The sequence below is a fragment of the Haliotis rufescens genome, unplaced genomic scaffold, assembly GCF_023055435.1.
Source record: "Haliotis rufescens isolate VD_foot unplaced genomic scaffold, xgHalRufe1.0.p SCAF_5, whole genome shotgun sequence".
NCBI lineage: Eukaryota > Metazoa > Mollusca > Gastropoda > Lepetellida > Haliotidae > Haliotis > Haliotis rufescens.
In genome coordinates this window covers 16,483,094-16,724,669 of record NW_025964223.1, presented here as the reverse complement: position 1 = coordinate 16,724,669, position 241,576 = coordinate 16,483,094, and the positions used below count along the sequence as shown (strand labels likewise).

Sequence of the window (241,576 nt, the reverse complement as noted above, 5' to 3'; positions counted from 1 at the left end):
GATATCCGATGTAGGTCTCAAGAGCTGGGTACAAAATGTCCCATAGGGAATAGTTTGACCGTAGCCCTGTACAAACATATAAAAGTCAAAAGGAATGGGTGCATAGTCAGAAAGAAATGTGAACATTAGTGACTTGTAGTGTAACCATATAGTTCCAGATCATTTTTGTCATTAAACAATATATCACTATACTGACCACTGGTCCGGCTAGTCCTGTGGGTACCCGGGTCCTTCTCAGTACCCACCCGACCCGAGTACCCCAGTTACCCGTCCCAGCCCTACTTAGATGACTGGGCAGCCAGTGAGTGCAGGTGAGGGATGAGGGTGTGTCAATAAGTCCACCCATCTCAGATGGTAGACTTCTGATTTACACACCAAGACCCTAATTACATTGCGACCAGCATCTGGATTCAAGCTGGACAAAGCAGAAATTTGGAGGTTGCACAGTGATTACATTCTGGGAACAGTTACAATCAACACCACTTAAAAAAATCAATTCTCTATTCACAATTTGAAAATTAATTCACACCCTTTTAAAAGTAAAATTCTTGAAATGTTATACTTGAATATTCATTTAACAGTAAAGCGTTAAGTGTCAGCTCCAATGGAAGGGTATACCCAGGGTTATACATATACAGAGGATTACAAGGCTGTCTGGTGCAGTGTCTATAAAATACCTTGTACCACTGATCCCTTAGGGTACCCATTCCAGAACCATGCATATGGACCCTAAGACTGCAATCAGTTTAATTAGTCCTTCTGGGTATTCATTCTACAGCTAGATGAATAAGGTTCAATGGTAAACTATCTAAGAATAATGCACACAATGTCTCTAATGTAGGAAAATATCAATAAACATCATAAAAGATGCATTTAAGCGATGGGAACAAGATCATACCTACCATCATAGGTACACATCTCAGCATTTACTAGGACGTTCATAAACACTTGTCTAATTCGGTCACTAAACCAGTCAGTACTTAACAAATCATCAGATCAGCACACACGGTTTCAATGGTCCTGTGGTTACATAGAGCTAATGTTAATAATGCATCTTTCAGCAGCGTCTGATTACAGATATTTAGCCATACAATTTATACATATATTTGTCACTTCACAATTAAAGATGGCTTTCTGTCTACACATGTACCAGGACTGTACGTTTTGAAGCTCTCTCATTATTTAAAACCTGGGTTAAAAAATAGGCAAAATCCATAATTAAGCCCAGGGTTTAAAAGCATGCAGTCCTCGTAGCAATAACATATAATTTAATGCATTCTGCCAATGCTGAAAAATAATTATACTGTATTGAGCCCGCTGCACATGGAAGCACTCACTTACCAATGTCTTGCATCAATCTGTATGGCATATTCATATGCACCTTTTACTAAGAACACACAATGCCATTTAGAAAGTGGTCAAATGTAACAAATGTTATATTTGGGATAACACTTTCTTAGTACAGTACAGAATCTCGTACTTTTTTTTCGAATCCGGGATGGGACTCAGCCCCCAAATAAGTACAAGAATCTGTACTTTACTAAGAAAGTGTTAACCCAAATATAACATTTGTCACCTTTTACTAAGCCTGGAAATTTACATGACAGTTTGTATTTCCATTTTTCATGTTTTACAGAAAGCAGCAGCATAGGAGCTTTCCTTCTGATATTGAAAACAATATTTGTTCCATCAATGTTTGAACACTATTTGTTATTACTGCTCAGTCTCTGACAACAAATTTATCCGGTTGTGTATAATGGTGCTTATTACGGTAAATATGGTACCCAAGATTCTACATTTACATATTTTTAACCATGTGGATTCATGCTTACACACCTTACTTAATTAATTATTGTCTGTTAAACAGACTATACTGCTACCTCTCAACAGGCACATCAATATTTTATATGTTTTTTTTCTATTTGACTTCTCATCAATCACTGCAACCATTTTGTTTTTTATCAGTAATTTTCACCAGTTCGCACTAATGATCTGTTAGATCATCTGCCATCGAACCTGGTAGTCCACAAGGCAATGCTGCTGTCCTTTCTGAAATTAACTGGTCTCAGATGAGCAGGCTTATTTCAAAGCACGTAATGCCTCCTACTTGAGAAATTTAATCCTGCATCATGGCTGCAGAATATCTGCATGTAATTTAATAAAAAGCACTCTAGATGATTAAAACGGGCAAATCCATCTAGCTATATTCCACATGATATCAGCAGTTGAAAAAATTAAGAGAGAAATTGATTGTATAAAACAAAACTTTCATAGACAATGTGTTGTTCTAAGTTGGTTGGTTGGTTTGTTGTTTAACGCCACACTCAGCAATATTCGAGCTATATGACGGCGGTATGTAAATAATCGAGTCTGGACCAGACAATCCAGTGATTGATATCATGAGCATCGATCCACGCAATTGGGATCGATGACACGCATCAACCAAGTCAGCGAGCCTGACCACCCGATCCCGTTAGTCACCTTTTACGACAAGCATATAGTCACCTTTTACGGCAAGCATGGGTTGCTGAAGACATATTCTACCCCGAAATCTGTTGGTCTAAGAAAAACTTTAAACCAAGTACAACAAAGATAACATTTGTTGATTTGAGTGAGTGAGTTGGGTTTAACGCTGCTTTTAACAGTATTACAGTTATATCGCAGCGTGTCAGCTTAATGTGAGAGGAAAGGCCGAAGTCATGCAGGTCTCAGACGTTTACCACTTCGGTGAAACCGACGAGCATGGGTATGGTGCTGACAAACCTAGAAACATAATCGGGGCGAACCGGGATTTGAACCCACAATCATAGGCTTCTGGCGTGCCCAAGGGACGCAACTCTGGACAGGGAATCGCGGCGCCTTAGACGACTGGGCCACCCGTGTCCCCATATTGCTTTGATTTACTAAGTGTTCTCTTGAAACATTACAGCGCTTCCATCAGCACATACTGTTGGTTTTAATCAGTCTGTAAACAGATATATATAGATGTAAACAACAGTGGCAAATATCTCAAATTACTTGTTTGATAAGCATTTCTTAGAAATTGACGGATGACAAAGTAGACACAATTTATGGATAACAACTTCTATATTTTACTGTAATGGGGATGTTTCGGTATAAACCCGTTGTCTTGCTTGACAATGCTACAAGGATCTATAACGAAACGTTGCCATTACAGTAAAATAAAAAAGTTGTTATCCATAAATAGTGTCTACTTTGTTATCACAAATTAGGGGCGGTCGGGTAGCCTAGTGGTTAAAGCGTTCGCTCGTCACGCCGAAGACCCGGGTTCGATTCCCGACATGGGTACAATGTGTGAAGCCCATTTCTGGTGTCCCCCGCCGTGATATTGCTGGAATATTGCTAAAAACGGCGTAAAAGCATACTCACTCACTCACTCACTCACTTATCACAAATTATCTAAAAAATATACACCACAGACTTGGAAACCAACAGATATTATCTGATAATTCGTAGTGAAGTCTTTCAAGCAGAAGAGTGTCAGGGATCACACAATACCAACAAGCCAAGACAGGCTAATTGTCTGAGAATCATAAGCTAGACAGGTGACCCACTTCCCCGTTGAAATAAGTCAGGTGTCTACTGAATCGTGACCCACACAGCCATGGAGAGACTGTACCAACACTTCGACTGAAAGACACCACCAGCCAGCCTTGTACAGTCAGTATCATACATGGTATTCTATACATCGAGCGTGCACAGTTCTCCAAACTGCATGATCACGAAAAGGGAACTATAAATACCCCACAAACTTGTTGGGTAGCATGACAAGGCTGTATGCTTTCACAACAAAACAGGGCGACAGGGAGACCTTGTACAGTCAGTATCATACATGGTATTCTATACATCGAGCGTGCACAGTTCTCCAAACTGCATGATCACGAAAAGGGAACTATAAATACCCCACAAACTTGTTGGGTAGCATGACAAGGCTGTATGCTTTCACAACAAAACAGGGCGACAGGGAGACCTTGTGTCCAACACTGAACTTGCAGCACAACATGACAGTTTGATGGTGTTGTGTTTATACACCAAAACACAATACTGCTGTGATATTGCATGGTTCTGTACTGACAAGTGTCAAGCGGAGCTGCAAATCTGGACAGAATAACAGTGTGGAGACAGACCATGTCATGACAAGTTATTGTACCCTCCTATTGTACATGACCAGACCCGATCTAATGTAAGAAATGTGACTGACATAAGGCGGATTGCTTTCTCTGATCCCTGATCCAGTACCTCTGGCCTACAGCATCTACATAGCGTCCTCATCATTCCAACCAGGAACCGGAGAATAAGTTCATTGTATTTCTCCACTGGAGCTGAGATGAGCTGAGATGAGCTGAGATGAGCTGAGATGAACATGTTGTTTCGTAACCACTTGATTCTGAAACCATCGTTTCATGTTACGTGTACTGGAAACATTTATGGCGCATGTTGTATGAACTGAGTTTGTAGCATCTTCCTAGTTTATCCGAGATACACATGACTGGACAGATTTAATGACCGACCTCTCTCACAGCCCGGGACAAGATGACACTCACTGTGTTGGTAACATTCTGTCTTCTCCTCATCGTACAGTGTGGTAAGTTGATGAATATAGGAGTTTGGCTGGTTCCTGGTATTTTCATAAGTTTACTCTGTAGGTAGAATATAACACGAGCTTAACAACTCTATTTTACCTAAGTAAAAACAAGGTTTTCCAATGTTAGCAATATTACAGTTATAACCACTCTCAACTATGTACAACACATCAACATAACGTTTCAGTGATAAGAACTATGTTGAAACATCTCAATAATGTTTCAGCGATGACAACTATGTTGAACACATCTACATAACGTTTCAGTGATAACAACTATGTACAACACATCTACATAATGTTTCAGTGATAACAACTATGTACAACACATCTACATAATGTTTCAGTGATAACAACTATGTACAACACATCTACATAATGTTTCAGTGATAACAACTATGTACAACACATCTACATAATGTTTCAGTGATAACAACTATGTTGAACACATCAACATAATGTTTCAGTGATAACAACTATGTACAACACATCTACATAATGTTTCAGTGATAACAACTATGTACAACACATCTACATAATGTTTCAGTGATAACAACTATGTACAACACATCTACATAACGTTTCAGTGATAACAACTATGTACAACAGATCTACATAACGTTTCAGTGATAACAATTATGTACAACACATCTACATAATGTTTCAGTGATAACAACTATGTACAACACATCTACATAATGTTTCAGTGATAACAACTATGTACAACACATCTACATAATGTTTCAGTGATAACAACTATGTTGAACACATCAACATAATGTTTCAGTGATAACAACTATGTACAACACATCTACATAATGTTTCAGTGATAACAACTATGTACAACACATCTACATAATGTTTCAGTGATAACAACTATGTACAACACATCTACATAATGTTTCAGTGATAACAACTATGTTGAACACATCAACATAACGTTTCAGTGATAACAACTATGTACAACACATCTACATAATGTTTCAGTGATAACAACTATGTACAACCAACTACATAATGTTTCAGTGATAACAACTATGTACAACACATCTACATAATGTTTCAGTGATAACAACTATGTACAACACATCTACATAATGTTTCAGTGATAACAACTATGTACAACACATCTACATAATTTCAGTGATGACAACTATGTACAACACATTTACGTAATGTTTCAGTGATGACAATTATGTAGAACACTTCTGTGTAATGTTTCACTGATGACAACTCTGTACAACACATCCACGTAATGTTTCAGTGATGACAAATATGTACAAATCATCTACATGTTTCAGTGATGACATCTATGTACAATACATCTTCGAAATGTTTCAGTGATGACAACTATGTACAAATCATCTATTTCATGTTTCAGTGATGACAACTCTGTACAACACATTTACGTAATGTTTCAGTGATGACAACTATGTACAAATCATCTATTTCATGTTTCAGTGATGACAACTCTGTACAACACATCTACATCATGCTTCAGTGGTAGTGAAAGGAATGAACAGATAACCGCCAGCTGCCAGCTCAACACAACGACTGAGGTTGGGATCATTGCTGTTCACAGACAGTTTTTTGGAGTCAAACCATACAGCAATATGTGCCAGAGTACAGACAATGCCTCTGTGTGCTGCAGCCACAATGACGCAGACTGTGTCCTGGTCTCTGTCGCTGGACAGCTCCCAGATGCGACCATCGCAGGATGCTCCGGCCAGAGGGAATGTCTGATCCAGGCCAAGAAGAAGTTTACTGGCTCTTGTCCCAAGAACAACCTCTTCCCTAGCTTTACTACATATGGCCACATGGAGTACGAGTGTATCAATGGTAAGTTGTTCAACACATGAAGTACCAGTGTATCAATGGTAAGTTGTTCAACACATGAAGTACGAGTGTATCAATGGTAAGTGGTTCAACACATGGAGTACGAGTGTATCAATGGTAAGTGGTTCAACACATGGAGTACGAGTGTATCAATGGTAAGTGGTTCAACACATGGAGTACGAGTGTATCAATGGTAAGTGGTTCAACACATGGAGTACGAGTGTATCAATGGTAAGTGGTTCAACACATGGAGTACGAGTGTATCAATGGTAAGTGGTTCAACACATGGAGTACGAGTGTATCAATGGTAAGTGGTTCAACACATGGAGTACGAGTGTATCAATGGTAAGTGATTAAACACATGATGGAGTATGGCCAGATGGAGTATGAGTGTATCAATGGTAAGTGGTTCAACACATGGAGTATGAGTGTATCAATGGTAAGTGGTTCAACACATTGAGTACGAGTGTATCAATGGTAAGTGGTTAAACACATGGTGGAGTATGGCCACATGGAGTACGAGTGTATCAATGGTAAGTGGTTCAACACATGGAGTACGAGTGTATCAATGGTAAGTGGTTCAACATGGAGTACGAAAGCATCAATGGTAAGTGGTTCAACACATGGAGTACGAGTGTATCAATGGTAAGTGGTTCAACACATGGAGTACGTGTGTATCAATGGCAAGTGGTTCCACACATGGAGTACGAGTGTATCAATGGTAAGTGGTTCAACACATGATGGAGTATGGCCACATGGAGTACGAGTGTATCAATGGTAAGTGGTTAAACACATGGTGGAGTATGGCCACATGGAGTACGAGTGTATCAATGGTAAGTGGTTCAACACATGGAGTACGAGTGTATCAATGGTAAGTGGTTCAACATGGAGTACGAAAGCATCAATGGTAAGTGGTTCAACACATGGAGTACGAGTGTATCAATGGTAAGTGGTTCAACACATGGAGTACGTGTGTATCAATGGCAAGTGGTTCAACACATGGAGTACGAGTGTATCAATGGTAAGTGGTTCAACACATGATGGAGTATTGCCACATGGAGTACGAGTGTATCAATGGTGAGTGGTTCAACAATTGATGGAGTATGGCCACATGGAGTACGAGTGTATCAATGGTAAGTGGTTCCACACATGGAGTACGAGTGTATCAATGGTAAGTGGTTCAACACATGGTGGAGTATGGCCACATGGAGTACGAGTGTATCAATGGTAAGTGGTTCAACACATGGAGTATGAATGTATCAATGGTAAGTGGTTCAACACATGGAGTACGAGTGTATCAATGGTAAGTGGTTCAACACATGGAGTATGTGTGTATCAATGGCAAGTGGTTCAACACATGGAGTACTAGTGTATCAATGGTAAGTGGTTCAACACATGATGGAGTATGGCCACATGGAGTATGAGTGTATCAATGGTAAGTGGTTCAACACATGGAGTACGAGTGTATCAATGGTAAGTGGTTCAACACATGGAGTACGAGTGTATCAATGGTAAGTGGTTCAACACATGATGGAGTATGGCCACATGGAGTACGAGTGTATCAATGGTAAGTGGTTCAACACATGATGGAGTATGAGTGTATCAATGGTAAGTGGTTCAACACATGGAGTACGAGTGTATCAATGGTAAGTGGTTCAACACATGGAGTACGAGTGTATCAATGGTAAGTGTTTCAACACATGGAGTACGAGTGTATCAGTGGTAAGTGGTTCAACACATGGAGTACGAGTGTATCAATGGGAAGTGGTTCAACATATGGAGTACGAGTGTATCAATGGGAAGTGGTTCAACACATGGAGTATGGCCACATAGAGTACGAGTGTATCATTGGTAAGTGGTTCAACACATGGAGTACGAATGCATCAATGGTAAGTGGTTCAACACATGGACTACGAATGCATCAATGGTAAGTGGTTCAACACATGGACTACGAATGCATCAATGGTAAGTGGTTCAACACATGGACTACGAATGCATCAATGGTAAGTGGTTCAACACATGGAGTATGAGTGCATCAATGGTTAGTGGTTCAACACATGGACTACGAATGCATCAATGGTAAGTGGTTCAACACATGGAGTACCAGTGTATCAATGGTTAGTGGTTCAACACATGGAGTATGAGTGCATCAATGGTAAGTGGTTCAACACATGGAGTATGAGTGTATCAATGGTAAGTGGTTCAACACAAGGAGTATGAGTGCATCAATGGTAAGTGGTTCAACACATGGAGTATGAGTGCATCAATGGTAAGTGGTTCAACACACGGAGTATGAGTGCAACAATGGTAAGTGGTTCAACACATGGAGTACGAGTGTATCAATGGTAAGTGGTTCAACACATGGAGTATGAGTGCATCAATGGTAAGTGGTTCAACACATGGAGTATGAGTGCATCAAGGGTAAGTGGTTCAACACATGGAGTATGAGTGCATCAATGGTAAGTGGTTCAACACATGATGGAGTATGGCCAAATGGAGTACGAGTGTATCAATGGTAAGTGGTTCAACACATGGAGTATGAGTGCATCAATGGTAAGTGGTTCCACACATGGAGTATGAGTGTATCAATGGTAAGTGCTTCAACACATGGAGTACGAGCGTATCAATGGTAAGTGGTTCAACACATGGAGTATGAATGCATCAATGGTAAGTGGTTAAACACATGGAGTATGAGTGTATCGATAGTAAGTGGTTCAACACATGGAGTATGAATGCATCAATGGTAAGTGGTTAAACACATGGAGTATGAGTGTATCAATGGTAAGTGGTTCAACACATGGAGTATGAGTGTATCAATGGTAAGTGGTTCCACACATGGAGTATGAGTGTATCAATGGTAAGTGGTTCCACACATGGAGTACGAGTGTATCAATGGTAAGTGGTTCAACACATGGAGTACTTCAAGCATGACAAAGTAAACACAACACAGGGATTATTGATGCAGAGTGGTAAATAGAGCTCAATAAAGTTAGTGAATGTGTTCAAAGATGATGAGTGGACACACAAGAATAAAGCACAAATTTGCATTTGTTTCACATTCACTTGGTGCATGTAGACATACTTACTGGGTTGCATTTTTCAATAATAGGTTGCACTGATGCATGTTCTGTACAGCTAAATCAAGCCCTGAAACCCCTTTGCACTACACATCAGAAAGACCTTTCACGACCTTTGACCGAATATGAGGAGAGGTGAGGTGAAATGGGGTTTAATGGGGTCCAAGATTATTGCACTTATATCGACGTGCATGCACGTGTATGTGTGTGTGTGTGTGTGAACCCCGGACCTTCCGCTCTCCGGGCAGACGCTCTACCATTAGACCACGGAGATGGTCTGACCGAATATGAAATGACTAACAAGAAGTTGACATTAGCCAAACTGAAAGCAGTTTTCTTGAGGTACACGGCACTAGTTTCAAACTGGCACTTTGAAAACTATTTTGACAAAGTTCTTCAGAATTTTGAACTTGAAAACTGAACAAAATATAATTCTGGAATATCTGAAAGATGGCAGTACTTCCCAAAGGCTGAAGAAAGTCTCTCCCGTTTCAAATGTTTACTCAATTGAAGAGAGAGATAGAAGATGATTTTAACAGAATCAGTCATACAGCCCGTAACTGTCATTCGGAATAACCCATGTAGATCTTTTTGAGGTTGAATGATTAGATACCACATTCTGTCTGTCACTTTCCCAATCTGGTAAGCAACATTTACACTGGTCAGATGAAAGGTCGTTCTTATGTGACTTTTCATGGGATGTCCTCAGATCTTTGTTTAGCGGTAACAAGAACTAAGATCTGACTTCCATGAGATCAGTGGCAAGTGGCTCTTCACAGGATCCTGGTCATGTTTGGGGCTGTCACCTGACATGTATGAGCATGTGTTAGTGCTAAAGAAGGAGACATTTGCCCTGGGAGTCAAGATGATACATCAACATGGTCATAGACCCCAAGAAAACTTAGACAGCTGTGGATACAATCTGAAAGACCCCGACCACCTAAGAAATTGAATGAAGAGTTGCATTCATTAGCCATGCCACAATCCTGCATATGAGGGTGAGTGAGTAAGGTTTTACGCTGTTTTGAGCAATATTCCAGCAATATCACAGCGGGGGACACCACAAATGGGCTTCACACATTGTACCCATGTCGGGAATCGAACCCGAGTCTTCGGCGTGACGAGCAAACGCTTTAACCACTAGGCTACCCGACCGCCCCTCCTGCATATCAATTTGCCCTTATAATCTTTCTAGGTTTGTCAGCAACATACCTGAGATTGTGTGTATCACTTAAGTGGTAAACATCTAAGATCTGCATCACTTCAGGCTTTCCTCACACATCAAGCAGACACACTGTAAAAGAACTGAAATACTGTTCAAAGGGAGTGAAACCCAACTCACTCACTCGCTCACTCTTGTGACCTTGTGCTTTCAAATTGAAAGCCATTAATCTAACAAATCACCTCAAAGGTGCAAATATCATAAGTTGTAGAAGGATCACAAGGGATACATGAGGTTTTATGTTTCCAGCGTTAGGTTTTAAAACCCCGAGTGATCCTGCTGCAACTCCGACTTCCACTGACTTGGAAAAGCATGCAGCTTTTTGCTTTGATGCTGGGTATAAGGGATTTATTCTGCCTCACAGAAATCCACTGGCAGCCGGACTTGCTCGTGGTGGGGAATAAGGGATTTATTCGCCCGCTGAGAAATTTATTCCCCTCCAAGGCGGGATACATATCTTATCAAGATCGCGTGGACCAATCAGATCTCATCATTCTGACATGGAGGTATGATAATCTCTGTTTTAGTGGGACTCCTGACAGACATGTGCCATGACGGCATCATCAAGAACAACAAGAACCTGTACCTGTCCAGCAACATCTACCACCTGAACACAGAGCACCAAGACAGGACCTGCTCCTGCACCGCAACCACAACGTGTGGGGAGACTATAGACGTAGAGGCTGTTGACGTCCGGCTGCACCGAACCGCGAGCTCCTGCACGGAGAACCTCCTCATCCTGGACAACCGCAACACCACCCACAACAACACCATCACATGTTACAACACAAGCCTCAACGGGCTCGTCAGCATTTTCACCAGCCAATCAAACAGTCTCACCTTGAACTTGACTATCAGTGGCAAACATACAGGAAAAGTCTGGATAAAAATAAAAGGTAAAGTTTTCAACTGTTGCCTGATACCCTGAAATTGAACCATCTTTACTCCTGAAATTGTTTTCACAGGGTTTTATCTAGGATTCTTAACTAAGTGCCCTTGGCATACAAAATGGGAAAAAATAATTATTTTCTTAACATTGCAATAATTGTAAAAATCTGTGATGAACAGTTACCTCTATCCGTCACCTAAAAATAATACCTGTAGAATAGGTCTTCAGCAAACCATGCTTGCTGTAAAAGGCGACTATGCTTTTCGGAAAAGGCGACTAATGGGACCGGGTGGTCAGGCTCGCAGACTTGGTTGATGCATGTCATTATATCCAAATTGCGTCGATCAATGCTCATGATGTCAATCACTGGACCCGTTCAGACGCGATCATTTACAGACTGCGGTCATATAGCTGGAATATTGCAGAGTGTGGCATTAAACTATGAACAAACCTAAAAGAAGCCATGACTTTAGTTAAAACTATATAACCATAGGTGTTTCACCTCTGTAAGAAGAAAACTTTAAAAAACTCAAAATATTTTTCAGTACTTTTGTACCTACCTACAACCGATATCAATCAAACTATTTGAAACATAAGATTTGCCTCATCCTATTATCATTCCTTGCCAATAATGCAAAATGATCCAGGGAATTGTTACATGGTGCCTTGCAAAAAAATAACTCGACCAATTAGTCAAATCTTGTCTTATTTTGCTTCACTGTCTTGAAAATAGTAGGCAAAGTAGGCTGATGCTGAGAATGACCAAAGTTCACTGATGTGGATTTTCCTTATTACCTATAATGCCCACATTGTCTTTCAACCTCCATGACATGACTGTTCTGGCAGGGACATCACCAAACACCACTGTGGCTCTCAAGTGTGGAGCAACTAGCCAAATCACCACTGACCCCAGCCACCTCTGTCCAGGGGACTTGACAACAACGCCACCAACAACAACAACAACTACTACAACAACAACAACAACAACACCTACAACAACAACAACACCTACAACAACAACAACACCTACAACAACAACAACACCTACAACGCCACCAACAACAACAACTACTACAACAACAACAACAACAACACCTACAACAACAACAACACCTACAACAACAACAACACCTACAACAACAACAACAACAACACCTACTACAACGACAAGTAAGTCACACTCACTCTGTACATTTTAAGACCATAGGCTAGCTGCAATGAAGGTAATCCTTAAAATGAAAATATTTGAAGAGTTTGATGTTAAATTGACTTTTAATTTAAACCAGAAATGAGCCCAGACAGTAAGGCTGGGTTGAGTAGTCCAAATTTACTACCCGGGTACCCACCAGCCTATTACCCGACCCTACCTGGGTACCAACCACCCTATTACCCGACCCTACCTGGGTACCCACCACCCTATTACCCGACCCTACCCGGGGACCCACCACCCTATTACCTGACCCTACCCGGGGACCCACCACCCTATTACCTGACCCTACCTGGGTACCCACCACCCTATTACCTGACCCTACCTGGGTACCCACCACCCTATTACCTGACCCTACCCGGGTACCCACCACCCTATTACCTGACCCTACCCAGGTACCAACCACCCTATTTCCCGACCCTATCCAGGTACCCAGCTCCCTATTACCCGACCCTACCCGGGGACCCACCACCCTATTACCTGACCCTACCCGGGTACCCACCACCCTATTTCCCGACCCTACCCGGGGACCCATTACCCTATTACCTGACCCTACCCGGGTACCCACCACCCTATTACCCGACACTACCCGGGTACCCACTGTAGATATTTAGAGATAGGTACAAACTGTCAGATTTGGAAAAGTTTGACCTCAGCCCTGGCAAACTGTATTTATATACATGTGTGAAACGAGTTGGCCATGGATACACTGATGTTTATTGCATGAAGTTTTATCTTTATTCAAACATATAAAAGCCAGAAGGAATGGGTACATTGTCAGGAAGAAAAGGGAACATTACAACATTAGTGACTTATAGTGTAACCATAGAGTTCCAGATAATTTTTGTCATTAAAAAATATATCATGTGACTAAATACGGGTCCGGGTAGTCCTGTGGGTACCCGGGTCCTACGCAGGACCCACCCGACCCGAGTACCCGAGTTATCCGTCCCAGCCTTACCAGACAGTCTCTTCATTTTCAGAAACTGAAGAAATCTAGACAAAGTTTTGAAGACTTGGGAATTTTCAGATATTTCAGGAATTTGAGCCTGTTCATGCCTAGCAGTGTTACACTGATGAACAGTAGTTGATGTCATAAATTCAGACACTGTAAGACACATGACATCCCTTGTTATAAGATAAGACTTGTGTCTTTTCAGGCTGGGACAAGTCCAAATTTACTACCCGGGTACCCAACCCCCCATTACCCGACCCAACCTGGGTACCCGCAGAGGGTTTTATGAGTTGGGTGTATAGAATGTCCAATTGCGAATTGTTTTACTAGAGCGCTGGCAAAATCTATTTGGATACACATATGAAAAGATCTGATCATGCATGCAATGAAGCTGACTGAAGATTTATCTTTTAAACTCTAACATTTAAACGTCAGAAGGTATGCATACATAGTCAGAAAGAAATGCGAACATTAACGACATTATGTTGTTTAACCTTGGAGTTTTTAGGCCTATTGTTACTGTTGTTAAAAAATATATCACATGACTAATCATGGGTCCGGGTAGCACTGTAGGTGCCGAGGTCCTACTCAGGACCCACCCGACCCGAGTACCCAAGCTACCTGTCCCAGCCCTAGTGTCTTTGCCTGCTCACAGATGATGGTTTTCTGGAACCAGGGTCCTACTCAGGACCCATCCGACCCGAGTACCCGAGCTCCCTGTCCCAGCCCTAGTGTCTTTGCCTGCTCACAGATGATGGTTTTCTGGTACCAGGGTCCTACTCAGGACCCACCCGACCCGAGTACCCGAGCTACCTGTCCCAGCCCTAGTGTCTTTGCCTGCTCACAGATGATGGTTTTCTGGTACCAGGGTCCTACTCAGGACCCACCCGACCCAAGTACCCGAGCTCCCTGTCCCTGCCCTAGTGTCTTTGCCTGCTCACAGATGATGGTTTTCTGGTACCAGGGTCCTACTCAGGACCCACCCGACCCGAGTACCCGAGCTACCTGTCCCTGCCCTAGTGTCTTTGCCTGCTCACAGATGATGGTTTTCTGGTACCAGGGTCCTACTCAGGACCCACCCGACCCGAGTACCCGAGCTACCTGTCCCAGCCTTGGTGTCTTTGCCTGCTCACAGATGATGGTTTTCTGGTACCAGGGTCCTACTCAGGACCCACCCGACCCGAGTACCCGAGCTACCTGTCCCTGCCCTAGTGTCTTTGCCTGCTCACAGATGATGGTTTTCTGGTACCAGGGTCCTACTCAGGACCCACCCGACCCGAGTACCCGAGCTCCCTGTCCCAGCCCTAGTGTCTTTGCCTGCTCACAGATGATGGTTTTCTGGTACCAGGGTCCTACTCAGGACCCACCCGACCCGAGTACCCGAGCTACCTGTCCCAGCCTTGGTGTCTTAGCCTGCTCACAGATGATGGTTTTCTGGTACCAGGGTCCTACTCAGGACCCTCCCGACCCGAGTACCCGAGCTACCTGTCCCTGCCCTAGTGTCTTTGCCTGCTCACAGATGATGGTTTTCTGGTACCAGTGTCCTACTCAGGACCCACCCGACCCGAGTACCCGAGCTCCCTGTCCCAGCCCTAGTGTCTTTGCCTGCTCACAGATGATGGTTTTCTGGTACCAGGGTCCTACTCAGGACCCACCCGACCCGAGTACCCGAGCTCCCTGTTCCAGCCCTAGTGTCTTTGCCTGCTCACAGATGATGGTTTTCTGGTACCAGGGTCCTACTCAGGACCCACCCGACCCGAGTACCCGAGCTCCCTGTCCCAGCCCTAGTGTCTTTGCCTGCTCACAGATGATGGTTTTCTGGTACCAGGGTCCTACTCAGGACCCACCCAACCCGAGTACCCGAGCTACCTGTCCCTGCCCTAGTGTCTTTGCCTGCTCACAGATGATGGTTTTCTGTACATTTCAGCTGAGAAGAAGTGTGGGTCTGAAGAGGTCTGTGAGGGGACAGCTGCAACAGGTACAGGGGGGTGCTAATAGGGGGCCTATGTTACCATGGATACTAGAGCGGTAGCATATCTCAATTGTAAGGTCAAGACACAATGTCAAATATAAGATGATACATAAACCTGTATTCCATAGATAAAGTTATTGATAAGAGCTCCAACTGAGCCATACTTAGCAAATTTGAATAAAATAAAACAAACAAAATCCACAGTCTTAAATCCAAGCATCAGAAAATTGAAGTTTACAGTTATTTTTGTACTTTACTGGTATATATCATACAAAATGTTCTCCAAACAATTTTACATCAAAGACTTCATGGTATGATACTGATGTCTTGGAACAAAGAATCACCCTGTGCCGATACTATGGTGTATTGACACAACCCAACGGTATGGCAGCAGTGAAGAAGTCACTGTGCAAACTGCAGTCCGTTTGGCGCCACACGAGAACGATGAATTGCAAAAAAGAGACTCAAAATCCGGAAAAGTCTTCTAAATGTCAATACAGTACACAGCAATGAATGCCCCGTACCCAACAATATCGATCTGCTGTTATTTTTATTCCCATCACTGGAAGAAGTTGTTTAAAGAACTATTATGTTGTTATGTGTACAAGTTGACATCTTGAACAGAGGGGGCACAACGGCAGAAGGAACAGCGCAAACACGTACTGCATGTATACATAGTATACATCTTTGTTGACTGACAAGATGTGTTACTCAGTAGATGTGAAACAGTTGATGTTTAAGATGTAAGATTTCTTGTGAAGCAGAAAGAGGACTGTAGCTGTTAATGCAGTGGCACGAGGCACTACAGACCACAAGAGTTGGTGATTGAGAATGGTTGTCATGTAGGAGTGCCTGTGTGGTGGTGCCTGCGTGGCGTTGCGTGGCATGGCATGGCATGGCGTGATGTGGCATTGTATAGGTTGTACACTTTCCAGCTTACACAATACTTGCATGGGTGATGGCACGGGAGACATTTCAGCCCGTGAATGTTAATGCATTCAACCACTTGTTCACGCACTCAACAACCGGTTCACTCCCACACTCTCTCACCAAACAACACAAAGTTCTTACAAAAGAACAGTAAAAACATTTTTCTTTTAAATGAGCAGCCATTTTACGAATGTATCAGTTTCAGCATTTAATGACATTTAGCTGCAGCATTCCCATTTAATAACATTCAGCTGCTGCATTCCCATTTAATGACATTTAGCTGCAGTATTCCCATTTAATAACATTTAGCTGCAGCATTCCCATTTAATGACATTCAGCTGCTGCATTCCCATTTAATGACATTTAGCTGCAGTATTCCCATTTAATAACATTCAGCTGCAGCATTCCCATTTAATGACATTCAGCTGCTGCATTCCCATTTAATGACATTTGGCTGCAGTATTCCCATTTAATAACATTCAGCTGCAGCATTCCCATTTAATAACATTCAGCTGCAGCATTCCCATTTAATAACATTCAGCTGCTGCATTCCCATTTAATGACATTTAGCTGCAGTATTCCCATTTAATAACATTTAGCTGCAGCATTCCCATTTAATGACATTCAGCTGCTGCATTCCCATTTAATGACATTTAGCTGCAGTATTCCCATTTAATAACATTTAGCTGCAGCATTCTCATTTAATGACATTTAGCTGCAACACTCCTATTTAATGACATTTCTCTGCAGCATTCCTATGTGACCCATTGTATAAACCCTAACCATGCTAATTGTAACTGTTTAGGTAATGATCAATTCAAGTGCTGACAAATATTTTCTACCTGATTGTGACATCATTGTGAGCATATATATATACACCGTCAACCCACCCAGTGGACTGGAACTGCTTCTACTGACTCTACCATGTCTGCCTTATCTTACAGTGGCAGCGTTATCCATAGGTGCCATCGCCGGCATCATCATCGCTGGTGTCGTCATTCTTCTTGTCATCATCCTCATCCTCGTCCTCATCTTCCGCAGGTAAGGGTTGACATTGCATCTGTGGAACACAGAGATGCCTATTTGGAACACTCTTTATCTTTGTACACAGTACTTGCCCGAAACAGTGATAAAAGTAAATCCTACTTTTTCAAAACAACATACCGTATTCGAAGTAATAAGCGCCCAGGGCGCTCTCAAAATTAGAAATAGGGGGCTCTTATTAGAATATTATTTTGGTGGCAAAAAGAGAGTTGAAAGATAAATTTCGTGGTTTATGCTGACACACTGAAATGTTATATGCGACAGAGACATTTTTCCAGAATTTAATTGCCCATAAATAAAAAATGAATGCATATAACACACGAGTGTGTATTATACGCGAATAAATAAGTCTTGTGTACATTGATCAATCGGAAGGGGTGCTAATTGGGATTGTTCACTAGCCAGTATATTAGCAAATATCGCCGTGGGCGCTTATTACGTCGAATACGGTACATGTATTTCAAAATGAAAGAGCCTGACATTATTTAAAGGAATTTGACAGAGACAACTGTTCACGGAAGCATAAAATAAAGATCTAAAATGGCCCAGATTTGATTCTCATATTTAATTGAAATATTTTCTGCAATTGTCATCCAAGGATTGACACAACCCTATATTTACCCTGGAACATCTTGTTTATCATGTCTATTTCTTCCTGTTTCTTGACGAGGGTCATTGTATAAAAAGAACCCACTGACCCTGAATGTACACACACAATAGAAAATACTTCCCTGAATGTTAAAAAGGTTGCTATGGCAAAATACCACTACTTATTAATCAGCTGTTGGTAATAAGCCATGATTGGCCAACATCATACATTGAGTGGGCCAAGTCCAAACAAGGGAACCAATACGGGATTATCAGACCAATATAGGATACATAGCTCCAGATAACTTTTTAAGAAATTGAGTTTTTACTCTAGGGTTTCTATCTTAATTGGGTTATTACATTTTTCATTGGGTAACCAATATTTTTTCACTCATCTATTCATCACCCTATTGGTTTTTTTTTGCAAAATTAGTAAACATTTTAGGATTTAAAAAAAAGTGAAATAATGTTTTAGATGTATGTAACTGTTCTAAATATGTAGGCTTGACTCGGAAAGTAAATTAGCTCATAATTGTGTTTTGGAAATTAGCTCCTTTGTACACATGCTGAAAAAGCTTCATTGGGTATTTACGCATGCTGCTTTTATACATTTGAGTTTTTCATTTAATGCATGTGTTTCTGTACGCAAGTTAATTGAAAGTAATTGGGTTTTGTATATTTTTGGTAGGTATTTTACGCAAATACGCTTTTTATCTGTAGCTCTGGGATAAGCGGGCCAGAACGAGATTAGCAGACCAATACAGGATTAGCGGGCCAATACAGGATTTGCAGACCAATATGGGATTAGCAGCAATACGGATTAGTGGCCCAATAAACGAGATTAGCAGGCCAATATGGGATAAGCCAAACAATATGGGATTAGTGGACCAATACAGGATTAGCTGGCCAATACAGAATTAGTAAGCAAATACGGGCGAGTACGAGATTAGTGGCCCAATACGGGATTAGCATACCAATATAGGAACATCAGACACATATGGGATTAGTTGACCAATATGGGATTAGCAGGCCAATACAGGTATGAAGAAGGCCATATATGGGTTTCACAGGCCAATACGGCTTTCTACACTGTAACGGAGAAACACTAACAGCCCATTAAAGTGCTGTCATCATATTTCATCTGATCAACATTTATTAGTACTTGAGTGAGTGAGTTTTTATGCCATTTTTAGCAATATTCCAGCAATATCATGGGACACCAAAAATGGGCTTCACACATTGTACCAAACCTGGGTCTTCGGTGTGACCAGCGAACGCTTTACCCACTAGGCTACCCGACTGCCCCTATTAGTTTTGGAAGATTTTTATCCAATTTGTACGTTTGTCCTTCAGGAGTACACCCCCAGACACTGATCAGAATTATATGACACCATATCACATACCTGTCTACGAGACGCTGAGGAACTACGTACCACATGAGAGAGCCACGGTGGCCTACGACAACCAAGTCTACGTACATGACAAGATGGAGTCCCCAGACGCCAACCATGACTATGAAGAACTACAGGAAAAGATGGACCCAGGAGCCTGCAGCTATGACAATGCTGCTGTGCAAATCCACCCCCCACAATATGACAATAACGAATCAGTGATGGTCATGCCTAAAGGAGCAGTTGGTTAGTTATAGCATTGGAGAACTGACTCAAGGTTTGGTTTGGCTTGGATTGTTGTTTTATGCCGCACTCGGCAATATTCCAGCTATATGACGGCGGTCTGTGAATAATCGAGTCTGGACCAGACAATCCAGTGATTTACATCATGAACATCGATCCATGCAATTGGGATCGATGACATGCATCAACCAAGTCAGCGAGCCTGACCACCCGATCCTGTTAGTCGCCTTTTACGACAATCATAGTCGCCTGTTACGGCAAGCATGGGTTGCTGAAGACCTATTCTACCCCGGATCTTCACAGACTCAAGGACTCATCATCTCACATGCTGATAATAATCCGAGTGAACACTTTGAATGAACAGGATGCCTTTGTACAAACAACCTTAGTGCTACAACTGCATGTCTATGTTAAGGTATGGGAGCTATGACCACCTTAGCGCAAAGATGGATTTGTACAACAGCACCGTGATCCTATATATTTCATTTGCTTTGTAGATAAACCTTACAGAGCTCGAGATAAGTTTGCTTATTTGGGTATTTTACCCAGAAGTTTGATTTTGATTGGGTATCCACAATTCTCACAGGATATTTATTTCTTTTTACCCAACTGTTTCTTGACATTTGTTTTTTTTAACATGTTTCATATCAAATCCTGTAAATCATTTAAAACTAAATGAATAGGAGTATACCCGTCTGCTTCCGGGAAGCCATTTTTGTTTGCAAATCCTAGCATTGCAAGAAAGGCACTATATTTTAAATCACCAATCACCAATCAGCGACTGTTTAAGATATGTTGACTGGTCACGATGTTCTTTCCAAATCGAATCTATCTGTTTTCGAGTTTGGTTGTCGCACAAGTCAATTTTATTATCTAACAGTTGTAATAAATGCATTCGTTATTTCAGATATTTACAGTTTTTGTCGCATATTTGCTGAGCCAGGATTTGATTTGTCTTCTTATATCAGTTAACTTCTGCCTTAGTATTGAATTTAACTTGGAGGTATGTTTTTTTAATAAGGACAAAATGATTGTGCACTTTGAACATGTCATTAAGCATCTTCAGGATGCAGATTTTGAACAAGGTAAAGGCCAATCTCATTAAAATCAGATCTTAGTTCTCGCTACCGCGAAACAAAGATCTGAGGACATCCCATTGCGGGTCACGTCAGACCGACCTTGCGCAAACTTTGACTGACCAATGGAATGACCAATCAGAAGGCAGCTTTCTCGTGCTTTACGGCACTAATTTCAAATTGGCGACTACGCTTCGAAACATATTTTGACAAATTCTCGATTACAAATTTGAAACCTGAACAAAAGATCATTCTGGAATGGCTAATAGATGGTCTAGATTGTATGGATACAGTCGTTAAACCCGTAACTATCGTTCGGAGTTAAAGTTTTCGAGGCTGCATGATCAGAAATCACCGTCCGACTGTCACTTTCATAATCTGGTAAGCGATGCTCTGATTGGTCGGATAAAAGGTCGTTCTGACGTGACACCTAATGGGATGTCCTCAGATCTTTGTTTAGCGGTAGCGAGAACTGAGGTCTGATTTTAATGAGATTGGATAAAGGCCTGCATATGTCCTACTTATGTGCAAACCCTGCAACAATATGGAGGAAACAATCAACCCTGTTATTACCTGCACATGTATGACAAGAACTGTTTTGTGAGGCTTATCGTGAGATGATTCAGGTATTCAGTCTAAACTTCCCATGGGAATTCTTCATGTCTAACATGTTTACTATTGAGAAATAAATGTTGACAAATACCTGTATACAATTGTACATAATGTACATATGCATTTTTATATTTCTTATACTTTTTTATAATTTAACCAGTCAGCGTTGAGGCTCCCGCACACGTGATCGCAAGAACTACATGTTGACATAGATTCATCAAACTACAACAAATATGACTTTCAACGAGTCAAATGATATATTATCCATTCTCTGTCAACTAAAGTTCGTTTCAAGGCGTCAATAGCGGTAATTTGACCATGGATGTTGTTCATAACGATGAGTTGTGCCATCTTCCGATCAGTTCACACACGATTTTGCTGAAATTAATTAAACAATATTATATTATATTATAAGTCCAGATATACAATGAACACTTTTTATAACCAGACCATGTAATTACAAGATTAATTTGCATACTTCAGTATGGATTTGTTGACATGGTATTTCCAGTGTTACACGCTCATGGTAAAGTCTTTCGGTTTGGGGGAAAAAACATCAAAACTCATTATGGCGCATATAATGTGCACCCCCTTCTACACAGCTGTGTTGTTTGGAAAAAAAGTGCGCACTATACTCAAGAAAATACATATACAGGCCAGAAACATTGAAAACTAAACTATCTTCATCATGCAGATGGCAGTAAGCATGCAGGCATATTTTGAAAAGGGCTACAATTATATAAACATAAAAAAGGCTATACAAACATACACTTCTCAAAATATGTGAAGGACCACCGGATTCTTTACCAGAAATATTTTGGAATTAGGGTCGTATCTGTAATACCCTAAGGATATATAAAATGTAATTGTAACTTTGAGAAAGTTTTCGTGCACATTTTGGCCAGTTTAATGTATGCACATGTACTTCCTTTATTTCTTTGAAAGTTCCTCCAATTTTTTCCTCTTAGTCTTTCTTTGTCTGTATTGAGATTACTGCCTATGGTCTGCTCTTTCCGCAAGAAACCATACTGTTAGGGCTTGTCCACATTCGCCTTAAAGTACAGTGTTCCCTCGTTATTGCGCCCTTCAATATAGCGCTAACTCGGTTATAGCGCGTGGTAAAGCATGGCTCCCAAAATTTACTAACATTTTCAATAAACTCAAGTTTTCCAATGACACGATGTTTTCCCCATCTCAGAAAACATTCTCAGCTGATCATCGCGATCACGTAACACCGGAAATACCAGTCAACAAATCCGAACTGAAGTACGCAATTTAATCCTATATAATAATATCTGGTAATATAAAAAAATGTTTATTGTTTAGCTGGACTAATGTTTGCAATATATTTTTTTTATTATATTCAAAATTTCATTCAATAATGTTTACAATAATTTCGGCGAAATCTTTTTTGAAACTCTGAAATGTGCAACGTAGATCGTGTTAGGTAGGCAGGGCATGTATACTGTTTTGTTGGTCATCTACCACCTACGACTCGACCTTCGCTAAACCGCTGATCATCTATAACGCTCATCAATATTTTGGACCCCCGAAGGTAGCGTTGTAGCGAGGGATCACTGTATATGGGGGCAATGATAGACAGCCAAATATCTCTGAAACATTAGTCTTTCTTTATAACTTCAAAAGGCTATAAAGTCATTGTTTGGGTAGATTTGATTTATTTTATTGACAATGTTCAATGTACATTTCCAAGAGCTTTTCATATATCTATAACACATGGTATGGTTTCCAGAAGGGGTCACATGACCAGCCCTTAATGCATTATGGTCACAAATTACTTTTGAACCCGATTTGGACGTGCAGAGGATACTACCATAGTTAATCTATCATGCCATGACAGATTAACTGTAGTAATATGAAAGAATCAGTTTGTCCTCAACTTCTTTCGAGAATTGCTGTGCAGAATGGGCATGCCAGAAACCTATGATTGTGGGTTCGAATCCCGGGTTCGCCCTGTTTATGTTTCTAGGTTTGTCAGCACCATACCCATGCACCATCCCCATACATATTGATGCAAATGCTTAGTAAATGTCATGAATGAGCAGGTGCAATGATGTGGATTTATTTATCTATGTACATATACACATATATAAGAACTATGCTCCACTATGCTGTGATGCACTTCACCTGAAACATATACTATTTGGAAAAGTGGTAATGTACAAACGATGGCCCCTCCAAAAGCCTGAAATTCTACTAGTCCTTAGGATATTAGATATTAAAACATCTTTGTAACCTTCTCTGAAAGAGAGAGAGAGAGAGAGAGAGAGAGATAGAGACAGAGAGAGAGAGAGCCTGAAGTGATATGCAGGTTTTAGATGTTAATCACATGCTGAAACGCACACAGGCAGATGTATGGTGCTGACCAACCAAGAATCCTCAACCGGGCAAATCAGGGATTAGAACATAAGATCCTTGCACACCCAAGGGACACAACTATGTGGTACCTTAGATGACTGGGCTACCCTGGGTATCCAAACAGAAACAGAAGTATTTCCTTGTAATTAAATCACTTTTATGTCTGTTGTCATGATCAAGAAATAAAACACATCTCTCTCATTCCTGAAAATTATTTCATTCAATATTCAACTTGAACATGCTGGAAAGACCTCAAAAGGGCGCAATACATACTAGTGGTTGACAAATTGTTTCTTTAAGTTTACACAACTCAGGGAGAGACAGGAAGTCATTTTCATATGTGTCAACATGGCTTTATCTGTGCCTCTACCAAGACCGATATTTTGCCCCAAGTTTGCGGCAAATATCAGTAAGGCTAAAAAAAATGATAGTCTTGGTTCTCAGGCACCGCCCGCATTATCAGAAAGTCTGGCACACGTTTCGCTTTTACTTCCATTTTCAAAAAAAATTAAAAACTCCTAATACTTAAAAACAATGCGATCCAATATAGCACACAGTTACTTCCCCTTACATGTGCACTGCTTTACTGCGCAGATTGTGTTATGGTAATGGCGGCAATAGCAGTTTGTATGCTTGTTTATGTAGGGAGGCCCTTTCCCAGGCATCTCACCAAGGCAAGAGAGTTAACTGACTTTAAAAGTCCAGTTCCCACCCTTGCCGAACTAGGCTGGAATTCCTGGGCTCAATCGTAGCACCACCAGTGACTATTACGAGTTATGTCCCTTCTAAGCCTTTCCAATGGTCCAATCAGATTCCACCTCTTATATCACTTGCATTTGCTTCAAACAAAATGGCAGTGCCCAGTCAAGACGATCTGATCGAAACTCAAGATCTATATTGTGATAAAACAGGTCTTACATCGCGAAATGCATCAAATCACGTGAGCACCTTGATTAAAATTCGTATATTTTTTTAAGCCTAACAATTCCTGAATTGGAATTAAAAACCTTTCATAGTCATCAGAACATAATAACTAATTTTATGGCCTTGAAGATGAGGAGGAGACATGGCTTAGTTTTAGATCATTGCATTGAATGCAATGCAACAAATATACAATGTTAAACTCTTAAACCTGTTAAATAAATAGAGGTTATCATGTGAGTGTGTTTGGGGATGGTAAATATCCTGCATTAGGAAAAAACATTGTATTTAACGAGCCTTGGCGAGCTAAATACATAGTGTTTATTCAATATACTGGATATTTACCATCCCCAAACACACAAGCGAGATAACCTGTTTATCATATAATGTCATTCTTTATTTCTGTGCTTGAAAATTGTTTTCCCCCTCTCACAAACATTACTGAAACATTGAGAGTTTTCCTGGAATTGCGCGCATTAATATTTATAACGTTACAGGGTAAGTGATGTGTCAGTCTGACAGTGACATTTAGCCAATATAGTTCCAACTGAAATCTGTTTCTTATACAGTGGCAAAAGCAACATATACGCAAAACATAAAATTTTTTTACTTGCCTTTCGCGGCCATCCATCGGTCTGTCCGCTGGAGTAACTGCCCTTTGACAAAGGGAAGCTACTCTAACCCTAGTTTATGAGACGTCACGGCAACGTTCAGACATTGTTGACAGGCGTCCTGTCCTGTCATAACGTTAAGAAGTGCAGTCAGATATACACACAGCGACAAAACGATACAAGGTAACAATTCAAACATATCCAAACTATTTTAATTTGTGGAAAAAGTTTCAAGCCGCAGAGGTCTACAAGCACAGATATGGCTACTGATCCCGCTTGGCTAGGCCTAGTGCCCTCGCAAAATTGTTTCGAAATTTATATCTCCAAAGTTGCCAAAACTAATAAAATGCCTTAGCTACGTCACAGTTAGACACTGATTTTCAGTATATTAGACTGTTCTTTTGATAATGATAGCAATTATCCCTGTAGTTTATCCAGATTCCCGATGGTTAATTCTGACTCGATCGCCGAATGACGAGGGTGACGCCATGTTTGTTTATAAACAGTGAAAGTAGTCCTACTTGACCTTTTTATATTTGCATCTCTATCCGCATATGACACCAACGGATATCGTTTTTATCCATTGGCTTTATCCTGTCGGGAAACCTACCTATTATATGATAAATAATGATATTTTCCAAATTTGCCTGCCTGGGGCACTCAGCTTGGAATCCTAGATAAATCCCTTATCAAAGATGTTCAGGTCCACATGTCTTTTATATTATAAGTGTACTCAAGTTAAACTCTGCACTGAATTTGCCTGCTGCAACAATTGAACCAGGCAACAAAATTAATAACCAATTAGGAGTGAGTGAGTTCGGTTTTACGCCGCTCTTAGCAATATTCCAGCAACATCACGGTGGGGGACACCAGAAATGGGCTTCACACAATGTACCCATGTCGGGAATCCAACCCAGGACTTAGGCGTGACAAGCGAACGCTTTAACCACTAGGCTACCCGACCGCCCCAACCAATTAGGAATTGTGTTGGATATGCATACACATCTCTTGTTACAGGGATTTAGCTAGACCTGTTAAGAGATTGATATTCAGACCAAAGTCTGCAGCAAATGTCAGTAAAATTCCCAAATTAAGAATTAAGAAATTTCAATTTCATTCTGCATATACTGTACTGTCATAACTCATGTGATGGCTCTGTTGAGGCTGTATTCCACTGGGGCCAATACTGAAGAAGAAGCTTTCATGTTTTTATCAAAAATAGTTAACAGTGGTTGTCAAATATTGGCCATTTCAATGCCTTTTATTAAGACTGGTTCAAGGCAGTTTTAAGCCTGTTCTGACCTTAGTATTCCCAAACAAGGCATTACTTCTTATAAAGGACAGAATCAGATATTTTATGAATGCTTCAATATCTTTTTCAAGGTTTAAACATGAGTTGAACTGAATAGGGCCATTGAAATGTGGATTGATGAGCTGGATTACACAAGTTTGTCTTTAGGGTTTATAGATTTTTAGCCCAAACATTTCAGCCAGTAGGTCTGAAAACAATATATTCCAATTTCAATGTATTTTTTTCTTTTGTGTTTTGAAGTTTTAAATGTAAATAAACAGGTTTTAATTATAGTATCTTAAATATTTGATATCTATTGATTGTGTATACATATTGATTGTGACAGTAATTGAGTTGATTTTTAACTCTTTACTTATTTTTGGTCAGCAGAATAAAAAAAATCTGCCTTTACATTTAAAAAAAAAAATCACATTAAAAGTTTTGGAGAGTTTGTTAACAATGTTATACAGAAATGGCTGTTCTAGGTGCCGCTTTGATCAGTATTTCAGTTATCTCATGGTGTGTCTGCCTAATCATTTTTTTCTAATGTTGGAGGAAAGCCCAAAGTGACGAATGTTTGTTTGTTGTTTAACGCCGCACTCAACAATATTCCAGCTATATGACGGCGATATGGGACGGCGATATGGGACAACATGACATGCATCAAACAAGTCAGCGAGCCTGACCACCTGTTCCCGTTATTTGCCTCTTACAACAAGCATTGGTTGCTGAAGATCTATTCTCACCCGGTCTTCAAGGGTCTGATGAAGGTCTTATATCAGGTTACCACCTTGGTGAAGGCCATAAGACCTGGAATCATATTCAGCTATTTCAGGATTCAACTACAATGAGTGGAGCCTGGCATCAATAAGGAGTGCAACTCTGGATCTGTAAAGTGTATTGTGGCACCTTGGCCGACCATGCCAAATACCAAGAAAGAACTGACCAGGTCAAGCCCATAGAAAAGCGAACACTTGTCTCCAAATAAGATGTCATAAAATATATAACTAGGTCTCCTCACCAGGATGGCAACCGATATATATTTTACATACAGATGGTGTATACACGTGTTATATTATATTTGTCTTAACCTATACCATTACCACTTTGACTTGAAGAATAAATCTACCAATCTTCTTGTATCTTTAAAAGGGAAAATTGTGAACCTCAGTCACTGGACTGATTATTAGCAACTGATTATGCATTTAAAAATTCCTTCTCCACTTTGTGTAAACAGAATGACCATGATTACATATAAAGGATTTATTTGTCAGTAATATCTTATGTTCCAACGAGAAACATCACCCATTCAACATTCTCAGAGTGACAACAGTGAGCCCCTTAAGCTTGCAATAAACTGTCATGCAAATGGTTACAAGTTTATTCCTAGATAGTACAACAGTCAGACACTTAATACAACTATATTTTGAGATTTTCTTATTCAGGATATGGATATTCCTACATTGCCTAATACGTTGGAGTTATTGATAAATATTATTGTTTGATCTCTTTTCCTGTTGAACGTACTTGTTTGTATCTGGTTGGCGAATCTCAAAGTTTCACAGAGCCCAACGGATCAACTTCGTACTCAGTAGTAGAGAACTTCGCACATCACCGACAATAAATTACGTCATGGATTCAGCCCTGTGAGGAGCATGTCTCAAAATATTTTTTAATCACGTGACGATCAGCCAATCAGCGCGTGTGAAAGTTTTCTGCCATAATTATTACCGGGGATGTGATAACAGAAAACAAGGATAAAGTCTCTGTTATTCAGCGGGTACGTGCGTGACTGAAAGGTAAACTGTCGTTAAATAACTGCATGCATGTCATATGTCGTTACGTAGACAAACGTCAATGATATATTTGCAATTCATATAATGCTTGACGCAAATAGGTAAAAATATATATCAGATGCCACGCCCTTGATGAATGATCTTTGGCATTATTTTAAATCACATATTGTTTTGTAGTCTAGAAATGCAAAGGAAACAATTTCTTCTCGGAATTACGTTACACATTTAGTAGTAGGCTTACAAATTGTCACGCTAGTTATCACACGCCATAGGTCACATATTGTCGCACTAATTTTCACTCGCATATCATGTGCCACCTGTCAACCGTTGTAACATATGCAAAGGCAAGTCAGTTGATCACCTTAAAAAACAGCGAACATCAAACATCACCTCGGTCCAATATGTGTCAAATCTGGAAATGTCCCCCACATGTCTACACAGCTCCAGATAAGCTGCGTATTTGCGTAAAATACCCCCAAAATATTCAAAGCCAAAGACTTTCAATTAACTTGCGTACAGAAACGCATGCATTAAATGGAAATCACGATTGTTTCAAAACAGCACGCGTCAATACCCAATAAAGCTTCTTCAGCATGGGTATAACGAAGCTACTTTCCGAAACAGTTACGAGATAATTTACTCTCCGAGTCAAGCATACATTTAAAACCGTTATATTACATCTAAAACATTATTTCATTTGTTATAATCACAAAATGTTAACTCATTTTGGAAAACCTCAATACAAATAGAATAGAATAGAGTGATGAATAGACGAGTGAAAAATAATATTGGTTACCCATTGCAAGTCCATGTATGTTGTAGGTGCTACTGAAACATGGGGAAGCCAAAGATAAAGGTTCAGAGAAGCCAGCGGAAGCAGAGATTTTCACCCAGAAAAATCACCAGCAGACAAGGTACAGGAGTCCCACAAGCAATGATCAGTGTTTCAGTTAATTGGCCAACAACTCTAACAAATGTTGATAAATCCTTATGAGGTACCTCTGCATTTCCATTTGCTATGCTTTAAACTATAGAGTAGTACGTACTTGTTTGATTAGCCCATGTAATTGAAACACCATTGTTCAATTGTTTGACATGTGTGAATGTTTCCCAGCTTCATGCTTGGTTGAGGGGACTTTTTGTTTGTATATTCCTGAACATACAGGTTTGGGTTTGTTTATGGGATTCAAATTGAATATTTGCTAATTTCATTCTTAACAAACCAGGGGTGTTCGGGTAGCCTAGTGGTTAAAGTTTTCGCTAGTCAATCCAAAGACCCAGGTTCGATTCCCGAGATGGGTACAATGTGTGAAGCCCATTTCTGATGTCGCCTGCCGTGATGTTGCAAGAATATTGCTAAAAGCAGTGTAAAACCTCATTCACTCACTCACTTAACAAACCAAGCAAATAAGCTGGTAACATGAAACATTTGATTTTGTACATGGCCCTCAATGAACAGTTTTGAAAGTAGAGTTTTGATTCAGATGCTGTAAATTTTGAAATTAAATGCAAAAAATGTAAGTGGTCTTTGCTCACATTATTAAACATCGCATTCATATCAACATTAAGACATTTTGGATAGCAGGGTAATTTGTTATACCATATAAGTATACTGTAAATCTTGACATTAATGCGTCTCCAAATTAATACGACTGCTGACCTCAAGCTAAAATGGGACTCAATATCAGTGCAACTCCCCCCCAACCCATCCCCAGTGGAATGATACATATCCTTACCTTAATCCAATCAAACAGCAAATAGCATGGCTTATAATTAGTGCTGAGTAGTTTGACACAAGTGTGTATAAATCTTGACCCCAGAAGTGATAACTCACCAGATGCCTGCTGTGTAATTCCTATTCTTTGAATGATTTTTTTATATACTGCTGCTCAATAACCCATGTTTGTGTTTATATTCAAGTTGGTATTTCCTCTATCCAAAGTGTGCAGTGAGGTTGTCTTATTGTTGATAGTCATTTTGTTTCATATATGTGAACAAAGACAACTTGCATTTTCCACATTTCATTCATGCTAGTGTTAATTTCAAGATTTACAGTATATTGTTACTGGGCTTAATTCACATGAGTATTTGGTATTGGTTTGGTGTATATTTTATTCCCTACAACCCTTCACGATGGTGTCCTCTCCCACTCAATCAGCCTGTCACAAGTGTGGCAGGTTCAAGATTTCCGACAACCCTCGCCCAAGTGTTGGAAATGCAGAGAGCCTTCTTGTACTGAAGACGATCATTGCACTATTTGGCTCCCACTCTCCAAGAAGGCATTCTACAAGTTCACCGATGCTCTCACCAAAGCCAAGAGAAAAGATGAAGCCAAGAATAAGGTGGATGACATCATGTCGCAGTCTGACAAGCTGACCCCTCTCCCAAAACAACCGACATTTCCGATCGCCTGAGATTTGAACTCTATTTGAATCTCGACTTTCGGCTCTATCACTGGAGGTAGAACGGCTGAAATGACTTGGTTCCGACCAGACACTGAAGAATCCATCAGACAAGATACCGTATGGGGGAACGTCTATGGTAAGCTCAAACATCTGTATTCCATTAGCCTTCCACCTCACCCTGACGGGAGATGGGACTGTCGGGGTCCCTGCATGGATCTACTGTTAAGGAAGCCACACCATCACAGAAACTGCAAACGTTTTATTGACTCACAGTATACCGTTAATGACAAGACTCAGCCACCGTAGGTACCCACATAGGTCGCACGGGCCCCGGGGATCGTCTGCCGAGCATGGAGCCGGCATCTCAACACCATGAACCCTGTAACGTTACCCCACAGCTGTCCGGTAAACAGCTCTTACCAGAATCATGGACGCTGTTAGATGACAAGCCGCACGGACACCACACGGATCTATTTACCCACCCGTAGCCACACTATTTTGATGAGACTTCCCCCAGCGGCCTCCCATACTCAGTCAGACACTGAATCTGAGGATGATTACCAGGAGGAACAGACTCAACCCCCAGGGGAGTTTGGCCCTTCCTTATCCTCTGTGGATTTATTGGACACTTTGTTTCAGTTTATGCCTGATGTGACTTCCTGCATGGACCAGTTCAGCCCATCGTTGATGCCAGAGTATGCAGGTTGCCAATGCCCCTGTATCATCCCTCCACGCTCCTGATATCCAGGTATAGGGATACTTACAATTGAAATTTCCGCAATATAACGGTAGTTCTAGTGAAAGTATCACATATTGAATGATGATTTCACTACACGATTTTCAAGTCTTCTGGAAATGGTTTGGAAACTACATCTCTTGGGGATTTGGATCACCTATACGATGGAAGCACAAGGATTTTGTCCTTTTCTAAACAACTTAATCCCTCAAAGTAAGCCGGGGAAAAGTCACTTTCGGTTAGTGAACTTTACAAGATCCACAGAAGTCTTAACAGATTAACTCCTCTATTTCACAAGAAGGAGTGGGTACCCTGTTTGATATAATGAAGAAATAAAGAAATCCATCACCTTCCTAGGGATTACGGAACATATCTCGATCTGAAACACAAACAGGTGGAACCCGCCACCAACCGTGGGATTTAAGCAATTATTATGAGTCAGGAGAAGATAAAATATGGAGTTTTAGGGTAAAAATAGTATTTATACTTATCCTGTCTCATATGCTAAAGCGGTCACCCAGCTGTAACCCCTTCCTCTATTTCGACCAAATAAAGTATTGGAAAGGTAAGAGTGATGAGTAACCGGTCTTGGTCACATGCTCAATATGGAGTCCAGGGGTGCGTTTGTTTTCTGTTCTCCAGGAAAACAGTTGATGAAGTTTCCACTACCTCTGAAATGAGTAGAGATAAGTATGAGTCAGGTTAAATATAAATAATAATATACCCAAAAAAATACATTTTAAACAGTGTAGTCAATATTTTCATGTGTGATGTTCTCTTCTGAAAACCTAGAAAAGGCAAACACATTAACATGTGTTTTACTTCTGCTCCCAGGGGCGGTCGGGTAGCCTCGTGGTTAAAGCGTTCGCTCGTCACGCCGAAGACCTGGGTTTGATTCCCGAACATGGGTACAATATGTGAAGCCCATTTCTGGTGTCCCCCGCCGTGATATTGCTGGAATATTGCTAAAAGCGGCGTAAAACCATACTCACTCACTCACTCACTTCTGCTCCCATGCACTACTGTGACTTAGTAAAGAATGACCATCATCATTACAAAGATCAAAATAAAGTAAGCTGCAACCATTATTGTACCAAGTCTTTGATAGACATTTTGAAATTAAAAGAACATGAACACCAGTTTGAACACATGACACTTTGTTATGGGTAACAACTTCTTTTATTCTTTGTAACAAAGTTTCAGGTCTAGAGCTACTTCTTTCCCCATGATCTGGTGATGAGTAAAAACAAAAGAAGAATACAAAGTATGAAAGAAGTTGTTGTGCATAAAAAAGTTTTATGTATTCATTATGGTACCACTCAATTTTATTCAATTTTCCTTTCTGGTAGAAATATCCGTGATATTTTATGTTGTAGATGATGCCGTTAACATAACGATACACAGTCTGAGAGAGAGGGAACCATCAATTTCTGAAGATGGATCTAAGCGCCACAGTGGAGTATCTAACCAGCCTCATAAATGTCCACAAGGGAAAGGGAATACAAAAGTAGAACTCAAGGAGCTCCCAGGACAGCAAAGATGTAAAGATGTAAAAGTGAAATTGATCACCACTTCCTCCAGTCTTACTTCTGCCCAAAGCTCATCCAGGTCCTTCAATGACACCTACAAGGAGTATGTGCAAAAGCTCAGACATGTCAGACCAATGAAGTCCGAGGAGGGTTCATCCATGAGTCTTAGCTCAGGGTCAAACTGTGTCCATTTGATGACTTCAGATGCTGTGTCAGGAAAGAGGAGTTCAGATGACAGAGATGTGGAGGTGGAGGAGGAGGTGTCTTCACCATCACGTGCTGTGGAAGATATGGAAACAACGCCTGCATCTCCCACAAACATACAGCATAAAATGTGTAAGAATGTTTCTGTATCAAGGCAGAAGAAACAAAGTAAGAAAAAACCTATAATCAGCTCAAAAGCACAGAACAAGAGCAGTTCAAAACAATCAAGAACAACTACGAAGGTTCAGAATAAGAATGTTAAGGAGTATTCGAGATATTGCCAGCAGCTGCCAGGTATCTCAACTGTGTCCTCCTCATACACCACTGATCAGTCGGTTTGCAGACTTGCTAGAGTAGATGTTTTGTCAGAACATTCATCAGACAGAATACTTGTTGCACGTGTACCACACCAAGGTTGTGATAGTGGGGTCAGCTTGCCAGAGAGTGTCATTTCGGCCCGTGAACCAGCGCGAATCCTGCTCAACAAGGGAAGGGTTCCGGTTGCTGATGCAGGTGTGCAAGTTCAGTTTGACCACATGTCTCCAGACTTTCAGGTTTGTGTTGATGTGGAGTCCAGTAAAAGATTTATTATTGAAAATGGACCAATAGAAATATCCTCAGACAAAGATTTAGGTGGGTGTAAGAATAGTCATTTGTCAGATTTAGTCATTTTGGAATTAGAGAAGCAGAAACGAAATGATGTTGAAAAAAACAGACAACCTTCAGGATCAAATTATGTTTCCAATGTCCGGCAACCTTCAGAAAACATGGACACTGACCGGAGTCCTACAGGATCAGGAGAAAACATGGACACTGACAGGAGACCCACAAAATCAGAAGACAACCTGTTCATTGACAGGAGACCTACAGGGTCAGAAGAACTTGTGTCCAGTGTCGGGAAGATATCGCCCTGTGATCTTGATTCCTTCTTGTTTTCTAGTTCAGAATTTGGGTCTGATGTTGAGGCAGAGGACGAACCTGCCTCAAAACTGACCCTGCCAGTTCTTCGCTCTTTACACACAGAGGAAAGATCGATTTGTGTACAGACAAGACTGAAAGCAAGGAACAAGAGAAGAAGTAGTGTCACAAATATTGATCAGAACCTTCTGAACCAACAATCGAGAATGAAGAAACCTACTCGTAGTGTAACAAGAAGTTCAGAATTTCAGGCACCATCTGTTTCTAAAAGAAGACGGCAATCTCAGAAGCCTGGTACCAGTCCTTTAGAACTGACTCTGGACACTCCGCAGAAGGCAACTTCCTTTGAAGCATCTTGTGATAAAAGAGAGAATATATCTCGTGGCCTGGAGTCCAGTTGTTGTAGTTCTTCTGTAGCACCAGTGGATGAGAACACAAGTGAAGTGGAATCATCAAGTTCATGTAACAGCATCCTGGAGTTAACATCAAAATCGCTGAAGGGAAAAAAAGATGTACCAATTATCAAATCAAAAGGACTGTTGAGTACAAAGCACATTACTGAAACATGCTCTGTTTCTGCAGTAGAGGTTGAGAAGGCAGAGGCAACCAGTGCATCTACAGAGTCTGTTGTTCCTCCCTTAGCCTCACCCTCAACCTCCACTTTGTCAGAGGGTATGGCAAGTGGCCTGACTGAACTCACTGGTTTGGACAGTCTCCCAAGGACAGAGGGGTCAAACTCAGGATGTGAAGGAAAAGGATGCTCAGAGTCTGCTCTAAGTTGCCGTGCTCAACAATCTGTGAGAAAAAATCAAAAGCAAAAGGTGAAAAAACAAAGAGCATGGAGGAAAAGTAAATCTGTCTTCAATGTTTGTAAGCTCTCAGATCAGTTGGATGAATGCTTCAGCTGGAGTGAGAACTCACCTGAGGTGTCAATATCATCTTGCAAAACCCTGAAACTCATTAAAAACACATCTACCATTGAGATGGATGAAACAGAATGTAAAATAAGCCAGAATTGCACAGAATGGTACAGTTCAGGAGACGAACTTTTTCTTGCAGAAACTCACCTCAGAAACAGGGAGAGTCATGACCGGAAGTCTGTCTTGCAGCCTGTAGATGATTCAGCCTTGACCAAGGATACAGATGACAGAGCTTTGGAGGTAGAGGAGGTGTCTTCACCATCACATGCCATGGAAGATACGGAAACAAAGCCAGCATTTAGCACAAAAACAGAGCATAATATGTGTAAGAATGTTTCTGTATCAAGGCAGAAAAAAACTATAATCAGCTCAAAAGCACAGAACAAGAGTAGTTCAAATCGAATTCAGAATAAGAATATCAAGGAGTGGTCAAAATATTGCCAGAACATATCTACCATTGATATGGATGAAACAGAATGTAAAATTAGCCAGAATTGCACAGAAAGGTACTGTTCAGAAGACGAACTTTTTCTTGCAGAAACTCACCTCAGGAACAGGGAGAGTCATGACAGGAAGTCTGTCTTGCATTGCAAGCCTGTAGTTGATTCAGCCATGACCAAGGATGCAGATGATCTTGATACTGTGGTTTCTTGTCAGGAGAGCTTTGATTGTGATTTAAGCGATAGAAATGGCCAAGATAACAAGGGAGATCTTAATACTGATAAAACTGTATCTGACATTGACATCATGCCTTTCAACATTCTTGATGATACATCTGATAGAATGACAGTGGACTCAGCAGCAGGAAATGATGATAGATGTGACTTGAGAGAAGATGTCACCAAGGAGATGGCCGAACCTCAGGACTCCAACTCCAGCCCAAGCGCCACTGTGTCCCCGAAGATACCACCGTTGAACTTGAACACTGCGTCCCAAGTGCGCGTGGTGCAGTACAGCAGCAGTAGCTCAGAGGAAGGAGGTGACCTGCTTTACAAAACAGTGCAGACAAAAAAGGTATGTGATCAAGTGTTTGAATGGCATGTAGAAGTGATACACATAAGGGAACGACCACTTGATATTCTGGGGGAAGGGAGGAGCATCTGGGATTTTGTATGGAGATAGGTGTTTTTTCAGCTACATCTACAAAATCATATATATTATTGTTTACAACTATGAGCCTGAGATTATTTTTTAGAAAAACACCTTGCAACAATGTCATTTTTCAACAGTATGAAGCATAGTCATTTTTTTCACGAATTCTCAGGGCCAATTTATTTTTATCCATAAAATCACAGGCACCCACCAGAATATCAAATGATCGGTCCCTACGAGAGAAACAGGGTTTAGTATTGTTGTTATTCCTCTGGATAAGGTACAGTGTTGTCAGTCCTCTAGGAGTGTTCAGCGTTGTTCTCAGTCCTCAAGATAGGGTGCAGCGTTGTTCTCAGTTCTCAAGATAGGGTTCAGCATTGTTCTCAGTCCTCAAGATAGGGTTCAGCATTGTTGTCAGTCCTCAAGATAGGGTTCAGCATTGTCAGTCCCCAAGAAAGAGTTCAGTGTTGTCGGTCCTCAAGATAGGGTTCAGTGTTGTCGGTCCTCAAGATAGGGTTCAGTGTTGTCAGTCCTCAAGATAGGGTTTAGTGTTGTCAGTCCTCAAGATAGGGTTCAGCATTGTTGTCAGTCCTCAAGATAGGATTCACATATTACATCTCATCTATGCCAGACCGCCTGGAAAAGCCGCAATCACATGTTTAAATAATTTAGTAAATTGTTAATTTAATGCTTGCTGATTAAAGTTTCTTTAGGACATGATAACCTGGAATACAGGTAATAGAACCTACTTATGTTTTTGACTGCTAGAAATGCTTCCAGCTGTGTCAGCGTGGGCGCAGTGGGTGGGAGGACAGCCTGCGACAGCGCCCAGCAAAGACCCAGAGATACCAGGTGGGCCAGGAGAAGGTGAAGGCGGCAGAGATGGTGTCTCACACCACCAGGTTGGCGGAGAAGAAGGGAAGTAGCTCCAGTGACTGCTCAGATCAGAAGACAAACGAACTGATTGAAGTCACCGAATCCAATCAAGGAAAGAAAATGGATGACCCACCCAACAATACTAAAGCACCATCAAAGTAAGTCTTGTCTTACCTGTGTATTAAGTAGGTCTGTGATTTGAACAAAACTATAGATTAGTGGTTTGGGGATAGCATGACTGTTAAACGTATATACAGATAACTGTGTTCAAAGCCGTAAGCAACCATTCTCCCATCCATTAAACATTTTTGTATTGACACACACATACAGCCAGAGCAAACTCTGATGCAGAGCTAGGTGATATGTTAATACAGTACATGACTTGGCATTATTCTAGGGTAAAACAAGATGATGTGAAGGAGGCGGAACCCAAAGAGCGACCTCCTCCCAAGAAATGTCATAGCAGCAGTAAGGGCAGCAGCCAGGACTCGCCCAGTAAGAAGTGCAACGGCAGTCCCAAGAACAAGGGTCCGGAGGCAGTTGTGCTTGAGACTGATGAGGAGCTGGCACAAGTTGTGGAAATTGTAAGTTTTCGCAGTGCACAACCCTCGTGATGATCAGGGTTTGAATTGGTCTAGAGACAGTACCTTAAAACTTTCAAGTGCACAGAACCTTGTTTTATCAAACTATTGGTGACCAGAGAAATAGTTTGTCTTATCTGGGGTTTAACACATCCAACTTGATCTTATTGCAGACTGACTCAGGTTTCATACAACAGAGCACAAACATACTACATTGTGCATGTTGTGTAAGTGACATTTAAATGATAAGGACTGAAAACAGAAGCCAATCAACTGATTCCTAGCTTTGTGTTTCATGCCATATCCTGTTCAGGCCATTATTCTTGATAGAATTTTTTTTTCACAAGTGTTCAGCTCAACATAGCAGAGTATGTTTTATTTTATTTATTCTTAATACTTGGGACGTGTTTGAGATAATCTGTTTGACACATCCAGGTTAAAATAGTGATAAATAAATTTGGAGATTGCAACACAGTCTCAGACCTCGATACAACTAGGTATAATCAAGACCATGGGTTTCGACTATGTTTCTGACCTAGGAACCTGACTATGGCAAGCTGGTGTGGGCTCGGTTGTCTGGTGAACGATGGTGGCCAGGAACCATTGTCAAGGGAACCCTGATTTACCTCCAGTCTCAGAAATCTGCTTCATCGTGGGTGTACTGGTTTGGGGATCACAAAGTGTCTCAGGTAGGTGGCCACGTTATCTTCCCGTCTAGACCCAGGTCTGAATAGGCCCCCAGCTAGGGGTGAAACGATACATTGGTGTACCGGTGCATCATGAGTTTCATGCCACGATACGATACGTGATAGGTTTTTTTTCTGCATCGATACAAGATGATACACTTGCAAAAGGAAATGGCTTGCTACTCATTTAATGACACCCGGCATTTTTGTCCGTCAAATATTGCAAAATGTGTTGAAATTAGGATTTCAAGTTCACTGCTAAAAATAGTCACTACAAACATGTGTCTACAGCTAGCTTTACCTTTATTTTTTTAAATATTTCTAGTCAAAAAGTTTCCACACATTTTTTACGTAAATATGCATATCGAAATATGTAACGTATCGTGACCTATGTATTGTGATACATATCGTATCATGACCTTGCTGCATCATTTCAAGCCTACCCCCAGCACTCCATTGCTGCTTGTGAGAGGCGACTCACTTGGACCCGGTTGTGTGACTTGTCTGATTACGTGCCATGCTTTCAGTCACTGGTTTTACTGGTCCAGTCTTGATTATTAACTGCTGTTACACAGCTGAAATAATCATAAAAATGCTAACTTCCTCCTAATTTCACTCACTCAGGCACTAGAGCTGTAATGAATATACAAAGTGGCTAATACGAATGATTATTCATGAATGCCATATTTTCTTTCATATAATTTAATGTACATTTTATTCCACAAAATATGCAACTGTGCAAACAGGGTGTACATTTTACACACAAAAATAGTTTTTGATATTGGTTGCTTAAAACAAATACAATACGGGAATATCGTAGAACGGAAATAGCCTATTAATGTTAGTTCTTTTTACCCTGTCTGGTTATAAAAAGGGTTCATACTATAGTGAATAGCAGTATGTCTTAAACTTCGATTATTTTGAGAATGACGTTACATGATAAAGGGATTATTGCCATAGATACGAAAACACACTCGGCTAATAATCTTCTTTTATGTTTTAATCTAGTTTCTTAATTTTATTCAAAATTTCGTTCATTATCCTTTATGACAGGCCAAACCAACTCACCGTTTTATTTGCAGCAAATCAAAGAGATTACCACTTTTGACGCCTTGCAGCAAACTTTGTTTGTCACAGAATAGATACATATATCATAAATGCCATATTTTGGCTCATAAACATCCCATCTCACACTATGCATTTATTCCTTCGTCTTTCGATCCTGGTGTTAAAACGTCCTCAACGTCACTGTCACAGCTGTAGTAGTATATCTTTCAGGGCTGGGACGGGTCACTCGGGTACTCAAGTCGGGTGGGTACTGAGTAGGACCTGGGAACCCACAGGACTACCCAGACCCATGGTTAGTCACGTGACATATTGTTTAATGACAAAAAATATCAAAAACTCTATGGTTACACTACAAGTCACTAATGTTTGCATTTTTTCTGACTATGCACCCATTCCTTCTGACCTTTATAGGTTTGAAAAAAGATAAAACTTCAGTCAACTTCAGTGTATGCATGACCAGATCGATTTATACGTGCATCTAAATACATTTTACCAGGGCCACGGTCAAACTATTACCAATCAGATATTTTACACCCAAGTCTTGAGACATATAGCGGGTATCCGGGTAGGGTCGGGTAATAGCGTGGTGGGTACCCGGGTAGGGTCAGGTAATAGGAGATGGGGAACCGGGTAGTAAATTTGGACTCTTCCCAGCCCTAATATCTATATGATTATGCAAAACAATATGTTAGTGCACAAAGTGAATTGCATTAGGCCAGTCTGTTTTGATTTCAGAATAAACATGTTTTTTTGAAAACAAGAGGAAAGTCTGGTACTGTTTCCAGCTCCCGAACACATCCCAGCATCACCATGGTTACCAGCTAAACAATGGGTCATGCACCACTGCAATCCTGTGGGACATGACCCCCAAGAGACCTGATCACCTGACATACACTGTCACATCATTCTCTTGTTGCCACGGTGTGGTGACGTATTTTCAGTTTACAGATAATTACATATTTATGTTTTGTTTGAATCTTCCTCGGACAACTATAATATATCAGTCAGTGTAACATGACAACTATGGGGAGGACGATTCTCATAAATATTTTCGCAAATGTCACAAGCGTACCATTAACCTGCAGTCGAAATCTGTACCTAAGGCCACGGAGCACAGACCTTCCACTACGAAGAAACGTAAACGTGTCACTCAATTATCTGTCAGATCGTCTGTTCCTGAGATAAAGCCTGCTAAATCAGCGACCATCACGTCACCATTTGTCTCAGATAGTTTTGGTCGAGGACAAACAAGCCTCACAGTGTGACCAGACACTTCGCAGATATTTGACTTTCATTCCCCGTATCCAATCGGGATGAACAACGTGAGGATGGGACTGCTGACCCCTCAGAGGATTTAATTTTTCTGCCCAGGAATCACATCGACGATCACCGGCAACTAAGGAGTGAGTTTATGTTCCCCTTCACTTTTTCCACGAGGCAGATAGTGTCGGAAACGGAGCACTTTTCCTCACTTGATCTAACATTATTGTTCCGAAGATTCAGATCGACATCAACAGGCAGATTAACATTGGAAAGCAGATTGATATCGGTCTGATGATCCTAATTATCCCCCGCCCAACGAAGTTGGGGGGGGATATAGAAACAGGGTCCGTCCGTCTGTCCGTCACGTTTCGTTTTCGGGAGCATAACTCATAAACCTTTCAATATTTTTTCATGAAACTTTGCAGGTCTGTCAGGTACATGCTGAACTGGTGCCTTTTGCTATTGAGAAATTTTAGAATTTTTTATTTTTTACGTTTCCATGGCAACAAGATGGACTTAGGTTATGTGAGGGTAGGGTTCGTTTCCGGAGCATAACTCATAAACCATTCAATATTTTTTCATGAAACTTTGCAGGTCTGTCAGGTACATGCTGAACTGGTGCCTTTTGCTATTTAGAAATTTTAGAAATATTTACTTTTTACGTTTCCATAGCAACAAGATGGACTTTGTTTTTTACAATTTCCATGACAAGTTCCACCTCGGTTAAAAAAGTTAGGGTTTGTTTAGATTTAATTATGTCATAAATTCTGGCGGGGGATATAGCCACGTTAGTTGCAAACTCTTGTTGACTATGGGTTCGACATCATTGTATGGATTGACGTCGAGGCACCCATCCAGTGGATAGATATCGACGTTTTTTACACATCCAGATAGACATCAATACCCGCCTCCTATGAATCAACACTGCGATCAACATCAACCCCAGGGTCAATATCAACTAGGGGATTGTCATCAATATGCCTCTTCTAGGAGATGACATGAAAATTAAGATTGATACACATTCCAGCAGATCGACATAAACAAGAGTAATCCAAATTATCATCATCACCCTCATTCATATACTCCTATCAGTTGGGGGGGGGTGGGGACGGTTGGGTAGCCTAGTGGTTAAAGGGTTCACTTGTCATACCGAAGATCCAGGTACGATTCCCGACATGGGTACAATGTGTGACGCCCATTTCTGGTGTCCCCCACTGTGATATTGCTGGAATATTGCTAAAAGCAGTGTAAAACCATACTCGCTCACTTACTATCAGTTGGGAGACGTTATGACAGTCTGACAGTTCTCTCAGTCTGATATTCAAGTTTTGGTACAGATCATATCTACCCCTGTTAGTGTACAAATACATTAGTACATCACTCATAAACCACATGATATTTCCGTGAGCGTGCTAACGCCGTGTATCTTTCAGCCTGCAATTACTCTACACCAATCAGACAGGAAGGATCAACAGGAGTGTGCCTCGAACCTTCACCATGACCTCTGCTGATGGAGATTCGACTTTCATGGATAGGATCGTCACGGGTCTCAAGATCGATACCCTCGTGTCAACGTGGCATATCATGACAACACTCTCTTAGAGGATTGATAGAGCCATCATGTGCTGCCTATGTCAATGGAATCATCGATCACAGCAATCTTTTTTTTATCACCTACGGATCCTGACCCTGGCTATTGTTATTGCAGTTCTATTATTGTTCGGTGTATTTGTACCAAGAGGATTATTGTTTGACGATCGGGATAGGGAATGTTACCCTTCTCAGGAGTGACATCATCGAGTGAGTTAGGATCGACTGTATTAATTGATCTGTCATGAGTATGATCGGCAGTGCTTAGACAAATGTTGATTTTTTCCAAGCAGAGTTCAAATTGCTAGTGCACTGGTATCGTCCTACATTCTACAAGGCAACAGGTTGCCTATGTTGCATTATTCTTTGGAACTCGTTCATCTGTCACGTGATAGTTTTTTGTGCATGTGTGGAGCTTTGACCATAAATTTGGCAACACACTCAGGCGCAGTGAAGACTTAATAGCATAACACCACCGCCACAGTCTAGACAAACACACATGTTCTGAAATCAGGACAGACAGGCCTAATACAATTCACTGTGTGCGCTTTACATATTTTTTGCATAATTATGTAGATATACCACTACAACTGTGACAGTGAGGTTTATGATGTTTCCCAACCAGGATCGAAAGAAGAAATGCATAGCGTCAGATCAATATAAAATTTATCCAAAAGTCTTCAAGTCTCTGATATTTGACTATTGTATGGCTGTAGATCTACCTGGATATTGTTTACATGATCAATACAGAAAGAACACTGGAAGCTGAATTGCTGTTTGTCATCAGACTGTTCCATTTGTAAAATATGACTGCTTATTTATATAAATACCAAAGTGATACTCACTGAGTCAGTGTTGGTTTGTGTTTTAGTGGGGAAAAATACTTGATTTAATATGTTGCAAATATAAAATACTCAAGTGCTGATAATTTTTGATTCACTGAATATTTAAGTGAATCATAACACCATGATCAGCCACTCAGTTTGACCATACAAATCATTCAATCAAGGACACATTTTTTGACTGCACCTTGTACACAAGATGCATTTATTCCCCACAGTGGTGTGTGTGTATTATACTCAAATCCATTCTCTACACAAGAAAATATGGCACTTTAATTGCAGGTCTCTCGTGACAAGATCATACCTTTCCCTGAGAACTACAAGGCCAAAGTGGGCAACTTCAAGAGCAAGATGTATCGCAAGGCTGTTCTAGAGGCACTAGCAGTAAGTTTGGCTGCAGGTTTTGTAACTGAACACATGATGTGAATAATCTCACGATAAAATGATGAGTCGGTAATACAGAACTAGGGGACCCTTATCACACATGGAAGATCATTTGATTTTTTTGCAAAGTCAGTGACGTGAGCCCTCTAGCAATTTGTAGCACAGATATATATATACAGTGAACCCTCGCTACAACGCTACCTTCGGGGTCCAAACAATTGATGAGCGTTATAGATGATCAGTGGTTTAACGAAGGTCGAGTCGTAGGTGGTAGATGACCAACAAAACAGTATACATGCTCTGCCTACTTAACACGATCTATGTTGCACATTTCAGAGTTTCAAAAAAGATTTCGCCGAAATTATTGTAAACATTATTGAATGAAATTTTGAATATAATTAAAAAAAATATATTGCAAACATTAGTCCAGATAAACAATAAACATTTTTGTATATTACAAAATATTATTATAAAAGGATTAAATTGCGTACTTCAGTTCGGATTTGTTGACTGGTATTTCCGGTGTTACATGATCGCGGTGATCAGCTGATAATGTTTTCTGAGATGGGGAAAACATCGTGTCATTGAAAAACTTGAGTTTATTGAAAATGTTAGTAAATTTTGGGAGCCATGCTTTACCACGCGCTATAACCGAGTTAGCGCTATATTGAAGGGCGCAATAACGAGGGAACACTGTATATTTTTCATTTATCAAAGGTTCACCAGATACTTTGGTTTTGTCCTGCTGTTCTTTGTAAAACTAGTGCTTCATCTTCTTCACTCAAACATTGATTGCCTGTGCTTAGAAGCATCTCTGAAGTTTTGTTCCTGACAGTGTGAAGTTCGTCAAGATGTTGGACAGGCCCTTTCATAGTAGCCTGTCAGTTACCTCAAAGTGATGCTTGAAATGTACACTACCTACTTTGTAGGAATGCTGTCGCCGAGGAGGTCCACATGTCAACAACAACAATGACACCCAGATGCTGCAGTGGGCAGAAGCAGGCTTCCCTGACAGCACAACGGGCAGACAGGTGTCTCTGGACCCCCCTGAAGGTAACCTAGATTCCACTCAAAGTACTCCTGGATCATCTTTCAAGGTCACTATTTAACCTTTTCAAGGTACCCCGAGATTCTCTAGATCTATCTCATCTAAAAAAACCTCATTCTGCCACTGGACCCCCCTCATAGTATGGGGAACCTCTTTCATGGTCACTTTTTAACCCAGAGATTCTCTCGATCCTTTATCTTTTCCTCTAGATTCCCCTAAAGGTACCCGTTATTCCCCATAAATACCCCCTAGATTCCTCCCAAGTACCTGTACATTCACCCCCCAATATATCCACAAGTATCCAGGATCCTCCTTCAAGGTCACTATTTACCCCTCACAAGGTACCCTAGATACCCCAAAGGTACCCCGAAATTCTCTAGAACTCCCCCCATACCACTAGCACCCGCTGAATCTACTGCCACCACAGGGTAACCAAGACACTTGCTTCCCCCGAGTACCTCTAGATGTCTCTCAGTACTCATAAGACTTATATGCATTAAAGACTTTCTTCTCAAACTAGCGAACTTACACTATTCCTGTGTATCTGAGACCTCCGTACTGTTGTAAACTATGATGTGCATGTTTCAGACTGTCCTTTGCCTGACTCGATGATGGGCTGCCTCAGTGAGATCGGGAAGGACATCAGAAGGAAGGTGGCCAGTATGTCTGTCAGCAGCAAGCAGCCAGATGACAACAGAGGTTGGTGCAGTGTGTTGGCAAAGATAGTGGCAGGGTGGTGGTCTAGTTTGTCCTGGCAGGGTGGTGTTGTTTGGCTTGCTGTGGCCTGGTGTAGCAGGGTGGTGGTCTAGTTTGTCCTGGCAGGGTGGTGGTCTAGTTTGTCCTGGCAGGGTGGTGGTGTTTGGCTAGGTGTGGCCTGGTGTAGCAGGGTGGTGGTCTAGTTTGTCCTGGCAGGGTGGTGGTGTTTGGCTTGCTGTGGCCTGGTGTAGCAGGGTGGTGGTCTAGTTTGTCCTGGCAGGGTGGTGGTGTTTGGCTAGGTGTGGCCTGGTGTAGCAGGGTGGTGGTGTTTGGCTAGGTGTGGCCTGGTGTAGCAGGGTGGTGGTCTAGTTTGTCCTGGCAGGGTGGTGGTGTTTGGCTTGCTGTGGCCTGGTGTAGCAGGGTGGTGGTCTAGTTTGTCCTGGCAGGGTGTTGTTGTTTGGCTTGGTGTAGCAGGGTGGTCCATGGTTTGTTGTGGTGTGGTATGGCATTGCTTGGGTGTGGCATGGTTTGACAGGGTGAGGTGGGTTGTGTGTGGCAGGGGTCTAATGAGTGAGAATGGAGATCACCATTCTGATGTTTCAATCAGATAAAGTTAAGGGCCATCCGATTCTTACATATTACTACAGTTAAAATGTCATGCTAGGACAGATTGACTATTTTGAGTAATATGGAAAAAGTCGGTGGTCCTAAACCTTTTTTTACTAGTATATTGAGATAATAACATACATATTCAACATCTAAAGTTAGTTGTTTTTTCAAATTAGTCTAATATCACTTAATCCAAGTAGCTTTTTATTTAATGTGAAAAACATCCATACCATTACATACTGTTTCTTGGTCATTTGATTTCTTAAAAGTTTGGAAGAGGACTTTGTTGGGGTTATTCAGTTTGTTGAAAGAACTTTCTACGCTGAAACCTTTAGACATTAAGGTGTCAGGTAGCTTGTGCAAAGGTATTCATTCCACTATGGCAGTACTGGGAGAATGAGTTTGGTGTGAACTCTGCTGTGAACAGTATTCCAGTTATATCACAGTGTGTAAGCTTAAAGTGGAAGGATAGCCCCATGTGATGCAGGTCTCACCACGAGCACAGGTATGGTGCTGACAAACCTGAAAACATGATCGGGGAGAACCAGGATTTGAACCCACAATCATTTTTTTCTAGCATGTCCATGGGATGCAACTCTGCACAGCGAATTGGATCACCTGCGACACCTAGGCTGTCTGCGCCCCCACTATGGCAATAATGTAGCATATGCTTTCTCCAAAATGGTACTGTGACATGAAGTACATCATATGACATCCTATTATTGACTGACCTTTGAACTGAATCTTCGACACCATAATTATCTAGTAAGAATTAACGTGGTGTGAGGTCAAAGAAAGGTTTTGTTTTGCAGATAATGCCGTGGAAGCTGTTAGAAAGGGGCAGAAACAACTGAAGGGTAAGTCACGTAGTGGTACAGGACAACTCGCAGGTAAGCCATGGAACAGGAACTTCATTTTTCCTGAGCAGAGTTGGTTCCACATTGGGATCTTCTCACTGCAAAAGGGACCAGCTCCATGGTCTAGTGGATAGAGTCTGCCCAGACCACCTTCGTGGCCTAGTGGATAGAGCGTCTGCCTGGAGAGCAGAAGTTTGGTGGTTCAATCCCCTGACTGCGTCATACCAAAAGATTGTGCTTGTTGTTACCCTGCCTTAGTCTCTGCATTAAGATGATAAAATGAGGACTTGTCAGTTCAAGGTCTGTATGTTGTGTCTGAGTATCCTCTCCTCTCTTCTCACCTCACCTCACCTCACCTCACCTCACCTCACCTCACCTCACCTCACCTGCAGCCAACTTCAGAATTCTTTTTGTTAATTTACTCAATTTGGTCATTGAAGTACAGGTCACTTCTTCAAAGCAAAAATATCCGTTATTACTGTATGACATGAATTGTGAAATTTGTAGTTCCAAATTTGGGAATTTTCACTGACATTTGCTGCAGACTTGGGCCGAACAACGGCCCCTGAGCAGCCCCAGATAAATCCTTGTATTGTACAACCCTTCTAGCCATGCCTCCTGCATCTTGACATTGTTGATTGCCTCGAAGTTGTAAAGAGAGAGATAGCATTGGTTGGTCTTAATGGTACATGCATGTAAAAAAAATGCAAAAGCATTGTGTGCTTGTAGATAGGATTTTATGAATGCTTCTATAAGGATAAGACCAGGGAGGGGCATTTAGAAATTGGGTATGTAACTCCAGGAAAAGAAACTGGGGATATTCAACTTCTTTATTTCCAAAAAAGTCTGTTGCCATTAAAACTCTATGTTTTTAAGAAACTGATTTTACTGAAAGTATGTATGTTGTCTGTTAAAAAATAGATTCCATGTAAATTATAATGTGAGTAAAGTATCTGTCAAATACAATTTCCACCTCCTTTAAGTTAACATGGATCACATATTTCTTAAGATACTGCTGATACGTATATGCAGATATGTATTTACTGCTTCTGTATTGTACAGCCTACTGTAAGAAATCGTTTTGTCCAAAATGGGATAGTTTTGTTTTCCTCAATTCAAAGGCATTTTAAAATTGAATTAATGCAACAATGTGAAACTAGGTATGAGATCACTGTCCTCTATTTTGTTTGTTCTGTTATCGGTGAAATACGAATGAAACGTGCACAGCTTTATAACATTAGTTATCATCCCCTGCCACGAAGTGGGGCGAGAGATGTATGAAAGGAGTTCGTCCGTCAGACCTTGTTGTTATCTATCAAGTTAGCTTATCTAAGAGATTCTTATCAAGACAGTTATTTTTTCCAGAGAAGTGGCTTTTTGTGTGTATTAATTTCACAATTAATCATTGCTTCTGGTGACATGAAGCGGCCAAAGTGGCTATCTCTTTCTAAGGCTTTATAGTACTTTTTATTGTTCATATTCACTACTATATGACAAACAAAATTCTTGTGTACCCCATGACAGGGGATAGTGATGACGCTGTTTTCGTGTTATCACAGTAGCATGAATGGGAATGTGGAAGTTTCAGATTGGTTGGTTGGTTGGTTGGTTGGTTTGTTGTTTAACGCCACACTCAGCAATATTCCAGCTATATGACGGCGGTCTGTAAATAATCGAGGTCTGGACCAGACAATCCAGTGATTGATATCATGAGCATCGATCCACGCAATTGGGATCGATGACCGTGCATCAACCAAGTCGGCAAGCCTGACCACCCGATCCTGTTAGTCGCCTTTTACGACAAACATAGTCGCCTTTTACGGCAAGCATGGGTTGCTGAAGACCTATTCTACCCCGGATCTTCATGGGTCGGAAGCTTCAGATGGGACATTTTCAATGACAAATGCTGAAAATGGATGTCTGAGAAGGCGTAAATAACTGTGTGGTTTGTTGTAGATATCTGCATCAGCTGTTCAGACCTGGAACAGCAGGTGGTGTGTGGACATCCATTGTTTGAAGGAGGCCTTTGTCCTGGATGCAAGGTAGGAGGCACCATGTGAATGTTTGGCAAATTAGCTTTTACCTTGACCAGGTTTTTGTGACATTTTGTCATGTTACATTCATTAATTGATTAATTTCTTTAACCTTAACAAATTTGTATTCTCGAAAATCAAATTGGCGTACCAGTAATGTATTTCCACAGTATGCAGTATACATGCTATGCATGTATTTGGCGTCTATAGTGTTAGTTATTGTATTGTGGTAAATTAAAGTTAGATGGCAGATACAGAATTAAATATATGCTCATTAGAGAGAGAGAGGGAGAGAGAGCTAAAATGTACATGCACAAGGTTTTTCATATCCTTGTTTTTGCAGACGGAGGTAACAGACACGATGTACGCCGTTGGGGATGACGGACTTCATGTGAGTTCCTGTTATAGATATGCATATGTTTTTTAATGTGACAACTTTTATGACATTTGAGATAAAACCTTACTGGTGTTGAAAAATATGTTGACATATATCACAACATGATGTCATTAGCGGCTGTATTGATCTGTTTGTTTCAGAGTTTCTGTGCTGTCTGTGGAGCCGGGGGAGACCTGTTTGTTTGTGATTCTCCTGAGTGTAAAAGGTTAGTGCATTAGACCAAGGGAATTGGAAGTTCTGGAAGTTGTGTATGTTTGCGCTTCAGAGTGTACTGGTTAATGTTTCAGGGTGTACTGGTTAATGTTTCAGGGTGTACAGGTTAATGTTTCAGGGTGTACTGGTTAATGTTTCAGGGCGTACTGGTTCATGTTTCAGATTAATTACATGTTTTCATGTTTCAGGGTGTACTGGTTAATGTTTCAGGGTGTACAGGTTAATGTTTCAGGGTGTACTGGTTCATGTTTCAGGGTGTACAGGATCATGTTTCAGGGTGTACAGGTTAATGTTTCAGAGTGTACTGGTTAATTATTCAGGGTGTACTGGTTAATGTTTCAGGGTGTAGAAGTTAATGTTTCAGGGTGTACTGGTTAATGTTTCAGGGTGTAGAAGTTAATGTTTCAGGGTGTACTGGCTAATTTCTCAGGGTGTACTGGTTCATGTTTCAGGGTGTACTGGTTCATGTTTCAGGGTGTACAGGTTAATGTTTCAGGGTGTACTGGTTCATGTTTCAGGGTGTACAGGTTAATGTTTCAGAGTGTACTGGTTAATTATTCAGGGTGTACTGGTTAATGTTTCAGGGTGTAGAAGTTAATGTTTCAGGGTGTACTGGTTAATGTTTCAGGGTGTAGAAGTTAATGTTTCAGGGTGTACTGGCTAATTTCTCAGGGTGTACTGGTTCATGTTTCAGGGTGTACTGGTTCATGTTTCAGGGTGTACTGGTTAATGTTTCAGGGTATACTGGTTCATGTTTCAGGGTATACTGGTTCATGTTTCAGGGTGTGATGGTTCATGTTTCAGGGTGTACTGGTTCATGTTTCAGGGTACATGCTTCAGATTACATGTTTTCATGTTTCAGGGTGTACTGGTTCATGTTTCAGGGTGTACTGGTTAATGTTTCAGATTGCATGCTTCAGATTACATGTTTTCATGTTTCAGGGTGTACTGCAGGCCATGTGTCGAGGAACTAGGAGGGGAAGATATGCTGCAACAGGTATCTCCCACAGTTGCAGTCAGACTTGGCTGTGTTTTCCAAAAGAATTAATTAGGCATGACATGACCTTAGATTCATACTCCTATTTATTCAGACCTGATCTGCATGTCGAACAGATTTATATTATAAAAGAACCTTTTCGTCTAATAGACATTACCATTTGCCCATTTCAACTGATATAGCTTGTGGTATAAGGTACTTAATTGCAACTTTATCACTAGTTCCAGAGAGGATTAGCAACTTCATTCTTGTACACTGTGTATCAGACCTGGAGGTCACGTGGCACTTCATGCTTTGCAGTGGAAACAACCTTCTCTTCTGGCAGGTGATAGCGGCCAGCAGGTGGCACTGCTTCCTGTGTTCCTCGTGTACCGACCAGCCTTACTGTCTCCTCCGTCCTCGTCCCAACTCACAGGAGATGATCATTAGGTTTTTTGACACAGGGTACCGGGTACAGGTAAGGGACTGTACTGATGTATCATGCAGGGGAGGGGTGTGTGCCACTGATGTATCATGCAGGTGATGAGTGCAGGAGAGGGGGAGTCACTGATGTGTCATGCAGGTAGCGAGTGCAGGAGAGGGGGAGTCACTGATGTGTCATGCAGGTAACGAGTGAAGGTGAGGGGGAGTCACTGATGTATCATGCAGGTAGCGAGTGCAGGAGAGGGGGAGTCACTGATGTGTCATGCAGGTAACGAGTGAAGGTGAGGGGGAGTCACTGATGTATCATGCAGGTAACGAGTGAAGGTGAGGGGGAGTCACTGATGTATCATGCAGGTAGCGAGTGAAGGTGAGGGGGAGTCACTGATGTATCATGCAGGTAGCGAGTGAAGGTGAGGGGGAGTCACTGATGTATCTTGCAGGTAACGAGTGTAGGTGAGGGGGAGTCACTGATGTATCATGCAGGTAACGAGTGTAGGTGAGGGGGAGTCACTATTGGAGAAAACACGCTCACGAGGTTTTGGTAGACAGAGCATGCCCTGGGGAGAGGGAAAAACCAAGGGGGCGAAGCCCCCGCGGTTTTTCCCGACCCCCAGGGCATGCTCTGTCTACCAAAACCGAGGGAAAGTGGTTTTCCATGCTTATAAACCGAAAAAAGAAACTTAAAACAACATTTTTCAACATTTTTATGTTTCGAACATACTTTCCATGAACCTTAGGAAACGCGCGTAAAATATCTGTTGCTGGGGTACGGATCTTGAATAGGACATTCTTAAAACCAGTGAGTCTTATCAACACCTCTGTAGCCTCGTGGTACACTCACTGGGCTACAGATATGAAGGTTGCGGTTCGATCCTCGGGAATAGAAAGAAAACATTTGTCATTTGATTTTACATTTCATTATATAAAATCCCTGGGATATTATATAAAATCCCAGGGACATTACAACGTCCCTGTTTATGAGATTAACCCGACTGGAAAGTAAAACTTCACAATAGGTTTTAATGCCTATAGAAAGAAGTCTCTTACTTAAAAGCGATCCCAATGAATAGGTTTATAAGCAGGTAACGAGTGTAGGTGAGGGGTAGTCACTGATATATCATGCAGTTAATAAGTGTAGGTGAGGGGGAGTCACTGATGTATCATGCAGGTAACGAGTGCAGGTGAGGGGGAGTCACTGATATATCATGTAGGTAACAGGTGTAGTTGAGAGGGAATCATCGAGGAGCCAAGGAGATACTCATTTGCTCATACTTGGCACAGGTACAGGGTTCAAGTGAAGGTGGAGTAGGTATAGACATGACACCGGTACAGGTATGCAGGTAATGTACTTGACACAAGTTGAATGAGAGGGGTGGGCAGAGGTGTACTGTCACAATACATAATTCATCTTCTTATCTCCATGATTTTTATTTTTGCTCTTTGTCTCCTCCACAGATGCCCAGCTTAGCCTACTTCCGCACGAAGAGACCACTCCGGGTCCTCAGTCTGTTTGACGGCATAGGCAGTGGTGAGTGACATAGACAGATCACCAAATGCAGATCAAGAAGAGGTGCAGGGTTGGGCACCACCCCTTTTGAAGCACACTATACATTCATGCATTCAGGGATTTAGTGGTCTAGTGGTAGAGCATCTGCCCGTAGAGCAGAAGGTCTGGGGTTCAATCCCCTGCCGCATCAGATCAAAAGACGTTCAAAGATGGTACTTGTTGTTACCCTGTCTGGCGCTCGGCATTAAGGGGCTGAAACAAGGACTGGTCGGCTCGGAGTCAGTATACTGTGTCTGAGCATGGTATCTGTGTGCTAGCACTTCAAATCGGCATCAGTCTGGACTAGTACAAGCAGCCACACAAACTCACACCCGTACATGCATGTCACTTTATAAGTGCAATAATCCTCGACGTGACGTTTAACCCCATTTCACCTCACCTAATAAATAACATGGTCTAGTAAAAGGTAACTACAGCATGAAAATTGACCAACTCTTTTGGTGATACATTTCCAAACAGATTCACAATTACTGCCTGGGGAACGCAAATTGAAGCCCTGGTTGTATCCATGCTTAAATGTCAGTTGTGTTGTCAGCATTGAATCATAACAGATTACAATATCAATAGAAACGACTGACTGGCAACAGTTATCCATGCACTCCTTCACCTCACCTCTGATGTACTACATGCGTTTCCTTCTTGCCAGGGAAATTAACACTTGACCAGCTTGGCTTCAGTGTTGATGCCTACTACGCCAGTGAGATTGATGCTGATGCCATCATTGTTACCAGATGTAACCATGGCAACTCGGTGGTCCATGTGGGAGATGTCACACGGCTGGATCACGAGAAGGTTGGTGCAGGTGCCCTTGGTGAACATTTGTTAATGTGTCCCCTGAATCCTGATCCTGCACTTACTTGACCACATGAGAATTCAGGGGCGGACATACCCAACTCCCAGTACTTGTTGTATTTACTAGCTCTTCGCAAGCATCTGGCCCCTCTCCCACTACTTACTTACTTACTTACTTTGGAGATTTAACGTGCGCTTTCCGACTGATGCGTATTTCGCACACGGGCCCGGCCAGGCCATTTAATGTGTTTCCAAAAGGGGCGAAGGTGGTCTGTGCAACCCAAGAGGGGGGTTTTAGGGGTTGCTTATATAGAATTTGGGAATTTTGAGATTTGGAATAGATGCCGATGGGATTGGGGAGGAGAACTAAGGGAGCTGGGTATGGTGGATGTTTGTTTGTTTATGTGATTTTGATTTGGTAGGTTATTGTGTTTTTAGATGCGTTTTATTAGTTCCGTTTTTATTAAGAATACGCCTAAGGCCTTGAAGTTTTCTAGTTTATTTTGTGGGTTTAGTATTGCTTCTAGAGTTAGAGCCTTGTTTAGATTGAGGGTGGTTTGTAATGCGGTTCGATGTGTTAGGTAGTGTGTGCAGTGGATGAGTGCGTGTTCTGGGGTTTCTGGTTGTTTGCAGTGTGGGCAGTTACCTGTAGTGTGTTTTTTAAAATATTTTAGGTGGTTATTTAGGTTGGTGTGTCCTGTTTGGAGTTTAGTGATTACTCTGTCGATTTTTTTGGATGGATGGAGAATTTTTGGTTTGGTTAGTGGTTTGCTGAGCACTTTTTTGATTTGGCTATTTGAGTTTAGATATAGGTTATGCCATTTTTTTGTGATTTTTTGCTTGTTTACACTTTTAATTTCTGATTTTGAGATGGGTAAGTTTTAGCTTATTTCTGGGATTTTGAGGGATAGTTTAGCTGCTTTATCGGCGTTTTCATTACTGTATATTCCTACGTGGGCGGGTATCCACAAGAAGGTTATTTGTTTTGCCTGCCTTAGTTAGGTCGTTGGAGCTTTTAAGTATTTGATTTATTAATTTAGGTCGGTTTTTGGTATTTTTGTTTTGGAGGGCTTGCAGTCCACTTAGGGAGTCGGTAAGTATTAGGATTTTTTTGTGGTTTTTGGATTCTTGATTATGGAGGGCTGAGGCCATGCCCATTAGTTCTGCCGTGAATATTGATTGGTTGTTTGGGAGTCGGAAGGATTGTGTGGTTTTAGTTGGTTGTGTGGTATGGACTCCGAAACCTGTGTGTTTGGAGGTCGGATCTGAGGATCCGTCCGTGTAAATGTGACACCAATTTGGCCAATTTTCGTGTATGTATGCTAGTGTGGTAGTTTTAGCTATGTTTGGGTCGGTTTGTTTATTTATTTGGCTAGCTAGTGTTGTGTCTATTTTGGGTATTTTAAGTTTAGGGGTGAAGATATTTGATTGTTTGCAGTTTTGTTTAAGATTTTTAATTTGGTGTTCATTTAGGTAGTTTGTTATTCTTTGGGATATTGGGGTAAGTAAGGGGTGTTTACGAGCTAGAGCTTGGTTTTTGGGGCTGATGTTTTGGTTTATTAAGTTTTGGATGAGAGGGTTTGATTGGGACGCGGCCCAGAAATTTAAGCTTAGCTGTTCCCTGCGTAGACTTAGTGGCATTTCTCCTGTTAAGGCCTGAAGTGAGGTGTAGGAGGTGCCATGTTGGGTGCGTGTAATTAGTTTGAGAGCCTAATATTGTATTGAGTCAAGTTTTTTAGATAGAGAGTTGTTTAGGGTGTTGTATATGGCGCAGCCGTAGTCTAGTTTTGATCTAATTAGTGATATGTAGAGAGAGAGGAGGGTATCTTTGGATGCTCCCCAGTTAGAGCCAGTTAGGCATCTTAGGGTGTTTAGGTCTTTACTGCATTTAGTTGTTAGGTTTTGGATGTGAGCATCCCAGGTGAGATGTTCATCGAAAATAAGTCCTAAGAATTTGGTTTGTTTTTGAAATTTGATTGTTTGATTGTTTAGCTGGAGGATTGGGGAGGCGGGTTTCATGTTTTTATGTTTGAATACTATTCCTGTTGTTTTTTCTGAGTTAAGGGAGAAGCCCCATTTGTCAGCCCATTGTTGTATTTTATTAAGAGATTTTTGGAGTAAATTTTGGACCATGTTCATGCTTTTAGTGCGGATCCAGATGGCTCCATCATCCGCGAATTTTGATGTGTTTACTTTAGGGGATAGGCCCTCGAATAGATCGTTTATCATTATATTGAAGAGGGTGGGGCTGAGGATACTGCCCTGTGGAGTACCATTTTCTAGGGGACATTGGTCCGATAGAGTTTGGTCTATACCCACGGTTATTTTACGATTGTTTAGGAAGTCCTGGATGTAGTTTATTATCTGACCTTTGAGTCCTATTTTTTTAAGTTTTTGTATTAGCCCATCGTGCCATACCATGTCGAAGGCTTTAGAGAAGTCTAAGAAGATGCCTGTGGTATATTGTTTATTTAGTTGTCCTGTCTTAATATCTTGTTCTAGTCGGGCAAGGTTATCTAGGGTTGAGCGGCCAGGAGTGAAACCGCTTTGATCTGGGTTTATGATGTTATTTTGGGTTAAGTAATGTTGTAATCTATTTTTAGCCATTGATTCCATTACTTTACATAAGTTTGAAGTTAGGGATATTGGTCTATATGAGTTAGCTTGATTAGCTGGTTTATTAGGTTTAGGGATTGGTATGACTAGGGCCTGTTTCCAGGGAGTAGGAACCTGTCCGTTTAGGTAGATGAGATTGTATAGTTTGAGTAGTGCCTGGAGTAGTTTTAGGGGGAGTTTTTTAATTATTTGGTAAGAAGTTAGGTCTAATCCTGGGGCTGTGCCCTTTTTCCTGTTTTGGATTACGTAGAGGAGCTCCTCCATTGTGTAGGGTTGATTTATTTCTAGATTGTTATTGTTTGGTTCTTTTGTGGGTTTGTTTTCTGTTTTAAGTTTATCTTGGAATTTTTTACTGAAGTTGGTGTTACTGCTAACGGCCGAAAAGTGGTTGGCGAGATTATTTGCTTTTTGGGCGGGGTTGGTTGAGTTGTCAATGTTAGGGGTTTTTTTATGTCGTTTTAAGCCTCTAATGGCGTGGATTTTGCGCCAGACCATTCTGGCATCTGTACGGTTATTTATACCTTCGCAGAATTTTTTCCAGTCTCTACTTTTGGCTATTTGGACTAGTTTTTGAACCTGGTGGTTTAGTTCGTGGGCTATGTTTAAATATTTGTAGTCGCGTTTTGCTTTATTGAAGGCTGATTTACGTTTTCGTCTAGTCTGTTCTATTTCCTCATTCCACCATGGTACCGTCGGTTTGCCTGTCTTAGATGTTTTGAAGGGGATGGAGGTTTTGGCTGCGTTTATTATATAGTCTGTTAGGTTTTTACAATAGGTTTCTGGATCATTATTTTCTATTTCGTTTAAGTTAGCTTCGTTGCAGATATCTTGGAATTGGTCCCAGTTAGCTTTATTGTAATGGAATTTTGGTTCTTGGTTTTCTGTTTGGATTGGTACGTTTGTATTTCCTATGGTTATGTTTATGGGGAAGTGGTCACTACCTAGCGGGACGTCGTGCACTTCCTATTGAGTACTTTGGGCTAGATCTGCGGTGCATATGGTTAGGTCGATAGCCGACATTTTTTGGTTTATCTTATCGTACCTCGTGGGTTGGTTGCTATTAAGGAGTACTAGGTCGTTTGTTTCTATCCATTCGGAGATTAATTTGCCATGATTATCTATTTTATCATCTATGCTCCATGTAGGATGGTGAGCGTTAAAGTCTCCTAGGAATATAGTAGATTTATCGCTTATTTGGAGTAGTTTGTTTAGATCCTCAGGTTGGACTTTTTGTTCCGCCCAGTGGTAAATATTTATGATGTTTATGTTTCGGTTATTTAATGTGATTTTAATGCCGTTGGCTTCTAGGTTTGGCGTGTCTATTTTTATTTCTTCGTAATTTATATCTTCCCTGATAAATATGATTAGTCCTCCTGCGGCTCTTCTTGTTTTCGGTTTAGCTCTGTCAGTTCTAACTGAGTTGTAGTTAGGTAGTGTGAATTTGGATTTTTTTGAGAATTTGGTTTCCTGTATACAAGCAATGTGAGGGCCTTTATTTAGTTTAAATTTAGTTTTTAGTTCATGGCCGTGGGAGGTGAGTCCGTTGGCGTTCCACTGAAAAATATTTAGTCCTTCGAATATTGGGTTCGGGTGATTGGTGATTTATTTTTTATTTTTTATTTTATTCGGTGAGTTTTTTTAGATGGAGGTTAAAGAGGAAGAAGGGAAGATCGGTTAATTTTAGATTGAAAGCTACTTTGTAGAAGGATTTCATGCTAGCTTTTGGTGAGTTTTGACTATACATGTATGCTAGGAGTAAGGTGAGGTTATTTAGGTTTTGGGTGTTGGCTGGTTGGGGAGTTTGGTTTGTTTTAGTTGGAGTAGTGTCTATTGTTTCCTCAGTAGTGGAGAAATCTTCGTCATCGGTTAGATTAGGTTTAGCTGATTGAGTTTCCATGGGGGAGGCATGTGATGTGGAGGATTGTGAAGGTGTTTGTGGGATGGGTGTAGCTGATGATTTCTTAGTGTTTGTGTTTTGTTGTTGTGCTTGCTTGTGGGAGAGCGTTGTTACCATATGGGCTGTAGGGTGCTTGGATGAGGGTCGTGTTGTGGTGGTCATTTTGAGGTTTGTTTTGCATGCGGGGGTTGATGTTTTGGCTATGTGAGATGTGGGAGGGTTCGTGGTTGGTTAAGTGGCTGCTTGTATGTGTGAGGTGGGTGCGGTTTCTCGGTAGGGGCCCCAGACAGAGCTGTCGGTTATGGGTGTGGTGTTTGTTTGTGGGATGGTGTTTGGGTGTGGTGTAGGGAGGAGTGGTTTAGATGCAGGTGTAGCAAATTTTCGTGTTTGGATTTTAGCCGTGTCTATGTTTATGTGTTTGTTGGCCTGCTGGGTGAGTGTGTGTCTGTATGGGCATTGGTTTGAGAGTGAAGTGGGTGGATTTGCAGTGGATGCACCAGGGTGTGCATGTGCCTGGGCAGTCTGTTTGTGCGCATTTTTTACATTTAGTTTTACGGTATGTGCATTGGGAGGCAGTGTGGTTGTATTTGAGGCACTTTGTACATTGCTTAACCTGCTTTATATAGGGTTTGACTTCTAAGTTGGTGTGGGCTCGGAAGGATATGTGTTTGGGGGCTTCAGGGAATTTAGCGGTCTTTTTGAAGTTGATTATGACAATGGAGGTTGGGACCGTTTTTCCGTTTCTAGTTGAGGTTATTCTACGCGTGCTGGTGATTAGGGGTTGAGGGTTTTGGTCTTGGTTTATGTTAGCTTCTAGAGAGTATAATTGTAAGTCCTCAGTTGTTTCCCTTGGGTTAACCCTAATTATGCCTCGTGTATATTGTTGCCAATTAGGTGTTTGTTTGATTACTGTGACGTGGAATATTTGAGTTATTTTATTTGCTGCGTTGTAAGATTCTCGGTTAGGGAAGATTATCTGGTATCCTTTGTTGGCTTTTTTAATATTGTTGTAATTTATTTTTTCTCTTTTAAACCAAAGTCCTATTTTATCTGCCGAAAGTTCTAGTGAGAGAGTGGTGCCTGAGCCTGCTGAGAATAAGTAGAGGGAGAAGGTGGTGAGGAAGGCGGCCGGGGAGGGTGTGGGCGATGGAGGTGGAGTGGATGTGTCGAGTTTGCGTTTTTTGGTGTTTTGAGGTGGCGAGTTAGCTGGTTTGGTGGGGGTGGTGTGTGTCGTGTTTTCGCCATACTCGGTCGGGACAATGTTTTCGAGTGACCTCCCGGAAGTGTTGTGCGCTTCCGCAGGCGGGGTGAGTTAGGAGCTGGCATGTCTGCGAGTGTGGCGTTGCGGGTGTCAGTCATGTTGTTTGGAGAGTTGGAGAGCGTGTGTTGTGGTGAGTGGTGGTGGAGTGGGAGTGGTGTTTTGGGGAGGTGAGTTGGTTTGTTGTTTTTACTTGGTGAGTTGTGTGTAGCAGGCGGAGGAGGTTGCGGTGGTTATTTGTTGTTGGTTTTAGTAGGAGGGTTTGTGAAATGGATTAATTATTAAAGATTTATTTTGTTGCTGGAAGGCTGGGATTAGGTGAGACAAGTGGAAAGCGGGGATTAGGAGATATTTAGTCGAAGGAGTGGAGGTATGTGAGTGGTGGGCGTGGGTGGTGAGTAGGAAAGAGCGTGCGTTGTGTTAAGGAGAAGGGGGGATTAGGTGTTTTTTTGTTTTTGGGAGTTGGGTCAAAGGGTGTGTTTGAGTGGTGGGCGTGGGTAGTGAGTAGAAATGAGTGCGAGCTGTGTTAGGGAGATGGGGGAGGATAAGGTGTTGGTTATTTATAAGAGTTGAGTGTTGTTGTTGGTTTTAAGGATTTAGGGGTTTTGTGATTAATTCGGTGAGAGTGATGTATGTGAATAAGGATGAAAGGATAACGTGATAATTACCGATGATGGAGTTTCCTTGGCTGGCTATCAGGCAATGCTCTGTGCTGGCTTGGGAAGTGTTGCTCGCTTGGCCAAGACTCGATTATTTACAGACCGCTGTCCTATAGCTGGAATATTGCTAGGTTCGGCATTAAACAACAAACAAACAAACGATGAGAGTGATTTTAAGAGTATGTGAATAAGGCTGAAAGGATAACGTGATAATTACCGATGATGGATTTCTCCTTGGCTGGCTATCAGGCAATGCTCTGTGCTGGCTTGGGAGGTGTTGCCCGCTTGGAGTACAAACTGCAACTGCTCTCCCACTATGTGTTGTTGCATTAGGTGTTTAAGAGGTCGCCTTCTGCCTAGGCAATTTCGGCTGACCTGTCCCTCTTTGGGACTCCTGTGTGTGAGAAGGGTTCACATATCTATTGTGAGTTCGGTGTTCACATAATTTCTGTTTTTGCATTGATATGATTTCTATTTTCTTATATTGATATGATTTCATTTTTATCCTTGGCTGCTCTGTTTATATACGTTCGAGCAGCTGTCCATCTCTCAGAAATAGAGTTAGTTTGGCCTTCGCTATTGCATCTCTTGGCTTTAGGAGATCTATGACAGATAGCGGATCTAACTGCAATTCTTGTTTTAACCTAGCCCGGGCCGGGGCATGGTCTTGACATTCTAGTAACAGGTGGTCAATGGTTTCAGCCTGATTGCAAGATGAACAAACCTTGTCATAGTGCTTTTTGTGACCAAGTCTGAGGCGTGAGATAGCAGTTTCAATTTTCCTTTCATTTGAGTATGAGTTTGGCTTTTGTTGGACCTTGGGTTGAATTTTGTATAGCCATCTGCCGATCTTACTTGCGTCCCATTGGGTTTGCCATCTTTTTGCTATGGAGGCTTTGATTTTGCTTTTTATCTCTAGTTTACTAAAGGGAATAGGCTGTATATCCGCTTTGTCTAGAGCTAGCTTCGCCAGTGAGTCTGCTTTTTCATTTCCATGAATATCTATGTGAGAGGGGATCCAACACAGCTCCACCTGTTGCCCTTGGTCCGATAGTTTTGTATATTCGTATAGAATATTGTTGACTGTGTTTGGCCTGGAGTTTGAGTTTCTTCCACTGATGGCCTGAAGTGCACTTAGCGAGTCTGATAGGACGACTGCCTTTGCTTCCGGGAGTTCCGGTATGAGTTTGAGTGCATGATGAATTGCCTCCAATTCAGCCGTGAATACTGACTGACCATCGGGCAAGCGAACTGAATGTGCTTGGGGTTTGGAGCTGTGGATATGGATCCCGTAACCAGCACTGTTGTTGATAGGATTCTTGGATCCATCAGTGTATATATGGGCCCAGCTGTCCCAGGTAGTTTGAATTTTAGTGATAGCTACTGAACGTAGTAGGGTTGGGTTTTCTCTTTTAGTGACTTCTGATGTTAAAGCAGTGTCAACTTTGGGAGTTTGTAAAGTCCAGGGAGGGTGTAACCCTTTGTAGTGACTTTCTGGAGGCTGAATGTCATCGCAATTGTGACTTCGAATGAGTTCACGTACTAATATCCCAGATGGCTTTAGTGAGGGATTTTTTCGAGCTAGGGCCTCATCTCGAGCGTTTTTGTCTTGCCATATCTTTTTAACCAAAGGGTTTGATGTTCGTCCCCAGAACGATAATATTGCCTGCTCTCGTCTTAGTTTCAATGGGAGTTCTCCCGTTTCTACTTGTAGTGCTTCTAGTGAGGTGCCTGTCGCTGCGCCTGTGGCCAGTATTAGGGCTTTGTATTGTATTCTGTCTAGTCGCCTCAAGACAGTATTTGATGCTGAGTGAAAAGCCTCACAACCATAGTCAATTTTTGATCTGATAATGCTTATATACTGTAAACCTGGAAATTAAAGCGTCTCCAAATTAATACAACTGCTGACCCCTAGCCAAAAATGTGAATCAATATCAATGCTAATCTCTCTCCCCCCCCCCCATCATATCCTTACCTTAATACAATAAAAGTTCAAATAGCATCGCTTATTAGCGCTGAGTAGTGCACTTCCGTAAAAACAATAAACGGTGTTTTCCTAAAAGCAACACACTGTTTATATGTTTACTCTGTTGACTGGCATTAAGGAAGTTCAAAGGCAATAAGATAACTGAACCAACAACAGTTCACTGATTGGTGTGTGGAGGTGTTAACAAGCTTGTGGCTAGAACTCTTGACCCCCCAGCAGTGATAACTCACCGGATGCCCATTGTTTAATACCTATTCTTTGAATGACATTGTTATATACTTGCAACAACTGCTGCTCAATAAACTGTTTGTGTTTATATCCAAGTTGGTATTTCTGCTATCCTAAGTATGCAGTGAGGTCGTCTTATTGTTGATAGTCATTTCTGAGACATAAATTCAAAGTCAATTAATGAGAGCAAACACCATTCGCATTTTTCGTATTTAATTCACGCTTGAGTTTATTTCAAGATTTACAGTATAAAGAAGACCTTAACTCTGTAACATAGACTTACACAATTGTCGCCCTCAGATTGCTTTGTCAAACGAGACCCAGGTGTTCTGAAAGATTTAGTGTATCGTTGCTCGTGGTGTCCCACTCTCTGGTGCCAGCCCATGCGAGCACAATTACTTTCAGGCCTTCATGGTGTACGTGGAATATTGCTGACTTCAGCATAAAACAACATTCACTCATTTCCCCTATCCATGCATTTCAGCTCAGAAATCCCGAGCTCATCTGGATCAAGGGCCTTATGAGCTGAATCTGACAGGTATAGAGAACTTGGTCAGAAATGTATATACGTAATGGTGAGGTACAGAACTTTGCAGTTTCTCTTTCACAGTGCATACTTATTTGCACACATACATGTTGATTGGTTGATGTTGTTGGCAATTACTTTTCAGTTGGCCGAGTTGTCTCCCATAGATCTTCTAATTGGTGGCTCCCCTTGCAATGATGTTTCTCTTGCAAATCCTGCAAGGAGAGGTTTCCAGTCCGGTGAGTAGATTAGGTTTCATTATAAGAATCAGGCTACTGTTCTATCTGACCTTGTATTTTCTTTGATTAAAATATGAAAATGTTGCACCCTGGAGTCATGGGATTGCCAGAATCTGTTTGGTTGCCACTTCTTGTTTGACCATTGCTTGTTGGACCATTGCTCGTTTGATCATTGCTTGATTGACCATTGCTTGTTTGACCATTGCTTGTTTGACCATTGCTCGTTTGATCATTGCTTTTTTGACCATTGCTTGTTTGATCATTGCTTGTTTTACCTAGTACATTACACAGTAGACCTATGTGGGGATTCCTGGGCAGAACATTAAGCTTCTGACACTGTGGACTTCCTTGTTGACATTACATCATATGCTAAGTCTGCTATATTCTATGGTCAAGAGAACTTGTTGAGTGAGTGAGTGAGTTGGGTTTTATCACTGCTTTGAACAGTACCCAGTTAGGTCAGAGTGTATCAGCTTTATGTGACAGGAAAGCCTGAAGTGATGCAGGTCTCAGACGTTTACTACTCTGGTGAAACCCATGAGCACCGAGAAACTTAATCGTGGGAAACTGGGATTCGAACCCACAATCATATGTTTCTGGCATGCCTCAGGGAAGCAACTTTGTTCTGTGAATTACGGCCACGGGGCTACCTAGCCCAAAATTTGTGAAAAGAAAACATCTCATTGTATGAATTCATGAAGAGACTCTGAATGAATACTTAATTATGAATCTGTGTTGAACAAATTTTATTTTTGATAAAGTAATTTGGAAAAGTTGTTTTTTAACTGTATGTGTTTCAGTTTATTACATCTATTAATACAATGGATCATGTTGCAGTCTATTTGTATGAACTATTGCTGGTTTAATGTCGTACCAGAAGCCAGGGACTGCTGCAAGTCTTCCATAGTTTCAACCAACTGTAACACCCTTTATGATTCAGCAACCCTTGCTTGTCGCAAGAGGTGACAAACAGTATCAGGTGGTCAGGCTTGCTGACTTGGCTGATGTATGTCATCGTATTTCAAATGCGTAAATAGATGCTCATAATGTTAATCACTGGATTGTCTGGTCCAGACTTGATTATTTACAGACCACTGTCATATAGATTGAATATTTCTGAGTGCGGCTTTAAACCTTCCTGGTTACCTTGGTGACCTGGCAGTTAAGTTCAATGTATGCATGACCAGATCGTTTTCTATGAGTATCTAAATGCATTTTGCCAGGACTAGGATCAAACTATCCCCAACCGGACACTATCTCATGAGACCTACAGCGGGTACCCGGGTAGGGTCGGGTAATAGTGGGGTGGGTACCCGGGTTGTAAATTTTGACTTGTCCCAGCCCTAACTCACAGGTTTGTCTTGATTCAATTATACACAGGCCATCATCATGAAGTTAGAATATTGCAGAGTGTGATGTATACAACAAACAAAACTATGTACCTGCAGGTAGCACTGCCCTGCTGTTCTTCGAGTATGTGCGCGTCCGTGACAAGCTGCAGCAACTCAACAGCAACACACATCTGTTCTGGCTGTATGAGAATGTGGCGTCGATGAAGACTGAGTTCAAGAATACCATGTCACGCTTCCTAGAGGTAGGAGGTCATGCCTCAAAACATTATGATTCTTGCAGAATGACAGTGAGGTTTAAAGTTACAAATTTTACCTTATCCAGACTCATACTAATTTGCTTATCTCTTATTCCCAAAATGTAGTGGGAATTTCCTGTGCTGTGTTCCCCCTGAACAGAAAACATCTCCCCAAAATGCACCCTTCTCGTGTGCAGGTGCACAGGAACCATGTGACCAAGCAGTCTGATTCATCACTCCAATAAGTAATTATTCTGGTTTTGGCTCTTTGAAATTCTCTCTGTTTTCATTATGAAAAAGTGTACTATATGTAGGCTATGTATCACAGATCATGATACCTACCCCATTTGTTCTGCTTGCACGACACACCACTATACTGCAGAACAGTGAATTTGAATTCTGCTCCCCAATGGTTGATGAACAATCTGCTGAACATATTTTAGCTGTGGAGAGGAAGAAAATATAGAGAGGAAGAGAAGAGATTCTTCAGGATCTACTTCATCGTCTGAGACCATCAAGAAGAAGAAGACAGTCAAGTGTCAGACTACACCATGCCGCTCTTCAGATGAAGAGATGCTGAAGGGCGCCTTGAAGTCCCCAGCTTAATCTTAGGACCCTGGCAAGAAATCTTCTTCCTCCTCGAAGCTGTCACCCTCCTCGAAGGCCATCACCTCCTTGAAGATATTAAATGTCATCGTCCTCCTTGAATGGGTCCACAAATCCTTCTTCCTCTGGGAATGAAGATACTTGCACGCAACTTTCCACCTCCACACAGTGTCAGATGTTTGTCAACCCCAAACTTTGACATCTGATGTGATTTTGACTTAAGAAATGATAAGAGAAAGTAAACAGTGATGTGTCAAATGGTTCCGGTGCACCTGCTCGTGAGAGGTGTGCATTTGGGGGAGATGTTTCCTGTTCACTGGCAACACAGCACAGAAAGTTTTCACAACCTTTCAGGAATACGAAGAGATAAGCAAATTAGTTTGAGTCAGGATAAGTATGAATGATATTTTCATCATGAAATATTCATTTTTATGTTTTGTCTTGTGGATTTTCATATATCTATGTTATGTGACATTTCTTAAACATTTTTTTTGTTTTGGTTCAGTTACTACTGTACGCATTATTCATCACTTGTAAACCCCATGTAATGGGGATCTTTTTATGTTTTGGCAGAATTTGAAACTATGCAATGCTTGGAATTTTCAAGGATATTATAAACTGCCCAGGGAATGTTTTACTCATGTCAAGGATCAAGGTCATCCTCTTCATATACTCGTAAAGGTTTGTGTACCACCTGACTCAAGAAACATTGACTGTAGGTCCATTAAACTTGTAACATGCCAACCCTTGGTGGGTCTGCAATCTGAGTCACCTACATGCAAGATCATTGTGACAGTGTAGGTCATTTGTAAAGTATGATAGCTATTTCCAGGTGGGGTAGTTCGGCTTCTTCGTGCACTGGATCAACCACCTGTGTTGGTATGGCATGTTTGATGGAGTATGCACCCATATTTTCTACGAGAAATGATCAAACAGGGATTTATCTAGGATTCCAAACGAAATGCCCTTGGCAGGCAAATTAGGAAAATATTGTCATTATTTATCAAAATTGGATTTACAGTGATCTATTGCTACAACGCTACCTTTGGAGTCCATATATACGTTTTAGACGATCGGAGGTTTAACCGAGGTGAGGTTGTAGGGGGTAGATGACCAACACATAGTAGTTGTCTTTGATTCATAGTGTAAAAAAAAAAGATATATCTTGTGTTGTGCACAGTGAAAAAACACATTTTGTCCCTTCAGCAAATTCAAGTGAATGAACATGTACAAACTACTGATATGATATGAAACATCACAAGACATGATGATTTACTATTTAAATTGTATTTTCTGCTCTTCAAGGCATTGATTTATATGCAGAGATTAAGATTACCGTGTGTATTTTCTTGGAGACTAAGCCGGAAATAGCAATCAACTGTTCACACGTTTTCTCCCAATCTATTGGTCGTTCACTTAAAAATTACCCATTTTAGATGCAATGGTCAGAAGAAATCATTTCTGAAATAATTATTTTATCAGGAATAATATATTTTAATATTGAGTTATTTTAGTTGCAGCTTATATATATATATAACTGAATAACGGACATGAAGTAGTAACATATAGTTACGTGACGTCATAACATTTAGGAAACTATGACGTCACAATACCAAGGTGACAATGGACAAATAACTTATGCTTTTACATTTAACTTAGGCGCGTATTTATGAATGAAATGTTGCTCTTTTTGAAACAATGTAGGTTCATGATCAAAATTTAGCTTATATATGTTAAAATTTATATGTTCCAACAGCATAGCATTTTGGTACAGCAGATTGATATTGCAGGATATATTTTATATATGGAACATAGTTCCCGCACTACATGTATTTTGATTGCAAAAAAAATATCATTGTCAAATTGCCACAAATATGACTTTTAAGGAGTCAAAGTATGGCATTTATGATATGTGTATCCCTTCGCTGTCAACTAAAGTTCATGTCAAGGCATCAATAGCGGTAGTCTGACTGATTGCTGCTAGCAATCACTTAACACACAATTTCACCAAAATTAATGTAAAGAATATTGAATGGAATTTGGAATAAAATTAATAAAATATATTACCGGCATAAGTCCAGATGTACAGTGAACACATTTTTGTAACCAGAAAGTATTATAATATCCGGGAAATGGTGGTGAATGTTTGTTTTTTATTTCATACAAGTAGTAGTTGTGAACTCTTTTCCATTTTTGATGCCACCATATCATGTTCCTATTATACTCAGTGTATTTTGTCTTTTAGTGCCAGCCAGCCCTGTGGGACTCCAAGTATATGTCAGCTCAGCGCAGGGGAAGGTTTTTCTGGGGCAACATCCCCGGCATGTACAGGTAGGTCTGTGACAGGTGAGAGGAAGAGTGTTATTGGGAAACATCCCCGGCATGTACAGATAGGTCTGTGACAGGGGAGAGGAAGAGTGTTATTGCGAAACATCCCCGGCATTTACAGGTAGGTTTGTGACAGGTGAGATGAAGAGTGTTATTTGGAAACATCCCCAGCATGTAGAGGTAGGTCTGTAACAGGTTAGAGGAAGAGTGTTATTGGGAAACATCCCCAGCATGTACAGGTAGGTTTGTGACAGGGGAGAGGAAGAGTGTTTTCTTGGAAACATCCCCAGCATGTAGAGGTAGGTTTGTGACAGGGGAGAGGAAGAGTGTTATTGGGAAACATCCCCAGCATGTACAGGTAGGTTTGTGACAGGGGAGAGGAAGAGTGTTTTCTTGGAAACATCCCCAGCATGTAGAGGTAGGTTTGTGACAGGGGAGAGGAAGAGTGTTTTCTTGGAAACATCCCCAGCATGTAGAGGTAGGTTTGTGACAGGGGAGAGGAAGAGTGATATTGGGAAACATCCCCAGCATGTAGAGGTAGGTTTGTGACAGGGGAGAGGAAGAGTGTTTTCTTGGAAACATCCCCAGCATGTAGAGGTAGGTTTGTGACAGGTGAGAGGAAGAGTGTTATTGGGAAACATCCCCAGCATGTACAGGTAGGTTTGTGACAGGGGAGAGGAAGAGTGTTTTCTTGGAAACATCCCCAGCATGTAGAGGTAGGTTTGTGACAGGGGAGAGGAAGAGTGTTTTCTTGGAAACATCCCCAGCATGTAGAGGTAGGTTTGTGACAGGGGAGAGGAAGAGTGATATTGGGAAACATCCCCGGCATGTAGAGGTAGGTTTGTGACAGGTGAGAGGAAGAGTGATATTGGGAAACATCCCCGGCATGTACAGCTGTGACAGGTGAGAGGAAGAGTGTTATTGGGAAACATCCCCGGCATGTACAGATAGGTCTGTGACAGGGGAGAGGAAGAGTGTTATTGCGAAACATCCCCGGCATTTACAGGTAGGTTTGTGACAGGTGAGATGAAGAGTGTTATTTGGAAACATCCCCAGCATGTAGAGGTAGGTCTGTAACAGGTTAGAGGAAGAGTGTTATTGGGAAACATCCCCAGCATGTACAGGTAGGTTTGTGACAGGGGAGAGGAAGAGTGTTTTCTTGGAAACATCCCCAGCATGTAGAGGTAGGTTTGTGACAGGGGAGAGGAAGAGTGTTATTGGGAAACATCCCCAGCATGTACAGGTAGGTTTGTGACAGGGGAGAGGAAGAGTGTTTTCTTGGAAACATCCCCAGCATGTAGAGGTAGGTTTGTGACAGGGGAGAGGAAGAGTGTTTTCTTGGAAACATCCCCAGCATGTAGAGGTAGGTTTGTGACAGGGGAGAGGAAGAGTGATATTGGGAAACATCCCCAGCATGTAGAGGTAGGTTTGTGACAGGGGAGAGGAAGAGTGTTTTCTTGGAAACATCCCCAGCATGTAGAGGTAGGTTTGTGACAGGTGAGAGGAAGAGTGTTATTGGGAAACATCCCCAGCATGTACAGGTAGGTTTGTGACAGGGGAGAGGAAGAGTGTTTTCTTGGAAACATCCCCAGCATGTAGAGGTAGGTTTGTGACAGGGGAGAGGAAGAGTGTTTTCTTGGAAACATCCCCAGCATGTAGAGGTAGGTTTGTGACAGGGGAGAGGAAGAGTGATATTGGGAAACATCCCCGGCATGTAGAGGTAGGTTTGTGACAGGTGAGAGGAAGAGTGATATTGGGAAACATCCCCGGCATGTACAGCTGTGACAGGTGAGAGGAAGAGTGTTATTAGGAAACATCCCCAGCATGTACAGGTAGGTCTATGACAGGGGAGAGGAAGACTGTTCTGGGCAATATCCTCAAAATGTACAGGTGGGTCTTTGATTGGTGAAGAGTTTTGTGGGGCAAGTTCATGGAGAAGTAACACTCCATTATCTATGCTCTTCTGCATGATTTGTAATAGTTAATTCATAATGAAATTTCAACAACTGAGGGCCTGCAGTAACAGCAGCTGTGCCTTGCTTGTTGTCTCCAGCACACCAGCTATCTCCACCTTCATGCATGAGAATGTGGATCTGAACAGTGTCCTGGAACGCAACTGTAACCGCCGAGCCACCATCACCAAGATGGGTTGTGTCACCACACGCACCAATAGCCTGAAGCATGGCAAACATGATGAGCTGTTTCCCATCGAGATGGAAGGAGAGACAACTGGGATTTGGATTCCAGAGGTTGAGAGGTACATCACCATAGCACATTTCTACTGTGTCAGTCCTGTCTTAGAAGACACATATATTGGAATAACATTTCAGGATTGTTTTGAACATACTTACTTAGCTGGTAACTAATCTAAGGTACTGAATCTCAAAGTGCAGTTTCCTATGCTGTAATGAATTGTGGGTTCAAGTCCAAGATTCACTCTGGTTATGATTCTTGAATGTCAGTACCATACAGGTGACGAGTTTTAGGCTGATTGCCATCTTCTTGTTTCAGGCTGTTTGGGTACCCACCTCATTATACGGATGTTGGAAATCTGCCTGCAACACGCCGTCAGAAGCTGCTGGGCAAGTCCTGGAGTATCCCCATCATGAGAAACCTCCTCACCCCACTGAGGCAGTACTTCACAACCACAACCACCACTACTGAGTAAAGCTTTAACCGCCACCATTCATGAAGATGGCAGCTGTGTTTCTTGTTGCCACAGTACTTCACCACTACCATAACCTTCTGACCTCAACATACTGTCACCACAACTCCCTCCATAACCTTCTGACCTCAACATCCAGTCACCACAACTCCCTCCATAACCATCTGACCTCAACATACTGTCACCACAACTCCCTCCATAACCTTCTGACCTCAACATACTGTCACCACAACTCCCTCCATAACCATCTGACCTCAACATACTGTCACCACAACTCCCTCCATAACCATCTGACCTCAACATACTGTCACCACAACTCCCTCCATAACCTTCTGACCTCAACTTACTGTCACCACAACTCCCTCCATAACCTTCTGACCTCAACATACTGTCACCACAACTCCCTCCATAACCATCTGACCTCAACATACTGTCACCACAACTCCCTCCATAACCTTCTGACCTCAACATCCAGTCACCACAACTCCCTCCATAACCTTCTGACCTCAACATACTGTCACCACAACTCCCTCCATAACCTTTTGACCTCAACATACTGTCTCCACAACCTCTCCATAACCTTCTGACCTCAACATACTGTCACTACAACTCCCTCCGTAACCTTCTGACCTCAACATCCAGTCACTGCAGCTTCCATGAGATGGAACCTTCTGATCTCAATGACCCCAGCAGGCCCTCCCCTCCCCTCAAATGGAACCTTCTGACCTCAACAGGTAGCCACCACAGTTCCCTTCTGATGGATCCCTCTGACTCCCCTCTCCTCCAAATGGTATTTCCTGACCTCAACAGCTCCCTCCAGATGGAACCTTCTGACCTCCCCTGCCCTCCAAATGGTTCCTTCTGACCTGTCCATGTCATTGCCACTAATCCCCCTCTCCGTCATTTGAAATCCCTGACTAGATATCCTCAGTTGTGAATTTATGTAGGCGATGTCAATATTTCATGTGATGCAGCATTGTATATTGGCATTGTTGTCAACAATTGTTAAGGTTCTAAGTACAATATGCTTATATTGATCTGTGCTACCGACAGCTCCCTTTGTTTCAGTCTCATTGCCTTATTGTTATCTCTTGTGTATTATGCATGTGGCACTAATACTTCACTTACGGTTTCAATTGTCATTATCAATATGTCATGATGCGTTGTCATGTGCACTGAGAGGTAATCTTTTCCAGTTGTTGAAGACCTTTGCTGCAATCAGCTGTTCAAAGTTTCACCCCCTAGGCTTGATCACAATCCATTGATAGTGGGTTTATATGTGATATTATGATGGTTACATCTACATCTTATATATGGGTTATGTCAAAGTGGGTTGTCATCAAACTCCTACTACCTATAGCTACAACACTATTATCTCCCCTGTGACATTGGACTGACACCCAGTGATGCATGTGTATTTGGGTTGATATGGGTGTCAAGCTACCTAACGCCCTTATCAGTGACACATTGTCATTCGTTTCATCCAAGCATGTAGTTGGCAGTAATGTGTCTGTTATTCCACCATGTGTCAGTGTCATCCTGCCATGTGTCACTGTTGTCATCACTCCATGGGTCATTGTCATCCCACCAAGTATCGTTATGACACCAGGTGTCATTGCTATTTCACATTGTGTCATTGTTATCATCACAAATTTATTATGCTCTACACACATGAATCATCACACCATGTGTCACTGTTACTCAGCCATGTGTCATTGTTATCTAACCATGTGTCATTGTTGTCACACCATGTGTCATTGTTATCACACCATGTGTCACTGTTACTCAGCCATGTGTCATTGTTATCTAACCATGTGTCACTGTTATTCAGCCATGTGTCACTGTTATTCAGCCATGTGTCATTGTTATCCAACCCTGCGTCATTGTTATCCAACCATGTGTCATTGTTGTCACACCATGTGTCGCTGTTATCACACCATGTGTCGTTATCACACCATGTGTCGCTGTTATCACACCATGTGTCATTATTGTCACACCATGTGTCAGTGTTATCACGCCATGTGTCGCTGTTATCACACCATGGGTCAGTAGTATGTGCAACATGTGTTCTGTTACATGCTTTCTCTGAGCTCTTCAAAAGTCAAACATTAGCTATTGTTTTTGTGTCAACTGTTAATACATGTATGTTATTTAGTCCACAGTGTTCTGCTGGTCATGGAAAGCCAAATTTAACAAGTGTGTTCCTCTCTCCCAGGTGCTGTAAAACAGTATTTACTGTAGCATTATGTCTAGTATCTATGGTGGCAATTGATTTAAGGTGTGTTAACTACGTATCCAGGTGATATGCATTGTCAAGGCACGATTTCTTTACTTTTTGATTGTATTGACATTTCTCTGATTTTATGTTTGCAACTTAGGTAATGTTTCTGCGCACAAACCTCACAAGCATCACTGATGCATTGATAAAAGATTTCAAGGTCCCTTACAAACAAGGACAATAACAATCTGAAAAGCTGTGGTGTTTATTCTTAGAAGGTAAACTAAGGTGTTCACTACCAGTAAGATGTTCCTACAATGGGTTAGGCTGCACCACCTACAAAAAGAGCCTTAATTAGCACCGCACACATTCAATATTCCAGCCCAACCCAACAAAGTTATTTTAGCTGAATGAGAACATAAGAGAAAGGAATTATGTTCACTTTCTTTTTGGCTGCAGTTGTCATCAATATGTTAAATGTTATGTCAGCGTGTGGTTCTGCATGATTGATATTTGATATTGATTTTGTCTTTATTGCAAGATCTGCATTGGTGTTCTATAATGACTGAGTGAAATGTATAGTCAGTAAGGCATTCATTTTCAAGATCTTAAGTTTGTGTGATTTCTTGTAAGTAGACAAATGTCCATTTTCGCTTGAAAATCATAGTTATTTAGTTGTATCCTCAGAATATTTTCAATTATTTGTTATATAAAAAAGACAATTTTGGTGAAAATTAAACTATTTTTATGATTTGTTTGTTTGTTTGTCGTTTAACCCCACACTCAGCAATATGTCAGCTATATGACGGCGGTCTGTAAATAATCAAATCTGGACCAGACAATCCAGTGATTAAAATCATGAGCATCGATCCACACAATTGGGATACGATGACATGCATCAACCAAGTCAGCGAGCCTGACCACCCAATCCCCTTAGTCGCCTCTTACGACAAGCGGGGCGGTCGGGTAGCCTGGTGGTTAAAGCGTTGACTCGTCATGCCGTACACCCGGGTTCGATTCCCGACATGGGTACAATGTGTGAAGCCCATATCTGGTGTCCCCCGCAGTGATATTGCTGGAATACTGCTAAAAGCGGCGTAAAACCATACTCACTCACTCACGACAAGCATTGTCGCCTTTTGCGGCAAGCATAATGGTTGCTGAAGACCTAATCGACCTGGATCTAATAGGTCTATTTTTATGAAGAAGATTTATGTATTTGTTGCAAATATGCTCTATAAACTTTGCAGATTTGCACTGAATATGTATCTAGGTTTGTCAGCACCATGCCTCTCCTTGTGGATTTAACCACTGTAAACATTAATACCTGCATCACTTTAGGGTTAAGTCTCACGTTAAGCTGGCACGCTATGGTATAACTGCAGGATTTAACCATTGTGGTAAACATTAATACCTGCATCACTTTAGGGTTAAGTCTCATGTTAAGCTGGCACGCTATGGTATAAATGCAGGATTTAACCACTGTGGTAAACATTAATACCTGCATCACTTTAGGGTTAAGTCTCATGTTAAGCTGGCACGCTATGGTATAACTGCAGTAGTGTTCACCTGTACATATTGATCATTCATATTGCAAGACATATGATGCCCCAGGGGTGTCAGAATAAGCAGGAAAGCATCAACCATAAAGGCCCTGTAGTTCATGCCTGCCGTGGAATTGGGATCAGGTCATCACGCTCTGTTACTTGTGTATGAGTTTCTGCATCAATTGAAGGGGGAGGGGGTCACAGTAAGGTGTTAAGTATTCAATGTTTTAAGGAACGCCCTGACCCCGACCCTAGATACGCCCCTATATGTTTCCCTGAATTAAAGCCCATTGTACTCATAACTCTATACCAGGAGAATTAGGAATATATCTAACATCGACCTGTGCATTTGCCATTTTGCAATGACACTTACTGGGGAGGACAGTAATTATTAAAGATTCAATTATTGTGCTCACTTTATTTGTATATTTCGTCAAACACAGATTACTGACATGATGACTTTATAGTTGACTTCGAAGGATATTCACTCATGACATGACTTGTAAATTGTTTCATTCAAAAGGTATGGGCAGCGTCAATGCGGACTTCACATATACATGTAACAAGTTTCAAACAAGTAAAGTTATTGCATTCGACGACTTTGAAGGTCAAGGTCCCTCGGTGCGATTTGAGTGCAAGGAATATTTGAGTATTTGTTATTGGAATTTGATGAAACTCAATATATACTAGCCACATAAAGAAACTGCATGGAGAAAATATAGATGTAAGGGCACACCGTCCATATATGAAAGATAGGTTTGAACACAGCAATTATTGGAGACATTCAAACGCTCATGCACGTGCCATGCGATATGACGTCACTGATGGGGGCCTATGGACGTGCAATGTGTTACTGCACGTGCATCCTGTGCAGCTGTACACAGCATGTGAAACTCAAAATTCGCTGTCACTTTGGAAAGCATGATCTGTGGTCATTCAAAAATTCAAAACTTCTCAGGCGCAGACACAAGCATATCACAAGCAAATCATGCCAAGATTGACAGCTGCACAGCGTCATGAAGCCATTGGAATGATCCGAGCGGGAATGAGGCAACAACAGGTGGCAACACATTTCCAATGCCATCGTAACACGATATCGGCATTGGTGAGGCGTGTTCAGAACACAAATGACGTTGCCGACCACCCACGTTCAGGACGTCCCCGAGTAACGACGCCAAGACAGGACAGATGGATTCGAGTTACACATCTCCGACACAGGTTCCAAACGGCAGTAACGACGTCCCAGACTAGTCCTGGACTGCGCCGTATCCATCCCAACACTGTCAGGAATGGTTTACGTCAGTACGGGATTCGACCACGACGCCCTGCCATACGTCCCATCCTGACACACCGTCATCGAGTCAACCGTCTAAGATGGTGTCGAAATCATGTTCGCCAACCTCTAATATGGTGGAGAAATGTTGTCTTTACAGATGAATCGAGGTTCAACATTTCCCACAGTGACGGGCGCCAACGTGTCTACCGGCGTTTGGGAGAACGTTATGCACGCAACTGTATTGTGGAGAGGAATCGTTTTGGAGGTGGCTCTGTGATGATTTGGGGTGGGATAACAGCACGGCACCGAACCCCTTTGGTGGTTGTTCAGGGCAATCTCACCGGTGTTGGCTACAGAGATCAGATTCTGAGGCCTGTGGTCATTCCTTTCCTGCAACGTCATGGCCCGGGATTGACATTTCAACAGGACAACGCTCGTCCTCACACGTCTGGGGTCGCAATGGATTTCCTTCACCATAACAATGTCATGTTACTGCCATGGCCTGCAATTTATCCAGATCTCTCCCCAATAGAGCATTTGTGGGATGAAATGGAGCGCCGTCTGCGTCGTCTTCCACATCCTCCAGATAACGTCCGTGACTTGGCACAGGATTTGAGGAGGATATGGCAGGCCATTCCCCAGGCCTTCCATGCCCATTTGGTGGACTCCATGCGTCGCCGATGCACTGCTGTGATTCACGCACAGGGTGGTCATACCCAATATTGACTTTGTGACTTTGTCGTTTGACCCCCTACTCCATTTTGATCATCTGACGTCATCGTAACAGATGTTGTTCAGGTCCCGTTGACATTTCCTTATGGTCCGATCATTCAGCTGCTACAGCGTCTGCATCATTTTGTTCTTGCTGTGTTGTATTTCAATCCAGAATATATTTTCTCCGTGCACAGTTCATTTACGTGGCTAGTATACATTATCTCTAAGGCAGGGCCTTAAGCACATCAACTTTTGGGAGACCTCTGTACGGTAAAGGCCACTTGAGGTCAAATTTCGAAATGTCAATTTTTCAGAAAATTCTCATTTATTCAATTACAATCGAAGGTTATTGCATTTATTTAATATGAACTGGATGTCAACACATACCATTTAGGAAGTTTTAGCATGATATGGAAACTCCATACTTGTGACACTACCTTGCAAGTGTGAAGGAGCATTGTTCTTACAAGTGATCTAATGCTATTGCGGGTGAAGTCTACATTAAAACAAATTATGTACACAAGATCTTGAGTATTTATGATTGCAAGTAGACGAACCTTTGTAAACATGATCCCAATGATGTTCACAGGTGAGAGGCACCGGGTCCGTTCAAGGTCATTTAAACGGAAGTGATTTGTTGAAAAAGCAACAGGCATAGGATTTTCTGTTTCAGAGTTGTATTGCATTAGGTATCCTGTGTTTTCCGAAGCCGGATGTTTGCATTTAAAAAATAAACTTTTATTTATTTCTCGAAAATAAAGGAAAAAACAGTTTGTTCTATGGTGTTTAATAACAGAAGAGGAATTTGCGTGCTGGTGATGCTGGGTGCTCTAAATAGATGTTATGATAAAATATTAAATTGCTGGGCTCATCCTAACAGAGAAAACGTGTTTTTAAATAGTGACTGATAACAAATCATCCCGGAGGATATTAGGTGGTAGTCCCGAAACACTTACATGTACATCTTCCCAATGGTGACGCCAACTGCATGGAACATCGATCATGCCATCTCTCTTGATAGCCATAATTGAGATTAACTATTACAAATATCAAATGATATCCCTTTCCTTAACACGCATGTTTCAAATAAATGATACTTTTCTAGCCGACCCATTTGATAAACAAATTAGGTTTACAAATGATTTATTTTTCTAATGTTGTAATAACCACAGGAATATATGTCTTTGGCTGTGGGAATTTGGACGTTTTAAGGACTGGTTAAAACCAATAGCAACGTTTCCTCAGGTAGTCGGGGCACGGGTGGCCCAGTCGTCTAAGGCGCCGAGATTCGCTGTGCAGAGTTGCGTCCCTTGGCCACTCCAGAAACCTATGATTGTGGGTTCGAATCCCGGTTCGCCCTGATTATGTTTCTAGGTTTGTCAGCACCATACCCAAGCTCGTGGGTTTTACCGAAGTGGTTATAACGTCTGAGACATGCATCACTTCGGGCTTTCCTCCCATATTAAGCTGACACGCCGTGATATAACTGGAATAATGTTAAAACCCAACTCACTCACTCACTCACTCCTCAGGGAGTCAGTGTATACCGTGACGTCATGTATAATAGCGTGATGTTCTCAGGCTGTAAAGGATTGGGGCGGTCGGGTAGCCTAGTGGTTAAAGCGTTCGCTCGTCACGCCGAAGACCAGCGTTCGATTCCCGACATGGGCACAATGTGTGAACCCATTTCTGGTGTCCCCCGCCGTGAAATTGCTGGAATATTGATAAAACCCACTCACTCACTGTAAAGGATTTTTTCAGTTCCATTTAAGAACAGGATATATGATTGGCTGTCAGTTTTAAAAGTCAGTACAATTCAGCTGTAAGATGTCCAGCTGATTATTGTGACGTCATTTAGATTTACATGTTCATGCATGTTCGCATTCCTTCCTTGTTCGCATTTAATACAGCTCCCTGCGAAACTAGCTACGTCCCACCATTATGGTGAGGTGAAATTGGGTTTCACGTCGCGTCCAAGATTATTGCACTTATATAGCGACATGCATGCACGTGTTTCTGTGTGGCTGCTTGTACTAGTTCGGACTGATGCCGATTTATAGTGCTAGCCCACTGAGATACCATGCCGCAGTTTAACATGAATACCCTACTCAGACACAGTATACTGACTCCGAGCCGACCAGTCCTTGTCTCAGCTCCTTAATGCCGAGCGTCGGACAGGGTAACAACAAGTACCATCTTTTAACGTCTTTTTGTATGACATGGCCGGGGTTCGAACCCCGGACCTTCCGCTCTCCGGGTGGACGCTCTAACTCTAGACCACGGAGGGGTCTCCATCATTATGGAACGCGGTGCTGCGCACATGAATATTCTATAGGAAACTTTGTCAGCACCATACCTGTGCTGGTGGGTTTCCCCAAAGTGGTAAACGTCATGCGACCTGCATCAGTTCGGGCTTTACTCCCACATTGAGGGCAGGTCGGGTAGCCTAGTGGTTAAAGTGTTCGCTCGTCACGCTGAAGACCCGGGTTCGATTCCCGACATGGGTACAATGTGTGAAGCCCATATCTGGTGCCCCCTGCCGTGATATCGCTGGAATATTGCTAAAAGCGGCGTAAAACCATACTCACTCAGTCACTCAGTCACTCCCACATTGAGCTGCCACGCTGTGATATTACTGGGAATACTGTCAAACACGGCGTTTAACCCAACTCATTTACTCTTTTAATAAACTTAACGTGCTGTTGTTACGAGGTAGTGTCTTCTATGTCAACCCGTGTTCAGCTTAACATTTTGACATGATGTGACGACATTACGAAGTACGCCAACATTGATGTCTGCATCACATCAACAATACAGTAAACTACGGTTATAACGAACACGCTTATAACTAACTGACGGATATGACGAACTTAATTTTTTTGTTCCGGCTACTGCTGTATCTATGCTGCTTATAACGAACTACGGTTATAACGAACTACAATTAGTGGCCCTTTTGAGTTCGTTATAACCGTAGTTTACTGTATATTGAACATCGTTGATACTAATTGTATTGCAAAAGTAGGAACGGAGATGACGCATGACCAATATTTCACAACAATAGTTTGTCGAATCTTCTCAGTATAATATAATTGTGTAGGGTATTCGTGGCGGATTGTACGCTATTGAAAGTTCGTTATGCCAGAATACATATTCAACTAGGGACGCTCTGGTTTTCCTTCATTGGTTTTCCTTAGTGTCCATATGTGTTTGCGCAAAATGAAATTCAGCTCGTAAAATCCCACACGCTTTGATAATGATGCATGTTATTCACACAGTGGCATGAAAGCGATGCAATGTCGATAAATCCTCAGTAGTCCCTATCCTCTAATGCGCTTTTAAATTTTTCAAATAGTCGGACATTGGGGACCGAATCTGAAACCTTTTTGTATTAACATTTATGAGTCAGAATATGTTTCATGATAAATAAACTCTCGACCTCGTGTCGCTCGATATCTGATACATATCAGAATTCCCGATAAACGCAGGGAAACGTTTGAACACTTTTTTCGTCTCCAAATTATACATTTGACTTCAGACAATATTTTCTATTGGTGAAATGTTGCGAGTGTTCCAACAGATAAAGACGCATAAACATTAGATAATACTGAGGATGAATGGTCCCCTAGAAGAGACGTATACAACGAAATCAAGGGCGTACGCCTGCAGGATTTCATGGAGAACATTACACATGTGCTCATATTGCTCACATTAATAGGGTGTTTTTCTGTTTTTGTGGATCCATACACACTGTAAAATGTTGAATCGATGCCGGTTCTAAAGTTGCATGACTCCCAATCCTACAGTTGGAGTGAGAGGCTCACATAGTTACAGTGTGGGTGAATGGTTCTTTGTTACAGTATGAAAGTAGATTATGGTTACAGTGTGGGTGAGTGGCTTTTGTTTTGCTACAGTATGAAGTGGATCATGGTTACAGTGTGCGTGAGTGGCATTTTGTTACAGTATGAAAGTGGATCATGGTTACAGTGTGGGTGAGTGGCTTTTCGTTACAGTATGAAAGTAGATTATGGTTACAGTGTGGGTGAGTGGCTTTTTGTTACAGTATGACAGTAGATTATGGTTACAGTGTGGGTGAGTGGCTTTTCGTTACAGTATGAAAGTTGAACATGATTACAGTGTGGTGAGTGGCATTTTGTTACAGTATGACAGTAGATCATGTGGGTGAGTGGCTTTCTGTTACAGTATGAAAGTAGATCATGTGGGTGAGTGGCTTTTTGTTACAGTATGAAAGTAGATCATGCTTACAGAGTGGGTGAGGTTTTTTGTTACAGTATGAATGACTCATGGTTACAGTGTGGGTGAGTAGCTTTTTGTTACAGTATGAAAGTTGAACATGATTACAGTGTGGTGAGTGGCATTTTGTTACAGTATGACAGTAGATCATGTGGGTGAGTGGCTTTCTGTTACAGTATGAAAGTAGATCATGTGGGTGAGTGGCTTTTTGTTACAGTATGAAAGTAGATCATGCTTACAGAGTGGGTGAGGTTTTTTGTTACAGTATGAATGACTCATGGTTACAGTGTGGGTGAGTAGCTTTTTGTTACAGTATGAAAGTAGATCATGCTTACAGAGTGGGTGAGGTTTTTTGTTACAGTATGAATGACTCATGGTTACAGTGTGGGTGAGTGGCTTTTTGTTACAGTATGAAAGTAGATCATGCTTACAGAGTGGGTGAGGTTTTTTGTTACAGTATGAATGGCTCATGGTTACAGTGTGGGTGAGTGGCTTTTTGTTACAGTATGAAAGTAGATCATGCTTACAGAGTGGGTGAGGTTTTTTGTTACAGTATGAATGGCTCATGGTTACAGTGTGACTTTTTGTTACAGTATGAAAGTGGATCATGGTTACAGTGGGGGTGAGTGGCATATATGGCTGCAGTATGAATGGCTCATGGCTGCAGTATGAGTGAGTAATTGTTTATCGCCGCAGTCACATTTCAGCTTCATTAAAGTGGGGTCCGATCGGGTAGAAGAGTGGTTAAAGCGTTTGCTCGTCACGCCGAAGACCCGGGTTCGATTCCCGACATGGGTACAATGTGTGAAGCATTTTGTTACAGTATGGAAATGGATCATGGTTACAGTGTGGGTGAGTGGCTTTTCGTTACAGTGTGAAAGTGGATCATGGTTACAGTGTGGGTGAGTGGCTTTTCGTTACAGTATGAAAGTGGATAATGGTTACAGTGTGGGTGAGTGGCTTTTTGTTACAGTATGAAAGTGGAACATGATTACAGTGTGGGTGAGTGGCTTTTTGTTACAGTATGAAAGTAGATCATGGTTACAGAGTGGGTGAGTTTTTTTGTTACAGTATGAATGGCTCATGGTTACAGTGTGGGTGAGTGGCTTTTTGTTACAGTATGAAAGTAGATCATGGTTACAGAGTGGGTGAGTTTTTTTGTTACACTATGAATGACTCATGGTTACAGTGTGGCTTTTTGTTACAGTATGAAAGTGGAACATGATTACAGTGTGGGTGAGTGGCTTTTTGTTACAGTATGAAAGTGGATCATGGTTACAGTGGGGGTGAGTGGCATATATGGCTGCAGTATGAATGGCTCATGGCTGCAGTATGAGTGAGTAATTGTTTATCGCCGCAGTCACATTTCAGCTTCATTAAAGTGGGGTCCGATCGGGTAGAAGAGTGGTTAAAGCGTTTGCTCGTCACGCCGAAGACCCGGGTTCGATTCCCGACATGGGTACAATGTGTGAAGCCCAATTCTGGTGTCCCCCGCCGTGATATTGTTGGAATATTGCTAAAAGCGGCGTATAACCAAACTTACTCACTCACTCACTCACTCACTAACTCCGAGCTATGTTTCTAGGTTTGTCAGCACCATGCCTGTGCTCGTGTGTTTCACCGAAGTGAGACCTGCATCACTTCAGGCTTTCCTCCCACATTAAGCTGACCCGACGTGATATAACTGGAATACTGTTAAAAGCGGCGTTAAACCCAACTCACTCACTCGCTCCTTGTCATTCTTGTGACATTATGAAGTGACACTACTGGTTTTAATGCGATATCTGGGTTACCTTGTTTTTCCATACTTGATCGCTCCTTGGTAAACTCTATTGAATTTATCATTTTCTGTCTATTGTAGTGTGTTTGTGTCCCATAGGAACACCTGGGTGTTCCCATACTTGTTTGAATGAGTTTATATTCATTCCAGCTTAGAACAATAATCATCGAATGCATAGCGAGATTTAACCCCACGTGTGAACTTGTAACGAACAATACTCTTGTGTTCCTTGTTTATTAACAAATCATTATAATATCCTATTCTTTCATGACTATAATCAATAACCGCCTCCGTTGTCTGGTGGATAGAGCGTCTGGGAGCGTCGATCCCCGGCCGCGTCATACCAAATGACGTAAAGATGGTACTTGTTGTTACCCTGCCATAAGCTCGGCATAAAGGGATTAAGGGGCTAAAATGAGGACTGGTCGGCTCGGAATAAGTATACTGTGTCTGAGTGGGTGGGCTATTCATGTTAAACTGCTGCATGGTAGGTATGTCAGTGGGCTAGCACTATAAAATCGTCATTAGTCCGGATTAGTACAAGCGCTCGCACACACACACACACACACACACACACACACACACACACACGTCGCTATATGTATAAGTGCTATTTTACCTCACCGCCACCATAATCAACACACAGTTATTTGCAGTTGACTTGATGTAAATATTATTTATTGAACTTCTAAACAATATTTTCGTTATAGATAACAACCAGCTTCAAAATAATAATAGTCTTGTATGGAGGTCTAAAACATGAAGATATACTATCAGATGTACGGGGCTCTTTTCGATGATATACAGTGTATGCTGTAACCGTAGTCGCCTCACACAACGTAAGGCAACGTATGATAAACATGCAAATAGAGCTTGGACCCGTATTCGTGAAATGTTTTGCCCTAGACGTGGCGTGGATATCAAATGGGCTATCTCTAACACTGGCGGCAGTGTAGCTATGATATTCCGCCTGGACATGAAAGATAATAGGAGCACATTTCCAAAGTAGTCACATCATGTGGCACACATCTTCCCGAAGTCTTCGCAAAGTGCATCAAACCACGTGAGCACCTTGACTGAAAACGTGAAAAGATTTGGAAAGTATATGTTGACGCTAAGCTGACGCTACACATGCTTTGCAAATCCTGTATTCTACAGGAATCTGCACGGCAGTTTACGAATCGGATGATGATTTCGTAAGGCGATTAGTCCAGCTAAAATATAACTCCATAACTCAAGCCTAGTACTTTTATAGTCAGTTAACTCCCTTGCCCCGGGGACCCGTGAAGATCCGGGGTAGAATAGGTCTTCAGCAACCCATGCTTGCCGTAAAAGGCGACTATGCTTGTCGCAAGAGGCGACTAACGGGATCGGGTGGTCAGGCTCGCTGGCCTGGTTGATGCATGTCATCGATCCCAATTGCGTGGATCGATGATCATGATTTTAATCACTGGATTGTCTGGTCCAGACTCGATTGTTTACAGACCACCGTCACATAGCTGGAATATTGCCGAGTGCGGCGTTAAACAACAAACCAACCAACAACCAACCCTTACCCCGGGAAGATGTGCATCACAAATTCGGATTTTTTTAAAGCGTCTCGACTGTCCTTCAAAGTTCAAGGTAATTGTGTTAGCTCCCATGTCGTTAACCGTGTCTGCGGTAGGGCTGGTTAGCTGTGAACTACCCATGAAGATCCGGGTTGGAATTTGTCTTCAGCAACCGATCCATGCTTGTAAGAAGCGACTAACGGGTTCGGGGAGTCATGCTTGCTGTCTTGGTTGATGCATGTCATCGTATCCCATCGTATCCCAGTTGAATGTCATGGCAATCACTGGATTGTCTGGTCCAGACTCGGTTATTTACATATCGCCGTCATAGAGCTGGAATATTGCTGAGGGCAGCGTTGAACAACAAACAAACAAACAAACAAAACAAGCAGCGACAGTCTTTTGGTTTCACATAGCTGTATCTGTGTCGTCCTGGAACCTCTTGACCATTCGGACTGTGTAGTCCGGCGGGGTATACGTCAGGCCGACTTGACCTTCTAGGCTTGGTAGCTGACCGGTTGTAGCCACCCGGATGTCATACCTCTGAACCAGGGCGGAAATGAAGAGGAACAGCTCCATCCGGGCTAGTGACTCCCCCAGACATATGCGGCGACCTGCAGCATGAACGGAGAATGGTGAAGTGATAATATAGACGCATGGAAACCTGCATCTACCCGAGGCCAGAGCGGGCCACTAGGGCTGGGGCGAGTCTAAATTTACTACCCGGGTATCCACACCCCTATTACCCGACCCTTCCCGGGTACCCGCTGTTGGTGTCAAGAGATAGGTACAAAATGTCCGATTGGGAATAGTTTGACAGCAGCCCTGGCAGAATGTATTTAGATACACGTATAAAACGATGTGGCCATGCATACACTGAAGTTAACTGAAGTTTTAGTTTTTTTCAAACATATATCAGTCAGAAGGAAGGTGTTCATTGTCATGAAGAAATGCGAACTTTAGAGACTTAAAATTGTCGTGTAACCATGTAGTTAAATAGTGAAATATTGTCATGAAACAATATATCACGTGACAAACCACGGGTCCGGGTAGTCCTGTGGACACTCGGGTCCTACTCAGTACCCACCCGACCCGAGTACCCGAGTTACCTGTCCCAGCCCTAAGAGCGGCCAGTAGTCTTATTATCAAGTCTTGTTTCCACCCTTGCCACATCAAGCCCACTTTCCTGTGCTAGATATGATTGGACTATCGCACATATCGAAGGTCCAATCAGAGAACGTTTAATAAAATCATCATCCACGACTGGTACACCTTCGTATGAAAGTGATTTACCGCTGCCTGTCTTTGTTGTCATGAATATGTCTTTGTCATCGTTTAAACCCCAAAACGATTGCCTATGCTTTTGTGTCAGGGATGAAATGACCCATGTTTTCGTCATCTGATCGACTAGATCGTCACCAATGGTTGTCACCATCTTTGCGAAACTATACGAGATCTGATTGGATATCGCGTTTCATAACAAGGGGTATATTCGCGAGGTGGCGCCAGGGTAGAGCCAAGATAAGTGGCCTTGATGTGGCAAGGGTTGAAACTAGGCTTTGATATTGGCTAGTGGACACGCTTGTCTCGGGAAGATGGGAAACCTGTAACAAATTCGGAATTTTGTATATGTTGCATAATATCATGCGCAGCGATCTGTTGCAAGAACGTCGAATTTGGGTGGTGGGTATTTTTTAAGTAGAACTGTATTTGGTACAACTGATGATGGGTATCTTAGACATGTTATCTTTGAAAAAAAAAATCAATAAAATATATTTTTTCGGCACAAATGTACAACATTTTAAACATGGTAGAGGTCATGTGGTTGCAAATTCATTTCTTACCCAGTCTTCATTGAACCCATTTATTGCTGCGCTAAATTACCCAGCCACAGATTACTTTGTTGCAGGAATGAGTGATGGATAAATAAACATCATCAAATTGAACAAAAGTTATTTCAATTTTTAAGTCATAAAAAAACTCGGTATTCTTACTTTGCCCCTCAGTTTACATTTGGTGCAAAACGTAGTGATTTTGTATATAATAGAATATATTAATTGTAAAAGAAAAACATATTACACTATATACAACGATGTATGTATGTCTATCAACCCTAACAAAGTACAGCCCAGGAGGCTACTGTGTCTGGCCAACTAATTGCCGATTTGGATGGAATACACTCGAACGTTTTTCGACCGATCAGAACAACTTTATTTAAGGAATTCCACCGATCACGATGTTTGTTTGTTTGTTTGTTTGTTGTTTAACGCCACACTCTGTAAATAATCGAGTATGGACCCGACAATCTAGTGAATAACATCATGAGCATCGATCCACGCAATTGGGATACGATGACATGCATCAACCAAGTCAGCGAGCCTGACCACCCGATCCCGTTAGTCGCCTCTTACGACAAGCATAGTCGCCTCCTACGGCAAGCATGGGTTGCTGAAGACCCATTCTACCTGATCTTCACGGGTTCGATCAGGATGTAACGGTTCAGAATGGCCAGTGAATTCCTAGCTCAGAATCAGCTGTAAGAACAATAGCGTGACGTCTTCATAATGGTTAACTGGAAGCTTACATACACAACGATCTGTATGAATGAGTCCAGGGCCCCGTTCCACAAAGCCATCTTAGCGCTAAGGTGATCGTAACTCCCATACTCTAACACTGGCTTATGATAGTCGTAGCGCTAAGATCGCTTTGTGGAACAATGCCCTGATCCAGTCTGACATGAGAGGAATCTGTTGTACGTACAAGTAATTACACACCAACCACATATCATGGATTCCCCATTATGTGTGATGTATAATCACTTATGTCTGCAGAGCAATGCTATTACATGTTATTTGTTCCTTATTATGTTAAATATTATATGCTAGTGCTGTTGTATGTAAATGTCAGTGATGTCGATGTTTCAAGAGCCACGAATACACGAAGAACTAAATCTGCAGCATATCCTTCAAATGTGAAGGTCAAGTGTGCATATGTCCATTACAGGACTATCGTATGCGGTTGACATTTACAACTGGGTCACAGTGTTGTCTCGTGTGAACGGCAGCTTTCATTCCTCAAGTCCTCTGGCTCTATGTATGCCAGACTTAAAAGAGCATTCGTCACTCGCTCTGAATGTATATTCCTCTGGGACTGTATAGAAAATCTCAAAGGAAATAAATTATCTCCTCGACAACAACGACATGTGACACCGTAAACGGCCTTTCCTCGTGGAACACGTGCGTCGTTCGGGATTCAAAAAGGGAGTGAGGGAGTGAGGGAGTTAGGTTTAACGCCGCTTTTAACAGTATTCCAGTTATATCACGGCGTGTCAGCTTAATGTGGGAGGAAAGCCCGAAGTGATGCAGGTCTCAGACGTTTACCACTTCGGTGAAACCCACGAGCACGGGTATGGTGCTGACAAACCTAGAAACATAATCGGGGCGAACCGGGATTCGAACCCACAATCGTAGGTTTCTGGTGTGCCCAAGGGACGCAACTCTGCACAGCGAATCGCGGCGCCTTAGACGACTGAACCATCCGTACCCCCTCGGAATGCAAAGAAAAATGTCAAGCATTCAGAATGATAGTAAGTGAGTAAGTTGGGTTTGTCGCCGCTTTGATTTGTTTGTTTGTTGTTCAACGTCGCACTCAGCAATATATTCCAGCTATTTGACCACGGTCTGTAAATAATCGAGTCTGGACCAGACAATCCAGTGATTGACATCATGAGCATCAATCCACGAAATTGGGATACGGTGACATGCATCAACTAAGTAAGCTTGTCGTAAAAGGCGACTAACGGGATCGGGTGGTCAGGCTCGCTGACTTGGTTGATGCATGTCATCGATCCCAATTGCGTGCAGGTGTTGTTGGTCTTGTCATATCACAACAACTCAGCTAACACTTGTCAATGTTTCTAAACTTACTCTTGTCTCCATGACAATTCTCCTTATTTCTTGCAAATTTTTTTTAAATAACACAGAACAGTTAAATTTTAAAACTGCCCAAACATACATACATGTATTTACATAAACCATAGTGGATTCAGATAACTGTTGTATACCACCTAGCATCCTGAATACAAGACGAACAATGTCAATAAGCTGCTCATCCATAAACCATGCAGGGACACTTGCTGCTGTGGTCACGTCGTTCACAACATCTCAACCTCAGCGATGTCACTGATATATTCCAAGGTACATGTTCGTCGATCAATGCGTTGAAAGCTTTGCGCTGTTTAACGAGTGGTGAACATCAATTATGAAAACTTGCTGTATTTGTGTTCAGTGCATCAATAATGAAGGTGCTCCTCGGGGAGACCCAGCTAATTTAGCCCTACTGTCGACAGCCTGATGTGCAACATGCTTTCTGTTTACTTAAAGGGGTGCTAGGTTTATACAACGATGTATGTAAATTGGGTCTCCAATCACCATTCACTGTTGTATTCCAACCCTAACAAAGTACAGCCCAAGAGGCTACTGTGTCTGGCCAACTAATTGCCGATTTGGATGGTATACACTCGAGCGTTTTTCGACCGATCAGAACAACTTTATTTAAGGAATTCCATCGATCACGATGTTTGTTTGTTTGTTTGTTTGTTGTTAAACGCCGCACTCAGCAAAATTCCAGCTTAAACACGGCGGTCTGTAAATAATCGAGTATGGACCAGGCAATCCAGTGATTGACATCATGAGCATCGATCCACGCAATTGGGATACGATGACATGCATCAACCAAGTCAGCGAGCCTGACCACCCTATCCCGTTAGTCGCCTCTTACGACAAGCATAGTCGCCTATTACGGCAAGCATGGGTTGCTGAAGACCTATTCTACCCCGGATCTTCACGGTTTCCACCAGGATGTAACGGTTTAGAATGGAGACCCAGCTTATTTAGCCCTACTGTCGACAGCCTGTTTACTTAAAGGGGTGCTAGGTTTGTGCAAAGTGGCTGTACTGGCAAGTTTGATTCAAGAGTCAACTTCAAGTTTTTCTAACTGCTTTAGTTCAGTTTTATAAGAGCAGAGTTGCGTTCGTTAGGGATACCAGGAACCCATGATTGTGGGTTCGAATCCTAGTTAAGTTTCTGTTAGTCTATACCTACCCATGAAGAATGGAATGAACTGCTCCGGTTTGGTGACACTGCCGGCGTCATCAAGGAACCGCTCAGGCCGGAAGTCGGAAGGGTTGAGCCACAGATCCGGGTCGGTTAGTACTGAGTGAATGTTTGGGATAACGATGCTGTTCCGAGGTACTAGAAAGTTCCTGAACGTGACATCCTGTAAGGTGCCGTGAGCCACGGAGAAGGGGGCAATGTCGGCACACCGCTGGATCTCAAGGATCGTGGCCTCGGTGTAGGGCAAGTTGGGCTTGTCGGAAACACTCGGATGTCTTGCACGCTCCACGTGACGGTCTATCTCATCACGCATGCGCTGCTGAACTTCCGGATTGCGCACAAGGAAGATGATTGCCCATCGGATGGTTGTGGAAGTTGTCTCCGTGCCACCCACAAATAAGTCACCGATCACTTTGACCAACTGGTCGTCTGAAAAGAAAGAACAAATAATTTAGGGTGATGCTTATAGACAATGTAGAGTACATGTCTCTTCTGTTTTGAGTGTTTGTTTGTTGTTTAAAGCCGCACTGGAGCAATATTCCAGCTATATGGCGGCGGTCAGTAACAATTTGATCATATTAAGTATTAACTACAGAAGGAAATACGTTCACGGCAAATAGAAACATATGTTCTCATGTATCCTTGAGACATAGAGATGTTATTCAGTAATGTAGTGAGCAGTGATTGCGTAGGAATGCAAGTAGAAACATTATCTTCAGGCTCTGTCTATGTCTGTGGAAGGTTTACATGTCCATCTTATAATGCTAGTGTCGTCACCTACTTGAGTCTACGTCTACTCACAGCTGTATCTACATCTACTTAGCTCATCTATATCTACTCTTAGTTGAGTCTACGTCTACTCACAGTTCAATCTCCTTCTTCTCAAAATTGAATCTACGTCTACTCACAGTTGAGTCTACGTCTAATCACAGTTGAGTCTACGTCTACCCACAGCTGAATCTACATCTACTCACAGTTGAGTCTACGTCTACTCACAGTTCAATCTCCTTCTTCTCAAAGTTGAATCTACGTCTACTCACAGTTGAATCTACGTCTACTTACAGTTGAATCTACGTCTAATCACAGCTGAATCTACGTCTACTCACAGTTGAGTCTACGTCTACTCACAGTTGAATCTACGTCTACTCACAGCTGAATCTACGTCTACTCACAGTTAAGTCTACGTCTACTCACAGTTGAGTCTACGTCTACTCACAGTTGAATCTACGTCTAATCACAGCTGAATCTACGTCTACTCACAGTTGAGTCTACGTCTACTCACAGTTCAATCTCCTTCTTCTCAAAGTTGAATCTACGTCTACTCACAGTTGAGTCTACGTCTACTCACAGTTGAATCTACGTCTAATCACAGCTGAATCTACGTCTACTCACAGTTGAGTCTACGTCTACTCACAGTTGAATCTACGTCTACTCACAGCTGGATCTACGTCTACTCACAGCTGAATCTACGTCTACTCACAGTTGAGTCTACGTCTACGGACAGCTGAATCTACGTCTACTCACAGTTGAGTCTACGCCTACTCACAGTTAAGTCTACGTCTACGGACAGCTGAATCTACGTCTACTCACAGTTGAGTCTACGTCTATTCACGGATGAGTTTACGTCTACTCACGGTTGAGTCTTCGTCTACTCACAGCTGAATATACGTCTACTCACAGTTGAGTGTTGTTTCAGGATCATCTGCCTCCTCCTGCATTTCTTTCAGGTAGGCGTCAACAAAGTCCCGGACGTGGAGCGTGTCCAGGTTCTCGATGTGTCTCTGCACAGTGTTGCGGATGAATTTCTGCACAAAGTCCACGTTCCTAAGGACTTTGTTGAACTTGAAAATGTCACCAGGCAAATACTGTAATATCGGGAAAAAGTTTAGTATGGAGGTTCCTCCAACAAGTTTCATGTTCTCGTCAAATATTTCCAGGAACTTTTTAAACAGCGGGTCATCATAACTGAATCTTTTCCCAAACACTATGGACGATATGACATTAGCAATGGCAGTCTGGATTATGTTCTGCGGGTCGACATCATCCCCGGCGTGTTGATCGAGCACGGCAACAAATGCTGCCACCTCCTCCTGAACCTTTTCCTCAAAGGATGCTTTGCCGAAGCCGAACTGTTTCAGCGCGGCGAGAGCGAAGCGGCGTTGTTCCTTCCATACTTTGCCTGACGTGTTCACAATACCTGCAGACAAACACAACGTTAACTGATGGTAACATAGCAATCCTGTACCTTTAAATGATGGTAGGAGAAGGTGGGCCTTAGGGTGGTATAGGGATCTGTATCTTCAAATTTGAACCGTTTCCGTTATCGGATCCCAGATTTAACGTGGCCTTAAAAATGAGGAGGGGGTGGAGGTGGGGGATCCCAATCTGGGATGAGCCAGAGGACATTTATCACAAACGTCTCGTACATTCATCACCTGCTCTCTAGATGGTGGACATGACACCTAGATACTAGGTGAGAGGCGACTAACGGGATCGGGTGGACAGGCTCGCTGGCTTGGTTCATGCATGTCATCGTATCCCCATTGCGTAGATCGATGCTAATGATGTTAATAATAATCCAGACTCGATTATTTTCAGTCCGGACCGCCTCCGTGGTCTTGTGGTAGAGCGTCCGCACGGAGAGCGGAAGGTCCGGGGTTCGATCCCGGGCCGCGTCATACAAAAAGACGTTAAAAGATTGTACTTGTTGTTACCCTGTCTGGCGCTCGGCATTAAGGGGCTAAAACAAGGACTGGTCGGCTCGGATTCAGTATACTGTGTCTGAGTGGGGTATTCATGTTAAACTGCGGCATGGTATCTCAGTGAGCTAGCACTATAAATCGGCATCAGTCCGGACTAGTACAAGCAGCCACACACACACATACACGTGCATGCACGTCGCTATATAAGTGCAATAATCTTGGACGCGACGTTAAACCCAATTTCACCTCAGCTATTTTCAGTCCGCCGTCATAAAGTTGGCATAGTGCTGAGTGCGGCGTAAAACAACAAACAAACTGAACTAAATCGGGTTTCGTTGGTAACCTATGGCGAAAACTAATTCAAAGATCTAAACTCGAAAACCGACTTTGCAGATTCAAAAGCTGCCTATATCTCTTCATTTTGAAACGTTTCAAGGCTCCAGGGCATAGTATTTCTGCTTCATTGTCATTGGAATACTGCACGGCCCTATACTTAAGCCTACTGTTCATTCTATGTAGCAGTAGGTTATTTAGGTGTATGCCTGCGTATTACGGCGAGTTTGCAAAAGAATTTGTGTACTGATATTTTGTATGTGTTTTCTTGTATGGGTATATGCGAAGCGAATCAGTCATTCAACGAATCTCGAATGGTTAATGAATTAAAACATTACATTATCCAATTTGTTTTAATAATCATTGTTGCACACACAAATAAACAACATTTACCTTGTTATATGAAGTTAAATATCCACCGCCTCTCGGACGACGTCTGTATGGCAAGGTTACCTTTGTATGAAACCGTGAAGATCCAGGTTCGAAAAGGCCAGCATCAACCCATGCTTGCCGTAAAAGGCGACTATGCTTGTCGTTAGAGGCGACTTACGGGATCAGGTGGTCAGGCTCGCTAACTTGGTTGATGCATGTCATCGTATCCCAGTTGCGTGGATCGATGTTCATGATGTCAATCACTGGAGTGTCTGGTCCAGACTCGTTTATTTACTGGATATTTACAGTCATCTAGCTGCGTGCGGCGTTAAACAACAAACAAACAAAAGGTATGTATGACGTGATGTACTATTTCTGACGTATGGTAAGTATACATGACGGCATTGCACATTTGTCTGACCCGTGTATGACGGGAATATATATGTATGACGTAATGGAATGTTTATATTGTGTGCATGCCGAAATTTCGTGACGACTGTGATATGACGTGTGTATGACTATATGATATCTGTATGACATCTGAGGATATATTATGTGTATAACATGGGAATAATAATATTACGTCTATATAACATATGTATTAAGTTATGACGTCTTTATGACGTGTGTTAGAGGTTTATAACGCTCTGCTGACGTCTTTATAACGCGTGTACGACCGTAGACGTCTGTTGGACAAGTGAATGAGGCGATATGACGTCTTTTTGGCGTGTGAATAACGATATGGCGTCTTTATAACGTGTGCAATCTTTATGACGTGTTTATGACGTTGTATAACGCGTGTACGACCGTATGACGTCTCTTGGGCATGTGAATGAGACGATATGACGTCTTTTTGGCGTGTGAATAACGAAATGGCGTCTTTATAACGTGTGCAATCTTTATGCCGTGTGTATGACGTTGTATAACGCGTGTACGACCGTATGACGTCTCTTTGACGAGTATGTGTGACGAGATAACAAGACTGGATGCAACCGGTATGTAACAGGCAGCCGAGGTATGAGTGGAATCTGTTTATTTAAATTAAATGTATTTGCTTGTGGTAAGTGTATAGTTTTGTTGTTTTTGTTTTTTGTTTGGATTTGTTTGTTGTTGTTTTTTTTGGGGGGAGGGGGTAGTTATTTAAAGTGACCGTTGCTGAATTCGTCCTCGACGTTGTGCTCGTTATATCCATAACTGGTTACATGTGACCGTATCTCTCAAGTTTAAAATGTTTGCGTTACAAGCCTTTAAATATTGAAGACTGCGGCGTTATGAAACATTCATTCACTCACTCAGGCGCAAGGGTGAAGGTGCCTCCCTGTTATGTTGTTATAAGCACGAAGGCGTGGCTCGTTACCACCCATAACCAGTAACAAAGGCACTGTCTGTCATTTGGCAGCTGAATGCCTCTGTTTTCGTTAAACCGTGAACTCTGTCTGTCAGAGATATGTTTTTCAACACAAGTATAACATTTCTGTCAATTATCTACATGCATTATACGCTCCCCAGCATGTCAAGCTGACCAGGTATGTACAGCCTGGTATCACTTACCCCTTTTTCCCTCATCGTGGCATCTAAACGGTGTCGGTGTGGAATGAGGCGGTGAAATACAAGCAAGAACAGTGCAGGCTGCATCGCTACAACGACTGTTGGTAGATCTCTAATTCCAAGGGTTACCATCGTGGTCTCCTGCACGAGTCAATACAACATGTGGAACATAGACGCTGGCGCGGTCTGTGGTTTGATAAGGGATAGGAGGTTAACAAGGGGTCATGTCGCTCATGAATTCCGCATCATACGTAATCACGTGTCGATTTGAACTCGGATACATGCATTCATAGCTGACAATCCAGGGCGTTATTTTCCCTGCTTGTGTTTGGAGACATCCCATATGAGTGAACATCCTGAGGGTGGCCTTTTGGATTCTGGGGTGACTGGGTGAATGTTGCTTTACGCCGCAGTCAGTCACGTTCGACTGTAAATAATCAAGTCATGTAAACCTGTGGTTGATGAGCAGCGATCGAGGGCGTCGGGGGTATGATGATGCAGCCAGGTCACGTTGCGACGACCCTATCAGCACGATGATGTTACGACGTTGATGGGGACGTACATGGAACCCGCTCCATGTTTCTTGATCAAACATTTAACCAACGTTTGTACGAAGACGAGTCTGTTGTAAGGGAGTTGATGGGGACTTATATGGAACTCATTCCTGTTTCTTGATCAAACATTTAACCAACGTTTTTTACCGGGAGGAGTCTGGTGTTACGACGTTGATGGGTTTTAAATGGAACCTACTCCATATTTCTTGATCAAACATTCAACCAACGTTTGTAACTTGCGTTCTGCACATTGAGAATCTGACAATATATTATGTCGATTCATTACATATATACAATATTGCCTTTTCGTTGTGAAGACTTAGGAAGAATATTGCGCATTGATTAATTTTTATATTTGTTGGTTTCTTATTATCAAAATTTTGTCAGGAATCTATTAAATTTTAATAGTTTTTCCCGATATACTACTACTACTACTACTACTACTACTACTACTACTACTACTACTACTACTACTACTACTACTACTACTACTAATAATAATAATAATATCCCACTACACACAAGCGTTTCCACGACTATGCCCAACAAGCAAAGTCCCTCCACTATCTTCATGCTCACCGCAAACAATCACGACCCCCTCGCACCCTCCATCCCCGTCAACGCCAACATTTCCACACTATTAAACATACAATCTCCACTCCACCACAATCTCACTAACTCAACCCCGCACAAAACACCAAACCCCCTAAAACCACATAAAAACTACAAAAAGTTACTTCCCCTCCACCATCCCTATCACAAAGACACCGATCTCATCCCCACCCAATGCCTATCCGCCTTCCCCGGCCACCCCTATTTGATACATCACACCTATACTTACCCCGTACAAAAAACTACGACTGTATCGGATACCTCACACCTAAACTAAACCCATCACACACAACGTTCATTCATCTGATACCTCACACCTATACTAAACCGTGTACACACAACTATTATTTATATCTGATACCTCACACCTATACTAAACCGTGTACACACAACTGTGATTGTTTGTGATGCCTCACACCAATACTAAACCGTGTACACATAGCTACGACTGTATCTGATACCTCACGCCTATACTAAACCCTGTACACAACTGTGACTGCATCTGATACCTCACAACTACACTGAACCCATCACACACAACGTTTACTGATCTGATACCTCACACCTATACTAAACCGTGTACACACAACTATAATTAAATCTGATAACTCACACCTATACTTAACCGTGTACGCACAACGTTCACTGATCTGATACCTCACACCTAAACTAAACCGTGTACACACAACTATGTCTATATATCTGATACCCCACACCTATACTTAATCCCATACACACAACTATGTCTATATATCTGATACCTCACATCTATACCAAACCGTGTACACACAACTATGTCTATATATCTGATACCTCACATCTATACCAAACCGTGTACACACAACTATGTCTATATATCTGATACCCCACACCTATACTTAATCCCATACACACAACTATGTCTATATATCTGATACCTCACACCTATACCAAACCGTGTACACACAACTATGTCTATATATATGATACCCCACACCTATACCAAACCCCGTACACACAACTATGTCTATATATATGATACCCCACACCTATACCAAACCGTGTACACACAACTATGTCTATATATCTGATACCCCTCACCTATACTTAATCCCATACATACAACTATGTCTGTATATCTGATACCTCACACCTATACCAAACCCCGTACACACAACTATGTCTATATATATGATACCTCACATCTATACCAAACCGTGTACACACAACTATGTCTATATATCTGATACCCCACCCCTATACTTAATCCTATACACACAACTATGTCTATATATCTGATACCTCAGACCTAAACTAAACCGTGTACACACAACTATGTCTGTATATCTGATACCTCACACCTATACCAAACCGTGTACACATAACTATGTCTATATATCTGATACCCCACACCTATACTTAATCCCATACACACAACTATGTCTATATATATGATACCCCACACCTATACTTAATCCCATACACACAACTATGTCTATATATCTGATACCTCACACCTATACCAAACCCCATACATACAACTATGTCTATATATATGATACCCCACACCTGTACTAAACCCTGTACACACAACTATGTCTATATATCTGATACCTCACACCTATACTTAATCCCATACACACAAATATGTCTATATATCCGATATCTCACACGTAAACTAAACCGTGAACACACAACTATGTCTATATATATGATACCTCACACCTGTACTAAACCCTCTACACACAACTATGTCTATATATCTGATACCTCACACCTATATTAAACCCTGTACACACAACTATGTCTATATATCTGATACCTCACACCTAATAAACCCTGTACACACAACTATGTCTATATATCTGATACCTCACACCTATACTTAATCCCATACACACAACTATGTCTATATATCTGATACCCCACACCTATACTAAACCATGTACACACAACTACGTGTATAAATCTGATACCTCACACCTATACTAAACCCTGTACACACAACTATGTCTATATATCTGATACCCCACACCTATACTTAATCCCATACACACAACTATGTCTATATATCTGATACCCCACACCTGTACTAAACCCTGTACTCTGCTAAACCCCGTACACACAACTATATGTATATCTGATACCTCACACCTACACTAAACCCCGTTCACACAACCATATGTATATCTGATACCCCACACCCATACTAAACCGTGTACACACAACCATGATTATATCTGATACCCCACACCCATACTAAACCGTGTACACACAACTATGATTATATCTGATACCCCACACCCATACTAAACCGTGTACACACAACTATGATTATATCTGATACCTCACACCCATACTAAACCGTGTACACACAACTATGATTATATCTGATACCTCACACCTATACTAAACCGTGTACACACAACTATGATTATATCTGATACCTCACACCCATACTAAACCGTGTACACACAACTATGATTATATCTGATACCTCACACCTATACTAAACCGTGTACACACAACCATGATTATATCTGATACCCCACACCCATACTAAACCGTGTACACACAACTATGATTATATCTGATACCCCACACCCATACTAAACCGTGTACACACAACTATGATTATATCTGATACCTCACACCCATACTAAACCGTGTACACACAACTATGATTATATCTGATACCTCACACCTATACTAAACCGTGTACACACAACTATGATTATATCTGATACCTCACACCTATACTAAACCGTGTACACACAACCATGATTATATCTGATACCTCACACCCATACTAAACCGTGTACACACAACTATGATTATATCTGATACCTCACACCCATACTAAACCCTGTACACACAACTATGTCTATATATCTGATACCCCACACCTATACTTAATCCCATACACACAACTATGTCTATATATCTGATACCCCACACCTGTACTAAACCCTGTACTCTGCTAAACCCCGTACACACAACTATATGTATATCTGATACCTCACACCTACACTAAACCCCGTTCACACAACCATATGTATATCTGATACCCCACACCCATACTAAACCGTGTACACACAACCATGATTATATCTGATACCCCACACCCATACTAAACCGTGTACACACAACTATGATTATATCTGATACCCCACACCCATACTAAACCGTGTACACACAACTATGATTATATCTGATACCTCACACCCATACTAAACCGTGTACACACAACTATGATTATATCTGATACCTCACACCTATACTAAACCGTGTACACACAACTATGATTATATCTGATACCTCACACCCATACTAAACCGTGTACACACAACTATGATTATATCTGATACCTCACACCTATACTAAACCGTGTACACACAACCATGATTATATCTGATACCCCACACCCATACTAAACCGTGTACACACAACTATGATTATATCTGATACCCCACACCCATACTAAACCGTGTACACACAACTATGATTATATCTGATACCTCACACCCATACTAAACCGTGTACACACAACTATGATTATATCTGATACCTCACACCTATACTAAACCGTGTACACACAACTATGATTATATCTGATACCTCACACCTATACTAAACCGTGTACACACAACCATGATTATATCTGATACCTCACACCCATACTAAACCGTGTACACACAACTATGATTATATCTGATACCTCACACCCATACTAAACCGTGTACACACAACTATGATTATATCTGATACCTCACACCAATACTAAACCGTGTACACACAACTATGATTATATCTGATACCTCACACCCATACTAAACCGTGTACACACAACTATGATTATATCCGATACCTCACACCTACACTAAACCCCGTACACAAAACTATGATTATATCTGATACCTCACACCCATACTAAACCGTGTAAACACAACTATGATTATATCTGATACCTCACACCCATACTAAACCGTGTAAACACAACTATGATCATATCTGATACCTCACACCCATACTAAACCCTCTACACACAACTATGATTATATCTGATACCTCACACCTACACTAAACCCCGTACACACAACCATGATTATATCTGATACCTCACACCCATACTAAACCGTGTACACACAACTATGATTATATCTGATACCTCACACCCATACTAAACCGTGTACACACAACTATGATTATATCTGATACCTCACACCTCCGCTTAACCCCGTTCACACAATTATGACTGCATCTAATACTTCACGCCTACACTAAAGCCTGTACACACAATTATGACTGTATCTGATACCTTCCACCTACACTAAACCCCGTTCACACAATTATGATTGTATCTGATACCCTCATCGATGCTAAACCTCGTGTATGTATGTTTTAAAAATTGGCTTCTAAACATAGCATAAATAGTCTATTGGGATGTTTTCAACCATTTTGAAGTTCTGAATTACTTTTAGTCATTCTCACAATCTGTTTATAAAACGACTGAAATATTTTGTAAATTGCCTTAGCGAAAATGTCAGTTATTTTACATATTGACTGATTTCACACGATGGCTGTAGTGTCGGGAGAGCAGTCAACGCCTTCTCGAGGTAAGTGTTTGTTTGTTTGTTTGTTTGTTTGCTTGTTGTTTAATGCCGCACTCAGCAATATTCCGGCTATATGACGGGCTATATAATCGAGTCTGGACCAGACAATCCAGTGATTGACATCATGCGCATCGATTGGGATCGATGACATGTATCAACCAAGTCAGCGAGACTGACCATCCGATCCCGTTATTCGCCTTTTATGACAAGCATAGTCGCCTTTTACGGCAAGCATGGGTTGCTTAAGACCTATTCTACCCCGGAATCTTCACGGGTCTTGGGGTAAGCGAAAGGAATGTTGTTTTACGCCGCAGTCAATTTCTAGCTATAGTAAGACGTCCTGTAAACGTTTGGCACAGGGAAACCACTGTTGGCTAATACAAGCAACGGTCCAAGTTATGTTTCATTCTTGACTCTTTCGACAGCCCTAAACTATCAGTGACTAAATTGTGCCACGTATTCCCCACAGGGATGGTAACAGTGTAGGTGATGACATCTCACATGTAATCCAGCGTGACAAATAGAGAATCTCACCTGAGTGTCTATGAAATCAGATACATCAACACGAGATGATAAAAGTGGAAAACCTCCGAGCTTTGCCGAGGAGTTTTTCCACTTTTATCAACGAGTGTTGATATGTTTGATATCAAAAGATACGAGGGTGAGATTTTATATATCATCCAACATCATTCTTCCAACTTTTTGTTTGTAGACCGTACAAAGCAGTGTCTTAAGTGTAAAAAGTACTGCTGTTAGCTTCACTAGCAGAGCCATTAGTGATTATATTTGATTGTGACGTCATGTAACCAATGACGTCACAATGGTCTGCAAAGCATTGTGATGCCATTTCATTGCAGCGATATCTACAATGTAGATATCACTTGATCTCATCCAAGCGATATCTCCCGTGGGAGTTTTGGATGATAAAACTTGATTATTTCTTACTGCGGCGCGAAACAAAATTCGTCCACTCACCTTAACCAGTGATGGATTGCTATGGATTGATGAGACATAGTAATTCCACTACTTGGTTTTTCATTTACAGTAAGTCACTTACCTCGGCCTTGTCCCACCTTGTCCACGGTGAACACGTGAGGGCGGTCAGAGAAAACATCCCCCCGTTTCACGAAGGCCTCCTTCAAGGCATCGAAACCATTGATGACGACGATGAGACGGGAGCCGATGTAGAAGCTGAACACGTCCCCGTAACGTTCTCTCATCTCCTTAAAAACCCTTCGTTTGTCTCCACCTCCGAGAAGACTGATGGTGCCTAGAAAGGGAATAGGAGCCGGGCCTGGAGGTAGGGGACTGGCATGTCGGGACGATGTCAACAGCACCACTGCTAAGAGGATCAGAGCGGCTGTGCTTGCCCAGTGGTCACTGAGGAGGTGCACGAGTGTGGTCAACATGTCGTCGTTGTAGTTGGTGCGTTGTGGACCACCAAGAGAATGGCCTCAATTCCTTGTTAAACAAGCAGTAAATCCTATTACTGAAGACCTTCCCTGTGTGGAATATCAGACTAAGCCAATAAACTGCTTAATAACGCTAACTGTGTAATCACTGATAGTGTAGCAACACAAACAATCTGAAGTTGTTTCGCCAAGTTGTACATGGTATCTGATTGCTCCGTAGATCATGTTGCTTAGTGGTGCATCATCCCCGTGGAGGGGCTCGGGGGAGGGGTGGGGTGACGTTGATGACCGATCCAGGATGTGGTTCTTTGATTCACAACGCAAGGAAGAATTGTTACACGTCATTGTTGGTCTCCCATCCCTTCATTCTAATCTCGCTCTGCGAGTGTCGTCATTCCAGGTATCACAAATCACACATAGCACACATGAACCAGGAACAACATGAAGAGGACCTACGGGGCTTGTCCAGGCACGTGCTAACTACATCGTCATTACTCTGACTGTGCCGCCGCCTAAATGTGAGAAGGGGTGCTGCCTTGTCGCGTGGTGCTAGTCTCCTTTCCAGAGTGTAGATTCCGGCAGTCAGTGTTACCCAACACAGTAGCAACGCGCCGTCGCCGCTACCAGCTTCTGCTGCTGATGTCGCCGCCAGCTCCTGATGCCGATGGCAGCGCTGAAGAGAGTCTGATTAGTGTATCTGTTACAGTAAGCACGCAATTAGTTTAGTGACTGACAGTTGGTGAAGACCACAGAGGTCTGCCAGATAGCGTCTAGCACGACGTATTTCACAACGTTCACCAGTAACTATCACATTCTGTCTTCTGCTGGTATCTATCACACAATATACCTCAGTCAGTATCCATCACACAATATACCCCAGTCAGTATCCATCACACAATATACCACAGTCAGTATCCATCACACAATATATACCAGTCAGTGTCCATTTCACAATATATCCCAGTCAGTGTCCATCACACAATATATCCCAGTCAGTGTCCATCACACAATGTACCCCAGTCAGTATCCATCACACAATATACCCCAGTCAGTATCCATCACACAATATACCCCAGTCAGTGTCCATCACACAATATACCCCGGCCAGTGTCCATCACACAATATATCCCAGTCAGTGTCCATCACACAATATATCCCAGTCAGTGTCCATCACACAATATATCCGTCAGTATCCATCACACAATATATCCCAGTCAGAGTCCATCACACAATATACCCCAGTCAGTGTCCATCACACAATATATCCAAGTCTGTGTCCATCACACAATATATCCCAGTCAGTGTCCATCACACTATATACCCCAGTCAGTATCCATCACACAATATATCCCAGTCAGTATCCATCACACAATATACTCCGGTCAGTATCCATCACACAATATATCCCAGTCAGTATCCATCACACAATATACCCCAGTCAGTGTCCATCACACAGTATATTCCAGTCAGTGTCCATCACACAGTATATTCCAGTCAGTGTCCATCACACAGTATATCCCAGTCGGTGTCCATCACACAATATATCCAGTTAGTGTCCATCACACAATATATTCCAGTTAGGGTCAATCACACAATATATCCCAGTTAGGGTCAATCACACAATATATCCCAGGCAATGTCCATCACACAATATATCCCACAAACTTTATATGTCCATCTTATCACACAGTCAGTATCTATCACACAGTATCTCACAGTCAGTATCCCACAGGCTATATATATCCCACAGTATGCCACAGGCAGTAGCTATCACACAGCATATCACAGTCAGTATTTATCACACATTATCTCAGTCAGTAACTATCAGACAGTATCTCACAGTCGGTATCATCACACAGTATCATACAGTCAGTATCTACAACACAGTATCTTACAGTCAGTATCTATCACACAGTACCCACAGTATCCCGCAGTCAGTATCTATCACACAGTATCCCACAGTCAGTATCTACAACAGTATATGTCACAGTCAGTATGTATCACGCATTATCCCACAGTCAGTATCCATCACACAGTATCTCACAGTCAGAATCTATCACACAATATCTCATAGTCAGTATCCATAAAAAAGCATTCCACAGTCAGTATCTATCACACATCATTCCACAGTCAGTATCTATCACACAATATCTCATAGTCAGTGTCTATCACACTGTATCCCACACTCAGTATCTATCACACAGTATCCCACGGTCAGTACGTATCACACAGTATCTCAAAGTATCTCAGAGTCAGTATCTACAACACAGTATCCCACAGGCAGTAACTATCACACATTATCCCACAGGCAGTAACTATCACACATTATCCCGCTGGCAGTATCTATCCCACAGTATCCCACAGGCAGTATCTACAACACAATATCCCACAAGCAGTATCTATTACACAGTATCTCAAAAGCAGTGTCTATCAAACAGTATCTCACAGGATATCACAGTCGGTATCTGTCACACAATATCCCACAGTGAGTTTCTATCAAACAGTATCTCACAGTCCCTATCTGTAGCACAGTATCATAAGTCAGTATCCATCAAACATCATCCCAGAGGCAGTATCTATCACACAGTATCTCACAGTCAGTATCTATCACACAGTATCTCACAGTCAGTATCTATCCCACAGTATCTCACAGTCAGCAATATCACACAGTATCACACAGACAGTATCTAACACACAGTATCCTATAGGCAGTATCTATCACACAGTATCTCAAAGGCAGTATCTATCACACAGTATCTCACAGGCAGTATATATCACACAGTATCTCACAGGCAGTATCTATCACACAGTATCACACAGGCAGTAACTATCACACAGTATCTCACAGGCAGTACCTATCACACAGTATCTCACAGGCAGTATCTATCACACAGTATCTCACAGGCAGTATCTATCACACAGTATCTCACAGGCAGTATCTAACACACAGTATCTCACAGACAGTAGATATCACACAGTATCACACAGGCAGTAACTATCACACAGTATCACACAGGCAGTACCTATCACACGGTATTCCACAGTCAGTATATATCACACAGTATCTCACAGTCAGTACCTATCACACAGTATCACACAGGCAGTATCTACAACACAATATCCCACGAGCAGTATCTATCACACAGTATCTCAAAATCAGTGTCTATCAAACAGTATCTCTCACAGGATATCACAGTCGGTATCTGTCACACAATATCCCACAGTTAGTTTCTATCACACAGTATCTCACAGTCCCTATCTGTAACACAGTATCATAAGTCAGTATCCATCAAACAACATCCCAGAGGCAGTATCTATCACACAGTTTCTCACAGTCAGTATCTATCACACAGTATCTCACAGTCAGTATCTATCACACAGTATCTCACAGTCAGTATCTATCAAACATCATCCCAGAGGCAGTATCTATCACACAGTATCTCACAGTCACTATCTATCACACAGTATCTCACAGGCAGTATCTATCACACAGTATCTCACAGGCAGTATCTATCACACAGTATCTCACAGGCAGTATCTAACACACTGTATCTCACAGACAGTATCTATCACACAGTATCACACAGGCAGTAACTATCACACAGTATCACACAGGCAGTACCTATCACACGGTATTCCACAGTCAGTATATATCACACAGTATCTCACAGTCAGTACCTATCACACAGTATCACACAGGCAGTATCTACAACACAATATCCCACGAGCAGTATCTATCACACAGTATCTCAAAATCAGTGTCTATCAAACAGTATCTCTCACAGGATATCACAGTCGGTATCTGTCACACAATATCCCACAGTTAGTTTCTATCACACAGTATCTCACAGTCCCTATCTGTAACACAGTATCATAAGTCAGTATCCATCAAACAACATCCCAGAGGCAGTATCTATCACACAGTTTCTCACAGTCAGTATCTATCACACAGTATCTCACAGTCAGTATCTATCACACAGTATCTCACAGTCAGTATCTATCAAACATCATCCCAGAGGCAGTATCTATCACACAGTATCTCACAGTCACTATCTATCACACAGTATCTCACAGGCAGTATCTATCACACAGTATCTCACAGGCAGTATCTATCCCACAGTTTCCCACAGTCAGTATATATCACACAGTACCCCACAGCATCCCACATGCAGTATCTACAAGACAGTATCCCACGGTCAGTATCCAGCACATAGTAACCCACAGGCAGTATATATCACACAGTACCTAGAGAGAGCTACCCAGGTGATATACACACGTTGCTAGTGTCAAGGTGTATATGTTAACTGTTCGCAGATATCACAGGGATGTACAGATGTTTACATTACGTCTTAATTGCAAAGCTGCGCGCTGTCCAGTAGTACTATACCTGGGTCAATACGCAAACACACTCCCTCGGACTGGTATACATTCTCGGTATTTATCACTGACACATTGCGAGATTTATAGACAAGAAGTTCGGAATGGTCGGGATTACGACCTCGTCATTGTTCTAGAATGGATGTGTTTGAAATTAGGAAATGGTATATTTTAAGTTTATGATAATCTGTACAAGGTGACATGTGGTAGAAGTATATAATATCCAAACATGATTTGACATGTGTCATAAGTATAGCAATTCCAGGATGAGATCTGCTATACTAATGACAGCGAACACATAAATATATATGAAAGCACATAATTTAACTTGGGGTTAACGCTCCTAATACAATATGTTGTCTCTGCTTGAAGCATATTCATGTTTCCAGGATACAACATGTGGTCTAAGCTTGCAGTGTTTTCACGTTCCTATTACAATAAGTGGTCTTAGCTTGGAGTATGATTACGCTCCTAATACAATATGAGGCCTGAGCTTGCAGTGTGTTCATGTTCTTAATACAATATGGGGTCTAAGCTTGCAGTATGTTTTCGCTCCTAATACAATATATGGTCTAAACTTGCAGTATGTTCACGCTTCTAATACAACATGTGGTCTAAGTTTGCAGTATGTTCACGTTCCTAATACAATATGTGATCTAAGCTTGCAGTATGTTTTCGCTCCTAATACAAAATATGGTCTAAGCTTGCAGTGTGTTCACGCTCCAAACACAATATGTGGTCTAAGCTTGCAGTATGTTCACGCTTCTAATACAATATGTGGTCTAAGCTTGCAGTATGTTCACGCTCCTGTGATGCAATATATGGTCTAGGTTTACAATATCTTCACGCTGCGAATACAATATATGGTCTTTGTTGACAGTATGTCCACGCTCCTGGCGTACAACATGTGGTGTATCCCCGCAGTGTGTTCACGGTATGATTACATTAACCGAGTAAGTAATGTCATCATGGTGTACAATACTTTGACTGGACAAGTAATATCATCACGTTCCTGGTATACATATGTGACCATGTGCTCATGATTACCTCTAGCACTATATGCTTTCAGTTCCAAAAACAAATTGAATTTGCTCTACACGCGGCACCGGCAGAGATTCGTTTGAAGTTGTTAATGCCATCTCAGCTAGTTGTTTCGTCGTGTTCGTGCCTCGTGCAGAGGTCAGACAGAGGCAAACAGTCGCCTGATTGTTGTAATACAGACCTAATGATATAATCGACTTAAGCCCTAGCAGGGATAACTGTGTTATTTCCTCCCTGACCAATTACTGGGTGTGAAGGTCGGGACGGGAACGGGGCAATTACGTCGACTGACTCCAGCCAGCTTGTTCTCGAAGTCACATTCTGCAACGCCTGAAGGGTCCTGTCCCCTCCCTGACGTGAAATGACATGTGTTCGTAATTTGAAGTTCGTGACATATATACCCCTCAAGTAAAACAAGATAATATATAAATCAAAATATGAAAGTCATGAGTATCAAACACTTGATGACTGCATTATGTTTGATATCCTCTTTCCGCGATTCATATTGGTGGGCGAGGGCGTATCTTTGAATGTTTTGGGCGGTAGGGTAGCCTAGTGGTTAAAGCGTTCGCTCGTCACGCCGAAGACCCGGGTTCGATTCCCGACATGGATACAATGTGTGAAGCCCATTTCTGGTGTCCCCCGCCGTGATATTGCTGGAATATTGCTAAAGCGGCGTAAAATCAAACTCACTCACTCACTTTGAAGTGGACTTAATTGCGACCATGAATTGGTTTGTTGAAAGGTGATTGCTTCTCATCCCGCACCGATGCTTGTGGAACAATTGATAATAACTGACGGTGTTAAGAACAGGTAATACAACAAAAATACATATGGCAAAGAAGAGCATTTTATTGTTCCCATGTCCTAGTACCCAGTGATTGTTAGCCCATGGGGCAGAATAGACCCTCGTGCCCTGTGATTGACAGCGCCTGGAGAAAAACAGTCCCTAGTTCCCTGTGATTGTTAGCTCGTGTAGAAGAGTAATCCCTAGTAGCCTGTGGTTGTTAGCGTGCGGAGAAAAATAGTCCCTTACTGTGATTGTTAACTTGTGGGGAAGAATAGCCCCTTGCTGTGATTGTTAGCTCGTTGGAAAGAATAGCCCCTTGCTGTGATTGTTAACTCGTTGGGAAGAATAGTCCCTTACTGTGGTTGTTTTCGTAAAGCGTGAGTTGACCACACCCATCTTGAAAACGATACCAATTCCTGATACTTTGAAACAGATCTACCATCGTCACATTCCTAGGAATTTCAAATACACATGACAAACAACGATGTCGTATAACAAACATAACAGTAGAGGGAAAACAATGTGTACTGTCTGTAAAGAAAATATTATATAACAATTAAGAAAATAACAATTCAGCGATGTTACCCTGACAATCTACTGACACCCTTATATCATACCATTCACACGTTCTGCACAACTGAATATTAAGCCTCTGTAAGCCTCTGTAAAAAAAAGTTCTGTACAGTTGAATTTCATAACACTGACAAATTATGTACAGTTTAATATCATAACAATGGAAAATTAAGTAACAAAACTGGCACGGTATTGTCATGTTAGACGTTGTTAGATATTGTTTCCCTGACAGGTTATGGACAGTTGAACATTAAGTGACTACACTACATGATGCAACGAGATCATGTTATATCATTGCTACATGAAACGAGATCATATTATATCATTGCTAGATGATGCAACGAGATAATATTATATCATTGCTACATGATATCGATGCAACGAGATCATATTATATCATTGCTGCATGATAAGCGCGATAATATTTTATCATTGCTACATGATATCGATGCAACGTGATAATATTATATCATTGCTACATGCTATCGATGCAACGAGATCATATTATATCATTGCTACGTCATAAAACGTGATAATATTATATCCACTGATACAAGATGCAACGTGATAGTATTGTATAAATGCTTCATGATGCAAGGTGATATGTTATATCCACTGATACAAGATACAACGTGATAGTATTATATCAATGCTTCATGATGCAAGGTGATATGTTATATCAACTGATACAAGATGCAACGTGATAGTATTATATCAATGCTTCATGATGCAAGGTGATATGTTATATCCACTGATACAAGATGCAACGTGATAGTATTATATCAATGCTACATGATGCAAGGTGATATGTTATATCCACTGATACAAGATACAACATGATAGTATTATATCAATGCTTCATGATGCAAGGTGATATGTTATATCCACTGATACAAGATGCAACGTGATAGTATTATATCAATGCTTCATGATGCAAGGTGATATGTTATATCCACTGATACAAGATGCAACGTGATAGTATTGTATAAATGCTTCATGATGCAAGGTGATATGTTATATCCACTGATACAAGATGCAACGTGATAGTATTATATCAATGCTTCATGATGCAAAGTGATATGTTTATCCACTGACACAAGGATGCAACGTGATAGTATTGTATCAATGCTTCATGATGCAAGGTGATATGTTATATCCACTGATAAAAGATGCAACATGATAGTATTATATCAGTGCTACATATAACGGTGTCAGGTTGTTACGTACATGTACAAGGTGCATGCTATATCCACTGATACACAAGGCGACGGTGTCAGGTTGTTAAGTACAAGGTGCATGCTATATCCACTGATACACAAGGCGACGGTGTCAGGTTGTTAAGTACAAGGTGCATGCTATATCCACTGATACACAAGGCGACGGTGTCAGGTTGTTAAGTACAAGGTGCATGCTATATCCACTGATACACAAGGCGACGGTGTCAGGTTGTTAAGTACAAGGTGCATGCTAAATCCACTGATACACAAGGCGACGGTGTCAGGTTGTTAAGTACAAGGTGCATGCTATATCCACTGATACACAAGGCCACGATGTCAGGTTGTTAAGTACAAGGTACATGTTATATCCACTGATACACAAGGCGACGGTGTCAGGTTGTAAAGTACAAGGTACATGCTATATCTACTGATACACAAGGCGACGGTGTCAGGTTGTTAAGTAGAAGGTACAAGCTATATCCACTGATACACAAGGCGACGGTGTCAGGTTAAGTACAAGGTACATGCTATATCCACTGATACACAAGGCGACGGTGTCAGGTTAAGTACAAGGGTACATGCTTTATCCACTGATACACAAGGCGACGGTGTCAGGTTGTTAAGTACAAGGTGCATGCTATATCCACTGATACACAAGGCGACGGTGTCAGGTTGTTAAGTACAAGGTGCATGCTATATCCACTGATACACAAGGCGACGGTGTCAGGTTGTTAAGTACAAGGTGCATGCTAAATCCACTGATACACAAGGCGACGGTGTCAGGTTGTTAAGTACAAGGTGCATGCTATATCCACTGATGCACAAGGCGACGGTGTCAGGTTGTTAAGTACAAGGTGCATGCTACATCCATTGATACACAAGGCGACGGTGTCAGGTTGTTAAGTACAAGGTACATGCCATATCCACTGATACACAAGGCGACGGTGTCAGGTTGTTAAGTACAAGGTGCATGCTATATCCACTGATACACCTGTGTAGAGGAACCGTCGGCAACAGAATTCGGGCACACAGTGGCGCATGCGCTGATGGTCACAGGGGTCTGGAAGTTGGCCTCGGTGGCATTCCCAATGTGGCATTCAGCCCAGAACTGTATCCCGAAAAACTCCCTGTTCGTCGAGGCAGATGCAAGCGCACAAGCATCCAGCGTCTTGGTGAGATCATTCCAGTCAATGTCGCCTCGCAGGTTGACAAGGAGTTCTGGCAGGACATTTCCGCCTGCTGACTTGAAGCAGCCGTAGGATCGGTATCGCCTCCCTGCAACCTCTAAACAAAGGGAAATACATGAATTAACCTGCCGGGTTTATTATGTTATAACAAGGTGTTTTATTGATGACAAGGTGTCACCTGATGATGGTTCTTCAGCTATAAAACGTAGTACAGGTACTGTTGTCACCAGCCATGCAATACCTTCTGTCGCCGACAAACACAGTCATCACTAACCCATCAGTAGTCGGGTAACACATAGTGTGTTACTACCTGGGGTCGGCCACTCTACACCAGTGTATCACAGCATGTGACGGGTATTGTTTGTCATTGTCTATATTCGACATTGTCTATATCTTTTGTAGGGTAGACTACTCTTCATTGTCTTCGTGTTTGTGTAGCATATCGTCCAACATGTACCTACCTGTGTTCGTGTAGCATATCATCCACAGTTTACCTACATGTGTAGTGTACCTACCTGTGCTCGTGTAGCATATCATCCACAGTGTACCTACCTGTGCTCGTGTAGCATATCATCCACAGTGTACCTACCTGTGTTCGTGTAGCATATCATCCACAGTGAACCTACCTGTGTAGTGTACCTACCTGTGTTCGCGAAGCATATCATCCACAGTGTACCTACCTGTGTAGTGTACCTACCTGTGTTCGCGAAGCATATCATCCACAGTGTACCTACCTGTGTAGTGTACCTACCAGTGTTCGTGTAGCCTATCGCCCACAATGTACCCACCAGTGTTCGTGTAGCCTATCGCCCACAGTGTACCTACCTGTGTAGTGTACCTACCTGTGTTCGTGTAGCGAAACATCCACAGTGTACCTACCTGTGTTCGTGTAGCCTATCATCCACAGTGTACCTACCTGTGTTCGTGTAGCATATCATCCACAGTGTACCTACCTGTGTAATGTACCTACCTGTGTTCGTGTAGCCTATCATCCACAGTGTACCTAGCTGTGTTCGTGTAGCATATCATCCACAGTGTACCTACCTGTGTTCGTGTAGCCTATCATCCACAGTGTACCTACCTGTGGTAGCGAAGCAAGGTGTACAGGGGATCTACCTGTGGTCAATCAATCAATCTTTATTGTATGAAAGGCCATTGGCCCACATACACATACAGATAAACAATATCATTTACAGCTGTACAGCGCATTCTATAATTACTGGATAACTAATATGATGCTTGACATGTAATAGAGGTATTGTAATAACAGTGGTAATAACCACAGTGGCAGCAGTAGTAGTATAAAATACAAAAGGAATACAAAAGGAATGGAATAGAAACATGAAGTTTTACGTCGCAAAGGCTTTCAGCCATAGCACGACGTTCAATACAAAAGGATCTATCAGTAATATACTCATCATGTCAAGACAATTTGACAATTTAAATGTATATGCATTTCTAGTAGAAACAAACAGACAAAAATGAAATGTAGATACTCCTGATCTAGATGCGAAAGTTTCAAAACAACTAATTATTTCTGGACATATCGGATTTACTGAGTAATTTACAAAGCACTCGTAGACTTTGATAGATGTATTGTAATATCTTAGTTAATTTTTGACAAGGGATACCATTAAAATATAATATTTTGTTCATGGAATAGTGGTTCTTAGTGATATCAGGCATATATTTCAATCTTAGGTTGTCGTAAATTGGACATATAAACAAAAAGTGTAATTCGTTTTCAATATGGTTTTCGCAGAATGGACAAAAACACATATCCTTAGGAATAGAGGAGAAGCGACCCCTGTTGCACATCAAATCATTTAACCCTAGCCTAAGTTCAATAAATGTGTCTCTATTTTTTCTCTCTGTTATAGTATGCAGGTAAATCTCTGGTGTTAGACAATATTTAAAGGTTTTATAGACGTCGTAACGTGTACTGTTATCTAGTGGCGACCTCCAATTTTGAGTAAACATATCAATTGCTACCTGCTTGAAAGAGCTAAGAAAATACATTTTGTCTCCAACGCTTTGATTAAGCCAAACATATCCAAATCCGTGAGAGAAAAGTCAATGCTTAATGTTTGATGCCCAGGTTACGTAACCAACACTATCACGATAGACAAGCATTTCGTAGCATTTTCTTGGCATTCGTTCCCGCGACATCTCTGTTATTTTGAGCCAGTATCTGAGTAAACGTAAATATGAACAAATATATAACGGGTATCTACCACATTCGCCATAGACCATATGATTTGTAGCCGATTTAGAAACATTTCTTTTACATGCGGTTAAGTGTACCTTTTCAATATTGTAATAGGTTTCAAAACCCCAGACCTCTGATCCATATAATAAGATTGGTTGAACTTGAGCATCAAACATTTTGAAGCAAATAGTAGGTGAGATAACACGCAATTTATCTAGAACGACAAATAGATTTATTAGGGCCTGTTTTGCTCGTAGGGCGAGATCGTTAACTGGATGTTTAAGATTAAGGTTAAACGGTAAAACAACACTGAGGTATCGGGGCCTGGAGATCTACCTGATTTAACTGTATTAATGGCATCGTGTATTTCAGCGACTTCAATTTCCGATTCTAAAATATCTCGCTCAATATCAGATAAATTTACATCATTAACAACATCATGGATGTTATCGTCGAAATAGAGTAGGTAGAGTAGCAAGGTCTACAGTGGACCTACCTGTGGTAGGGTAGCATGGTCTACAGTGTACCTACCTGTGGTAGCGAAGCATGGTCTACAGTGTACCTACCTGTGGTAGCGAAGGATGGTGTACTGTGTACCTACCTGTGGTAGGGTAGCATGGTGTACAGTGTACCTACCTGTGGTAGAGTAGCATGGTGTACAGTGTACCTACCTGTGGTAGTGAAGCATGGTGTACAGTGTACGTACCTGTGGTAGAGTAGCATGGTGTACAGTGTACCTACCTGTGGTAGTGAAGCATGGTGTACAGTGTACCTACCTGTGGTAGGGTAGCATGGTGTACAGTGTACCTACCTGTGGTAGAGAAGCATGGTGTACAGTGTACCTACCTGTGGTAGTGAAGCATGGTGTACAGTGTACCTACCTGTGGTAGAGTAGCATTGTGTACAGTGTAACTACCTGTGGTGGGGTAGCATGGTGTACAGTGTACCTACCTGTGGTAGAGTAGCATGGTGTACAGTGTACCTACCTGTGGTGGGGTAGCATAGTCTACAGTGGACCTACCTGTGGTAGAGTAGCATGGTGTACAGTGTACATACCTGTGGTAGGGTAGCATGGTCTACAGTGTAACTACCTGTGGTAGAGTAGCATGGTCTACAGTGTACCTACCTGTGGTGGAGTAGCATGGTGTACAGTGTACCTACCTGTGGTAGAGTAGCATAGTCTACAGTGGACCTACCTGTGGTAGGGTAGCATGGTGTGCAGTGTACCTACCTGTGGTAGGGTAGCATGGTGTACAGTGTACCTACCTGTGATAGAGTAGCATGGTGTACAGTGTACCTACCTGTGGTAGAGTAGCATGGTGTACAGTGTACCTACCTGTGGTAGAGTAGCACGGTGTACAGTGTACCTACCTGTGGTGAGGTAGCATTGTGTACAGTGTACCTACCTGTGGTAGAGTAGCATGGTGTACAGTGTACCTACCTGTGGTGAGGTAGCATTGTGTACAGTGTACCTACCTGTGGTAGAGTAGCACGGTGTACAGTGTACCTACCTGTGGTAGGGTAGCATGGTGTACAGTGTACCTACCTGTGGTAGAGTAGCATGGTGTACAGTGTACCTACCTGTGGTAGTGAAGCATGGTGTACAGTGTACCTACCTGTGGTAGGGTAGCATGGTGTACAGTGTACCTACCTGTGGTAGAGAAGCATGGTGTACAGTGTACCTACCTGTGGTAGTGAAGCATGGTGTACAGTGTACCTACCTGTGGTAGAGTAGCATTGTGTACAGTGTAACTACCTGTGGTGGGGTAGCATGGTGTACAGTGTACCTACCTGTGGTAGAGTAGCATGGTGTACAGTGTACCTACCTGTGGTGGGGTAGTATAGTCTACAGTGGACCTACCTGTGGTAGAGTAGCATGGTGTACAGTGTACATACCTGTGGTAGGGTAGCATGGTCTACAGTGTAACTACCTGTGGTAGAGTAGCATGGTCTACAGTGTACCTACCTGTGGTGGAGTAGCATGGTGTACAGTGTACCTACCTGTGGTAGAGTAGCATAGTCTACAGTGGACCTACCTGTGGTAGGGTAGCATGGTGTACAGTGTACCTACCTGTGGTAGGGTAGCATGGTGTACAGTGTACCTACCTGTGATAGAGTAGCATGGTGTACAGTGTACCTACCTGTGGTAGAGTAGCATGGTGTACAGTGTACCTACCTGTGGTAGAGTAGCACGGTGTACAGTGTACCTACCTGTGGTGAGGTAGCATTGTGTACAGTGTACCTACCTGTGGTAGAGTAGCATGGTGTACAGTGTACCTACCTGTGGTGAGGTAGCATTGTGTACAGTGTACCTACCTGTGGTAGAGTAGCACGGTGTACAGTGTACCTACCTGTGGTAGGGTAGCATGGTGTACAGCGTACCTACCTGTGGCAGGGTAGCATGGTGTACAGTGTACCTACCTGTGGTAGGGAAGCATGGTCTTCAGTGTACCTACCTGTGGTAGGGTAGCATGATGTACAGTGTACCTACCTGTGGTAGGGTAGCATGGTCTACAGTGTACCTACCTGTGGTAGGGTAGCATGGTGTACAGTGTACCTACCTGTGGTAGAGAAGCATGGTCTACAGTGTACCTACCTGTGGTATGGTAGCATGGTGTACAGTGTACCTACCTGTGGTGGGGTAGCATAGTCTACAGTGGACCTACCTGTGGTAGGGTAGCATGGTCTACAGTGTACCTACCTGTGGTAGGGTAGCATGGTGTACAGTGTACCTACCTGTGGTGGGGTAGCATAGTCTACAGTGTACCTACCTGTGGTAGGGTAGCATGGTGTACAGTGTACCTACCTGTGGTAGAGTAGCATGGTCTACAGTGTACCTACCTGTGGTGGAGTAGCATGGTGTACAGTGTACCTACCTGTGGTAGAGTAGCAAAGTCTACAGTGGACCTACCTGTGGTAGGGTAGCATGGTGTACAGTGTACCTACCTGTGGTAGGGTAGCATGGTGTACAGTGTACCTACCTGTGATAGAGTAGCATGGTGTACAGTGTACCTACCTGTGGTAGAGTAGCATGGTGTACAGTGTACCTACCTGTGGTAGAGTAGCACGGTGTACAGTGTACCTACCTGTGGTAGGGTAGCATGGTGTACAGCGTACCTACCTGTGGCAGGGTAGCATGGTGTACAGTGTACCTACCTGTGGTAGGGAAGCATGGTCTTCAGTGTACCTACCTGTGGTAGGGTAGCATGATGTACAGTGTACCTACCTGTCGTGGGGTAGCATGGTCTACAGTGTACCTACCTGTGGTAGGGTAGCATGGTGTACAGTGTACCTACCTGTGGTAGAGAAGCATGGTCTACAGTGTACCTACCTGTGGTATGGTAGCATGGTGTACAGTGTACCTACCTGTGGTGGGGTAGCATAGTCTACAGTGGACCTACCTGTGGTAGGGTAGCATGGTCTACAGTGTACCTACCTGTGGTAGGGTAGCATGGTGTACAGTGTACCTACCTGTGGTGGGGTAGCATAGTCTACAGTGTACCTACCTGTGGTAGGGTAGCATGGTGTACAGTGTACCTACCTGTGGTAGAGTAGCATGGTGTACAGTGTAACTACCTGTGGCAGAGTAGCACGGTGTACAGTGTACCTACCTGTGGTAGAGTAGCATGGTCTACAGTGTACCTACCTGTGGTATGGTAGCATGGTGTACAGTGTACCTACCTGTGGTGGGGTAGCATACTCCACAGGCTGCTGCGATGCTGCATGTGTGACAGGCTGGTTGGAGTGACGAGGAAATCTCGCACGTCTCATTATAACCACACGTGACACCCTGGCACTCTTGTCGCACTGACTAAAATAAACAACATGGACATATAACTTGATTTTTGTGGCACCCAAGAAAGAGAAAACTGACACCATATTACTAACGACAGCAGTGATCACAACATACTATGTTTGTGTTTAGAGCGGAACATGGCATAATCTGCACTTGCCCTTAACATGCTTTTAGTGTCTGCTATCAGCACTAAAGGTGTACAGAAAGGAGTCCGCTGAGACAACACGGTTCATGACTATTTCACTCAAGTGAGGGAATATGATTTTATACCGCTTTTGGCAATAGGTTTTGGAAATATCCCGACGGGAAACACACGAAATACGTTTCAAACATTGTACCCATGTGGGGAATCGAACCAGTTCATTTTGCATGATGAGCGAGCGCTTTAACCACTTGGTTATGCCACCACCATGTTATTTTCAGAACATCAAGGATAAATTACTTTCCAATGGTATACATGAGATGGAAATCATACCTTGCTGTATTAACATGCTGGTGTGTCGTTACGAACCGTTTTAGCTAGCATGCTAGCTAGCATTTCTTGGCGGGCGGTGGGGTAGCCCAGTGGTTAAAGCATTGGCTCGTCATACCGAAGATCCGGGTTCGATTCCCCACATGGGTACAATGTGTGAAGCCCATTTTCCGGTGTCCCCCGTCGTGATATTGCTGGAATATTGCTAAACGCGGCGTAAAACTCACTCACTCACTTACTCATTTCCTGGCATGCTATATCATCTAGTGTGCTTTATAACCTAACGTACTGCATTGCCTGATGTTTCATAGTACCTAGTATGCTGTATTACTTAGCATGGTGTAGTGCCTTGTGTGTCGTATCATCCTGTAGGTTATAATACTTTGCCTGAGATAGTGCCTGGTTTGCTGTTTTTCTCATGTTTTGTCTTGCCTGGTGTGCTGTATTACTTGGTGTGCTGTATTATATGATATGCTGTATTGCGTGATGTGCTGTATTACTTGGTGCGCTGAATTAGCTTGTGTGCTGTGTTACCTGGTGCGCTGAATTAGCTTGTGTGCTGTGTTACCTGGTGCGCTGAATTAGCTTGTGTGCTGTGTTACCTGGTGCGCTGAATTAGCTTGTGTGCTGTGTTACCTGGTGCGCTGAATTAGCTTGTGTGCTGTGTTACCTGGTGTTGTGTGTTACCTGATGTGTAATATGACCTTTTGAACTGTATCAACTGGGAAACTGTCTTAAATGGCTTTATTTATAACCTGATGTCCTTTTATACCTAGTGTGTATTAACGAGTATAACTTGGTATTACCTAATGTGATGTTTTACCTTGTGTGCTGTATTACCTTGTGTGCTGTATTACCTGGTGTGCTGCATCACCTGGTGTGCTGTATTGCCTTGTGTGCTGTATTACCTGGTGTGCTGCATTACCTGGTGTGCTGTATTACCTTGTGTGCTGCATTACATGGTGTGCTGTATTACCTTGTGTGCTGCATTACATGATGTGCTGTATTACCTTGTGTGCTGCATTACATGATGTGCTGTATTACCTGGTGTGCTGTATTACATGATGTGCTGTATTACCTTGTGTGCTGTATTACCTGGTGTGCTGTATTACCTTGTGTGCTGTATTACCTTGTGTGCTGCATTACATGATGTGCTGTATTACCTGGTGTGCTGTATTACCTGGTGTGCTGTATTACCTTGTGTGCTGCATTACATGATGTGCTGTATTACCTGGTGTGCTGTATTACCTTGTGTGCTGCATTACCTTGTGTGCTAATTACATGATGTGCTGTATTACCTTGTGTGCTGTATTACCTGGTGTGCTGTATTACCTTGTGTGCTGCATTACATGATGTGTTGTATTACCTGGTGTGCTGTATTACCTGGTGTGCTGTATTACCTGGTGTGCTGTATTACCTTGTGTGCTGCATTACATGATGTGTTGTATTACCTGGTGTGCTGTATTACCTTGTGTGCTGCATTACATGATGTGCTGTATTACCTTGTGTGCTGTATTACCTTGTGTGCTGCATTACATGATGTGCTGTATTACCTGGTGTGCTGTATTACCTTGTGTGCTGCATTACATGATGTGTTGTATTACCTGGTGTGCTGTATTACCTGGTGTGCTGTATTACATGATGTGCTGTATTACCTTGTGTGCTGTATTACCTGGTGTGCTGTATTACCTTGTGTGCTGTATTACCTTGTGTGCTGCATTACATGATGTGCTGTATTACCTGGTGTGCTGTATTACCTGGTGTGCTGTATTACCTTGTGTGCTGCATTACATGATGTGCTGTATTACCTTGTGTGCTGCATTACATGATGTGTTGTATTACCTGGTGTGCTGTATTGCCTTGTGTGCTGTATTACCTTGTGTGCTGTATTACCTGGTGTGCTGCATTACATGATGTGCTGTATTACCTTGTGTGCTGCATTACATGATGTGTTGTATTACCTGGTGTGCTGTATTGCCTTGTGTGCTGTATTACCTTGTGTGCTGCATTACCTGGTGTGCTGTATTACCTGGTGTGCTGTATTACCTTGTGTGCTGCATTACATGATGTGCTGTATTACCTTGTGTGCTGTATTACCTTGTGTGCTGTTTTACCTGGTGTGCTGTATTACCTTGTGTGCTGCATTACCTGGTGTGCTGTATTACCTGGTGTGCTGTATTACCTTGTGTGCTAATTACATGATGTGCTGTATTACCTGGTGTGCTGTATTGCCTTGTGTGCTGTATTACCTGGTGTGCTGCATTACATGGTGTGCTGTATTACCTTGTGTGCTGCATTACATGATGTGCTGTATTACCTTGTGTGCTGTATTACCTTGTGTGCTGTATTACCTGGTGTGCTGCATTACATGATGTGCTGTATTACCTTGTGTGCTGTATTACCTGGTGTGCTGCATTACCTGGTGTGCTGTATTACCTTGTGTGCTGCATTACATGATGTGCTGTATTACCTTGTGTGCTGTATTACCTTGTGTGCTGCATTACATGATGTGCTGTATTACCTGGTGTGCTATATTACCTTGTGTGCTGCATTACATGATGTGCTGTATTACCTTGTGTGCTTTATTACCTTGTGTGCTGTATTACCTTGTGTGCTGTATTACCTGATGTGTTGTATTACCTTGTGTGGTACTTTCCCTGGTGTTACCTGATATGGTTTGTTACCTGATGTGCTATACTACCTTGTGTACTGTATTAACTTACGTGCTGTATTACCTTGTGTACTGAATTAACTTGGGTGTTGTATTACATGGCTTCTTTTTAACATGGTGTACTTTTAAAAAGTGTGTATTAACGAGCCTGTTGTATGACTTGGTGGACAATATTATATCATTATCATATTGTATGTTACCTGAGGGAATCCTGCAATGTCATAATACACCCACGGATCCTCATTACTGAGGGTGCCCGTCTCGGCGTAGTTGGCCTGGTTCAGCTCACAGGACCGGTACGAGAGTTCGAAGTTGAAGGACTTGCAGCGCCCCCTGTTTATGCAAGCCCGGGCACACATCATAATACTTGACATGTGCATGGACAGGAAGGTGTGGTGGGTGAGGCGCGTGTTGTTCTGGATAGGAAGTTTGCCAACGTCCGTGCATATCTTTTCGGACAACGCGGCCATGGTCACCGCCAACAACAGTAGTAGTGTCTCAGATGCCATAACGTACAATCTGAAATATTATTAAAAAAATACATACACTGAACAAGTACATCCATCGCCCTGTGCTCCCTTAAGACCATATGAGTTTACCAGACACGGCAAACCAACATATCTATGACCTTGCCATTCCCTTGAGACTATGCGAGTTCCATACACAAAATAACCAACATTTCTATGACCTTCCCATTCCCTTGAGACTATGTGAGTTCAATGCACAAAATTAACCAACATATCTATGACCTTGCCCTTCCCTTGAGACTATGTGAGTTCAATGCACAAAATTAACCAACATATCTATGACCTTGCCATTCCCTAGAGACTATGTGAGTTCATTAAACAAAAAAACCCAACATATCTATGACCTTGCCATTCCCTAGAGACTATGTGAGTTCATTAAACAAAATTAACCAACATATCTATGACCTTGCCATTCCCTTGAGACATTGTGAGTTCAATGCACAAAATTAACCAACATATCTATGACCTTGCCATTCCCTAGAGACTATGTGAGTTCATTAAACAAAATTAACCAACATATCTATGACCTTGCCATTCCCTTGAGACTATGTGAGTTCATTAAACAAAATTAACCAACATATCTATGACCTTGCCATTCCCTTGAGACATTGTGAGTTCAAAGCACAAAGTTAACCAACATATCTATGACCTTGCCATTCCCTTGAGACTATGTGAGTTCATTACACAACATTAACCAACATATCTATGACCTTGCCATTCCCTTGAGACTATGTGAGTTCAATGCACAAAATTAACCAACATATCTATGACCTTGCCATTCCCTTGAGACATTGTGAGTTCAATGCACAAAATTAACTAATATATCTATGACCTTGCCATTGCCTTGAGACATTGTGAGTTCAATACACAAAATTAACCAACATATCTATGACCTTGCCATTGCCTTGAGACTATGTAAGTTCAATTCACAAAATTAACCAATATATCTATGACCTTGCCATTGCCTTGAGACTATGTAAGTTCTATACACAAAATTAACCAACATTTCTATGACCTTGCCATTCCCTTGAGACTATATAAGTTCAATTCACAAAATTAACCAATATATCTATGACCTTGCCATTCCCTTGAGACTATGTAAGTTCAATTCACAAAATTAACCAATATATCTATGACCTTGCCATTCCCTTGAGACTATGTGAGTTCATTACACAACATTAACCAACATATCTATGACCTTGCCATTCCCTTGAGACTATGTGAGTTCAATGCACAAAATTAACTAATATATCTATGACCTTGCCATTGCCTTGAGACATTGTGAGTTCAATACACAAAATTAACCAAAATATCTATGACCTTGCCATTGCCTTGAGACTATGTAAGTTCAATTCACAAAATTAACCAATATATCTATGACCTTGCCATTGCCTTGAGACTATGTTAGTTCTATACACAAAATTAACCAACATTTCTATGACCTTGCCATTCCCTTGAGACTATATAAGTTCAATTCACAAAATTAACCAATTTATCTATGACCTTGCCATTCCCTTGAGACTATGTAAGTTCAATTCACAAAATTAACCAATATATCTATGACCTTGCCATTCCCTTGATACTATGTGAGTTCATTACACAAAATTAACCAACATATCTATGACCTTGCCATTGCCTTGAGACTATGTGAGTTCATTAAACAAAATTAACCAACATATCTATGACCTTGCCATTCCCTTGAGACATTGTGAGTTCAATGCACAAAATTAACCAACATATCTATGACCTTGCCATTCCCTTGAGACTATGTGAGTTCAATGCACAAAATTAACTAATATATCTATGACCTTGCCATTGCCTTGAGACATTGTGAGTTCAATACACAAAATTAACCAACATATCTATGACCTTGCCATTGCCTTGAGACTATGTAAGTTCAATTCACAAAATTAACCAATATATCTATGACCTTGCCATTCCCTTGAGACTATGTAAGTTCTATACACAAAATTAACCAACATTTCTATGACCTTGCCATTCCCTTGAGACTATATAAGTTCATTACACAAAATTAACCAACATATCTATGACCTTGCCATTGCCTTGAGACTATATAAGTTCTATACACAAAATTAACCAACATTTCTATGACCTTGCCATTCCCTTGAGACTATGTGAGTTCATTACACAAAATTAACCAACATATCTATGACCTTGCCATTCCCTTGAGACTATATAAGTTCAATGCACAAAATTAACCAACATATCTATGACCTTGCCATTGCCTTGAGACTATATAAGTTCTATACACAAAATTAACCAACATTTCTATGACCTTGCCATTCCCTTGAGACTATGTGAGTTCATTACACAAAATTAACCAACATATCTATGACCTTGCCATTCCCTTGAGACTATGTGAGTTCATTACACAAAATTAACCAACATATCTATGATCTTGCCATTCCCTTGAGACATTGTGAGTTCAATACACAAAATTAACCAACATATCTATGACCTTGCCATTGCCTTGAGACTATGTGAGTTCATTACACAAAATTAACCAACATATCTATGACCTTGCCATTCCCTTGAGACTATGTGAGTTCATTACACAAAATTAACCAACATATCTATGACCTTGCCATTCCCTTGAGACTATGTAAGTTCTATACACAAAATTAACCAACATATCTATGACCTTGCCATTCCCTTGAGGCATTGTGAGTTCTATACACAAAATTAACCAACATATCTATGACCTTGACATCCCCTTGATACTATGTGAGTTTAATACACAAAATTAACCAATATATCTATGACCTTGCCATTCCCTTGAGACCTTGTAAGTTCAATACACAAAATTAACCAACATATCTATGACCTTGCCATCACCTTGAGACTATGTGAGTTAACTAACAATCCAATGAAGCTATCTCAGTCCATACATGTATAAAGTTGACCAACATATCTATCACCTTGCGGTTAACTAACATACCGATCCCGTAGGACAACCAACTAGTGCATGGAACACCAGCTTCAGTGTAGCACGAGGGACCGACTGGCACAATGATTAATGTGGCGAGTACAAGCCTGTCGAACAGTAAAACAGATTTGTGTTAGGTTTAACGACGCTTCATTGTTGGAGGAAACCCGAAAAAGATTTTATGCTGGCTAATCTAGGAACATAATCGGGGCGAGCTGGGATTCGAACCTACACTGACGTCTAATGAATGCAACTCTGCACAGAGAATTACAACGCCTTGGACGATTAGGCCACCCAGATCCTAATGCCAATTTATCAATGAGTTAATCATGTTCGAGTCTCAAGGGCTACCACATTCTATCTCTTCGTCCGGTAAGTCGACGGAAGTAGAAGACGTGCGAAAAAAACTGATATAAACATTTTTTAACGGCGCCATGTTCTCAAAGTCATTTTGCTTGATGTTAACTATTATGACGCAGCGTGCGAACCTAAGCTGATGACGTTGAGGTCAATCAAGTACCACTTGAATCACCAATTGTAGCCAGCAGGTTAGAATAGGAACCGTATCGGCATCCTATCAAAGTAATCACTCCATAAAAAAAGTGGACTAGTTTGGGTTTGGAATATATCGTATATATACGTATATATACATCGATGCACCACTTTCCATTTATTTCTTACTGTTTTAATGTTATTTCCAATCATAATACTTTCCTGAAAGGTTTGGAATAGGCTGGGAAAGTAGTGTTTACACTTGTGTCTGTACCCGTTCAAGATGATGGCAAGCCATGATGGGTATTATGCCAATAAGTTTGCAATAAGTACACATAAAACTCATTTGCATTACTGAACATAGGGTTTGACGTGTCAAATTCTGCTTCAAACATAAGAAATATGTCTTTTCTATGTTATAACAAATTGAAACAATATATAATAATTGCATTAATCGTGGTGCCTTTCCCTTTTCCCGTTTCAGATTTAAAATGACCGCCTCCGTGGTCTAGTGGTAGAGCGAAGATCCGGGGTTCGATCCTCGACCGCGTCATACCAAAAGACGTTAAAAGATGGTACTTGTTGTTACCCTGTCTGGCGCTCGGCATTAAAGGGCTAAAACAAGGACTGGTCGGCTCGGAGTCAGTATACTGTGTCTGAGTGGGGTATTCATGTTAAACTGCGACATGGTATCTTAGTGGGCTAGTACTATACATCGGCATCAGTCCGGACTAGTACAAGCAGCCACACAGACACGTACATGCACGTCGCTATATAAGTGCAATAATCTTGGACGCGACGTTAAAAACCAAATTTCACCTCACCTCCGATTCAAAATGTTCGAAAGTGGAGATATGTTTTTTCGATATTGGCTATAAATGCCTCACAGTAGAATACACAGTGGAATTAATCTGCAATGCTTAGGGGGTACAGAGTTTACATAAGCGTTAATTGTAAGACCCAAAACATCTACTTGGACACAATCTGCCCATTAAACAGCCACAAGTTGTTGAATCAATTTAGCGCGTCACCACTACAAACAATTACGTTTACGCCTATCGGACGGACATGTCCCTGGAAGATTATGTTAAGTACTCAAAAGAATTGCTTTCTATGGCCTTCCTTGCTCTGAATAGTTTTTGCAGTAATTGGAAAACGCATAGTATGTACTTTTGGCTTTCCTTCCGTTTAGATCCTTTTTCTTGTGAGATTCTTCTCTTAGTTCAGAATATACTTACTATTAAGAATATACTACTCTGGATTTTTACAAATACTATCATTTGTAATAACTGATCTACCTAAACCATATTTTATGTACATTTACAACTATTGAGGTGAATATAATGCAATGCTGAATATTATATGTATATAAATATATATAAAGTGATTTTGTGCCTGCTGTAAACGGAACGACCAAAAAATGCTTTTCAAAAGGGATACGGTTTTACAAGGCATTGAAAAACAAGCTGCACGACATGCCCCAGCCAGCAATGTACTTACATTGTTCGTTTGTTGTTCAAATTGTGATATGTACTGGCATATTTGGAGAGAAAAGAGCCATTGGTCGACTTTGTGATGGTGAAAGTGCACATGAGGTTGCCATGGCAATGGATGTCCATACAGCCACTATCTATCGCCTCAAGTCTACCTCATTCTGCTCCCAACGCCACCAGTGAACGGCCGCCTGTGTCCGGCGGGCCTCCAGTAACTTGCGCATGTCGGGAATGTTTCAAATGCTCTGGAACCACTTGCAGAATCCTTTTTTAAATGGCCAGGAAATTAACGGAACAAGATAGGAACGCACCAGTGGCAACACGGTGTCGACATCAACACGACGTCTGCAGCACACCTTTGGGCACGTCATAAACTATGATTGTGGGTTCGAATCCCAGTTGAAGGAAACATATAATTAGATATACAGCATCATATGCAGTAAATGCAATATCACGCTATATGTCACAGTTGAAGGAAACATATAATTAGATATACGGCATCATGTGCAGTAAATGCAATATCACGCTATATGTCACAGTTGAAGGAAACATATAATTAGATATACGGCATCATGTGCAGTAAATGCAATATCACGCCATATGTCACAGTTGAAGGAAACATATAATTAGATATACGGCATCATGTGCAGTAAATGCAATATCACGCCATATGTCACAGTTGAAGGAAACATATAATTAGATATACGGCATCATGTGCAGTAAATGCAATATCACGCCATATGTCACAGTTGAAGGAAACATATAATTAGATATACGGCATCATGTGCAGTAAATGCAATATCACGCTATATGTCACAGTTGAAGGAAACATATAATTAGATATACGGCATCATGTGCAGTAAATGCAATATCACGCTATATGTCACAGTTGAAGGAAACATATAATTAGATATACGGCATCATGTGCAGTAAATGCAATATCACGCTATATGTCACAGTTGAAGGAAACATATAATTAGATATACGGCATCATTTGCAGTAAATGCAATATCACGCTATATGTCACAGTTGAAGGAAACATATAATTAGATATACGGCATCATGTGCAGTAAATGCAATATCACGTTATATGTCACAGTTGAAGGAAACATATAATTAGATATACGGCATCATGTGCAGTAAATGCAATATCACGTTATATGTCACAGTTGAAGGAAACATATAATTACATATACGGCATCATCTGTAGTAAATGCAATATCACGATGTCACAGTTGAAGTAAACATATATAGAGGTTATCACGCGAGTGTGTTTGGGGATGGTAAATATCCTGCATTAGGAATAAACATTGTATTAAGCGAGCTTTGGGGGGCTAAATACATAGTGTTTATTCCTAATACAGGATATCTACCATTCCCTAAACACACAAGCTTGATAACCTTTTTATCATATAATGCCATTCTTTAATGCTGTGCTTGAAAATCGTTTTCTCTCTCACACAAACATTACTGAAACATTGCGAGTTTTCCTGGAATGCGCGCATTAATATTTATTACGTCACAGGGTAAGTGATGTGTCAGTCGGACAGTGACATTTAGCCAATATAGTTCCAACTGAAATCTGTTTCTTATACAGTGGCGAAGCAGCATATACGCAAAACATCAATTGTTTTTAATTGCCTTTCGCGGCAATCCATCGGTCAGTCCGCTAGAGTAACTGCCCTTTGTCAAAGGGAAGCTACTCTAACCCTAGTCTATGAGACGTCTCGGCCACGTTCAGACGTTGTTGACAGTCGGCCTGTCCTGTCATACCGTTAAAAAATGCAGTCAGATGTACACACAGCGACAAAACGAATCAAGGTAACAATTCAAACATATTTCGGCCAAATCCAGCTATTTTAATTTGTGGAAAAGGTTTCAAGCCGCAGAGGTGTACAAGCACAGATATGGCTATTGGTGCGGCTTGGCTAGGCATAGTGCCCTCGCAAAATTGTTTCGAAATTTATATCTCCAAAGTTGCCAGGACTTATAAAATACCTTAGCTACGTCATAGTTAGACACTCATTTTCAGTATATTAGACTATTGATAGCCATTATCCCTGTAGTTTATCCAGATTCCTGATGGTTAATTCTGACTCGATCGCCGAATGACAAGGGCGACGCCATGTTTGTTTATAAACACTGAAAGTGGTCCCTACTTGACCTTTCATATTTGCATCTCTATCCGCATATGACCCCAACGGATATCGTTTTTATCCGTTGGCTTTATCCTGCTGAGAAACCTACCCATTTTATGATAAAATAAGATATACAGCATCATGTGCATTAAATGCAATATCACGATGTCACAGTTGAAGGAAACATATAATTAGATATACGGCATCATGTGCAGTAAATGCAATATCACGCCATATGTCACAGTTGAAGGAAACATATAATTAGATATACGGCATCATGTGCAGTAAATGCAATATCACGCATATAGCGTGATATTGCATTTACAGTTGAAGGAAACATATAATTACATATACGGCATCATGTGCAGTAAATGCAATATCAAGTCACAGTTAAAGGAAACATATGTGCACACAGTCGTGCTTTCTCCTCCGAAGTGTGCAACAGGTGGATCGATTTGGTGTCGGAAGCGTCATGGTGTGGTCTGGTATCCACCATGGCGGCCGGACTGATCTTTGGCATGTGGTAGGTGCATTGAATTCGGTCCGCTATCGAGACGAGATCTTGCAACGTCACTTCGTCACGTTCATTAACGCCAATGGTGGACTTTTCAAACAAGACAACGCCCGACCTCATATACTGCACGTGTCTGCGAGCCTTTCCCGCAACGTAAAGATATTACCATGGTCTGCTCGATCACCCGATTTGACCCTGATTGAGCATCTGCGGGATGCTGTGGATCGCCGTGTTCGCCGACGGAATCCACCCCTGCAGACACACCAGGCACACCCGTGAATGTTGTTCGGTCAGATCACAGGTGATCATGTCCTGGACAGTTGTAATGCATCATGGCACTGTGGTTTAGCCACATTGTTAAATTTGTATCATTCACTTTGATTCACTCTGTTTATAAGCTTATAAAATCTATGTAAGGTTTAACTTTTTTAAGTGTATATATATTCCAATTCTTACAATAAATCGGTACACATTCATTTGAAAAATAGTCTGTTTAAATGTAACAGAACCGACGTCCTCAAGGGCGTGAATCAGCTCAATGTTTCTCCTCTGAAAACTGTCTGTGCCTTTATTTACGAAATGAGAGTGAGTGAGTATGGTTTAACGCCGCTTTTAGCAATAATCCAGCGATATCACGGCGGGGGACACCTTAAATGGGCTTCACACATTGTACCAATGTCGGGATCGAACCCGGGTCTTCGGCGTGACGAGCGAACGCTTTAACCACTAGGCTACCCGACCGCCCCTACAAAATGAGAGGATTGGAATTATCTTTATAATTACCTTGACGTTTGTAGAAAATACAGAGAAGTGACAACTCCTTTATAAAAGCCAGTCAACTAATTCTATCTCACTCGCGTATTGGGAAAATGATTATCATGTTTCTGTCAAATGTCGTATTGGAGCAACAGATGCAGAATAAGTATTAACTTTGTGTACTTGAACAGGATTGCAAGAAGTCATTTGTTTGCTTTAAAAATCCTCAGCTTTATTGTTTATATGTTTATATATGGAGGATTCTTTATATTTTTTGTATTTGGGCCAACACAAGGTTTCGAAAATTGCAAACATGTAATCCAAACAATAGAAATTAAGGACTAAAGAAATTGACATCGTGCTCTCGGATCAGCCTGACAACAACAAAAATATATATACTATTTCGATCTTGTGGAGTACATTTATATGCTGAGGTGAGGTGAGGTGAAATGGGGTTTAACGTCGCGCCCAAGATGATTTCACTTATATAGCGACGTGCATGCACGTGTGTGTGTGTGGCTGCTTGTACTAGTCCGAACTGATGCCCATTTATAGTGCTAGCTCACTGAGATACCATGTCGCAGTTTAACATGAATACCCCTTCTCAGACATAGTGTACTGACTCCGAGCTGACCGGCCCTTGTTTTCGCCCCTTAATGCCGAGCGCCAGACAGGGTAACAACAATTACCATCTTTTGGCGTCTTTTGGTATGACGCGGCCGGGGATCGAACATCGGACCGTCCGCTCTCTGGGCGGACGCTCTACCACTAGACCACGGAGGCGGTCCATATGTATTATGCTGATAAAGTTCTGTAAAGTATACAGTTTATATAGGCGTAAAACGCTCGTGCTTCATGAAACTTTTCAGCATGCCAGGACTTAAACAACAAACAATGGGTTCTTTTGTTTGTTAAAAACCAATAACCACCTTTTGTAATTGATTTCATAAATTCTGCTGGCTAAATTTCTATTCCAAAGCAAACTGGATCTCTTTGTCGCTTTGCTTAAATTTGAAACCTGTCCCCTTTTTCTGGACTTGACTGGTCATTGCAGAGAGACGGTTTTGATTTCTCAGCCTGAAAATCCAAAACACAATCTCGAATAATTGTCCCTCATATGCCCCAAGATAGCGCGCTATCTGATAAAGAGATCTGGGGGGTAGCCAATGGTTTATTTCTTCTAAAATCAAGTGGTACGGATATGAAGGTTCATGACCATAGACGTTTCTATTTTTATGTATTTCCCATCCTGTACAAATGTTATAACCCCACTGATCCTGGTATTCATCATATATCATGGCTGAAGTACTACATGTAGATGCAAAAAGATCATGATTTTTAGAGGTCGATGGTTTTAAATTTTGGTTAAGTTTCAAAATCATCCAAAGTTTGACTCATTTCAATATCAATATATTCGCTTCGCCCTTGTTCTCGCAACAGTACGTATATATCCCGATAAAGTACTGGCCATGGCACTCGTTCTCTATCTATTACATAGAAATTGTATAAATTAGGTATAGAAATCTTGATGTTGCCTTAACTAGAAGTGGATGTCTAGTTTCTGGTTATGTGCTGCTTCTAACAATACCATACATATCTTGATACTGCATTTACTGACTGTAATGTAGAGCTGTTGTTTATGCTTGTCTTCAACAATGGGATATTTTAAGTTGTCGGCTTACCATGAAGGGAATGCCATTGATGTGCCCGAGTACTTGGGGTCGATAGAATTTATCTTCCTGATATATTTATCTTTTTGCACACTCAAAAATCCTGGAGATTGGGATGCAAAGCATTTTTGGTCGCCATATTGCTAGGTGAGCTCAACACGTCTCCACGTAAGGAGCTTGGAATGGTTTGCCTGTAGCAGGGACATGTATCAAGTCGTCATTGACAAATTCAAGTTCAAGGAATATAATCTGTACAAAGAAATGTAACATAGTTCGACACCACTGAAACGGACACAGCCTTTACATTCAATAATGAAGAAATCACGCGAAAAATGGGGCGAATTTATTCTACTTCCGGAATTCGATTGACTTTTCCATCACTGAATGTAACGGCTACACCTGTTTCTGTGGTGCCGAAACCGTTGATTCTGAAAATAGAATCAACAGATTCGAGTGATTTTCTCTGACCATGTTATGGTTGATATTTAATGTCTCTATTATTTTGTATAATGACCTTTAGTTGTGACAGTTTTACGTGTTCAAATGCACGTTCAGAATGGGCAGTGAACTCCTGTCTCAGAATGAACTGCAAGAACAGTAGCGTGACGTCGTCATAACGAATAAAGTTCCATGTTGTGGATGTCCCAACCAATAGATGATAATGACTAACTTGTGGTTATTTCAATTAGCATAACTGATGTCAAAATGCACACTTCAAAGAAACCTAAGCTATTCCTAAAGAGAATATCGCTTTGATCGATCACGTGAAAACAAAATGCAATTTCATGCATTATGGTCTTTTCCTTTTGTTTTATTCGACACTGAGTCGAGTATTGTCCTCTGGGCCAAAGTTGTTATATCATTCATTTTTCATGACTTCTTAATGTTATTTCTAGCATGGAAAGTTACCATGTACAGTAGTTGCATAAGCAGCTCCGTATATTGCTAATGGCTGGTGAAGAGTGTTTGTTCTTGGCGATATGTCAAAAGTCATATGATGTGATGTGGCGGCCACTTCTGTCTGAAGTGATTATTTCTACAATCAAACTGATCTACGGACTACTAATTTTCTTCTTATAGGACCAAACGTATGAGCTAAAACAATGAATTCGAAGAACATTAATTCATTGCTATCGTTTCTGATGAAGCAAAGGTGAGGCCATACGATTGGGCGTCTATCTCAATCTTGATACAGCAGTAGGTAAAGGTGTCACTGGAACCTGACGTTGCTGCTTACATCTATATTTACCATTGAATTTATACTGCGATCTCATTATCATTAGAAAACATAATACATATACGCTGATACAAGAACATACAGGGATATACTATGTAGCTCAATGCAACAATTTTGGTATCTTTGTACTGCAATTTTAGTTTCATGCAGGTATTTTGTAGTTGTAGTGAGATACCATTCGGGATCGAATGTTTCTGTCAACCAAGTAGAGCATATAGACAACATTATCTTCGGTAAAGGCAGTATTAAGATTCAGCGTATAAACTGCAACTCAACATTATCTTCCGTAAAGGCAACATTAGGATATATTTCAGAGGCGAAAAAACACATTATCATAAAATCGGCGTCATTTACTCATTCATATGAAGATAATTTATAGGAGGTGAGATGAAATTGGGTTTAACGTCGCGTCCAAGATTATTGCACTTATATAGCGACGTGCATGCACGTGTGTGTGTGGCTGCTTGTATTTGTTCGGACTGATGCCGATTTAAAGTGCTAGCACACTGAGATTCCATGCCGCAGTATAATATGAATACCCCACTCAGACACAGTTTACTGACTCCGAGCCGACCAGTCCTTGTTTTAGCCTCCTAATTCATAGGAAGTTCGATGTTTCCTGGAACGATCGATGATGTCAGACAACGTTTCTTATCTCTAAAGACGTTGTTATTGGAACTCATTGGTGTGAGATGTTGAGATCCAGAACTTCTTTCAAAGCAAATCAAACAATGCATATGGATTGCCGTTTATTGAATATAAGCGATGTGTTGATGTGCCAATATGCTGTTGTCAGTCTGCATCAAAACATTATTCCGTTAAACATGTTGGTTATTTGGTTATTTTTCTGCTGCATACTTGCTTTAATGTGATCTTTTAAAAATTATGTCGATACAAAATAAAACAAATACGTTTGTTAAGAGACGTACTAAAGGAATGCTTTACTTTCTGTTCATTATCATAAGTAGACAAACCCCGGGAATATGACTATTTTCATAGTTATTATTCAAATCAGGATCGGTGGCCAAAGTCGACATACGATCATAACAGGGAAGTAATGTGTGATACCCATGAGGTAAACAGGAATTAACACAGGCGCTGTCACACCTCTGTGTTTGCTACAAATGCCTAGAGTTAATCATAATGTGAACACTTTTTCTTTGTGTAATGCTATCTCAGACATTGAGAGTATAGTTAATCATGTCTACAGTGATGCCACCACGGTTGATGTAAACACTATATCTTTGTGTAATGGTATCTCAGACAGTGAGACTACACTTTATCATGTCTACAGTGATGCCACAACAGTTGATGTAAACACTATATCTTTGTGTAATGGTATCTCAGACAGTGAGACTACACTTTATCATGTCTACAGTGATGCCACAACAGTTGATGTAAACACTATATCTTTGTGTAATGCTATCTCAGACAGTGAGACTACACTTTATCATGTCTACAGTGATGCCACAACAGTTGATGTAAACACTATATCTTTGTGTAATGCTATCTCAGACAGTGAGACTACACTTTATCATGTCTACAGTGATGCCACAACAGTTGATGTAAACACTATATCTTTGTGTAATACTATCTCAGACAGTGAGAGTACAGTTTATCATGTCTACAGTGATGCCTAACTTTGAAATGTTTAAACATTTAAATATGTTTGTACGCAACGGTAGAATCGGTAAAGAAAAAAATGATTGGTGAATCAACATGTAGAGATACTCGTGTTAGAGATTATACAATAGCATCACCATCTCTTTTACCCCTCTTTGTGGACTCTAAAGTAATGGACTTCTCACATTTGTTATCAGACGTGCATTGTCTTGTGATGTTCATTTTGAATTCCTATATATATTCCAGTTGAAGACAAAATAGCACTTAATCCACAAAATAGCGAAGAATAAAACGTTATAAGCAGGAAAATTCAAATGCATTCCATCACAATACAGATATCCACCGCACAAAGGATTAAAACAGTCAGTTCCTGAAGCCCGCACAACTCTTCGTGACCCAGTTCCTTTGAACAATCTTGCCGAGGAAATAGCGCACTTGCTGACGCTAGCAAAACATTTGGATTTACTGTATTGAAGAGAAAGCAGAAGGAAAATAATCCCTGGTTTGTAGACTGTAGAAGTTAAGCTGAGTTAAGAAATTTTAAATATCGAAAACAAGTCTGAAGAAATCTAACAGTCAAATAAATAAGGCGATACTAAGATACTAAAGCTTGACATGGATAAACATATACGCCAGTATAGAAGTTAATTAAATACAACACTTGGGGAAATCTTAAACATTTACCAAGAGAATTCTGGAAGTTTTTCAATAAAAACAACACACAATCAAATGCCTCAGAGCCAGATATTGATGCTTTCTATAATTTCTTTGAAACATTAAACCAACCCGAGAAAATGACATCGATTATAACCCTGACGAAATTTGACAGACAGACAAGTGTATGATTGCCAAATATAAAATACGAGAATATCAACAGAAGAAATTAAACAAGCTGCAAGGGAACTACATGTATTACAGTGCATATACGTCTTTATACTTTTTTAATATATTTTTCACAAGCTTAACAGGAAAATGTATATAATATGCAAGCTGCTGGACCAGTATATCTCGTTTGCATCGCCACTAATTGACCGCGATGGCTATCCCTTGGAGAGCATTAAATTACGTTGAAAATGATATATCATTTATACCATTGATCGTTTAACTCCTCCTTGCTCTGAATATTTTGATCTAGTGTTCACCTGTTGGGTAACTGCCTGGTATATGGCTAACAGGCATAATAAAACCTATTTACGAAAATAAGGGTAATCATTTATAGACCAATAACATTATTACGTTGTTTCGGGAAATTATTCACCCAGATTCTGAACACATGAACATCAAATTTTCAAGATGATAATGGTATTACATCCCCAGCTCGATCAGATTTTCGCAAACGGTTTATGGCCGTAATTAACATTTTTGTCTGAAATACACCAATGCATATTTGAAAAAATTAAAATTTCTCTTTTGGAAAAAACGGTTCCAGAAATTATTGATAGTCTTACATACCTTGGAATCCAATTACATGGGAACAGGTGACTTGTCTATAGACCAAATATATTAAATGAAAATGCCTCAAAAGCTTTTATACCTTGGTTGTACCTAAAATGTAGAAATGTTTGAACGAGTGCATCTGAAATTCCTAAATAGTCCAGCCGATACATCTCAGAAATTCAACACCAAATGTTATGGTCTATGATGAATTGGGGCGGGAAACTTTAATTTTAGAGTTTGTAAACGAGTAATATCCTTTTGGAATAAGCTTTCTTTTGAAAATGGTCCTCCCAAATTATGTCATATGCTGTATAATTTTATCGAATTTAACAGTGACGTTAATTCGAAGACTCACCCATGCTTTCACATTATAAAACAGATATTCTATTATCCTTTAGTGTTCACCACTCCCAGGGGCACGAGTGGCCCAGTCGTCTAAGGCGCCGCGATTCGCTGTGCAGGGTTGCGTCCCTTGGGCACACCAGAAACCTATGATTGTGGGTTCGAATCCCGATTCGCCCCGATTATGTTTCTAGGTTTGTCAGCACCATACCAGTGCTCGTGGGTTTGAATTGGTAAACGTCTGAGACCTGCATCACTTCTGGCTTTCCTTCCACATTAAGGTGACCCGCCGTGATATAACTGGAATACTGTTAATGCGACGTTAAACCCAACTCACTCACTCACTCACTCACCAGGCCTGGTTAGTCTCGAATGTTGAATGAATACCAAAAGACCAATTCTTTCAAAACTGGAGAAACAGTATCACCTCGGGCCCTTATTAAGGGGCAATATTATCAACATTACAAGGAAAGCCAAAACCCTGAACATTATCTTCTTCTCCCTTAACATACTTCTTTCCCCATTTTAAATTCCGAACGTCTAATCTGAACTTACCCCGATGGCACGGCGCACCTAGAAACATTCCTATGAATGTAGTTCTACTGCAGTTTGAGACGAGTTCATCATCTCTTTAGATGGGAACCCTTCCCCGACAAAGAACTGATTTATTTCCCAATAAATTTACTGGCCAAATTTATTAAAACGTATAAATTACTTAACTTATGTGACGTTATGGACTTACGAAATTTGGCCAGATTACAACTCTTAAGTAAAACTGACAAAATCAAATAGAACATTTTGCATACTTCTTTCATCTTGTTATGAGTACTGTATTGTGTATATATGTATATACTCATGTACCGCCGTTGGTAGTTTGGAGAAAACCCCCCAACTTAATTGCCAAGGTCAATGGTGAGCGGTACACGTAAGAAGTTCAGAGATGTGTTTATCATTCATAACTTCACACTTCAAGCCATCAAGCACTAAGACATTATTGTTCCGGGCATCAAAGTAATTGTTATCCTGTAAATTGTAGGGAATGTCGTTCACAAATGTCACATAGGAAACATTTCACTGATTGTCTCGTATAGAGGTGACCCATGAAGATCCGGGGTAGAATAGATCTTCAGCAGCCCATGCTTGCTGTAACAGGCGGCTGTGCTTGTCGCAAGAGGCGACTGACGGGATCGGATGGTCAGGCTCGCTGACTTGGTTGATGCATGTCATCGATCCCAATTGCGTGGATAGATGCTCATGGTTTAACTACTGGATTGTCCGGTCCAGACTAGATTATTTACAGAGCGCCTTCATACAGCTGAAACATTGCTGAGTGTGGCTGTAAACAACAAACAAACAAACAAATCTTTGCTGAAGAGAGTCTTCAACTTACCTTTTCCCTGTCGATGGTTGTAAACGCTACACAGGTCCAAAGATCTTAAGAAATCAGAAGAGACGGGCACAGTAGTCACACCTAGTACAGTTGATACAGGCAAAGGCAATACCCAACAGACGTGAACGTCGTGACGCGTCAACGACGGGAAGTGAAGTCGTCATGGCAAGAATCAGATGTCCCACTTAGACTTTATCGATCGCGATACTTTTGTGTTTTCATTAACGCACTCAACTATCGGAACAACTCTGATTATTTGAAATACGTTCCAAGCCTCACATTGAAGGTATTAGGTAAGAGTGATATATTTTCATGTGGGCAATATATAATTTTATAGATGTAGATTCACCAAAAATCGATGTTAATCAACCCTCATATATAAACAAGAACCTTATAGGATGCCTAACTGCGGAGTTATACTTGTTAATTCGATGTGGTATATGCAGGTATCGATGTAGTAGAAGAAAAACCCAAAATCAAAAAAGTTAGTAATGGAGTTTTTGAAGAGCTGATGTGTTTTCTGTACCATCATTGACTGAGGCCACTGAAGCATGCTGTGAAACCAAGGCAATGCCAGTAAATACGACGGTGATCCTAGTACACTAGTTCATGATGATATTGATTGACATATCGCATGTAAAGAGACAGATATCATCAATAATGTTATGGATCTGTATCCACTGTCATTTTTTTTTATGCGAATCATGTTTCCGTTAGAACTGAGTGTATATTGACTTAACTCATGCCTCAGTTACTCTCATCACCTCACACATAAAAAGCGCATCATTGATCAACTCATACATCAGAAACGCATAATTGATCAACTCATACATCGGAAACGTATCATTGGTCAACTCGTTCATGAGAAACGCATCATTAATCAACTCACACATTAGAAATGCAAAACTGATCGACTCATAATCGGAGAGGCCTCATTGGTCAACTCATACGTCACAGAGGTGCCATTAATCAACTTTTTAAAACTTATTTTTTTGTTTTTCCCAGAGCTGTAGAGTAATGCAGTTTTCAGTCAAAAAATATTTCGGTTTGCAATAGGAAGACACAATACATTTCTTTTTAAATTTAAAGATTTTGAAACAAGCTGTGTTACATTTCAAACTAGAAAGGTTGCAACACACAATCAGAATCAAACACAGCAGGTATCAACAAACAACTTAGAATCGAATGCTGAGAATAAAAGTCTCCATTTTCTGTTGAAGTTATTTTCGTCACACATTTATATAGAAATAAATTTCTCGATTGAATACACATCAGATACACATTACTGATCAACGCACACATCAGATACACATCCTTGATCAACTAACACATCAGATACACATCCTTGATCAACGCACACATCAGGTACACATAATTGATCAACGCACACATCAGATACACATCATTGATCAACTAACACATCAGATACACATCATTGATCAACTAACACATCAGATACACATCCTTGATCAACTAACACATCAGATACACATCATTGATCAACGCACACATCAGATACACATCATTGATCAACGCACACACCAGATACACATCATTGATCAACGCACACATCAGATACACATCATTGATCAACGCACACATGAGGTACACATCATTGATCAACGCACACTCCAGAAACGCATCACTGATCAACTCAGACATCAGAGAACCGTCATTGATCAACGCACACATCAGAAACGCATCCTTGTGATTGATCACAAAGGCGTCATTGATCAACACCTATATGCGACAGGAACCATTGATCAACTTATACACCAGAAACGCATAATTGATGAACACACACATAAATGTGCAATTCATAGAGGAGAGGCGTCAATGATCCACTCCTAAATCAGAGACTGATCACCACACACATCAGAAACACATCATTTCTCAACGCATACATCAGATACACATCAATGAGCAACTCAGATTTCATCAGAAACGCGTCATTAATCAATTTATACATCAAAAACGCATCATTATGATATCCGAGAGGCACCATTGATCAACTCATATATCCGAGGGGCACCATTGATCAACTCATATATCCGAGAGGCACCATTGATCAACTCGCACATCAGAGAAGCATAATTGATCAGCGTTATACCTATTGTAGTGCATTCCAAAGTTGTTTGGTCAGGGTTACAACATTCAAGGCCCCAATAAAGCTATCAACATCTATTATATCCGATGCAATTCTCTATTTGACAATTGACTTGCCTTTGCATGTGTATCAAACTCTCGGTTTAATGTACCCTATCCAGTTTTCTCTTATTGATATGTTAACTCTTTACGTTATGTCTTCGATGTGATTTGTGTCAATTGGAAAAGGTAGATTCAATGGGTGATATTTTCTGCAATTAAAATTGAGAACAATTCAATTCGCTTCACGCCAGCTTATTCGCGACATTATTGTGTCGTTTGCTTTTATGACTTGATCGCCTGAGGATATTTCCCAGAAACGAAGATTCTCCTAGTTGGACGTGACGTCAGAGATGATCTGTATGACGTCAGTGAAACAATAGTTTGATTACGGCGATGTCTCTCAACGTGAAAGCTCTACATCCTCTGTTAACGAGCGAGGGTTTTCAATATGGCGGATTAGGTCTTGAACGGTCGGCCCATAGGCTCGAGGTATAATTACAGATACTTTCACTTGATTTATTATTCATATAGTTCAAGATAGGTGTGTTTATACATTCAACAAGGAGGGTACGTGTTCTCATCAATACACGTCATGAATCAGCTGGAGATTATTACACGCGAGACTCCTACGGATTTTACGAAACTTCTCGCTGTTTGAGAATTTGACATAACGACTGAAATAATCTCATTCTTCATATGACATGATGACGTTAAAGATGGCCTCTTTCCACGTGGAATTAATTCCGCCCGAACAAATATTGCCAATGTGAATGCATCCTGGTAACATTTTGTGAGTAAAACCCTGTTCCATGGGAATAATTCCCCTAGAGAAAAGTAGTACAAAGGAACAATTTCACTGCAGGAAAGATATCATTTGACATTTACACGTACATGTCTAAAAGAAGAGAATTCTGTAATAAAACTGTTTACTTTTTACACTCTTCATACAAATTCACACAAATGAACATGTCAAATAATTTTGTAGCTCTTCCTTTCTTTGCGAACAAGGGTTCACTGAGTGTCACACAATAATATGATCTTTAACCATAGGCGGAAAGCTGACATGAGAGAGTATTTCGTAAATAAACGGGCTGGGTGCCAAATATATGGTTGTTGAGTCTAAAATAACTTGTATAAAACGAGGCTTGATTCATAAGCCCTACCCCTCAAAAAATCAATTTGAGTCATTTGAACGAAATGTTTCGCCGTGACAAGTCAGTAAAGTAAAATAAGCAGGATATTTGATATCGTATAACATCGCATTAAGACGTGGCTTGCTTCCCAGGATGCCTATTTGCTTCAGAGGCTTCTGAGGTATACGTTCAAGTGCAACAGAGTGGTGGCTACAGGTTTGAATGCTCGGTGGGATATAGACTTAGCAGACGTGTCCAACATGGCTTCGGACAATGATAATGTCAAGTACTTGTAAACAGAAATAGATTTTGTTTCAAGATATCCATGGGTTAAACCCATGACAAGGAAGACCCCAGACCCTGTGGTCAAAGCCATGAGGAAAATATTTACAACTCCTCCTTTGCCAAAAATCAAAAGGTCGGATAAAGGCAGTGTATTTAATAACGACAGAGTGAAAGGACATTTACAAAGTGAGGGATTTACGTATTATGTGACCAAGAATGAAACCAAATCCTCTTATGCGGAGCGCGTGATTCGTACCCTCAAGCCTACCATGTTCAGATAATTCACGAGCAAACGTATCATTATCTGGATGTACTACAAATTTTGGTTAAAGTCTATACGATCACAGACCACACAGATCACTGAATTAAAGAACACCATTAGACAAGAATGAAGCTTTGGTATGAAAAGAACAATACATTGATACATTAATCAAACCTACCAAATCTAAAGCCCAAACCAAATATAAGCCTTTAACAAAAACACTTCAAGTCTAAAGAGGGTGATTAAGTACGAAGGTCTCAGGTGAAACATACGTTTTAAAGAGACAATCAAAAAAAATAGACGGAGGAAGTCTTTATCATTCGAAAGCGTTACTATCGAGATGAGATACCTGTTTATCAAGCGAAAGGTAGGGCTGATGATCCGGTTCACGGTAGTTTTTTATTAAAAAGAAATGCTAATAACATGTGGCTAATGGAGAAAATATTTAAGAAAAGAAAGAGAGATGGTCAGAAGAAAGTCCTTGTGAAATGGGTGGGCTACCCTAAGAAGTTTAACAGTTCACAATGTATGAAAGGGCAAGAATATATGTCGAGCTGTCAATTCAAGCTGATCCGCCATGAGATCAACATTGTGTCCAGAGTGTGGGAAGACATTCTCCAAAGGGTTGCTATGATTAGACATTAGACTGACGCCACTACCACCACAACCACCACTACAACCAACACCACCACAATCACCACACTAATCTCCACCACCTCCACCACCAGCACCACCACACCACAATCACCAGCCCAATCACAATCATCACCAACACCACTATCACCACACCACAACCACAATCACCACCACAACCAGACGGTCAACATTTAGAGAATCCAAGGCCACAGTATTTCTAAGGCATGATGCGTAACTTCAAGTTAACCACCCCTTCTAATTATGTTTTGTGGGTGGGGATGTGGCAAAACTATGTCTTTCAAGTGCTTCAAGCAGGATTTATGACACCAACGCCTGGTGTTATACAGACTGGCAACCTCTATACGTTGGTTGGTTGGTTTGTTGTTTCATGCCGCACTCAGCAATATTCCAGCTATATGACGGCGGTCTGTAAATAAGCGAGTTTGGACCAGACAATCCAGAGATTAATATCATAAGCATCGATCCATACAATTGGGATCGATGACATGCATCAATTAAGTCAGCGAGCCTGACCAACCGATCCCGTTAGTCGCCTGTTGCAACAAGCATAGTCGCCTGTTACAGCAAGCTTGGGTCGCTGAAGATCTATTCTACCCCGGATCTTCACGGGTCACCTCTATACGAGACAATCAGTGAAATGTTACCCTATGTGACATTTGTGAAGACATCCCCTACAATTTACAGGATAACAATTACTTTGGTGCCCGGAACAATAATGTCTTAGTGCTTGATGACTTGAAGTGTGAAGTTATGAATGATAAACACATCTCTGAACTTGCTTTGAATTCCACATTATATGACGCTTTACTTCATCAGTAGACAGACATCAAGTCAACTTATTTGCCAGCTGTACACCAATACTGCTGATCGTTTTATGTCGGTGTATGATTCGGGTGTTCATAAAACCTTTTGGGAATCTAACCATTGGCTTAAAACCAACTACCCATGAAACTGAAAAATTGGTTCCATATATTCTGGAGGAGAAGCATCAGCCTATAAAAGGGCTGTCAGTACAGGAATCTTCACAACTGGTCAACAACCAGTCTACTGTGCACATCAGTGGTAAGCCCTCAGATGAAGAAGATTCTCAGGGTTGAAGACAGCATTGAGAACATTGACAATAGTGATACAGAAAGCGAAAACATGCCTTCCTATGACGAGTGTGGACTTTCGAACAACTTAGAGGCCACAGGCCCATAGAACATAACATTACAGGAATACAATTACTGATAAAGTGACTTATACAATTTCATTGCATTCAACATGAATTTTGATAACTGTACAATAGTAGGTTTATGATTAGATGACATCAGGCAAGCAAAGGATTCCAGTGACGGATTTAAAAAGTATTTATGATCAATGCATCGATATCTTAAATCATTAAAAGCAGGGCATACAAGTGCAAAATTATTTTCATTTTCCACTTGACTAATATTTAATCGAAGACAAGCGACATTCTGGATCGATGCCAATGCGTCCACCCATTTCGATCATCAACTGATGACAACCACATCTAAATCTTGTTTCAATTGTGTAGAGTCATCTTGTATAAGATATACTTCGGTCTGTAAAACTGATTTGTAGGTTGAATATAGCATTGGTTTGATGATATTGATGAATGCCGTCGTTGGATGTTGTAACCGGATACACGTTGCTTAAACTGAAAATAATAAAAAGATAAACATTTCCAACATCTTGCATAATCCAGGCGTACCCAAAGCCAAACTGGAATAAGATATGTTTTATTTTAGTTGCCCAGGAAGTTCTGTTTACGCAATCCAATCCATACAGCATCAGATACGTTTGCTTCGGTAGTCGGCCATTATTCATAGTGACAAGTTTAGCTCAATATTTTACACATTTTGTCACATAGGTGAGAAATAATAGAGGTCGACCACTTTCTCCAAGAACAGCATCATTACAAGCACTCAGAGGCAGATACAGAATTCGTTTTATATACTTTGTCTGAACTCTCTCAATTTGATCCACAACTTCGTATCCCCAAAGTTCGGGGCCGTATTTTAGGATGGGCAGAACCATGCTACCGAAAATCTTTAGTGCAGTCGTAATTTGTAAGCCACCACACATAAAGTGCAATCTGTATGAGTAAGCCGCCTGCTTTGCCAACACCTGTTTCAATCTCATCCAAACTAGTTTAGGTGTAAAACAAAGACCAAGATATTTATAAAAGTAGACGGTTTCGATCTGAGAGGCCCTGTAATACCATTTTTCATATTGTCGTTGATATTCACTATTTCGGAATACTACAATCTTCGATTTTTGTATATGTAGGTTCATACCCCATTTTTCATAGAAGTTGCTAGCGCAATTTATTTGTTCTTGGAGTTTGCCTGCGGAAACTGCAGCGTTAGCGACATCATCAGCGTAGAGATGTGAACATATATTGGGATAATCTTCAGATATCTCTACAGTTTGAAGAAGTCATCTCAGTAACCAAGTCGTTGATGTAAAATGAAAATAACAGCGGGCTGACCATACATCCTTGGCGAGTACCAACCCAGCCCTGAGAAAAGTCTGTGAGACCCTGATCTGTCCGTACAAAAGGGTTTAGTTTTGAATACATTTTTCTTAAAACAGTAAAAAATATTTTCTTATGTATTCCTAAGAAAATATGTCGATGCCAAAGTAAAGTGTGATTTAGGCAATCAAAGGCTTTTGAGAAGTCTATGAAGAAAACATATAATCTGCAACCTGTTGATTTAGAGAGGTATTTTCTAGTCATCCCAGAAAGAGAAAACATGTTATCCACCGTCGAATAACCTTTCCTGAATCCAGCTTGATTTACATAAATAACATTATTTTCATGAGACCAATTTTGGAGTCTCTGGTTTCATATTTTGGTGAAAACATTTCCAATCACTGGTAATAGAGAGACTCCTCTGTAGTTGTTTGGATCAGATAAAGTGCCATTTTTGTGAAGAGGGCATTTGACTGCCTTGCACCAATCAATCGGGGAAATCCCAGTTTTCATTATTTCATTAAACAAATTCATTGGTATCGGAAATATTTGAATTGTAGAATGTTTAAGTAATCCCGATGGAATTCCGTCGCAACCTGCAGCTGTATGACATGTAAGGTAACGGAGTGTTTCTGTAACTTTCAGAAGGGTTATGTCTCTATTATGTCTAAGTTGATCAGGTAGTCCTTCATTGCAATTGTTACAATGTGAATCATGCTCGAATGAATGTTGACTAGCTTTATCTATACTCGAAGCGCTGAAAGACTTTCGCGAAACGTCACCCTGGTTTGTAATAAGCGGAATATCTACAAATCACTTTACAACAATATCCAGAAGGTTCCTGCATTTGATAGACAGTTGTGTAAGAAGACTCAGGGTGGGGTTTACAACATCTGACTTCACTGATAATAGATTCCAAATCCGCTGATATGACAAATGGAACACAAAGTTAATTACGAATATTTTTTATATTTCACCATGTCTCATCCTTTTCTGGAAGACTGACCTTTTGTACGCCATGAGGAGTACAATACGGTTTGTGATTAAACCAATGTAGACAATGTTTACAAAATAAGGTTGTTCATTGTGTGTTTGTCCTATCCTCCACTAGTCTGCTAAAACGTGTGATTTAACAAAACTGTCTCTGGCCATCCTGACTGATAAGAAGCAAATTGATTTCTTTTGTAAGATTTAAAGCATTTTTATTTAAGGGAAATAACCCATCCTCTGGATCATAACTACACTCATTCAAAAATATATTGTTTTGCTTTTCAAATTTTGAATTTGAGCCAGAGTGATTGGCATATCAATTCCCTCGAAGTTGAGCTCCGATTCGTACTGTGTGTATTTACCAACCCTACTGGATGGTTTAGTCCACCAACAGGGTGTAGAGCTGAAAACACAGACCAAGGAAAACATGTATTACCTTCATTCTTAATGTTAAGTATGGCTTTCTTTTGGGTGAGAGTGAGTGAGTGAGTTGGGTTTAACGCAGCTTTTAACTGTATTCCAGTTATATCACGGCGTGTCAGCTTAATGTGGGAGGAAGGCCCGAGGGGATGCAGGTCTCAGACGTTTGCCACTTCTGTGAAACCCACGAGCACGGGTACGGTGCTGACAAACCTAGAAACATAATCGGGGCGAACCGGGATTCGAACCCACAAACATAGTTTTCTGGCATGCCAAAGGGACGCAACTCTGCACAGCGAATCGCGGCGCCTTAGAAGACTGGGCCACCCGTGCCCCCTAATGGGTAAGATAGTCAGGAAGGGGAACATAACCGCTGGAAGAATAAAAGACATATTCTGCTTCATTAACTTCTATGTGAATAATTTTGTCTAACAACAACCCACTTCCCTGTTTTGGGAAATCCTGAGAAGGCCGAGTGTAATTTTGTGAATGCTAGATAAGCGCGGTAGTAAAATTCACACTCCTAAGGCTAGGTTCTGCCAAGTGGGATTCGTTGTTTTCATCATATCATTGAACTCTTGAACCTCTTCAATAAATCCTCTACTGAACTACCTTTTCCCTGGTCTGGCTCACAACAACATACCTTCTGAAAAACTGTACATGAAAAGTTCATGTCCATATACCTCAGTGAAACTGACAAAGCCCCATCCACTAAACCACATAAGCTCAAACACCTCGGGATAAAAAAGAAAGAATATATACCTTCTGTGATATTGATGAAATAGAAGATGAGGAAACCTTCCAATTGCGATGCCCTCTCTACAAATACCTGAGACAGGAACTAAATTTATCACCCGCCTCAGATATGCGCCCAGCATCGCTTAAAATACTATTAAATACACCAGAGGCTTTTGGATAAAATATATCCGATTTCATTCACAAAATGTTTAGGCAAAGAATATCTGCATCTCCTCTCTGGCAATATAACCATAGCAATATTTGTATTCTATTGTGTATGTCAATGTTTTTAATAAGTCGTGTTCATGGTTTGTACCCTGCCACCTGTGGGTGTTTATGTATAATAAATATTCTTCTTCTTTTCTACTTCATACTGGGCGTTCGGGTAGTCTAGTGGTTAAAGCGTTCGCTCGTCACGCCGAAGACCCGGGTTCGATTCCCGACATGGGTACAATGTCTGAAGCCCATTACTGGTGTCCCCCGAATATTGCTAAAAGCGGCGTAAAATCTCACTCACTCACTCTTCTTCATACTTGATAAATTTTAGTTTAAGTGTTAAAACCCACTTCATGTCTTTTTCTTTGTAAGAAAGTCATGTAAAATAATGTCAGTATGAACTCTTTCATCTTCAAGAAACTGTAAAAAAATTGTTCAATATTGTTCGTCTCATTTGGAGAAACTGAAACACTACTCCTCGTATCGTCCCCTTCGCCGCTCACAGCTGTCACAAACGTGCACTTGGTCTCTGTAGAAATGCTCTGGTTTCGGTCTATGCATTGGCGGCATTCCCGGTCTTTGTGGGAGCGTCCCTTGCAAAAGCGTTTACCGGGGAGTAAACGCTTGTGGTGTCCACACCAGATACATGGTTTCTATCTGGCTGGCGAGTTATCACTTGCTTGTGGTAAACACGTCCGTTTTGGCTCTTGGATGACTTCAATTGAATGTCTCTTCATTCTTGATTGACTCTTGTGTTGATATAAATCATACAATCTTACTCGCTATGCTTTGGTAGCTCCTGATTTGAAACGAGAAAATATGAGAGCACCCTTCCGAAGCTGCGTCTATACCGATGATTCAAACTGATCTGATTTAAAAGAAAGCGGGTCTTGCAATCAGATAAAGCCGCTGACTCCTTAAGTAGATGATTAGTCCTACGCCATGACCGTGGAATTGATAGTTTAAGAAAGGCTAAAGGCCTTACTAAAGGCCCAGGCAAGTCTTGGGCAAGTTTATTTAGCGACGTGCATGCACATGTGTGTGGCTGCTTGTACTAGTCCGGTCTGATGCCGATTTATAATGCTAGCTCACTGATATACCATGCCGCATTTTTACATGAATACCCCACTCAGTATACTGACTCCGAGCCGACCAGTCCTTGTTTTAGCCCCTTAATGACGAGCGCGAGGCAGGGTAACAACACGTACCATCTTTTAACGTATTTTGGTATGACGTGCCCGGGGATCCAACCCCGGAGCTTCCGCTCTCTGGGCGGACACTCTACCACTAGACCAGTGAGGCGGTCCTTAGTCTTGTAGATGATAACAGCTTAATATGTAAATATTCAGTTTTTCGATGGTTCAGCTCTCACAAGTCCAGACATGTCGAGTCAGGTCTATCGTATACAGTGAACCGCCAAGGTTGGTTCGGTCAGTCAACCCTGCTCAAGACGTAAGCGGACTTTTCAAAGACTGCAGTGTTTATGTGTTTTATAAATACTAACTTGATTTAGATCAAAAGGTTAAACTTTAATCCGTAAAAATAATATTGCTGCCTTAGCAGTTTGGTTAATATATTATTGACTTGTTCTATAAGCTTTTGTTTTATAAAACAATTACACTGCGAGTACCGGAGAGCGGAAGGTCCGGGGTTCGATCCCCGACCGCGTCATACAAAAAGACGTTAAAAGATTGTACTTGTTGTTACCCTGTTTGGCGCTCGGCATTAAGGGGCTAAAACAAGGACTGGTCGGCGTCAGTATAGTGTGTCTGAGTGGGGTATTCATGTAAAACTGCGGTATGGTATCTCAGTGAGCTAGCACTATAAATCGGCATCAGTCCGGACTAGTATACGCAGCCACACACACACATCCACGTGCATGCACGTCGCTACAAAGTGCAATAATCTTGGACGCGACGTTAAACCCAATTTCACCTCACCTCACCTCACCTCACTGCGAGTACACTGATTATTTCATCACCACGTTAAAACGCTAGAGTGTTTAAAGGAGTATTTTCCAATAGAATATGTGTCTACTTATCTCGTAGCCCAACTCTCAACACAGGCTACCCTCTGGCATTCACCTTTTAATTTATTAGTTCGGCCTCCCCAGGTTTTGAATCACACGTCGCGACCACTGGCGAGCTTTTTGACGTCATCACCAATGTGACTGTCATTGACCAATCAGAACACTCGCATCGGAAAAATCTATTTATAAGTGGCACAGAACTCTGTTTTCTTCATCATCAGTCGTGGATATATCTCTATGACATTATGTTATATCCACTACAACATAGTTCTTTATCACACAATTCATTCTGTGTTAGGCTCAGCACTTATCAGTCAACCCTGTATGTTATAACTCCTCGCTTTGGTGAGATCGTTGTATGGCAATAGAATAAATGATATTATATACCTATCAATGATATGAGGCATTTTGCATGTGAGATAGAGCCAACATAGTGACGTTCATATCACAGGGGGTGTAATAACCAGACCCGTATAACAACCCAGCAGGGCTGATATGGCTTGTCAATTCTTTTTTAGTGGACGTTCGATGTCAACCCAGGGGTAAGAAAATGGGAGTTACGTCCCTTAGTGCGTCGTCTGCTCGTCTCGCTTTCCCGTGACAATGTCTTCCAAATAAGGTGATAAGGTATTGCATACACTTGCAAATAGATACATTTTACAATTTGAAGTTATGGTATATGATAGAAGGGTTATTAAATGACAGTTTTCATTTCGGACCCCATATAAACCCGAGACCCCCATATCAGCTCGAGGGCAGAAAGGTTGATATCGGTATGATATGAAAACTGCTATCACCATAAAACTTGTGGGTCACAGTGTGTATGATAGTAGTTTAAGGGTGAACACATTTCATAGGTTATGCACGACTCGTCCAAGTACATTCCTTGAAAGTATTGAAAATATTCGATAATGCACCTCAGCATATAGATACGATGATGTTCCTGATGTAGGTCACACGAACTAGAACTTGTCATTAGAAAACATAACACATAGTATTCGCCTGCATGAACATGATTCCGCTTGATTAGCATTGTAGACTCGTGCAGAATGCCGATGACATATTTGGTATGCTTGACATTAGTCATCGCCGCGTTGAGATGCCATAAATTAGTTGATCGTGGATACAACTGACGCTGAACTGTGTACGTTAACACTGTCAGATACATGTGTTCAGATTGTATGGCCGCTGAGGACTCCGTGAAGACCACTACTAAATTAGTTGATCGTGGATACAACTGACGCTGAACTGTGTACGTTAACACTGTCAGATACATGTGTTCAGATTGTATGGCCGCTGAGGACTCCGTGAAGACCACTACTAAATTAGTTGATCGTGGATACAACTGACGCTGAACTGTGTACGTTAACACTGTTAGAGATACATGTGTTCAGATTGTATTGCCGCTGAGGACTCCGTGAAGACCACTTCTAAATTAGTTGATCGTGGATACAACTGACGCTGAACTGTGTACGTTAACACTGTCAGATACATGTGTTCAAATTGTATGGCCGCTGAGGACTCCGTGAAGACTACAGCTGCAGTATGTCCTCTGCTGTTCGCTCATTTTGGGCAGGCTAGATTCACACCTGATGCGAGGACCACTTTGTTTGTTTGTGATTGATGATGAGAGACATCAGAGGAAAGTGAACCGACTCCGTAGTGCTACAGGGAAGAAGGTCGCGACAAAGAAATAAGGTAAGTCTCAGAGAATGGGTACATTTCTCCACGTAGGGATTTCAAATCGAATATTTATAAATCGCAATATTGAAAGCGAACTCTCCCTCTCGTTCCCTCTTTTTCTCTCAACCTTTGAAATTGAATCTTGTCCGCTAGCCGTGACTACCAAATTGTGCTTGGGAAAGCAAAATTCCAGTTAGGGCGGTCCTCATTGATACATGTATGTAGCAGTTGAGGGTTGCAATTTGAAACAGGTACCAATGCTTCACGTTTTGCTACGAACTGAAACTAAATAAAACTGACAGAAAATGAGAACATAGTAATCAGTTTTGTCTCGTTCAAGCAGGATTAGCTAAAACATGGTTTACACCGGTCCTCTGGACTAGCCATTTAATCACGATTTTCTAAGGCTGTATAAATGTATGAAGATTTGGTATTGTTATCTTGGTTATGGATTTCATGTGCATAAAGACCGGTACATTTTTATGTCTAATCAGATATGCCATTCTAACCCAGGCATATCAAGAATGGTTATACTTGCAGGACACACCTGTTGTGAACATAGTAGATGAAACCGACAAAACCCTTTCCCTATTCATAAGAAATCTCTTCCAAAACGCAGAATCGAGTGTACGATTCCCACTATATCATGAGCATGCATATATGAATCACTATGCAATTGTAATGATACAAGGTGTTCGCGAAAAGGTGAGCGTATGCTGCCCAACCAGTGGCACCCGTCACAAACATACGCAAAGGCAAGTCAATTGTTCACCTGAAAAAGAATAATCACAGGAACATATGGTACAAGTCAAAATAGGGAATTGTGTCGGGCATCTTTTCTCCACTCCCCTCTCTCCAGCACATGAAGATTTTGTCTGATGTCGATCCTTAGGTATTGCATGGTTGTTGCATCCTTTGTGTCAAAAAGATAGCCATGTATTTAGTACATATCTACCTATATTCATAAGCTGGTGTCGTCTGTCGATGTATTTTCATCAGCTAGGGGTTGACGATTTAGAAATTGCAAAAACATTAACATACAATTAACATACAATTCTGTGTGTCTGAAAGTGTTTAACCAACGGATCGATTGTTAAAGATGTCTTTTATCGATATGAGAAACGAATAGTTTATAGTAACGCTGGCACCAATGTCGTGGTGTATCACTACTACAATCATTGAGGAACAATCTGATACCCATACCTCCGGATATACCTTAATTGCTCTTGATAACTTCACTGGGGAAATCATTTTAGAAATACATATACTTCATTGTCTGAAGAAACGTGTTTATTTTCTTAACGCCCTCGCCATGACCCGGGTCAGAATAGGTGGTCCCCAGCACCCTGTAGCTGGTTTCATTTGGCCATAAATTGGGTCGTTGCTCATTCTTTCAGCCACTGGTTTGCGTGACCCTGATTCGATTATCTTCAGGTCTCTATGATGTAGCTTGTATTTTGCTGACCGTGGCGTAAAATTGGTTGGTTGGTTGGTTTGTTGTTTAACGCCGCACTCAGCAGTATTCCAGCTATATGACGGCGGTCTGTAAATAATCGAGTCTGGACCAGACAATCCAGTGACTGATGTCATGAGCATCGATCCACGCACTTGGGATCGATGACATGCATCAACCAAGTCAGCGAGCCTGACCACCCGATCCCGTTAGTCGCCTTTTACGACAAGCATAGTCACCTGTTACGGCAAGCATGGGTTGCTGAAGACTCCTGAATCTTCACGGGTCCCGTGGCGTAAAAACAAGCATAGTCAAATGAAAATGGCTATTATGATATAATACTATTATTTACAAAGCAGGGTATAAAACATATACACCTTGGTACAACATAAGATCAAAATTGGACGGCGCCTGATAGTTTCTCATAAGGACGCTGTTTATAAAGTGAAGTGAGGAGAAAGGGAGTTTAACATAGCGTTTAAGATTATTGCACTTATATAGCGACGTGCGTGTACGTGTGATGGCGCGTGTGTGTGTCTCTGCTTGTATTAGTCTGGACTAATGCCCGTTTTTGTAGCGCTAGCCCGTTGCCACACCATGCCACAGTTTAACATGGATACCCCACTCAGAACAGTAATCTAACTCCGCGCCGACCAGTCCTTGTTTATCTCCCCAATGCCAAAAGTCAGACGGTAGCAACAAGTACCTTCTTTAAGCGTGTTTTTGCGGCCGGGGATCGAACCACCGCTCTCCGGGTAGACGCTCCATCCACTAGACCACTTGTTTCTACTGAAGTCATAGAGCTAATGTCTTAGTTTTCCAAATATGTAACTAGACTTAGTGGTGCCCGTTGTCTTCCCAGTTCCTTATTCCATAATTAGGACAATGATTGGTCAGTATAGTTGGACAGTCATTTCATATAGCGAGGAACAAGACATATATCGTAGTGTGCTTCTAAAGTTTCAGTCTGCCTGGAAATCGCTGCACGTGATTGGGTGATTTGGTACCGCCTCAGTTACTGAAGGTCGTTAAGCGAGTGAGTTTGAAGGTCGTTGAGGTTACACACAACCAAATGTTTTCCCATAGACTGATATAGTAACGTTATAGTTTTTTTTTGTTTTTTTTAAATAACCAAGCATTCAACAGCTATTACATGCACATGTGTTCACTTGCTGGCTTAAAAAATAACAATAAAAACAGAAACATTTGACAAGTACACTAGCTTCGCCAGCTCCTTTTTCGAACTCAAGAAGCTGAACACACCACCCCCATTTTCGCACCAAATGTCACTTGCTTGAACATATCTGTGGTCACATTTAGCATAAGCCATCATGGTAAAAAAAAAGTTAGCACTAAATATGGAAAAACATGGTCAGTTTTAATTACTTGATGGGTGTTTATTTAAAAAACATAAACATCTTACATAAAATCATCCAATCATAGCTGCCATATGATTCAACTTGCACTGAAGGCTGTACGAAAACGCTTGTTGAAGGACTAGTTCTGATTTGGTGTAGAAGTTCCTCAGCGAGAGAGTTTGAAGGTGGTTCGGCGAGAGGGTTTGAACGAACGTGGTTGGGCGAGATAGTATGAAGGTGTTTGGGCGAGTGAGTTTGAAGGTGGTTGGGCGGGATAGATTGAAGGTGGTTGGGCGGGATAGATTGAAGGTGGTTGGGAGAGTGAGTGTGAAGGTGGTTGGGCGAGATAGTGTGAAGGTGGTTGGGCGAGATAGATTGAAGGTGGTTGGGAGAGATAGTGTGAAGGTGTTTGGGCGAGATAGATTGAAGTTGGTTGGGAGAGATAGTGTGAAGGTGGTTGGGCGAGATAGTGTGAAGGTGGTTGGGCGAGATAGACTGAAGGTGGTTGGGAGAGATAGTGTGAAGGTGTTTGGGCGAGATAGATTGAAGTTGGTTGGGAGAGATAGTTTGAAGGTGGTTGGGCGAGATAGATTGAAGGTGGTTGGGCGAGATAGTGTGAAGGTGGTTGGGCGAGATAGTGTGAAGGTGGTTGGGCGAGATAGTGTGAAGGTGGTTGGGAGAGTGAGTGTGAAGGTGGTTGGGCGAGATAGTGTGAAGGTGGTTGGGCGAGATAGATTGAAGGTGGTTGGGAGAGATAGTGTGAAGGTGGTTGGGCGAGATAGATTGAAGGTGGTTGGGAGAGATAGATTGAAGGTGGTTGGGCGAGATAGTTTGGAGGAGGTTGGGAGAGATAGTTTGAAGGTGGTTGGGAGAGATAGTGTGAAGGTGGTTGGGCGAGATAGTGTGAAGGTGGTTGGGCGGGATAGATTGAAGGTGGTTGGGAGAGATAGTGTGAAGGTGGTTGGGCGAGATAGATTGAAGGTGGTTGGGAGAGATAGTGTGAAGGTGGTTGGGAGAGATAGTGTGAAGGTGGTTGGGCGGGATAGATTGAAGGTGGTTGGGAGAGATAGTGTGAAGGTGGTTGGGCGAGATAGTGTGAAGGTGGTTGGGCGAGATAGTGTGAAGGTGGTTGGGCGAGATAGATTGAAGGTGGTTGGGCGAGATAGATTGAAGGTGTTTGGGCGAGTGAGTGTGAAGGTGGTTGGGCGAGATAGTGTGAAGGTGGTTGGGCGAGATAGTGTGAAGGTGGTTGGGCGAGATAGTTTGAAGGTGGTTGGGCGAGATAGATTGAAGGTGTTTGGGCGAGTGAGTGTGAAGGTGGTTGGGCGAGATAGATTGAAGGTGGTTGGGTGAGATAGTGTGAAGGTGGTTGGGCGAGATAGTGTGAAGGTGGTTGGGCGAGATAGTGTGAAGGTGGTTGGGCGAGATAGTGTGAAGGTGGTTGGGCGAGATAGATTGAAGGTGTTTGGGCGAGTGAGTTTGAAGGTGGTTGGGCGAGATAGATTGAAGGTGGTTGGGAGAGTGAGTTTGAAGGTGGTTGGGCGGGATAGATTGAAGGTGGTTGGGCGAGTGAGTTTGAAGGTGGTTGGGCGAGATAGATTGAAGGTGGTTGGGAGAGTGAGTTTGAAGGTGGTTGGGCGAGATAGATTGAAGGTGGTTGGGAGAGTGAGTTTGGAGGTGGTTGGGCGGGATAGATTGAAGGTGGTTGGGAGAGATAGTTTGGAGGTGGTTGGGAGAGATAGTATGAAGGTGGTTGGGCGAGTGAGTTTGAAGGTGGTTGGGCGAGATAGATTGAAGGTGGTTGGGAGAGTGAGTTTGAAGGTGGTTGGGCGGGATAGATTGAAGGTGTTTGGGCGAGATAGTTTGGAGGTGGTTGGGCGGGATAGATTGAAGGTGGTTGGGAGAGATAGTATGAAGGTGTTTGGGCGAGTGAGTTTGAAGGTGGTTGGGCGGGATAGATTGAAGGTGGTTGGGAGAGTGAGTTTGAAGGTGGTTGGGCGGGATAGATTGAAGGTGGTTGGGCGAGAGAGTTCGAAGGTGGTTGGGCGAGTTTCAGGTCGGTTCTACATTTTCATCAACAGAGACTTCAAGCGTGACCTTTGCTTACTACGTAGCAGCTGTCCTGTTCGACTGGCTGTCACAGATTGTAGTACAAAACGTCACGCCTGTTTTATGTTCTTGGTGTTGCTATAACCTCGAATGGTTTGGGGAAGTATGTGAGTCCCAGGACCCCTTCCAGGGTTGGGGGTTGACCGGGGGACGTGAAGTGGAAGGTTTGAACCAGGGCGGTTACGAACAGGAACAACTCCATCCGGGCTAGAGACTCTCCGAGACACACCCGGTGCCCTGCGAATAAAAAAAAGCACGGGCGGGTGAAGAAGTTTGTTTTTACGCCGCTGTTTGCACATATCACGACGGGGCGGGGAGGGGCACAGAGAATGGGCTTCACCCATTTAGGGAACTCGGTTTTCGGGGCGTCGGCGTGACGAGAAAACGCCTTACCCATGATTGTATTTGAGACCATTCGGTTAAACTATTGAACAAATTAATGAAACTTAAAATCAATATGACAAATAACGTCCGATATGATCTTGCTTTTATACATGCAAACAATATATCATTTGGATGTATCAAATACAGTATTAAAAAAAACCCAGTGATATCCGTGATAAGAAACTCTCTCTGGTGAGGCAGTTCATAGCATGGTCATTCTCTGTCCAAGATAACTTAATGGATTGCTGTTTTTTAAATATAAACATGCACAGTGGATCGCTGAGTTGACTGCTATGTGTCGACAGTGTGTGAATATGAAAACCACCATATTTCTATAATTGTATCCAAGCATAGTTTAATAAGAGCAGCTGTGGGTGCAATTGCAAGCACGATTTTTACTTACCTATAGAAAATGGAATGAATTCTTCCGGTTTAAATACTTTTCCTGAACTGTCTAGAAATCTGTCTGGTCGGAAGTTTTGCGGGTCCCCCCAGATGCCCTGATCCTGTAGCACGGAGTCCAGGTTGACCATGACGGACGCACCCTCCGGCAGGGTGTAGCCCCGGAACTGTGTACACCGCGCTACACAGTGGGGGGCGGCGAGAGGGGCGATATCGCAGTACCTTAGGGTCTCCATGATCGTGGCTTCAACGTACGGAAGGCTGATCTTGTCCTTCATACCTGGTCGTCTGTTCACGCCGATGTGCGTATCAATCTCCCGAAAACACCTATCCTGAACATCCGGGTAGTTGAGAAACAACGCTAGAACCCATCGGATGGCTGTCGATGTAGTTTCAGACCCAGCCACGAATAAATCCATGATCACCTTCAGGAGGGTCTTTACTGAAGAAATTGAACAAACGTAAAGATGATGTGTAAAATGATACCATAATGAGTGAGTGAGTGAGTGAGTGAGTGAGTGAGAGAGTGAGTGAGTGAGTATGGTTTTACGGCGCTTTTAGCAATATTCCAGCAATATCACGGCGGGGGCACCAGAAATGGGCTCCATACAATGTACCCGTGTCGGAAATCGAACCTGGGTCTTCGGCGTGACGAGCCAACGCTTTGACCACAAGGCTACCCCACCGCCCCGATAACATAATTAGATCACAAAAGACACTGGTACGAGGACTGATACCAGCCACCATATAAAATAACCTACAAAATCAATATCTTTCACAAGGTGATTAAGTGAGTGAGTTGGGTGAAACGCCGCTTTTAACAGTATTACAGTTTTATCGCGGCGTGTCCGCTTAATGTGGGAGGATAGTCTGAAGTGATGCAAGTCTCTGACGTTTACCACCTCGGTGAAACCCACGAGTACGGGTATGGTGCTGACAAACCTAGAAACATAATTTTGGCGAACCGTAATTCGAACCCACAATCATAGTTTTCTGAGCGTGGCCAAGGGACGCAACTCTGCACAGCGAATCTTTCACACGGAATTGTTATTTGTATTGATAAACATGTTGCTCAGCAAACATACACACCTTCCATGGTTGTCTCCCCTTGTTGCTGGCGATGTCTCATCTCTTTAATGTAGGCCGCGATGAAGTCGTTCACGTCACCCTCGTCGTAGTTGTCAATGTGTTCTTGTACCATTGGCTCAATAAACTCATCTTGGACTACATCCACATTGTGTACCGTTTTCTTCAGCCGGAACGCGTCCCCGGGAAGATGCCTTAGGAATGGTAGAATCTGAAGTATTCCTGTGATTTGAAGGTTCTCAATGTTCTCGTTCGTGACCTCCAGATACCGCACAAACCGTGGATCCGTGTACTCAAAGCGCCGCCCGAACACGATTGAACATATGATATTGGATACCGAGTTCGTGATGAGATGCTTCAGGTCCTGGGGTTCTTCCTGTCGGGCTGCCACGGCGTTTAAGAACTGCTCCGTCTCCTCTTGGATCTTCTCCTCCAGCAGACTCCGTCCCATCCCGAACTCTCGCAGCGTGGTCAGAGCAAATGTCCGCTGCTCCTTCCACATCTTCCCGGAAGTCATCATGATGCCTGGCGATACAACGTGAGTGAGTTGGATTTAATGTCTTTACCAGTATTTCGGTTATTTTACAGCTAAATTGGGGTTTCGTAGGTGGGGTTTGGGGGTGTGGGGTGGTGGGATGGAGTGGTGTTGGAGGTTTGGCAGAATGACGCGGGTGTTTAGCATCATAATCGCAGCTGGATCTAGAATTCCGAGGCAGCAACCCAGTTTTAGACTTCATGTCTTCAAGAAGACTCACACATAGACTTCTTACACTCACACATACTCACCCTACACCGACATCACATATGTGCACCCTACACTGATATCACATATATGCACCCTACACAGACATCTCACAATGTGCATCCTACACAGACATCTCACAATGTGCATCCTACACAGACATCTCACAATGTGCACCCTACACAGATATGACACATGTGCACCCTACACAGACATCACACAATGTGCACCCTACACAGACATCACACAATGTGCACCCTACACAGACATGACACATGTGCACCCTACACAGACATCACACAATGTGCACCCTACACAGACATCACACAATGTGCATCCTACACAGACATCACACAATGTGCACCCTACACAGACATCACACAATGTGCACCCTACACAGACATCTCACAATGTGCACCCTACACAGATATCACATATGTGCACCCTACACACACATCTCACAATGTGCATCCTACACAGATATCACATATGTGCACCCTACACAGACATCTCACTATGTGCATCCTACACAGACATCTCACAATGTGCACCCTACACAGACATCTTACAATGTGCACCCTACACAGACATCTTACAATGTGCACCCTACACAGATATCACATATGTGCACCCTACACACACATCTCACAATGTACACCCTACACAGATATCACATATGTGCACCCTACAGACATCTCACAATGTGCACCCTACACAGACATGACACATGTGCACCCTACACAGACATCACACAATGTGCACCCTACACAGACATCACACAATGTGCATCCTACACAGACATCACACAATGTGCACCCTACACAGACATCACACAATGTGCACCCTACACAGACATCTCACAATGTGCACCCTACACAGATATCACATATGTGCACCCTACACACACATCTCACAATGTGCATCCTACACAGATATCACATATGTGCACCCTACACAGACATCTCACTATGTGCATCCTACACAGACATCTCACAATGTGCACCCTACACAGACATCTTACAATGTGCACCCTACACAGACATCTTACAATGTGCGCCCTACACAGACATCTCACAATGTGCACCCGACACAGATATCACATATGTGCACCTACACACACATCTCACAATGTGCATCCTACACAGATATCATATATGTGCACCCTACACAGACATCTCACTATGTGCATCCTACACAGACATCTCACAATGTGCACCCTACACAGACATCTTACAATGTGCACCCTACACAGACATCTTACAATGTGCACCCTACACAGATATCACATATGTGCACCCTACACACACATCTCACAATGTACACCCTACACAGATATCACATATGTGCACCCTACAGACATCTCACAATGTGCACCCTACACAGACATCTCACAATGTGCACCCTACACAGATATCACATATGTGCACCCTACACAGATATCACATATGTGCACCCTACACACACATCTTACACATGTGGCCCTACATACACATCTCACATATGTGCACCCTACACAGACATCTCACAATGTGCATCCTACACAGACATCTCACAATGTGCATCCTACACAGACATCTCACAATGTGCACCCTACACAGATATCACATATGTGCACCCTACACACACATCTTACACATGTGCACCCTACATACACATCTCACATATGTGCACCCTACACAGATATCTCACATATGTGCACCCTACACACACATCTCACACATGTGCACCCTACACAGACGTCTCAGAAATGCCATCCTGAACAGATCACACATGGACATACTTCACGGAAACCTAACTCATTGACTTCCTACACAGACATCAACACATGCCATCCTATAAAGATATCACACACATGGCCATCCTACACATACGTCAAAGTCACAGAAGACTCATACACACACACACACACACACCCTACACATCTCTTACAAATTTACAACCTACAAATATATCTTACACGTGGAAAGTCACAAAAGAGTGAATTTACCTCTGTTGTCGTTGATGATGTCGGAGAAGAATGAGTGAGGTCTGTTGGAAAAGACGTCGCCGTTCTTAACGACAGCGTCGCGGATCACATCGTAGCCGTTGAGCACGACGACAGGCCTGTGGCAGATAAACACACAGAAGATATCCCCGTACGCCTTCCGTAATCGCCTGAAGACGGGCCGGGGGTCGGGCCCTAGGGACAACAGGTTTCCCAGCAAGGGGAAGAGAACGGGGCCAGGCGGGAGGTGAGGGGGGCGCCGCGTTAGCCATCTAAGCAGCAACAACACCGTCACAAACACTAGTACAGTCGTCGACGTGAGACTCTCGACAAGCATTATGGCAACGACCCTGCAATGCTTACGTGTTGTTCGTGTATTGATGCGGCGAATCACAATCACACATATCACACATCACACATGGCTGACATTGCGCATGTCGGCCAGTACCGAGGTGTTTATGGCGTCGATGGTACGACAGAACCATACAAGGTGACAGTATAGAGTGCCCGCAGGTGAGTCACAGCTCAACGAGCCTAATCTTATGCATATTTACCTTCGCCGCTCCATTTTTGGAAGTAGAGCTTTAGTCATAGCCTTGCTTCAATTCACTACTGAATGATTTAGTCCATGGATGTTTAGTATGTCTGTCCTTAACAGGCAAGTCTAGATAACGGACAGTACAAGCCAGAGACAAATAATCCTTGGTTTTTTAGTATTTGTAATCCAGATATTATGATTTAAACTAATAAGCATTGCCTAAGGGACTTGGGCAAGCCTTAATACGCGACTGATAAAGCGTGGTGTGGCTATATTGACATAATACTTCGGCCTCGTCTTCCCGTTTGTTTGTTGTTATTATTAATAGTTACATGGTCATGTGCTATGAGTGACTTTTCAGTGGACAGTACATGCCCTAGTAGGCACCAGCATGTCCGTAATGTGAATATCATTATATAATGAGCTACTTTAACAGTACATGAAAATATTGAGGTTTACGAGATAAACCTCGCGTGTGTCAATCGATGACCTAGATAAAAACACCAGGCAGGATAGCGTATAGAGTGTTTCAGACAGCGGTACAGTGTCACGTACCAGACATATACTTGTGTCAGGGCAGAGTACAGTGGCACGTACCGGACATATACTTGTGTCAGGGCAGAGTACAGTGTCACGTACCAGTCATATACTTGTGTCAGGGCAGAGTACAGTGTCACGTACCAGACATATACTTGTGTGAGGGCAGAGTACAGTGGCACGTACCGGACATATTCTTGTGTCAGGGCAGAGTACAGTGTCACGTATCGGACATATTCTTGTGTCAGGGCAGAGTACAGTGTCACGTATCGGACATATATCTGTGTCAGAGCAGAGTACAGTGGCACGTGCCGGACATATATCTGTGACAGGGCAGAGTACAGTGTCACGTACCGGACATATACTTGTGTCAGGGCAGAGTACAGTGTCACGTATCGGACATATATCTGTATCAGGACAGACTACAGTGTCACGTACCGGACATATATCTGTGTCAGGGCAGAGTACAGTGGCACGTGCCGGACATATATCTGTGACAGGGCAGAGTACAGTGTCACGTAAGGGACAAATACCTGTGTCAAGGCAGACTACAGTGTCACGTACCGGACATATATCTGTATCAGGGCAGAGTACAGCGTCACGTACCGTACATATATCTGTGTCAGGGCAGAGTACAGTGGCACGTACCGGACATATATCTGTGTCAGGGCAGAGTACAGTGGCACGTACCGGACATATATCTGTGTCAGGGCAGAGTACAGTGGCACGTACCGGACATATACCTGTGTCAGGGCAGAGTACAGTGTCACGTATCGGAAATATACCTGTGTCAGGGCAGACTACACTGACACGTACCGGACATATATCTGTGTCAAGGCAGACTACAGTGTCACGTACCGGACATATATCTGTATCAGGGCAGAGTACAGTGGCACGTACCGGACATATACCTGTGTCAGGGCAGACTACAGTGTGACGTACCGGACATATATCTGTGTCAGGGCAGACTACAGTGTCACGTATCGGACATATATCTGTATCAGGGCAGAGTACAGTGTCACGTACCGGACATATATCTGTATCAGGGCAGAGTCGATGTCACGTACCGGACATATACCTGTGTCAGGGCAGAGTACAGTGTCACGTATCGGACATATATCTGTATCAGGGCAGACTACAGTGTCACGTACCGGACATATATCTGTGTCAGGGCAGAGTACAGTGTCAGGTACCGGACATATATCTGTGTCAGGGCAGAGTACAGTGTCACGTACCGGACATATACCTGTGTCAGGACAGAGTACAGTGTCACGTGGAGGAGATATACCTGTGTCAAGGCAGAGTACAGTGTCACGTACCAGACAAATACCTGTCAGGGTAGAGTACAGTGTCACGTACCGGACATATACCTGTGTCAGGACAGAGTACAGTGTCACGTGGCGGAGATATAGCTGTGTCAGGGCAGAGTACAGTGTCACGTACCGGACAAATACCTGTCTCAAGGCAGAGTTCAGTGTCACGTACAGGACTGTAGTCCCACTGTAGAATAGATACGTTTTATATTAATTTGGAACAGAGCGCTTTAGCGCGAGCTTTCAAATGTAAAAATAAGAGGTTTATCTCCTAATTGTGACGCAAACGATATGACGTCACAGTCGTATATAGAAAAGCGCCGGATAACAAGCTCTCTGTTGTCTTCAAAACTTGAAATACATTCTCTTTGTAGATTTCTAACGTGTTTTCTGCTCAAAACATATTGCCACACATCCACACAAAGTAACCGCAACTTTGCATTTTATAGCCTATATTGTACATTATTTAAGAGAGACAATGACCAAAACGAAGTTTGTATTCTTAAAATAGTAGCTTCAGTGGTTATACGGCCGTAATATCTTCTGTTTCAATCAGAGATGGTTTGTTGTGATTTGATACCCCTGACTGACCAATCAAATCAAGTATTTTCCAAATTCATGGGAGAATATGGGCACGACCTCATAGACTTGATAGCCTGCATTTCAGTATTTCAACTACAGGCTTTCATGCGCAATACATAAAACATATAGTGCCAGTTTGCAATTCAAATGTGAACGCTACCATAAATTTTAATAAGCAACTCTATACTATATTAGTTTTAGCAGATTCAGTAGAGTTAACAGGGAAGTCCGCTTCTTTGTATCGTATATAACAGAGAAATATTTACGACACACGTGTAGACACATGCGTGTAATTTAATGTATCATGTTTTCGAGTGTCACACTCAGTTGGACATCATTGAAGCCGAAGTTCCCGTTTGAGTTGTTTTGTTTGTTGTTTAAGCAATCTTCCAGGTGTATGACGGCGGTCTGTAAATAATCGAGTCTGGACCAGACAATCCAGTGATTGTCATCATGAGCATCGACCTACGCAATTGGAATACGTAGGCATGCATCAATCCAATTAGAGTAGTCAAATCTAGAGCTTCTGTTGATGTGCTGATACCTCACTTGATGGCATATATCTCATGACCTCATCTTGATTTCATTTACACAGCGTCCCTTGTCCCCGTACCTCCAAGCTTACCTAAACAACTTCTCAATGTCTCGTACATTTGGCGGGGTCAGTGGTACCCCAGTCGTCTAAGGCGCCGCAATTCGCTGTGCAGAATTGCGTCCCTTGAGCACGCCATATACCAAGCTCCTAACAGCGATATCCCTTTCGCGGAGCTCTCTATACTATCGCTGCCACCAGTGAAAGCTCCCCACTGTGATAGGTGGCTACAACCATGCTTGGAGTTGACCTCGCAACTATGTTTACAAACGAGTGATGACTCGAATACTTTTACCCCTGCTATATCATTTTCTTTGTTTGTCTATTTGAATTTCTGTTTCATTATAACTATCACATAATTGGTATAATAAGAATGTGAGGGAGAAGTTGGTTGATTTTCCGTTCGTCTGCAAACTCGAACCAATCCGATCAAAGAAGGTAAATTCATCTGGGAAATATAGTCAGTTGTAAACCCTTTCAAAATTGACAGCGATGGCATTCCCAAAGACATAAACAAAAGTATAAAGGTCACTACATTTGGGTTTGGCGGGAATGAGCTTGCGATTCGCCCCGATTATGTTTCAAGGTTTGTCAGCACCATTCCCGTGCTTGTGGATTTCACCAAAGTGGTAAACGCCTGAGGCCTGCATCGCTTCGGGCTTTCCTTCCACAGTAGCTGACACTGCGTGATATAAATGGAATACTGTTCAAAGCGGCGTTAAACCATACTCATTCACATATGTACTTGGTAATTAGCTCACCCAGGCTATGTCTACATTTCAAACCCATGATCCGTTACCATGTCAAGGTACTCAGCGTATCCGGGGCGTATCTCTTATATCAAATCCAAGATCCTCTGCTATGTCAAGGAGCTTGAACATCAACCGATCATTTACGTCAACAGATCAGTATAAAGTCAAGATATCAGTATAAAGTCAACAGGTCATGAACGTCAACAGGTCCCGAACGTCAACAGACAGAGGCCCGTCAACATATCGCGAACCACTGCCAGTCTGACTCTCAGTGTAGCAGCTGCATATTGTAATAGTCTACAAGTACTTCTAGATGTTTTGTTTGTTTGTTATTTAACGCCGCACTCATCAATAAACCAGCTATATGACGGCGGTTTGTAAATAATCGACAATCCAGTGATTGACATCTTGAGCATCGATCCACGCAATTGGTATCGACGCGCGAGCCTGACCACCCGATCCCGTTAGTCGCCTCTTACGGCAAACATAGTCGCCTTTTACGGCAATCATGGTAGTGGATGTGGCTGCGGTGTTGCTTGCGGTCAGACACGCCTGAGTTCCCAACACCAGCTGTCGCGTCAGCATGGAGAACGACTCATGCATGTACTTGCAGTTCAGGCAGTTATTACGTACCGATTTTTATGCCTTTGTCAACTGAACAACAAATGAACCGAAATCACTGTGTTCTACCAGTGAACAGCGGATATAAAAAGTCAGCGCCAGAGAATAATCAGTCTCGATTATCTGACGAGGCAGATTCCAATGGGAGTGAAAGGCAAAATAGTGATGAATGGATCATGAAATTCAGTGATGACACCGAGTGTGCGTAAATAGGGTAAACTAGTCCTGCAGCATGACTGTAGAAAATATATATTTTATATAAAAAAAACAACAATCTACATATGTATACAAAAGCATGTCTAGCCAGCTCTCGCCAGCTCTATTCCACAATGAAATCAACGATGAAAGTTATTTTTTTAATTTTAGAGTCGAGAAGGGTATTGTGTAATATATGATTTAATAGACTAATGTTAGTCTATGGGTAAGCCTGTCCTGTATGTCCTGCTTGAACGGTTGTAGTGTTGTGATATCACTAAGGGGTGGTTGTTGTGTAACTGCGTATTAGTTGACAGAACTGGGGTTCGTCAAGCAATACTAACGACAAACGTACGCGTGCGTTCTGCTAACCTGCGTTGATATATTTGTATGGTCATTATGTGCGGGGCTTCGGTGAATGTTTTTTGACTGAAAGTGATAACATCAACTCGGTAGCTTCCGGTAAGTGCACTATTTTCTTTATGCATGTAACGATTTACAAGAAGAACTGTATGCCAAGCCACGTCAACTTGGGCTATGCTCCAACATTAAGCTGACACGCCGTTGCATAACCGAAATACTGTTCAAAGCGGTATTAAAGGAAATCTTTTTTCCATACTTAAAGCCCTTAAGTAACAAATGACCTTTTACATACGCCTTAATGGGAATTCGGGGGCACGGGAGGCCCAGTCGTCTATGGCGCCGCAATTCACTCTGCAGACGTTCGTCCTTTGGGCATGCCAGAAACCATGCCATGCCATTATATGATTCTAGGTTTGTCAGCACCATACCCGTGCTCGTGGGTTTCACAAAAGTGGTAAAAGTCTGAGACCTACATAACTTCGGACCTTCCTCCCACATTTAGCTGACAGGTCGTCCTATAACTGGAATACTGTTAAAAGAGGCGTCAACCAAAACTCACTTAGTAAACTCAAAAGCACAAGCTATGTTCATTAGTATAATTGTTTGCTACGTCAGGTATATGCCATATGATGATTTACCTACGTCACCAAAGTGTCAACATCGAGGACACGAAGCCGTTTTCTCCCCCATGGAGACCCGAAAACGTGGTAGTACTGAACACTGTACAAAGCTGCCCAAAGGAAACAAGCCTTTCATTCACTTACATGTTACATACCTTGGTTTGGATATAACGTAATGTTGTTATAATCTTAAACTGGTAATATTTTTTTTTTTGTAATTCATTCACGTACAACGTGGACAGTGTCCTGAATTTAAATTGACATCCTCTGTAACGTGTGTACCAGATGTATCAACGGTGCTGCTTTTAGCAATATTCCAGCAATATCACGGCGGGGGACACCAGAAATGGGCTTCACACATTGTACCCAAGTCGGGAATCGAACCCGGGTCTTCGGCGTGACGAGCGAACGCTTTAACCACGAGGCTACCCGACCGCCCCTTTAACCATTGGAACAACAGGAGAAGAAATATGACCATCATCATATGAACGTTAGTTTTATTATCTATAAGGCACCGTATGAAACACTACATGGTCAAGCAGTGTTATATTCGTGCAACAGCTTGCACAAGAAATGGCTTTGGAGAGAAAACAATTCCACACACAGGGATGAGGGACGGCACAGCGTCAGACACACATACAAACCGGTACTTCTGAACCATTCCTGTGATGAACAAGAACAGCTCCATACGGGCCAGGGACTCCCCCAGGCAAGCTCGGCGACCTGTGGAGAACACGAGAATAGGGCCAATAATACAACATTGCCCTTTGTCAATTTCACATTGTTAATTTTACAATTGGATTAAAACAATCTTCTTTGTTTCCCCTCCCGGATCATGTCCCATCCACTCTTCACCTATTCTTTGCTTACAGTACATCCAAGAAAACAATCTTCCAAATAGCATTAATGCTTGAATCTTTAAAACCGGGTTTGGGTGATCCTCGAACCGTCAGGTGAGGCTGATATCAGCTCAGGACTCTTGCGCCCCTCTACACGCAGCCCAGACAGCGAACAGGGGACTTCTCCCAGGGAGCGCTGCCTAGTCAAACCCACCCAGAACTTTTCGGAGAATGTGAAGACTCCCCAGCACTGCAGCCTTCTGCATTACCCAGATTGTCAGAAGGGCTGTATTCCTGGCAGCAAACCCGGGTACTCTCCCAATGTCAGTCAACAGATGGGGAGGTACCAAATCTAAGGCACCGAGAACAATGAGGAGTCAGACAATTTGGTACTTGGGATGCAAACATGACATTTCGAAAGCGAGGTCTGCATATGTGCCATGTTTTTCCTGAATCTTGTCAATCACATTAGTGTCAAAAGGGATAGAAAATTCAATGATATAATTCATTGGATTTATCAAAAGGACAAGATCAGGTCTGTTGACCTGGATAGGTCTGAGGCTGTATATAGGCCTATTCCAGAGCATTTTGTATTGATCATTTTCCATGACGCCCTCTACTACCTTCTGGGTCGTACCATGGATCGACCGCTGTGTCAAAACGACAAGCATGGCGAAGACAGTAATAAAATGATCGAGCTACGCCATCATGTCGCTTAATATACTGTGCTTGTGCCAAAGATAGGCATCCACTGACAATGTGTTGGACAGTCCAATTAAATTCATTGCATAATCTACATTTCATATTTGCATTCTGATGCAAAATCTGTAGGGTTGCATTTTGATGCAAGCTCTGCAGGGTTGCTGAACTTCTCAACACACTGCACATAGACTCGATGCAGTGGTCGTTCTTTTAGCCTCCCCATCGTAAAACTGAGTCATAAATTAATTATATACTGCCCTACAAATATTGCTACACTAGTCTATGAACCTCTAATATAGCTCACCTAGTGAGAATGGTATGAACTCGTCTTTCTTAACGAACTGGCCATCTTCATCTAGAAAACGTTGCGGCCGGAAGTTGTGCGGATCTCCCCACAATGCTTCATCGTGCAGCACGGAGTCCAGGACGGGCAGAATCATGACGTCAGCGGGGAACGTGTACCCGTTGAAGTAAACGTCCCGGGAGATGGCGTGGGGGACACCGGCGGGGACGATATTGGCATAACGCGCCAGCTCGGTGATCGTCGCTTCTACATAAGGAAGGTTGGGCATATCTGCCATGGACGGCCTCTTGCTCGTACCAATGTTTTCCTCAATCTCCCTGAAACAGTTTTCTTGGACATCCGGGTAGTTGAGGAACAATGCCAAGGCCCAGCGGATGAGGGTTGCTGTCGTCTCCGACCCGGCTCCGAATAAATCGAGAACTGACGCCTGCAGATCAGGAACTGTAGAACACAAGGAACACGTGTCCATATTTGTGGGTTCGTTACTCATGTCATGAAAATAATGAAAGCCCCTTACTCCATATAGATTTGTTCTAGTAAGCCAGATTAAAGAATTACGGTACTCCATATAGATTTGTTCTAGTAAGCCGGATTAAAGAATTACGGGATTAACGAATTTTGAGTAATGAGAAAACGTTTCCAAATATTGTCTTTTATTGACAAAAGAATATTATCATACTGCTCAGGGTTGTATCCTCTCCTTGGTGATGTCGCATTTCTTTTATATAAGCTGAGGTGAAGTCGTGTATGTTGTCCTCGTCGTAGTTGTCCAAGTGGTTATTGATCATGGGCTGTACGAACTCGCGTTCAGTGAACGCCAAATTGGCCAAAATCTTCTTAAACTTGAAGATGTCCCCTGGCAAATATCGGACGACAGGCAAGATGTTGAGGATACTAGCTGAACCAAAGCTGGCGACGTTCTCCTCCATACAACCGAGGACTTTCAGAAACAGGGGATCACTGTAGTCATACCTCCTTCCGAACACCACGGAGCTGATGATGTTTGCCACCGCAATGAACACTACACCTTTGCAGTCAAAACTCGAACCCCCTTCATTTTCAATGGACGCTAGTACGTGTGACACCTCCTGATTGACCTTTGCCTCGAGACCCGTTGACCTTGATGCCAGCTCCTTCAAAGTTCTCACTGCAAACCGTCGGTGTTCACGCCAGGTGGCACCAGATGTACCGACAATACCTGAGAAAAGGAACACAGTATTACATTGTGTATGCGACCAACACGCAGTCCTACACAGGCTCAGAACAAGGACGGATAGTTGTCACTACAAGACACTTCTTAAACAAGACGACACTATATTCCATTCTTTTTATAGCCATAGCTATTAAGCTTAAAGTGTTAAGTTTTTTTTAGCCATGTTTGAGGCAACATTACTAATTGAATGATCTATATAGTTATATATTCAACTGAACTATGCTATGCTATGCTATGCTATGCTTTAAAACTAATAAACTATTCTGATATACCATATCACTAATATATTTTTAGTGTATATTAATAAACACTCGTCGATATATTCTTGGCTAAATCATGTTGTATTCAGTGAGAAAATTGATAAGTAACTTATAATTCCACTTTGGTAGAATCAATTATTAAGTAATGACAAAATCTCTGACCTGCTGTGAATGTTTGCATCAATAGTAAGTTCGACATTGCAACAAGTTTATGTCAATATTAAGCGTGTTGTTACCTTCTATATATTATGTGCAGGCCATTTAATAGTACACCTATCATATCATATCATATCATATCATATACATTGTATTGAAACAATTAAAATAATTTTCGTGAAGGTTCGAACAAAGGAACATTATTCAAATTGGTATTCAACAGGACTGTTTCTAAGCATAGCGGGGGCGGTGGGGTAGCCTAGTGGCTAAAGCGTTGGCTCGTCACGCCATAGACCCGGGTTCGTTTCTACACATGAGAACAAAATGTGAAGCCCATTTTCCGGTGTCACCCGATGTGATGTTGCTGGAATACTACTAAAATCGGCGTAAAACCATCCTCACTCACTCTAAGCATAGTATGTTTAAGGATATAGTTTCCTTATATCCTTATTCTGACTATAGCATGAACATGTGTTTATGAATCACAATCAAATAGTGATGATAATGATTCCAGGTGTTAGATCTAAATATGTTTAAGAATGTTTTGAAATCCTAAAAGAACTACACGTTTATGGTCTAAACACATGAGACGAGCTATCATACAACTCTTGGCCTAAACACCCATCGCCCTTAATTTAAACATGTTTTGAATTTTATCGTATACAATTGGCCATTAAGTCGAATATTGATAAGGTGTATGCGATAGTTTGTAATAAGCTTTGATCAACGTATGTTTTACATTCCCAAGTTGGGAAATATCATAATTTAAGTCGTTCGACTGTGAACAAAAATTCAAATGGTATTGAAAAGAATATATATTAGTGTCGTATTGGCTGTTTTAATTATAAATACAGAAGTTATCACATGACTTCATTTAGTGTCACAGTCACACAGGCATCATGAATACCATTAAGTTACACATCCTAATGCATACAAATAATTATACTACAATAGAGAAAAAATATATGTACACGATCTATTTCACAACTATTTAATATTCAGTTACATTGGAGGAATCTCAAGAGTAAAACATATTTTGTAGATCGATATATATTATCACTATTAAAGAGATAATATCTAAGGATATTTGGGGACACGGGTGGCCCAGTCGTCTAAGGCGCCGCGATTCGCTGTGCTGAACTGCGTCCCTTGGGCAGGCCAGAAACCTATGATTGTGGGTTCGAATCCCGGTTCGCCCCGATTATGTTTCTAGGTTTGTCAGCACCATACCCGTGCTCGTGGGTTTCACCGAAGTGGTAAACGTCTGAGACCTGCATAACTTCGGGCTTTCCTCCCACATTAAGCTGACACGCCGTGATATTACTGGAATACTGTTAAAAGCGGCGTTAAACCCAACTCACTCACTCACTCACTCTGAGGATATTGAGCGCATAACAGGCTGAAGAAAAGCTCTTTATAGTGGAAGCCGATTAGTTACCTCCCCTTCCGGAAGATATGGACGAGAAGAGTACAGTTGAGGAGGTTGTTCTATTTTGAAAACAGAATAATTTCTGACAAAATTGTCCAGATCACTAGAGGTAAGTTTTAACCGTAAATTGAATGAAGATTTTCAGACGGATCTGTCATGCTCGATGTGATCACAGCTCCCGCCAAAATATCTAACAACCTCGATTACCCATGGTATTATCGTGGTACACACAGTGTTGTGTTGGACACAACCCTAGACACAACGATAAAGAAAGCTACAATGGATGGTGTCTTGCATTCCCTTCATTCAAATGTCTGGATGTATTGTGGTTATTCATCAGACTAGTGTATATGATATACTCTGGATAATGGGACGCAAGGCTAAGCACGTTCAGCTGTAAGACACAATCTTATAAAACATATTTTGACTCAAACCTGTCAAAATGATTGGACAAGTATCGCGCTGTGTATAGGATATGAACACAAATTTTAGTGTTGTTCACGAGAGTATGCATTCCACAAGAGACAATTTCCAAATATATGGCCTCTGGTTAGAGAACATGTCCCGACATATGGTCTATGATTCCCCATATTTATATGCATGAATTGAAATATGATAAAGAATGACACGCGAAAATGGTAGATTAATTTTCCAGTGTTTCTCGAATTCTACGATTCCACGCGAGGCATAACATAGAGCAAAGTGTAGGTGGTAGTGCAATATGTACTACAGGCGGCGGTAATGCAAAATGTAGAACATGTGGTAATGCAATATGTAGTACACGTGGTAATTAATGCAATATGTAGTACACGTGGTAATGAAATACGTATTACACATTATAATGCAGTATATTGCACATGTGGCAATGTAGCCGAGGGACATGACTGAGATCACCACCTCATAAATCCTATTCAGCCTGGTGACAGATTGCCCTAGTATTTTTCTGAAATTTGAAAAGAAATATTTCCCGTGGGTTTGTGAATGAAAAAGTGATATCGCTGTACTTCCCGGTAATTTCCCTATCTATACGCGTACTTTACATAATTTTATTACCACAACTGGAAGTAATAACAGACCGTTCACTTCTTGTTTCGATGGTGGTGAGCTGGCATGACCTCAATGTGGGAATGCGCTAGATTTCTATAGTCTGTTTCTGCATGAGTTTTCTGCAAGCCATGTAGTACTCCCTGAAAACACGTCTCGCGCGCTTGCACGTATGGAACACAAATAACGCTATCTTTGTTTTTATTGTTATTGTATATAAGTCTCAATATCGATTTTTCTGAAGCCATTTATTTATATTTGGAGGCAACAAAAAATTATTATACCTGCCAAATCGAAGGTTTCAGGCTGCCATCCACCTTTTGGTGCACGGTATACGGGGTCTATTTAGGGGATATACGAAACTCAGCCGTGTGCCACACGACTCAAATAAAATTGTACGTTGTACTCAGATTACATTTTTCGGGAATCGTCTATGCAACAAACACTTGCTTGTGATGAGGGGCGACTAAACCGATCTGGTAGTCAAGCTGGGTGACTTGGTGGATAGTGTGATGTCAATGGTGATTGTGCCACACGACTCAAATAAAATTGTACGTTGTACTCAGATTACATTTTTCGGGAATCGTCTATGCAACAAACACTTGCTTGTGATGAGGGGCGACTAAACCGATCTGGTAGTCAAGCTGGGTGACTTGGTGGATAGTGTGATGTCAATGGTGATTCTACGGCCATGATAAGCAAAAAAAGCATCATAAATAAGCTCAGGAATTGTTTAATATATTCTATTTTGTCATGGAATAATATTTTAGGGTTATTATATGTAATAATAATTTAGGGTTATTATATCAATGTAACATCGCTTTCAAATAGAAATTACTGTTTTGAAAATGATCATGATCACTAATTCGCGTCATCGGAAAATATGTATAGAAACCATTTAAGGAAAGGAAGGATTCATTTGGTTTGGTCTTTTAAATTTCAATAGCACGTGTGCTCACTGGCTTTAAGATTATATGTTAAGTGGTTGTGATCTTATACACATATTTCAAAGGGCGGGGCCTATCGACGACTTTGTCTTCTTGTTAAACTATGCTCTTGGTCCACACTGTCTCGAAAATGTTGACAGCTATAACTATCTTGGACTTATTATGCTCGAGACTAACACGTTCATTACTTCTAAGCACAGGCTATCGAACTTGTAAAGCCAAAGCTGACAGGTATTAAAATGTGCATATAATATCTAATAACACTGAATCATCCAACGGGGCCACAAATAACCTCATCAAAGGTAATTCTGCTCTAGAACCTGATCGTTTATCAATGATATACTCTTAGTGGCGTACTTTATTCAGAATTAGATGTTTAATCATTATCAAACGGGAAGATGGAAATATATACCACATTGTGTTTCGTTTCATTTAAATGTTAGATGGTATTGACAAACACCTTAGGCATTGGAGAATCGAGTATGCTTGAACTGAACCTATTAATACCTGGAACTCGAGCAGTAGATCCATCTCTAAACACTAATGCTCCCTCTCTTTATATATACATGCCGTACCACTCATACTTCTTCGTATATCAGTCCATTAGAAATTACGACATGAATGCCTAGAAGACCTGTGTCGGTGATATTAGGAAGTAGCCTACGTTATAAATAACGACTGCGTGTTTTCCGCTGCCAGAGTACAACACACAGCTTGTAGAAAACTCCTGCAGAAACAGACTATAAATATCTAGCGCATGCGCACACCATGTCAACATGTCAGCTCGCTACCGTCGAAAGATGAAGTGAACGGGCTGTTATTACCTCAAGTTGTGTTAATAAAATTATGACAAGTACGTGCATAGATAGGGAAATAATCTGGAAGTACAGCGATATCAGCTTTTCATTCATAAACCCACGGGAAATATTCGTAAAAAATCTCAGAAAATACGAGTGTAATCGGTCATCCAGAGACCATATATCGATATATGGTCTCTGGGTCATCACAGTCTGAATAGAATTTATTAAGGTGGTGTTCTCGGCCGTGAAGTTGGGTCATATGCTGACTGTAGGACGCATGACTAGTGACAATGCAATATGTAGAGAGGTAGGAATGCAGTATGTAGTATAGGTGGTGATGCAGTATGTAGTAAAGGTGCTGATGCAGTATGTAGTAAAGGTGATAATGCAGTATGTAGTACAGGTGGTGATGCAGTATGTAGTACAGGTGGTGATGCAGTATGTAGTACATGTCGTAATGCAGTATGTAGTACAGGTGGTAATGCAGTATGTAGTACAGGTGGTAATGCAGTATGTAGTACAGGTGGCGATGCAGTATGTAGTACAGGTCCTAATGCAGTATGTAATACAGGTGGTAATGCAGTATGTAGTACAGGTGGCGATGCAGTATGTAGTACAGGTCCTAATGCAGTATGTAGTACAGGTGGTAATGCAATATGTAGTACAGGTGGCGATGCAGTATGTAGTACAGGTGGTAATGCAGTATGTAATACAGGTGGTAATGCAATATGTAATACAGGTGGTGATGCAGTATGTAATTCAGGTGGTAATGCAGTATGTAATTCAGGTGGTGATGCAGTATGTAATTCAGGTGGTGATGCAGTATGTAATTCAGGTGGTAATGCAGTATGTAATTCAGGTGGTGATGCAGTATGTAGTACAGGTGGTGATGCAGTATGTAATTCAGGTGGTGATGCAGTATGTAGTACAGGTGGTGGTGCAGTATATAGTACAGGTGGTAATGCAGTATGTAATTCATGTGGCGATGCAGTATGTAGTACAGGTGGTGATGCAGTATGTAGTACAGGTGGTAATGCAGTATGTAGTCAGGTGGTGATGCTGTATGTAGTACAGGTGGTGGTGCAGTATATAGTACAGGTGGTAATGCAGTATGTAATTCATGTGGCGATGCAGTATGTAGTACAGGTGGTGATGCAGTATGTAGTACAGGTGGTAATGCAGTATGTAGTCAGGTGGTGATGCTGTATGTAGTACAGGTGGTGATGCAGTATGTAGTGCAGGTGGTAATGCAGTATATAGTACAGGTGGTGATGCAGTATGTAGTGCAGGTGGTGATGCAGTATGTAGTGCAGGTGGTGATGCAGTATATAGTACAGGTGGTAATGCGGTATGTTATTCAGGTGGTAATGCAGTATGTAGTACAGGTGGTGATGTAGTATGTAGTACATGTGGTAATACAGTATGAAGTACAGGTGGTGATGCAGTATGTCATACAGGTGATAATGTAGTATGTAGTACAGATGGTGATGCAATATATAGTACAGGTGGTGATGCAATATGTGGTTCAGATGGTGATGCAATATGTAGTACAGGTGGTGATGCAATTTGAAGTACATATGATAATGCAGTATGTAGTACAGGTGATAATGCAGTATGTAGTACATGTCGTAATGCAGTATGTAGTACATGTCGTAATGCAGTATGCAGTACAGGTGGTGATGCAGTATGTAGTACAGGTGGTAATGCAGTATGTAGTACTGGTGGTGATGCAGTATGTAGTACAGGTCCTAATGCAGTATGTAGTACAGGTGGTAATGCAGTATGTAGTACAGGTGGTAATGCAGTATGTAATTCAGGTGGTAATGCAGTATGTAATTCAGGTGGTGATGCAGTATGTAGTACAGGTGGTGATGCAGTATGTAATTCAGGTGGTAATGCAGTATGTAGTACAGGTGGTGATGCAATATGTAGTACAGGTGGTGATGCAGTATGTAGTACAGGTGGTGATGCAGTATGTAATTCAGGTGGTAATGCAGTATGTAGTACAGGTGGTGATGCAGTATGTAGTACAGGTGGTGATGCAGTATGTAATTCAGGTGGTAATGCAGTATGTAGTACAGGTGGTGATGCAATATGTAGTACAGGTGGTCATGCAGTATGTAGTACAGGTGGTGATGCAGTATGTAATTCAGGTGGTAATGCAGTATGTAGTACAGGTGGTGATGCAGTATGTAGTACAGGTGGTAATGCAGTATGTAGTACAGGTGGTAATGCAGTATGTAATTCAGGTGGTAATGCAGTATGTAATTCAGGTGGTGATGCAGTATGTAGTACAGGTGGTAATGCAGTATGTAATTCAGGTGGTGATGCAGTATGTAGTACAGGTGGTGATGCAGTATATAGTACAGGTGGTAATGCAGTATGTAGTACAGGTGGTAATGCAGTATGTAATTCAGGTGGTGATGCAGTATGTAGTACAGGTGGTAATGCAGTATGTAATTCAGGTGGTGATGCAGTATGTAGTACAGGTGGTGATGCAGTATATAGTACAGGTGGTAATGCAGTATGTAGTCAGGTGGTGATGCTGTATGTAGTACAGGTGGTGATGCAATATGTAGTACAGGTGGTGATGCAGTATGTAGTGCAGGTGGTGATGCAGTATATAGTACAGGTGGTAATGCGGTAAGTTATTCAGGTGGTAATGCAGTATGTAGTACAGGTGGTGATGTAGTATGTAGTACATGTGGTAATACAGTATGAAGTACAGGTGGTGATGCAGTATGTCATACAGGTGATAATGCAGTATGTAGTACAGATGGTGATGCAATATGTAGTACAGGTGGTGATGCAATATGTGGTTCAGATGGTGATGCAATATGTAGTACAGGTGGTGATGCAATTTGAAGTAGATATGATAATGCAGTATGTAGTACAGGTGATAATGCAGTATGTAGTACATGTCGTAATGCAGTATGTAGTACATGTCGTAATGCAGTATGCAGTACAGGTGGTGATGCAGTATGTAGTACAGGTGGTAATGCAGTATGTAGTACTGGTGGTGATGCAGTATGTAGTACAGGTCCTAATGCAGTATGTAGTACAGGTGGTAATGCAGTATGTAGTACAGGTGGTAATGCAGTATGTAATTCAGGTGACGATGCAGTATGTAGTACAGGTGGTGATGCAATTTGAAGTACATATGACAATGCAGTATGTAGTACAGACGGTGATGCAATATGTAGTACAGGTGGTGATGCAATATGTGGTTCAGATGGTGATGCAATATGTAGTACAGATGGTGATGCAATATGTAATACAGGTGGTGATGCAGTATGTAGTACAGGTGGTAATGCAGTATGTATTTCAGGTGGTGATGCAGTATGTAGTACAGGTGGTGATGCAGTATGTAGTACAGGTGGTAATGCAGTATGTAGTATAGATGGTGATGCAGTATGTAGTACAGGTGGTGATGCAGTATGTAATTCAGGTGGTTATGCAGTATGTAGTACAGGTGATAATGCAGTATGTAGTACAGGTGGTGATGCAGTATGTAGTACAGGTGGTAATGCAGTATGTAGTACTGGTGGTGATGCAGTATGTAGTACAGGTCCTAATGCAGTATGTAGTACAGGTGGTAATGCAGTATGTAGTACAGGTGGTAATGCAGTATGTAGTCAGGTGGTGATGCTGTATGTAGTAGATGTCGTAATGCAGTATGTAGTATAGGTGGTAATGCAGTATGTAATTCAGGTGGTGATGCAGTATGTAGTACAGGTGGTGATGCAATATGTGGTTCAGATGGTGATGCAATATGTAGTACAGATGGTGATGCAATATGTAGTACAGGTGGTGATGCAATATGTAGTAGAGGTGGTGATGCAATATGTAGTACAGATGGTGATGCAATATGTAATCCAGATGGTGATGCAATATGTAGTATAGGCGGTGATGCAATATGTGGTTCAGATGGTGGTGCAATATGTAGTACATGTGGTAATGCAGTATGTAGTACAGGTGATAATGCAATATGAAGTCAGAGCTCCAGATAAGCTGCGTATCTGCGTGAAATACGCATCAGAAAAGCAGAAATACGCAGTAAAGTAAAATCCAAGCGTATCAAATACGCATCGAACATTACAGATACGCTACAAAAAAAAACTTGTGCGTATCATCACAATATTGTGAAGTAACCCTGCGTATTCGATTAGCAAATCAGCAACTTATTTTGAAATTATAAACGGGCATTCCGTCAACCTTGCCAAACTCCACGATGACAGTTACATCATGATAATTTGCCATCACACTTTCTTGTGGAAGTATCGTGGTATATTTGAGTCCTATAAAGCTCTCGAACCCACACGACACCAGTTTGCAGGAACTAGATGAATAGTGTTTTTAAATATTTAACTTAAATACCCACATATGTAAAAACTAGTGGGTAACAGAAATTTGAATACCCAGATATAATTACTGATACCAAATAATTTTAAAATGCATGGGTAAAATACCCACAACACCAAAAGCTTATTATTATCTGGAGCTCTGTGAAGTACAGGTGGTAATGCAATATGTAGTACATTTGATAATGCAGTATGTAGTACATTTGATAAAGCAGTATGTAGTACAGGTGGTAATGCAGCATGTAGTACAGGTGGTGATGCAGTATGTAGTACAGGTGGTAATGCAATATGAAGTACATATGATAATGCAGTATGTAGTACAGTTGGTGATGCAGTATGTAGTACAGGTGGTGATGCAGTATGTAGTACAGGTGATAATGCAGTATGTAGTACAGGTGGTAATGCAGTATGTAGTACAGGTGGTGATGCAGTATGTAGTGTAGGTGGTGATGCAGTATGTATTTCAGGTGGTGATGCAGTATGTAGTGTAGGTGGTAATGCAGTATGTAGTACAGGTGATAATGCAGTATGTAGTACAGGTGGTGATGCAGTATGTAGTGTAGGTGGTGATGCAGTATGTATTTCAGGTGGTGATGCAGTATGTAGTGTAGGTGGTGATGCAGTATGTAGTACAGGTGATAATGCAGTATGTAGTACAGGTGGTAATGCAGTATGTAGTACAGGTGGTGATGCAGTATGTAGTACAGGTGGTGATGCAGTATGTAGTACAGGTGGTAATGCAGTATGTAGTACAGGTGGTGATGCAGTATGTAGTGTAGGTGGTGATGCAGTATGTATTTCAGGTGGTGATGCAGTATGTAGTGTAGGTGGTGATGCAGTATGTAGTACAGGTGATAATGCAGTATGTAGTACAAGTGGTAATGCAGTATGTAGTACAGGTGGTGATGCAGTATGTAGTACAGGTGGTGATGCAGTATGTAGTACAGGTGGTAATGCAGTATGTAGTACAGGTGGTGATGCAGTATGTAGTGTAGGTGGTGAAGCAGTATGTATTTCAGGTTGTGATGCAGTATGTAGTGTAGGTGGTGATGCAGTATGTAGTACAGGTGATAATGCAGTATGTAGTACAGGTGGTAATGCAGTATGTAGTACAGGTGGTGATGCAGTATGTAGTGTAGGTGGTGATGCAGTATGTATTTCAGGTGGTGATGCAGTATGTAGTACAGGTGGTAATGCAGTATGTAGTACAGGTGGTGATGCAGTATGTAGTGTAGGTGGTGATGCAGTATGTAGTACAGGTGGTAATGCAGTATGTAGTACATTTGATAATGCAGTATGTAGTACAGGTGGTGATGCAGTATGTAGTGTAGGTGGTGATGCAGTATGTAGTACAGGTGATAATGCAGTATGTAGTACAGGTGATAATGCAGTATGTAGTACAGGTGGTGATGCAGTATGTAGTGTAGGTGGTGATGCAGTATGTATTTCAGGTGGTGATGCAGTATGTAGTGTAGGTGGTGATGCAGTATGTAGTACAGGTGATAATGCAGTATGTAGTACAGGTGATAATGCAGTATGTAGTACAGGTGGTGATGCAGTATGTAGTGTAGGTGGTGATGCAGTATGTATTTCAGGTGGTGATGCAGTATGTAGTACAGGTGGTAATGCAGTATGTAGTACAGGTGGTGATGCAGTATGTAGTGTAGGTGGTGATGCAGTATGTAGTACAGATGGTAATGCAGTATGTAGTACATTTGATAATGCAGTATGTAGTACAGGTGGTGATGCAGTATGTATTTCAGGTGGTGATGCAGTATGTAGTGTGGGTGGTAATGCAGTATGTAGTACATTTGATAATGCAGTATGTAGTACAGGTGGTGATGCAATATGTAATACAGGTGGTGATGCAGTATGTAGTACAGGTGGTGATGCAGTATGTATTTCAGGTGGTGATGCAGTATGTAGTGTAGGTGGTGATGCAGTATGTAGTACAGGTGATAATGCAGTATGTAGTACAGGTGATAATGCAGTATGTAGTACAGGTGGTGATGCAGTATGTAGTGTAGGTGGTGATGCAGTATGTATTTCAGGTGGTGATGCAGTATGTAGTGTAGGTGGTGATGCAGTATGTAGTACAGGTGATAATGCAGTATGTAGTACAGGTGGTAATGCAGTATGTAGTACAGGTGGTGATGCAGTATGTAGTGTAGGTGGTGATGCAGTATGTATTTCAGGTGGTGATGCAGTATGTAGTACAGGTGGTAATGCAGTATGTAGTACAGGTGGTGATGCAGTATGTAGTACAGGTGGTAATGCAGTATGTAGTACATTTGATAATGCAGTTTGAAGTACATATGATAATGCAGTATTTAGTACAGGTGGTAATGCAATATGAAGTACATATGATAATGCAGTATGTAGTACAGGTGGTAATGCAATATGAAGTACATTTGATTATGCAGTATGAAATACATATGATAATGCAGTATGTAGTACAGGTGGTTATGCAATATGTAAAACAGATGGTAATGCAATATACAGCGCAGGTGGTAATGCAATATCTACCTCTGCCCCCCAGTAAGTGGTCCGTCAGGAAGGAATGGGGGCGACTTGAAAAGACGTCAGCATGTTTCACGAGAGCATCTTTCAGGGTGTTGTAGCCGTTGAGGACAATGACGGGCTTGTTGAAAATGTAGATGCTGTAAATGTCCCCGTATTTCCGTCTCAGTTTCCTGAAAGTCATTCGGGGGTCTGTATCCAATGAGAGCAGGTTCCCCAGGAGGGGGAGGAGGGGCGGTCCAGGCGGGAGTGTCGGGGGGCGCCGGGTCCACCACCACAACCATAACCCCCCGGCTGTGAACACAAGTAACGCCATGGGACTCGCTGTTAACAGGAACAACATCACAGCAATTCATGAACTTCTACGCTAGCTTGCCCATGCAGACAGGGTGAACAAAAAACGAACACAACAGACTTATATGTGACTTTTTTGTTTTAATATTGATTGGGCCTTTTTGACAACATTCCAACGGCTATCTCAGGCATAGTCCAAACAGTGGTGTCCCAGTTTCCAGTTCAACAAACACAACTACGTGCCAGCTTTGTTGGTACCCATGTTAAGAAAGAAAATGGGGGACTGTCGGCTTCCCTAGATTGCTCGTTATAAGTATCCATAGAAACAAACATATTTATTAAACGTTTTTCTTTACTTATAAGCTGCAGAAGCTCTTCTTGCATTTGCACACAGCAGAAGAAAAAATCAACATACCCTTTTCAACAAATGCAGTAAATGTGCAATAATGAGACTGGATTACTGGTCCATTTCTTTATTGTCTGGTTTGTTTACGCATGGTACGTGTACTGCAGTGCTATGTCAGGCAACACATATATTTTAATGCTAATTGGGGTTCTGCCGGTAGGGCAGGACATCCTTACCCTCATCGCCGCACTCAGCAGTATTCCAGCTATATGATCGCGGATTGTAAAGTATCGAGTTTGGAACAGACAGTCCAGTGATTGACATCATGAGCATTGGAATTCGATGGCATGCATCAGTCCAGTTTGAGTAGTAAAATCTAGAGCTTCTGTCGATGTGCCGATACCTCACTTGATGGCAGTGATCGATATTCAGAGCAACGATTCACGCTGTCGGGGTACGGCGACACGCAATCAACCAAGTCCACAAGTCTGACCATCCGATCCATTCAGTCGCCTCTTACAACCAGCGTAGGTTGCTGGGAACGTTTCTAATCCGGATTTCCCACGGGTTTTAATTCACAATAGAATATGAATGACCAGTCACTGCAAAGATCACCGAACAGGAATTATTCTTTTACCAGAGGATCCAGGGAATAGCTTGTAGATTTTGGTTAGAACGCCCATTTAGTATTAAACAATCACCAGAACAAACGATTTAACCTCTCACAAAAATGACATAATGTATGTCAAACATGCTCGCTGAATGCATGACTCTAGGTCACCTTAATAGCCAGCCCTATGGTGAGAGAATGTCCCAAAGACATGTAAATACATCAAAACGAGTTATGAAATGGAATATCATTTAAAATGCCGTAGTACATAAAAACTTTATATTATAACTAGACACACTGCTGACATGCTCTTATTTCGGGGTTTGCTTAAGCTTCATGGATGAGATAGGTTCATTTGTCCTGGGAAACCTGCCAATGACATCTCTCAATGCCCGATTATCAAACTGTCAAGCTTGTCCTTCTTCTTGGGTTTTGGGATGCCCCCTCTGTTGTTTTTAACTGCAGGTATACACGCTTATCAGTGGAGAAAATACGGAATAAAGTCCTTCGAGACATGTTAGTGGCATGCAATGTTATCTCTGTGAAACAACGAAGAAATGTTACGGGTGTTGCTCTTTTAAAATCCAATTAAAAAAAGGAATAATATCAAGACATAGCTCCATGTTACACAAGATTTCTCGCCTATAGCGATACTGTTGGTACAACCAAAGGCCTTTGTGTCATTGCATAAATATTTCTAGATCTATTAATATCACGAGTGTCAGAAATGCTCTATCCTATTATACCTTTACACAAGGCCAGACACTCCCGACAGCACCGCTCGTCTTGTATTGCTATTTCGAAAGTCAAATCGTAAATCATGCACACACACTTCATATCTATCTTGTCTAGGGTGATTATTCTATCAATTTCAATACATGCCACCTCTCAATGCTTTATTTCCATGACATAATACCGACCGAAAGCCCTTTACCCGAACTTTGAAGCCAACTGGGCACAAATGGCCGATGCCAGACCCGTGCAGAATGTGTGTGTGTGTGTGTGTGTGCGTGTGTGTGTGTGTCGGAAAGCAGCTTTCTGATTATCAATATTTTTAGCTGTGGGGGAAAACACTCCAACCACGGGAACAGTAAACAGATATAAAGAGCTGCTTTCCAACCCACACCGATTCTGTGCGGGTCTGATGTCGGCCATTTGTGCCGAGCCGTCAGTTCCAAATTACAGTAAGAGGTATCCCTCTAACCAGGGGGACTACATAAAATTTCAAAACACAGTAGGTTTGTCTCCTTATTCACCTCATTCTGTAATACATGATGATAAAGTAAAGGGTCCTTACAAACTTTACAGCCACCTTTACCTCTGCAATAGATGAACAACCCTCCGCCGTAATGCATGTGAATCTTTTTACCATGATGGACGTATCAGCAACAGGGTGGTAGGTTGTGGAAGTACATATGTTTTGTTTGTTTGTTTGTTGTTTAACGCCGCACTCTGCAATAATCGAGTCTGGACCAGACATTCCAGTGAATGACATCATGAGCTTCGATCCACGAAATTGGGATAGATGACATGTATCAACCAAGTCAGCGAGCCTGACCATCCGTTCCCGTTAGTCGCTTCTTACGACAAACATAGTCGCCTTTTACGGCAAGCATGGGTTGCTGAAGACCTATTCTACCCCGGATCTTCACGGGAAGTATATATGTATACTTATCATAGTGGCTACAGTGTTAGGATTACTAGTAGAGGGAGGGATTTAGCGAAGATTCATCTAATACTTCTGAGGTATTTTAACATAGTATTTTATAAACTAATATCAAATTAAACCCCTGTTGCTCTTTATGAAGCCTGTTATTCACTGAAATACAAAGCACCTTTGCGAAGCTATAACATTTATAACATAACTTTATTAACATGTATTATGAAATTATTAATTCTGATTTAGATTGTTTTCGTGACATTTGCTGCAGACGTGTATCCGCAGGTCCGATAAACACCCGAGAAGGGTGGTAGGCTGGGAACGTTTCTTACCACACCTGCCTGGAGACATGGGCATGCCTACAGTCCAAATAATTATTTATAGTTAATGCGTGAAACATCATGCTATAGTTAAGTATCATGGGCCGTGATCTGTTGCTGAATACATTGTCTGTCTATATTTGATTAAAACAATTACTTCCACCTTGCACAATAACATGATTGAAGCCGTTTAGCATCCTAACTTTGTAGTGCTCGTGGTTCCACTTTGCATAATAATATGATTACAGCCGTTTAGCATCCTAACTTTGTAGTGCTTGTGGTTATCAATACATTCATATATGTCTATTACCGCCGTCACACCCTGTGCTATAACCGAAACACATAATATGATTATATTTGTTAAAACAATTTTTGTTTCATGAATGAACCTGTAAGCTATATGTAATGGTGTCTGAGGCATGCACTATACATTAGATAGATTAGAGATTAGATATTATTATTATGATATTTTTCCCTCTCGATTCAGCAACACCATGGCCACGGAAAGCACAGATGTTCTGTGTTGTCGCCAGCTTGACATGGGAGAGACACATGACTTGTCCATGTCTACAGAATCCCCCACAGCTGCTAAGCCCGCTGAAGGGTCTTCCTCTGATTCCACACATATAGCATCCAGCTTAAGGACACATTCCAGCATGGATTTATCTCCAGACATCTTCCATCGAAGCTGTATACACAATCCGCTCCGTGACTGTAACAGCTCAGCCTCTCGCAGCTTCACCGTGGTCAGCTACAACATCCTTGCGGAGTGTCACAAGAAGCTGGGTGACTACCACCTGTACACAGAGGAGAAGTTCCTCACGCAGGAGTTCCGCCATCAGCTGTTGCTGCAGGAGCTGCTCTACCTGGACGCTGATGTCATCTGCCTGCAAGAGGTAAATCCCAGCTACTACAACAAGCATCTACATCCAGCTCTGCTCAAGTAAGTGGGTCTGTGTGATTAGGGATAAAAGTCTCTAATTTGGGATAACATTTAAATACAAAATATTGAATCAACCTGGGTGTCTGGATGGGTCATCCTAGTTAACTGTATATGCAATATACACACCTGTTTGCGCATATGACGGTCAGGCTACAAATACCGGTTGTAAGGTGATACTGATGTATACTGGAGCTTACGTGTTCTGGATATTGCAGTTTTGTGTTCACTATAAACGTGATGCATATCAGGCTTTACTGAATTTAAGGTCGGGGGAAGTTGAGAGAGTGGGTGTGGTGAACCAGCTGCATTGAAATCAATAGAAAAGGCAAGTATTGTAGTATCGTATTTATAAAATGGAAAGGGCCAGTATTGAAGTATCCTATTTGATCAAATATATCTTTGACAGTTTGATTTACAAGTGTTAATTGACCACCCATCCAGCAGACCATTGTCAAGAAAATATAGTTTGTGGGCTCAAGTTGACAGAGATCTGTAAACAGTGTTTAGAGACACGAAGCAGCATGTAGACAGTGTTTGAGGCTCAAAGCTGACATGGGTCTGTAGATAGTGTTTGAGGCTCAAAGCTGACAGGGGTCTGTAGATAGTGTTTGAGGCTCAAAGCTTACAGGGGTCTGTAGACAGTGTTTGAGGCTCAAAGCTGACAGGGGTCTGTAGACAGTGTTTGAGGCTCAAAGCTGACAGGGGTCTGTAGATAGTGTTTGAGGCTCAAAGCTGACAGGGGTCTGTAGATAGTGTTTTAGGCTCAAAGCTGACAGGGGTCTGTGGACAGTGTTTGAGGCTCAAAGCTGACATGGATCTATGGACAGTGATTGAGGCTCAAAGCTTACAGGGGTCTGTAGACAGTGTTTGAGGCTCAAAGCTGACATGGATCTGTAGATAGTGTTTGAGGCTCAAAGCTTACAGGGGTCTGTAGACAGTGTTTGAGGCTCAAAGCTGACAGGGGTCTGTAGATAGTGTTTGAGGCTCAAAGCTTACAGGGGTCTGTAGATAGTGTTTGAGGCTCAAACTCAAAGCTGACATGGGTCTGTAGACAGTGTTTGAGGCTCAAAGCCGACAGGGGTCTGTAGATAGTGTTTGAGGCTCAAAGCTGACAGGGGTCTGTAGATAGTGTTTGAGGCTCAAAGCTGACAGGGGTCTGTAGATAGTGTTTGAGGCTCAAAGCTGTCAGGGGTCTGTAGATAGTGTATGAGGCTCAAACTCAAAGCTGACATGGGTCTGTAGACAGTGTTTGAGGCTCAAAGCCGACAGGGGTCTGTAGATAGTGTATGAGGCTCAAACTCAAAGCTGACATGGGTCTGTAGACAGTGTTTGAGGCTCAAAGCCGACAGGGGTCTGTAGAACGTATGTAGAGGCAAAGAGTTGACAAGGGCCTGTTGCCAACATGTAGAGAGGCAGGAAAAGGTCTGCTAAGGCAAAAACACATCATATTATACTTTTCCAGACATGGATATCAAGGAGTCTTTATCAAGAGGACACAGGACTTCTTCGATGAAGGTGAAGCAACATTTTTCAGAACAAAACGATTTTCACTGGAATGCCATAAAGGAATCCCTCTGACAGCAGATCTAATAACGGCAAGTGTGGCATTATATGTCTGTTATATAGACATACTTCACGTGTTTCTAACCAGCGGAGTTCCATTACAGTGAAATGGTGTTCAGTAATGTAGGAACTCAAGTTGTCATGTCAATGACCTGCAATTATATCGTGATTAGTATCAATGTCAGTCAATCAAATAGGTGTTATCGATTAAATATTACTTACTTTAAGTGGAGGTTATGTATTTGATACTTAAAAGTAGATACGTTATCCACATTGAACACATTTCCTTATTAAACCTTTGTGAATGTTGAGTGAGTGACTTGGACTTTACGCCTCTTTTAGCAATATTCCAGCAATATCAAGGTTTTTATTCTTTCACAGTGCAGATTGAAACATGTCGGCAAGATAAATTCGTTGCAGCCGTGCCACTCGTGGTTATTGTGGTTTTATGCGTCCCGCGTTAAATTCTATACAAGCCTCCGGCTAACCTAACGCGGGAAGCATATACAACTTCTATTAATTCAATGGCTTGAAAAAAGTGAATGGAACTATTTCCCAGGGCTTTGATTGCCGGTGGCATCGTTAAATATGTTCCCTGTGCCTGAAGAGCACACTTAGAAATGTTTACAAATAAATGAGACAAACACATAGAAAATGATGAACAATTGGGTGAAAAATGGACAATACTTTTGTTTTAATCTAACCATGGTAAAGTGACATCATCAAGTATTATGATGGTTACGAAGTGTTCTTCTCGTGGCACACTTTTATCCCAAAGGGCAAACCTAACTTGCCTTAATATGTCTGTGAGTGCCCTATGGCACACTTGAAACAACATAATTTATACCCTGTTTCCAATCAACACACTAGCGTCAGTTGTTATTAATGAGAACTTATGATAATAATGATCAAGATATTTCGATTTTGATCAATTGTTTTTCTTTGTCAATAAGATGACCAAACAAGTAAAAAGTGATACTCCTCTCCTTTCCTACTCAAATTGTCAAACTGTTGTCTTCAAAATCAATGATGCTATTCTTCAAGAGCGATACAACACATGCATGATCAAAATGTTGTAACAAATTACTCCTATAAAATCAATATGATTAAACTTTTGAATTTTCAGTGAAACCTCTTCAGTTCAGACCCTGCTAATACTTTGTTTATAAACTCGGATATCTGTTAATCTGGACATTTGTTAGTCCAGGTGATTTAACGGTGAACGCTGGTCTTGATTCAGAGGGTTCTACTGTATATCGTTTTTGCCAGATTCTTTTCCATTTCTGGTTCTGAACCAAAGTGAAAGAAGATTAATTTCATTTTTTGTGAACATCCTTTAAACTGAACAAGACCTTTTCAAAACTTATTTGAATATCCCTTTGCACTGATATCACATTTAACAAAAAATCATTTGTTACCTACATAAAACTGTTGATAAAGGTTAGTCACTTCTAAAGATACACCTTGTCACGCCATGATATATCTATTATTTATTCAGTTATGTTTTTCAAAGTGAGTGAACATACCAAGAATGCCGATTATATTCTAAATGTAAACATTTATTGACTCGGAGGTCTGAAATATTTCTCAGTGCATGTAGATCGTAAACTTATGGCCATAATCTTGGCATCAACATCTTGACAAAGTAAGTAGGTAAATAAGTATATACATACATAGTAGAAAGATGAGATGATTCTGCAAAATTTATCGACATCTATAAATGCCTCATTGATGTCTGGCCGGGGGCGGTCGGGTAGCCTAGTGGTTAAAGCGTTCGCTCGTCACGCCGAAGACCCGGGTTCGATTCCCGACATGGGTACAAAGTGTGAAACCCATTTCTGGTGTCCCCCGCCGTGATATTGCTGGAATATTGCTAAAAGAGGCGTAAAACCATACTCACTCACTCACTCATTGATGTCTGGCCACAGAAGGTGGAAGGCGCAGAACAGGACACGTTTCTCTGGGACGCTGTTAAGAAATACCTGGACCGCTCCGACGTCATCAGCGTATGCACGCTTCGCTGTAGCAACACCGACAAGAAGCTGACTGTAGGCAATGTACACGTCACATGGGATGACCTGAGGTGTCAAGATGTGCAGGCGTTACAGGTTGGAGTTCCTTGTTTGAATGTCATGCTGCTCACTGATAGCTATCCCAGCTAGCACACCTACGTCGGGCCGACGTTGGCTTTGCATCGGCAACCGCCGGCAATATCGGCATCGGCAAACTGCAGCGGTCCGCTGTCAGGCCAATGCTGGTGATTGGCACTGACATTGAACCTGATATATGATTTGATCTTGTTATGATAACATAAAAGAAAAAAACACATTTGTCGATTACAATGTGACAAATAATAGATCAAGTATATTTACGAATAATACAATAATTCTATTCGAACTCAAAATATTAACTTTATTTTTAAATTTTAAATTAAATAGATCAAGCACATTCACTGACCATTTTGGCTGCACATATACAACAGACAGAGAAGATACAGACGGGATTCGTCACATCTTACAATTCATTCAGCAAATTACATGATATTGGCAAAAGTTTGGAATATCGCGAGCGGTTATGTTACGTTGATCCAACGTTTTCACAACATGTTTCCAAGGGAAGCTACTCTTGTTATAGAGGGCGCTGTTACTCACGCGCGTCTTTTCAAGCAGACGACGAAAGGATGATGCGTGGAGGGCTGAGGGAAAACCTATTTTGCGGTAAGTGTTTACTTCATTACTGTATTTACGAGGTGTTTATTTCATTTTCAAACCTTACAATTGAAACGAGAAACAGTGTACATTTATAAGTGTCAACGTGAAGGGAGAAATCTAGGCCTATGTGTTTTGGAGGTTCGAGAAACACACTCCTGTCAATTCTACGTCAGTGTCAAAATCCGTGGAATATGTCGTGACACTGCATCCTCACCAGATTCTCTATTTGTAATTTTTAAACACCATATACATATTTCTAGCAAAACGCGGGGACAAGGGCAAATACAAAACATGACAAGATATGTTTTATGTCCATGTAGATTCAGCGATGTTCAACCAACGAGTCGCAATCTCGGGGTGAGAGTATTACAGCGGCAAGCAAATGAATAGCCAAACTTTTACTTACATTAGTATTTTTGAATGAACATTGCTTTATTTGTCATTGTCACAGGCGTATTTGTTAAGTGTGGGGATGGATGAGGTTAGGAAATTAATTACAAACTCGAATTTACAAGTCAATTTTTGTGATTGCTGTCAGCGGAAAAAGCAGTGAACATGAAATTCATAACGAGGCTTTCGGAAACTTTCAGCATTGCGGGTGCATGTCATGCGATCCAGCTAATGTTTCCTACATATCGATGAACGGAGCTTCACTGCCGAGTTTGGTTTTCGATCACCAAAAGGTTGAAATAAAAAAAATAAAAATATGTTTTTAAATGTCATAGTTACTTGCGAATTTTGAACTTTTTCTGGATAATGGGCGAAATGAAAGGACAGCTCTTTTAGTAAACGGATCACTGCGCATTACAGGTGTGGGCAATTTTATCAAGATCTGCTGGATACCTTACATAGACATATGCCTATAATCGATCAGAAATCTTATACCGATGTATGGTATCTGTATCGATCGATTGAGGTTTTGAGATATGGCTATTTCAGAATGGATTTTTAGGGGATGTTTGTGTTTTTGTTTTTTTTGGGGGGGTATGGTAGTCTTATCTAGTTAAGTAATTTATGATGTACATTTTTGATGAAATACTGAATTAAAATTTTTTAAATGTACTATTTCAAAGGTATGATGCTAAATATATAATCCAAGACAATTTAGAATGTCATTTATTTAATCAAAATTCAAATTTATGGTAAAACTGTGATGAAGATACTTCAGTACAGATTTTTCAGGACATTATCCATTGTAGAAAAACACCCACAGCCTTGTTTCAAATTTGATTTATTCTGAATAAAAAAATTAAATTAAATTAAATTAAAAATTAAAATTACTTGTCCCCAATACTTTCCTGCTATTTTTTGCATACAAGTGTTTGTAATATGTACATACCTTTGTATCTGATCTTTTAATGATAAACGTTTATTTGCAGTTTTGGTTAACCATGATGTAATCTACATATATTTTGGCATCATATAATAAATGAAATCTGTTTTGTGGTAACCAGACTTCACAGGATCTGTTCAACATTATGTCAATATGGGGATTTTCTCACTGCTTTTCAATGGATGTGGCTATGGCTATTAACGTGAAACTACTTTCCCTGGGAAATTATTTCTGCTACATGGCTCCAGACAAGGACTGTATGTACAAGTGCAAATATATGAGATAAGATGTATGACTTAAGGAAAGGACCTGATATCTGTGTATGGCCAAAGCTTTATTTAAATGTTACTTTTATGTTTTGAGCAATATTCCCCTCAACCTCTTGACATCATCACCATAATAGCTACGTGCTCACTGCTGCTACACAAACTTGACATATAATATTCTTATATTTCTATTTAAGAAAATCAGATGTTTAGCCATTGCCTATTGGCAAACATGGATGAGCTGAATGAACTCTTAGCAGCTTTTCCAAAATCGAGCAACTGAGAAAGAACTGGTGAGTGAATTAAATTTCTTTAGATGTATCAAGTATGGGAAGTTTACTCCAATTTTGATTCATATAGAAGATCCGGGGTAGAAGATATCTTCAGCAACCCATGTTTGCCGTAAAAGGCAATTATGCATGTCGTATGAGGCGACTAATGGGAACGGGAGGTGAGGCTCTCTGACTTGGTTGATGCATGTCATCGATCCCAATTTCATGGATTGATGCTCATGATGTTAATCACTTGATTGTCTTGTCCAGACTCGATCATTTACAGACCGCCGTCATATAGCTGGAATATTGCTGAGTGAGGCGTTAAACAAACCAAACCAACTGATACATGTTTCTGCTCGAAATATTTATAAGCATATATTTAATATCATGTTTGCCCTATTAAGGGCCCTTGACACTTACTATGGTAATCTTCCAAATGAAATTTCATGCTGACTTACTTTTGATGGACATACAAGAGAGATTGCACACCTAAAACTGTTCTCCAGCAAGATTGGAGGAGGGGTGTTATGTGGTTATTGGGGATTTTTATTGGGCTAAATTAATAGGGTGATATGTCAGTTATAAAATCTTTTTTAATTGACATAAGAAACAGATTAGGGACCTACCATACAATATTGGGAGTTGTTATGTTATTTGCGTATATAATTACACATAATTCAATTTACTTATTTACACATATTATTAACTCATCAATTTACTTACTTGGATTCCGATAATTCTAGGGTGGGGCCTTCTGCTTTTAGCCCCTAAATTTGGAAAAAGGCCCACATTTTCAAATACAATGGGGCATTTTAACATTGTGCTGTATGGGCAAGTGCGGGTGTACCTAGGGAATATATGAAATTGTCACATAAAGGGCCCATGGCAGAAAATTCCTTGAGTGAACCCTGTATTTATTAACAGGTGTCAAGACTTAAAATAAAATATACACACATATGTAAGGTGGTGCATGTGAACAGGGTATTACTTATTCTATTATTCCATTATGTTAACACACTTGTGAAGTCCATTTCTTGTAATTGTGAGAGTGCATGCAATGACTTATAATATGCACACTGACATTTTTTGCTATCATTTGTAAACAGAAGCTGAGGAGGAAGCCTGCAGCTGGGCTCTTACAAGCCACTGACAAGTACATGGTGACCTGTGTAAAAGAATGGCTTCGAGTTCCAGGAGCAAGGCTTAGAAATGGCATAAGGAAAACGCGTTCTGAAAAACAGAGATGTAGATAGAGAATCTGCAAACGAAAGTGCTGAATTGCAACGGAACAAAGAAATCCAAAATGTTGGTGTTGACAACATATTTTTCACAGGGTTATGACCCTTGTTTTTGAACTTGGTACATATTCTGCCAGGTTCTCTTGGACACTACTGAAGTTAATAAATGAAACTTTCCGTGCTTACCTAAGGTACAAACTCCAGAAGATGGTTATAACTTATAAGAACTAATTTTGTATGGAGTTATGGCCTTTGCTTCATGCTATTTTAGGGGGGGGGGGGGAGTTTGTCTTGCAAACGAATTTGGAGCCACATAAATGAAATTTTGCAGGCCAATAGGAGGGGTATATGTTTAGACTGTGTTTTAAAACAGGTTTTGAGAATATATGTTTCACATCCGCCTTGTTGCAGGTAGTAACACTGTTTTCTTGTAAATAATAATTAATTAATAATAAAGTTTATTATTCTATTTTGCTGTTTGTGTTTTTTATAAGTATTAACTACACATGTATTAGGGTACATAAAAATAGTACTGTAACTAGTGTAAGCATTTCGATTGTATTGTACAGCTAGAAGTATTTATATTATTACATTTGGTTTTCAAAGTATTAACTATGATAAAAAATTATTATCTTTTTAAAAATTTTAGTATTTTTTAGTTTTACCTTTTATCTTTGTAACTTTAACATCATGGCTAGCTGCAGCTTTTAGAAATGTTTAGTTTTATGTACCCTAACACTACACTTGGAAAAGTTCTATTGTGGCATCATTTACATGAAATATTAAGATGAGATGTTGTCAGTTATGACTTCTGATGGCATCAGCCTATTTAAGACAATGGCAGATGGCAGATGCTGCGCTGATAATTATTGTCGACGTTGGGCCGATGTCCATCCGATGCTGATTCCATAACAGTTGCCGGAGGCTGGCCAGATAACTATTTACGACGTTGGGCCGATGTCGATCCGATGAGCAAAACTTCATCGGCCCGACATTGTTTGCCCACGTTGGGCCAATGCTGGGCCGGTGCATTGCCGATGCAGGGCCGATTATGTTTGCCAACGTTGGGCCGATGTCGATCCGATGAGCAAAACTTCATCGGCCCGACGATGTTTGCCGACGCTGGGCCGATGCTGGGCCGGTGCAGTGCCGATGCAGGGCCGATGACGTTTGCCGACGTTGGGCCGATGTCGATCCGATGAGCAAAACTTCATCGGCCCGATGCAGTTTGCCGACGTTGGGCCGATGGTGTAGCCGACGTTGGGCCGATGCAGGGCCGATGATGGCATGCTACCTGGGTATAACTTTTCCGGCAGGTTTATCTCCATTGTACATTGTAAGGTAAACAAAATGCCTAAAGCCAAGACAATCTGTGAAATACTGGACTTTCTCATTTATAACATATATGTGAAATACTGGACTTTCTCATTGATAACATATATGTGGAATTTGGGTATAAGAGATATTTAGGCAAAAAGTATGCATCCCCATGGACACCAATTGTGCTCCAATCCTTGCTGATCTGTTTCTTTATGCATAATAATCGGAATTTCTGCTCGGATTAGCAAGATCTACACAAGGCAATTTGGCCAAGAAGTTTACTTTATCATATATAATGGATAGGTTTCTCGGCAGGATAAGGCCAACGGATAAAAACGACATCCGTTGGGGTCATATGCGGATAGAGATGCAAATATCAAAGGTCAAGTAGGGACTACTTTCACTGTTTATAAACAAACATGGCGTCGCCCTCGTCATTCGGCGATCGAGTCAGAATTAACCATCGGGAATATGGATAAACTTCAGGGATAATTGCTATCATTATCAAAAGAACAGTCTAATATACTGAAAATCAGTGTCTAACTGTGACGTAGCTAAGGCATTTTATAAGTTTTGGCAACTTTGGAGATATAATATTCGAAACAATTTTACGAGGGCACCGAGCCTAGCCAAGCGGGATCAGTAGCCATATCTGTGCTTGTAGACCTCTGCGGCTTGAACCCTTCTCCACAAATGAAAATAGTTGGATTTGGCCGAAATATGTTTGAATTGTTACCTTGTTTTGTTTTGTCGCTGTGTGTACATCTGACTACACTTCTTAACATTATGACAGGACAGACCGACTGTCAACAACGTCTGACTGTGGTCGTGACGTCTCATAGACTAGGGTTAGAGTAGCTTCCCTTTGACAAAGGGCAGTTACTCTAGCGGACTGACCGATGGATTGCCGCGAAAGGCAATTAAAAACAATTGTTGTTTTGCGTATATGTTGCTTCGCCACTGTATAAGAAACAGATTTCAGTTGGAACTATATTGGCTACTGTCACTGTCCGACTGACACATCACTTACCCTGTGACGTAAATAAATATTAATGCGCGCATTCCAGGAAAACTCGCAATGTTTCAGTAATGTTTTGAGAGAGGGAAAGCGATTTTCAAGCACAGAATTAAAGAATGACATTATATGATAAAGAGGTTATCACGCTTGTGTGTTTGGGGATGGTAAATATCCTGTATTAGGAATAAACACTATGTATTTAGCTCGCCAAGGCTCGCAAAAGACAATGTTTATTCCTAATGCAGGATATTTACCATCCCCAAACACACTCGAGTGATAACCTCTATTTATTAACCTTCAGGTATATCGATGCTGTGATATCGTTCAATATCGGTCAAGGGGGCACGGGTGGCCCAGTCGTCTGAGGCGCCGCGATTCGCTGTGCAGAGTTGCATCCCTTGGGCACGCCAGAAACCTATCATTTTGGGTTCGAATCCCGGTTCGCCCCGATTATGTTTCTAGGTTTGTCAGCACCATACCCGTGCTCGTGGGTTTCACCGAAGTGGTAAACGTCTGAGACCTGCATCACGTCGGGTATTCCTCCCATATTAAGCTGACACGCCGTGGTATAACTGGAATACTGTTAAAAGCGGCGTTAAACCCAACTCACTCACTCACTCTTAGCACAAAAATATGTGATGATGGAAAATGGCTTGAGTCACTTTCATTTCAGACAGCTCTGTGGTTGTTGGAATGAGATCCTACTTATGTGTTCATGTTTGGTTTCAGATAGCCTCTGCAGTCAAGCATGTCGTCCTTCAGGCAGGAGGAGATGCTTTCCCTCACATAATCTGTGGCGATTTCAACTCGTTCCCAACAAGTGTTGGCTATCAGTTGATGTGTGATGGCTCCCTTTTAGACACTAACAAGGCATTTCTGACATCAGTTAAAAACATAAAGAGTTCAACAGGGCCTGTGAGTATAATAATGTTCATACAGCAGCATACCCCATGTATTTTCCTGTGCTGAATCTGCACCACGAGGTGATACATTTAAATCACCCCTTAAATTTGTTTGGCCATATGAGCATTGGGATCATCTGAAAATAATATCGTAAAAGATGCCATTGATACGATTACTTCATTTTAATTATCGTGTTCCTATTTTTATTTGACATTCACTGGGATGTTCAGTGCTCTCAATGTGGTTTCCATTTGTTTCAGAAATCTTTGATTAATTATCTCTTGGAGGAATTCAAACACACTTCATCGAACATAGCAAGTGCCTACAAAACCTGCCTGGTAAAAATCATGATATCTTAGCACTCATCTCACATAACTACATGGAACAAATAAAACATCATGTTCATGTCAACTCCTGCTTAAAACACCGTATCATTGGTGGTCCACTTCTCCTCCTCACCGCCTCCGAGGTCTCGTGGATAGAGCGTTTGGGAAGGTCGATGGTTCGAACCCCTGGTCGCACCATACCCAAAGACGTTAAAATATGGTACTTGTTGTTACCACGCCTAGCGCTCGTCATTAAGGGGATAAAATATAGACTGGTCAGCTCGGGGTCAGTATACTGTGTCAGAGTTTTGTTCCATGTTAAACTGCGGCATGGTATCAACTAGCACTATAAAACCGGCTAGACTAGTATAAGCATCCACACATACGTACTTGCACATCGCTATAAAAGTGCAATAATCTTGAATGCGACGTTACTCTACATTTTTACCTCACCTCACCATGTCCTCTCGTGTAAGGTGGCATTATCAGATGTGCAGGGTTGCGTAACCTAGACATGGCAGGATCTGCCGAGGGTTTTGAATCTCAGTTTAGCTCATGGGTTATGGATCGTGGTTGGTCAGCTTTTGATTTGTTGTTAAAAGCCGCACTCAGCAATATTCCAGCTATATGACGGCGGTCTGTAAATAATCGAATCTGGACCAGACAACCCAGTGATTAAAATCATGAGCATCGATCCACGCAATTGGGATCGATGACATGCATCAACCAAGTCAGCGAGCCTGACCACCCGATCCCGTTAGTCGCCTTTTACGACAAGCAAAGTCGCCTTTTACGGCAAGCATGGGTTGCTGAAGACCTATTCTACCCCGGAATCTTCACGGGTATGGTTGGTCAGCAGCAAACATGTCTATGTATGTTGCAACGCGGCGAACCGCCTCCGTGGTCTAGTGGATAGAACGTCTGCCCGGAGAGGGGAATGTCGTGGGTTCGATACCCGGCCGCGTCATACCAACAACGTTGAAAGATGGTACTTGTGGTACCCTGCCTGGTGCGCGGCATTAAGGGGCTTAAACAAGGACTGATCGGCTCGGAGTCAGTATACTGTGTATACACACCCACACCCACACCCACACCCACACACGTCGCTATATAAGTGCAATAATCTTGAACGCGACGTTCAACACTATTTTACCTCACCGCCACCATAATCAACACACAGTTACTTGTAGTTGACTTGATGTAAATATTATTTATTGAACTCCTAAACAATATTTTCCTTATGGATACAACCAGCTTTAAAATAATAATAGTCTCGTATGGAGGTCTAAAACGTGAAGATATACTATTAGATGTACGGGCCTCTTTTCGATGATATACATTATATGCTGTACAAGCAGGCACACACCCACATACGTGCATGCACGTCGCAATATAACTGCTTTACTCTTGAACGCAACGTTAAACCCCATTTCACCTCACCTCACCTCTCCTCACCTCATCTCACCTCAACACGGCGGTAAGCACGAGAGCCTTTATCACTTTCCTCCCTATGAAACCGACAGACATAATACAACAGAAATACTGTTGACAGCGACGCAAAATCCGACTCACTCTATACACATCATGGTCAGTGAATGTCATGCTTGTTGCAGGGACATGAACCTGAGATCACGTGTCGTGACTACTGCTTCACTGGCTGCTTGGACTACATCTTCTACGGCAGAGTGGGATTGGGCGTGGCCGACATCCTCGGGATAGTGGACAGCTCGGTTATTGACAAGAACGGTGGACTCCCCAACAAGGGCTTCCCCTCCGACCACGTGTCACTGAAGTCAACCCTCTACTTTAAATAGGTAATACAACATGTACAGGCAACCACACCGGCTGAGAATGTTGTATCCCTCGCTATGACTTCAGTCGAGTGAGTTTTGTTGTGGCCTGCTTGGCTGTCGTGCGTCATCGGTGGTAAACATCTTCTCTCCAGAAACCACAGGACCAATAAAGCTGAAACTTAAAATCTTTGTTCCGACCAAGTATGAAACCCCAATTTGGTCAAGAGTTTTGAAATCACATTTTCAATATGGCCACCACGGCAGCCATATTGAAAAAAACTGAAACTTCCCATCTTTGTTACGACCAACTACGAAACCCCAATTTGGACAAGTGTTTTGAATCAGATTTTCAAAATGGACGCCACAGCAGCCATATTGAAAAAACTTTTTGTTTTGGATCCATAACGCCATTTTTGTTCAAAATGTAATTAAATTTGGTACATGTGTAGTTAGTTAGTCAGTTATATGTAAAATTGCAATTTGACCACACTCCTAAATTGTCTCAAAATGCATTGCACTGTAAACATCAGAACAAATGAAGCTGAACTTGATGTGCTGGTTCCAACCAATAATGATACACCAATTTGTTCAAGAGGTTTTCATTAATTTTCTATATTGGCTGCCAGGGCTGTACAGTGTAATACAATATGGTACACGTTGAGAAAGTAGCCCAACATATATCATCCAGGTGTTGCAATATTTTAAATTTTGACCTTAATTTGATTTTTGTACTTTAAAATGAATACAAGATTGAAACCCACACTTTGGCTTTCAGTGCCTGGGACCACAGGACCCGACTTTCCCTTTTTAAGAGGAACAAATATAGACTAGGGTCATACCAGATACAACATACTGCCTCCTATATGCATATATATTAATGGATGCAAATAATATCTGCATTCGACACAAAGGAGTATGGATGTTTGATTGTTTGTTGTTTAATGCACACTCAGCAATATTCCAGGTGTATGACAGTGGTCTGTAATAATCGAGTCTGTACCAGACAATCCAGTGATTGATATCATGAGCATTGATCCACGCAATAAGGTCACGATGACATGCAACCAAGTCAGCAAGCCAGACCACCCAATCCCGTTAGTTGCCTCTTATGACAAGCATAGTCACCTTTTAATGCAAGCATGGGTTTCTGAACATATTCTATCCCCGATCTTCATCATCTTCACAATTGTATGGATGTTTGAAAGATTAAAACTAACGAGACTATGTTCAGACAGCCCATTCTAACAAGGACATTACCATATATAACATGCATAAAGCATCACTCATACTTTGAATTTTATTTGCTGTTGGTACAGTGGTCACCATGAGATCCTTTTTAAATGCCTGGAACCCTTAAATGTATTACTAAGCAAATATATACCATAGGCCACGGTTAATCCTGGGAAATGGTTAATATCTTCCATGGTGTAAGAAAAATGGCTTCTTTATTGCAAATTGAGATCCCATTGCTGACTTGACCGTGATTTGTCTTGTTTCTTACCATATACAATCCTTTATTATTACTTCTATGTTTCAGAGTGGGAAGAAGACAAGGTGGTTCAAGAAGTCTTCCGAAGAAAACTTGTCATCTTCACTATAGATCCACATGCTTACTGAATATAGGACAAGCACCTATAATAGTTTAGTGTTGGTCACAAATGGTATTTACAATGTGGCAGTGATATTTACATTGTATTGGAACTCTGCTGGTTCAGGAAACACAACTGCTGGGTTCATATACACAATTTCAGCTGGAATGTTGGAAAGACAGGGTGGATTGTGGAAGTCAGAACAGGGTACATGCCAAAAAACTTGTGATACAGCAATGGCTGATGGTACAACACTTGTTAAGCTGTGAAACAGAAATCTACCTTGAGCAAAACCTATGATGACTTTATGAAAGTGGTTCTAAGAGTTACAAGTCTGAGTGTTGATCAATGGAAATTGTATTCAAGTATTATTAGTGTAAAATTCACCAGCTGGTTTGAAGATGTGTATGTTTGTTTGTTTGTTTGTTGTTTAACGCTGCACTCAGAAATATTCCAGCTATATGACGGAGGTGTGTTAATTATAATCGAGGCTGGACCAGACAATCCAGTGATTGACATCATGAGCATCGATCAATGCACATGGGGATACAATGACATGCATCAACCAAGTCAGCGAGCCTGAGCACCTGATCCATTGCTCTCATGACAAGCATAGTTGCCTTTTATGGCAAGCATGGGTTGCTTAAGACCTATTCTAGGACGGGTCTTCACAGATCATCCAAATGTGTAAAAGTGTAAATTTACTGATTGGTATCAGAATATGTAAAAGTGTAAAATTCACTGACTGGAATCAGTATATGTAAGTGGGCAGGATATGTAAATGTTTCAAAGTGAGTGAGTCTGGTTTTACACGGCATTTAGCTCTATTCCAGCAATATTACGCTGGGAGACACCACACATTTGTTACATACATTGTACCCATGTTTGGAATCGAACCTGGACCGGCAGTGTGACAAGTGATCACTCTGACCACTAGGCTACCCCACAGTGTGAGTGAGTGAGTGAGTGAGTGAGTGAGTGAGTGAGTGAGTGAGTGAGTATGGGTTTACACCGCTTTTTGCAATATTCCAGCAATATCACATCGGGGGACACCTGAAAAGGGCTTCACACATTGTACCCATGTTGGGAATCGAACACAGGTCTACGGCGTAACGAGTGAATGCTTTAACCACTAGGCTACCCGATCGCCCCCACAGTATATGTAAGTTGAGGAACGGGGTACAGGCCATCTGGGCACCAACCCATTCACACTATATCACAAAGCAACAAGTATCCAAAGTTATAAAATATTTACTAATTCAAACAACAAACATGTCAGCTATTTTGTCAGGGCTGTTTTGTAAAACCATCATCATGACACACCCTGTTTTCAGGCTTAAAAAATACCATCTATGGGGTTCCAAAGTTTCATCTGGTCATAATCCTCATATTAAACCATTCTTAACATGTTTTGTAAAACCACTTAAAAACACAAATTAACAACCAACCAGTATTTGAGCATGTTAAGCGCTCAAACTGACAAGAGTGGGTGGAAAACCGTAAATCCTTGAATAAGCTCCAGAGGTTTGATTGTCTTGGATTATCCTGACCTGGTGTTTATTTGAGGCATACACCTACTTTTGAGCATAGAGTTGGCATCAGGTGTTTTCAATTTTCCTTAAAATGTCTGTTCCTAAGTTTCACATATATCAAGGAAAGATTTTGGGATGTTATTACATGTAATATGTAATCATTATACTTTTACCCCATGTTAGACAAAGTGTTTATCCAAGGCACACAATTATTTCTTTCGGTGTATCAGTTGACTCTACCTTTGTACCGGTAGGGCATTTATTCAAGGATTTACAATATATCATCTCAGTGAACAAGAAAGGCCAGATCAGGTGTTATTTGAATGATGATGTTTGATATCTCAATGTTCAGGTCGATAACAGGATTAGATGAAATGACTTGATCTTCATCAACTGGACACACAAAATATTCATCTATACATACAACCAGTTTCAGATCATGCACATATAAAACATTGACAAACGATGGAAATAAAAAATCATCCCTTATTGTGTTGTATTCAATATTATTCACAACAGATAGTCTTGGGACAAGAATAAAACATACTCTTCCTTCATCACTTTTGTTTTCAACAAACAAATAGATATTTTTATACGAGTATGTGCGTCATACTGATTCTATGAAACGGGTGTCAGAATCCTTTTATTTCCCATGTTAATATATAATACATAGTTTCGTAAAATCGGTTTGACACACATGCGAATGTAACAATTTCTATATTTCATAATCTTTTTGAGCTCTCCTTTACAAACATGCACTGATCACGATGAACATCTTAAAAAACACAACTGTAGAAAGTCGCACCAATCTTCAGCAGTGATGTCACTTCTAGTGTGACGTCATCCTGACGTTACATCACAATAAGATTCAAAAGATGTCAACAATGCCATCCAGATGATGAACACAATAGACTGGTGCACGAGTGCACATAGGATTTTATGAACTCAGATATTTCTAACCCTATAGGTAATAAATAAAAAATAATTCCTACCTCCTCTGGTTTGAGGAAAATGTGCCCGAAAAACATTTAATTTTGTATGCATAACAAAGAAAATAACAGAAAGTCCTGTGTGGCATTACTCAGCAGCAAACTGTTTTGATCATTGATAATTCTGTAGTTGTGTAATGCTGCAAAGTATGAAACTGATTTACTCAAAATATTGCATTACATCAGCTGTTTACAACATGTACAATGTAAGTGTCAACTGCAAAATCGTAATTGAACAAAAGTTAGCAACTATCAAAAATGAATACTGTCATGTGAAACAAATATAAAGTTGACCATAACCCGCACCATTCCCAGCAAAATCATCTGGATAAGAACTGCTCATAATAGATTTAATTCATAAAGTGTCTTTGCATCCTAGATTCATCCCTGACAGTTATTGTCCGGAAAGCTTGTTGTCTGGACTAGCAGGGTCATATATTGGAAATAAGTTGGACATATATTATTTGACAGATGGAACAGGAGAAAATTATGACTTATCCTCCCGAAATATCACTGGCCCCAGAATGACAAGAAGAACTGGCTCTTGAAGGCTGATGAATGCTTGCTGTCTAGTGAAGATATAACGGCTCACATCTGTCCGGGAGTGACCCAGCCACCTGGCCCGGCTTCCAGGGCCTGAGCCACAGCTATAGTGTTCCGATCTTCATACATGCCACCCACTATCTGAACCCCGACTGGTAGCCCACTCTTGTTGAGTCCAAGAGGACACTGTGTGACAGGCAGACCCAGTGCATTGAAGATGGCCGTGTAGGAGAAGTTGGTTGGTGTTGAGAGTGGCTGGTTGTGGAGCTGGGCAGAGCAGGGATGTGATGGATACAGGAGGATTCCCCCATCATCAAGCAGCTCCCTCATCTCCTTCTCAAACTCTGTCAACATCTTCAGGAACTGGGCATTGCTACCCTCCAGCAGAGGGGTGAAGCACTCTATCACAGCCAGCATGATGGCTGGAAGAGTGTGGTGGGACCTACCGATCAGCCAGCGGAACAACTCGTACAAGCCATTAACCGATCCCTTTTCACCAGCCATGAACTCACTGAATGTTGTCCCATCGGAGGATGTCATGCGGGCTGACCACATCTCCATGCTGTACTTCATCCGCCTCAAGTTCAGTGTGGTCACTCGTACACCCAGTGTGTGCTCCAGATACACCACAGCCTGCAAGGGGAAACAACACATTAGTTCTTCAACCTGAAACAATTCTATTTCCCAACATCACACGGCACCACACAGAATAGTCAACTTCTGAACAAAGTAAAATCTGAACGAAGTAAAATCTGAATGAAGTAAATTCAGAGCTAAGTAACTTTGAACTAATCACTTCTACATCACTACATTCAATTCATTAATGTCAAGATCAGATTCTTCCTCTTTTTGGTTCTGTAATCACTGGAATACAACTGACCTTGACCAATACATCACATTAGTTATAACAATATCTACATGAAATAGGAATGTCTTAATTCCCATTTGGGAATTTCTGACAATTGCTGCAGACTTGGTGTTGAAGATTGGCCTATGAGCAGATCAAGATAACCTCCTGTACTGGATTGACCAGCTATTTGGTTGGCTTGCAAGAAACAAATAAGGAGATGGAGGCGATGGAGATGTCACTCTTGTCATGGAGTGGTCCCTCATGGACATCTGCTCATCTCTGTTAATAACCTGTTCCCAGTGCATCCATCAACCTGTTCCAAGTGCATCCATCAACCTGTTCCATCTGCAATAACCTGTTCCATCTGCAATAACCTGTTCCATCTGCAATAACCTGTTCCATCTTCATAAACCATTTCCATTTATAACAACATCAACATGTTCCATCTACATCAAACTGTTCCAAGTGCATCCATAAACCTCTTCCATCTACACAAACCATTTACATCTGTATCCATCAACCTGTTCCATCTACATCCATAAACCTGTTCAATCTGCATCCCTCAATCTGTTCCATCTACATCCATCAATCTGTTCCATCTACATCCATCCATTTACATCCATCAATCTGTTACATCTACATCCATCAATCTGTTCCATCTACATCCATCAACCTGTTCCATCTACATCCATAAACCTGTTCCATCTGGATCCACCAATCTGTTCCATCTACATCCATCAACCTGTTCCATCTACATCCATCAACCTGTTCCATCTACATCCATCAATCTGTTCCATCTACATCCATCCATTTACATCCATCAATCTGTTCCATCTACATCCATCAACCTGTTCCATCTACATCCATCAACCTGTTCCATCTGGATCCACCAATCTGTTCCATCTACATCCATCAACCTGTTCCATCTACATCCATCAATCTGTTCCATCTACATCCATAAACCTGTTCCATCTACATCCATCAACCTGTTCCATCTGTATCCATCAACCTGTTCCATCTGTATCCATCAACCTGTTCTATCTACATCCATCAACTTGTTCCATCTACATCCATAAACCTGTTCAATCTACATCGATGAATCTGTTCCATCTACATCCATCAACATGCTCTACTCACTTTTTTCTGTGCCGCCACCAGTTCTTGATTCACATTACTCTGAAGCAACCCTCCTCCATCATTCTCCATTGAGAAAAACCTCAGCTCCTTCAAGTCCACCTGAAAGATTCATCTTCTCAGTAAGTATTGGAAATGAATAGGAGAATTAATGTGCAGCTGTTTTCCAGATTAACTTTAATTAACATCAGTTAATAACATACCTCATGTGAAAACATTGGCCCATGGCAAACGTTTCAACAACATTTAAATAGCAGTCAAGGTCAATGTATGATCTTACTTGATGGAAAATCTGGTACATTGACTGATGTTTCAACAACATCCAGACAGAGGTCTCCGTCCATCACTGATGTTTTACCAACATTGTGATAGCAGTTTCGGTCCATCATGATCTTGTTTTTAACAGCATCTGGAAAGTGGTCTTGGCCCATCACGGGTGTTTCACCAATATCAGACAGAGGTCTTGGCCCATCACGGATGTTTCACCAATATCAGACAGAGGTCTTGGCCCATCACATATGTTTCACCAATATCCATACAGAGGTCTTGGCCCATCATGGATGTTTCACCAATATCTGTACAGAGGTCTTGGCCCATCATGGATGTTTCACCAATATCTGTACAGAGGTCTTGGCCCATCATGGATGTTTCACCAATATACGACAGAGATCTTGGCCAATCACACGTTTCACTGATATCTGTACAGAGATCTGTACAGTGATCTGTACAGAGATCTTGACCCATCACACGTTTCAACAATATCTGACAGAGGTCTTGGTCCATCACGGTTGTCTAACCAATATCCGACAGAGGTCTTCGCCCATCATGGGTGTTTCACCAATATCCATACACAGGTCTTGGCCCATCACAGATGTTTCACCCACATTCTGACAGCAGTCTGGGTCCATGCCAGCTGTACTAATAACATACTGTAATAAATTTTCTCACTTTTTTCTTCAAGTTAAGCTGCGAAGCATCCCCAGACATAATCTGCATCAGAGGTAAGAGATCAGCAGCATAGCGGCAGAGCGGCCCCGTAACAAGCAGGTCGACCTGACTCCCTGTGGCAGGAGGGTGCTGTCCACTGTTGTCAACAACACCTGCATAACAATAACAACATTAGCATGATCAGAATATTTTCAATTGATGTCAACAACATTTAAGGTAACACACTCATGGCATTAGACATATGGTATTTCCTGGTTACAGGAGATTGTCTACTGTTGCCAGAAAAACCTACATAACATGACACAACATCTAAACAAACACAACAAAATTAAAAAATTAGAAGGTTATCATGCAAGTGTGTTTGGGGATTGTAAATATCCTGTATTAGGAATAAACAATGTATTTAGCGAGCCTTGGCACAATGACAAGGGTGACTCCATGTTGGTTTGTGAACGCTGAAAGTAGTCCCTACTTGACCCTTTGATATTTGCATCTCTATCCCCATTTGACCCCAACGAACATCGTTTTTGTCCCCTGGCATTATCCTGCCGAGAAACCTACCCATTACATGACAAACAAAAATATTAAAACTCAGCATTATCTAAGGCAACAACACAACAACTGGCCTCTCAAGGGAAACTGGCCACTACAGGTGTGTATGAGAGAAGAGTGCGAGAGATGTGATGCATGTTGGCTTGGACAGTTTCAATACAACAAGTTCTCCAGTGTTGGGTTGCCTAGGTGTCCATGTTACATATGCAGCTGGTTGTTAATTTGAAAAACTGTGACAGGACATTAAATGCATGCTTCATCTGCAGCATGTACCTATCCTCCCCCATGCTATTCTACTGGAATCTCTCACACCATATTTCAGCAGTTTCTTAATATAACATTATATCCGATCAATCATTGTGCAAGTACCTGGGTCCTAATAAAATCAAAGTTTACTTTAAAAAAGAAGAAGAATACATTACTTAGATTTCAAGTTTAAAAGCAAACAAAACACCACTTACTCATTTTAGGTGTATCATTTAATGACAATCCTGGTTATGTTTTGTATAAAGTACACGTTCAGCATGTTCAGATACTGAGTTACATTATACATGTTAACACTCAAAAAGGCTCAGCCAGTTCAACCCGATTATGTTTCTAGGTTTGTCAGCCCCATACCCATGCTTGTGGGTTTCACCGAAGTGGTAAACGTCCTAGACCTGCATCACTTCGGGCTTTCCTCCCACATTAAGCTGACACGCCGTGATATGGAATACTGTTAAAAGCGGCGTTAAACCCAACTCACTCACTCAAAAAGGCTCAGGTGTATTGCTAGTTACTTCCGTTACAAATTTAATATTAAATTAATACTAGCCATGTTCCTAATCTCAACACTGAAGATTGTTTATATGATAAGGTACCACATGGAAATGTAGAGAACAGCTGACAGGAAGTATTGTCTTACCTCTAGAAGGTTTGTGTCCGTACACACCATTGAAGAAAGCTGGCATTCGTATACTTCCCCCGATGTCCGACCCCACTCCCATGACGGAGGCTCCCGTGGACAGGATGCACCCTTCACCTCCTGCAACAACAGACAATGGACACTGGATTTTACTGGAAACAAAATACTGCATCCTGTACATAGTAAAATTCAAAATGGACACATTGGACAGGTTGGAATTATTAAATTCATAATATTAAAATATACATTAAATGTACATGATGTATCTGATATTGCTGTTCTGATAAGATGTACAATCAATGTTAGTTCACACTACCTTCACTCAATCACAAAGCATATATTGAAACCAGGAAATGCCTTTCTGTTAGAAGCATAAAGAGCATCACACATAATATTTGTACTGTTTAAATGGTACTTCTTCCTTAATCCAGACTTCAGATTGTGAGATGGGTAACAAGACTCTCTATTATGTCATCCATATTGGATGTTAATGTACACAGTGTGAAGTGTGTGCTGTTTACATGGTTTAGATAGGAACCCAGCCTATCGAAATGCCTGTAGATATAATTCATATAATCATAAATTAATTCTTCTGTGACTATATTGAAAATATCAATACACAAGGGTTGTATTGCAATACATGTCTTGCTGATGGCAGTATTTCAATATATCGGCAGTGTTGGCTGAAGAGCGCGTTTTTGCGTCTTGGACGCACAAAAATGAGTTTGAACGCACCTGCGTAACATGTGTGGGTCTCGTGGACGCAGTGACTGGGGCGTTATTAATTTCATATCGAATTGACACTGTTATCGTAAATCAAAGACGTACGTCTTTGCGTAAAGGTATTTGTTGCCAAACAAGACCGGGAAGCATGTTGATTAACACTTCCGTTTGCTAAACCAAACCAGTTTCATTATTCTCTCCCTGTTTATGACAAATACCCAAACCGGTTTCTTGACCTATATCTATTTTCGATTTTGCATGTATTAATGTTTGGTATGGTCCGTAGCTTTGCTTCAGCCAATCAGGTGCCGCATATTAAGCAGGTCGGATATAGTCGTAATTCATTTAGCTTGATTGGTCGAAAATTTCCCGACCTTGTGTCAAACTAAAAATAGCCCGGCACATTAAGGGTATACTTCAGAACGTGGTAACAGTGACCCGCGAAATCGAGCGACCGTGTAGGATGGTACGCTATGTTATCGCAGTAGATTGAAATGGGGCACGCTTATAACCTTATTAAATATGTGATTCAAATATTTTTTGTTCATTGGATTGATCGATGCTGATTTTCTTTACCGAGTTTGGTAAACAAAGTTCCTGTGTGGGTTATATGGTTTACATCACGTCCTGTTTTGTATTTTACATACGACCGAGGTTTGATCAAGGGACTTCGTTTAAACAAATGGGTTCTTTTTCGTATCAATTTCGAATGGAGGAAGGGGTAATTCCACTTCAAAAACATCCCAGAAACTATCATAAAGAAGTTAACGTGTGTACAAGTAGCCGTGACATACCGCAACGAGTCCTGTATTCAATCATGCAATGAAATATATCGTGCTTAGATTTGCATAAGTAAACAGTCAACAGTTTGTGTGGATTTCGAGATTTATCGATACCGCCATACTGTATATGATAAAGAATAAATGCGGACACTTGAATGTAAGCATTGTTTTTATTTAGCGGACTCTGAATATTTAGTTATTCTACAACAGACTTATCAAGCTGATTATAATTCAATCTCTTGTGGGTTATATTAAGAATTGCAAAACACATTTTGACAGAACCGTTATTAGTGTAAATGACATGTTTTAACATTTATAGCACCTGAAACATGTTCATTGTTGACTAGATTTATGAAGGAAATGCTGGATCCTGAACATACTCTTACTTAAAAAAACTGTTTGATATCCCAATTATGTTATGACTCATTGATCATTGTCACAGTTACGACATGAACTCACTACTCAGTACAGTAGCATCAGAACAGCCATTGAACTTGACTGAATCCATAAACTTCAAATCATTGGAAGATCTAGATATAAACATTAACAAATGTCTGCCCCTATGACCCCTTACCAATGGCTGATCACCCGTGTACTGCCTTTTCATTTACAAAGTTAGATATTAACATGGATAGTTTTGTGTTAAAATATTCATTAGTATCAAATTTCCATTTTAAGAAATTGTTTGTCCCTTAATGTAAACCTCTTGGTCATGAGAGCAGGATGTGTCCTGATGTGAACCTTTCTCTCACTTTGCCTGTTTGTTGATATTTTGCAGTTGCGAAAAGATGTCTGATTTTTCACAACCACTGTATTCTGTTGTTTATGTTATATTATGATGCTACAAATTGGACCCCTCCATTTTTGTTTGGGACCCCTAATTTTATGCTGAAGGGGTCCAACTGACCCCAAGAAACTTTAAGCCAGAGCAGACACTGTATCGGTATACCAGTTATATTGTAAACCCCTATATACCATGTCCTATGACTTTACAGAGCATTATACCACCAGGGTGCGTTACGTCCATTGTTTCTGAGGTTTGTTCTTTGTAACGACCCTGCACGTGCAACATGCTGAGGTTGGATGATTCCATTTGGAGGAGAGGGGATAAAGCCTCAATTCACAGTTCCTGCATCCTCTCATAAAGCACATTGCATAGCACTATCAGTGACTATTATGAGTTATGTCCCTTCTATGTCCCTCCCATTGACCAATCAGATTCCACCTCTCATATAACTTGCATTTGCTTCAAACAAAATGGCGCCCAGTCAAGACGATCTGATCAAAATCTATATTGTAATAAAACGGGTCCTACTTCGCGAAGTGCATCAAATCATGTGAGCACCTTGAGTAAAACTATGAAAAGATTTTGAAAATATCTGTTGATGCTGAGTTGGTGGAACACATGCTTTTCAAATCCTGCAATCGACCAATCGGATGTCGATTTCATGACGTGATTTTGATTGGACTATGCATAAACTTGTTAGTCCAGGTAAAATATAACTCCATAATTCCTGCCTTGTTTGACAAGGGTGGAAACTGGACTCGCCTTAAGGAGGGCGCTTACCTGTACATACACATGTACCTGCAGTCTTGCAAAAGAGGGATATTCATGGCGTATTACATATGTTCAGTCATGGCTGAATGAAATTAACAGTCTGAAATTTAGGGGTATGTTATCACAGATTTAATGCTTCGGTATTTTAATTTCAAACCCTCTTGCACAGGTTCATTTTTCAAAATAACATTTGAGATATCAAATCCATGTAAAGGCATTTTTCACAGGAGGTAATACTTCATAACTGGGAGGGATTTGGAAGTAAAATACATTGTCTTAATCATATTTTATTCACAGCAGTGAAATGGACTGGGTACAACAGAGCTCCAGATAACTTTTTGAGCAATTTAGTTTTTACTCCAAGGTTTCTATTCTAATTGGGTAATTCCATTTTTCATTGGGTACGTATTTTTTTACTCATCACTGTATTGGGTTTTACCCAAAATGAGTAAGAATTTTGAGATTTAAAAACAAAATGAAATAATGTTTTAGATGTATATTGGAATATAATGGTTCTAAATATAGGGTTGACTTGGAAAGTAAATTAGCTCGTAATTGTGTTTCGGAATTAGCTCCGTTGTACGCATGATGAAAAAGCTCCATTGGGTATTTAGAATGGCTGTTTTCAAACGATTGACTTTTCCATTCAATGCATGCGTTTCTGTACACAAGTTAATTGAAAGTCATTGGGTTTTGAATAGTTTTGGGGGTTATTTTACGCAAATATGCAGCTTATTTGTAGCCCTGGTACAAGTTTTCCATCTTAGAACACCCTCAGCCTACAAGTACAACATAGAGGGGCAGAATATCTATCATTAGACTTTCTTATTATGAGGTGAGGTGAAATGGGGTTTAACGTCGCGTCCAAGGTTATTGCACTTATATAGCGACGTGCATGTACATGTGTGTGTTTGTGTGGCTGCTTGTACTAGTCCGGACTGATGCCGATTTATAGTGCTAGCTCACTGAGATACCATGCCGCAGTTTAACATGAATACCCCACTAAGACACAGTATACTGACTCCGAGCCAACCAGTCCTTGTTTTAGCCCATTAATGCCGAGCGCCAGACAGGGTAACAAAAAGTACCATCTTTTAACGCCTTTTGGTATGACGAGGCCGGGGATCGAACCCCGGACATTCCGCTCTCCAGGTGGACGCTCTGCCACTAGACCACGGAGGCGGTCTTCTTATTATGATAGATAAACAGTTGAACACTATTGAACATAAAGTGATTTTTAGTCATTGGGAGACATGCATGGCCATGCAAAACTAATTTGATACCTAACCGAAATTTTTGTGTATTGTGTGTACCTGAGCTTCCTCCTACGATGTGACTGGTGCTGTAGGCGTTGTTTGTCCGGCCGTACACGTTGTTTGCAGACTCGTACCACATACAGAGCTCGCTGGTGTTGGTGAGGATAAAGGGAATGGCTCCAGCTGCCTTGAGGTGTCTCACAACAGCAGCCGTTGATGGAGCCTTGTTATTTCTCCTTGTCCACAGACCAGAGCAGCTTGGCATACCTGAAGACATAACAGCAGCATCACAACATGGAACCACTGGCAAACACTGTCTACTACAAGAACCTGTTTACAATGCTTGACCTGCATATTCAGTGCGTGTCCCCTGCCACTGTAAGAAAGATAAGCGTTGTCCAATGCTTGTTACCATGGTTACACCCTTCTCCCCTCTCTGAGTACACAATTATCATGATCATATTTCCTCTGTGAGAGAATAACGTTTATTTTTCCCCTACATGTTAACAATGTCTGAACAGTATGTGACATGCCTGCCCCCCAACATCTGTGACATGCCTGCACCCACATCGGAACAGTATGTGACATGCCTGCCCCCCACATCTGAACAGTATGTGACATGCCTGCCCCTACATCTGAACAGTATGTGACATGCCTGCCCCTACATCTGAACAGTATGTGACATGCCTGCACCCACATCTGAACGGTATGTGACATGCCTGCACCCACATCTGAACGGTATGTGACATGCCTGCACCCACATCTGAACGGTATGTGACATGCCTGCACCCACATCTGAACGGTATGTGACATGCCTGCACCCACATCTGAACAGTATGTGACATGCCTGCACCCACATCTGAACAGTATGTGACATGCCTGCCCCTACATCTGAACAGTATGTGACATGCCTGCACCCACATCTGAACAGTGTGTGACATGCCTGCCCCTACATCTGAACAGTATGTGACATGCCTGCACCCACATCTGAACGGTATGTGACATGCCTGCACCCACATCTGAACAGTATGTGACATGCCTGCACCCACATCTGAACGGTATGTGACATGCCTGCACCCACATCTGAACAGTATGTGACATGCCTGCACCCACATCTGAACAGTGTGTGACATGCCTGCTCCCCCACATCTGAACAGTATGTGACATGCCTGCACCCACATCTGAACAGTATGTGACATGCCTGCACCCACATCCAGGCCACAAAGTTAAAAAAAATTCAAAGGAGCCACTTGGCTCCTAAATTATTTTTTCAAGGAGCCAAATAGAATTTCAAGGAGCCAAGACAAAATGTAAGGAGCCAAAAGTAATGACTTGTAATTTAACTGCATAACAAACAAAAAAAATCCATTAGTTTGAATAATCAGTTTTAAATCATGAACAACAACTGTTGACGTGTTGTTGAAGCTTTTGAGTTTTTCAGACAAACAAGCTTTAGAACATTGTGTCAGTAACATCATCTGACAGTTTACCGGTGCCAGTTGCAGGTTTTGGTTCATCGAACGTGTCGATAGACGACGAAACTTCCGTGTCAGCTTCGCCATTCAAAGCATTCCGTATTATCTTGAGTATACTGCGCATTTATTTCCAAAAAAACACAGCTGTGTAGAAGGGGGTGCGCATTATACACGAAATAATGAGTTTTGATGTTTTTCCCCCATGGAAAGACATTACCGTGAGAACGTAACACCGGAAATACCATGTCAACAAATCCATACTGAAGTACGCAAACAAATCACGTAATTACACTGTCTGACTATAAAAAGTGTTCTTTGTATATCTGGACTTATGTTAGTAACTTATTTCATTAATTTTATTCAAAATTACTTTTAATATTGTTTTAATTTATTTCGGCGAAATCGTGTGTGAAGCGATCGGAAGATCTAACAAACGGTTATTAAGAGAAACCACGGTCAGATTACCGCTATTGATGCCTTGAAACGAACTTTCGTTGACAGAGAATGGATACATTTGTCATAAATGCCATACTTTGACTCGTTAAAGGTCATATTTGTTTTTGTTGGACGATTCTATGTCAACACGTAATTCACGCGATCACGTGCACGGGAGCCTTGACGGTGACTGGTCAGACTGTGTGTTCCATGTAAAACCATGTAATACCCGGTAATAGCAATCAGCTGCTTCGCTTACGCTTAGGGTTATTATCATTTCAAATATGTTTGGTAAAAGCTGCATCTAAATTAACAAGATATTGGAATATATTATTCCTGATAAAAAGAAGAAGTTTCAGATACATTTTTTGCCGATCCTTGCATTCAAACCCTGTAAAGTTATATCATTGGGTGTGACTTGACTGAATCACCGGTAAATTCCAAGAAATTGTGTGTACAGCTGATTGCTGTGTCCGGCTTAGTTTACGAGAAGATACACATGGTAATCTTAATCCCTGGATATAAAACAATGCCTAGCAGAACAAAAAAATACAATTTAAACGGTAAATCAACATGTCTGGTGATTTTTTATCTATGTGTTTATCCCTTTCAACACCGTAGGCCGGTTTTCCGGCCAAGCCGTAGTCACGTCAAAATAGTATATATTTGTATGGACCTACCTATAATATCATTCATTTATTAAATCTATCACATTTCACAATGTCTGAAATACGTATTCCATATCAATTTATCATTTTTTTATCAATAAATAAAAAATTATTCACTATTTCCCGCGATGTTATTGAAAATATAATTCTCGGACACACATTTCAACAACGGGTCCACATCGAACATGTCAAAGAGCAAAATAAAGACGTTTTAAGCAAATCTTTGATATATTATACAAAGTAATAAATAAATTCAACAAAAATATATCTAAAAGTAATCAAACTTACATCTAAGTTATTATTTCCATCTTTTCGTGCGATTGCATGTAATGTAAGTCAAATGACATCTCAGCTTTCGTCGCCTTAAATTCTGGGCTCGGACACGATGTTTAATGCAAAAATATATGCATGAAAAATCTGTCACAGCTCGTAACCTAGCACGATAGATTCACGAAGTTCCATATTTTTAATATATATATATCGTGATTTCCTGCCTTTTAGTTCAGAATAACATGATTTAACAAAAATCTTTCGCCAACTTCTGAAATTTATCAAACACGAGCTTGGTATCACCGCTGAAATTTGATTGGCTGCCTGCCTTACAAGTAGTTAGAAATGTAGACAGTGATAGTAATTTCCAATATTACTTGCCTCCGGACAAGTTAAAGTAAGTGATTTTGTTGCCCAACCTCGTATTTCTACTTTCCCCGAGAGTCGGGAAATGGCAAATTTCCACCCCTGTTTCCCCCCCCCCCCCCCCCAAAAAAAAATAAATACTGAATCTGCTAGAGAGGGGTGCGCACTATACTAAAGAAAATACGGTATTCATCATTTGCCGATTGACAACGATTTGTTGTTGTTTTGACTTGCGCAAATATAGAAAAATACTTCGTGTTTTTGAACGGCGAAACGACCGCCTGAGCTGTCACCTGGGCGGATGTCGTACAGCGCATGCGTGGGTACTAAACTCTTAACATCGTTAGTGCATTACTTAATAACGGAAAGTGCTTCCTTCATTCCAGGTATGGAGCTTCATATCGAAAGCGAAAACAGAACACATGGCCAACAGTGATCTTGTCGATGTTATTATGTTCTGATATCGATTTTTTTCACCGAAGTTACGCACTTATATTAAAAACGATCTTTTTTAATATCTTATGACAAGAGATATTTAGTCGCCAAACTTAATTAAAGACAAGGAGCCAGTTGGCGACTGACATGAAAATACCAGTCGCAAAATACAAAACTAGATCGCCATGGCGACCAATTTAGTCGCAACTTTGTGGCCTGACATCTGAACAGTATGTGACATGCCTGCACCCACATCTGAACAGTACGTGACATGCCTGCACCAACATCTGAACAGTATGTGACATGCCTGCACCCACATCTGAACAGTATGTGACATGCCTGCCCCCACAACTGAACAGTGTGTGATATAATATGCCTGCCCCCAACCTCAGAAACAATGTCTGAACAGTATGCCTTTCTTTTGTCCCTTACTTCTCAAAGCATTTAAACTGTAATTGCTTAAATGTGTTACAATAATAATAATAATAATAATAATAATAATATTAGTCCACTTGACATTCGCTAACCCATCAATCAGGAAGTTACTCACAGCACTACACAATAGTTTCACATTACAATTTTTTAAATACTGTATTCGACGTAATAAGCTCCCCGCTCTAATAAGCGCCCATGGCGATATATGCTAATATATTGGCTAGTGAACAATCCCAATTAGCAAACCCTTCCGATTGATCAATGTAGAAAAGACTTATTTATTTGCGTACAATACGCACTCGTGTTATATGCACCCTTCATTATTGGCAATTAAACTCTGGAAAATATATCTGTCGTATATAAACATTTCAGGCAGTCAGCATAAACCACGAAATTTATCTTTCAACTCTCTTTTTTTCACCAAAATAATATTCTAATAAGAGCCCCCTATTTCTAATTTTGAGAGCACTTATTACGTCGAATACGGTAGATCTGTTTTGAGGTTTGATTTGAAGGCTTACCTTTTACTTGAAATGCTTCTTTAACAGACAGTGGCACTCCCAGCAGTGGTAAATTTTTGACAGAACTGTCGTCCTCAGCTAGCTGCCTGTCAACATTTCCAGCTGCCTCCAAGGCTTCCGAGAACATGTCCACTACAACAGCGTTGACCACTGGGTTGACCGCCTTCACTCGCTGTATGAATCTCTGCATCACCTCAACAGCGGTCACCTGCAGCACAGACAACAGACACACACCTTTAGCTATCAGAGCATTATGTTCACATCATTGCGAGGGTCTGGTTGAGAATGTAAACACGATGAGAGGAAAAAACCTGTGGGCCCTTTCCCCCTGTTTTTATGATTATAATATTATAAAAAGGGCAAAAGTGAGTGTGGCTCACTAATACCCCCGACCGGCCTAGTGTATCAGTAGTTTCAAATTAAATAATGGATAGGGTTAGGGTTTGAAAAATTCATTAAAAAAAATTGATAATTAATAAAAACAATTTTTTTCTTTTGACTGCACCCCTCCATATGACACGGATTATATGTACTAAGTTTGAGATGAATCCACTGAATAGTTTGAGAGAAATCGCGTGGACAAAGTTTTCGGACGGGTGGACGGACTGACGGAACCTTGGTATAACTATATACCCCGACCTAAAAAGATGGGGGTATAACAAATGAACGATAGAGCTGTTCTCATAACAGTTATAAGTCAGAGGCCAAAATCAATGGGACTTGATTATATTTAGTCATCTACAGCTAAAAATCAGAAGGGGAAAAGGCTTAATTTGATTTTCAATGTCTGATCAGGAAACGCCTGACTGACAATTAAAATATCATAATGATCATACTTTTATCCCAAACAATAACAATTTGCATACAGAATGTTCATCAATATTTTCATATTGGTCAGCAATACTATTATAAAAACCATGCCCTCGGACAGTACATCGTTTAACAGCTCACTGAATGTAGGGGGATGGACCTATAGCCTGCTGAACAGAGGTGTGCAAGGTCAATAGTCAACATGGTCAAGTAGAGCTAATCACATGACTTGTCATATGGCAGGGGGCGGTCGGGTAGCCTAGTGGTTAAAGCGTTTGCTCGTCACCCCGAAGACCCGGGTTTGATTCCCGACGTGGCTACAATGTGTGTCCCCCGCCATGATATTGCTGGAATATTGCTAAAAGTATTGCTAAAAGCAAGGTAAAATCAAACTCACTCACTCACACACCCATATGGCAGGTATTGTGCACTATTTATAGCACAATCTGACACCAATTCACAATACTGCCATTTGGCTGCTACACCTTGAGTAAACATTACAGACAGTGAACAAACAACTCTCACAAATCATATAGAGTTTTTAAGCTACCATACAATACCATTGTTAATTGTGTTTTGTTTGGGCCTATAGGGCCTTCATATGAACATGTGGAATAAAGTATTCATTAATATACTGAGTTTTGAAGCCAAATACAGTTCACATTGGTACCTTCTTTGTTCGAATACGATCAGCAATCTCCACTGCACTCAAGAGCAGTACTTCATCAGTGACTGGTGAGACGGTCGTGGCTGGGTACCACCAGGTTAATATCGCAGAGAGAGGGGGCTGAAGGAGCATCTGGAGGAGAAGGAACAGACATCTCACTGCCTGCCGGAGCAGCCTCACTAGCGGCTGCATTCTGTAGCTGAAACAACCAACACCATCATTGTATATCTGTCTACATCATACAACCAATTAAACACATTCATTGTATAGATAAATTAAATATAGACTACTAAATGAGCTCCCAAGTAATACCAATCTTATTCAACGAGTGATGTTTGTTTGTTTGTTGTTTAACGCCGCACTCAGCAATATTCAAGGTCTATGACGGCAGACTGTAAAATAATCGAGTCTGGACCAGACAATCCAGTGATTAATATCATGAGCATCGATCCACGCAATTGGGATCGATGACATGCATCAAACCAAGTCAGCGAGACTGACCACCCGATCCCGTTAGTCGCCTCTTACGACAAGCATAGTCACCTTTTACGGCAAGCATGGGTTGCTGAAGACCTATTTTACCCGGAATCTCGAGTGAATAGTCATAGTATCTGACGAGCGAAATCAGACATCCTCTTGATCCACCGCATAATCCAACTGAGTTTTAACAGAATAATAGTTCAAACACATTAAAAGTTGACAGGTATTACTATTAATTAAATAACATACAATGGCTTTCCTTAGTTTAGGGTCCAGGCCCGGCCACAATGATAGGTATCGTAGTGCTAAGGTGTTTGTAACTCCCATATTTTAACATAGATTTACAACTGTCGCTACGCTACAATCACTTTGTGGAACGGGACCCTGCACTACAAGTTTACAAACATGTCACAGTTAACTTTGTCGTAATTTGCCTAATTGTGTTGCAATTTAAGCTACTCTTCCGAAACAATGCCCAGTTCCATTCACAACCATCAATTGGATTTCTGTTCCTATGGCAACGCTACATAAATATGTCCACTAATTCAGAAGATAACGTGGACATTTTAAACACGCAGGCTGAGTATTTTTGTCATCACATCATAATACATTACACTGATAATAGCAAATGTCATCACCTGAAAACTGCAATCACGGAGGTATTCACGGAAGTGTTACAGGTTAAGCTCCGCACACCATTCGGCTTTACTTTTAATATAACAGGTTTGCAGATTTATCCCTGCAAAGAGCTCTCTCGTAAGACAATGAAGGATAAAATCGAGATTTTGATCATTGATATGTTCCTCTTGAAATACATTTCACCGTCTATCAGCAGGAGGCAATCGTAGACACATCAATTGTTGCAACAATATGTTGTCTACATGTAAATGCATGCCCGAAGAAGGCAGGAATCGCGACACGCGTCTATAAATAGAATGTCGGGTTTCCGATTGTAATAATAGTAACGCCTGTTGTTAAGCTGGGCCCCGTCTCTAATATCACAATATAGGCGCAAGTTGACGACGCGCATAGGGAGCCGGGAACCAGCTTAGCGAGTGACGGGGCCCAGCTTTGTGTGAGCGGTCTCAGACGGACGATTTAGACTGAGCTTCTGTCTAGTATATTCTGTAAACGCGTCCGCGTTTTCCAACAACAGTATCAGTTTAGAATATCATAGTATATTCTGCAAAAACATAATATTAAGCAACTTATATAACTAGTGGAAGAAAAGAACGCCTAATTGATTTACAAGATATCTACAACGCAGGAACTTAATTCGTTGTAAATGTTCTTATCAAAATTGCATGACGGAGAAAGCCGAGAAACTGTGATTGTCTGAGGCTAAGCCAATCAAATCAATGGGGTCGTTCGTTGGGGATTCCCCAAAACAAAATTCCCTCATATGTTTTACGTTTTAGAAATCACCGGTTTACACAGATATCTTCGAATCTTTGAAATGACACTAACCGTGCCGTAAGGAATACACTCGTGAAGTAACCAGAAAGAATGTAAGTACAGAAATATGTTGGCAAACTGACTCAGGTGTACGGGACTCAAGCACCCCTTACACCACTTTGAGTCCAATTGACATTTGTAATTTGACAGGACATGAACGTGTGGATGGAGTCGTTCGACACAGATGTTACTCATTATGTTTTCGTTGTTTCGCTTGTGGATGAACATATTCACTGTGTACAATTAAACCGATCAAAATATACACCAAACATGTCCCAGAGTCGACTTTATGGTGGTTAGTGGTGAATATTAGGAAAGGATATAAACCGGAAGAACAAAAACTTTTTGTCTTTTCTCAAAGACGTATTATGTACACGTTTTTGGTTTTCTTTCCTTTTTTTCACATTTTTCCACAATCAATAACAAATATATGCATGGTAGGAAGTATGATAACTAGAAGATGGACATTTGTTTGATGTGATGATGACAACCATTGTCATTACGAACCCCAAAACCCAGGGGCATTCCAGATGGGTAAGCACAGAGTTGGGGTATGGCAAGCATTAGTCCCTTCCAACCTATTCTGGTTAAAAGTGGTAACTAAATGGATCGAACTCATGCTCAGTGACTTGGGTGATTGCATTACTTCGTACTTGACGGCATGGGATCGTTGCTCATGATTTCAATCACTGGCTTGTCTGGTCCAAATTCATAGCTGGACTAGCTATTGCGAAGTTCTGCATTAAAGAACAAACAAACAAACAAACATGTCTGAAGCTGGCCTAAATGGGTTTTTTTTAAGGTAATAACATGATATGACATTAGTTTAATCCATGGTCTTATATTTTTTATGTAATACATTTAATGTAGGCCTTTATATATTCTCATCAATAATTGGCAAATATGGTTGCCAAAGAGAAAATGAAACTGTCTGTATCCAATAATAGAACCACAAGGTGGAAATACCACTGCCTGATGGGGAGTTGTTTGTAACTCTTACCACTTTATGTAATACGTCTTGGGCCATCACTTTATGTAATACATCTTTGGCCATCTCTTGGGGATCCGTGAAGATTCCGGGGTAGAATAGGTCTTCAGCAACCCATGCATGCTGTAAAAGGTGACTATGCTCGTCGTAAGAGGCGACTAACAGGATCGGGTGGTCAGGCTCGCTGACTTAGTTTGATGCATGTCATCGATCCCATTTGAGTGGATCAATGCTCATGATATTAATCACTGGATTGTCTGGTCCGGACGCAATTATTTTACAGACCGCTGTCATATAGCTGGAATATTGCTGAGTGCAGCGACAAACAACAAACCAACCAACCAACCATCACTTGGGCCACTATTTTATTTTATGGTTTATCGATTATAATTAACAAATTTGCATGGGTAAGTCGAAATAAAAGTAAACAGTATGTTTCTAGTTTTTATCTTTATTTGGAATTAATTTATAGGTCTGTCAAACTGGTTACTATGATGTTGCGGGGGCACGGGGCTGTGCAGAGTTGCGTCCCTTAGGCATGCCAGAAACCTATGATTGTGGGTTCTAATCCCGGTTCTCCCCAATTAAGTTTCTAGGTTTGTCAGCACCATACCCGTGCTCGTGGGTTTCACCGAAGTGGTAAACGTCTGAGACCTGCCTCACTTCAGGCTTTCCTCCCACATTAAGCTGACACGCCGTGATATAACTGGAATACTGTAAAAAGCGGCGTAAACCCAACTCACTCACTCACTCACTCAATATAAAAGCGACTTGAAACACATACTAATATCAACATTAATCATCACCAAATGTCTTTCATAGGTATCAGAGAAAGTCATCAGCAGTCATAAATACATAATCAAGGGCAGGTCCTTGAACTTTTAAGGGATTGATTTCACAGAAGTAGTCACAGCTGCTGCAGTACAAACATCCTGGTCCATCATCTGTTGCTACTGGCCCACTCTCCTAACCCAGGCTGTCATTCACTTCTATACTCATGATAATTGTTAGGTCAGAAACTGAAATTCACTTCTATACTCATGATAATAGATCTCAAACTGACATTCATTTCTATTATCATGATAATGGGATATGAGCATAACACAGTTATACAAGGAAATAAATAACATTAGAAATCATATGTATGTTGTTTAACACTGCACACAGCAATATACAGGCTATATAATCACATGATAATGGCAGTCTGTAAATAATAGACAGTCTGGGCCTGACAATCCAGTGATTGACACTATAAGCATCAATCTACGCAATTGAGATATGATGACATACATCAACCAAGTCAGCGAGCCTGACCACCCGATCCCGTTAGTTTCCTCTCAGGACAGGCATGGGTTGCTGTCAGAAGATCAATTCTAACCCGGATCTTCACAGATCATTAGAAATTAAGATCAGTCTGTGACATATGGCTTCATAAAAATATAATTTTGCCCACTTACATCAATTTCTGCATGAATCATTTTGAATTCTCAATAAGTCGTATTAAGTGGTATGTACCAATTCATATGTTGTGAGATGTTTTATATATTATGATCATCGATAATTGTTTACATTTCTTTGGAATTTTGCAATTAAACATCGGTAACTTTGACGAAGCTAATATGGATAAGATAATTATTGGGATACAATTTTGTATTTCTCCTCGAGAATAGGGGCACGGGTGGCCCAGTCATCCAAGGCACCGCAATATGCTGTGCAGAGTTGTGTCCCTTGGCCACGCAAGAAATCTATGATTGTGGGTTGGAATCTCGGTTTGCCCTGATTATGTTTCTAGGTTTGTCAGCACCATATCCGTGCTATCGGGTTTCACCAAAGTGGTAAACATCTAAGACCTGCATCACTTCGGGCTTTCCTCCCACATCAATCTGGTACACCGAGATATAACTGGAATACTGTTCAAAGTATTCAAACCCTACTCACTCACTTACTCACTCCTCAAGAATAATTGAGTTTATCATGTTTATTAAACTGAAATTATTTCTTGACAACTACTGCCGTCTCAGAAAAACACAATTGTCGAATGTCAACAATCTTCAGCTATGACATCAGTTTCTAGTGTTTTGTCATTTTGTTCTTGACTGCCTCCGTGGTCTAGTGGTAGAGCGTCCGCCTGAAGAGCGGAAGGTCTGGGGTTCGATTCCCGGCCATGTCTTACTGAAAGATGTTAAAAGATGGTACTTGTTGTTACCCTGTCTGGCGCACGGCATTAAGGGGCTAAAACAAGGACTGGTCGGCTCGGAGTCAGTATACTGTGTCTGAGTGGGGTATTCATGTTAAACTGCGGCATTGTATCTCAGTGAGCTAGCACTATAAATGGGCATCAGTCCGGACTAGTACAAGCAGTCACACAAACACACACACGAACATGCACATCGGGATATAAGTGCAATAATTTTGGACGCGACTTTAAACCCCATTTCACCCCACCTCATTTTGTTCTTACATAACAATAAGATTCGAATGATGACCACAATGCCTTCTGGATGACGTGAGGGAAGTGATATTTGGACTAGTACACATATGATTTTCATGAACAATCAAATTACGACAACATTAGGCTGTCATGGCCTTACCTGCATTAGGCCTTGAAATGTGTCGTAAATTGAGGCTTAATAAAATAAAAGAATTGGTTCTCAGGCAATGGTATTTGAAAATGTAGTGCGGGCAGGCAGTGTCTTTTTTGGGGTGTGAGGGGTGTGTGGGCTGGGTGTGTGTGTGTTAGTGTGTGTTCAAACTAGTATGTAACCAAATAAACAGTTGTGTAACCAAATAAAATGATGTGTACAATCAAAGACGTATAACGTCTTTGGTACAGTCAACCTGGGAAAGGGCCTCGCTACATAAATGTATTCCTTGATGAGTAAAATACTCGAATACAGTATCTGACTGCTGTTGGACTTATTTGTTGGAATATTTAAGGATTTTTTTTTTTTTTTTTAAAATGGAAGTAAAAACCAAACGTGCAACTTTGTGATGATGCGGGCAATGCCTGAGAACCAAGATTATTATTTTTTTTAGCCTAATAATACACCTGAAATACTGCTGAGTGCGGTGTTAAACAGCAAACAAACAAACAAAATCCTAGTAATACTTAAAAGCTAACAATGTCTTCCGACTATGAAGTGTAATTCTATGTGCAGACATGATCATTGTGATCTCATCTATAGACAGGTAAACCGTTAACGTGGTTGAGAATAAGAAATGTCTCCTCGCCCAACCAGTTGACAGCATACCTCCTCTTCTGGTGCCTTGAATTTTTCAAGTGTTTTTAAATACTGATGGTGTTTATAAAGATAAGCTGTAATATTTTAACATAGACTAGCTGATGACCTGCATAACATTGTACTGATTATGAAATATATCATCTTGCAATTATCATGATCATCATTAAACATGTCCCAAATGTCTCAACTCACAGAAATCAGAAACCGAAATGAGTGACAACAATCCGCTGACCCGTAAGAGGAGAATGGAGGAGTTTATCAACAGCAAGATTGACTACAACGGCACAGTCACCATCACCTTTCAGCAGGACTTCGCCTTCTACTCCCAGGTTTTGCCAGCACCCTCACAGCGCCAGGCAGCTGACCTACGAGTCCTGGACACTGACATGCACCACGACCTGCAGCAGACCAGAGTGCTCAACTGGTGTCGAACAGCAGATCCTGTGTTCCCCCTGCAGACTAAGAGTGAGTACACCCCACGTTTTGTACACCTATGGTCTGCATTAGACCTGACTACACAACTGGTGTCGAACCCAGATCCTGTGTTCCCCCTGCAGACTAAGAGTGAGTACACCCCACATTTTGTACACCTATGGTCTGCATTAGACCTGAGTACACAACTGGTGTCGAACCCAGATCCTGTGTTCCCCCTGCAGACTAAGAGTGAGTACACCCTACGTTTTGTACACTTATGGTCTGCATTAGACCTAAGTACACAACTGGTGTCGAAACCCAGACCCTGTGTTCCCCCTGCAGACTAAGAGTGAGTACACCCTACGTTTTGTACACCTATGGTCTGCATTAGACCTGACTACACAGCTGGTGATGAACCCAGACCCTGTGTTCCCTCTGCAGACTAAGAGTGAGTACAGCCAATGTTTGGTACACCTATGGTCTGCATTAGACCGAGTACACAACTGGTGTCGAACCCAGACCCTGTGTTCCCTCTGCAGACTAAGAGTGAGTACACATGGTTAGTGTATCAAATGGAAAATTGATACCTCATTTAAACCAATCAGAATCAAGCATTCTTCAATGTCATGGTAGAAATTGTTATCAATCTTACATTTAGGACCAATACTGAGTGAGTTGTGTTTAACGCCGCTTTTAACAGTATTCCAGTTATATCCCGGCCTGTCAGCTTAATGTGGGAGGAAAGCCCGAAGTGATGCAGGTCTCTGACGTTTACCACTTCGGTGAAACCTACGAGTACGGTTATGGTGCTGACAAACCCAGAAACATAATCAGGGCGAACCAGGATTCGAACCCACAATCATAGGTTTCTGGCCCAAGGGACTCAACTCTGCACAGCGAATCACGACACTTAGACGACTGGGCTAACCGTGCCCCCTTTAGGACCAATAAGAAAAATGTAGACAAATGCTGTCAACATTTCAGGTGATGGCAACTGCCTGTGTCATGCCGTCTCCTCCTTCATCTGGGGCTTGGCTGATGACAACCTCACGCTTAGGAAGCTCATTAACATTGCTGTGGACACCGAGAGCAACAAACGGAGATGGCGGACCCAGTACGAGAGGCAGACGGACACGGCAAGAGACAGTATGAGACTGAATGGAAACGTAAGAGTGACCATTTTTCAGTTTGCTTAGACATGCAACTTACCTTCTCTGAACTAGAATTATTGAGTCTTTGAAAGGTCTTTAAAAGGGATACACATAAGGAAGAGAATTTAATTATGTCAACTTCCTTATTTCTGAGGGACACAACGTTTCGGAGTATATGCTTACTCCGGCATCAGGTTAAGAAGTAATCATATTCTCTGAAATGTTGTTCCTCATAATAATGAAGTTGACATCCATAAATTCTCTTCCTTAGAATTATTTAGGACATAGAATCCACTATATCCATATTTTAATGCTGTTCATGAAGTTCATATTACAGCGACAGTAGCTAACATTTTTATTCCACTCGTCCTTATAATGATAACATATAGCAACACCCTTAAAAATGGCAAAATTCTACTGGATACCTTAACTACTGGGCAGTTTGGCAAGGACTACAGGACTAGTGCCAATTTCTGATGCTTTATTATATTTATAAAACATGTTATTGTTGACATGGTGACCTTGTTGGCTCCAGAACGTGGTTTTCTATAAAGAAGATCATCATCACTACATCTGTGTTATAAGATGTTGGTAATAAAGAGATAACAACATATCTCTGTGTATCCTACTGATTGTATGAAATTTGTATCTAAATTCATCTATTCCCTCCTTGAAATACAAACATTCAGGGCCCAATTCCACAAAGTGATCGTAGTGCAACGACAGTCAAAGGCTATGTTAAAGTAAGGTAGTAATATTCCCCTTTGCACTACAATAGCTTTAGAATGGACTCCTGGTACTAAATTAGAGACAACTCACCTTCCATAAATTCTATTTATTTCCTATCTTAAACTGGTGATGAACTGGACAAATTTTGAGTGACCTACATTCTAGGTCAGACCTAGTCACTGCTGGTTGTTCAGTCATCTAGTCGTAGCAGTCATTGGATGCATTTATCCTGCTTATTGATGTAGTATTTAAGCCTTAGTTTCTATCACATTCAGTAAGATTTGGTCTTCTTGATTTAATAATATTCATCTACATTTCATGAAGTTTTTGATTTTGGAGTCAGGTTGATTTTGATCATCACCCTGAAGGTAGCGTTTGTTTTTTAAAATGTCCGGTCAGAAAAATTTAAATGTCCGGTAAGCAATATTTTAAACCGGACATTTGAGATTCCCAATCGGACATGTCCGGCGCATATGACCGTTTTCCGACCCCTGTTTTGATGCTATGGAAATACCAGACCACTAACACCTTGGTTTATATTGGCACAGTTTCATGAAGATAACAGTAGTATGTTGTTGATTTTATCCCAGTACTGCTATTAATATTGATCAATCCTGTTTCCTTAGAAAAAAGACATATGTTGGGAAAATTCCAAATTGCCACGAGAGAAAGGTAAAGCAATAACAGCCAATTATTGAATGAAGTTTCGTGATATCTAAGGCATATTATATGAACAGCATGTCTTAAAGCTTTGTTTTGTGTTATCTTTTGAGACATAGTCATGATATATTAGAAGCAGAACTTTGGGCCCCTTTTTGAGACAAAAATGTTTCATTGTTTCACAACAGTTGTATGTTCAGATTGACTTCATATGGTGAAAAATATGTGCCGGACATGTCCGATTTGGAATAACATAGTACCTAATGATTTCTCGTAACATTTTTTATACTGTCCATGCAGAGGTATTATGTACAACCGGCTGCTGTTGTTTTGGCAGGATTGGGAACGGGAATGGAAGACAGTCGTCATGACAGCAGCACCTACACGGAACATGATGGGAGTTGTTCCGTACTCTCACCTTGAAGCTATCCATATCTTCACTCTGGCCAAAATACTGAGGCGTCCCATCATAGTACTTGCAGATGTCACAGCCCGTACCCTGTCTGGAGCCAGTCTGCAGGAGAGTGACATTGGTGGCATCTACCTTCCCCTGGACTGGCCGGTGGAGAAGTGTTCCAAGTACCCTGTAGTGCTGGCCTACAACCTGAACCACTTCTGCCCACTCCTGCCACAGAACGCCACCAGCTCGGAGAAGGTCCTCTTCACAGTACCCATTGTGACTCATGACAAGTCTTCTCTGCCCATCAGATTCCTTTCAGAGGAGGAAGAGAAGAATGCAGCGCGGATTCTTAAGTCATACTTGAAAGTAAAAGAGATAGGCGTATCCACAACTGAGTCCATGTCACTTGTGCTGTGCACAGATATAAAATATGTACCTCTACCAGATCACCTGAGGGTGTTTGAGCAAAAAGTTCTGAGTGTGCCAAAGAGCTCTTACAGTCCCAGGGCTGGAGTTGCTGCAGCCAGCTTTGATATGGCGCTATGCATCAGCCCAGGTTGCAAGTTCTATGGTTCCCCAGCAACAGGTAACATGTGCTCAGAGTGCGTGGAGAAGTATCTTCAGCAGACACCACCCCAGCCTCTTGCAGAGCCTACAGCTCCTCCCGCCTCCATGCCTGTCGCTGCAGAGTACATTGATATGTCTATGATGGGTGAGACTTGTACTGGAGGCTGTGGATATAGGTGCTCTGTCAACACATATCCTTATTGCCATGAGTGCGCAGAGAAAAGGAGAACCCAGGTGTCAGGCTCCGTAGTTCATCCCAGTCCTACTGACATCTCTGAGACAGGACCGAACGCCATCTCTTACCAAGAACCTGGAGAATTTTCTGAAGCAGGACCTACTGCCATCTCTGGACAGGGATTGGGCACCATCTCTCAAACAAGACCCGGTGCCACCTCTCAACCACGACCAAGTGCAACCTCTCAACCACGACCTAGTGCCACCTCTCGGCCACGACCTAGTGCCACCTCTCATTCAACCATGTCCACTGAGGATTATCTATTTGGTGCTGGAGGTGGTTCACAGCAGGGATTCGAGCGACCTGGAATGTCATCCTGTATAATGGAAGGATGTCTTCAGCAGGGAAAAGCAAACCTTGGTGGACGATGCGACAAGTGTTACATGGGAGAGGAGGGGCTGAAGCATATCTGCAGCACTCCAGGCTGCATTGGACCCCGAGTCCATGATGGATTCTGTCAGCAGTGTAGGTCAAACCAAACTGCTGTCCATCGTCCACCAACAAGTGGATCAGGAGAAGGTAGCCCGGGAAGGATAAACCAGCAGTCAACTGGACTGGCAGACAGACAAGAATCAGAATCAAGTGAACAGGAAGGTAACCTCAGTTTAATGGAATCTGGGTCCAAGTGTAACGCTGAGAGTGTGAAACTAATGGTCCTGAAAGGGCCTGAAGATAAGATTGCATGTGCGAGCCCAATGTGTAACACACTCATCTATCCTCCAAACAAACTGTGCCAGAACTGCATTGACATACTGCGGCAAAGCCAGGCACTTCAGCAGCAGCAGCAGCAGCAGCAGCAGCAGCGCTCACACTTAGAACAACTCCAGCCGACCGTGGTGTCTTTGAAGCAAGAACTGCCAGGATCAGCCAGAAGTTCAGGTGAGTGGACAGGTGCAGTGGCATGTGCTCAACAGGGTTAGTCGTAAAAACTAGTCCAGTGGACAGTTGCCACAGGTGCAGGGACATGTGCTCAACAGGGTTTGTCTTACACACTAGTCCAGTGGACAGTTGCCACAGGTACAGGGGCATGTGCTCAACAGGGTTTTCTTACACCCTAGTTCAGTTGACAGTTGCCACAGGTACAGGGGCATGTGCTCAACAGGATTTTCTTACACACTAGTCCAGTGGACAGTTGCCACAGGTACAGGGGCATGTGCTCAACAGGGTTTTCTTACACCCTAGTTCAGTTGACAGTTGCCACAGGTACAGGGGCATGTGCTCAACAGGATTTTCTTACACACTAGTCCAGTGGACAGTTGCCACAGGTACAGGGGCATGTGCTCAACAGGGTTTTCTTACACACTAGTCCAGTGGACAGTTGCCACAGGTACAGGGGCATGTGCTCCACAGGGTTTGTCTTACACACTAGTCCAGTGGACAGTTGCCACAGGTACAGGGGCATGTGCTCCACAGGGTTTGCCTAATTGGCCACACTTGTTGAAAATATGAAATATCATTGTCTCTATGTAACTAATGTCCGCAGACACTTTCTTTGTGTAATTATTGCCATGACACATTATAAGATTTATATACATCATATCATTTGAGTTTGGACAAAATTGTTTGAACTTACACTAAAGCTGCTGGGACTAACATTGGTCTAACCTCCATGTTTACTGAAGCAATAGAAATTATATTTTCATGACCAACAAGAGGCATATGTCAATTAGTGATATTTTGTGTCTTGCAGAAAGAAGTAACAACAGTGCCCCACATGCTGTCAGACAGCACATGGTGAAGGTTCCTCTGGCGGAGAGTCAGCGTCCCAACTCAGCACCAATAGGACGGAGGTGCCTCACACAAGGCTGTAGCAGGTTCGGTGACCCATCCACTTCTGGCAGATGCAGTGTCTGCTGGATGAAGTTCATCAACCCTATGACACATGGGTCAGTAGTGGCATCACCTGACCCCGAGATCAACGCTCTTGGTGGGGGTCAGCGAGAGGATCCATTCCAGGCTATGATGGCTCGGATAGTCAGTCAGAAGAGGAGTCCTAGCCATTGCAAAAAGTCGGGGTGTCCTAACTTTGGCAACCCCAGCAATGAAGGCTTCTGCAACAGCTGTTACCCATCCTACATCCAGGTGACAAATAATTTGTAAGTGATGTGAGGTGGGTTTATGCCACTTGTTGCAATATTCCCGCCTTGTCACAGCGGGGTATACAGGAATGGTATTCAGACCATTTTTACCCATGCAGGAACACAAAGCCCAAGTTTTGTTTGTTTGTTTGTTGTTTAACGCCGTACTCAGCAATATTCCAACTATATGACGGCAGTCTGTAAATAATCGAGTCTGGACCAGACAATCCAGCAATTTGGATTGATGACATGCATCAACCAAGTCAGCAAGTCTGACCACCCGATCCCGTAGTCGCCTCTTACGACAAGCATAGTTGCCTTTTACGGCAAGCATGGGTTGCTGAAGACCTATTCTCTACCCAGATCTTCACGGGTCAAAGCCCAAGTATTCATCATTACAAGCCAATGCTTTAACCATTGGGCAATGCCACTTCCCTTTTGTAGATAAGCAGGCACCCACAGGTATGTAAATGTTGATGGTCTGTGTTACTGTACCAGTTGTTATTTATTTTACCAACTGAAGAATCTGTTGTAGTTTGTTATGTATTGTCAATTCCTTTGTAAATTGAAGTTTCTGTGCAACTTGTTATCTTTAATACATTCATTTGATATGTTTAATGTTGTATTGACCACGTGTTGAACTGTATTAGATATATACCACTCAATATTAGCCCATGATTTTTCATTCAGAGAGACAGCCTGGATTGATTTGCCACCATGGCTTCCTTTTCATGAATAGTTCAAGTGACGCTTAAAAATAGTTGTCCAATCAAATTACCGTTCTTTCACGACTGAAATTGAGACATCATAAGCAGCTCGCCTTCTTGTGTACCATCTCCTGTACAACTACTATCAGCATAACAATGTCCCTCCCCTATGTAAATACACAGGAATTTTTTTGTTTTAAGTCATCTAAGACTATTAATTGTAGCGAATACTCGCTTGTACGATGCCACAGTTTTAAAATTAGATCTGTGCTGGACTAATTCAAACAGCATCATTTTGATTCGTTGACTTGAAGATAACAGAGATGAGGATGGTGTATACACTAGATAATTGAGGGTATCAGCCTTGAACAACTGATAAATCTCAAATGACGTAAAACTTTAGAAAAAAAAGAAAAAGTGTTTATATAATAGAACTTGTATTATTTTTTTCTTTCCACCCATTTCAGTTTTCAACTCTTCACATATGTTGGGTGCAAAGGTTTTAGTTATTATTATCATTTTGGTTGAACAAATAAGTATTATTATTGAAAATGTTTTAGAAAAGCTACTAATTGTTAGTCATCTGCACTCACTCTGTACATTTTATTTCCCAGACTAAACAAATTATCAAACCTATGGCCAAAAAACTTCCTTTAGGCCATCAATATTTAAGTATTTGATTTTCATCCCTCTCACTTCACTACCGTCCCCAACTCTTCATTGTATTGTACCCATGTTGCAGACCAAGGAAAATTGCTAAATTTACTCTCTTCTTTGTATAGTCGAGGTATTGTTCCCAGATGGTGTGACTAGTTTGTTTCAAAAATATATATAAAATGTATAACGCCTTTCCTCACAACTTTTTAAAAATCTTATTACATCAATTTATGGTAGCCTTAATGTATCTCTATGTTTCAAATTACACAAAACATGTTTGATTGATGGCATAGGATCTCCTTGAATATTTACAAGACAAACTCTGTGATCATTAGCCACACTGGGTAATCGTTTGACATAATGGGTGATCAGCAGACAAATATTCACAAACCTCAGCTCAGCACTTTTTGCAGGAAAAGGAACATGTAACAATTGGTGATTCAGTGTATTGAAACAATACCCATGGGGGTACCTACATGTAGCTATACATATAGTACATGTTAATACCATATCAATGTGGTTGCATACAAAACTGTATGTCATACTGATCTTGTAGGTGAAATGATTTATTGTCATCTTTGTACTTGCATTTGTCTTATTGTCAGTCATCATTTACGTGTGCTAATGAATAAATATCTTTCACGTTAACAATATTTCCTGATTTTTTTTATAATTGTAAAATACTATTTAGAGCTGCGTGTTTTACTGTTGTTTGCTCATATTGCTCAGTCATGCATACATCTGTGTTGGGCGGTCGGGTAGCCTAGTGGTTAAAGTGTTAAAGACCCAGGGTCAATTCCCAAAATGAGTACAAAGTGTGAAGTCCATTTCTGGTGTCCCCTGCCGTGATTTTGCTGGAATGTTGCTGAAAGCGGCGTAAAACCATACTCACCCACTCACTCCCATACATCTGTGTGTCAGCACTGAAGATCACTACACAGCACTGGGAGATACCAGACAGATTAACTAGCCATCGCAAAGCTTCAAAGATTCCAAGGATTTAGAAGTTCAGCATATTATTAAGTGTGTTTGGGTTGACAAGTACAGCTGAGATGAATCCAAGATGTTGAAAAGTGTGTGGTGACTGTGTGTCACACACAAACTCACAGGTTGACATGTAAAGTGTACAGCAAGCCCTGCCTTCCCATCTTCGGCCCACTTGCACAAAGCGATCTGGGGGCATGGGTGGCCCAGTCCTCTAAGGCGCTGTGATTCGATGTGCAGAGTTGCATCCCTTGGGCACGCCAGAAACCTATGATTGTGGGTTCGAATCCCTGTTCGCCCCGATAATGTTTCTAGGTTTGTCAGCACCATACCCGTGCTCATGGGTTTCAGCGAAGTGGTAAACGTCTGAGACCTGCATCACTTCAGGCTTTCCTCCCACATTAAGCTGACTCGCTGTGTTATAACTGAAATAATGTTAAAAGCGGCGTTAAACCTAACTCACTCACTCACTCACTCACAAAGCCATCTTAGGGCTAAGACTATCGTAAGCCTATGTTAAAGTATGGGAGTTACGATCAGCTTAGCGCTACAATCGCTTGTGCAAGTGGGTCTTGGTCTTTGACAGTCTGACCAAGGTTCATAGCAATTCTATGATTCAAACCCACCACAGCGGTTCCTGTCATGGCAAAGGGTTGCAGATGTGACCCCTCCATATTGATTGAATCACTCATAAACCACAGTGTGTATACACGTGGAATATGTTTGTTTGTTTGTTGTTTAACGCCGCACTCGGCAATATTCCAGCTATATGACGGCAGTCTGTAAATAATCGAGTCTGGACCAGACAATCCAGTGATTGAGATCATGAGCATCGATCCATGCGATTCGGATCGATGACATGCATCAACCAAGTCAGCAGGCCTGACCACCCGATCCCGTTAGTCGCCTTTTACGACAAGCATGGGTTCCTGAAGACCTATTCTACCCCGGATCTTCACGGGTCTGTGGAATATGTCCCGGACTTTGATCTCATTTTGATTAATGTCTAAAACACCACTGCTACCTGCTGAAAGGATATAGTATGTACAAAGACATGGCCCCGATTGTCCAAGTAGTTTCAGCATGTAAGTGGATAACTGAACATATAGTAGGTGGTGGTGAACTTTTCCCAAGGTGTATAGGTCTTCTTGATATTGAGATGTTTGAATCTTTGTCATGTGGTGACTATAATGAGGACTTTTCATGCCACCATACATTAGGCACACTTGGATAATTAAGCAGCGGTGGTGTTGTTTTAGATTTTGCCGTAATTTGACCACTGTTGACCTACCAGAGGTCAAGAAACTATTGATACATCATGTCTAAAGGTAAAGGACATCATAAAGATCATATCGCAAAATATAGTTTGTTTACAACCTAACTCAAGAAGGATAAACTGTATATCTGCAAGAGACTTGGTACATGTCTTTCTTCAGGTGGGGCCCAAGAAAAGATTGTGGTTGACCTACTATACAGTGAAGGTCACAGTGAGGGTCATTCACAAGGAATGTTTGCAAAAAGCCTATTCTGCAGATATTCTTAAAATCAAATGCATATTGTAGTTATATTAGACATTGAAAGTTCATTTCAAATGTCAAGGTCATTCTTATGGTCATAGCCTGAACAAAGTTTGTTTATTTCCTTACAAAAGAGTGAGTGAGTGAGTATGGTTATACGCCGCTTTTAGCAATATTCCAGCAATATCATGACGGGGGACACCAGAAATGGGCTTCACACATTGTACCCATGTCGGAATCGAAACCGGGTCCGGCGTAACGAGCGAACGCTTTAACCATTAGGCTACCCGACAGTCCCTCCTAACACAAGAAGGAATTATTGTCGTTCAATGGTATTTGTCAGGGGGCAGGGCGCAGGGCGCAGATTGGAAAAGGTTGTGAGTGACCAACATGTAAGGTCAGGGTTACAGTAAAGGTCATTTCATTTTCATTTAAATGCCTTGTGATAGAGTAGAAGATCAAAGTGACCTACTTTCAATTAATAGCATATGCTATATTTTTACATTGAATTCCAACTAAAGATGTCATATTTGGTTTGTATGCGGGTCAGCACTTTGGAATGCCCTTGTGAATGAGCTGACATTGAAGGCCAAATACGCTAAAAAAATGTATTATTTTCACAAGACATATATTACTGGCAGATTGTCAGTCCTTGAACTGATTATTGTTTTAGCAATTTAAGTTAAATAGGGTATTTTATTTCACGACAGCAGCCAAACTTGACAAAGTCTTGTCCACAACAAATGGACGACCCAGCGACCTCAACCGGGCCCTGTATTCATAAATACTAATCAGTGACACACCCCCCCCCCCCCCCCCCCCCCCTTTGCCAAACACCCTGATGCGGACACACCTTTGACCTGGCTAGAACACACATGTTAGCCACGGAGGGATGTCCAAAAAGGGAGTGAGAGAAGTCAGGTATATTCTTAGAACTCAGGGATATTCTTGGAATTAAATGACTAAAAGGATATATCCTGATGGTCACTGCTTTGATAACATGGGGGATTGCAGACGAGGTACTACTGGTCTGGAGGTATAACGTTATTCGGACCATGTACCAGATGTATTACTAAAACAATATAATTGTGAACCAGCAGAGCGGGGCAGTTGGGAGCTGAATTTCAGAGCTGCATTTTGTAACTGTAGTTCAATAAAATCGTTGTGGACCCACAGACAGACTTGTGTCGTATATAGAAGGAGTCAGAAAGAAATATCCCCCAGAACACAACCTTCTACGGCGGATACTTGCCTCCTTCAGACCTTCAGATAACTCTTTGCTTCTCTTTACCACAGTTCAGCTTGTGACTTGTGATGATTTACCTCCAGACCACTGGAAGGCGATTTGTTCTTATCAAGCTCGATGAACTTGGGGTATGGTACTGGAACATACTTCCTAAATTGGGCAAAGCAACTGGATTAGAATAAATACCAATCAACAACTATTGGAGCAATTGTGAAATCAGTCATTTCGGTATATGGTCTCTGGTTCGACATAACTGCTGAGCCTATGTCTGAGTGCTCTACAGAACAGCTTGTAGCTGGAGTTGGAAAGTAGGATGCCTCGACTGTGGAGGACGCTGATAATTCTCTGAAATCAGACAAATATGTTCGTGCGTGCGTGCGTGCGTGCGTGCGTGCGTGCGTGCCCGTTGGATGCCGAGTTATTTTTCTGACGCACATCTTAATTACGTCTTAAAAGTGAATGTTGTGCAAGAATTGCGCTCGAGCGGCACTGGATCTACCTCAAACTAATAATATTACGTAGAGATGTAGAATACTAAATTTCCTCTCTGATGGTGTTAATTTAACTGCAAATATATAACCGGTTTGAAAAAAAGACAAATAAGTGTTGTCCGAGATTTTGTTCGACGTTGGAAAACAACAAATATCTCCTTTTTTTATCGTACACCGATAAAAGTACTATGTGACGATTTTTTTAAATTTACCAGCTTACGGAAACTGTGAGCGAACAAAATACTGCCTAATGTCTGAACAACATAAATATATATCAAATGGATTGGTATGCATTTGTATAACGTTACACATTCAATACAAAAAATAGCTTGTCGTAAATGATAAAAACTGAATTTCTTCTATGACGTCAAAAGACGACTGATCCATTAATACAGCCGACTCGATTGTTAATCTTCCTTTGCGTTCTTTTCTGTATACCGCGGATGAAAAGCAGTTATCTAAAACATGTAATTGTAAATAAGCAAAATACAGAACTGTCTACGATTCTGTTCCGCCATACATTAACCAACTTGCAATTGTGTATTACCTTTAACAAATATATAGCCTTTACTCTCATTGTATCAGTAAAGCGAAAACTGATTGGACTGTCAAACCACTTCCTAAACATTGAACGAGGATTTGGACAGGTCACTAGTTGCATTATATATATATATATATATAGAATCCGAATTCTAAATTCTGTGTCAACACAAATGAAGTATGAAGATTTATCAACAATCAGGTTAGTGGTATTTTCAAATTAATTTTCGAGTTTTGGATTTTTGATGGATTCGGCGGATCACATGCTTGTTGTCCAACATGATATGGCTTAACTTAGATGCTAATGCATATGCCAAGTGTAGCAGGGCGTGGAGTATCCCGCAGATGAGATCCTTACCTTGTCAACTTGCTGACGCGGCTAACCTCACTGGTCATGTGGACAAGGCATTCGACATCGGATCAGAAGGTCCGTGGTTCGAACCTCGTCACCGGACACCGGATGTTATGGCCGCTACACAAGTGTGAAAAGGGAAATTCTTTGCATGGTCAGATAAATCATAGTCGAATTGGAGGTGTGTTTCTGACGGAGACGAGCGAAGCCATCTTGAATTCTGCCAATGTCTAGATCTATGATTCAAACATTATAATCATAAAAAACATGTTCAAAGATGAAAACAAGAGCAATGTTTGTAATTCATATCCATGTTCAAGAATAAATAGGTATGCGATCTTAAACCGAGTGTATTTTGTTGTCACAAACTGGTCATGTTCATGGGTATAGAGATCCTTACGGACTTGTGAATGAGTGGAAGGTTGTGCTGGCGTAATTTCTCATCAAATCAAAACACATAATCTTTTTTATTGCGCCAATCATATTACTGGAAAGTGATATTTTCTCAGTGCGAAATTGACAAAAAGTTCACCCGAAAGCTATGAACATGTGACATCATAAATGAAATTCTTATACATGCAGGTAAACAAATGTATCCCACAAAGTGTGTTTAAGCCCTTTCTTAAACCATTTTGGAGACAAGATGGTCTTGATAACGCACACTATCGTATGAGGGTGGCTCGAAGAGTTTTGATTCAATTCGTATATCTAACAAAAATGAAAAACGGTGTTTTAGACGCCTTTATCGCAAATCCAAAAAAAAGGTAAAAGGAAGGAAGTCCTTACAGAAATAGAAAAATCATCTGAACTTGATATACATTCCTTTTACAAAACTGTAAGAAAGCAAAGATCACAAACTACAGATATAACAAAACTCAACTATGAGGGGGAGAGTGCCACAACACTCTCGGACATTTGTAGATTGTGGGGAAAATATTACTCTGATCTAGCTCAGCCATATTGCCCAGACACTTTTGATGAAAAGTTTCGAAAAGAAATATCTTCTTCCCTAGAACGTATTCACGAAGAGATAGGGGCACATGACGAGGAACTAGAAAGACAATTTTCCACTGTAGAAGTAAATGAAACTATAAAAACACTGAGTAGAAACAAGTCCCCTGGGCCTGATAAAGTTACAAACGAGCATATAATTCACGGGGGTGAATCCTTGATAAGATATCTGTGTGCCCTGTTTAATGCTATGTCAAGACTACAATACATTCCTTTTAATTATAGACTAGGAATGGTCATTCCTATATACAAGGGTAAGAATGACAAATCGGATACCCGAAACTATAGAGGTATAACCTTAACTTCATGCATTGGAAAGCTGTTTGAAAAACTTTTTGTTAAGCGCATTGAACTAAAAATGATAAAGTCAAATCCTGATTTCCCTGGCATGCTCCAGTCCGGCTTTAGGAAAGAACATGGGGCAATAATGTCCGTTTTTACCCTTATTGAAAGTATTCAATTTTACATACAGCGAGATTCTACAGTATATGCTGCTTTCTTAGACAATGAAAAGGCTTTCGACAGAATATGGCAGGACGGCCTTTTTTATAAATTACACCAAATGGGTATCAGAGGAAATACATGGAAGTTATTACACCATAGCTATACAAATAGCCATTTCTTTTGTTACTTATCAGGGTGAACAGTCAGATATATACCATTAATGACCTTATAACAGCCCTTAGACAAGCAAATAGTGGTATTTGTGTATTTGGTCTAGATATTCCAACTGTTTTGCTTGCAGACGACACAACTCTTGTGAGCACCTCGCCGCGAGGGCTTCAAAAAGCACTTGATACAGTACATTCATATGCCTCAAAGTGGCGGCTAACGTATAACCTCTCAAAAAGTAATGTTGTTGTCTTCTCTAAGACAAAACAAAAGGGGTTAGATATTAACTGTAAACTTGGTGATATAAACATAACAACCTCTGACTCTGTCATGTATGGTGGCATACTACTAACGCATAACCTGTCATGTAAAGCAAGTATTGAAAAATGGTGCCAAAAAGCAAGACAAAGCATTAATTCGTTAAAATCTGTGGGACTCAACAGTTCTGAGCTACATCCAGCTACCAGTGTAAAAATCTGGTTAGGAATGATATTAAAAACATGTTTTTACGGCTGCGAACTGCTCTTTGATATTAAGGGTCAAAACATTAATGTCATTGAAAATACTCAACGCTATTTCGCGCGAACTGTACAAGGACTTGATAAAAGATCTCCATCAGAATCCACTATTGCTTATCTTGGGCTTTGGACAATGATCGGCTATATCGATAACTTCAGCTGCTTGGCCGCTTATGTAACTTAACCTGTAACAGTTTTGTTAAACAACTTTTTTGTGCATACATTGCAAATCCAACTTATCCTAAATCTGTATGTGGAGATTTATTATCAGTTCTTAACAAGTTTAACCTACGAAACAACCTTTGTACATATATAAGCTGTGGTGTATTTCCTACAAAGAGAAACTGGAAGCAACTGGTTAATAAAACCATTCATGAATATCAAGAAAATATGTGGCGCAGAGAAAGTTTCTGTCAATACAGGTCTTTCACGCTTCATGTTTATACACACAAAGCTTACTCACCATATAGTATGGCAACTAGCATATCTGTACCCAGAACAGAGGTCAAGTTTAAATTTTTTGTGTTAGAGTTTCATCACGAAACAAAACTCCATGGGACTGTTTATTGTGTAACAAGCATGCCTTTGATTATGATAATCACATCATATTACATTGTGAAGCTCTTCTTTTATTGATCTGCTTGATGTTGAAACCTATGTCCAGTTGGAATTACAAGACGAAGAAGATATGTTGTCATTTTTCTTTAGTGCTGATACTCACTTCTCACAATGTATTGATATAGTTACATGGGAATCTGTTATACTGATATTTTCTGCTTATCTACTTACACTAAAGCCTTACCTTGATTATGTCATCTGATCTTACCTTTTGTACTGTGTGAATGGCATAACACTGGTGCTACTGTCTTGTATTGTATATATGTACAGGTAATATGAGTTTGTGTGAATACGTTTTATTAATTATGTATAATCTTCGGATTAACTTCTGGAGGAAATAAAGGATCTCTCTCTCTCTCTCATAATCTTTTTTATTGCGCAGTCATATTACTGGAAAGTGATATTTTCTCAGTGCGAAATTGACAAAAAGTTCACCCGAAAGCTATGAACATACGATGCCATTTAGAAAGAGGTCATATGTAACAAATGTTATATAAAGCTGTCTACACGGAAAGGGTCATCTGACATAATATATGACCTCTTAAAGTTGTGACAGGTTTCTTAAATGGCGACAGAGCAAATATCGGAATTTCTTACTCTTGTTTATGAGTTTTTGGCTTTAAGTATGCAGTGTTTCGGTGACTGTTTTCAGACTATTAACGTTTTGATAACCTTTGTAAAAATTTAGTCAAATCCAATTTTCATGCGCATACGTTCCTTTACCTGGCAGTTTATCTATGTAGATGCCAGATCTTTGAAGGTAACTTAGAGTTGGTGTTGATACCAGCAGACTCCAGTTGAAGTCGCAATGCTCCTGCTGTTGTAAGCTGCCAGAATGACATACAGGTCTTAGCTTTAGTGGTTGATCTTGGTCTGATTGTACGCGGTCGATCCTTGACTTCTCAATGGACCTGGAACCTGTGCCACAGACAATGGATAACAGATGGTGCCTTTTGATCCGCCTGGCAACTTCTCTGATGGCTGGTCCATCTTATAGCCATGCGAAGGCCCCTCTCTGTCCACTTTGCTTAATGACAATTTTGGTGCCATGGTGGTTAAACCAATGCAATGACAGGATTCAGACGTGTAAATCTTTATACGTGTGTGCAGCATATCCACATACATCATGGAAAGCACGTGCATTGCTGGTTTGGGTGATGCTTTCCTCCTTATCCTGACACCGAACTTTGCAATTTGCCAAACATTGAACAAAAACTGTTCATGGGACCTGTCCCCCAAACACAACCAAACGTTTTGGCCAGTGAAAAGAAATAATGGATTTTTAGGTATCCACTGTTCGATATTACCTAGAACATTACATAGAAAGCATTACAAGAAACACAGCTACGTGAATGTAGTATGGTACAATATGTGGGTGTTTCACTTGTTTGAATAAGTATATATTTGCTTGAGCATATAAATCGTAACAGTAGTTCGATTTCGATTTCGTTCTTGACACACACTCTTCAGAAAAAAAGAAACACGCAGGACATAAGGAATATGTTGATTTTGTTTTCAATACAAATGCAATATGTTTTAACTGTTGTAGGGCAGGAATGCAACCTTTTAAAACTTTTGTAGCTTTTTACAGTATTTTTTGCCTAAGACTGTGCGAAATTAAAAGCAGAATGCACGTGCAAGTTGTGACAATCATGTGCAGTGACAATAAATATAAAAGGTCAAACGTCAGTCAACATTTTTACATCCCTTTGTCGACTGATTGGAAGTGGGAAAATGCCGAGCCTGAATGCTGACAATCTCTACATAGCAATAGGACGTCTTGAACGAACAATCAAGAATCATAAGCGAGAGGTGGGAATTAGACCCAGAAGACCGGTATTTGTCCCTGTATTGAGACGTTGACATCGACGATAATGTATGCGATGGAGCAACACCGTACAGGCATGGGCTCTGAGAAAATGGCGGCGAGTCTACTTCAGTGATAAATCCGGATTTCTTCTCCAACGTCGAGATGGACGACGGCGTGTCTACCGACGTCGACAGGTCCACAGAATCGGTGGCGTCGATGTGATGGTGTGGGGATCCTTATCCTACACACTGAGATGGTGGTTGTTCAAGGGAATCTGACAGCAAATCGGTACATCGACCAAATTCTTCAACGTCACTTTCTTCCGATCATCAACCAAGAGGGAGTTGTTTCAACACGACAACGCAACACCACACACAGCTCGTGTGTCACTCTTGACTTTCTTTATAATTCTAACGTCAATGTCTTGACATGGCCTCCCAGGTCTCCTGATCTTAACCAGATAGAGCATATGTGAGACGAAATTTAGAGCGCTATGCTCCCAAACGGGCACCGTCCATTGTACCCATCTGGGGTATGTAATTTCGAATACCTGGGGGATAAGTGAACGCTATTACCACTAGATTATCCCCTCCGACCCTTGTATGTTAGAGATTTCTTACTTTCACCCTCGGCGCTTCCCACACATTTATCCTTTAGTTATATGAAACATGGACATGAAAATAATCTAAGTAACATCAAACAGATGAGCGAGTTACGAGTAATACAGAATCAAAACGTACATATATTCCTTCAGAATTCATCGTGGATTATAGAGACAAATTGAATCATGTAATTCTAAGTTACTTTGACGTGTACTTTCGGGAAACGCCTATGGGAAATGTTCCCCATAAAACAACTATTTTGCTATTATATTCTCTGGCTCTGACTCTAACATGGTATGGACATTTTAAATTTATTAACGTCATTTAAAGGACCAGATTTTTATTTCCATGTACATATTGTTTATAGAAATATGATTTGTTGGTGTTAAAGTAACATTAATTAAAACATATAATATAACAATCTTGCTGGTGACTCGAAAATTAAGGAAAGTTCACCAAAACTCAAGTCCGGGTGCTTTTTGTTGTGTTTATTGTTTAACACCGCACAATATTCCAGCTATATGACGGCCGCCTGTACATAATCGAATCTGGACCAGACAATCCAGTGATTGACATCACAAGCATCCATCCACGCAATTGGGATACGATGACATGCATTTACCAAGTCTGACCACCAGATCCCGTTAGTCGCCTCTTTCGACAAGCATAGTCACTTTTACGGCAAGCCAACTCCGGGTGTGGGGTCGAATATTTTTTAAATGAACTTATGTGGTACGCTTGCTTGTGATGATAGTTATTACATATATATAATCACACACGGATGATACATTAAGACAGATGAACATCGGCACCATGGCCAACCAGGTAAATAGAGGATAATAAATTGATTATTTCATACTCTGTGTATATATAGTTAGTAAAGTTATAACGTTTCACTCTTTCACATATTTGACATTGGAAACGAAGAAGCTGTATGGCTCAATATAACAAGTGATTTCTATACCTCTTTGAATTACTGATTATGACAAAGGTAGTCTATACATTGCCTATATATATGACAAATCATGGATACATACTTTACAAAACACAATTGAATAACAGGTACATATTATATCTATTAATTTCATAATAATTATATGACCTGACTTCCCCAAAGCATCCATTTACCCAACCCGTATTACTGGTTCCCCAAAGGATGTGCACATTGCCCTTTTGGGTCTAAATAGGAGGTGTGCAGCTGGGCAATACCACAGAGGCATTTGCTACATGTTGCTTGTTTATCAGTGCAGAGCGAGCTCAGTACGACCAGGAAGTATATTACGGGTATGCGAGGCCACCTTGACTATACACCCGTGAGATATACAGGCAGCTAGACTTGGCATAGCTGAAGCACGAAAATTACTTGGACTATTTTCTCTCTCAAACAGTGCATAACACCTGACATGTTTGTCAGGTTGTCATATGTTGTTAACTCAATGCAGTACCCAAAACAACAATGACTGTTTGTGGATTTTACCTACTGACGTTCCTGGCTGTACTTGGATATCGGGTATGTCACGTTATGCATGTCATGTTAACACCAAATTAATTCATTTCATAAAAAATATATGCATATTTCGCTTGCATGTTCTATCAGTTATATTCAGCATAATCACTGAGTAGTCTGCTGAGACAGATTGAGACTAGATCACTAGCACTCTAAAGACACGTTATATTTCTCTCAGTTTATGCTGGCAATGTACGTAGAGTGCTGTTGACCCAGTTCGAGATATCCTCCACATGTCCACCCTTAAACCGTTTTAAAGCTTTATTTAGGTCTGGAATGTTGTAAGCTTGATCAAACACCTCCTGAGCAAGTGTCTGTGGACGCTATTTGAAATATTGGTTGAAAGAACATGCTCGATTATACCTTAAAAGTTGTGAAATGTAAACAGCAAGGCTGGAGCTGCAGGAATATTCCTGGTTATAAACGGAAAGCTGGCTATTGGACAATCTCCCTTGTCATAAAGTCTTGTGGATAGTGTTTTGTCAGATTTTTCTCGACTGGTAACGGTTAACCACGAAGTAGATAAGGTTCAGCAACCTCTAACTACGGAGTGGAGATATATTCATTCTGAATGTGGATTACTGACATTGGTGCCGGACTCCATGGACCAGATAAAGCCTGTTCACTTTCCAGCTTTTCTTACAATGTACTCTTTCAGCAACCCATGCTTGCCGTAAAAGGTGACTATGCTTGTCGTAAAAGGCGACTAGCGGGATCGGGTGGTCAGGCTCGCTGACTTTGTTGATGCATGTCATCAATCCCAATTGCGTGGATCGATGCTCATGATATTAATCCCTGGGTTGTCTGGTCCAGACTCGATTATTTACAGACCGCCGTCATATAGCTGGAATATTGCTGAGTGCGGCGTTAAACAACAAACCAACCAACCAATCTTACAATTACTGGCTGTGACCAGCGTACTAACAGGACACGATGTGAAGAACATGATGCTAGTCAT

At 41.4% G+C, this 241,576-nt stretch overlaps 11 protein-coding genes and 1 long non-coding RNA gene across 17 annotated transcripts in view; 6 read left to right on the top strand and 6 right to left on the bottom strand.

Moving 5' to 3' along the window:
• Positions 1-3,600: 3,600 nt before the first annotated feature.
• Positions 3,601-20,867, top strand: LOC124113636 (A-agglutinin anchorage subunit-like). The gene is made up of 8 exons (XM_048383871.1): positions 3,601-4,606; positions 6,065-6,442; positions 11,266-11,634; positions 12,474-12,661; positions 12,749-12,797; positions 15,717-15,767; positions 17,636-17,732; positions 19,677-20,867. Exons 1-8 carry the CDS (start codon positions 4,555-4,557, stop codon positions 19,963-19,965), a joined length of 1,473 nt encoding a protein of 490 aa, XP_048239828.1. The 5' UTR covers positions 3,601-4,554; the 3' UTR covers positions 19,966-20,867.
• Positions 20,868-28,571: 7,704 nt separating this feature from the next.
• LOC124113634 lies at positions 28,572-72,898 on the top strand. Its single transcript, XM_048384383.1, has 22 exons — positions 28,572-28,646; positions 29,466-29,557; positions 33,161-36,369; positions 37,216-37,481; positions 37,721-37,907; positions 38,444-38,593; positions 43,636-43,737; positions 44,667-44,790; positions 45,374-45,484; positions 46,903-46,947; positions 48,904-48,989; positions 49,324-49,371; positions 49,518-49,582; positions 50,533-50,587; positions 50,913-51,044; positions 52,466-52,538; positions 53,224-53,369; positions 62,686-62,779; positions 64,228-64,373; positions 67,219-67,304; positions 69,355-69,558; positions 69,813-72,898. Exons 2-22 carry the CDS (start codon positions 29,479-29,481, stop codon positions 69,967-69,969), a joined length of 5,565 nt encoding a protein of 1,854 aa, XP_048240340.1. The 5' UTR covers positions 28,572-28,646; positions 29,466-29,478; the 3' UTR covers positions 69,970-72,898.
• Positions 72,899-83,566: 10,668 nt separating this feature from the next.
• LOC124113633 (cytochrome P450 2B4-like) lies at positions 83,567-102,006 on the bottom strand. The gene is made up of 4 exons (XM_048384452.1): positions 100,187-102,006; positions 90,095-90,613; positions 88,405-88,845; positions 83,567-83,916 (listed from the first exon to the last, which is right to left on the bottom strand). Exons 1-4 carry the CDS (start codon positions 100,536-100,538, stop codon positions 83,711-83,713), a joined length of 1,518 nt encoding a protein of 505 aa, XP_048240409.1. The 5' UTR covers positions 100,539-102,006; the 3' UTR covers positions 83,567-83,710.
• Positions 102,007-106,791: 4,785 nt separating this feature from the next.
• On the bottom strand, positions 106,792-136,046 carry LOC124113611. Its single transcript, XM_048384429.1, has 4 exons — positions 135,441-136,046; positions 119,075-119,393; positions 115,617-115,746; positions 106,792-109,823 (listed from the first exon to the last, which is right to left on the bottom strand). The coding sequence occupies exons 2-4, from the start codon at positions 119,381-119,383 to the stop codon at positions 109,513-109,515; spliced, it is 750 nt and encodes a 249-aa protein (XP_048240386.1). The 5' UTR covers positions 119,384-119,393; positions 135,441-136,046; the 3' UTR covers positions 106,792-109,512.
• An 11,864-nt stretch (positions 136,047-147,910) lies between these two features.
• On the top strand, positions 147,911-197,600 carry LOC124113627 (2',5'-phosphodiesterase 12-like). 5 transcript variants are annotated; one of them, XM_046474079.2, is made up of 8 exons: positions 147,911-148,495; positions 182,404-182,859; positions 184,322-184,454; positions 186,351-186,530; positions 193,313-193,498; positions 193,747-193,824; positions 195,426-195,626; positions 197,143-197,600. In XM_046474079.2, exons 2-7 carry the CDS (start codon positions 182,411-182,413, stop codon positions 195,624-195,626), a joined length of 1,227 nt encoding a protein of 408 aa, XP_046330035.2. In that variant the 5' UTR covers positions 147,911-148,495; positions 182,404-182,410; the 3' UTR covers positions 197,143-197,600. The 5 variants fall into 5 exon arrangements, with proteins under 5 accessions (XP_046330035.2, XP_046330033.2, XP_046330034.2 ...); XM_046474077.2 differs by lacking the exon at positions 147,911-148,495 and adding an exon at positions 158,378-158,511; XM_046474078.2 differs by lacking the exon at positions 147,911-148,495 and adding an exon at positions 163,416-163,590.
• LOC125373055 (mucin-6-like) lies at positions 151,310-153,343 on the bottom strand (the record flags this gene model as incomplete). The annotated part of the gene is made up of 1 exon (XM_048383870.1): positions 151,310-153,343. A coding segment is annotated over one exon (2,013 nt), but the record flags the coding sequence as incomplete, so codon positions are not given.
• Positions 153,342-158,340, bottom strand: LOC124113626 (cytochrome P450 2D14-like). The gene is made up of 4 exons (XM_046474075.2): positions 158,002-158,340; positions 155,276-155,797; positions 154,188-154,628; positions 153,342-153,637 (listed from the first exon to the last, which is right to left on the bottom strand). The coding sequence occupies exons 1-4, from the start codon at positions 158,333-158,335 to the stop codon at positions 153,462-153,464; spliced, it is 1,473 nt and encodes a 490-aa protein (XP_046330031.1). The 5' UTR covers positions 158,336-158,340; the 3' UTR covers positions 153,342-153,461.
• On the bottom strand, positions 164,622-179,951 carry LOC124113631 (cytochrome P450 2D26-like). Its single transcript, XM_046474083.2, has 4 exons — positions 178,693-179,951; positions 166,636-167,154; positions 165,957-166,397; positions 164,622-164,834 (listed from the first exon to the last, which is right to left on the bottom strand). The coding sequence occupies exons 1-4, from the start codon at positions 179,027-179,029 to the stop codon at positions 164,656-164,658; spliced, it is 1,476 nt and encodes a 491-aa protein (XP_046330039.2). The 5' UTR covers positions 179,030-179,951; the 3' UTR covers positions 164,622-164,655.
• On the top strand, positions 186,580-190,714 carry LOC124145879. 2 transcript variants are annotated; one of them, XR_007218262.1, is made up of 3 exons: positions 186,580-187,139; positions 188,930-189,025; positions 190,114-190,714. It is a non-coding gene; the product is annotated as an uncharacterized LOC124145879 (long non-coding RNA). The 2 variants fall into 2 exon arrangements; XR_007218263.1 differs by having other exon boundaries at positions 186,580-189,025.
• Positions 197,601-198,429: 829 nt separating the features above from the next.
• LOC124113623 (fatty-acid amide hydrolase 2-like) lies at positions 198,430-216,480 on the bottom strand. The gene is made up of 8 exons (XM_046474067.2): positions 216,166-216,480; positions 215,051-215,246; positions 213,571-213,778; positions 209,023-209,232; positions 204,647-204,766; positions 203,191-203,342; positions 202,246-202,344; positions 198,430-200,891 (listed from the first exon to the last, which is right to left on the bottom strand). Exons 2-8 carry the CDS (start codon positions 215,237-215,239, stop codon positions 200,304-200,306), a joined length of 1,566 nt encoding a protein of 521 aa, XP_046330023.1. The 5' UTR covers positions 215,240-215,246; positions 216,166-216,480; the 3' UTR covers positions 198,430-200,303.
• A 398-nt stretch (positions 216,481-216,878) lies between these two features.
• Positions 216,879-229,463, top strand: LOC124113622 (tumor necrosis factor alpha-induced protein 3-like). Its single transcript, XM_046474066.2, has 5 exons — positions 216,879-217,035; positions 221,407-221,677; positions 222,611-222,792; positions 224,504-226,247; positions 227,059-229,463. The coding sequence occupies exons 2-5, from the start codon at positions 221,422-221,424 to the stop codon at positions 227,466-227,468; spliced, it is 2,592 nt and encodes an 863-aa protein (XP_046330022.2). The 5' UTR covers positions 216,879-217,035; positions 221,407-221,421; the 3' UTR covers positions 227,469-229,463.
• A 10,904-nt stretch (positions 229,464-240,367) lies between these two features.
• Positions 240,368-241,576, top strand: part of LOC124113621 — a 21,626-nt gene continuing 20,417 nt past the window's right edge. Inside the window, exon 1 of the mRNA XM_048383998.1 lies at positions 240,368-240,621. Within this exon, the coding sequence (XP_048239955.1) occupies positions 240,568-240,621 (54 nt within the window). The 5' untranslated portion in view covers positions 240,368-240,567. The remainder of the gene's footprint in view (positions 240,622-241,576) is intronic.

Bases quoted from the DNA above. Each gene is read 5' to 3' on its own strand.
- LOC124113636 (XM_048383871.1), top strand. From the start codon at position 4,555: ATGACACTCACTGTGTTGGTAACATTCTGTCTTCTCCTCATCGTACAG. The intron at 4,607-6,064 runs GTAAGTTGATGA...TTCATGTTTCAG, and splicing joins TCTCCTCATCGTACAGTGTG to TGATGACAACTCTGTACAAC. The intron at 12,662-12,748 runs ACAACAACACCT...ACACCTACAACA, and splicing joins CAACAACAACACCTACAACA to ACAACAACACCTACAACAAC.
- LOC124113634 (XM_048384383.1), top strand. From the start codon at position 29,479: ATGGGGAAGCCAAAGATAAAGGTTCAGAGAAGCCAGCGGAAGCAGAGA. The intron at 37,908-38,443 runs GTAAGTTTTCGC...TTTCTGACCTAG, and splicing joins TGGCACAAGTTGTGGAAATT to GAACCTGACTATGGCAAGCT. The intron at 69,559-69,812 runs GTACATCACCAT...TTCTTGTTTCAG, and splicing joins TGGATTCCAGAGGTTGAGAG to GCTGTTTGGGTACCCACCTC.
- LOC124113633 (XM_048384452.1), bottom strand. From the start codon at position 100,538: ATGTTGACCACACTCGTGCACCTCCTCAGTGACCACTGGGCAAGCACA. The intron at 88,846-90,094 runs GTGAGTAGACGT...CTTTCTTTTCAG, and splicing joins TCCTGAAACAACACTCAACT to ACGACCAGTTGGTCAAAGTG. The intron at 83,917-88,404 runs GTAGGTATAGAC...TTCATGCTGCAG, and splicing joins GTTCATTCCATTCTTCATGG to GTCGCCGCATATGTCTGGGG.
- LOC124113611 (XM_048384429.1), bottom strand. From the start codon at position 119,383: ATGGCATCTGAGACACTACTACTGTTGTTGGCGGTGACCATGGCCGCG. The intron at 115,747-119,074 runs GTAACATACAAT...TGTTTATTTTAG, and splicing joins ACATTGCAGGATTCCCTCAG to TCAGTGCGACAAGAGTGCCA. The intron at 109,824-115,616 runs GTAGGTACACTG...CCCTTTGTTTAG, and splicing joins AGTATGCTACCCCACCACAG to AGGTTGCAGGGAGGCGATAC.
- LOC124113626 (XM_046474075.2), bottom strand. From the start codon at position 158,335: ATGCTTGTCGAGAGTCTCACGTCGACGACTGTACTAGTGTTTGTGACG. The intron at 155,798-158,001 runs GTAAATTCACTC...TTGTATCGCCAG, and splicing joins CATCATCAACGACAACAGAG to GCATCATGATGACTTCCGGG. The intron at 154,629-155,275 runs GTGTGTATGTTT...CAATTTCTTCAG, and splicing joins AGGGGAGACAACCATGGAAG to TAAAGACCCTCCTGAAGGTG.
- LOC124113631 (XM_046474083.2), bottom strand. From the start codon at position 179,029: ATGTTGTTCCTGTTAACAGCGAGTCCCATGGCGTTACTTGTGTTCACA. The intron at 166,398-166,635 runs GTATGATAATAT...TGTGTTCTACAG, and splicing joins AGAGGATACAACCCTGAGCA to TTCCTGATCTGCAGGCGTCA. The intron at 164,835-165,956 runs GTGAGCTATATT...TGTTCTCCACAG, and splicing joins GTTCATACCATTCTCACTAG to GTCGCCGAGCTTGCCTGGGG.
- LOC124113627 (XM_046474079.2), top strand. From the start codon at position 182,411: ATGGCCACGGAAAGCACAGATGTTCTGTGTTGTCGCCAGCTTGACATG. The intron at 186,531-193,312 runs GTTGGAGTTCCT...GTTTGGTTTCAG, and splicing joins AAGATGTGCAGGCGTTACAG to ATAGCCTCTGCAGTCAAGCA. The intron at 193,499-193,746 runs GTGAGTATAATA...CATTTGTTTCAG, and splicing joins TAAAGAGTTCAACAGGGCCT to AAATCTTTGATTAATTATCT.
- LOC124113623 (XM_046474067.2), bottom strand. From the start codon at position 215,239: ATGCAGCCGCTAGTGAGGCTGCTCCGGCAGGCAGTGAGATGTCTGTTC. The intron at 202,345-203,190 runs GTGAGAAAATTT...TGAATCTTTCAG, and splicing joins AGCTTAACTTGAAGAAAAAA to GTGGACTTGAAGGAGCTGAG. The intron at 200,892-202,245 runs GTGAGTAGAGCA...TTCCCCTTGCAG, and splicing joins TGGTGGCGGCACAGAAAAAA to GCTGTGGTGTATCTGGAGCA.
- LOC124113622 (XM_046474066.2), top strand. From the start codon at position 221,422: ATGAGTGACAACAATCCGCTGACCCGTAAGAGGAGAATGGAGGAGTTT. The intron at 221,678-222,610 runs GTGAGTACACCC...TCAACATTTCAG, and splicing joins GTTCCCCCTGCAGACTAAGA to GTGATGGCAACTGCCTGTGT. The intron at 226,248-227,058 runs GTGAGTGGACAG...TGTGTCTTGCAG, and splicing joins AGGATCAGCCAGAAGTTCAG to AAAGAAGTAACAACAGTGCC.